Here is a 288,358-nt window from a genome sequence, read left to right as displayed (position 1 = left end):
GTGCCAGATATCCCCCAGTGTCAGGTATACGTTTCCCTCCCCCCTCCTCCCCTGCTCACCGCTGCCGCTGCCGTCTGTCTGTGTGAGGGGAGGAGAGCGCAGCCTGCGCCTCTCCTTCCCCTCAGTCTCCGGCGGGTGTCTCAGTTTAATTCAGCGCCGATCCGTGAGCCAATCAGAGCTCGCGATGCGAGCTCTGATTGGCTCACGGATCGGCGCTGAATTAAACTGAGACACCCGCCGGAGACTGAGGGGAAGGAGAGGCGCAGGCTGCGCTCTCCTCCCCTCACATCAGCGGCAATGCGGCGGGTGCGGCGTGTACGGCGGGTGCGGCGTGTGTGGCGTGGAGCAGCAGAGGGAGGGAGGGAAGAGGAGCGGTGGCCCGTCGATGTGGGTACGGCGTACCCACGGCTAAATTCTTACGGGTACGCCGTACCCACCCGTACCCGCCCACTTGCACCACTGCTCCTAGTAAATGTAAAATAGCTTTCAAATACCGTTTTCCAGACATTCAAGTTGGATTGTCTAAGGTTTGTTCCTGACGACCTACATGGTGTGTTAGCATTGCTGCAAGAGGTATGCATTCTATGTGTGTTTGCGAAACTCACCAAAACGGAAAAAAATTATTGGTTGCTGCTCTACCACTAAAAATGGACAACAAAGGGGGTCATTCCGAGTTGATCGCTCGCTAGCTACTTTTTGCAGCCGTGCGAACGCATAGTCGCCACCCATTGGGGAATATATATTTGCTGTGCAAGGGTGCGATCGCATGTGCAGCCGAGTGGTACAAAAATAGTTTGTGCAGTTTCTGAGTAGCTCAGAACTTACTCAGCCCTTGTGATCACTTCAGCCTGTCCGGTCCCGGAATTGACGTTAGACACCCGCCCTGCAAACGCTTGGACATGCCTGCGTTTTTCCAAACACTCCCTGAAAACGGTCAGTTGACACCCACAAACACCCTCTTCCTGTCAATCTCCTTGCGATCAGCTGTGCGAATGGATTCTTCATTAAATCCATCGCACAGCAACAATCTGCTTTGTACCCATATGACGCACCTGCGCATTGCGGTGCATATGCATTCGCAGTAGTGACCTGATCGCTGCGCTGCAAAAAATGGCAGCGTGCGATCAGGCCGGAATGTCCCCCTAAGACCTAACTGAAATCCTTGTTTGTTCTTCAGTCTGAACTTGTATGCTTCATCGATGTGATATAAATGCCCAGGTCGGGAAGCACTTCAGAAAATATTTTAAAAACTTTTTCATGATAGTGACATGGATGATGAGGACACAATTGTTTATAAGCAGTGGGTCCACAGTAAACTGGTTTCAATCACTAGTATGGTGGAACAATTCCGTGAAGTTATTTGTAGTGATGTTTATGATGCAACACCCCATCTGTATACAGCAAAGTTGCAGGCTGAATACCTACGCCAGTTGAAGGAAACCAGTCGACCAGAAACAGAAGCTATGTGTTACTAGTAGATTTTGCAGAAAATTATTAATTTGTGTGTCAGGATGCAATTCAAGGATACCACTGGGACACTCCACAAGCAACACTTCACCCATTTGCTGTATACAGACAGAGCCACGCTCATCTATGCCGCGATGCATGCGCACAGCATACGCATCATGGCATAGTGTGAATTAGAGATGAGCGCCTGAAATTTTTCGGGTTTTGTGTTTTGGTTTTGGGTTCGGTTCCGCGGCCGTGTTTTGGGTTCGACCGCGTTTTGGCAAAACCTCACCGAATTTTTTTTGTCGGATTCGGGTGTGTTTTGGATTCGGGTGTTTTTTTAAAAAAACACTAAAAAACAGCTTAAATCATAGAATTTGGGGGTCATTTTGATCCCATATTATTATTAACCTCAAAAACCATAATTTCCACTCATTTTCAGTCTATTCTGAATACCTCACACCTCACAATATTATTTTTAGTCCTAAAATTTGCACCAAGGTCGCTGGATGACTAAGCTAAGCGACACTAGTGGCCGACACAAACACCTGGCCCATCTAGGAGTGGCACTGCAGTGTCACGCAGGATGTCCCTTCCAAAAAACCCTCCCCAATCAGCACATGACGCAAAGAAAAAAAGAGGCGCAATGAGGTAGCTGACTGTGTGAGTAAGATAAGCGACCCTAGTGGCCGACACAAACACCGGGCCCATTTAGGAGTGGCACTGCAGTGTCACGCAGGATGTCCCTTCCAAAAAACCCTCCCCAATCAGCACATGACGCAAAGAAAAAAAGAGGCGCAATGAGGTAGCTGACTGTGTGAGTAAGATTAGCGACCCTAGTGGCCGACACAAACACCGGGCCCATTTAGGAGTGGCACTGCAGTGTCACGCAGGATGTCCCTTCCAAAAAACCCTCCCCAATCAGCACATGACGCAAAGAAAAAAAGAGGCGCAATGAGGTAGCTGACTGTGTGAGTAAGATTAGCGACCCTAGTGGCCGACACAAACACCGGGCCCATTTAGGAGTGGCACTGCAGTGTCACGCAGGATGTCCCTTCCAAAAAACCCTCCCCAATCAGCACATGACGCAAAGAAAAAAAGAGGCGCAATGAGGTAGCTGACTGTGTGAGTAAGATTAGCGACCCTAGTGGCCGACACAAACACCGGGCCCATTTAGGAGTGGCACTGCAGTGTCACGCAGGATGTCCCTTCCAAAAAACCCTCCCCAATCAGCACATGACGCAAAGAAAAAAAGAGGCGCAATGAGGTAGCTGACTGTGTGAGTAAGATTAGCGACCCTAGTGGCCGACACAAACACCGGGCCCATTTAGGAGTGGCACTGCAGTGTCACGCAGGATGTCCCTTCCAAAAAACCCTCCCCAATCAGCACATGACGCAAAGAAAAAAAGAGGCGCAATGAGGTAGCTGACTGTGTGAGTAAGATTAGCGACCCTAGTGGCCGACACAAACACCGGGCCCATTTAGGAGTGGCACTGCAGTGTCACGCAGGATGTCCCTTCCAAAAAACCCTCCCCAATCAGCACATGACGCAAAGAAAAAAAGAGGCGCAATGAGGTAGCTGACTGTGTGAGTAAGATTAGCGACCCTAGTGGCCGACACAAACACCGGGCCCATTTAGGAGTGGCACTGCAGTGTCACGCAGGATGTCCCTTCCAAAAAACCCTCCCCAAACAGCACATGACGCAAAGAAAAATAAAAGAAAAAAGAGGTGCAAGATGGAATTGTCCTTGGGCCCTCCCACCCACCCACCCTTATGTTGTATAAACAAAACAGGACATGCACACTTTAACCAACCCATCATTTCAGTGACAGGGTCTGCCACACGACTGTGACTGATATGACGGGTTGGTTTGGACCCCCCCCAAAAAAGAAGCAATTAATCTCTCCTTGCACAAACTGGCTCTACAGAGGCAAGATGTCCACCTCATCATCACCCTCCGATATATCACCGTGTACATCCCCCTCCTCACAGATTATCAATTCGTCCCCACTGGAATCCACCATCTCAGCTCCCTGTGTACTTTGTGGAGGCAATTGCTGCTGGTCAATGTCTCCGCGGAGGAATTGATTATAATTCATTTTAATGAACATCATCTTCTCCACATTTTCTGGATGTAACCTCGTACGCCGATTGCTGACAAGGTGAGCGGCGGCACTAAACACTCTTTCGGAGTACACACTTGTGGGAGGGCAACTTAGGTAGAATAAAGCCAGTTTGTGCAATGGCCTCCAAATTGCCTCTTTTTCCTGCCAGTATAAGTATGGACTGTGTGACGTGCCTACTTGGATGCGGTCACTCATATAATCCTCCACCATTCTTTCAATGGTGAGAGAATCATATGCAGTGACAGTAGACGACATGTCCGTAATCGTTGTCAGGTCCTTCAGTCCGGACCAGATGTCAGCATCAGCAGTCGCTCCAGACTGCCCTGCATCACCGCCAGCGGGTGGGCTCGGAATTCTGAGCCTTTTCCTCGCACCCCCAGTTGCGGGAGAATGTGAAGGAGGAGATGTTGACAGGTCGCGTTCCGCTTGACTTGACAATTTTCTCACCAGCAGGTCTTTCAACCCCAGCAGACTTGTGTCTGCCGGAAAGAGAGATCCAAGGTAGGCTTTAAATCTAGGATCGAGCACGTGGCCAAAATGTAGTGCTCTGATTTCAACAGATTGACCACCCGTGAATCCTTGTTAAGCGAATTAAGGGCTCCATCCACAAGTCCCACATGCCTAGCGGAATCGCTCCGTGCTAGCTCCTCCTTCAATGTCTCCAGCTTCTTCTGCAAAAGCCTGATGAGGGGAATGACCTGACTCAGGCTGGCAGTGTCTGAACTGACTTCACGTGTGGCAAGTTCAAAGGGCATCAGAACCTTGCACAACGTTGAAATCATTCTCCACTGCGCTTGAGACAGGTGCATTCCACCTCCTATATCGTGCTCAATTGTATAGGCTTGAATGGCCTTTTGCTGCTCCTCCAACCTCTGAAGCATATAGAGGGTTGAATTCCACCTCGTTACCACTTCTTGCTTCAGATGATGGCAGGGCAGGTTCAGTAGTTTTTGGTGGTGCTCCAGTCTTCTGTACGTGGTGCCTGTACGCCGAAAGTGTCCCGCAATTTTTCTGGCCACCGACAGCATCTCTTGCACGCCCCTGTCGTTTTTTAAATAATTCTGCACCACCAAATTCAAGGTATGTGCAAAACATGGGACGTGCTGGAATTTGCCCATATTTAATGCACACACAATATTGCTGGCGTTGTCCGATGCCACAAATCCACAGGAGAGTCCAATTGGGGTAAGCCATTCCGCGATGATCTTCCTCAGTTGCCGTAAGAGGTTTTCAGCTGTGTGCGTATTCTGGAAACCGGTGATACAAAGCGTAGCCTGCCTAGGAAAGAGTTGGCGTTTGCGAGATGCTGCTACTGGTGCCGCCGCTGCTGTTCTTGCGGCGGGAGTCCATACATCTACCCAGTGGGCTGTCACAGTCATATAGTCCTGACCCTGCCCTGCTCCACTTGTCCACATGTCCGTGGTTAAGTGGACATTGGGTACAACTGCATTTTTTAGGACACTGGTGAGTCTTTTTCTGAGGTCCGTGTACATTCTCGGTATCGCCTGCCTAGAGAAGTGGAACCTAGATGGTATTTGGTAACGGGGGCACACTGCCTCAATAAATTGTCTAGTTCCCTGTGAACTAACGGCGGATACCGGACGCACGTCTAACACCAACATAGTTGTCAAGGCCTCAGTTATCCGCTTTGCAGCAGGATGACTGCTGTGATATTTCATCTTCCTCGCAAAGGACTGTTGAACAGTCAATTGCTTACTGGAAGTAGTACAAGTGGGCTTACGACTTCCCCTCTGGGATGACCATCGACTCCCAGCAGCAACAACAGCAGCGCCAGCAGCAGTAGGCGTTACACGCAAGGATGCATCGGAGGAATCCCAGGCAGGAGAGGACTCGTCAGAATTGCCAGTGACATTGCCTGCAGGACTATTGGCATTCCTGGGGAAGGAGGAAATTGACACTGAGGGAGTTGGTGGGGTGGTTTGCGTGAGCTTGGTTACAAGAGGAAGGGATTTACTGGTCAGTGGACTGCTTCCGCTGTCACCCAAAGTTTTTGAACTTGTCACTGACTTATTATGAATGCGCTGCAGGTGACGTATAAGGGAGGATGTTCCGAGGTGGTTAACGTCCTTACCCCTACTTATTACAGCTTGACAAAGGGAACACACGGCTTGACACCTGTTGTCCGCATTTCTGTTGAAATAGTTCCACACCGAAGAGCTGATTTTTTTGGTATTTTCACCAGGCATGTCAACGGCCATATTCCTCCCACGGACAACAGGTGTCTCCCCTGGTGCCTGACTTAAACAAACCACCTCACCATCAGAATCCTCCTGGTCAATTTCCTCCCCAGCGCCAGCAACACCCATATCCTCCTCATCCTGGTGTACTTCAACACTGACATCTTCAATCTGACTATCAGGAACTGGACTGCGGGTGCTCCTTCCAGCACTTGCAGGGGGCGTGCAAATGGTGGAAGGCGCATGCTCTTCACGTCCAGTGTTGGGAAGGTCAGGCATCGCAACCGACACAATTGGACTCTCCTTGTGGATTTGGGATTTCGAAGAACGCACAGTTCTTTGCGGTGCTACTGCTTTTGCCAGCTTGAGTCTTTTCATTTTTCTAGCGAGAGGCTGAGTGCCTCCATCCTCATGTGAAGCTGAACCACTAGCCATGAACATAGGCCAGGGCCTCAGCCGTTCCTTGCCACTCCGTGTGGTAAATGGCATATTGGCAAGTTTACGCTTCTCCTCCGACAATTTTATTTTAGGTTTTGGAGTCCTTTTTTTACTGATATTTGGTGTTTTGGATTTGACATGCTCTGTACTATGACATTGGGCATCGGCCTTGGCAGACGACGTTGCTGGCATTTCATCGTCTCGGCCATGACTAGTGGCAGCAGCTTCAGCACGAGGTGGAAGTGGATCTTGATCTTTCCCTAATTTTGGAACCTCAACATTTTTGTTCTCCATATTTTAATAGGCACAACTAAAAGGCACCTCAGGTAAACAATGGAGATGGATGGATACTAGTATACAATTATGGACGGACTGCCGAGTGCCGACACAGAGGTAGCTACAGCCGTGAACTACCGTACTGTGTCTGCTGCTAATATAGACTGGTTGATAAAGAGATGTCGTAGTATGTATGTATGAAGAAGAAAGAAAAAAAAACCACGGTTAGGTGGTATACAATTATGGACGGACTGCCGAGTGCCGACACAGAGGTAGCCACAGCCGTGAACTACCGTACTGTACTGTGTCTGCTGCTAATATAGACTGGTTGATAAAGAGATGTCGTAGTATGTATGTATGAAGAAGAAAGAAAAAAAAACCACGGGTAGGTGGTATACAATTATGGACGGACTGCCGAGTGCCGACACAGAGGTAGCCACAGCCGTGAACTACCGTACTGTACTGTGTCTGCTGCTAATATAGACTGGTTGATAAAGAGATGTCGTAGTATGTATGTATAAAGAAGAAAGAAAAAAAAAACACGGTTAGGTGGTATACAATTATGGACGGACTGCCGAGTGCCGACACAGAGGTAGCCACAGCCGGGAACTACCGTACTGTACTGTGTCTGCTGCTAATATAGACTGGTTGATAAAGAGATGTCGTAGTATGTATGTATGAAGAAGAAAGAAAAAAAAACCACGGTTAGGTGGTATACAATTATGGACGGACTGCCGAGTGCCGACACAGAGGTAGCCACAGCCGTGAACTACCGTACTGTGTCTGCTGCTAATATAGACTGGTTGATAAAGAGATGTCGTAGTATGTATGTATAAAGAAGAAAGAAAAAAAAACCACGGTTAGGTGGTATGCAATTATGGACGGACTGCCGAGTGCCGACACAGAGGTAGCCACAGCCGTGAACTACCGTACTGTACTGTGTCTGCTGCTAATATAGACTGGTTGATAAAGAGATGTAGTAGTATGTATGTATAAAGAAGAAAGAAAAAAAAACCACGGGTAGGTGGTATACAATTATGGATGGACTGCCGAGTGCCGACACAGAGGTAGCTACAGCCGTGAACTACCGTACTGTGTCTGCTGCGACTGGATGATAAATAATGATATAAAAAATATATATATATCACTACTGCAGCCGGACAGGTATATATATTATATAATGACGGACCTGCTGGACACTGTCTGTCAGCAGAATGAGTTTTTTATAGAATAAAAAAAAAAACACCACACAAGTGAAGTCACACGACGAGTGTTTAACTTTTTCAGGCAATCACAATATAGTATACTACTAACTATACTGGTGGTCAGTGTGGTCAGGTCACTGGTCAGTCACACTGGCAGTGGCACTCCTGCAGCAAAAGTGTGCACTGTTTAATTTTAATATAATATGTACTCCTGGCTCCTGCTATAACCTATAACTGGCACTGCAGTGCTCCCCAGTCTCCCCCACAATTATAAACTGTGTGAGCTGAGCACAGTCAGAAATATATAATATATACATAGATGATGCAGCACACTGGGCTGAGCAGTGCACACAGATATGGTATGTGACTGTCTTGTACTCCTGGCTCCTGCTATAACCTATAACTGGCACTGCAGTGCTCCCCAGTCTCCCCCACAATTATAAGCTGTGTGAGCTGAGCACAGTCAGATATATAATATATACATAGATGATGCAGGCATGCAGCACACTGGGCTGAGCAGTGCACACAGATATGGTATGTGACTGAGTCACTGTGTGTACCGTTTTTTTCAGGCAGAGAACGGATATATTAAATAAAACAACTGCACTGCTGGTGGTCACTGTGGTCAGTCACTAAACTCTGCACTCTCTTCTACAGTATCAGCCTCAGGTCAATCTCTCTCTCTCCTAATCTAAATGGAGAGGACGCCAGCCACGTCCTCTCCCTATCAATCTCAATGCACGTGTGAAAATGGCGGCGACGCGCGGCTCCTTATATAGAATCCGAGTCTCGCGAGAATCCGACAGCGTCATGATGACGTTCGGGCGCGCTCGGGTTAACCGAGCAAGGCGGGAAGATCCGAGTCGCTCGGACCCGTGAAAAAAAACATGAAGTTCGTGCGGGTTCGGATTCAGAGAAACCGAACCCGCTCATCTCTAGTGTGAATGCGCTGTGCTGCGACTGATCACAGCTGGCGTTTGCTCCATAGGCTTCCATTGGCGTGCATTTGCGGGCACACTTGCCGTGAGGCATTGATTAGCGTGGCTACATTTATTTTTTAGGCAAGATGATTGTGTGACACTTTAAACTGTGTGAGTTTGTGTGTTATAAGTGAGACCTGTGACCATGTAGCCATAACTGTGCATGCCTTCATTACGGTAGTTATGAAACACTTAGTACAACTATTACTAAAATTGGAGTATGTTCACTACTTTAGTGATCGTGCTAGTAAACATCTAGCCACCCGCACCAGTCTGCAAGCAGTGGAAACTCATCACATCTTGACACCTTTGGACCTGTGTAGTTGGGCTGAAAAGATACATGGCATAAAGTTTTTCTACATGTCTCAAAATGAAATACAAGACTGCAAACCAAGCTGCATAGCCGTCTATAAACAGCAAAAACTGTGGTAGGAACACTTGTTCATCACCAATTTCAGCCTATTAGAGATGATGAACTACACATATTCCAAATGTCATCAGACGACATGAAGACAGCAGGAACCACAGTTTGGGAAGGGTATCCAATTACAGTTGAAAATACATTGGGCGATTTTTCCCGATGTTTCACCTACATTTTTTTATAGGCTATCCAATTTGGTCGCCTGTAAAAAAAAAAATACATTATCTCCCAAAAACACACATGTACAGTGAAACCTGTGTGTTTTTGGTAGAAACAGCTCAGTTTCCTTGGATTTGGTTTCGCCTGCCTGAGGCTGGTGAAACAAAATCCCTGATAAGCCAGCGCAAGCAGCGGCTTTATGGGGCTAACTGGATAGCCCAGATGGGACAACTAGCCGCATTAATTGACTGCGGCTAATTGCATAACCCCTTTAGTGTCTCTATAACCCCAGTATTAAAAAATGTAGACAAAAGTGATCTGCAACCTGGAACATACATAGTAGCAGTGTACAATAACTAGTGATGAGCGGGTTCGGTTCCTCGGAAACCGAACCCCCCCGAACTTCACCCATTTTACACGGGTCCGAGGCATACTCGGATTCTCCTGTATGGCTCGGTTAATCCGAGCGCGCCCGAACGTCATCATCCCGCTGACGGATTCTCGCTAGATTAGTATTCTATATAAGCAGCCGCGCGTCGCCGCCATTTTCACTCGTGCATTGGAAATGTTAGGGAGAGGACGTGACTGGCGTCCTCTCCGTTTATTGTTGATGCAAATATTTGTGCTTGCTTATTGCTTAATTGTGGGGACTGGGGAGCAGCTGTATAATATAGGAGGAGTACAGTGCAGAGTTTTGCTGATCAGTGACCACCAGTTTTATCCGTTCTCTGCCTGAAAAAAACGCTCCTTATCTATGCTCAGTGTGTTGCATGTATCTGTGCTCACACTGCTTAATTGTGGGGACTGGGGAGCAGCTGTATTATATAGGAGGAGTACAGTGCAGAGTTTTGCTGACAGTGACCACCAGTATACGTTGTCTGCCTGAAAAACACTCCATATCTGTGCTCAGTGTGCTGCATATATCTGTGCTCACACTGCTTTATTGTGGGGACTGAGGACCACCAGTATATTATATAGGAGGAGTACAGTGCAGAGTTTTGCTGACCAGTGACCACCAGTATACGTTGTCTGCCTGAAAAACACTCCATATCTGTGCTGCATTGTAGTATATAGTAGGAGTACAGTGCATAATTTTGCTGACCACCTGTATATAATATATAGGAGTACGGTACAGAAGGCCACTGTTGTACCTACCTCTGTGTCGTCAAGTATACTATCCATCCATACCTGTGGTGCATTTAAGTTTTGCACAGTTTGCTGACCACCAGTATATAATATATAGCATTACGGTACAGTAGGCCACTGCTGTACGTACCTCTGTGTCGTCAAGTATACTATCCATCCATACCTGTGGTGCATTTAAGTTTTGCACAGTTTGCTGACCACCAGTATATAATATATAGCATTACGGTACAGTAGGCCACTGCTGTACCTACCTCTGTGTCGTCAAGTATACTATCCATCCATACCTGTGGTGCATTTAGTTTTGCACAGTTTGCTGACCACCAGTATATAATATATAGCATTACGGTACAGTAGGCCACTGCTGTACCTACCTCTGTGTCGTCAAGTATACTTTCCATCCATACCTGTGGTGCATTTCAGTTGTGCGCAGTATATATAGTAGTAGGCCATTGCTATTGATACTGGCATATAATTCCACACATTAAAAAATGGAGAACAAAAATGTGGAGGGTAAAATAGGGAAAGATCAAGATCCACTTCCACCTCGTGCTGAAGCTGCTGCCACTAGTCATGGCCGAGACGATGAAATGCCATCAACGTCGTCTGCCAAGGCCGATGCCCAATGTCATAGTAGAGAGCATGTAAAATCCAAAAAACAAAAGTTCAGTAAAATGACCCAAAAATCTAAATTGAAAGCGTCTGATGAGAAGCGTAAACTTGCCAATATGCCATTTACGACACGGAGTGGCAAGGAACGGCTGAGGCCCTGGCCTATGTTCATGGCTAGTGGTTCAGATTCACATGAGGATGGAAGCACTCATCCTCTCGCTAGAAAAATGAAAAGACTTAAGCTGGCAAAAGCACAGCAAAGAACTGTGCGTTCTTCTAAATCACAAATCCCCAAGGAGAGTCCAATTGTGTCGGTTGCGATGCCTGACCTTCCCAACACTGGACGGGAAGAGCTTGCGCCTTCCACCATTTGCACGCCCCCTGAAAGTGCTGGAAGGAGCACCCGCAGTCCAGTTCCTGATAGTCAAATTGAAGATGTCACTGTTGAAGTACACCAGGATGAGGATATGGGTGTTGCTGGCGCTGGGGAGGAAATTGACAAGGAGGATTCTGATGGTGAGGTGGTTTGTTTAAGTCAGGCACCCGGGGAGACACCTGTTGTCCGTGGGACGAATATGGCCATTGACATGCCTGGTCAAAATACAAAAAAATCAGCTCTTCGGTGTGGAATTATTTCAACACAAATGCGGACAACAGGTGTCAAGCCGTGTGTTGCCTTTGTCAAGCTGTAATAAGTAGGGGTAAGGACGTTAACCACCTCGGAACATCCTCCCTTATACGTCACCTGCAGCGCATTCATCATAAGTCAGTGACAAGTTCAAAAACTTTGGATGACAGCGGAAGCAGTCCACTGACCACTAATCCCTTCCTCTTGTAACCAAGCACCTGCAAACCACACCACCAACTCCCTCAGTGTCAATTTCCACCTTACACAGGAAAGCCAATAGTCCTGCAGGCCATGTCACTGGCAAGTCTGACAAGTCCTCTCCTGCCTGGGATTCCTCCGATGCATCCTTGAGTGTAACGCCTACTGCTGCTGGCGCTGCTGTTGTTGCTGCTGGGAGTCGATCGTCTTCCCAGAGGGGAAGTCGGAAGACCACTTGTACTACTTCCAGTAAGCAATTGACTGTCCAACAGTCCTTTGCGAGGAAGATGAAATATCACAGCAGTCATCCTGCTGCAAAGCGGATAATTCAGGTCTTGTCAGCCTGGGTGGTGAGAAACGTGGTTCCGGTATCCACCGTTAATTCAGAGGCAACTAGAGACTTGATTGAGGTACTGTGTCCCCGGTACCAAATACCATCTAGGTTCCATTTCTCTAGGCAGGCGATACCGAAAATGTACACAGACCTCAGAAAAAGAGTCACCAGTGTCCTAAAAAATGCAGTTGTACCCAATGTCCATTTAACCACGGACATGTGGACAAGTGGAGCAGGGCAGACTCAGGACTATATGACTGTGACAGCCCACTGGGTAGATGTATTGCCTCCCACAGCAAGAACAGCAGCGGCGGCACCAGTAGCAGCATCTCGCAAACGCCAACTCGTTCCTAGGCAGGCTACGCTTTGTATCACCGCTTTCCATAAGAGGCACACAGCTGACAACTTCTTACGGAAACTGAGGAATATCATCGCAGAATGGCTTACCCCAATTGGACTCTCCTGGGGATTTGTGACATCGGACAACGCCAGCAATATTGTGCGTGCATTACATCTGGGCAAATTCCAGCACGTCCCATGTTTTGCACATACATTGAATTTGGTGGTGCAGAATTATTTAAAAAACGATAGGGGCGTGCAAGAGATGCTGTCGGTGGCCCGAAGAATTGCGGGCCACTTTCGGCATTCAGCCACCGCGTGCCGAATATTGGAGCACCACCAAACAGTCCTGAACCTGCCCTGCCATCATCTGAAGCAAGAGGTGGTAACGAGGTGGAATTCAACCCTCTATATGCTTCAGAGGATGGAGGAGCAGCAAAAGGCCATTCAAGCCTATACATCTGCCCACGATATAGGCAAAGGGGGAATGCACCTGACTCAAGCGCAGTGGAGAATGATTTCAACGTTGTGCAAGGTTCTGCAACCCTTTGAACTTGCCACACGTGAAGTCAGTTCAGACACTGCCAGCCTGAGTCAGGTCATTCCCCTCATCAGGCTTTTGCAGAAGAAGCTGGAGACATTGAAGGAGGAGCTTAAACAGAGCGATTCCGCTAGGCATGTGGGACTTGTGGATGGAGCCCTTAATTCACTTAACCAGGATTCACGGGTGGTCAATCTGTTGAAATCAGAGCACTACATTTTGGCCACCGTGCTCGATCCTAGATTTAAAACCTACGTTGTATCTCTCTTTCCGGCAGACACAAGCCTGCAGAGGTTCAAAGAACTGCTGGTGAGAAAATTGTCAAGTCAAGCGGAACGTGACCCGTCAACAGCTCCTCCTTCACATTCTCCCGCAACTGGGGGTGTGAGGAAAAGGCTAAGAATTCCGAGCCCACCCGCTGGCGGTGATGCAGGGCAGTCTGGAGCGAGTGCTGACATCTGGTTCGGACTGAAGGACCTGGCAACGATTACTGACATGTCGTCTACTGTCACTGCCTATGATTCTGTCACCATTGAAAGAATGGTGGAGGATTATATGAGTGACCGCATCCAAGTAGGCACGTCAGACCGTCCGTACGTATATTTGCAGGAAAAAGAGGCAATTTGGAGGCCCTTGCACAAACTGGCTGTATTTTACCTATGTTGCCCCCCCCCCTCCAGTGTGTACTCCGAAAGAGTGTTTAGTGCAGCCGCTCACCTTGTCAGCAATCGGCGTACGAGGTTACTTCCAAAAAATGTGGAGAAGATGATGTTCATCAAAATGAATTATAATCAATTCCTCCGTGGAGACATTCACCAGCAATTGCCTCCAGAAAGTACACAGGGACCTGATATGGTGGATTCCAGTGGGGACGAATTAATAATCTGTGAGGAGGGGGATGTACACAGTGAAAGAGGTGAGGAATCGGAGGATGATGATGAGGTGGACATCTTGCCTCTGTAGAGCCAGTTTGTGCAAGGAGAGATTGATTGCTTCTTTTTTGGTGGGGGCCAAAACCAACCAGTCATTTCAGTCACAGTCGTGTGGCAGACCCTGTCGCTGAAATGATGGGTTCGTTAAAGTGTGCATGTCCTGTTTATACAACATAAGGGTGGGTGGGAGGGCCCAAGGACAATTCCATCTTGCACCTCTTTTTTCTTTCATTTTTCTTTGCATCATGTGCTGTTTGGGGACAATTTTTTTGAAGTGCCATCCTGCCTGACATTGCAGTGCCACTCCTAGATGGGCCAGGTGTTTGTGTCGGCCACTTGTGTCGCTTAGCTTAGTCACACAGCGACCTTGGTGCGCCTCTTTTTTTCTTTGCATCATGTGCTGTTTGGGGACAATTTTTTTGAAGTGCCATCCTGCCTGACACTGCAGTGCCACTCCTAGATGGGCCAGGTGTTTGTGTCGGCCACTTGTGTCGCTTAGCTTAGTCACACAGCGACCATGGTGCGCCTCATTTTTTCTTTGCATCATGTGCTGTTTGGGGACAATTTTTTTGAAGTGCCATCCTGCCTGACATTGCAGTGCCACTCCTAGATGGGCCAGGTGTTTGTGTCGGCCACTTGTGTCGCTTAGCTTAGTCACACAGCGACCATGGTGCACCTCATTTTTTCTTTGCATCATGTGCTGTTTGAGGACAATTTTTTTGAAGTGCCATCCTGCCTGACACTGCAGTGCCACTCCTAGATGGGCCAGGTGTTTGTGTCGGCCACTTGTGTCGCTTAGCTTAGCCATCCAGCGACCTTGGTGCACCTCTTTTTTTCTTTGCATCATGTGCTGTTTGGGGACTATTTTTTTGAAGTGCCATCCTGTCTGACACTGCAGTGCCACTCCTAGATGGGCCAGGTGTTTGTGTCGGCCACTTGTGTCGCTTAGCTTAGCCATCCAGCGACCTCGGTGCAAATTTTAGGACTAAAAATAATATTGTGAGGTGTGAGGTGTTCATGATAGACTGAAAATTAGTGGAAATTATGGTTATTGAGGTTAATAATACTATGGGATCAAAATGACCCCCAAATTCTATGATTTAAGCTGTTTTTGAGGGTTTTTTGTAAAAAAAACACCCGAATCCAAAACACACCCGAATCCATCAAAAAAATTTCAGGGAGGTTTTGCCAAAATGCGTCCGAATCCAAAACACGGCCGCGGACCCGAATCCAAAACCAAAACACAAAACCCGAAAAATTTACGGTGCACATCACTAACAATAACATCTGGTACATTGGGTATTCAATGTAATGAGGAGGAACAAGATGTGCTGGTACACTTCATGAAACAAAACCAATCAATAAATGTGTTGTCCTGGCCTTCAGTGTTTTGTTCCTTTTATTCACGTCCCCAGTGTAACGGAAGTGCCCACTATCCAAGGAAGTACTGAAAGGCACTGTCTGCTGACACTTTAAGGATAATGGCTCTAAATTGCACACCCTCCAGTAATGAAAGGTGCTATGCTGCTGAGAATAAAGTAGTATACACAGACAAAGGGGGTGCAGACGCACTATGCGATCATTACATTTCAATATAATAAAATATAATCTATCATAAGAGGTTGTTAGTATATCGTTGGCCAATGATATCGGCTTGCCCACCAATCCTCCAGGTCACCTCTTGTCGAGCAGCTCCCTAACACTATGGGGCCAACATCCGGGTCGGAGGGAACCCCAAAACATGATCCAGCAAAGGACCCCCCCAGGGCATCACACTAAAAGAAAGTGATAGTAAAGTAATATAAGGTATAGGTATGTGAAGGTCGCTTCTAAGTGTTCTACTAAGGAAAATCACAGACTATTACAAGTTCCAAACAAAGGAAAGATGATGTGATTGTTGACTCAACTTAAGTTATGAACTCATTTATTTATTTTTTCTCCACTATGAAACAAAGTACCATGCTGATTTTTTTTGTGTGCTAATAATGTATACCCTTGTTAAGCACCTAAAAAAAATTTGGGATATCTAAAGTTATTTGAACCTAGCGTTTTTAAGTATTTTCGAAAATCGTGTGTTTTTGCTGTAACTCGAAACATAAGACAGATAAAGTGATTTGGTTTGGATTTTTGGATTCAGGAGGAAGAGTTACCTTAAGGGCGAAAATTTGGTGGTGATTCCTTAATAAACACCCATCATACAGTACTTCAAATAAGCTTGATAAAGAAGCTGCGATTAGTAAATTATTTAATACATTGAAAAATCAATATATAATAAACAAAATGTCAGACAGTCGAGACATTTGGCAGAAATTTTTTTTTTTTACATCCTCTCTCAACGAAAAAAATTTCATAAAAATCTGAGATGGGTGGTGAACACGCCTGGTTGAACTGACATGGAATGACCCCTGTGCTATATACATTTTTCACCATTGGGTGGTACATATTGGCCCTTACAAACTTTTACCTTGTGGCCTACAATATAGTTATGCCCATGGACCTACTCATTGTAATGTGGTATAAAATGAACTGAAGGGCATTACAATGTCACAAAATATGAACTGGGGCACTGCAGTGTGGCACAATATGAAGTGAAGGCACTATAGCATAGCTTAATATGAGCTGGGGACACTGTGTCATTATGTGAATTGGGGTACTGTGTTGCATAATGTATGCTGACAGTCTTACAAAATGAAAATAACACGAACTAGGGCGCTAATCTGGTTCAGAAAATAAACTAGGGCACTACTATGGGGGATAATATTTACTAAGGCAATACTATGGCTCAGAAAATTAACTAGGGCACTTTTATGGAACACAAATTTAACAAATACTGCAGCGTTTCTCTAGAAGCATTTGGGCAGCGGCCCCTTCAAAATATTGCTATGGGGCCACAAAATTCTGATTATGCCCCTGCATAATACTGTTGTACATTATGTTCATTTATCAAGGATTTCCCATAAAAAGGCCATTCTAATACGTAGACTGCAATGCAGGAGCTTGTGCTTATTAAAATCACCTAAGGACAGATAGGTGGGGTGCTAGTACCAAGTAGTAGAAGTCTCTACGTTCAAGCGTACTTTATAACCACAAATACATAGGATAGAGGACATGACTGCACAACATAATTTTAAACTTAATAAATGGCTCTGCCTTGCTTGTAGTGCAATGCAGGAAAAAGAAAAGGCAGGTGCACACTCTAAGCCGTATAGAATTGTCATGCCAAATAGATGGACAAACAAAAAGAACTGGTTTCCAGGGACTTATCCTCCAACTTATCCTTGTTCTCTACAATTTTCTTCAGTGAGAGTTCTATATTAAATTAATTTACAGTATATAATAGCACCAGACAGGTTACTCACTCTCCACTTAATTTCTGCAACCCCCAACTGAGAAGCCCACTTTAAAGCCTACTAAAGCTGCTGTTCCCATGATTGGCATACCAAAGACACACTCTTCATAGCAAACATAGTAGCCAAAATGTATTGCAACGTTGGAGACTATACAATCCAGAAGTCTAAAGCTAGATACATATCTGAATGAGGCTTCAACCCAGCAACATGTCTTAACGATATTGCATCACTGTACACTACACGATGCATTGTACGATTCAATATATCATTACATGCTTTATGCAGCAGCACAGCATCGTCCATGGAATCATGCCATTGGACGTGCAGAACATCCGATGGGATGATGCAATGAACGACAGGTGTTCATTTTGGATTGGGGGAATACACTTGAACGTACCAAGATTGCATGATATATTGCATAGTGTGTACCCAGCTTAGCACAATACATTTAAGACAGGGACAGGTACAAATGATGGCTTCTGAAGAAAGTGTGCAAAATCTTAAGTCACTTTGAAAATTAAAGCACTTGTGCAGTTAGAGGTAGGTTTCAAGGGTAGATAGATAGTGAAGCAAAGAGAGCACCAGGCACATAAACAGTGATTAATATCTGGAAGAAAAATAAGACAAGTCCATGAAGTTATTGCTGGTAGGGAAGTCACAGGAAGACAAGTTCATACATTGAAGAATAGAAATGCTGGCTTTAGGAACGGCTATGGGTCGTTGGATAGACACAACTTAGGTCCACAGTCATTACGTCGACCATGGAAGGTCGACATGCATTAGGTCAACAAGGACAATAGGTCGACATGGTCATTAGGTCGACATGTAGTAGGTAGACAGGTCAAAAGGTCAACCGTATCCCTTAGGAACAGCATTCCATAGATAGATAACTTGCAGCAGGCCTGCCATCATATTTTATATGGAATGTTGGTCTCTTCTTCCTGATGTGTTCAAAAAAGGAGCTTTATGGTAAGAACTTACCGTTGTTAAATCTCTTTCTGCGAGGTACGCTGGCTTCCACAGGGATTAACATTGGGGTGTAGAGTAGGATCTTGATCTGAGGCACCAACAGGCTAAAAGCTTTGACTGTTCCCAAGATGCTCAGCACCGCCTCCTCTATAACCCCACCTCCGTGCACAGGAGCTCAGTTTCGTTAACCAGTCCAATGCAGTAGCAGGCAAAAGAGACGGCAACCGTTAGTAGCCACATACACCACATTGTCACGACAGTAGAAGGTATCAGCGGCTAATGCCATACAAACACAAAGAAGCTAAGTGTGTCAGGGTGGGCGCCCTGTGGAACCCAGTGTACCTCGCAGAAAGAGATTTAACAACGGTAAGTTCATACCATAAATTTCCTTTTCTGCAGCGTGGTACACTGGGTTCCACAGGGATAACATCGGAGATGTCCTAAAGCAGTTCCTCATGGGAGGGGATGCACTGTAGCGGGCACAAGGACCCGGCATCCAAAGGAAGCATCCTGGGAGGTGGAAGTATCAAAGGCATAAAACCTTATGAACGTGTTCACTGAGGACCACGTACCCGCCTTGCACAATTGTTCAAGGGTCGCATCACGACGGGACGCCCAAGAAGGTCCAACCAACTGAGTAGAATGGGCTTTGATGGGAGCAGGAGCTGGAAGACCAGCCTGTACATAAGCTTGTGCAATCACCATTCTAATCCATCTGGCCAGGGTCTGCTTATTTGCAGGCCATCCACGTTTGTGAAAACCACAAAGTACAAAGGGAGAATCAGACTTCCTAACGGAGGCTGTACTCTTTACATAGATACGGAGAGCCCGTACCACATCCAAAGACCGCTCTTTGGAGGATAAATCAGGAGAGATAAAGGCCGGAAACCACCATCTTAGGTAGACAACCAGGGCGAGTCCGAAGAACCGCCAGGTCACAGTGAAAAAGCAGAAAGGGTGACCGACATGATAAGGCACCCAAGTCTGAAACCCGTCTAGCAGAGGCAATGGTTAGCAGAAACAAGACCTTAAGAGTAAGCCACTTAAAGTCCTCAGATTCAAGAGGTTTAAACTGAGACTTCTGCAAGGCCTCCAGAACCAGCGACAAACCCCAAGGAGCCACCGGCGGGACATAGGGAGGTTGAATCCGTAACACACCCTGAGTGAATGTATGAACATCAGGCAGAGTCGCAATTTTTCTCAGAAACCATACCGACAAGGCAGAAATATGAACCTTGATGGAGGCCAGACGAAGGCCTAAGTCCAGGCCCCATTGTAGGAAGGCCAAAAGTTTGGCCGTACTAAACTTGTAAGCATCACGATTGTTAGATGCGCACCAAGCAAAGTAAAAATTCCAGACCCTATGATAAATCCAGGCCGAAGCTGGCTTACGGGCCTTCAACATAGTTTGAATGACCGCCTCAGAAAATTCTTTGGCCCTCAGAACTGAAGCTTCAAGAGCCACGCCATCAAAGCCAGCCGGGCCAAATCCTGGTAGACACAAGGGCCCTGAACGAGGAGGTCTGGGTGTTGCGGAACTAGAAGAGGGTGCTCTATCGAGAGACCCTGCAGGTCTTAGAACTAATGCCGTCTGGGCCACGCTAGAGCGATCAGAAGTAGGATTCCTCCTTCTTGCTTGAACTTCCTTATCACCCTGGGCAGAAGTGACACCGGAGGGAACACATACGGCAGCCGAAAGTTCCATGGAATTGCCAATGCATCCACGAACACTGCTTAAGGATCCCTTGTCCTTACTCCGAAGACCAGCACCTTGTGATTGTGTCGAGATGACATCAGGTCTACGTCTCATAGGCCCCACTTGTCCACTAGGAGTTGAAATACTTCTGGATGGAGGCTCCACTCTCTTGCGTGTACGTCCTGACGACTGAGGAAGTTCGCTTCCCAGTTGAGGACCCCCGGAATGAATACTGCCAATATGGCTGGCAGATGGCGCTCCGCCCACTGAAGAATCCTTAACACTTCCATCATTGCCATGCGGCTTCGAGTGCCACCTTGATGATTTATGTACGCCACCGTGGTGGCATTGTATGCCTGTACTTGAACAGGCCTGTTCTGTATGAGATGCTGGATCAGGGTCAGAGCATTGAACACCGCCCGCAATTCCAGAATGTTTATTGGGAGGAGCGACTCCTCCCTGGTCCACCGACTCTGAAGAGAGTGTTGCTCCAACACTGCGCCCCAACCCCGCAGACTGGCATCTGTCATCAGAAGGACCCAGTTGAAGAGCCAGAAGGGACGACCCCTGCTCAAGCGATGGTCCTATAGCCACCAGCTCAGTGACAAACGAACCTCCGGAGACAAGGAGATCGTGTGAGACCTGATCCGGTGAGGCAGGCCATCTCACTTGGCAAGAATCAGCTTCTGCAGAGGGTGGGAATGAAATTGAGCGTACTCTACCGTGTCGAAAGCCGACACCATGAGGCCTAGTACTTGCATCGCTGAGTGTATCGACACTCGCGGGCGAGAGAGGAAGCATCGAATCCTGTCCTGCAGGTTCAGGACCTTCTCCTGAGACAAGAACAACCGCTGGTTGTGAGTGTCCAATAATGCCCCTAGGTGCACCATGCTCTGAGCAAGGACCAGAGAAGATTTCTTCCAGTTGATGAGCCACCTGTGGGCTTGCAGAAACTGGACCATCAGATCCAGATGACGGAAGAAAATTTTTGGGGAATTCGCCAGGATCAGCAAGTCGTCCAGATATGGCAGGATCCTGACATCCTGACGGCGGAGTAGGGCCGTCATTACCACCATGACCTTTGTGAATACTCGCGGAGCCGTGGTCAATCCAAAAGGTAAGGCCCGAAACCGATAATGGAGGTTGCCAATAGCAAACCACAGGTACTGCTGATGCGACATGGCAATAGGAATATGGAGGTAAGCATCCTGTATGTCCAGGGAGACCATATAGTCCCCGGGCTCCAAAGCCAGAACAATAGAGCGAACAGTTTCCATAAGAAACTTGGAGACCCTCACAAATTTGTTCAAGGACATGAGGTTGAGAATGGGCCTGGAGTAACCATTCGGTTTCGGGACTAGGAACAGAGGTGAATAGTACCCCTTGCCCCTCTGAGCCAGAGGCACTGGCACTACCACTCCTGTGTCCAGGATGGACTGTACCACCAAATCAAGAGTTCTTGCCTTCACCTGATCTGAAGGGATGTCTGTCAGACAAAATCGATGAGGGGGACGATTCTTGAAGGATATGGCGTATCTGTGAGTGACGACTTCCTGTACCCAGGCGTTGGAAGTGGTCTTCAACCATACCTGGTAAACATTAGAAGTGGGCCTCCCACACTGGGATCCCCCAGGGGGAGGCCCGCCCCGTCATGCAGTAGGCTTGTCTGATTTGGAAGCAGGCTGACGGGCAGCCCAGGCACGTTTAGGTTTGGGCTTAGGGGTTTTGGAAGTGCGAGCCTGTTTCAGGTACGCCTGACCCTTTGCTTTACCTGGAGGTCGAAAGGAACGAAAGGAAGTACTCTTAACCTTCGGGACCAAAGGAGCAGTACTAGGCAAACACGCCGTCTTAGCTGAAGCTAAGTCAGCCACAATCTTGTTGAGATCCTCCCCAAAAAGAATGTTTCCCTTAAAAGTGAGCACTTCCAGGGTTTTCTTAGAGTCCAGATCCACAGACCAGGACCGTAACCAGAGAATCCGGCGAGCCAGAATGGACGTAGTAGAAGCCTTGGCCGGCAGAATACCGGAATCCGAGGCCGCCTCCTTAATGTAATGAGAAGCTGTGACAATATACAAAAGACATTGTCTAGCATTATCAGAAAAATTGGACGGCAGCTCCGCTTCTACCTCTTGAGCCCACGCTTCGATAGCTTCTGCAGCCCAAGTAGCCGCAATAGTGGGCCGATGCACAGCTCCTGCAAGGGTGTAAATAGCTTTTAAGCAACCCTCCACACGCTTATCCGTCGGATCTTTCACAGAGGTAACGGTAGTTACAGGCAGAGCAGAGGACACCACCAGCCAAGACACTTGCGAATCCACTGGCGGTGGCGTTTCCCAATTTTTACTTAACTACGCAGCGAGGGGATAGCGAGCCAGCATCTTCTTGTGAGGTGTGAATTTCTTTCCAGGATTTTCCCAGGATTCATGGCGTATGTCAACTAAATGGTCAGAATGAGGTAAAATGAGATTTATGGTAAGAATTTACCGTTGTTAAATCTCTTTCTGCGAGGTACACTGGGCTCCACAAGGATTAACATTGGGGTGTAGAGTAGGATCTTGATCTGAGGCACCAACAGGCTCAAAGCTTTGACTGTTCCCAAGATGCACAGCGCCGCTTCCTCTATAACCCCACCTCCGTGCACAGGAGCTCAGTTTCGTTAACCAGCCCAATGCAGTAGCAGGTACTAGACAAGACAATCGCTCGTAGCCAATTACACCACACACTCACCACAGGAGAGGGTGTCAGCGGCTATGCCACACCAACCCAAAGAAGCTAAGTGCGTCAGGGTGGGCGCCTTGTGTACCTCACAGAAAGAGATTTAACAACGGTAAGTTCTTACCGTAAATCTCATTTTCTGCTGCAGGGTACACTGGGCTCCACAAGGATTGATGTCCTAAAGCAGTTCCTTATGGGAGGGGACGCACTGTAGCGGGCACAAGAACCTGGCATCCAAAGGAAGCATCCTGGGAGGCGGATGTATCAAAGGCATAGAACCTTATATACGTGTTCCCTGAGGACCACGTAGCCACCTTGCACAATTGTTCAAGGGTCGCACCACGGTGGGCCGCCCAAGAAGGTCCAACCGACCGAGTAGAATGGGCTTTGATGGTAGCAGGAGCTGGACGACCAGCCTGTACATATGCATGTGCAATCACCATTCTAATCCATCTGGCCAGAGTTTGCTTGGAAGCAGGCCAGCCACGTTTGTGTAAACCAAACAGTACAAACAGAGAATCAGATTTCCTAATGGAGGATGTTCTCTTCACATAGATACGGACAGCCCGTACCACATCCAAAGACCACTCTTTGGAAGACAACTCAGGAGAATGAAAGGCCGGAACCACAATCTCCTGGTTAAGGTGGAAGGAAGACACCACCTTGGGTAAATAATCCGGTCGCGTTCTAAGAACCGCCCGGTCACGATGAAAAATCAAATGGGGGGACTTACAGGATAAGGCACCCAAGTCCGAGACCCTTCTAGCTGAAGCAATAGCCAGCAAAAATAGCACCTTAAGGGACAGCCACTTAAGGTCAGCAGAGGCAAGAGGTTCAAATGGAGACTCTTGCAAGGCCTCCAGTACCACCAACAGATCCCAAGGGGCCACAGGCGGTACATAAGGAGGCTGAATCTGCAACACGCCCTGAGTGAATGTATGAACATCCGGAAGGGCTGCAATCTTTCTCTGAAACCAAACCGACAAGGCAGAAATGTGAACCTTGAGGGAGGCCAGACGCAGGCCTAAGTCCAGGCCCTGTTGTAGGAAGGCCAACAGTTTGGCCATGCTAAACTTGAAAACGTCATGATTGTGAGACGCACACCAAGTAAAGTAAGCATTCCAGACCCCACGGTAAATCCGAGCAGAAGCCGGCTTAAGGGCCTTCAACATAGTTTGAACGACCGCCTCAGAAAAACCCTTGGCCCTCAGGACGGAAGCTTCAAGAGCCATGCCGTCAAGCCAGATGGGCCAAGTCCTGGTAAACACAAGGGCCCTGAATGAGGAGGTCTGGTCGTTGTGGAAGTAGAAGGGGACGTTCTAGCTAGAGGCCCTGTAGATCGGAGAACTAGTGCCGTCTGGGCCACGCAGGAGCGATCAGAAGTAGGCTTCCTCCTTCTTGCTTGAACTTCCGTATTACTCTGGGCAGGAGTGACACCGGAGGGAACACGTACAGCAGCCGAAAGTTCCATGGGATTGACAGAGCACCCACGAATGCTGCTTGAGGATCCCTTGTCCTTGCTCCGAAGACCGGAACCTTGTGATTGTGTCGAGACGCCATCAGGTCCACATCTGGAAGGCCCCACTTGTCCACGAGAAGTTGAAACACCTCTGGATGGAGGCTCCATTCTCCGTCATGTACGTCCTGACGACTGAGAAAGTCCGCTTCCCAGTTTAGGACCTCCGGAATGAACACTGCGGATATGGCCGGCAGATGGCGCTCTGCCCACTGAAGAATCCGTGATACCTCCCTCATTGCCATGCGGCTTCGAGTGCCGCCTTGATGACTGATGTACACCACTGTGGTGGCGTTGTCCGATTGTACTTGAACAGGTCTGTTCTGTATTAGATGCTTGGCCGTTGTCAATGCATTGAACACTGCCCGCAGTTCCAGAATATTTATCGGGAGTAGAGACTCCTCCTTAGTCCACCGACCCTGAAGAGAGTGTTGTTCCAACACCGCGCCCGAACCTCTCAGACTGGCATCCATCGTCAGCAGGACCCAGTTGGATATCCAGAAGGGACGGCCCCTGCTCAATCGTTGGTCCTGAAGCCAACAGCTCAGTGACAGGCGGACCTCCAGAGACAAGGAGATCATGTGAGATCTGATCCGGTGAGGCAGGCCGTCCTCCTTGGTCAGAATTAACTTCTGCAGAGAGCGAGAATGGTGTCGAAAGCCAACACCATGAGACCTAGCACTTGCATTGCCGAATGTATCGACACTTGCGGACGAGATAGGAAGCATTGAATCCTGTCCTGAAGCTTCAGGACTTTCTCCTGAGACAAGAACAACCGTTGGTTGTGAGTGTCCAATAACGCTCCGAGGTGTACCATGCTCCGAGCAGGAACCAGGGAGGATTTCTTCCAGTTGATCAGCCACCCGTGGGCTTTCATGAACTGGACCATCAGATCTAGATAACACAGGAGAAGTTCTGGGGAATTTGCCAGGATCAATAAATCGTCCAAGGATCGTCGTAGGATCCTGACCCCTTGACGGCGGAGTGTAGCCGTCATGACCGCCATTACTTTGGTGAAAACTCGGGGAGCCATTGTCAAACCAAAGGGTAACGCCCGAAATTGGTAATGGAGGTTGCCCACCGCAAACCTGAGGTACTGCTGATGAGACACTGCAATAGGAATATGCAGGTAGGTATCCTGTATGTCCAGGGAGACCATATAGTCCCCAGGCTCCAAGGCCAGAACAATAGAGCGCAGAGTTTCCATACGAAACTTGGAGACCCACACTTACTTGTTCAAGGACTTCAGATTGAGAATGGGCCGTGAGGACCCGTTCAGATTCGGCACTAGAAACAGCGGTGAATAGTACCCCTTGCCTCTTTGAGCCAGAGGCACCTGTACTACCGATCCTGAGGACAGGAGGGAATGTACCACCAAATGTGTTTGCCTTTGTCGGGTCCAGAGGAACATCTGTCAGGCAAAATCGATGAGTGGGACATTTCTTGAAGGATACGGCGTAACCTCGACTTCTCTTACCCAGGCATCGGAAGTGGTCTTCAACCAGTCCCGGGCAAAACCTAGACATCGGCTCCCCACCCTGGGATCCCCCAGAGGGAGGCCCGTCCCGTCATTCGACTGGCTTGTCAGTTTTGGAAGCAGGCTAACGGGCATCCCAGGCTCGCTTCAGTCTGGGCTTGGCAGGTCTGGAAGCACGAGCTTGCTTTGGGTATGCCTGACCTTTTGCTTTACCTGGAGGACGAAAGGGCCGATGGAAAGTACTTTTTGCCTTCTTCGTGGAAGGAGCCGTACTAGGTAGGCAAGCTGTTTTAGCAGTAGCCAGATCAGCCACAATCTTATTGAGGTCTTCTCCAAAGAGAATGTCTCCCTTGAAAGGAAGCACCTCCAGGGTTTTCTTGGAATCCATATCCACCGACCAGGATCTCAACCAAAGGATACGTCTGGCCAAGACAGACGTAGTAGCAGCCTTGGCCGCCAGCACCATGGCATCGGAGGCCGCCTCCTTAAGGTACTGAGAAGCCGTAGCAATATATGAAAGACATTGTCGAGCATGCTCAGATGCGTTAGAAGGCAGCTCCGCCTCTAGCTCCTGAGCCCACTCCTCAACAGCTTCAGCAGCCCAAGTTGCTGCGATGGTTGGCCTATGCACAGCCCCCGTTAGGGTGTAAATCACTTTTAAACAACCCTCCACACGTCTATCCGTCGGTTCCTTCAAAGAGGTGATGGTAGTTACTGGCAGAGCAGAGGAAACTACCATGTGTGCCACATGAGAATCTACGGGCGGAGGAGTTTCCCAATTTTTACATATCTCCGCAGAGAGGATAGCGAGCCAACAGTCTCTTATTCAGTGTGAATTTCGTCCCCGGATTTTCCCAGGACTCCTGACGTATGTCAGCCAGGTGTTGAGAATGAGGTAAAACTTGTTTAACCACCTTCTTACGTTTAAATCTGTCCGGCTTTTTAGAGACAGCCTCAGGCTCAGGTTCATCAGAGACCTGAAGAATGGCCTGATAGCCTCAATCAAATCAGGGACATCCACCAATGACTTCCCTTCCCCATCAGAAGCATCTGAGTCAGTGTCTGTGGGGTCAATATATGCACCATCCTCCTCAGAGAATGTGTCCAGGACAGCAGTGGATTGTGAGGAGGTAATGGCCCATTTAGAAGACGTCTTAGTCTTAGGTGGGCGAGAGTGAGATTTAGATTTAGTCAGTGACCGGTTCAATTGCTGTAACTGAGTGGAGATTTGATCTGCCCATGGCGGATTAATTGCAGGGACCATAAACTGCTGCATTGGCACAGGTGGTCCCACAGGGGCGCCAGTTTAGTTACAAGCATGTTTAACAGCGTGGAAAAGGTAGCCTAAGGTGGGTCATTTGTTGCCACCGGTGCTACGGACCCACTGGGGGGTAAGTAAGCCCCTGAACCTGAACTCTCTGATGCCATATTTTCCTCCAAAATGTCCACGGCATCACCACCATGCAATGTGGGAGAAGCCCGAGCTCCGTTGCCTCGTGTAGCTGACATACTAGTGAGCACAATATTGGGCAACCCGGTACAATCTTAGCAGCGATATACCTAGCAAGAACTCTCAGTGCAGTGTGACTTTCCTGTCAGCACAAACTGGGAATCCAAGAGATATATGGTGACTATAAATCACAAAGAAAAATACACAGCAAGTATATCTTGTGAAATACTGTACCTATATTAATTCAGAAAACCTGACACACTTAGCCCCCTCAGGTTACAGAATATAGGAGTAGCACGCTGAGTGAAATACCCGATATGGCAGCCACGCAGCAGCTACATGCACACACATACTGTATATAGTCACAAGCGTACCATGCAGAAATTTTACACCATAAAACTGCACTGGACTAGCAATACAAAGTAATACTCAGTATAGCTATATATGTTAACAACAGATATAACTAAGCACAGTAGATACTGGATGTATATCACAGGGTGTTTGTACCACACAGCCCTGAATGTATGCACTCTTTCTTAACTAACACTGTCCCAGTGACAGGTAGAATACTTAAGTGTCCTGTAAAATGCACAGCGCTGACGATCAGGCGGGTTTACAGAGGAGGATTTGCCCCAGCAGTCCCAAGAACAGCTCACCTCCGTTGTGATGGCGGCTGACAGGGAATGAGGGAGAGATATGCAACTCCAGGGCAGAAACATTCACTGAAATGGCACCCTGGGGCTGGGGGAGGGGCTACAGGTTAGGCCATATCCCCCTGCTGGCTTCCCCACCGGGCGCTGCTGGCTATGTACAAACAGGGTTTTAATGAGAGGAAAACCCCCCACCTGTGCCCAGTGTCCCGGTGACTAGTGGAGCGGCTGCCCGATTACAGTGTCCACGCCAGCGCGCGCGCGGCCCGCCTTCCGCGGCCGCGCTGGATCGCGGTTAACAGCGGGCCAAAGAGACCCCTTACCTCTCCTTTAACCTGCGGCCACACGATCCTGGAGGGCAGCGGCGGGTGTGTGTGACTGCCAGGAAAGGCACCGGAGCCTCCGCTGTAGTTACCCAGCAAACAGGGAGCGGGAGTATACAGCGCCGCTGGGGGAGTGATGGAGCTGCAGCAAAGTATGTCTTATGACATACATAAAAGTAGCAGCCCTTGAAGTCTTCAAAGTATTCTTCTTTCTTCAATTTAAGCTATAATATGGGCTGCAAAGGCAGCCCACCTTTTGATTGCCTGCTTACTGCATGGCACCAACTTACAAACTGAGCTCCTGTGCATGGAGGCGGGTTTATAGAGGAGGCAGCGCTATGCATCTTGGGAACAGTCAAAGCTTTGAGCTTGTTGGTGCCTCGGATCAAGATCCTACTCTACACCCCGATGTTAATCCTTGTGGAGCCCAGTGTACCCCGCAGCAGAAAACTAGTTTAGTAACATTCTGACGTTTAAATCTATCCGGTTTCTTAGAGGTATCAACAGGTTCTGGGTCATCATCAATTTGAAGAATCAGCCTGATAGCCTGTAATAGGTCAGGAACATCCACCTGTGAAACAGATTCCCCATCAGAAGCATCTGGATCAGTGTCTGAGGGGTCAGTATACACGCCATCCTCATCAGACGAAGTGTCTGAAACATGAGTGGATTGTGAGGAAGTAATGGCCCGCTTAGAGGACCCCTTGGTCTAAGGCGGGTGAGGGTTAGGTTTCTGTTTGTTCAGTGAATGATTCAATTGCAGTAACTGAGTGGCCAGGAGATATGCCCATGGCGGATTAACCGCAGAGACAATATGTGGCTGTACAGGCACGTGAGGTCCCATAGGAGGCAAAAGTCTAGTTACCAGCGTATTTAGTAAGGTAGAGAAGGTAGCACAAGGTGGGTCATTATGTACCCCCATTGCTACAACCCTACTGAGGGGTGGGGAACCTGTCAAAGTCGAAAAATATCGTTATTCTCATGCCTTGTACTAACCCCATGCGCTTGCCCGCTGCACGTGCACATTCTCTCCCGTGCGTGCGCATATTCGCAGTTGCGTGACGGCGCCTCCACGGACATGCGCTCAAGCGCGTGGTATGTGCATTTACGGTAGAGTTTGTGTGCGTCTGGCGGGCGACTCAATTGTCATATAGTTAATCCAAATAGTGCATTTTGTAGGTTATGGTCTCCTTAATAATATCAGTAAGTTTGTTTAGTGTAACTGGTTTATGGACAGAGAAATCCCTCTTTACATGATACGAAGGGTCAGACAGGTTTTGAGCAGTGGTGTTTGGTATGCAACGGTAGAGTATATTATTAGAAACATTCCGGTATTGGTTTGAGAGAAATTAATCGCTCCTGCGAATAGTTATGTTTATAAGAAGTTTATGGACATTTACTATATTTGCAGTTCATTATCCATGTGGTGGGAATCCTGAGATTCCCTCCCACCTGAGCAGTCTGGAATAGTCACAGCCCACCTGTTCAAACAAACCTATGACCTTTTGTTGTAATGTGAAGACAGATTCCTGTGTCCAATGAACAATGAGATATAGGTCCCTTTGTAGTGTACTGTATGCAGTGTATATAAGGAACAGCCAGACTGGACCAGCTCAGTCTACTCTCCACAAAAGGTTTTCATCATTGACTAACTAGGGAGCTGGTGACCAGGACTGCGCAGCGATCATTCCCCAGTGTGTAAGTTCTCTCTGTGACCACCTTATTCTCTGACTGTATTTTGCCACGTTCTCTCTCTCTCTCTGTTAGTGTTAGGATTGTGACGCTATTGTATATTTATGTGTAGTTATTCTGTTAGATATTGATGTTAGCCTGTAGTGTGTAAGATGTTAACTGTATTTTCTCTTTTTGCATAACTAGATCTCGTTAGTAAAGGTTTTGGAACCTTAGCAAGGTATTGTGTGTTTATTACATTGCTGAGGGTATTTGGAGCGTCTCAATCGCTCAAGCAGCTTTTATATTAACAAGGTTAAGAAGGTCTATAAGCAGTACATTATTACAGTGTTACAGTACCACGGTATACAGTGTGAACATATTCTGTGTTTAAAGTTTATAAAGGTTGCTGTCTGTGTGTACGCTCGCTGTGTGTATTCCGTACACCCAGCGTTGCGTGTGTACGTAATTTGCGTATCACGTGCACGTGGTTTAGCGGCCATTACAGCTACACGGTATTAGTATATAGCTAATGTTAAAAGGTAGATAACTTACTCTATCAATTGGGAGCTCAAGTCCGGTCCACCTCATATCCGCAGTCAGGCGAAAACGCGCAGACTTTATCGATCAGCAAAGGGAGGAAAGGTAGTATCTTGTAGTGCTGATCAGATGAGAGTCTGCGTCTGATTCTTTTGGTTTGTAGGGATGCTGGTGGAATCCGAAGAAGGTAGGAACATTAAGCTATTGTCTTTTTAAATCTGGTTTTTATTTCTATTTGGTGCCAACTGCACACGCAGATTGGATTGCTTGTCTGTTTAAATAGGTTTAAAAGTATTTTTGGTCGCTCTGCATGGCTTGATAGTTTTATTTTTAGCTCAGGCCTAGAATAACTTAAGGGGCTGGAATGATGATTTTCTTTGTGACAAAAGAAGCCGCATGGTCTGTCCTCCATTTTGTGTAAACCTCATGGATGTGGAAGGGGGAGGAGCAGCGGCCATTTTGGGAAGGTCAATTTTTTTTTTTCTCTGAATGGCTGATTTTCAGTTGACTCGGGAAATAATCAGCCATCCATTGTCAAAAAGAAATCATCATTTAATGAGTTTTTAATGCATTTATTTAATCCATGTCATAGTCAATCATAAGTGGTTCAGATAGTTTGATATAAGTTAAAAGTAAAATGAATATTTGATTTAGGAAATACACAAATAAAACAAAGTTGTGTTTTTTTTTTCTTTTTTCTTTTTTCCTCCCTTCAAGAGCCTGTTTAACTCTGCTACTTGTGAGATGGGCCATTGAAATGCAAATGAACCTGTGTAACTTGGTTTTGTTTGTTTTTCTCTCCCAGCAGTGAAAGAAATTGCCTTCACAGATGGTTAAAAAGCACATTCATATGCAAATTAGAAGCACTGAATAGGGTCTCATAGATGTAATATCTATATGTGCGTGCTTACATCAATGTATGTTATTAGATTAATTTAGAATTGCATTTTTATCTGTGTATTTTCACATATCTCACTTTCCTGTTTGCCATTTATCATTGATAACGTGCTGAGAAAGATTTGTTGCTATTGGTAGTTAAAAGTAAAAATAATACGTAAAGGAGTAATTTGTAAAACACGCACACGGCTTTGCCTAAAGATAAAAGGAAAGATCTGTGTGGTGCTCGGTAGATGATTACAGTTAAAGATCATTTACATTGATATAAACGTGTTAGTTGTATTTTTGTGGACGTGTCTGGCCTGTGTACACGTGTCCCTAACAAAGGGCGGGATAAGCGTACGCGACGCAAGGGCTTACACACGTAGCGTATATTTCGCAACGGAGCATATGGGTACGCCCACATAATACAAATCACACGATAGTATTGTTTTAGTAGGCGATACGGAAGCAACGCGATAATAGCACATATTGATTTCAGTTTCCAAAATTTAGTTTAAATACCTTACTTTACTGTAATGCCTCTGGGGAGAGCTATCAGATTACGGGAAATGATTATTATTTTTTTCTGATCAGAAAACTATAGAATGATAGTGGGTTGAAAACGGTATGAGTGTATTGAACTCCTCTTGGTGAAGTCTTGGTGAAATCTTGGTGAAGTCTTGGTGAAATCTTGGTGAAGTAAATCTTGGTGAAGTCTTGGTGAATCACGGTCTAGGTGAATACGTGATGATCACGGTCTAGGTGAAAACGTGCGTGCACGGTCTTGGTGAACAAGTGCGACGAAGTGTGATAAAGTTTTCGTGGTATTACGCTCCGGCTGTTTTGGAGCACAGTAGGGAGACTCCAATGATCCTACCATTTATAGGCAACAAGTGTCTATAAGTGGTACGATTGGACCGCACGGTTGTATGTGTGACCAATAACGCAACGTGATATGAGGTCGTATATTTAAATTGCCCTCATGCGTGTTGTAGGGAGCACATGCAAGCGTGATTTGTGTAAAATAAAAGGTAAGGAATTTTCGCAGGTTGGGCCTGCAACGATTACGTGGGTCTGCTAAAAGGGGCGGATTCGTTGTACTCGGAGCAGAAGAAGCTGGTGGAAGAGCTTGGAAAACTTCCACCGTAGACTTCTGTGTTTGGTGCATTTTAGGAAGTTTTTTTCTGTGTTAAAAAGGTCCACAATGGAAGCCAAGTGCACAACACAGGGACATTTTGCAGTCAGGGTTCAGACTGAAGAGGCTTGCAGACCCCGAGGGTCTGCTCGGTTAGTAATGTGGGGGAAGTATGGTCCCCACACTGAGACCTTTTGTGATGAATGGACACGAATGACTGTGGGGGATAAAGCACCATTTCCTGGGATAGGTAGTTTTGACTCAGAGGTATTGCATAATTTAAGGCAAAGGATCTGTCTCATAAAATCCGGGAAGCAACGAATTAAACATTATGATTGTTTACAAATATGGCAACAGGAAGGTGAGATACAAAGGGAATTAGCTTACACAGCTGACTCTCACTTTGGTAAGAAAAATATGGCAACAAGAGAGAGAGTGGTTACAGAGAATGGCACACTGGGGTATGATAAACATGCACTTAGCAACTGTATTATTGATGATAAGAATAATTGTTATGATAAAAGTAAAACTGTTAAATGTACAACTGTTAACCCATGCAAGTTGCACCCCATGTTAAACTTCCCTCAGGATTACAAGCAAGAAAGTGAGTCCAGCACGATGTCGGCACCTTTTCCAGCAGCCATCATACAAGACATCCAGGTGGACGCGACCCAATCGGTAAAGGCAGTAGTCGAACCCCCTAACGGAGGGTCTGGTGAGGTTGTGTCCACAGGTACGTACGGTGTTATATATCACGCACAAACAAATGTACCTCATATTGTAGAGCCAACACAAGATGATGTAGTTGAACTTAACCCTGTCAGGGTGATCACAGTCCCATATGGACAGACTGACGCTCAGGGAGTCACTCCCGTCAGAGACATTGCTATGCATTGTCCCTGGTCCCGGATGGAATTGAGGACAATTATGTCTGAATTTCCTGATCCCTGGAGAGATCTAGCCGCATGTCAGAGGTTTATTAAAGAATTAGGTAACGCCGCAGAACCCACAAACAAAGATTGGCGGACATTGCTGAGGGCATGTTTACCCTCCAATGTCGACTCAGTGAAATTCATCGCTGACTGTAAATTAGACGAAGAGGTACCCCTTACGGATGCGTACAACCAAGATAATGTAAAAAGAATCAATCTGCAATTAGGAGTATATTTCCCAACTATTGTCGAGTGGAACCAAATTTTCTCCATTAGACAAAAAGAAGGTGAAATGGCAGCGGAATATTTCCATCGAGCACTGCAGGAAATATCTAGATACACTGGGATCACGGACATCAAAACAAATGTACATCATAGGGAGGTAGCTGTGTCCGTATTAATGGACGGCTTAAAAGACACACTAAGAATCAGGGTACAAACCTCTCTACCTCACTGGAGAGGTATCTCGGTGGCTGCATTAAGAGAGTCCGCTAACGAGCATGACCGTAATATCCAAAGAACCAGGGAAGCACAGGGAGAGCGGTTGATGGTGATGAGCATCCAAGCACTAGAGGAGGCATCAAATCGACCAAAACCCCAGGCCCCTGGCACATGGAGGAAGCCAAGGGTTTGTTATCTTTGTAAAAGAGAAGGGCATTATGCCAGCAACTGTAACAGCCCACATAAAGTCAGACCCCCTAGACAAGAACACGAGCAGAGTTATGACACACGAAATTGTAATCAGGGATCATATAGGAAGAATTTTGAGCTACACCCATAAGTTGCAATCAGTAAAGTTAATCATTAGTCGTGACAGTAAACCTGAGGTTACAGTTAATGATATTGGGAGGTCAGTTCCTTGAAGATACAGGGACGGCCGGATAAACTTTGTAATTTATCTGTAAATGTTTCTTTTTCCCCATCTCTGACGTTCATCGACAGAACTCAAACATCACATAACTACTTGGTCTTTGCAGAAGTCTACCTAACCCCAGTGTGACCTACCGACATCGGTGTGTCCTGGCCAGGCACAAAAGGGTAGAGTGTGGAAATACTGGTGGGGGAGACTGCGCAAAGATACCAATGGATGTGTTGGTGTGACAGCCTGATGGTGAACGGAAGATCTGACAATGTTTTTGTTTGTTGTTGTTTTATGTAACATATATATGAATTGTTCTCTCTCTCTTTTGTTTTTTTTTCTCATGTTTTCATGCTTTACAGATGGTATGTCACACATCAGTTAGACAAATGGTAATGCAAGATTTTTGCTCCTTACAGAAAGATCGCAGATTTGGAAGGAATATTGTATCACCAGAATGTTCGTTTGGAAGACTGAGAGACAGCACCTTTGAGATGACGACAGAGCAAGAAGAACAACAAGACAAAAGCATCGTAACATTTTTCTTTCCCCTCAAATTATTTTTTGTACCCCCATTACAAATTTCTCCTTCTCCTCCTGTAAGATGGACTTGCCCCAAGAGACTGTGATCCGGATTTTCCTGTTGACCATGTTGTTGACCAGAGCAGTCTGTTTCGGTGAGAATACCATGGAGGTCGAGAAAGGATCGGGAATGGGTTCTGATGACCAGGATGGAGGCGTAGTTTTCCAAGAGCAGCACAATCACCGAATAAAGGCGAGTATCAGAAAACGATCTGGTAGCATTGACAATAGAAGGAATTGTGAAGGATTGTTAGCTGAAGAAAACTGCATCTGTAGGCATTGTGATAACATAGTTGAGGATGGGTGCATCAATAAATGCCAGTCCAGTTTTAATATCCACATGGACCGGCATCCATTGAGTGACTATCACTCCTTAGTGGGTAAAGTGTTAAACCAGACAGACTGTTGGGTATGCTCTCAAGTACCTCAAGGTCACAGCAAATCAGGGCTAGTACCATTCCCTTTAACTATAGGAGAGGTACTTGAGTTAAGTGGTGGGAGGCCGGTGGACAAGAGGTTTAATATCTCTAGTCCTCCTAGTTTGAAGCTCCACCAATATCATGTGGATAAGTCCTTAGTATGCTTTAACATTTCCAATCCCCGAAAGCCGGGAAATTGGGAAGTGTCATGGAGTAATCAAACCATGACATTTTCACATAGAGCCGACAGAATGCCCATAGACACAGAACTTATACGCCAGATAGCCGACCATGGAAGATTTTTCCGGTATAGGTACACTCTAGGAAGTAGGACCATGCGAGTTGGAGAAGTATCACCAGGATACTGTGCACATATCGTACAAACAGATACGTGTACTAAACAGATGGGAGAATTAGGGTTAGGAGATTTCACATGGAAAATTTGTAACATGGTAATGTCATACTCCGTCCCATATGTTCTCCCCGATGATGCATATTTCATATGCGGGAGGAAGGCGTATAAGTGGCTTGCCCCAAACTCAGAGGGATTGTGTTACATTGGAAAAGTACTGCCTGAAGTAATGACTGTATCCCATATAAAAATGAAAGACATTCACCGCAGTGCCCAAGCTCCTTATATTCACACTCATTACGAGCACCTCGTTAAACGGCACCTGATAGAAAGAACAGAGCATCCGGCCTCTGACCTGATCCATGAGTTCACCGGGATTCAAGTCCTACTCGCGTTAGATATTACTCGTACCGCCAGAGGAGTGTTAAACTATAGATATATATCTGCGCTAGCAAATTTGTTGGACAATGTCACCGAAATGTATGACGACACATTCAGGTATACTGGGAGAGAGTTACAAGCCTACAAAACAGAACTGGTTCAGCATAGGATGATTCTCAATTACCTCACAGCTGTGACAGGTGGGTATTGTGTTACCCTAGCAACTCAATATGGAATAAAGTGCTGCACGTACATTAAAAACAGCACCGAGGACCCGGCCGAGGTCATAGACCAAAAGATGGATGACATTTTGCAATTGAAGTGGGAGTTTCGAAGGAAACACAATCTCACACTCGCTGCTGTGGGTAATGAGCTGACCAGTTGGGTGTCATGGTTGAACCCACGAAATTGGTTCTCTGGTTTAGGAGAATGGGCCCAAGGTATTATAATGGACGTAGGGAAATTTCTCTTGTGTATTCTGGGAGTCGTCATATTGGTTGGCCTGATATTTAGATGCGTTCGGGCTTTAACGAAGTGTAAAGGTAGTACCAGAGTGATGAGTCTGAGGAGCGAGGACACTGTAATAACAACAACTAATTTGATTTATGACCCAACGATAGAGACAATGTTGTGATGAAAATGTGATTCCACGGTCCGTTTCTTTCACCCGTTTCTCCTTTGTTTTCCTCCAAGGTACAAAGACATCCGCTTGGAAGAAGAATTTGACAACCTCTTTTATACAGACCATTGATGAACTATGCCACAAGCCCCCAATATCCCTAGTGACTTTAACTTTTACGATAGCCCAATACTTTAGAGACTGTAATTTTATGGACAATGGAACAGCTTTTGCTCGCTATTTACAACAAAAGCACCGAGAGACATCAGACAACATGTACATCAAGACAAGACATCAGACAAGACCTCAATCGGCGACTGTTTATTTAAACTCACATAGTTTACTACTGCATTTATAACGATTGTTTCTTATCTTCATCTCTACAACCTCCAGGTAGTATCTCACATAGTCGACAGGTGATTCTCACATATTAGCACTCACATGTTCCCCCCCCCCCTTCATGTATCATCAACTAAATGTGCTCCCCCATTTGTTGCAACCAAAAGCCGAAAAGAGCTCGGTAGAGTTTGACAGCCCATCCACAGACCCTTGATACGGGATAAGAAGGATTCAAATGTATACTTCGCAATACCTCGAAGCTTGATTTAAAACACGTACGGCACGATGATACATGACCCCTCAAACATGGATTTCATACACACATGCTTTTACTATCTCACTAGGTCATACTTTTCCCACCTTCTCCTATCCTCCCCTTACCCAATCATAAAAAGGTGTTTACATGATGACATATATTTTTCTGTTTTGTTTAGGAAGTGGCAGTTATTGGTGACTGCCAAAGGGTGGACTGTCATAGTCGAAAAATATCGTTATTCTCATGCCTTGTACTAAACCCATGCGCTTGCCCACTGCACGTGCACATTCTCTCCCGTGCGTGCGCATATTCGCAGTTGCATGACGGCGCCTCCACGGACATGCGCTCAAGCGCGTGGTATGTGCATTTACGGTAGAGTTTGTGTGCGTCTGGCGGGCGACTCAATTGTCACATAGTTAATCCAAATAGTGCATTTTGTAGGTTATGGTCTCCTTAATAATATCAGTAAGTTTGTTTAGTGTTACTGGTTTATGGACAGAGAAATCCCTCTTTACATGATACGAAGGGTCAGACAGGTTTTGAGCAGTGGTGTTTGGTATGCAACGGTAGAGTATATTATTAGAAACATTCCGGTATTGGTTTGAGAGAAATTAATCGCTCCAGCGAATAGTTATGTTTATAAGAAGTTTATGGACATTTACTATATTTGCAGTTCATTATCCATGTGGTGGGAATCCTGAGATTCCCTCCCACCTGAGCAGTCTGGAATAGTCACAGCCCCACCTGTTCAAACAAACCTATGACCTTTTGTTGTAATGTGAAGACAGATTCCTGTGTCCAATGAACAATGAGATATAGGTCCCTTTGTAGTGTACTGTATGCAGTGTATATAAGGAACAGCCAGACTGGACCAGCTCAGTCTACTCTCCACAAAAGGTTTTCATCATTGACTAACTAGGGAGCTGGTGACCAGGACTGCGCAGCGATCATTCCCCAGTGTGTAAGTTCTCTCTGTGACCACCTTATTCTCTGACTGTATTTTGCCACGTTCTCTCTCTCTCTCTGTTAGTGTTAGGATTGTGACGCTATTGTATATTTATGTGTAGTTATTCTGTTAGATATTGATGTTAGCCTGTAGTGTGTAAGATGTTAACTGTATTTTCCCTTTTTGCATAACTAAATCTCGTTAGTAAAGGTTTTGGAACCTTAACAAGGTATTGTGTGTTTATTACATTGCTGAGGGTATTTGGAGCATCTCAATCGCTCAAGCAGCTTTTATATTAACAAGGTTAAGAAGGTCTATAAGCAGTACATTATTACAGTGTTACAGTACCACGGTATACAGTGTGAACATATTCTGTGTTTAAAGTTTCTAAAGGTTGCTGTCTGTGTGTACGCTCGCTGTGTGTATTCCGTTACACCCTGCGTAGCGTGTGTACGTAATTTGCGTATCACGTGCACGTGGTTTAGCGGCCATTACGGCTACACGGTATTAGTATATAGCTAATGTTAAAAGGTAGATAACTGACTCTATCAAACCCCCAGAACCTAAACCCTCCGCTGCTATGTTTTCCTCTAATGCGTCTGTGACCTCACCACCGCATATTGCGGGATCAGCCGCAAAACCGTCGCCCTTGACGCTGACATAATAGGAAAGCGTAAACCACGGGCAACACAGTACAATATCAGCAGTATAGTACCTTACCAAGAACCCCCTGTACAGTGTGATATCAGACTGGATTCAAGAGGTATACAGTGACTGAAAATCACAGAGAAAAATACAAAATAAATTTATCCTGTGAAACACCTATATCAAATAATAACCCTGACGCACTTAACCCCCCTCAGGGTACAGAATATCTGAGTGAGATACACAAAGTAGAAATCACGCAGCAGCTATATGCACACACACACACACACACACACACACACACACACACACACACAGTCATATGTACAATGCGGAAATTATGACAAACAATAAAGCTGCACTGGGACTAGCAATACTAAGTAAAGCTACACAGCCTAATAGATATATCAATGCACAGTAAAGACTGGATGTATATCACAGGGTACTTGTACTACATAACCCTGAAATAATGCACTTTTTCTTAACTAACACTGTCAACAGACATGTAGAATACTTAAGTGTCCTGTAAATGCACAGCGCTGATAATGCAGGCGGCTTTACAGAGGAGGCTTTGCCCATACAGTCCCCAGAATCAGCTCAGCATGTGAAGTTGGCGCCCAAACGCTGACAGGGAGTGAGGGAGAGACAGAGATGCAGCTCCAGGGCGGGAACATTTACTCTAAATGGCGCCCAGGGCTGGGGGAGGGGCTACAGGTCAGAGCCTTATCCCCTTGCTGGACTTCACCACCAGGTACTGTGGACTTCACCACCAGGTACTGTGGGCCATAAGAAAACGGTTTGAGGGTAAACCGACCTGTGCCCCTGCCCTGGTGGTCTAGTGGGGTCCCTGTACTGACACAATGTCCACGCCAGCGCACGCAGCCCATCACCTAATGGACGCACCAGATCGCGATTTCCAGCTGGTCCCGTCTGGGGGACCCTCTTACCTCCTCCCTAGATGCGGCCACGCGATCCCGGAGAGCTTCTGTGAATGTGTGTGCCTGACCTGCCGAACCGGTGCCTCCGCTGTAAGTACCCGGCAACCAGGGACACGGAACTATACAGCGCCGCTGGGGGAGGTGAGGGAGCTGCAGCAAGAGACGTCTATCTTCACTTTAAAAGCTGTTTTCAGGGCTGTTCCCAGGCACACGCGCACGCAGGGGGGGTTTCCGAGTACCTGGAATCCACCCCAGCCGCCGATCTGTCGCACAGCAGGTTGACTTTTTTTTTTACATACATCGTGGCGGTCTGGCAGCACAGCAGCTTGAGCCTCACAGTGTCTCCCTGCGCGGCTGCACACTGAGAGGCTGGCTACTGCATGTAGGGGGAGCTGCAGTTCCTCTCAGGCTGAGAGGAGAGAGAGGCGCAGCGTGTGTTTACTCCCCGCCGGCGGCCAGCCCCACTGGACTCGGTGGACTCCCAGCGCAGCGGTGACCAGGTGATTTTGTGTGGATATGCGGGCAGACATCAGCCAGCATGCGTGTGTGCGTGTGGGAACCGGGGGAGTGGGTTGTTTTTGGACAGGTGGGCCGAGGGAACCGGGGGAGCCAGTACGTCACAATAATGAGTGCGGGAACCAGGAGGGGAGGAGCAGGTGCCAGATTTCACAATATTAATGCTTTGCCACTGTGAGTGCGGGCTGGTGCTGTCTTGTCTGTGGGTGGAAGATCATTGTCCCTGTGTGTGCTACCTGTCTGTCTATGTGTGTATGGGGGGGGGGGGGGGGGGGGATGGTCATGGTGGTGCCTATGCTGGCCGTCTGTTGGGGGGGGGGGGGGGGGGGGAATGATCATGCATGCGGATGTATTGGGGTGGGGTGGTTGTGTGTTTGTGGTGCATCAGTCTATGTGGGGGAGGGGGGGGTTGTGGTGCCTTTGTTGTCTGACTTGGTTGTGGTGGGATGATGGCCCTGATTCCTGTTGTGCCTGTGCTGTCAGTCTATGCAGGGGGGGTGCTGCGGGGGAATGACTCATTGCAGGAATAATCAGGCAGGAGACAAGGAATTCACCGATGTTTCATTGTTATTTAATTCGATATTTTAATCAACATGAAAAAGGACTTACCTATACAGTATATACCTGGACTGTCTATGGTGTGATTGCAGTTGCCAGCGGCGCAGAAGAATGATGTCACACAGGGGTGCCAGACCACCTAATATTGAATTGAATAACATTGAAACGTCGTTGAACCCTTCATCTTTTGCTAGATTATTCTGGCAATAAGTGCTGCCTGCTATTCAATTGTATATATGAAGGCATCTGCACACATATTATATTACATACTGGGATGAGTGCTATGTCAAAAAAATAAAGGGAACACTTAAATAACACATCCTAGATCTGAATGAATGAAATATTCTTATTAAATACTTTGTTCTTTACATAGTTGAATGTGCTGACAACAAAATCACACAAAAATTATCAATGGAAATCAAATTTATTAACCCATGGAGGTCTGTATTTGGAGTCACACTCAAAATTAAAGTGGAAAAACACACTACAGGCTGATCCAACTTTGATGTAATGTCCTTAAAACAAGTAAAAATGAGGCTCAGTAGTGTGTGTGGCCTCCACGTGCCTGTATGACCTCCCTACAACCCACACAAGTGGCTCAGGTAGTGCAGCTCATCCAGGATGGCACATCAATGCGAGCTGTGGCAAGAAGGTTTGCTGTGTCTGTCAGCGTAGTGTCCAGAGCATGGAGGAGCTACCAGGAGACAGACCAGTACATCAGGAGACATGGAGGAGGCCGTAGGAGGGCAACAACCCAGCAGCAGGACCGCTACCTCCGCCTTTGTGCAAGGAGGAACAGGAGGAGCACTGCCAGAGCCCTGCAAAATGACCTCCAGCAAGCCACAAATGTGCATGTGTCTACTCAAACGATCAGAAACAGACTCCATGAGGGTGGTATGAGGGCCCGACGTCCACAGGTGGGGTTTGTGCTTACAGCCCAACACCGTGCAAGACGTTTGGCATTTGCCAGAAAACACCAAGATTGGCAAATTCACCACTGGCGCCCTGTGCTCTTCACAGATGAAAGCAGGTTCTCACTGAGCACATGTGACAGACGTGACAGAGTCTGGAGACGCCAAGGAGAACGTTCTGCTGCCTGCAACATCCTCCAGCATGACCGGTTTGGCAGTGGGTCAGTAATGGTGTGGGGTGGCACTTCTTTGGGGGGGCGCACAGCCCTCCATGTGCTCGCCAGAGGTAGCCTGACTACCATTAGGTACCGAGATGAAATTCCCAGACCCCTTGTGAGACCATATGCTGGTGCGGTTGGCCCTGGGTTCCTCCTAATGCAAGACAATGCTTGACCTCATGTGGCTGGAGTGTGTCAGCAGTTCCTGCAAGACGAAGGCATTGATGCTATGGACTGGCCCGCCCGTTCCCCAGACCTGAATCCAATTGAGCACATCTGGGACATCATGTCTCGCTCCATCCACCAACCCTTGTTGCACCACAGACTGTCCAGGAGTTGGCGGATGCTTTAGTCCAGGTCTGGGAGGAGATCCCTCAGGAGACCATCCGCCACCTCATCAGGAGCATGCCGAGGCGTTGTAGGGAGGTCATACAGGCACGTGGAGGCCACACACACTACTGAGCCTCATTTTTACTTGTTTTAAGGACATTACATCAAAGTTGGATCAGCCTGTAGTGTGTTTTTGCACTTTAATTTTGAGTGTGACTCCAAATCCAGACCTCCATGGGTTAATAAATTTGACTTCCATTGATAATTTTTGTGTGATTTTGTTGTCAGCACATTCAACTATGTAAAGAACAAAGTATTTAATAAGAATATTTCACTCATTCAGATCTAGGATGTGTTATTTTAGAGTTCCTTTTATTTTTTTGAGCAGTGTATATATATATATATATATATATATATATATATATATGGAAATAGAGGACGAAACAACAGAGCGCCTATAGTGTAGTATCCTTTAAATTAGTTTTTGTCACACGCAAGAAAAATACTGCGTACCGGATTACGGCTTGACTCAATGCTTATCGGTCCCCTGGTCTTTTTAGTCCACGTCTCTGTCGAAATCTCAAGCAGCTGAGAAGTACAGTAGTTTATACAAACAGTATAATGCGACAAAACTTGTTCATACATGCATGATGGAAACTTCAATATAACACCGAGGCTTTCTGATGAACAATCAGTGTGGCCTTGTGGTGAGATAACTTGTACAAAAATTCGGAAACCAAGGTACTGAAGGGTCACTTAGAAAGGAAACCTTCTATACATCTGCAGTGGACGCTCAGTACCAGGTACTAAAAAGACCAGGGGACCGATAAGCATTGAGTCAAGCCGTAATCCGGTACGCAGTATTTTTCTTGCGTGTGACAAAAACTCATTTAAAGGATACTACACTATAGGCGCTCTGTTGTTTCTTCCTCTATTTCCAGATTCCCTTTTGGGCTACGCATACCTAGTGGCACTTTTTGAAGAACTGAGCAGCCACCCATTAGAACGGGGAAAGTGTGGACTGTTTGGCAATTAAACCAAACACAAAATTTGGGAAGAAATCATTTACTGGATTGGTCACTTGACCGAATTTATTTATGACTGTAGATTGCACTTTTACAGTAAGGAACTTTGCATAATTTGGACAAGCGCACTGATTTACTCTTTGACAATATATATATATATATATATATATATATCCACAAACAAGGAGTGGCACTCGTGGGACTTCAATCAAATAACAAAGGACACAGCGGTCACCAGTTTGTTCTAATCGACGTTTCGATAATTTAATATCGTCTTCAGGATAAACACAGTGCATACAAGACAACATTTATATACCTACTCACCACCCCTGAAGTCACCACGCCACAGCTGCGGGCGCCGGGTCCTCGGACGACAGTGAGATTCCGTCGCGCACTTCCTGTGCGCCCGGCCGCTCGAGCAGTTGCCTGGAGACCAAAAATAACATGTGATATCAACAAATAACAAGTGACATCGGGCAATGCAGAATCGCGTGTATCCGACATAGATACACGTACAGGGACCACATCTTCATGGTTATACATGTGCATGCTGAAAACACATCATGTGTGCAGAATAGCAATATAATCTAAGTACCTGCTGGGGACGTATACTGTGTACGAGATTGTGGACTAGCATGAATAAGCTAAATGCATCCAAGGAACATTAATATTCCATAAAGCAGAGACAATGATGACTCAAGGTACTGCAGGAAAACAGGCAAAAGCATTCTTAATTGATAATGGTACAGGATGTGTTACTGATCATGCACATAGGAATTCCAGAGTCCAGAAACATCATGGAGCTAGATTGGGCGCCTAGACTGTGATACTGACAGGAAAATGGTGAAAGAATTTTTTAAAAAAATATTTTTTGGGAGAGTACATGTAAACTCAACAAAAAATAAAACACAAAAAGCACTGTATACTTCACAGAAAGCAATTCAGGGGAAGATTCTCATTAAGCCCTTTAGGTCCAATGGTATTCAGGCGGTATATCCACCTGGCTTCTCTCTGAAGTAGGGCCTTGCCCCTATCACCCCCCCTAAGGCATTTGGGTTCGGTATCAATGATTTTGTAACGTAGTGTGGTAAGACCATGTCCCAATAATCTGAAGTGACGGGCAACAGGTTGATTTGATGCACTGCTAGCCCCTTCTAGTGCATGTCTGATGGCCGACCTGTGGAGAGCCATGCGCTCTTTAAACATCCTAGTGGTTTTCCCCACATATAGGAGACCACAGGGGCATCTAATATGTACACCACATAGGTACTGGTACATGTCAGTACATGGCGTATGGCGATCCGTTCCCCCGAATGTGGATGGGAGAAGGAATCACCATACTCCATGAAACTGCACGTGGTGCAGCCAGTACATCTGTAACACCCCGCCTTTCTCGTGAGGAAGGTAATCGGCCCAACTTTTTTGGTATTGGAGACATCGTTCTTAACAAGCCAATCTTTGAGATTCCTATTTCTGGTATAGCTGGCTAGTACTTTGGTATTTTTGAGCATACTCAATTCGGGATCTGTTGTCACCACCGGCCATAAGTTCTTTACGGTCTTCACTATATGTGGACTAGCTGGGCAGTATTGTTGAACGAACGGGATACAGTCACCAAGTCGTTTTTGACGGTCACCTGATGGAATTAGAGTTCTAGAACGTGGGATGGCCAGCGCTCTTTCTTTGGCTTTCACCAAGTCCCCATATTTATATCCTCTGAGCATGAATTGCTTCATCATGTCATTAATCTCTCGTTCAGCATTGACTATATCATCAGATATACGGTGTATCCGCAAGAATTGTGAGAACGGTAGGCCTCTCTTTGTGGAATTGGGATGTTGGCTGTTGGCATGCAAAATTGTATTGCGATCCGTGGCCTTCTTGTACAGTGAAGTACAGATTTTACCATTTGTCACAGAGATTTGGACATCTAGATAATTCACGGACTGTGAGCTCATCTGGTATGTGAATTTAATGGTGCTTTCCATGGTGTTGATGGCTGTCATTAAGATATTGAAGTCCTGCTCTGTCCCTGTCCATATCAGGAACAGGTCGTCAATGTACCGTGTGAAGAACGGAATCTTAGATGCAGTATTGCTATCACTGAAGAAGGCATGGTGTTCCACCTCAAACATGTAAGTATTTGCAAAGGCAGGGGCCACACAGGACCCCATCGCACAGCCTTGTTGCTGGACGTACCACCGTGAATCAAATAGAAAATAATTTCTTTTTAATGTTAGTTCCAGTAATCTGATGAAGAATGAGATATCTGGGCCCAAGTATAGTGTGCTGGATGTCAGCAATCTGAAGACCGCATCTAGCCCCCCCGAATGGGGGATATTGGTATATAGGCTAACTATATCCAACGTGCAGAGGAACGCATTCTCTGGGAGTGTTTGTAGCCTTTGTAGTTGGATTATCAAGGAGGTAGTGTCCTTTAAATAGGTCTTCTGTGCTTGGACCACTGGCTGAAGGTAGACGTCTAGGTATTGGGAAATTCTGTAATAGACAGAATTCCTCGCTGATATGATGGGACGGCCTGGAGGGGTGATGGGGTTTTTGTGGATTTTCGGCAGTGTATACAGAACTGGGGCTACCGGATTCTCCTGAATAAGAGTGTCCCTGGTGTTTTTGTTGATGAAGCCCTGTTCCACTGCCTCATCCAGAACCCCTTTGAGCTCGAGGTTAAATCTACTGGTAGGGTCCGCAGAAATTTCCAGATAAACGGAACTGTCCTCAAGTTGTTTGTAGATCTCCTCTTTATATTTATGTAGGTCTTGTAGGACGATCCCACCCCCCTTGTCGGCGGGGCGGATGACAATACTATTGTCTTTGCTTAAGTTGTGAAGGATGTCCCAGTCTCTCTTGGACATATTGGATCTGCCTGGTTTAAAGGACTTAACCACGCTTTTAACCTCCTGGTCCAGTGAGCGATTGAAGCATCTGAGTGATGGATTCATACTAAAGGGGTCAAAGTTGGAGGCACCTTTTATTTTTTGAAGAGGGTTCGGGGCTATCTGGGAAGTAGTTTCAGTGGAACCAAAGTGTTCGCGTAGTCTGAGTTTCCTGTTGAAGCGGTAGGAATCAATTTTCCATTGAAATTCGTTAAATGAGGAGGAAGGTATAAACGACAAGCCCTTGTTTAGTAGTTTCTCCTCCTCCTGCGAAAGGGCTCTGCTGGACAGATTGAAAATTATTTTTTCTTTGGCTTTGTGGTCTTGTTTTTCTGCTTTGAAGATCCTACGCCATTGTCCTCCTCGTCTGGAAGGAGATCCCCTGTAGCCTCTCTTTGTGCCCGTGTGCTTACCCCTAAAGGGGGCTTACCTGTGGTAGATCTCCCTGTTGTATCTGGCTCACTTTGAGACGACTGGCCTCCACTTGAAGTATCTGTGTCACCCGCAAATTTTCTAAAGCGCCTCTGTCGGGGTTTAAACTCCCTTTTTTGGCCAGGATTGAACGCCCAGGTATATACCCTTCCTTCTGCGTAGTCCTTTTGGACCAAGGTCAGCTTGTTCCGCTTGAATTTCACAAGCTCTCTACGGTAGGAGTCCACTTGTGTGGTCAATTTCGCAAGCCAGTCAGTGTTGGTATCCTGTGTCAGTGTGGATAAGTGCAGGGCTTCAAACTCCGCTTTCTTCTGTTTGACTACCTTCAATTCTCTGGCTGATTCCTCCACTACCAGTAGAATAAGGTCCAAACTGCACTTGTTGAGAATTGCTGCCCATTTACGGCAGAACTCGGTATTGAATTTCCCTATTGTTGGGGAATTTCTTACCCGAAAGCCCCTGGGTATTTGGCCACTCCGGTGATAGTCTGACAACGTCACTCCGTGTAAGAAGAAATCGATCTCTTTCTTAGACAATCTTAGTAGCTGAGCATACAATTGTTCCACAGACTGGGCACTTTCAGTCTGCTCAAAGTGCTCTTTAAAACGTATGTTGTCTGCGTCGGCATCCGAGAAGCTCCAGGTTTCTCCTGTCTGGAGAGTAATATTTCTGATCCCTGTATTCTCCTGCATGCCCGTAAACAGTTAAAAACAAAGGCAAGTGCAAGCCTGCACTCTGCCAGGAATGGTGAGACGATGTGTAGAAACTGAGGTGCCTTGTCAGAAGTGATGTAAACAGTGATAGTCAGTCAAAGACGTCCCATAGCTGGATAACATCCATACAATGCGGTGTGGAGACCGGCACTCTAACACACAGACACAATTGCCCCGGTGCCTCCTCAAGTGATCCAAGGATCATGTATATCTACAAACAAGGAGTGGCACTCGTGGGACTTCAATCAAATAACAAAGGACACAGCGGTCACCAGTTTGTTCTAATCGACGTTTCGATAATTTAATATCGTCTTCAGGATAAACACAGTGCATACAAGACAACATTTATATACCTACTCACCACCCCTGAAGTCACCACGCCACAGCTGCGGGCGCCGGGTCCTCGGACGACAGTGAGAGTCCGTCTCGCACTTCCTGTGCGCCCGGCCGCTCGAGCGGTTGCCTGGAGACCAAAAATAACATGTGATATCAACAAATAACAAGTGACATCGGGCAATGCAGAATCGCGTGTATCCGACATAGATACACGTACAGGGACCACATCTGTGTCCTTTGTTATTTGATTGAAGTCCCACGAGTGCCACTCCTTGTTTGTGGATATACATGATCCTTGGATCACTTGAGGAGGCACCGGGGCAATTGTGTCTGTGTGTTAGAGTGCCGGTCTCCACACCGCATTGTATGGATGTTATCCAGCTATGGGACGTCTTTGACTGACTATCACTGTTTACATCACTTCTGACAAGGCACCTCAGTTTCTACACATCGTCTCACCATTCCTGGCAGAGTGCAGGCTTGCACTTGCCTTTGTTTTTAACTGTTTACGGGCATGCAGGAGAATACAGGGATCAGAAATATTACTCTCCAGACAGGAGAAACCTGGAGCTTCTCGGATGCCGACACAGACAACATACGTTTTAAAGAGCACTTTGAGCAGACTGAAAGTGCCCAGTCTGTGGAACAATTGTATGCTCAGCTACTAAGATTGTCTAAGAAAGAGATCGATTTCTTCTTACACGGAGTGACGTTGTCAGACTATCACCGGAGTGGCCAAATACCCAGGGGCTTTCGGGTAAGAAATTCCCCAACAATAGGGAAATTCAATACCGAGTTCTGCCGTAAATGGGCAGCAATTCTCAACAAGTGCAGTTTGGACCTTATTCTACTGGTAGTGGAGGAATCAGCCAGAGAATTGAAAGTAGTCAAACAGAAGAAAGCGGAGTTTGAAGCCCTGCACTTATCCACACTGACACAGGATACCAACACTGACTGGCTTGCGAAATTGACCACACAAGTGGACTCCTACCGTAGAGAGCTTGTGAAATTCAAGCGGAACAAGCTGACCTTGGTCCAAAAGGACTACGCAGAAGGAAGGGTATATACCTGGGCGTTCAATCCTGGCCAAAAAAGGGAGTTTAAACCCCGACAGAGGCGCTTTAGAAAATTTGCGGGTGACACAGATACTTCAAGTGGAGGCCAGTCGTCTCAAAGTGAGCCAGATACAACAGGGAGATCTACCACAGGTAAGCCCCCTTTAGGGGTAAGCACACGGGCACAAAGAGAGGCTACAGGGGATCTCCTTCCAGACGAGGAGGACAATGGCGTAGGATCTTCAAAGCAGAAAAACAAGACCACAAAGCCAAAGAAAAAATAATTTTCAATCTGTCCAGCAGAGCCCTTTCGCAGGAGGAGGAGAAACTACTAAACAAGGGCTTGTCGTTTATACCTTCCTCCTCATTTAACGAATTTCAATGGAAAATTGATTCCTACCGCTTCAACAGGAAACTCAGACTACGCGAACACTTTGGTTCCACTGAAACTACTTCCCAGATAGCCCCGAACCCTCTTCAAAAAATAAAAGGTGCCTCCAACTTTGACCCCTTTAGTATGAATCCATCACTCAGATGCTTCAATCGCTCACTGGACCAGGAGGTTAAAAGCGTGGTTAAGTCCTTTAAACCAGGCAGATCCAATATGTCCAAGAGAGACTGGGACATCCTTCACAACTTAAGCAAAGACAATAGTATTGTCATCCGCCCCGCCGACAAGGGGGGTGGGATCGTCCTACAAGACCTACATAAATATAAAGAGGAGATCTACAAACAACTTGAGGACAGTTCCGTTTATCTGGAAATTTCTGCGGACCCTACCAGTAGATTTAACCTCGAGCTCAAAGGGGTTCTGGATGAGGCAGTGGAACAGGGCTTCATCAACAAAAACACCAGGGACACTCTTATTCAGGAGAATCCGGTAGCCCCAGTTCTGTATACACTGCCGAAAATCCACAAAAACCCCATCACCCCTCCAGGCCGTCCCATCATATCAGCGAGGAATTCTGTCTATTACAGAATTTCCCAATACCTAGACGTCTACCTTCAGCCAGTGGTCCAAGCACAGAAGACCTATTTAAAGGACACTACCTCCTTGATAATCCAACTACAAAGGCTACAAACACTCCCAGAGAATGCGTTCCTCTGCACGTTGGATATAGTTAGCCTATATACCAATATCCCCCATTCGGGGGGGCTAGATGCGGTCTTCAGATTGCTGACATCCAGCACACTATACTTGGGCCCAGATATCTCATTCTTCATCAGATTACTGGAACTAACATTAAAAAGAAATTATTTTCTATTTGATTCACGGTGGTACGTCCAGCAACAAGGCTGTGCGATGGGGTCCTGTGTGGCCCCTGCCTTTGCAAATACTTACATGTTTGAGGTGGAACACCATGCCTTCTTCAGTGATAGCAATACTGCATCTAAGATTCCGTTCTTCACACGGTACATTGACGACCTGTTCCTGATATGGACAGGGACAGAGCAGGACTTCAATATCTTAATGACAGCCATCAACACCATGGAAAGCACCATTAAATTCACATACCAGATGAGCTCACAGTCCGTGAATTATCTAGATGTCCAAATCTCTGTGACAAATGGTAAAATCTGTACTTCACTGTACAAGAAGGCCACGGATCGCAATACAATTTTGCATGCCAACAGCCAACATCCCAATTCCACAAAGAGAGGCCTACCGTTCTCACAATTCTTGCGGATACACCGTATATCTGATGATATAGTCAATGCTGAACGAGAGATTAATGACATGATGAAGCAATTCATGCTCAGAGGATATAAATATGGGGACTTGGTGAAAGCCAAAGAAAGAGCGCTGGCCATCCCACGTTCTAGAACTCTAATTCCATCAGGTGACCGTCAAAAACGACTTGGTGACTGTATCCCGTTCGTTCAACAATACTGCCCAGCTAGTCCACATATAGTGAAGACCGTAAAGAACTTATGGCCGGTGGTGACAACAGATCCCGTATTGAGTATGCTCAAAAATACCAAAGTACTAGCCAGCTATACCAGAAATAGGAATCTCAAAGATTGGCTTGTTAAGAACGATGTCTCCAATACCAAAAAAGTTGGGCCGATTACCTTCCTCACGAGAAAGGCGGGGTGTTACAGATGTACTGGCTGCACCACGTGCAGTTTCATGGAGTATGGTGATTCCTTCTCCCATCCACATTCGGGGGAACGGATCGCCATACGCCATGTACTGACATGTACCAGTACCTATGTGGTGTACATTATTAGATGCCCCTGTGGTCTCCTATATGTGGGGAAAACCACTAGGATGTTTAAAGAGCGCATGGCTCTCCACAGGTCGGCCATCAGACATGCACTAGAAGGGGCTAGCAGTGCATCAAATCAACCTGTTGCCTGTCACTTCAGATTATTGGGACATGGTCTTACCACACTACGTTACAAAATCATTGATACCGAACCCAAACGCCTTAGGGGGGGTGATAGGGGCAAGGCCCTACTTCAGAGAGAAGCCAGGTGGATATACCGCCTGAATACCATTGCACCTAAAGGGCTTAATGAGAATCTTCCCCTGAATTGCTTTCTGTGAAGTATACAGTGCTTTTTGTGTTTTATTTTTTGTTGAGTTTACATGTACTCTCCCAAAAATATTTTTTTTAAAAATTCTTTCACCATTTTCCTGTCAGTATCACAGTCTAGGCGCCCAATCTAGCTCCATGATGTTTCTGGACTCTGGAATTCCTATGTGCATGATCAGTAACACATCCTGTACCATTATCAATTAAGAATGCTTTTGCCTGTTTTCCTGCAGTACCTTGAGTCATCATTGTCTCTGCTTTATGGAATATTAATGTTCCTTGGATGCATTTAGCTTATTCATGCTAGTCCACAATCTCGTACACAGTATACGTCCCCAGCAGGTACTTAGATTATATTGCTATTCTGCACACATGATGTGTTTTCAGCATGCACATGTATAACCATGAAGATGTGGTCCCTGTACGTGTATCTATGTCGGATACACGCGATTCTGCTTTGCCCGATGTCACTTGTTATTTGTTGATATCACATGTTATTTTTGGTCTCCAGGCAACCGCTCGAGCGGCCGGGCGCACAGGAAGTGCGCGACGGAATCTCACTGTCGTCCGAGGACCCGGCGCCCGCAGCTGTGGCGTGGTGACTTCAGGGGTGGTGAGTAGGTATATAAATGTTGTCTTGTATGCACTGTGTTTATCCTGAAGACGATATTAAATTATCGAAACGTCGATTAGAACAAACTGGTGACCGCTGTGTCCTTTGTTATTTGATTGAAGTCCCACGAGTGCCACTCCTTGTTTGTGGATATACATGATCCTTGGATCACTTGAGGAGGCACCGGGGCAATTGTGTCTGTGTGTTAGAGTGCCGGTCTCCACACCGCATTATATATATATATATATATATATATATATGAATGACAGAGGACAAAAGGCAGCACTCAATGGCTTTCTGTTAGGTGAGAAAAATTGTGATGCATTCCGGGGACTTGAAAGGGTGATTGTCCCCAAAACATTGGCATTAAAGGTCAGTTTCTCACCTTACTGACTTCCTTGGAGTGCCGCCTTTTGTTCTAACTCCAGGAGGGCCCCCAAGCCAGGTAATATGGGATGAGCTGCTAATTGAGTGCCTGGCTATAAAACATAGGGGTCAATCCTATTACCCACGAAGGGTGCAATGTGCCGTTGCAGCGCATTTAAACATTGCAGGCTTAATCTGGTTAGACTTTTTTCATTGGTTGATACCCAATTACTTGGAAACCCCCCTTTCAGAATCCTGCGTTTGCCACTGGCTGCAGGCACCAACTTACAAACTGAGCTCCTGTGCACGGAGGCGGGGTTATAGAGGAGGCGGTGCAGAGCATCTTGGTAACAGTCAAAGCTTTTAGCCTGTTGGTGCCTCGGATCAAGATCCTAATCTACACCCCGATGTTATCCCTGTGGAACTCAGTGTACCCCACTGCAGAAATATTACCTATATTCAGGCAGCAAACGTGTTGATCATTTCCATTTGAATTATGGGGAAACTATGTGCATGAAAGCACTGACCATACACAGACATGATGGAAAATTCATGATGGAAAACATCTCATCGCCATCAGTGTAGCAACCAGTGCCGTAACTAGGTATGTGCCGGCGGTGCCTGGCGCACAGCGCATGTGCACTGAGGGCGCAGGACCGCCGGCAAAACCTGAGGGTTTCTGCTGCTCAGTGCTCATCTGCAGAAGCACTGAAGCTGCAGCGGCGGAGCAGGACACTAAGGCCAGTATTTACTAAAAGTCCGAGTTTGGCCGATTTGTGTTTTTTTTTTTCTAAGTCCCAATCCGGGAATTCACTAAGCACCAATCTCGGCAGTGTTTGGACTATTCGTAATGGTTTGAATGACAACGTTCCGAAATACGAATGAATAGACCATCGGTCAAACGCGGCTGTTATTTCATACAATACGGGAATTCACTATTCATTCGTATTTGGGTGTTAGTCTCTGAGTGCTCAAATGCGGTCGTATTTTTTTGCGATTCGTTAAAAAAAGCGGCAAAAAAATAGACCTGCTTTTTTCAGGCGTGTTTACATGTGTTGCAAATAAAAAATCTCTCACACCTGAATTAGGATGCCTATAAAAGGATGTTAGGCCCATTTCAATACACCTGCACTCAGAAATGGCAGCAGGACTGTGGGCCAGTGATCTTTTGTGTGCTGTGGGATTCCTCAGACTCAGACATCAGCCTGTAAGTACCCAGGGCCAAGAAACTGAACATGGTCAGCAGGTTGTACAGGTTCCGCGGAGGCTGCGCAGGCCTCGTTTTTTTAGGGGGCGTTTAAACTTGAACGCATTGTCCGATGATAAGGTCATACAGATGTTCCGTCTAAATCGTAACAACATTTTCCGTCTGTATGACCTTGTCAAACTGGGCCTAGACCCTGAGACAGCACGCTCTCGCTCTGTCTCAGGCCTGCACAAACTACTGGCTGTGTTGCACTTTCTGGCTACTGGCAGCTTTCTGGGGATGTCATAGGAATCTCACAGCCCTCATTTTCGAGAATCTTAACACAGGTGATGTATACCTAACTACCCACTCTGTTTTTGCTTGGTTTTAATTACTCGGTGGCCAGTTCTGTGCTAAAATCTCATGTATAATTTTCTATCAAATATACACACAGGTGTTGGCTGTTTTGCAGCCCCACATCGATGCCTTAATCTGCTTCCCTACCCAGGAGTCTCAGTGGCATGCCATCAGGGTAGATTTCTATGAGCTGACTGGCATGCCCAATGTGCTTGGAGCCATAGATTGCACACACATTGAGCTGAGACCACCTAGGGGCAGGCAGCACATATATACAAATAGACATCTAGAGCACTCCACAAATGTGCAGGTGGTTTGTGATGCAAATCTCAAAATAATGAGTGTTGTTGCTGGTTACCCTGGGGGCTGCCATGACTCCTTCATCCTCAGTCAGTCATCCCTCTTTGATAAGTTTGAGGACGGACAAATGCCAGATGGATGGCTGCTGGGTATGTAATTTGATATGTGTAGGCCTGTGTATAGTTTGTCCAAATACAGGGGCAGATGTATTGACCTGTAGAAGGCATAAGCAAGTGAGAAACCAGTGATATGTGCAAGGTGATAAAGGCACCAGCCAATCAGCTCCAATATGTAAATGATTATTTAGCTACATATTGTCCGCTGCCTTTATTACCTTGCACATATCACTGGTTTATCACTTCCTTATGCCTTCTACAGGTTAATACATCTGCCCCACAGTGTGTTAATTATGTGTTGCTGTATCTTAACATAAATCACGTTACTATATCTGTCTTTTAGGTGATGGAGGATATGGCTGTTTCTCTTGGCTTCTAACTCCATTGTCCTGACCTGATACCCCTGCTGAACACAATTACAATCATGCACATAAGTCCACGCGGAATGTGATAGAAAGATGTTTTGGTGTGCTGAAATCTAGGTTTCGGTGTCTGGATAAGTCTGGTGGCCTTTTGTTGTATAGTCCCTCGAAGGTGACTCAAATTGTGTTCTGCTGCTGCTTTCTTCATAACATGTGTTTGCAACAACATCTGCCACATGTTGAGGAGGAGGAGGATGAAGAAAGCAGCCAGCAAGCAGAGGAATTAGAGACATCTGGTGATACTTGGAGTACAGATGTAGGGAGGCAGGTTAGGCAAGAGCTCATCACTCGCTATTTCTAAGGTAAGTTTGGTTTGCTTATTTCATTTGTTGTGTAATCATAAATAGATGTTTGCCCATTTTTATTGCCAAAACCATTACTCAGAATGAGTCTGTCTCCTTGACACATACAAACATACCCTTGCTTTATGCAAAACAAATGTGGCATGTGTATTGTGTGTATTTTAAAACTCAAAACAACAGATTATGAGTGGCATGCATTAAGTCTGGATAAGTGATCGTAAACTTGCAGTGCTAATTTATTACAAGCACACATAATCCATTTAGTATTTTACTTTATCATTGTGTGTAACGTCCTAATGCACAGGTTCACAAACTCGGCCCTCAGGACCCCACACAGTGCATGTTTTTCACGTAACCCAGTAGAAGCACAGGTGTATGAATTACTCACAGACATATGTTAAAAGGTTCACAGGTGGAGCTAATTATGTCACTTGTGATTCTGTGAGTAGACCTGCAAAACATGCACTGTGTGGGATCCTGAGGGCCGAGTTTGAGAACCTGTGTTCCAAAAAAACACTCCTCAACATATAATATGTTAGCCTTGAGGAATACATGTGTCCCTATGTGTGATGCTCCATCATATTTAAGGGACACAAACTTACTGTCATCAAAAATAATTTATTTCCTAATGTTTGCTGCAGTAAACTTGCTGATTTGTAAGTAAATACACAGTTTGCCACATATATACATTATTATACACATTCTTTGTTTTTTTGTTAAAAAGTTCTTATTTGTTGGTTTCTGCATCATGTGTAATAACATTCTTACTAATTTTTAACACACACAAACATGTCCCAACAATAATGACATTCATTTTGTCAATGTTTTTTTAAAAAATTCAATGCCAACATATTAAAAGCTTTTTACGCAACTCAATTGTGTTATTCTTGTAATGTTGTATAGAGAAGAAAGGTAAAATAGTTAACAATAACATTGTAATTTGGATTGTCTGCAGGATATGAGAATGATTGGAATCTAGAAATAGTAATGATTAGAAAAAAATCAAGTGGTCTGGTTACTTCTTGCTAACATGTATGTGGCTGCCTGGCAATGATTGTGTGTGCAGGAGAGGAGAATGATTGAAATCTAGAAAGAGTAATGATTAGAAAAAAATCAAGTGGTCTGGTGACTTCCTGCTAACATGTATGTGCGGCTCCATCAACATTTCCCTCCTCCAATACAAAAAAAAGATGGTAAAGAATAAATGTGCGTACAAATTTTATGTTGTTGTTTGTACCACTTATAATTAATGATGTTGTATAAATTGTCAAGGAGCTAAGTGTTATATATATTTTGCCAAACATACACTTACTAACTATTTAGAGTTACTTATCAGAAATGTCTAATTTGTATTTTTTTAACGTTTTTTTGGGTGGCTGCTTGTCCTGCCCTTTGCCTTTAGCACTGTCATGTTGTCGTGCTCTGGTGGAGCGTCTTGGTGGTGATGAGACTGGCGTGATATTTGGAGAAGTCGTACCAGAACTACTGCTTGTTTGCTGTTGGTGCATGGATCTGAGTGTTTCATTCATGTTAGTGAGGGTGGCATTGAGTTCACGTGTAGCAGCATTTTGATTGTCTACAATTCGGAATAAACTTTCATTAATCTTTTGATTGTTTTGAAAAATGTTCATATAACTTTGCTGTTGTCTGTGCTGTTCTTCCATTAGTCTGTGCTGTTCTTCCATTATGCGTTGTAAGTTGCCCATGACCTGTGTAATGTCTGTACGCATGAGTTCCATGGTATTGCCAATTCTGGTTGTTTGTTCATTTTGTCTACTCATATTTCTTGATATTCTTCTGAGGTGACATGGTAGGCTTGCAAACATTTGTGTCTGCCTACGCAGGCAATCTTCATTAGTGGTCTAGCCCAAATGGTCCAAAACACCTGATCAGGCAATTGTGTTACTGATGTTGTTGGGCTGTGTTGTGGTGGTGGTGTGCTTTGCTGTGGTGGTGTACTCACAGGTGCTGGGAGGCTCATTCCTTGGCTTAATGTCTGCATTTCTAAGATGATTGTCTCCTCCATGTCACTGTGTTGCTGTTGTTGCAGAGGGATGCTGTTACCAGGACTAGAAGCTGAAATGTTAAACAAATCTCCGTTAGCTATCCATATGTTTGAGAAATGTAAACAAATCACTACACATGGAACACGTCATTCACTGTTGCTTTCAAATATTCTGCCTATCAACATCATCACTCATAACTTAAATACATACATATGCCTGTTTGTGGCAAATGTGTCTGGTTACTTAATTGTGAAAGCAAACACTTTAGTTTTATTGTAGCTCAGACATACTCCACCATAAAAACACATTGGAATCCATAATGTGTTACCTTATAGCTTTGATAAAACAAACATAGTAATGTTTTTATATATATTTGGCAATGTTAGCTCAAACACACATGTGAAATTTGGAAAAACAACCTTACTTTTTTCTAAAAATAAACATGATTTTTTTGTTGCAGCATCTTACACACAATGTGATACTGTATGGCTCAAGTGGACATACATATCTTTACTGGATGTGGACAAGGCCATTTTGCTTGGATTCCATTTCAGGTTTTACTTACTGTGGTAAGTATCTAAGTTTTTGATGTGTTTTGACTTAATGCGGTTAAGAAAAAGTTTGATTACATTCTGAAATTGTTTACATTTATTTCAGTTTGATACTCACAATCAAGATGAGGGGAGTGTGGATGACGTCTTGGAGGTGTGTCCAAAATTTGGAGTGGGGGGACAGAACATACTGTCAATAATCTTCGTGGCGGGGTAGCCTGCTGTGGTTGGCCCTGGACATCAGACCTTGCTTTCTTTTCGGCCACAGTTTTTTTTGTGGTGATGTCTTACAGATTCCCACTTCTGCTGCTCCATACTTCTTTTGATGGACCTATTAATGAAACTGCAATTTTGTTATGGCCATTCCTTTACAAACATACCCTATACTACAATGGACACTTTACCTGCTTCCGCAGCGTCATCATCATCATCAGATGTGATAGGAGTTACTGGACGATGAGTAGTACTGCTTTTTTAAACACTGTATAAAAAAAAAAAGGATTCATGCTATTGTTGATATATCCATCCATTATGCTTATAAACATTTATTCTTTAAGAAATGCTTGCTTTATTTTTAATAAAAACATAAGGACCGGAAACAAAAAATACAATACATAAAACAATAAACATTGTCCAATAGACATATGCACTATGGAAAAATCAACACAGGAAAACATGTACAGGACACTGACATAGGCCACAAGTAAGAAAACAAACAATAACAACCAAAAACACACACATCTTCATTTTGTATTGAAAGGAAAAATATTACAGATTGAATATATAAATTGCTCTGTGATGTGGCACTCCAAACACACATTACCACTATATGAGCCAAACCAAAATGTATAAATATTTTAAAAATTACACTGCAGTGTGGTGTCACGGTACAAATACAAACTAAAAATTATCAAAGAAATAGTGGTATTTTGTAAAAACATATTACATTATGTAATAATGACATTACACATGTAAGTGGTTTCCAAACCACTTTCGACTACTCCAGCCTCTAACATGACAACCACTGTTTTTGAAACATTGCACATGGATAACATAAATATAAAACAGTCACAATTATTTAAAAAAAAAATGTCCAAAAGGAAAACATTATTGCAGGACAATTCAGTGACACACCAAGTCCAAACTACACATGCAAAATATCTTTGATAAAATGTAAAAACACATGACATACAATAAAGTAAGATGTTACATTGGCTTTTATATAAAACATTAACCAAAACAATGTATTTGCTGACACACACTTGAAGATGGGAGTAATATGCAACGTGACATGACACACATTTAAAAAAATAAATAAATAAGGTAATAGAATGTTAATGCAAATACACATGCTCACCATTCTTCCTGGGCCTATCTGAATCCCGGACATGGGTTGCAGAGACTACTTCAGGAGGTATGACACTCCGCATGGGCTCCTCATACTCCAGATATCTTGCAATATAGGGCTGCCCACCACCGGTTTTTCGAGCCGACTTTGCCTCCTTTGCCATTTTGGACTTGACACGTCGCTTTATGTCATAGTACCGTTTGCGGCACGTGTCCTCCGTCCGCTTGACCACCCCCTCATTATTGACAGCAGCAACAACTTTCGCCCACAACACCGTCTTCCTCTGTGTTGGCACCTTGGCGGACTCAGGCCCAAATAGCTGCCTCTGATACTTCATCAGCTCACGCACCAATGCCACATTTTCAGCAAAACTAAACTTTACATTCCGCCCAGTCTTAGTAGTGGTGCGTGGCTGCGGAGCACTCTGACTGTCACTATCACTTGAGGCTGCTGCAGCAACCTCACCCATCTCCTCCACCTCACTAACCTCACTAACACTCACCAACTCCACCTGACCGACCTCCTCCCCCTCACTCACACCCTCCACCTCACCCACCTCTGAGTCACACATAACTGTGTGTCTAAACAGTTAACACAGAAAAAAAATAGACAAACAACACACTCCTCCACTACCACTACACAACTCACACACACACACACACACACACACACACACACACACACACACACACACACACACACAACACTGACAAGGGACTATAAAGAAAAATAACTTGGACTAAAAATTAGACAAAACCACAAAATACAAGACTACAAGAATGACAAGACGACTTTCAAACACAATACCACACTCAGAAATCGCTACCCACACTCCTCACCAAACCACAAATTCACCTACCTCCACAGCACAACCTCCCTCCTCCTCACCACTAACTAAACCCACGAGGTGCGGACGGTTTGGGGCGTATTTATATGGTTGCGCACAGACACTCCTACCATCTGAAACACAACCAATCACGAACGGGGATGAAAAACGAAACTAAAAGTGAAAATGCGGCCGCGTTTAACTTAGAAAAAAAAACAGAAAAAAAAACAAAATCACGAACGCAAACGACAATGACGGCCGTAAATGTGCCAAAAAAAACTGACTGGCATCGCCATCGGAAAACACGAAAACCATAAAGTCGACTGCTTCGTAACTTTGCGTATATGGATTCAAAAAGTTGCATGAAAATGCACCCGATACAAAACGAGTTTAAACACTACACAAACCGACTCAAACACGAATATTAGTAAATTTTGCCCTAGATGTGATTGCCGTATGTCCGGTCCTGTGCCTCCTTGTCTCCCAGGCCGCCTGTTTGTGCTGAAAGGGGGCATGGCCACGGGTCCGCGATTAGGCCACGCCTCCGACTTTGCTGTTTGGTCTGTCTGCATCCGTCTCTGCTACAGCTCTCCTTGAGGTAAAGTTGGCACGAGGGGAGGGGAGGGGGGATGTGTGTGTGGTGTGACTGTAGGCAGGGCCGGTGCAAGGTTTCTCGGCACCCTAGGCAAAACATGTGCCTGCTGCACTCCCCCCCCCCCCCCCCCCAAAAAAAAAAAAAAAGAGAGAAAAAAACCCGCCCAGACGCTAAAAAATAAGAATTTACTCACCGGTAATTCTATTTCTCGTAGTCCGTAGTGGATGCTGGGAACTCCGTAAGGACCATGGGGAATAGCGGGCTCCGAAGGAGGCTGGGCACTCTAGAAAGATTTAGGACTACCTGGTGTGCACTGGCTCCTCCCACTATGACCCTCCTCCAAGCCTCAGTTAGGACACCGTGCCCGGACGAGCAGACATAATAAGGAAGGATTTAGAATCCCGGGTAAGACTCTTACCAGCCACACCAATCACACCGTACAACTCGTGATACAATATCCAGTTTGACAGTATGAAAACAACTGAGCCTCACAACAGATGGCTCAACAATAACCCTTTTGTTAACAATACCTATTTACAAGTATTGCAGACAATCCGCACTTGGGATGGGCGCCCAGCATCCACTACGGACTACGAGAAATAGAATTACCGGTGAGTAAATTCTTATTTTCTCTAACGTCCTAGTGGATGCTGGGAACTCCGTAAGGACCATGGGGATTATACCAAAGCCCCAAACGGGCGGGAGAGTGCGGATGACTCTGTAGCACCGAATGAGAGAACTCCAGGTCCTCCTCAGCCAGGGTATCAAATTTGTAGAATTTTGCAAACGTATTTGCCCCTGACCAAGTAGCTGCTCGGCAAAGTTGTAAAGCCGAGACCCCTCGGGCAGCCGCCCAAGATGAGCCCACCTTCCTTGTGGAATGGGCCTTTACAGATTTTGGCTGTGGCATGCCTGCCACAGAATGTGCAAGCTGAATTGTACTACAAATCCAGCGAGCAATAGACTGCTTAGAAGCAGGAGCACCCAACTTGTTGGGTGCATACAGGATAAACAGCGAGTCAGATTTTCTGACTCCAGCCGTCCTGGAAACATATATTTTCAGGGCCCTGACAACGTCTAGCAACTTGGAGTCCTCCAATTCACTAGTAGCCGCCGGCACCACAATAGGCTGGTTCAGGTGAAACGCTGACACCACCTTAGGGAGAAATTGGGGACGAGTCCTCAACTCTGCCCTATCCATATGGAAAATCAGATAAGGGCTTTTACATGATAAAGCCGCCAATTCTGACACTCGCCTGGCTGAAGCCAAGGCTAATAACATGACCACTTTCCACGTGAGATATTTCAGATCCACGGTTTTTAGTGGCTCAAACCAATGTGATTTTAAGAAACTCAACATCATGTTGAGATCCCAAGGTGCCACTGGAGGCACAAACGGGGGCTGAATATGCAGCACTCCTTTTACAAAAGTCTGAACTTCAGGTACTGAAGCTAGTTCTTTTTGAAAGAAAATCGACAGAGCCGAGATCTGTACTTTAATGGAGCCTAGTTTTAGGCCCATATCCACTCCTGCTTGCAGGAAATGCAGAAATCGACCTAGTTGAAATTCCTCTGTTGGGGCCTTATTGGCCTCGCACCATGCAACATATTTTCGCCATATGCGGTGATAATGCGTTGCCGTAACATCTTTCCTGGCCTTAATAAGCGTAGGAATGACTTCTTCCGGAATACCCTTTTCCTTTAGGATCCGGTGTTCAACCGCCATGCCGTCAAACGCAGCCGCGGTAAGTCTTGGAACAGACAGGGCCCCTGCTGTAGCAGGTCCTGTCTGAGCGGTAGAGGCCACGGGTCCTCTGAGAGCATCTCTTGAAGTACCGGGTACCACGCTCGTCTTGGCCAATCCGGAACCACAAGAATTGTGTTTACTCCTCGCTTTCTTATTATTCTCAATACCTTTGGAATGAGAGGCAGAGGAGGGAACACATAAACCGACTGGTACACCCACGGTGTTACTAGAGCGTCCACAGCTATCGCCTGAGGGTCCCTTGACCTGGCGCAATATTTTTTTAACTTTTTGTTGAGACGGGACGCCATCCTGTCCACCTGTGGTTTTTCCCAACGGTTTACCAGCATCTGGAAGACTTCTGGGTGAAGTCCCCACTCCCCCGGGTGGAGGTCGTGTCTGCTGAGGAAGTCTGCTTCCCAGTTGTCCACTCCCGGAATGAACACTGCTGACAGTGCTAGTACATGATTCTCCGCCCATCGGAGAATTTTTGTGGCTTCTGCCATCGCCATCCTGCTTCTTGTGCCGCCCTGTCGATTTACATGGGCGACTGCCGTGATGTTGTCTGACTGGATCAGCACCGGCTGGTGTAGGAGCAGGGATTTTGCTTGACTTAGGGCATTGTAGATGGCCCTTAGTTCCAGAATATTTATGTGAAGGGAAGTCTCCTGACTCGACCATAGTCCTTGGAAGTTTCTTCCCTGTGTGACTGCCCCCCAGCCTCGAAGGCTGGCATCCGTGGTCACCAGGACCCAGTCCTGTATGCCGAACCTGCGGCCCTCTAGAAGATGAGCACTCTGCAGCCACCACAGTAGAGACACCCTGGTTCTTGGAGACAGGGTTATTAAGCGATGCATCTGAAGATGCGATCCGGACCACTGGTCCAACAGGTCCCACTGAAAGATTCTGGCATGGAACCTGCCGAAGGGAATTGCTTCGTAAGAAGCCACCATCTTTCCCAGGACCCGCGTGCAGTGATGCACTGATACCTGTTTTGGTTTCAGGAGGTCTCTGACTAGAGATGACAACTCCCTGGCTTTCTCCTCTGGGAGAAACACTTTTCTCTGGACTGTATCCAGAATCATACCCAGGAACAGTAGTCGTGTCGGAACCAGCTGTGACTTTGGGATATTCAGAATCCAGCCGTGCTGGTGCAGCACTTCCTGGGATAGTGCTACTCCCACCAACAACTGTTCCTTGGACCTCGCTTTTATTAGGAGATCGTCCAAGTACGGGATAATTAAAACTCCCTTTCTTCGAAGGAGTATCATCATTTCCGCCATAACCTTGGTAAATACCCTCGGTGCCGTGGACAGTCCAAACGGCAGCGTCTGGAATTGGTAATGGCAATCCTGTACCACAAATCTGAGGTACTCCTGGTGAGGATGGTAAATGGGGACATGCAAGTAAGCATCCTTGATGTCCAGGGATACCATGTAATCCCCCTCGTCCAGGCTTGCAATAACCGCCCTGAGCGATTCCATCTTGAACTTGAATTTCTTTATGTATGTGTTCAAGGATTTCAAATTTAGAATTGGTCTCACCGAACCGTCCGGTTTCGGTACCACAAATAGTGTGGAATAATAACCCCGGCCTTGTTGAAGTAGGGGTACCTTGATTATCACCTGCTGAGAATACAGCTTGTGAATTGCCGTTAGCACCGCCTCCCTGTCTGAGGGAGCAATTGGCAAGGCAGATTTTAGGAACCGGTGGGGTGGGGACGCCTCGAATTCCAGCTTGTACCCCTGAGATACTATTTGCAGGATCCAGGGATCCACCTGTGAGCGAACCCACTGATCGCTGAAATTTTTGAGGCGACCCCCCACCGTACCTGGCTCCGCCTGTGGAGCCCCACCGTCATGCGGCGGACTTGGAAGAGGAAGCGGGGGAGGACTTTTGCTCCTGGGAACCTGCTGTTTGTTGCAGCCTTTTTCCCCTACCTCTGCCTCTGGACAGAAAAGACCCGCCTTTTCCACGCCTGTTTTTCTGGGTCCGAAAGGACTGAACCTGATAAAACGGCGCCTTCTTAGGCTGTGAGGGGACATGGGGTAAAAATGCTGACTTCCCAGACGTTGCTGTGGAAACTAGGTCGGAGAGACCATCCCCAAATAATTCCTCACCCTTATATGGCAACACTTCCATGTGCTTTTTAGAATCTGCATCTCCTGTCCACTGGCGAGTCCATAAGCCTCTCCTAGCAGAAATGGACAATGCACTTACTTTAGATGCCAGTCGGCAGATTTCCCTCTGTGCATCTCTCATATATAAGACTGAGTCTTTTATATGGTCTATGGTTAACAGGATCGTGTCTCTGTTAATGTGTCAATATTTTCTGACAGTTTATCTGACCAAGCAGCGGCAGCACTGCACATCCAAGCTGACGCAATAGCTGGCCTAAGTATAATGCCTGTGTGTGTATATACAGACTTCAGGATCGCCTCCTGCTTTCTATCAGCAGGTTCCTTGAGGGCGGCCGTATCCGGAGACGGTAGTGCCACCTTTTTAGACAAACGTGTGAGCGCTTTATCCACTCTAGGGGGTGTTTCCCAACGTGACCTATCCTCTGGCGGGAAAGGGAACGCCATTAGTACCTTCTTAGGAATTACCAATTTTTTATCAGGGAAAGCCCACGCTTCTTCACACACTTCATTTAATTCATCTGATGGGGGAAAAACTACGGGTAGTTTTTTCTCTCCAAACATAATACCCTTTTTAGTGGTACCAGCAGTTATATCAGAAATGTTTAACACCTCTTTCATTGCCTCAATCATACAGTGAATGGCCTTAGTGGGCATCAGGTTTGACTCATCGTCGTCGACACTGGTGTCAGTATCAGTGTCGACATCTGGGTCTGCTTGAGGTAGCGGGCGTTTTAGAGCCCCTGACGACCCATGCGACGCGAGCTGAGAAGTCGGCTGTCCCACATTTGGCATGTCGTCGATTTTCTTATATAAGGAGTCTATACGTGCACTCATTACTTTCCATAAGCCCATCCACTCAGGTGTCTGCCCCGCAGGGGGTGACATCCCTTCTAAAGGCATCTGCTCCGCCTCCACATCATTATCCTCATCAAACATGTCGACACAGCCGTACCGACACACCGCACACACACAAGGAATGCTCCGAATGAGGACAGGACCCACAAAAGCCCTTTGGGGGGACAGAGTGAGAGTATGCTAGCACACACCAGAGCGCTATATAATGCAGGGACTAACTGAGTTATGTCCCCTATAGCTGCTTTTTATATTATATATGTATTGCGCCCAAATTTAGTGCCCCCCCCCCCCTCTCTGTTTTTACCCTGTTCTGAAGTGTAGACTGCAGGGGAGAGCCAGGGAGCTTCCTTCCAGCGGTTCTGTGAAGGAGAAATGGCGCCAGTGTGTCTGAGGGAGATAGCTCCGCCCCTTTTCTGCGGCCTATTCTCCCGCTTTTTTCTGGATTCTGGCAGGGGAATTTACCACATATATAGCCTCTAGGGCTATATATTGTGGTATTTTTGCCAGCCAAGGTGTTTTTATTGCAGCTCAGGGCGCCCCCCCCCAAGCGCCCTGCACCCTCAGTGACCGGAGTGTGAAGTGTGCATGAGGAGCAATGGCGCACAGCTGCAGTGCTGTGCGCTACCTTGGTGAAGACTGATGTCTTCTGCCGCCGTTTTTCCGGACCTCTTCTTGCTTCTGGCTCTGTAAGGGGGACGGCGGCGCGGCTCCGGGACCGAACACCAAGGACTGGGCCTGCGGTCGATCCCTCTGGAGCTAATGGTGTCCAGTAGCCTAAGAAGCCCAATCCGGCTGCAAGCAGGCGAGTTCGCTTCTTCTCCCCTTAGTCCCTCGCTGCAGTGAGCCTGTTGCCAGCAGGTCTCACTGAAAATAAAAAACCTAAAACTATACTTTCTTTCTAAGGGCTCAGGAGAGCCCGTAGTGTGCATCCAACCTCGGCCGGGCACGAAATCTAACTGAGGCTTGGAGGAGGGTCATAGTGGGAGGAGCCAGTGCACACCAGGTAGTCCTAAATCTTTCTAGAGTGCCCAGCCTCCTTCGGAGCCCGCTATTCCCCATGGTCCTTACGGAGTTCCCAGCATCCACTAGGACGTTAGAGAAATTATATTTTAAAAAACTCACTATCTGTGACATTTTTTTGCGGGGACCCCCAGAAAGGCTGTACGGTGTCTGGACAACGTTGGATAGCTTACTCCTGAGTGCAGCCAAACTGAATCTTTATACATTCACTGCCATGCAATATACAGCGGAGCGCAACGGGCAGGGCTGGCGCTACCACTAGGCAGCTTTAGGCAGCTGCCTATGGGCGGTGACCACTGGAGGGCGGCACCACACAAGTGAATGAGAGAACGCTCCAGCTTAGCCAAACTCCTCCTATACTGTAAGAGAGGAGAAGCAGCTCGTGGACACCCACCAAGTCACAACCCTGCCGCCCCCCTCCCTCCCTCCCCCCCACCTTCTGCGATAGCAGTACTCAGCATTATATACGTACCGCCGCGGTGCCGCCCCGCAGAGTGGAATGTTCAATCAGGCTGCTGTGCTGGGCGGCGCATGTGCTCCTGAGTGGTCCCACTCCACATTATCCTTACGAGCTGGAACTGACGCTCCCCCTGCAACTGTCTCCCGCGTAATGATGGCCACTCCGGCGTACCCCCGGGCCCCACCCCCACTTTGGCTCAGTAAGCAGTTAATCGATGGGCCGCTCCGCTGCCACATCCCCCGCCCCCCGAGTTTGGGCTTACGGAGATGAGTCACCCGCTCCGACGCTCTCCCCTCCCCGCGATCGGCTCCTGCAACTTGTCCGCATAACCATACCTGCTGCATCCTCCTCCTGCATCTTGTCACCTGCTCCCTCCCACGGCTATTCGGCTCCTGCTGCCTCCCCCTCCTCCTGTATCCCGTCACCTGCCCCCCTCCCCGCGGCAATTGGGCTCCCGCTGTCTCCCCCCCCCCCCGCAGTTGGGCTCCCGCTGCCTCCCCCCTCCCCGCAATTGGGCTCCCGCTGCCTCCCCCCCTCCCTCTTGTTACTAGCAGCTCCTCTTCAGCTCGGCTCCAACATGTTGCTAGATTCTCTCACCCCAACCCCCCCACCCCAGCAATTCGGCTCCCACGTGTTGCATCCCCCCCCTCCTGCATCTTGTTACTAGATTCCCCCCCCCATTGGGCTCCCACATGTTGCCTCCCCCCCATCCTCCTTTATCTTGTTACCAGCTCCCCCCCTCGATCAGTATCCCGCATGGCAGGAGCACCCGTATAATTTTTCCCTCTTCCCCCTGGTGCGTTTGGTTTCCCGACATGTTACCCGATCCCCCTGCAACTGGGCTCGGCTCCCGTGTCTAATTACCTGATCCCCCCCCCCTACCCCCATGATTGGGCCCCTGCTTGTTTCCCACTCTCCCACCCACAATTGGGCTCCAGCAAGATTGTTACCCACTCCTCCCCACCCAAGATTAGGCTCCTGCATGTTACCCGGGGCCGGCGCTACCATTAGGCAGCTGCCTATGAGTGCTGAGTGTACCAAAAAAAAAAGAAAAGTGAGGCACCCGCGGCGCTCTATGCTCATCCGGGTTGGAGCCACATGTCCGGTGCTGATCCCTCCTCCCCCTGCTGCATCACTCACACCCCCCTAAAGACAGGGGTGTGCCGTGAGTCGAGGGGGGTGTGGACTTGTGGCATGCCTCCATTTACATGGTGATGGGCGGGGGCACGCGACACGCACACAGGGGAAGCAGAGGCGTGTACTCGCGCACTCCTCCATTTCTATTGAGATGAGAGGGGAGGCTGGGGAGCAGGCAGACCAGAGAGCGTCCGCTCCTGATTGGCTGCCGGTCCACGGCAGATTTTAAATAGTAGCACCACGGTCATCATAGGAGCCATTGCCGCACCAAAGGCCGCCCGCCCACCACAGCCTCCTCCTACGTTGCACCACCGCTGCCCTCAGTCCTCCTCTGCCGCCCTCAGTCCTTCTCTGCACCTTCGCAACATCTCCAAAGACCACAGCCTCCTCCGCCCCGCGCCGACCACAGCCTACTCATGCACCGCAGCTGCTAAATAGGTAATCTTACCCTGCTGCCTTTCTCTCTCTCTCCCTAGTCCCTACTGTATGCTCGTGCTGTCCCTGTCTTTGTCACTCTCCCTGTCCCTGCTGTCACTTTCGTTGTCCCTCTGTCACTCTCCCTGTCCCTATGTCCCTGCTGTCACTTTCCCTGTCCCTCTGTCAATCTCCCTGTCCCTGCTGTCACTTTCCCTGTCACTCTCACTGTCCCTGCTGTCATCTTCCCTGTCTCTCAGTCACTCTCCCTGTCCTTGTGTCCCTGCTGTCACTCTCCCTGAATTTTGTCTCATTGCATGTGGCATAATGTGAATTTGGCTCATACCAGGGGCTATAATGTGAATTTCGGCTCATACCCTGTGCTATAATGTGAATTTTGGGTAATACTGTGTGCTATAATGTGAATTTTGGGTCATACTGTGTGCTATAATGTGAATTTTGGGTCATACTGTGTGCTATAATGTGAATTTTGGGTCATACTGTGTGCTATAATGTGAATTTTGGGTAATACTGTGTGCTATAATGTGAATTTTGGGTCATACTGTGTGCTATAATGTGAATTTTGGGTCATCCTGTGTGCTATAATGTGAATTTTGGGTCATACTGTGTGCTATAATGTGAATTTTGGTTCATTCTGTGTGCTACAATGTGAATTTCGGCTCATACCGTGTGCTATAATGTGCATTTTGGGTCATTCAGTGTGCTATAATGTGAAAGGGGCACCAGTACTAGAGAGTATAAGGGGTCCTACTATTGTGGTGCAAAATGTGCATAAGGGGTAGTAAACTACACTGAAGGACACACCCCTTTTGCGTGTCCACGCCCCCTTTTTCCAGAGCACACGCATCTCTTCGGCGCGTGCATAGTTACAACCTTAACTTTTCCATACCCCCTTTCCACTTCGACCACTGTATATATTCGTGTGTATATATATATATATTATATGTGTGTGTGTGTGTGTATATATATATATATATATAATATTTGTACACACACAGATATGTCCTCCCTCATCTAACGTGCGAACAGGCCATGCGTGCATACTAGCTGCGAACACCATCATGCGGTGGCTGTGGAACTTATTACATGCTGTGTCTGCACTTTTTCACTTTAGGGGGCTCAATATCTTCATTTAATTTAATTTATTTTTTTTTATTTTTTGGGGGGGGCGCCTTAAGGATTTGCCTAGGGCGCTGAGGCACCTTGCACCGGCCCTGGCAACGGGGCATGTATTTATGCTATGTAACTGATATATACGTGTGTGTGTGTGTGTGTGTGTGTGTGTGTGTGTGTGTATATATATATATATATATATATATACACACATATACATACACTTCTACAGTAGAGGAATGGAGTACTGAGGTTGCAATATAAGGGTACTTTAATGGCTGCAGGAGAAGGAGTCCCAGTGAAGAAGAAATTCTACCCATAAAAATGTATAATCGGGACCAATCCAAGGCGACTATATATTTCAGGCTGCAGAAGAAGGAGACTGTGATCCACTCAGACAGGGAACAGTAGCAGGGGAGCCGCGCGAAGTCTGCTCTGCAGTGTAGTCCCAGTCCCTCACACAGCACAACACAATCATCCCCGCAGGACTCCCATATGCAGAGTCATTTCTTGTGGTGCGGGGCGGGCATATGTAAGCGCGGAGAGGAGCAGAAGAACTGTACCACCAGCCGGCAGCACCAGTGGCGGAACTTGTGAGTGGTGGGCCCAGGTGCAAGGATATGCTTTGGGCCCCCCTCCTCACCCCAGGGTGAGGTACAGGGTGACGAAGATGAGGCAGAGGATGACGGGGATGAGGCAGAGGGTGACAGGGAAATGGAGAGTTGGTGAAAGGTTGAGACAGGGGGAGATGGATCAAGGAAGAGAGGGGGAGACTGAGAAAGAGAGGGGAATTATGGAGAGAGAGAGTCAGACTGAGAGAGAGCGGGAGAGAGAGGGGGAGAGGGAGGGAGGGAGGGGGAGAGGGATTTAAGGGTGAAGAGGAAGGAAGATGGGGGGGGGGGGGGAGGCTGAGCAGCACTTGCCACCTTCTCATACTCTAGCATTGCTTTTTTCCCTACCTGAAGTCTGTGGCTTGTGCAATCCAGGGCTGCTGCTGGGCATGGAGATGGCCAGTGTCTCTGCTTCCCTCCAATTGATTTTTGGTGCCACGGACAGCAGGCGACGGGAGGAGGGTGGAAAATAAATATGAAAGGGGAGTGAGGAGCTGAGAGAGCGTGTTCTCCTTCCCCTCCGGTCAGGCAGTCCCACACAACCAGCTTAAATGAGTATGGGGGAGGAGCAGAGAGAGAGGCCCCTCCTGCACGAACGGAAGGGCACTCAACAGACAATTGGCCAGCACTACAACATCTGGGAGGAGGGGGAGGCGCTCGAGAAGAGTGGGGAGGAGATGGGAGATCGTCCCTCCTCACCCTTTACAACCTGTATCGTGGCACCAGTAAGTCTTTAGGGCGGGCGGACATGCTTGAGCGGGGAGGAGAGAGAAAGAAAGAAGAGCAGCCCCTACTCCCTCTGCGGCCGGGACCACGATTATGTGCTGCACTTTATTATTAGGAACTGGGGCACTGGTGGTAGGAACAGCGCTGGAAGCGGCAGTATTACAATGAGTCAGTGTGACTCTTTGTAATGCCGGCGGCTGTGCGCCCCTACACAGCGGCGGGCCTCGGTGCAATGCACCGCTTGCACCGCTGCTAGTTAAGCCACTGGGCAGCACGCTGCTTACTCTATGTGCATAGAGTATTAGAGGCGCTGCCGATGGGTTACACTCATACTGTCAGCGCTGCAGGGATGCCGCGGCCGCCCAACTGTTCTCAGCCGCCAGCGCTGACAGTATGAGTGTAACCCATCGGCAGCGCCTCTAATACTCTATACACATAGAGTAAGCAGCGTGCTGCCGGCTAGTGGTACAGTTCTTCTGCTCCTCTCCGCATCTCCGGTAACACTCTCAACATATTCCTCTTAAGGAAGAGGAGGAGCTGAGCAAGGGTCAAGAAGCATTCAATAGTAGCGTGAGCTGCCGCCCTCCAGTGGCCGCCGCCCATAGGCAGCTGCCTAAAGCTGCCTAGTGGTAGCGCCGGCCCTGACTGTAGGTGACAGGCTGTGTGTGTGTGTGTGTGTGTGTGTGTGTGTGTGTGTGTCTGTGTGTGTGTGTGTGTGTGTGTGTGTGTAGGGACTGTCTGCCGTAATGTGTAAAACAGGGCACGCTGTCTGCCGTAATGTGTAAATCAGGGCACGCTGTCTGCCGTAATGTGTAAAACAGGGCACGCTGTCTGCCGTAATGTGTAATAAGGGGGACGCTGTCTGCCGTAATGTGTAATAAGGGGACACTGTCTGCCGTAATGTGTAAAAAGAGGACGCAGTCTGCCGTAATGTATATTATGGGGACGCAGTCTGCTGTAATGTGTAATATGGGTACGCTGTCTGCCGTAATGTGTAATAAGCGGACGCTGTCTGCCGTAATGTGTAATAAGGGGACGCTATCTGCCGTAATGTGTAATAAGGGGACGCAGTCTGCCGTAATGTGTAATATGGGGACGCAATCTGCCATAATGTGTAATAAGGGGATGCTGTCTGCTGTAATGTGTAATAAGGGTATGCTGTCTGCCGTAATGTGTAATAAGCGGACGCTGTCTGCCATAATGTGCAATAAGGGGGACGCTCTCTGCCGTAATGTGTAATAAGGGGACGCAGTATGCCGTAATGTGTAATATGGGGACACAATCTGCCGTAATGTGTAATAAGGGGATGCTGTCTGCCGTAAAGTGTATTATGGGGACGCTGTCTGCCGTAATGTGTATTATGGGGATGCTGTCTGCCGTAAAGTGTAAAACAGGGGACGCTGTCTGCCGTAATGTGTAATAAGGGGACGCTGTCTGCCGTAATGTGTAATAAGGGGACGCAATCTGCCGTAATGTGTAATAAGGGGATGCTGTCTGCCGTAATGAGTAAAAAGGTGGACGCTGTCTGCCGTAATGTGTAAAAAGGGGACGCTATCTGCTGTAATGTGTAATAAGGGGACGCTGTCTGCCGTAATGTGTAATAAGGGGACGCAATCTGCTGTAATGTGTAATATGGGGACGCAATCTGCCATAATGTGTAATAAGGGGATGCTGTCTGCCGTAATGTGTAAAAAGGGGGACGCTGTCTGCCGTAATGTGTAAAAAGGGGCACGCTGTCTGCCGTAATGTGTTAAAAGGTGAATCTGTCTGCCATAATATGTAAAAGGGGCTCTACCTGGTGTAGTGGTGCTACTGTGTGGCATAATTTGAATAATAGAGACTACTGTGCACGGTAATATGAATTGGTATTATTTTGTGGCCACACCCCTTCCCCATGAAGCCGCGCCCCTACATATTTTTTGCGCGCCTACGCAGCGCACTGCCCCTGTTTTGCATAGAGTGGGGGGGGGCGCCGTGGCTGTTTCTTGCACACAGCGCTAAAATGTCTAGTTACGGCACTGGTAGCAACTACTGTATGCTGTTTAAAAAAAAAGATTGTGACGACATGAGGGCCACCAGAACGGCTTGATTTAGAGCAATGACCCTGATATTATCTTTTTCCAGCCTATTCACTGCGCCTCAGTATATAAATGCAGGAGGAACAGATGCTTAAGCACCCTATAAGTGACCCCTGTAAGTGGTCGGGTTATATTGCACCCAAAACACTGATACATCCCGTCCATAACCCAGTATCCTCATATTGATCCTGACCTGACTACATATTTCATCCAGATCCTCACCGTCTTACATTTCTACCTGGCTTTATCTAAGTTGATTTAACAATGTGTTATAAAATGTTTTTTGCTGTTTATTTAGTGGTACCCACTTAGCAACGGTATCCGTTCACATGGTCGACCATGTTATGGTCGACAGTCATTAGGTCGACCACTATTGGTCGACATTGACATGGTCGACCTGGACACATGGTCGACACATGAAAATGGTCGACACATGAAAGGTCGACACATGAAAAGGTCGACATGATTTTTTTTTTTTTTTGGGGGGGGAACTTTACGATCCACGTGGACTACGATTGGAACGGTAATCTGTGCCGAGCGAAGCAAAGGCACCATGCCCGAAGCATGGCGAGCGATGCGAGGGGACGCGGTGCACTAATTGGGGTTCCCAGTCACTTTACGCAAACAACGACACAAAAAAGTTAAAAAACACATGTCGACCTTTTCATGTGTCGACCTTTCATGTGTCGACCATGTGTCCATGTCGACCATGTCAATGTCGACCAATAGTGGTCGACCTAATGACTGTCGACCATAACATGGTCGACCATTCATACCGGAACCCTTAGCAACTACTTGTATTGTATGGCATGCTAGTGTAACGCCCAACAGCTTCTGTCTCATTTGCAATCACCTAAGACCAAGATGATCTGTTAAAAAACACACACAAAAATGGATTTGTATCCACCTTACTAATGGGTTTTACAGCAATCATTTCTATAGTATGTCCGCCACCTTATCATATTGTGTGCCTTAGCTACAGAACTAACTTTCATATAAAAAAAAAAAAGGAAATAATCTAATACTTAGGTTTGGAAGTTAGGTAAATTAGAAGAAAACATAGTATTATATGCAGATATGATATTTTAGCAGAGAAATGAATAAGCTATTTTAAGTGTAAGGAAAATGCAGAAGATATTTAATTGAACAAAATCAGTATAGTTTATATTATATTCTCCTAAAATGTATTAGGTTGTATATGAAATAATTATGTGAAATGAACCTAGAAATAAATTATTTTTACTATAAAAATGCAGTAATAACTAAATCTAGTGAACACAAGAAAAATAACTGTGAGATTGTCAATGTTGATGTAAAGCACATAATACAAGCTCAGCTTCGGTACACGTGCATTAGTGTAAAACCCAGATGATTTTGCAGTGCAAACATACAACTCTATGTAATGTAATGTAATGTGCACACAAATATACGTTCTTCCTGGGGACATTATAGGCATGCAGTAAGCAGCAGCAGAACTCATTAGAAGTACTGTACTGTATCATATAGCTGTTCATAAGCAGCAAGCCCCATCCCCGTGTATTCCCCCGGTCTGCCTCAGGGTGACGTTAGCATAGTGTGTGAGTTCCACGTTCTGTCACTGTTATACGTTTCCTAGCAACCAGGACGCCTTAGCATCTGCTCGCTAGTGCCAGCGACACAGGAGGAACAACACGCGTGTAATTATTAAAGTTAGAAACAAGCAGGAGAGAGTATCCCTGGTAATAATAGTGGCTGACATGTAGAAAACCGTCTATGTCGCATTCCACCTACTCCATTAAGCCCTGGATAATATCTGGCGTCTCTACGGAGTACGAGTCACCCACTGGCTTGTAGTACCAATCACGAGTGGAGCAGAGAACAGGCACAGTTTGCCCACTGTCCCGCACCATGGCTCATTCAACCCAGAGAGATCGCCCGTCAGTGTCGCCTAAAAGTTATTTGCACCCACTGCGGGACGATGTGACCGTGGTGGATCCATGCTCTGGCTTTGTGAGTCCCGGGGCAGATGCGGATATGAGGCCGGGAACAGGGAAATCCATCCCGTGTCTTGTGGATGACAGCGAGGTGAGACCTCAGGAGGCTGACCCTGGCCAGCAGCGCAGGAGTCATCACCTGCACAAACTGAGGTGTGTAACAGCGCCACCTGGTGGAGCTGAAACCCGAAAAGCCCAGTACAGGCCCAAGAATGTGTCATTTAATGGGACCTACGAAGCCGCTGTCCTCAGTGATCTTGTCCATAAGTCTGGCACACTGTGGAATTCCATGGCCAGATCGGATGCAGCACTCAGAGCAACACTGGGAGGTAACTCACATCAATGGCTCCAGAAAATGTTAAGTTAGTACTGGTATTGCATTTGTAATATAGTAGAGGTACTGTATCTTAGAACTAGTGCCTGATTGAAAGAATTATGGGGCAGATGTATTAAGCCTGTAAAAGGCGGGTGTAGTATGGTATGCCGTCGGCTGGGCTCCCGGCGACCAGCATACCTACGCCGGGAGCCCGACCGCCGGCATACCGACAGCGTGGCGAGTGCAAATGAGCCCCTTGCGGGCTCGCTGCGCTCACCACACTGCGGGCACGGTGGCGCGCCACGCTATTTATTCTCCCTCCGGGGGGTCGTGGAGCCCCACAAGGGAGAATACCTGTCGGTATGCCGGCTGTCGGGATTCCGGCGCTGGTATACTGTGCACCGGGATTCCGACAGTCGGCAACCTGAAGACCACCCGTAGAAGGCATAAGGAAGTGATAAACCAGTGATAAGTGCAAGGTGATAAACGCACCAGTCAATCAGCTCCTAACTTAATTTACATATTGGAGCTGATTGGCACGTTTATCAACTGGTTTATCACTTCCTTATGCCTTCTCCAGGTTAATACATCTGCCCCTATAGTCCTTAAAGCTCAGTGGCAAATGCAGGATTTCTAGATGCGGGTTTCCAAATGTAATCCACAGTCTCCCGGGCAGAGCCGGCCATAGGCATAGGCAAACTAGGCAATTGCCTAGGGCATTTGATATGCCTAGGGGCATCAGCAGCTTCTGCTGATTAAAATGATATGCGGCATGCCTATATTCTGTGTGTAGCATTTCATATGCAAATACAGCCTATATAGGCATGCTGCATATCATTTTAATCAACAGAAGCTGCTTGTGTATCCTAGCCACATAGCAATGCAAATAAGACACATTTTCATAAAAAACAATGTGCCCGACGTTAGCATTGAGGGAAGATTTATGAGGACACATCTGTATTCAAGCAGAGACAGAGGTCACAGTGTTAGTGGCAGTGTGAGTGTTGTGTGCATGTGAGTAGGTTGGTTGTGCAGTAGTGTTCGGAATATGTGTAAGGAGCATTATGTGTGTCATGTAAAAATGCATTAATAATGTGCAACATATGTGTAAGGGACACTATGTGTGTCATTATGTGTATAAGGACATTAATTATGTATGGCATATGTGTAACAGGGTACTACTGTATGTGTGTCATTATGTGTATAGAGGCACTAATAATGTGCAGCAAATGTGTAGGGGGCACTATGTGTGTCTTCATGTGTATAAGGGCATTAATAATGTGCAGCATATGTGTAAGGGACATTACGTGTAAAAGGGCATTAATAAAGGTTGTCATAATGTGTAAGGCGCATTATGTTTATAAGGACATTAATAATGTGTCTCTTATGTGTAAGGGGCATTACTGTGCGGCATTATATGTATAAGGTGCTCTACTATGTGGCGTTGCGTATAGAAAGGGCACTACTGTGTCGTCTAATGTGAATAAAGAGCAATATGGTGTGGTGTAATGTGAATAAAGAGCAATTCAGTGTGATGTAATGTGAATAATGGGCTCTACTGTGAGGAGTAACGTTTATAAGGTAAAGTGATACTACTGTGGGATGCAATATGAATTATGGACACTATCACATGATCAAATGTGAATAAAGTTGCAGTACTGTGTGGCGTAATTGGAATTGGGGTTACTATTGTGTGGCCATGCCCCTTGCCAGCAAAAACATACCCCTTTTTGGGCTGTGCGCCAAATGTGCTAACTGTTCCTATTTAAAATATAGGGGGTACAAACACCAAAATAAGGACTGCTATGGGTTAGGGGTGATGGTGCTGGGAAAGAGGTGCAAGGTCAGAGGCGGAACCAGCGGTGGTGCTAGGGGGCACCAGCCAAAATCTTGCCTAGGGCATCATATTGGTTAGGGCCGGCTCTGCTCCCGGGAGTCTGGGGGAGCTGCAGAAGAACCTAGTAGTACCGACCCTGGCAGGGGCGTCTCTAGAGAGGAGAGGACCTGTGTGCAGACTCCGTGTGTGGGCCCCTCCTCCAGGGGTGTATTTAGGAGTCCGAGCGCCCCTGGCAAAGTAAAGGACTGGTGCCCCCCCACATTTGAAATAGGGAAGGCACGTGTGCCAAAAAAGGGGCGTGGCCACTCAATAGTACCCCAATTCAAATTACACCACAGTAGTGTGCCTTACTCACATTACACAGCACAGTAATGTACATTATTCACGTTATGCTACACAGTAGTACCCCTTAAACACATTATGCCACACAGTAGTGCCCATATATATATATATGGGAAGGCGTGCACGCTCCTGGGAAAGTGGGCGTGGCCTCACAATTTTATATAAGGATATCAAACTATAAATATATATAATCACACCCCCTACACATGCGCACTCACACAATTAGCAGCCTTACACACAATACCCACAGTAGTTCTCCTTACACATAATGTCCCCAGTATAGTGTCAGATGCACATAATGTCTCCCAGTATAGTGCCAGTTACACATATGCCCCCACAGTGCCAGATACACATATGCCCCCACCGAGGCAGACACTCGTATGCCCCTACAGTGCCGGACACTCGTCTGCCCCTACAGTGCCACACAGTCGTATGCTCCCACAGTGCCACGCACTCGTATGCACCCACAGTGCCGGACACTCAAATGCCCCCACAGTGCCAGATACAAGTATGCCCGCACAATGTCAGATACACATATGCCCCCACCGAGCCAGACACTCGTATGCCCCTACAGTGCCAGACACATATGCCCCATGTTGATTTTACTATTAAAGGCAGCACTTTTAGGTAGATTCACTTTTAGAGGCGACAGCTATCCCCCCACCCCCATGTAGTTCCTCAACAGCATGGATGCCCATTAATGATCAAAGAATGCAGCAGCAGCAGCCACTGTAATTGGTGCCGGGGTCTAGCACCGCACCACAATACAGGCAAGAAACTCTACATAAACTACACCCCCAGCATCCGCTGCTGCATACTGTGAACATTACTGGGCATCCCTGCTGGTGAGGAACTACACGGGGGTGGGGGGATAGCTGCTGTCTCTAAAAGTGAATCTACCTACTGCCCGCAGGTAGCACCTCTGGACGGCGCCCCCCCCCCCCCCTTGGCTGGCGCCCCTGGCGAGTGCCATCCTGGCCAATAGGAAGATACACCCCTGCCCTCCTCTCCCGTAGCCGTCACGCCGAAGCTAGCGCTCTGAGCGCTGTAGACTCTGGCACAGTGCCAGAGTCTACAGCACATGCGCAGGACTCAGGGGCCCGTATGCACAGCACACGCTGCACCCATTATAGAAACGACAATGTACCCCGGATATTAATATACACTTTGATCTTTTTATACAGTACATTGGATAGTGTATAGAATACAGTATTAATAATGCATTTCTCTGTGGATGTCACCAGCCTTGAACTGCTTGCTCCCTCTCTCTCTCTCGGACTCTGCCTGCCTAATGTTAAAAAGGGGGCTCTGCTTGCTAATGTGTAAAAAGGGGGACTCTGCTGCCGTAATGTATAATAAGGGGGACTCTGCTGCCATTATGTGTAATAAGGGGGCCTCTGCTGCCATTATGTGTAAAATTGTCTTGTATATACAAGATATATTGTGTGTTGCCCTCGAATATTTACTGGAAGTGTTAAGCGGCCCCCCAGCTGAAATAATTGCCCACCACTGGTCTACAGTATAGGCTGTATCAAACATTTAAATAATATAAGTAAGACAAGTGGTCAGGAAAAGGTTACACATACCATAATAAATACACAAACATAATAGAACCACTACTGTACTTGCTAAGCCCACATTTTCCCACTTCATGCTAAGGCTCCCGTTTCTTCTTCCTGGTAACTACTCTCTGGTCTGTTGCACTGATTGATAACTCAGATTCATACATACAGCAAACTTGGGGTTTACTACGCAGCTGTGGGGTTTACTCCGTAGATAATTGTCGGCTAACTACACCATGACACGGGGAAAGGTTGTTCAATTAAATAGCCTTTTTCCTGCTCTTAGAATCAGGGATTACTGTGTGAAAACCCATTGATTCCACTCAATGGGTTTTTCCTTCATGTGGAACCCCCCCCCCCCCCCCCCTTCATTGTGATGACTGCAGCAGCGAGGATAAGTACACCACCGGGGATTCACACGCAGGGTAATCCCCGTTAATTGAATAAATCTGGTGCGACAAATAACTGCAGAGTGTGCCTCTTAATCTTAGTTGATGGTTTATTCTTATGGTAAAAGTTTTGGAACATTTTGCTAAAATACAATAAATTTCATTTAAATGCAATTTTCTTGTTGCAATTTAACTGACAAGCCACTATATTAAAGAAAAACATACAGTATCTGCAAAATAAAGCAGCAGTTGCATTCTGAAAAATGTACTTGGTTCGAGAGTGACGTGAAAACAGTGCTAAAAGGATCACAGTGTTGTGTTTTCATGGAATTACCAAAATAACATATACCACACATTAACAAGTCCTGTGGGCTGATTTACATACCTACTGTATATCATGTGTTTTCTATAAAAAATAGTTTACAACTACATTATGTTGTAATGCTTTAATTTGCACTTATTCTGTGTACATAAATATTTTCATGCAAGTTTCTTGTAGGTTATTGTTTTCTTGTTATGTTTATTTTACACCTATTTTTTCACAAATGTATCAAAGTTAACTCTAAATTGCATCTTATTATTCATATAGTTTGTTGTTGCTGATTTGCAGTAACAATACTTATCATTATGAGTAAAAAACCCATAACTAAAGGGCCCTACAGACTGGGCAACCCTCCGTCGAGCTGCCCGACCGCCGATACAGCAGACGGGCGACCCGGCAGTGGGAGGGGTAGAGGTGACGGGGGAGTGAAGTTTTTTCACCCCCCCCCCGTCATATGGCGCCATAGCAATGCATGCTAATATGGACAATCTCGTCCATATTGGCCTGCATGCATAAGCGACGGGACACCAGCGATGAACGAGCGCAGGACTGTGCATCGTTCATCATTGGTGCCTACACACTGAACGATATGGATGAGTTCTTGATCATTAATGAATGAGAACGTTCATATCGTGCAGTATTATCTGCCAGTGTGTAGGGCCCTTTACTAGCTGGTGTAAAATAGAACTTAATGCTTTACATTTAGTCAACTGGAACTTTATCACACCGTGAAATAGTCTTTAGAGAATGATTTCATTTGATTTTTCCCCCTGTTGTTTAAACTGCTAAAAAATCTAGAGAAATGTACTGATGCGCCATAAAAATTGTGACAGCTGGTGATAATTTCTCCATGCTTATATTATTTGCAGTGAAGTGTAGTAGGTTGGGGAAAATAAGGCTTTGGGTGAGATTCAAATGACATATCACGCCCAATTTCCTTTCTAAAATGATCTCTGTTATCGCGCATAATGTGCCCATAGTAATCAGGTTTAGCTGTGTAAAGGGTTGGGTGCCTCGCTACTCCGGAGGGCAGAAACAGAACGGGTGTGGAACGGGGTGAAAAGAATTGAATGCCGCCCATTATGTCAGGATTTGTTTCCTATAATTTGTTGCTATGTTTTTTTTTTTAAAATATATAAACAGATATACTGTACTCTTATATATTACATATTTAATGTCAATGGTGATTAATAAATATAAAATAATTAGGGCTGCCATGAGCAATTGTGGGGCCCGAGACTGATAAAATAGTCAGGCTCCCCTGGGGGTGGACTTGTGGATAATGTGGGTGGAGCTACAGTGGAGGTCGGGCAACTATTGGTGAGTAAAACAGTTTCAAAATAAAATTGTCAAAGTTTGGGCTCTGGGAATAGGTTTTATTATAACATGTCACTCTATCATATAAATTATATGATACCCTAGCCCTGCCATCTCAGTATAACGCATAAATACCCTAATGGCAGCTCCACCTCACTCACACACACACGCTCACACAGGGCCGGTTCTAGACCTTGTGGCGCCCTGGGCAAAAGTTTCCTTTGACCCCCCCTTCCCACAAACAGGGAAAAAAGGGTTCATAAAAAAAAAATAGGGGCTTGGCTTCCTAAGGAAGGGGCGTGGTCAGTTATGCCCCCTGTAGTTGTGCCCCCAGTAGATTTACCACCTGTAGTTTTGCCCCCTGTAGCTGTGCCCTCAGTAGTTGTGCCCCTGTAGTTTTGCCCCCTGTTGCTGTGCCCTCAGTAGTTGTGCCCCTAGTAGTGGCGCTTTAAAAAAAAAACTCACCAGCCCCGCTCCTGCTTCCCGTCCGCTGCTGCTGCTGTCCTCTGTCTCCAGCCGCTGCTCCTTGGATCTATGGGAGAGACGTCATGATGTCTCTCACGTAGCGCCGCACACTGCACAGACACTAGAGGTCAATTATGACCTCTAGCATGTGCTCCCACAATGCCGTGTGGTGCGCGATGACGTCAGGCACACGGCACCGGCAGTAGCGGGTGGCTCTTGCCACGGCGGCGGCGCCCTTGGGACAGCGGCGCCCTCGGGCAAAAAGCCTGCTTGCCCGTGGCAAGAGCCGCTCCTGCACACACACACACATACATATTCTCCAGCCACCACCCTCTCACACACATATGCCCAGCACTGCCCCAGCCACCTCCCTCTCAAACATATTCCCTGGCCCTGCCCCACCCCCATCATTTTTATCAGCCAGTGTTTTCCAATGTGCTACTTGGGCTGCCATGATCCTGTAGACATACTGTGTAATGTTGCCTTCTCTCTGACTTATGTTAACTGTGATGCCTCCTTATGTTCCTATGTATTTGTTTGTCCAAATTGTCATTTTGTTGAGGACACTTTTATACAGATATCCTTGTTCACAGTTGTAGAGATGGCTGGGCCTCCTCTCTGTCCGGGACTGGTACTGCAGTCCGGCCATTACTCCTCTGATGGAGGCCCTGAAAACAGTGTATGCCAAACTACAAATGTTTAAAGAAAACAATTGTAAGCTCAAATTTGAATTCAAGCCTTTAGGGCAGTGTTTCCTAAATTGGGTGCCATGGCACACTAGGGGTGCCTCAGGGCACTTGCTGAGGTGCCCTTAGTTGGTGGTCCAGGACCAATTAAAATTATGTATAATCAATGTGATAGACAAATCCAGTGCTGGTAGCTGTCAATCATAATATATGTTGATAAACAGAAGTGAATCCTGTCTCTCACAACATAACTAACCTCAGGATTATATATAAACACAGTTTGCGTAATTTAATTTGGCCTAGGGGTGCCGTGAAAACATTTCTGATATTCTAGGATTCTGTGATTAAAAAAGTTTGGGAATCACTGCTTTAGGGTAATGTTTAGGACTAATGTTTCTAGATTATGGTCCAAATTCAATTAGCTGTGAAAATGTGTTTTTGCTGTAAAAAAAAAAACAGCAAATTTACTGCAATCACAAAAATGCCTATTCAGTTGTCCGCAAAAACGTAAGTTTACCTAAAATTTCAATTCACCAACTCTGAGCAGGTGATAAACTTTGGGAAAATCCCTATTTTAACTTACAAAGTTCGGGATTTGGTTCTGAACCCCCGGGACACCCACCTTAATGATTCATTCGGCAATTAGAAGTTTTGGATTATTTTTATTTGGTCAATAATTACATGGGTTTTTTTGGGTTGAAACATGATGGAAATTGGGGTACAAGGTATGAGACTGGTATATTGTGAGTGGGACAAGTGTTTTTAGGTGGGCGTAATCGGTGTGTTTCCACTTTTTAAAACAAAAATCCCCTAAAATAACCCAAATTTATACTTATACCCATTTTTATGCAGCAGTTTACAGGATCCCAAACAGAATGGATTTACTGGAGGGAGATTATGGCAAGCAAATCTTATTAACTTTTTGGACTAGGTGACTAAAGTAATAGCTAAGGGAGGGTGTTCTAAATACAGCTTACCTACAGTAGACATTAGTAAAGCTTTCAACACTGTCCCACTTCACATACTTTGAAATCAACTTCAAAGCATGGGATTGGATACTAAGACGGTTGAATGGATAAGACCTTGGTTGCTGAATAGAAAACCGAGTTGTAGTAAATGGAGTGTATTCACAGGAGGTATATGTTACCAGTGGAGTACTCTAGGGATCTGTACCTGGACCAGTGCTTTTTAGTATCTGTATTGGTAACATTGCAAATGGTATTGAAGGAAAAGTATGACTTTCTGCAGATGACACAAAGTTACAGTATGCATCAGGGTAGACACACCAGGAGGGGTAAAACAAATGATTGATGATCTACAGTGTAGATACTAGAAAAATGGTCAAAAGAGTGGCAGTCACAGTTTAATGCCAAGAAATGCAAAATCATGCGCTTGGGTCTCAAAAATCCAAATTCATATTAATGGCACCATGTTGGAAACTACTGAGGAGGAAAGGGATCTAGGACTCACTATTTCTGGTGACTTAAAGGCAGGTAAGCAATGTAACAAAGCAATGAGGAAGGCTAGTCAGATGCTTGGCTGCATTGGGAGAGGAATAAGCAGCATAAAGAAAGAAGTAATAATGCCACTGTATAGGTCATTTGTTTGGCTTCATCTAGAATACTGTGTTCAATTCTGGAGGCCATATCTTCAGGAGGATATTAATACATTAGCGACTGTACAAAGAAGGGCAACAAACACGGTGCATGGCCTACATCACAAAACTTACATGGAAAGACTAAGATGTTAACATGTATAGTTTGGAGCAGAGAAGGGAAAGGAACTTTAAAATATATCAAGGGTTTTAACAAGGTACAGGAGGGAGACAAGTTTTAAAGGAAGAGAAGTAATAGAACACGAGGACATGCACTGAAATTTGAGGGAAGTAGGTTCAGGGGAATTTTTGAGGTGGTAGAGGCTAAGACAGTAGAGCAATTTAAACATGCATGGGATAGACATAAGGATATCTTTACAAAGAAATAAGGATCAAATAGGGTTTGAGGTAAAAATATGGTTAGGGGTTAGACTAGATGGGCCAAGTGGTTCTTATCTATCAGTTATACATATGATGTGAAAATTCTTATAGCTTGCATAGACACATTGGCGTTTCTATAATGGGTGCAATGGGTGCGGTGCACACGGGCCCCTGGGTCCAGGGGGGCCCACACCGCACCTATTTTAATACCTACCTTTTCCGGAGTCCAGTGTCAGGCGATGCGGCTGCGGTGGAAATCACTGCCAAAATGCAAATTGTAAAGCGCAACGGAATTTGCTGCGCTATATAAGAAACTGTTAATAAATAATAAATAATGGCCGCTGCGCATGTGCAGTAGTCAAATTGGTCTCTGAATCATGGCGGGCGCCATGTTTCCATAGACCTGCGCATGCGCCGTAGACTCCGGCACAATGCCAGAGTCTACAGTGCTGTACAGAGGAGGGGGCCCACCCGGAGGTGAACATGGGCCCCCTCCTCTGTTGAAATGCCCCTGCATAGACACATCCAATGCATAAGGAGCCCGCTCAACTGGGAGCGCTATAGAACTGGACTTAAGTTTGTCTTGCACACATTTTATTTATCGAGTGTGTGGTAGTGACGTGGCAACAATGTACGCATGTATAGTTGGAATCAGGGGAGGTCATTTAGGAAAAAAAATATTTTATTCAAGTGTAGCAACACAGTGTGTAAGGGGGCACCAGTCAGTGTTGTGGGATGCAGTGAGAGTCAGAGACATGCAGATGATAGGCAAATGGTATTAGTTCCCTCAGTGCACTGCACCTCACATCACTGAAAGGAGCACCCTTCCCCCCATCCTTCCCCCCATATAGGTGCGTGCCTCTGAACACTGTGTTGCTGCACTTCAATAATTTAAACATTTTCCTAACTAACAAGGGGTGCCCCATTATTATGTGCCACATTATCCATGTGTGACTCTGACCCCCACATTACCTTTACTGTAGCATGACAATAGAGACGATTTAATGCGTCAATGATTTTGTTCTCTAATTATCCAATTAACATGACAGTGAGATAGTTTCAAGGAACATTTCAGTGAAAATCCCATAAAAGACGGTTCCATAGTTCGCGAATTTATCGTGTACATACATACAAATGAACAGTTTTATTAATATGAAAAGGTATGCTCTTACACTGCCAGTGACCTGCTCAATTCCCTTCATGAACCCTGTAACACCTTCTCTTCATTTGATCTCACAAATGAATATGAAGTATCTACACTCTTCTCATCTTCCTACTCTACTATACCCTCACAAATAAAGCAGTGCTTCTGTGCTAATCCCAACCTTAACTAAAATCTGTAATCTCTCTCTATTTACTGGTATCTTTCCATCCCTGTTTGAACATGCATTGATTATTCCCATTCTGAAAAAACTAAATTCTGACCCTAAAGGCGGGTACTCACGGAGCGATCGTTGCTTAAAATCTAAGCAATCTGACTAGATTGCTTAGATTTTAAGCAGTGACCAATCCGTGTGTACCCCCACAGCGATAGCGATGCGCGGCCCCGTGCTTCGCTATCACTGGTGCTAGATTGGCCTGCATGCAAGCTCAATCTAGCAGGTCGCTCATTTCACCCGCTGGGTGAAATGAGCGGCCCCCCGCACGCTCAGCACACATTGCGCTGTGCTGAGCGGGGGAGAGATTTGTGCTGAGCGATTCGCTCAGCACACATTTCTCCCCAAATCGGGCCGTGAATACGTCCCTTAAGTCTCTCTCAAATTACTGTCCCATTTCTCAGCTCCCATGCCCCTGCAAGCTACTTGAGAGACTTGCCTACACTGGCCTCACACACTTTCTTAACTCACACAATTTATTGGACCCACTTCAGTCAGGCTTTCACAGAGACAGCACTAACTGAGGTAGTGAATGATCTGGTCACTATTCAAATCTACCTATCCTCCCCAGATTTGTCACCATCTGTATTGGGCCGTGTCACATAATGCCTTTCTGTCATTTACCTTTGATGTCATATCGCCACCTCAAACGTATTATTTCCAAAACAGAATTAATTATGGGGGGTATTCAGCATCAGACGGAATTGAGGTGCAATCGCATCTCCCCATCTGCCCCTGCAGTGCGCATATGCAGGACCTGCTCTGCGCTTGCTTAGGTGGGGAGATGCGATTGTATCTCAGTTATGTGAATGCCTCTGCCTGATTGACAGGCAGAGGCATTCGCAGGGCGGTGATGCGGCACTGTAGGAGCGGTGACGCGGCTTCGGACGTTCATGGCTAAAAAATTGGGGCAGCTTCAGGAAGGCCATGTGACGTCACATGCAATCGCTGTAACCGAGAAAATGCCGGTGCTGTGCCTGCCTTCGCAGCCTGGCTTGTGGAGGCACGGTGGTTTCCACAAAGCAGCGATACCATCGCAATTACATTTCAATCATAACGCTGCCGGGTATTTGCATGCTGGGTGGCCTTGCCCTGTGCTGGGCCGCCCCCAGCATGCTATCGCAGCCGGTTGCAGTTTTGCTAAAATAACAAAACTGCAACTAAAGCTGAATGAGGTCCTATATTTCCACTGGCCAAAAATAGCTACCAACCTGATGTAACTCAACAATCAACTCTACCCCACAAGCTCACTGCCTGGGTGTCATTGTTGACTCTGAACTGTCCTTTCACCACATTCAATCTATCTCAAAATCTGTAAAAAAAAAAATCCCTGTTTATTGTGTGTGGATCCACTCTGTCAGTGCCTCCATTGGTTACCGGTATTCTACCGTATTCAATATAATATACTTTTACATATGCACAAGGCTCCAAACCAAACTGTACCAATATACATTGCTTCGCTCATCTGAAAATATCTCCCAACCTGACCTCTCCACTCTGCACAAGATCTGTATGTTTCATCCACACACATTTTTTGCTCCCACTCAAAATTTAAGGACTTTTTCCAAGCTGCACCCACTGTGTGGAATGCCCTCCCACTTACAATAAGACTCACCTCTAGGGGTATATTCAATAACTGTCGGAAGCTGCCGTCTAGTCGGAATGCTGTCGGAATGCACGCTGATCGGCGGCTTCAGCCGCGATCAGCGTGCATTGTCGGAAGCGGGGCCAAACCCGACAGGTTTTAGCCCCATTTCTGACAATCTCAATCCGACTTTAAAAAAAGTCGGATTGAGATGAGGGATCTGAGAGCAGGAAACGGGGGAGCAGCGCTGCAGCGGGGAGAGCAGGAACCCAGCGGCAGCATCCACCTGGCTCCAGCAAACGAGGTCCTGCTTGCTGGAGCCGGGTGGACGCTGCCGTGAGCCTCCGCTGATGCAGCCGCTGCTCGCCCCGTCTCCTCCACTCCATCTCCCCTCCTCCGTTGCTTTCCTGCTGCTGTCCCCACCGCCGCAGACACGGCAGCCGCTGACAGCTCTCCCCCCCTTCCCTTTCCCGGCGCCGCTGACAGCTCCCACCGCCGCTGCTGTTAGCGCAGTCGGCAGCCGCTGACAGCAGCGGCCGGACAAGACACCGGGAGCGGCCAAATCCGACAGTCGGATTTGGCCGCTCTTTGAATAGGGGTTGTCGGGTCCATTCCGACAACTGCATGTCGGAATGGACCCGACTCTTATTGAATATATCCCCTAGTCTCCAAACCTTCAATCATTCCCTGAAAACGCACCTCTTCTGACAAGATTATCAAATTCCGGACCCACCCACGTAACCTTCATCCTGACCAGTGACCAGCCCGACGGTCATCATGCCGACCAACAGGGACTATTCCCACTCTTGGGTGTCCACGACACCAATAGAGTGGGAGTAGAACCTGTGGCGAGCACCTTCCCCTCCGGCCATCTAAAAGCCGGATCCTTCCGTCGGTGTGGTGACCGGCGGTCTCCAAACTGCTGGTCACACAAACCCAACCCTTCTTCAATGTCTCCTATCTAATTACATCCCCTATGTAATTATTACATCCCCTATGTAAAGTCCACATATAACCTCAAATATTTTTTCTTTCTTCACTTTCACATCCTCCTGACCAGGGGTTAAAGTGAGCCGGAACGGGGCGGAACTGCTTTCGCCAGTTCCACTTGGAGACGGAACGCAGTTCCGCCTCCTCCGGCTCACGTCACCCGATGTGTGCCAACACCGCAGGGAGATGCTGGGCGCCCGCTGAGATTGTGTTACCAGCAGCGTCTGGCTCTCCCTGCACAGCGGAAGCCGGCGGCAGAGCTCACTACTGAGCTCCGGCTTCCGGCTCTGTCAGTGCGCAATATGGGAGAGACGTCATGATGTCTCTCTCATAGTACTGGGGAGCCGGACGCCAGGAGGATCACAGTGGTCGGACGCGTGAGCGGGGCTTGGTAAGTATGGTGTTTTTTTTTGTTTTTTTACTTGTGTGACTGTATTAGCAAGCTACAGGGGGCTAACCACTGGGGGCAAGCTACAGGGGGCTAACCACTGGGGGCAAGCCACAGGGGGCTAATCACTGGGGGCAAACTACAAGTGGGCAAGATACAAGGGGGGAAGATACTGGGGCAAACTACAAGGGAGCTATCTACAAGGGGACAAGCTACTGGTGGCAAACTACAAGGGGCAAGATACTGGGGGCAAACTACAAGGGGGCAAACTACTGGGGACAAAATACAGGGGGGCATTACTACTGGGGGCATAACTACAGGGGGCATTAATACTGGGGGCAAACTACTGGGGGCATAACTACAGGGGGGCTAAACTACAAGGGAGCAAACTACAGGGGGGCATTACTACTGGGGGCTGAACTACAAGGGACAATCTAAACTGCTTGAGGCATTAGTACTTGGGGCAAACTACATGGGGATAAACTACAGGGGCTAACAAGCTACTGGGGGCATTACTACTTGGGGCAAACTACATGGAGCTAAGCTACAGGCGCTAAGTACTGGGGCAAACTACAGGGGCACATTACTACTGGGGGCATAACTACAGGGGCGCATTACTACTGGGGGCATAACTACAGGGGCATTACTACTGGGGGCTAAACTACAGAGGGACTAAACTTCAAGGGGGCAAATTACAGGGGGGCAATACTACTGGGGGCATAACTACAGGGGCTAAACTACTGGGGGCATTACTACAGGCGACATTACTACTGAGGGCAATACTACATAGGGACATTGCCATTAAGGGCATTACTAATGGGGGCACTACTAATGAGGGCATTGTAAAGGGGGCACTTCATAAGGGGCATCACTCCTGGGGACATAAGGGGCACTACTACTGGGGGCATTGCATAAGGGGCACCACTACTATGGGCTCTATATAAGGGGCACTACCACTTTGGGCACTACCAGTACAGTGGACATTTCATAAGGAGCACTACTACTGTGGGCATTGTAAAAGGGCCGCCACTGGTGTTAGCATTGTGTATTATGGGGTGCTACTACTGTGGGCATTATTACTATTGTGTGACCATGCCCCTTTATTTTTGAGACCACGCCCCTTATTGCAATACCTTTATTGCATGGGCACCGGGGGGAGTTCCACCACCTCTCTAGGACCACTTTAAGCACTGCTCCTGGCCCTTGGCCAGCATTGCCGAGTAACCATATCATACAGCCCATTAAGAATATTTGAAATTTGTCAGGTCCATTATGCAATAGGTAGCACCTATCCTTGTGTAGCAATGCCTGTTTCCCTGTAGCTTGTAAGCTTGCGAGCAGGGCCTTCCTACCTCTATGTCAGTCTATTATTACCCATTTTTGTTCTGTTACTGGTGTTACAATTGTAAAGTGCAACAGTATATGCTGTACTATGTAAGAAACTGGTAATAAATAAGATAGATAGATAGATAGATAGATAGATAGATAGATAGATAGATAGATAGATAGATAGATAGATAGATAGATAGATAGATAGATAGTAATTCAGAGTGGATCGCAGCAGCAAATTTGTTAGCAGTTGGGCAAAACCATGGTGGTCATTCCGAGTTGTTCGCTAGCTGTTTTCGGTCGCTGCACAACGATTATGCAAAAAAGCTGCACTTCTGCGCATGCGTATGCGGCACAATGCGCATGCGTGACGTACTTTCACAACAGCTGATGGTTTTTTACACAAGGTCTAGCGAAGCTTTTCAGTCGCACTGCTGGCCGCAGAGTGATTGACATGAAGTGGGCATTTCTGAGTGTCAACTGACCTTTTTCAGGGAGTGTTGGAAAAAATGCAGGCGTGGCTGGGCGAACACAGGGCGTGTTCGTGACTTTAAAACAGGAACTGAATAGTCTGAAGTGATGGCAAGCGCTGAGTAGGTCTGGAGCTGCTCTGAAACTGCACAATTTTTTTTTGTAGCCGCTCTGCGATCCTTTCGTTTGCACTTCTGCTAAGCTAAGATACACTCCCAGAGGGCGGCGGCTTAGCGTTTGCACGGCTGCTACAAACTGCTAGCGAGCGAACAACTCGGAATGACCACCCATGTGCACTGCAGGTGTGGCAGATATAACATTTGCAGAGAGAGTTAAGGGGGGTACTCACGGAGCGATATTCTAAGCAATCTGACTAGATTGCTTAGAATTTGAGCATTATCGCTCCGTGTGTACCCCCTACAGCGTTAGCGATGCGCAGCCCCGCGCATCGCTATCGCTGGTGCTAGATTGGCCTGCGTGCAGGCCAATCTAGCGGGTCGCTCACTTCACCCGCTGGGTGAAATGGGCGCCCCCCCCCCCCGTCTTCCCCCGCACGCTCAGCACAGATCGCGCTGTGCTGAGCGGCGGAAGAGATGTGTGCTGAGCGATTCGCTCAGCACACATCTCTCCCGCATCGGCCCGTCTATATGGGCCTTTAGATTTGGGTGGGTTATTTTGTTTCTGTGCAGGGTAAATACTGGCTGCTTTATTTTTACACTGCAATTTAGATTTCAGTTTGAACACACCCCACCCAAATCTAACTCTCTCTGCACATGTTATATCTGCCTCCCCTGCAGTGCACATAGGGGGTCATTCCGTCCTGATCGCTTGCTGCAGTTTGTCGCAGTGCAGCGATCAGGTCGGAACTGCGCATTCGCTGGCGCCACAGTGCGCCGGCTCATGGCAGTCGTCATTGCCTAGCGGTCGCCTCTGAGACAGAGGCTGTTGCTGGGCGGGAGGGGGCTGGACGGCGGCGTTAAACCGCTGTTTAAGGGGAGCAGTCTGGCCAACGCAGGTGTGGCCGGACCGTAGGGGGGGGCGGGCCGCGGGGGCTGTGTGATGTCACACGCAGCCGCTGCGGCCAGCGACAGCGACGAACAACTCCCGGCCAGCCACAGGAGCTGCGCTGGACGGGAGTTACTCCAGAAATACAAAAGCATCGCCGCTGTGCGATGCTTTTCTATTTGTGCGGGGGGGGGGGGGGGAACTGACATGCGGGGCGGACTAGCCCTATGCTGGGCGTCTCTCCGCATGTCAGGGAAGATGATCGTAGCTGTGCTAAATTTAGCACAGCTACGATCAACTCGGGATGAACCCCATGGTTTTGGCCAACTGCTAACAAATTTGCTGCTGCGATCAACCCCAATACAGTAGATAGATAGATAGATAGATAGATAGATAGATAGATAGATAGATAGAAATTCACATACCAGAAAATCACAAAAAACATTAAAATCAGCAAACATAAGTAACCTCTAGGATCTAAATGTTCCAATTAAAATGCACCCATTATCCAAATTAAGCACCTTGTGTGTCTGAAATAAATTTTGCCAGCTGTATGAATCCATGTGGTAAACCCCACAGTATTAAAAAAAATCAACAATATGTAGTTATGAGCCTCCGTGAGGTGACACTATTATTCTGGAGGAATAGTTCTTTTTGACGAAGTAATTGAATGCACAATGTAGACAGCCAATGATTTTACACTTAAATTGATCACTGTGTAACAAGTTATTATTAAAACTGTCAGTTCAGACACTTGCAAGCAACTACTAGCTGAGTATAGAGCAGGCTGTTAAATAGTTATAAACAGCGGAGCTCATTCCATGAGATGAGGATGACAAGCCTGCAGTTCACTCTATACGTGCTCCAGCACTCAGCAATGGTTAGTGGCAATTCACAAGTGTAACAATAATTTGGCAGCAGTTCCACGTCCAGAGGCTGGTGTGCTTACAGTTCTCTCTAGCTGGATTTACACTAAGCCGTGAGTGGCATCAGTCCACAAGTATAATGATAAAGCGGCCACTAATCCATGTCCAGAAACTGTGTGTCTGGAACGATGATGACCAGTGAGATACCGACTGAAGTATACTAAGGTGCACTCCCAGAAGATCACTGCTAACACGTTTCATCACAACAGTCATGTGACTTTATCAAAGGGTGAGGAATAAGAGTGATGTCCTCACTACACAGGACTCTACTGGAACTACATGTTACCACCCTATTAAAAGAAACCACTTGGTAGAGTGAAGCCACTGCACCCCTGGGACTGTTTTAAAAATATCACCATTTCATCAGAGTCGAAGAAGAATTGTCAATGTCAACATGCTGCATGTTGACTTTACAATAATGTTGACATTCTAATGTCAACATTACGAATGTCGACAAAACAAACCCAAGCGCACTGATTCTACCTCTGAATTAGCCATTGGGCCACAAGTATGATGTACTCTTAGCGTATGGCGTTACCAGGTTGAGTATCCCTTATCCAAATATTCCGAAATACGGAATATTCCGAAATACGGAATTTTTTGAGTGAGAGTGTGATAGTGAAACCTTTTGTTTTCTGATGGCTCATTGGCCCTCATTCTGAGTTGATCGTTAGCTGCTTTCATTCGCAGCGCAGCGATCAGGCTAAAAATCGGCAGTTCTGCGCATGCGTATGTGGCTCAATGCGCACGCGCGACGTACTTTCACAAAAGCCGATGCAGTTTTACACAAGCTCTAGCGACGCTTTTGCCGCAGAGTGATTGACAGAAAGTGAGTGTTTCTGGGTGGTAACTGACCGTTTTCGGGGAGTGTGTGAAAAAACGCAGGCGTGCCAGATAAAAAGCAGGAGTGGCTGGAAAAACGTAGGCATGGCTGGGTGAACGCAGGGCGTGTTTGTGACGTCAAAACAGGAACTAAATAGTCTGAAGTGATCGCAAGCTAGGAGTAGGTCTCTAGCTACTCTGAAACTGCACAATCTTTTCTTGTAGCAGCGCTGAGAACCTTTCGTTCGCACTTCTGCTAAGATACACTCCCAGAGGGTGGCGGCTTAGCGTTTGCACGGCTGCTAAAACTCGGAATGAGGGCCATTGTACACAAACTTTGTCTAATTCACAAAGTTATTAAAAATATTGTATTAAATAACCTTCAGGCTGTGTATAAGGTGTGTATGAAACATAAATGAATTGTGTGAATGTACACACACTTTGTTTAATGAACAAAATTATTAAAAATATTGTTTAAAGTTATCTTCAGGCTGTGTGTATGGGTGTGGTTCATCAAATCGACAGTATCTAGGTCGACAATGTTTAGGTCGACCACTATAGGTCGACAGTCACTAGGTCAACATGGATGGAAGGTCGACAGGGTTTCTAGGTCGACATGTGCTAGGTCGACAGGTCTAAAGGTCGACATGAGGATTTTTTTTTTGGTGTCGTTTTCTTCGTAGAGTGACCGAGATCCCAAATTAGTGCACCGCGTCCCCTCGCATGGCTCGCTTCGCTCGCCATGCTTCGGGCATGGTGCCTTCGCTCCGCTACCGCTTCGCTCGGCACAGATTACCGTTCCATTCGTAGTCCACGTGGATCGTTAAGTATGAAAAAATTTAAAAAAAGAAAAAAATTTGAAAAAATTCATGTCGACCTTTAGACCTGTCGACCTAGCACATGTCGACCTAGAAACCCTGTCAACCTTCCATCCATGTCGACCTAGTGACTGTCGACCTATAGTGGTCGACCTAAACATTGTCGACCTAGATACGGTCGATCTTCAGACCGGATCCCGTGTGTATAAGGTGTATATGAAACATAAGTGCATTCTGTGCTTAGACTTAGATCCCATCGCCATGATATCTCATTATGGTATGCAATTGTTCCAAAATACGGGAAAATCCGATATCCAAATTACTTCTGGTCCCAAGCATTTTGGATATGGGATACTCAACCTGTACAGGCAAACTGTAAGTTATGTGTATGTGCAGTGCCCGAATGTTTTGTAACCTGCTATATTACATGGTGCAAATGGAACTGAATTTAACTAAAATTAAGACTTATGGTGGTCATTCCGAGTTGATCACAGCCAGCAACTTTTTGCTGCTGGTGCGATCGACTAATCCCAACCTATGGGGGAGTGTATTTTAGCTTAGCAGGGCTGCGAACGCTTGTGCAGCCCTGCTATGCTAAAAAAGTTTTGTGTAAAAGTAGACCAGACCTGGACATACTTACCCTGTGCGATGATCTCAGCGATGATGGGGCCGGCTTTGACGTCAGACATCCGCCCTCCGTTCTCCTGGACATGCCTGCATTTTCCTTACCACTCCCAGAAAACTACCGCCAACAGACATGTGACGCCCTGGAACACCTTCCTTCTGTCAGTCTTCTTGTGGGCGCCGCTGCGACCGCTTGCTTCGTATCCAATGTCGTAGCCGCCGGGCAATACCGGGTGTGCGCAATGCGCACGCCGTGCATGCGCATTCCAGACTCATTCGCACTGCAGCGAAGAACCGCTGCGTACGAACGGGTCAGAATGACCCCCTAAATGTCTACTTTTCCCTGTCTCCTACAAATATGCACAAAACCTTTAAAAATATAGTAGGTTATTTTTTATTTATTTTCTTTCTTTTCTTTTTTTTTGGGGGGGGAGGGGAGGTCTATATAACTAGGTAAGTACTGTATATAGACCATCACCCTGAGGAAGACCTGTCCTAAGGAGTCAAAATGCGTTGGTGGAGAGTGTGTTTGGGACACCTAGACCTGTACCTGTGGCATCCAGCAGAGTGGTGAGAATAGATGGGCCCTTTTTGTTCTTCATCTACCCAGCTGTGATTTTGTTTTACATTAACCCAGGCCAGGCCTTTACAATTTGGTGCCCTTGGTGTATTTTTATGTTTTTTCTTGATGCTCTTTTATTCTTGTACCCAATAAATACCATTTTTATCATAACACGGTTGTTATATTGGGAGCCACACTTTCTATGCGGGGAGGAAAATAAACCGCTACGGGAATTGACAACATTTGTTTCAAGTAAGCTCATGTGTAAGCGTAATCATCATCTTTTCAGCCTATAAGGGACTTACCATGTGTACCTGTGGCATCCAGCAGAGTGGTGAGAATAGATGGGCCCTTTTTGTTCTTCATCTACCCAGCTGTGATTTTGTTTTACATTAACCCAGGCCAGGCCTTTACAATTTGGTGCCCTTGGTGTATTTTTATGTTTTTTCTTGATGCTCTTTTATTCTTGTACCCAATAAATACCGTTTTTATCATAACACGGTTGTTATATTGGGAGCCACACTTTCTATGCGGGGAGGAAAATAAACCGCTACGGGAATTGACAACATTTGTTTCATGTAAGCTCATGTGTAAGCGTAATCATCATCTTTTCAGCCTATAAGGGACTTACCATGTGTAAAGACTGAAAGATACGGCTATATAAGCCTGAGAGTGAGCATTGATAGAAATATACTCTATGTAAACACCCCGGGTGGTCCTGTTACACACACTGTGTGCACATGGAATGGTAATCAGGTACTACCTACATCCCATTTTTCAAATCTCATTTTTTCATAATATTCCACAAAGCATTACTACACATTGGCATTTTTATTTGTTTTCCCACTCATCAATGTTGACCTGTGGGAACATCTTGGACCGTGTAGGGACGAAAAGAAACCGCTACATGACCATACAGTACCTGATTCAAGTAAGCATACGTGTAAGCGGGCTATTCCCCTGATCCTTTAAGCATGAAAAATTGAGAAGCCACCAGGTTTTAAATATATGAAGTTAAAGATACTTTTATAAGCATGGAATTTGTTGCCTGATGTAACCTTATGAGTGAGCATCAACCTTCTTTGATCGTCGCACGCCGTTGGTGGTCCCGTAAATATTGACTTTGTGTTCACAAAGTAAAAGGTTGCGGCTGGTTTAATCTCCATCCCCCATTATTCCTTAGACTTTGAAAAGCATACTACACATTGGATTTTTTGTTTTTTCTTTATTCATATATGGCAGGCATTCCCAACCACGGTCCTCAAGGCACACCAACAGTGCAGGTTTTAGTGATATCCAGGCTTCAGCACAGGTGACTTAATTAGGGCCTCAGTTATTTTGATTTAACCATCAGTGCTGCAGCCTGGATATCACTAAAACCTGCACTGTTAGTGTGCCTTGAGGACCGTGGTTGGGAATGCCTGATATATGGTTATCCATTTGGGAGAGACTGCACAGCTGTATGTCATAAAGAAATATGGAACTGAGACCGTGAACAACTTATAAGGACAGCCCATATTATAAGTATCTATCACCCTCCTTTTGTTTTGCGCATGAAAATACCATTTTTTTGTAGTATATTCTTTGTTGTTTCCAGTTCCGATAACACTGGAAGGTATTCCTCTTTGCTGCCTTCGTTATTCAGCGCAGGTGTAATCTAGTTCTTTTTCCATATTCAGGCAAGTACTGTATGTTTATTTATGTAAGAGGCCAAAATTTGTGGCTCAACCAGTTCTCCACTCAATGCCACCCAATCGTCTTTATTATCAAGGCTCTTGTGATCCCTCCTAACAATTCAATTTTAATAGTTTTCACCTTGCTCTACTAGTTGTTGACCTACAGTATGCATTTATTAATGAACAGCAGAAGATATACATACGTATCATTACTTATTTTAACAGGTTGGACAAGCAAAATAAAAGCAGTTCCTCAAGTAACTCGTGGACCTGGTACATCATTAACACAGACGTTTGTGCTGCAGGTAGATCCATCTTTAACGGTTGTCTCTAGGGTCTATAATATATTAAGTTGAAAAGAAAGAATTGTTAATGATGACATACTGTAATGTGATTGCTGTTTTTTTAGTTGCAAAAATATATCAGAAGGTAACAACTCTTAATACCAAAATGATTTAGGCTGAAAGTTTTAACTTTTACTAATGTTTGAGTATATTTGCCCATTGTGGTTTGTGCAAGTGGTCGTTACTGTTGAAAATTATTTGTGTGCTGGTGAGGATATTGCAGAATAATACAGGCACACACCTGCAGATGACTCAAACTATGAAACAGCCAAGTTACTTAACCAGTGCTGTTGGTTTAATGATACATATTAAGGAAACACTGTGGGTTGCAGGTAATCTTAGGTACAGTATCTCTGGAGTTAAGTGGAAGACATGTCCTGCACTGTGATGCTCTAATATAGTCTCACCAGGAACTAACAAGATGGCCTCTGCACATGCTCAGTAGAGATATCGTTGGTCATCCTGGAATATTGTATGAAGTCTCCTAGGAGAACAGGAAGACCGTAGTCTGCGCAGTAGCCCACTCCACTTTCAACAATTACCTCTGCAGTCTTTTGGAAGGTCTTCTTCCCATAACCAAATTTCTCATACGTCCTAGAGGATGCTGGGGTCCACTTCATGACCATGGGGTATAGACGGTTCCGCAGGAGCCATGGGCACTCAAGACTTTTCAATGGGTGTGAACTGGCTTCTCCCTCTATGCCCCTCCTCCAGACCTCAGTTTTAGGAATGTGCCCAGGCAGACTGGATGCATTCTGGGGAGCTCTACTTAGTTTCTCTGAAAAGACTTATGTTAGGTTTTTTATTTTCAGGGAGAACTGCTGGCAACAGTCTCCCTGCTTCGTGGGACTGAGGGGGCAGAAGTAGGAACCAACTTCCTGAAGAGTTTCCTGGCTCTGCTAATGGCTGACAGGACACCATTAGCTCCTGAAGGGTACTGAACGCTAGCCGTGTCTAGATGCTCACTCCCACAGCACGCCGTCACCCCCCTCACAGAGCCAGTAGTCAGAAGACAGGTGAGTGTAAGAAGATAGATCTTCAATCAAGTAAAGTGACGGCTGAGGTACAGCGCGGCTGGTGGGAGCGAAGCGCCCCATTGCTGCCCACACATACACAGGCACTGCAGGGTGCGGGGCGCTGGGGGGGGCACCCTGGGCAGCAAATAACCTCGGAAACTGGATAAAAGGGGGCATAAGATGCCAAGGCACAGCCCTTCCCCCGCCAGTATAAATATTATGTGAAAAATCTCTGAGGAGAAACGCGCCATTGCGGGGGCGGAGCTTCCTCCTCAGGCAGCCAGCACACTGTTCAGCGCCATTTTCTCTCATTCACAGACTGCAGAGAAGACGCTGGTCCTCCTCCAGGGGGCCTGGGTGCTAAATCATATTGTTCATAATATAATAGCGCTTAAAGGTTTCTGTGTACGGAGTACGCTACACAGGGATTTTGTCTCTGTGTACAAAGTACGTGGCACGGGGATTTTTTCTTTGGCACTGGGTTGTGAACTGGCTGCTCCTAAACTGTGTCCCTCTGGCAGATTTTACTGTGGGTCTGTCCCCTATAAATCCCAGTGTGTCTGTGAGAGTGTGTTGTACACGAGGGTGACATGTCTGAGGCAGGGACTTCCTCCCCAGAGGAAGGCATTTTAGGGACACAGAGTTGTAATGTGGTGGCGCTGCCGGCACACCAGGAGCCTGCATGGGTGAAAGAAATACGTGATAGTATGCATCATATCAATAGGAGATTAGATAAGTCTGAATCTCATGCTGAGTGCTGGAGAAAATCTGTGCAAGATGTGATTTTTCAGGGCTCTGTTCTTCCATCCGGAAGCGACCCCTCTGGGTCACATAAGAGACCATTTGCGAATATTGTGAATACTGATACCGACACGGACACTGATTCTTGTGTCGACGATAGTGACTCCAGAGAAATAGATCATAAATTGGCAAAACATATACAATATATGATTGTAGCTATAAGGGAAGTGCTGGAAGTCACGGAAGCCACCCCTGTACCTCAGGAGAAGGCTTATTTCTATAAAGAAAAGAAATCCAAGGTCACCTTCCCTCCTTCCCAGTTAAACAGTGCACTGTCCAGGTTGACAAAGAAGGTAATTCTCCCTGCATCGGGCACGGCTTCACTAAAAGAGCCGGCAGACTGAAAGATGGAAACTACATTGAAATCCATTTATGTTGCCAATGGTACGCTGCCCAGGCCCACTATTGCTTGCGCGTGGGTGAGTCGCGCTATTGAAAAATGGTCAGAAAGCGTGTCATCAGAAATTGACACGATTGATAAAGATGAGATACTCCTTAAGTTAGGGAATATCAAAAGACGCTGCCACATTCATGCTAGAAGCGATGAAAGATATTGGACTCTTGAGTTCACAAGCCGCTAACATGGCAGTATCGGCTCGGCGGGCGTTGTGGATTCGCCAATGGAACGCGGATGCAGATTCCAAAAGAAATATGGAGGCTCTCCCATATGAAGGTGAGGCCTTATTTGGCGATGGACTGGATGCGTTAGTCTCGGTGGCTACCGCAGGTAAGTCGACATTTTTGCCCTCTGCACCTGCACCTGCAAAAAAGACATATCACCCACACATGCAGTCCTTTCGGCCCAATAAATACAAAAAAGCAAGGTTTCCCCTTCTTTGCAGGAAGGGAAGGGGAAAGGGAAAGAAGTCCACAGCGACTTCAGGTACCCAGGAGCAGAAGTCTACCCCTACTTCTGCCAAATCTTCAGCATGACGCTGGGGCTCCTTTGCGGGAGGCAGCTCGGGTGGAGGCACGTCTCAAACTGTCCTGCCAAGGTTGGATTCTGTCTGGCCTGGATGCCTGGGTGTTGCAAATAGTATCCCAGGGATACAAGCTGGAGTTTCAAGATGTTTCCCCATGCCAATTTTTCAAATCGACCCTGCCAGCTTCTCTTCCAGAAAGGAAACCAGTAACAGCGGCAATCCGAAAATTATGTCAGGATCAGGTCATAGTCCTGGTACCTTTGTCACAACAAGGAGAAAGGTTTTCATTCAAGCCTTTTTGTAGTTCCGAAGCCGGACGGCTCGGTCAGACCGATCCTAAACCTAAAAAATCTGAATCTCTACTTGAAACGATTCAAGTTCAAAATGGAATCACTGAGGGCAGTGATTTCCAGTATGGAGGAGGGGGACTACATGGTGTCTGTAGACATAAAGGATGCTTACCTGCATGTTCCCATTTATCCTCCTCACCAAGCTTATCTGAGATTTGCGGTTTAGGATTGCCATTACCAATTCCAAACGTTACCTTTCGGTCTTTCCACGGTGCTGAGGGTATTCACCAAGATGATGGCGGAGATGATGGTTCTCCTGTGTCAAAAAGGAGTCAATATAAAATCCTTATCTAGACGATCTCCTGATAAAGGCGAGATCAAGGGAGCAAATGCTACAGAACATCACACTCTCCCTGTCCATACTCCATCAACACGGTTGGATCATAAATTATCCAAAGTCACAGTTGGAACCGACGACAAGATTGTCTTTTCTCGGGATGATTCTGGACACAGAAGTTCAGAGAGTTTTTCTTCCGGTGGAAAAGGCTCTGGAAATCCAGAAAATCGTAAAACAAATATTGAAACCATCAAGTGTGTCGATCCATCAGTGAATTCGTTTGTGGGGGAAGATGGTGGTGGCCTACAAGGCCATACAGTTTGGCAGGTTCAATGCCAGAGTATTCCACTGGGACCTGTTGGACAAGTGGTCGGGATCCCACCTTCACATGCACCGGAAGATAATCCTTTCATCAAAAGCCAGGATTTCGCTCCTGTGTTGGCTACGCAGTTCTCACCTACTAGAGGGACGCAGGTTTGGGATTCACGACTGGGTCCTAATAACCACGGATGCAAGTCTCCGAGGCTGGGGAGCTATCACTCAGGGAGAAAGCTTCCAGGGAAAATGGTCAAGTCAGGAAGCCTGCCTTCACATAAACGTGCTGGAATTGAGAGCCATTTACAACGGCCTTCAACAAGCGGTACATCTTCTTCAAGATCATCCCGTGTAGATCCAGTCGGACAATGTAACAGGAAGCAGACTTCCTCAGCAGACACGATCTCCATCCAGGAGAGTGGGGCCTACACCAAGAAGTCTTCACAGAGGTGACGAGTCTTTGGGGAGTTCCTCCAGTAGACATGATGACATCTCGTCTCAACTAGAAGCTTCAGAAATATTGTTCCTGGTCGAGAGACCCTCAACCAATTACAGTAGATACGCTGGTGGCCCAGTGGGTGTTCCGGTCGGTATATGTCTTCCCTCCACTTCCGCTGATCCCAAAAGTGCTCAGGATCATAAGAAGACCAAGAGTTCGAGCAATCTTCATTGCCCAGACTGGCCAAGGAGGGCTTGGTACCCAGATCTTCAGGAGTTGCTCATAAGAGATCCTCAGCCTCTTCCTCTTCGCGAGGACCTGCTGCAGCAGGGGCCACGTGTGTATCAAGATTTACCGCGGCTACGGTGGACGGCATGGCTGTTGACCGCCGGATCCTAGCCCGAAAGGGTATTCCCAAGGAAGTCATCCCCACCCTTATTCAGGCCAGGAAAGGAGTAACGTCGAAACATTACCACCGTATTTGGAGAAAATATGTGTCTTGGTGTGAATCCAAGAAGGCTCCTACGGAGGAGTTTGAGTTGGGACGTTTTCTCCATTTTCTGCAGGCTGGTGGGGAGGCGGGCCTCCGATTGGGATCAATCAAGGTCCAGATTTCGGCCTTGTCAGTGTTCTTCTAAAAACAATTGGCCTCTCTTCCAGAGGTTCAGACCTTCGTGTAAGGGGTTCTGCACATCCAGCCTCCATTGTGCATTCAGTGGCACCATGGGACCTTAACGTTGTGTTGCAGTTCCTTCAATCAGATTGGTTTGAGCCTCTACAAGAGATAGAGTTGAAGTTTCTCACTTGGAAAGTGGTGATACTTTAGGCATTGGCATCCGCGCGGTGGGTGTCTGAATTGGGGGCCTTGTCTCACAAGAGCCCTTACCTGATCTTCCATGAAGACAGGGCAGAGTTGAGGACTCAACATTTTCTTCCGAAGGTGGTTTCATCTTTCCACATAAACCATCCTATTGTGGTGCCAGTAGTTACTGACACGTTCACTGAGTCAAAGTCTCTAGATGTGGTTAGGGCTTTGAAGATTTATGTCGCTAGAACAGCTCGAATACGGAAAACAGAGTCTTTGTCCTGTATGCTCCCAACAAGATTGGGTGTCCTGCTTCCAAGCAGACTATTGTGTGTTGGATCAGAAGTACGATTCAGCACGCTCATACTACGGCTGGATTGCTGTTACCGACGTCGGTGAAGGCCCATTCCACTAGGAATGTGGGCTCATCCTGGGCGGCTACCCGGGGGGTCTCGGCATTGCAACTTTGCTGAGCAGCTACTTGGTCGGGGTCAAGCACATTTGCAAAATTCTACAAGTTTGACACCTTGGCCGATGAAGACCTCAAGTTCGGTCAATCGGTGCTGTAGGGTCATCCGCACTCTCCCGCCCGTACTGGACTTTGGTATTAACCCCATGGTCATGAAGTGGACCCCAGCATTCTCTAGGACGTATGAGAAAACAGGATTTTAATACCTACTGGTAAATCCTTTTCTCCTAGCCTGTAGAGGATGCTGGGCGCCCGTCCCAGTGCGTACTTTACCTGCAGTTTTGTTATTAGAGTACACAAGTTGTGTTATATTAGTTTCAGCATGTTGCTGTAATTAGTTCATGCCTGTTGGCATGTGTTATGTTGAATGCCATGTTGTGTGGCATGGTTGAGGTGTAAGCTGGTATGTATCTCACCACTAGTTTAAAGTAAATCCTTTCCTCGAAATGTCCGTCTCCCTGGGCACAGTTCCTATAACTGAAGTCTGGAGGAGGGGCATAGAGGGAGGAGCCAGTTCACACCCATTAAAAAGTCTTAAGATTGCCCATGGCTCCTGCGAAACTGTCTATACCCCATGGTCATGAAGTGGACCCCAGCATCCTCTGCGGACTAGGAGAAAAGGATTTACCGTATTAAAATCCTGTTATTGTTGTCAATGTGGGCAGATAAATGCTTTCCCCAGGCCTATAGCCTGGGGGAAGCTATAGGCCTGGGGAAAGCATTTATCAGGGGAAGGCTATATGGATTATCCTTCCCCTGCTAATCCATATATATTTATATATATATATATATATATAGTGGAGCATCAGTAACATATAGAGTCACCTAACACTACCATTTATTTCCAATAGATAAACTGTGTTGCTATGATAGATCCACATACAGATGGAGCCTCGCTCATCTATACCGTTTATGACGTTTGTCACGATTTGTGCCTGGTTGCAGGGTGGCGCATAGAGCTTAGTGTGGTGTATGGCGTTACCAGTGAGTGTAATACCAGCGATCATCAACCAGATGTCACTTTTGAAAATCACCATTGCGCATGAATGAGGTCCCCATTGAAATACACTATAGCGCAAGAACTACTTTACTGTATGTATCTGTGGCTGTGTTGGCCTAGTGGTATAGCCGATGGTTACCATGCACTTCACCGTTCTGCGTGTAGTGGCGCTCTATCTGCATCCGAAATGAAACCTTACAGTGTTTTCCAGAAAAACTCTGTAGCAGAGCATTTTGCATGCAAATACAGTCGCAGTCACACACAGAATATAGGCATGCTGCATATCATTTTAATTAGCAGAAGCTGCTTATGCATCCCATTACATTGCTTTGCGTCTAACAAAAAACTGCAAACAAAGACGATCAACGCTACTGAGTCCAGCCACGGCATGGTGTGACTTCAACAAGGATCTGTAGATTGGCTCAGCGTCTCCAATGCACACAAAGAAAAGCACAGTTCAGAGTTCTACACATAGTAAATTGGGGGGTTTTGCAATTGCGCCTGAAATAATGTGAGCTGTAAAGATGGTGTATATTTAAATGAAATTTTATTGTGTCAGAAATATTCCTTACACTAAACGTATCATTTTTCAGTCACCATGATAATGTCATCAAAAACAAAACAAAACATATAGCTCATAGAGGGAAAAAGAGAAATTGAAAAATATATATATATATAATATATGTATATAGGTGCAGAATGTTAATCCATGGGATAGCGCATCGGATCGTGGTGTCCCACCTTCCTGTTATACACTATTTGATTATGTAGCACAATGTCTTTGTATATGTAGCCAGCAAAGTTCCAAAAGGAATGGTTAAGAGCTCAATACCAAAACAAAAAACAAAGGGGTGTAGGAAATAAAAATATATAAAAAAAATATAAAAATGATTTAAATATGTTCTCCAGGGATGGATGATTAGTACAGTGATTCACGTGGCCGGGGTACACCTAGTGGATATGCGGAGGGGGGGGGAATTTACAGAGAGGCAGGCAGTACGGCTTCGGACTGACTGCTCTCTACCAGCGTCTGGACTACCAGAGGACGCGTTTGTTATAAGGCTCTCTCTGGCAGTCAGAATGCCAGGATGCGGTAAAATTCTCTGGGGGGAAAAACACTAGCTTTGAGACCTGTAATGGGACTGTCCGCTGTCATTTTCCCCTCTTATAGAGCCTTCCTTTCGTCTTCTGTATTGATGTCCCGGTGTCCGCCTCCACCTCACTACACTGTCCGTCCTGCAGCTGCTGCTGTGGATCCTACTTCCTGGTTCCGGGGCTTGGGGTCACGTGATCGCGGCTCTCGAGTCTCTGTTGTCCACTGGTGCCGCTGTTTGTTGATAATCCTGGTAAATATGGAAAATACTGAAGGAGCTTTGCTGTTTTACATAGATGAATTTGTTGTAAAGAGTCTGGGTGGGTTTGTATCAATCTCCTACGCGTATCGGCCCATCTGGGCCTTTGTCAGGGAGAATCACTGTACTAATCATCCATCCCTGGAGAACATATTTAATTTTTTTTTTTTTTTTATCTTTTTTTATCTTTATTTACCACACTCTTTGTTTTTTGTTTTGGTATTAAACTCTCAACCATTCTCTTTGGAACTTTGCTGGCTACTGTTGTGGAAAAACAGACACAACGTGAATAGTTGTAGCCAAATTTTAAAGTTTATATTGATAATGGCAGAGCAAGATTACAATAAAGTGACAGTCAGCATGCACTTATAAGTAATTACAAGGGAGCTCCATCTGCCTCTCGAACATGGCATAGATGGCCCCTAATATTGCATTTTACAAAGAATTACTCCACCCAAGCTTGGACCAATCACAGCAGGCCTTGAGGCCCATTCCTCCTTATCGAACACCATCTGGTCCTGGGTGGGCACATGACACAAATCAGCAAGACTAGGGTGACTTAGCAAGTTCTTGTCACGTACCTACATTCTTTGTCAGCAAAACATCTTACATAATAATGTCTGTTAGTATTACATGATATTAAAAAGTCAGAATAGATTCTATACATTGCTTAAATTTCCTTAACAATTCTCACCCTTTTGATAATTTTATTATCACACATATATAAAAACATAAACTAAAAGGTAACAATGGCAGTACTACTAATGCTAAGAAGGTGGTGTGACTGTGACTGGGGATGATATAGCCACAGACGCACCTGGGCCTACCCTGACTCTGTTGCCACACCCCGCAGTCAATTGGTACCTGCATGTCAAAGTCTTGTCCTTTAGCAGCCGCTTTTCCCGGGCGAATTAGGTCCACCCAGTACTCTGATGCCCCCAGGTTTTATTATGTGACAAAGTACCAATTGAGACAGGATGTACGCAAGAGGAAGAACTGACTAAGTACTGCCTCGCGGTTGCTATTCTGCTAAGCATTCACACACCTTTATTGAAGCATTCACACCCCTATCTATCTAGCTGTAAGAATAATAACAGCAGCCGGAGGTGCACTAGGGCACAGAGACCACTCGGTGAATTCGCTGGAATCGGAATGACTGACTCGTCGAAATCACTTCTCGGGATAAACTCCCTCTGGGGTGGTGTCCAAACTGTCGAAGTGCACCTGCGGGACCCTCTTTCAGAGATGATGTCTTCCACCCAACTCTTACAACAACTGAGGGGTCTCTCAGAAGAGATGGGCAGTTGGGCTGGGCCATCAGACGGTCATCTCTGTGGCTGTTATCATTCTTCCTATTAGGCGAGCGAATCCACATTTTTCCTGAAATGAGAAATACAGCACATTAAGCATTTCCAAGCGATCAAAAGAAATACAATCAATCCTATCACTACCACTATGAGTTTTATTAAATCCGATAATAGATTGTTAAACCATACACCAATTGTCCCCATCCAGGAGAAGGGATTCCATCCCTCCTTGGATATGTCTCTAGCTTGTTTCTGTAATTCCTTTACTTTATTCATGTGCTCTTCTATGGGGTCATGTGAGTCCTCAATCCAGGTACAACATTCCTCCCCTATAACAGCACAAGTTCCTCCCTCCATAGCTAACAAGTAAATGAGAGCCATCCTATTTTGTAGGGTCACCTTCCTAATTTGAGCCTTTTCTTCATTGATAGCATGGATGGCACTTGTGGTCTCATTAATTATCCCATCCATAATATTTGCATATTTATTTAACTTATTTGCTAATTCAATTCCTCAGCCTGTCCAGGCAGGGAACCACATCCAGGCTTTATCTGCTGCAGTAAACAATTCTCTCTTGTATCTAGTCTCTCTAGGGCTTGTTTCTATCATATTGGTAAAAGAGATGTTCTCACGTTGTCTTATGGCTGGCACAACTCTTCCTATAGTGCAGTTCCCCCAAGCTCCCATAGGAAGCCATGAGTATGCCCTATTTCCACAAATATAGTATAGGCCTTGCTTCAGCACCCTAGGGATTATCTTACCATGGTTTCCCAACCAGCTCTGAAACCATACCATATTATTGTGCACTTGGGTCTTACAATCCCAATCATCCTCATCCGTCTGGTTAGGAGAGGCACACCTAGGGGCACAAAGAGCTTTCATATTTGCACACCAACATTGATTGTTACAGTTACAGTTCACCTTGTCACATAACTTTTCATTGTATTCCATGTTAAACACTAAGGCAGCATTTTTACAATTTGTTTCTCCAACATATACCTTAGGTAAGTTGACTAGGTGACCTTTTAGTTCGGCCACGTGGTTAATAAACATAGGCCCTATGCACATAGTGGGCGGAGAGATTATACCAGCAATTTCTAAATATATTCCTAGGTCTGAAAGAGCATTGTGAGCAGTGTGATTTATGTCTATTTCAACATTATAGCTATAATCTGTGAGGTTAAGATCATTCATCGAGATAGGGATACCAATCAAAGGGATTCCTTTATGGTTAGCAGGAACATAAGAACAGATCCAACAGTCAGTGGCGTTCAGCTCCTTAGCGGTCTGCTGATGTAGAAGCCATATAGAGTTCTTTTGCTGTTCTCCTTTCACCTGCACACACTGATATAAAGCACAAACAAGCAGGCAGAAAAACAAGCGTATCTTAACAGTCCATTCAGTTCTCTTCTCCCCGGGGGGCCCATGCTTTTAGGACCAGTTTGCATCATTGACCTGAAAGTTAATTTTCTTACAGTGCAAAGCATACTTTCCTCTCCACCTTGACGGAGGTCACTGTGGTCAATAGCACCTGGTATGGGCCATCAAATCGGGGTTCCAGATGTGTCTTGTGGATCTGGTAAAGAAGAAAACACTTTGCCATGCAAATTAGTCAGTGGCTTATGAAGCTGAACAACGTAGTCAGTAAGAGAAGCGTACTTTGAGTGGCAGCCTGCCAAACAGTATCTCAAATGATGAAAGTCCATGTTATCCCTTTGTGGTATACCTCATTGCAAAAGGATCTACTAGTAAAGCTTGTACCCATGTAAGTTTTGTTTGCTCACAGATCTTAGACATTTTTAATACGCTATTTGCTCTCTCAACCGTTTCATGTAGGCCATACCTGCACACAAATTCAGATATCAATTTCTTTGCTGTTACTGCAGCCGTTACCTTGGCAACAGGCCACGCCTCTATCTACAAGGAGAACATAACCATTCTGTTATAAAGTATTTCAAACACTGTGCAAACCAAAATATAGCAATCATAGCAATCATTCCCCCTTTGGAAACATATGAAGGGAGATGTGCACTCAATCGACCATCCTCATGTTTCCAAACAATATTTATTTATTTGCAACCTGCCTTCCCCCATTTACCAAGTGTTTGGGGACCTGCCTGATTTTGCAGGGTAATTAGAGTATCCATTGACATACTCTCTCTCTTGAGAACACGGGCTGCTCCACTGTCCACCAGATACTCCACTGAGTAAAAAGGCATTTCAGAGAGGGTCAAGTGGACAAAGGCATCACCCCCCCTACTCTCCGAGTGTTAGGAAACAAGTACAATGTTACAAATTGAGACCCTGGAACTCTGTGGAATGTGTGACAACTGGGGAATTCCAGTACTCATGAGTGAAGCTGCGGTCAGTATGAATGGCCGCAGCAAGACCTTTTCTAACCCTATAACCATTACTCCTCCCAGTGGTCGGATGGTGCCTGAGGTGCTAGTCTTCTGCCCAAGGCAGCCGCGTTTGAATGGGCGAATTAGGTTCGCCCAAACTCCGATGCCCTCCAGTCTTACAAGGTTACAAGGCACCACCTGAGACTGCGAGTGAGGGGAAAACTAGCTACAGCTAAGGTGACTATAACATGAGAACTAAACAAACAAGTTATGTGCGGCGCTGCCGCCAGTACAAAAACACAAAACTAAGGCTAGTGGGAAGACCCACAAAATATGACACTGTAGTTACCAGGCTAGTAAACAAAAGTATAGCACTCTAAATAAGTACATAAGAAATCCTGGCATGCAAACAGAAATATATCCTAAAATACATGAACCGAATGCAGCTAGTGGGAAGACCCACAAAATATGTCACTGTAGTTACCAGATTAGTAACCAAAAGTATAGCACTCTAAAGTACATAAGAAATCCTGACATGCAAACAGAAATATAACATACAATACATGAACCGAATGCAAACAGGAATGAACCACTGCTGTGGCTCATAACACCAAGATGACTGGTAACACTGGAAGCCCTCCCTGTCAGGCGCTATCCTGCCCCCCTTTTTGGAGCTGGACAATTTCTTGCAATGTGGCCCTGTTTCACACAATTGTAGCACTTCACATTTCTGGACTCCCAATTGTTCCTCCCCCTAAACTTACCCCTCTGGGGGTTGCTGGTGTGTCAACTACCATCACCCTCTGGACCCTTTTCTCCTGTACCTCCTGTATATTTCTCTGTCTTGAGCTGGCTAAACTGACTTGTACCAGGCATGAACTGCTCTCTAACAAGTTAGGCTGAGGCTTGAGGCAAGCGATATTCCTCGGCCCTTTCATCTCTCTCACCTTGGGTTATTTTGGGAGTGATGACAAGCTCACCTTCCACTCCACACAAATCCCTTCCTCCCCCTCTTTCTCATCTGACTGTACCTCCCCTCCTTGCTGATTTGCCCCTCCTGTTCTTGTTTCTGATGTAAAAAAAAATACTTTGGGCTTTTTGCTGTCTTTATAAGTAGAGATGAGCGGGTTCGGTTTCTTTGAATCCGAACCCGCACGAACTTCACTTTTTTTTTCACGGGTCCGAGCGACTCGGATCTTCCCGCCTTGCTCGGTTAACCCGAGCGCGCCCGAACGTCATCATGACGCTGTCGGATTCTCGCGAGACTCGGATTCTATATAAGGAGCCGCGCGTCGCCGCCATTTTCACACGTGCATTGAGATTGATAGGGAGAGGACGTGGCTGGCGTCCTCTCCATTAGAATAGATTAGAAGAGAGAGAGAGAGAGAGAGATTGTGCAGACAGAGTTTACCACAGTGACCAGTGCAGTTGTTGTTAAGTTAACTTTTATTTAATATATCCGTTCTCTGCTATATCCGTTCTCTGCCTGAAAAAAACGATACACAGCAGTCACACAGTGTGACTCAGTCTGTGTGCACTCAGCTCAGCCCAGTGTGCTGCACATCAATGTATAAAAGCTTATAATAATTGTGGGGGAGACTGGGGAGCACTGCAGGTTGTTATAGCAGGAGCCAGGAGTACATAATATTATATTAATTTAAAATTAAACAGTGCACACTTTTGCTGCAGGAGTGCCACTGCCAGTGTGACTAGTGGTGACCAGTGCCTGACCACCAGTATAGTAGTATATTGTTGTATACTATCTCTTTATCAACCAGTCTATATTAGCAGCAGACACAGTACAGTGCGGTAGTTCACGGCTGTGGCTACCTCTGTGTCGGCAGTCGGCACTCGGCAGGCAGTCCGTCCATCCATAATTGTATAATTATATACCACCTAACCGTGGTATTTTTTTTTCTTTCTTTATACCGTCGTCATAGTCATACTAGTTGTTACGAGTATACTACTATCTCTTTATCAACCAGTGTACAGTGCGGTAGTTCACGGCTGTGGCTACCTCTGTGTCGGCAGTCGGCAGGCAGTCCGTCCATCCATAATTGTATTATTATAATATATACCACCTAACCGTGGTTTTTTTTTCATTCTTTATACCGTCATAGTGTCATACTAGTTGTTACGAGTATACTACTATCTCTTTATCAACCAGTGTACAGTGCGGTAGTTCACGGCTGTGGCTACCTCTGTGTCGGCAGTCGGCAGGCAGTCCGTCCATCCATAGTTGTATTATAATATATACCACCTAACCGTGGTTTTTTTTCATTCTTTATACCGTCATAGTGTCATACTAGTTGTTACGAGTATACTACTATCTCTTTATCAACCAGTGTACAGTGCGGTAGTTCACGGCTGTGGCTACCTCTGTGTCGGCAGTCGGCAGGCAGTCCGTCCATCCATAATTGTATTATAATATATACCACCTAACCGTGGTTTTTTTTTCATTCTTTATACCGTCATAGTCAGTCATACTAGTTGTTACGAGTATACTACTATCTCTTTATCAACCAGTGTACAGTGCGATAGTTCACGGCTGTGGCTACCTCTGTGTCGGCACTCGGCAGGCAGTCCGTCCATCCATAATTGTATTATAATATATACCACCTAACCGTGGTTTTTTTTTCATTCTTTATACCGTCATAGTGTCATACTAGTTGTTACGAGTATACTACTATCTCTTTATCAACCAGTGTACAGTGCGGTAGTTCACGGCTGTGGCTACCTCTGTGTCGGCAGTCGGCAGGCAGTCCGTCCATCCATAATTGTATTATAATATATACCACCTAACCGTGGTTTTTTTTTCATTCTTTATACCGTCATAGTGTCATACTAGTTGTTACGAGTATACTACTATCTCTTTATCAACCAGTGTACAGTGCGGTAGTTCACGGCTGTGGCTACCTCTGTGTCGGCAGTCGGCAGGCAGTCCGTCCATCCATAATTGTATTATAATATATACCACCTAACCGTGGTTTTTTTTTCATTCTTTATACCGTCATAGTCAGTCATACTAGTTGTTACGAGTATACTACTATCTCTTTATCAACCAGTGTACAGTGCGGTAGTTCACGGCTGTGGCTACCTCTGTGTCGGAACTCGGCAGGCAGTCCGTCCATCCATAATTGTATTACAATATATACCACCTAACCGTGGTTTTTTTTTCATTCTTTATACCGTCATAGTCAGTCATACTAGTTGTTACGAGTATACTACTATCTCTTTATCAACCAGTGTACAGTGCGGTAGTTCACGGCTGTGGCTACCTCTGTGTCGGAACTCGGCAGGCAGTCCGTCCATCCATAATTGTATTACAATATATACCACCTAACCGTGGTTTTTTTTTCATTCTTTATACCGTCATAGTCAGTCATACTAGTTGTTACGAGTATACTACTATCTCTTTATCAACCAGTGTACAGTGCGGTAGTTCACGGCTGTGGCTACCTCTGTGTCGGCAGTCGGCAGGCAGTCCGTCCATCCATAATTGTATTATAATATATACCACCTAACCGTGGTTTTTTTTTCATTCTTTATACCGTCATAGTGTCATACTAGTTGTTACGAGTATACTACTATCTCTTTATCAACCAGTGTACAGTGCGGTAGTTCACGGCTGTGGCTACCTCTGTGTCGGCAGTCGGCAGGCAGTCCGTCCATCCATAATTGTATTATAATATATACCACCTAACCGTGGTTTTTTTTTCATTCTTTATACCGTCATAGTCAGTCATACTAGTTGTTACGAGTATACTACTATCTCTTTATCAACCAGTGTACAGTGCGGTAGTTCACGGCTGTGGCTACCTCTGTGTCGGCACTCGGCAGGCAGTCCGTCCATCCATAATTGTATTATAATATATACCACCTAACCGTGGTTTTTTTTTCATTCTTTATACCGTCATAGTGTCATACTAGTTGTTACGAGTATACTACTATCTCTTTATCAACCAGTGTACAGTGCGGTAGTTCACGGCTGTGGCTACCTCTGTGTCGGCACTCGGCAGGCAGTCCGTCCATCCATAATTGTATTACAATATATACCACCTAACCGTGTTTTTTTTATACCACCTAACCGTGGCAGTCCGTCCATAATTGTATACTAGTATCCAATCCATCCATCTCCATTGTTTACCTGAGGTGCCTTTTAGTTCTGCCTATAAAATATGGAGAACAAAAAAGTTGAGGTTCCAAAATTAGGGAAAGATCAAGATCCACTTCCACCTCGTGCTGAAGCTGCTGCCACTAGTCATGGCCGAGACGATGAAATGCCAGCAACGTCGTCTGCCAAGGCCGATGCCCAATGTCATAGTACAGAGCATGTCAAATCCAAAACACCAAATATCAGAAAAAAAAGGACTCCAAAACCTAAAATAAAATTGTCGGAGGAGAAGCGTAAACTTGCCAATATGCCATTTACCACACGGAGTGGCAAGGAACGGCTGAGGCCCTGGCCTATGTTCATGGCTAGTGGTTCAGCTTCACATGAGGATGGAAGCACTCAGCCTCTCGCTAGAAAAATGAAACGACTCAAGCTGGCAAAAGCACAGCAAAGAACTGTGCGTTCTTCGAAATCCCAAATCCACAAGGAGAGTCCAATTGTGTCGGTTGCGATGCCTGACCTTCCCAACACTGGATGTGAAGAGCATGCGCCTTCCACCATTTGCACGCCCCCTGCAAGTGCTGGAAGGAGCACCCGCAGTCCAGTTCCTGATAGTGAGATTGAAGATGTCAGTGTTGAAGTCCACCAGGATGCGGAGGATATGGGTGTTGCTGGCGCTGGGGAGGAAATTGACCAGGAGGATTCTGATGGTGAGGTGGTTTGTTTAAGTCAGGCACCCGGGGAGACACCTGTTGTCCGTGGGAGGAATATGGCCGTTGACATGCCAGGTGAAAATACCAAAAAAATCAGCTCTTCGGTGTGGAGGTATTTCACCAGAAATGCGGACAACAGGTGTCAAGCCGTGTGTTCCCTTTGTCAAGCTGTAATAAGTAGGGGTAAGGACGTTAACCACCTCGGAACATCCTCCCTTATACGTCACCTGCAGCGCATTCATAATAAGTCAGTGACAAGTTCAAAAACTTTGGGTGACAGCGGAAGCACTCCACTGACCAGTAAATCCCTTCCTCTTGTAACCAAGCTCACGCAAACCACCCCACCAACTCCCTCAGTGTCAATTTCCTCCTTCCCCAGGAATGCCAATAGTCCTGCAGGCCATGTCACTGGCAATTCTGACGATTCCTCTCCTGCCTGGGATTCCTCCGATGCATCCTTGCGTGTAACGCCTACTGCTGCTGGCGCTGCTGTTGTTGCTGCTGGGAGTCGATGGTCATCCCAGAGGGGAAGTCGTAAGACCACTTTTACTACTTCCACCAAGCAATTGACTGTCCAACAGTCATTTGCGAGGAAGATTAAATATCACAGCAGTCATCCTACTGCAAAGCGGATAACTGAGGCCTTGACATCCTGGGTGGTGAGAAACGTGGTTCCGGTATCCATCATTACTGCAGAGCCAACTAGAGACTTGTTGGAGGTACTGTGTCCCCGGTACCAAATACCATCTAGGTTCCATTTCTCTAGGGTTGCGATACCGAAAATGTACACAGACCTCAGAAAAAGAGTCACCAGTGTCCTAAAAAATGCAGCTGTACCCAATGTCCACTTAACCACGGACATGTGGACAAGTGGAGCAGGGCAGGGTCAGGACTATATGACTGTGACAGCCCACTGGGTAGATGTATGGACTCCCGCCGCAAGAACAGCAGCGGCGGCACCAGTAGCAGCATCTCGCAAACGCCAACTCGTTCCTAGGCAGGCTACGCTTTGTATCACCGGTTTCCAGAATACGCACACAGCTGAAAACCTCTTACGGCAACTGAGGAAGATCATTGCGGAATGGCTTACCCCAATTGGACTCTCCTGTGGATTTGTGGCATCGGACAACGCCAGCAATATTGTGCGTGCATTACATCTGGGCAAATTCCAGCACGTCCCATGTTTTGCACATACCTTGAATTTGGTGGTGCAGAATTTTTTTAAAAACGACAGGGGCGTGCAAGAGATGCTGGCGGTGGCCAGAAAAATTGCGGGACACTTTCGGCGTACAGGCAGCACGTACAGAAGACTGGAGCACCACCAAAAACGCCTGAACCTGCCCTGCCATCATCTGAAGCAGGAGGTGGTAACGAGGTGGAATTCAACCCTCTATATGCTTCAGAGGTTGGAGGAGCAGCAAAAGGCCATTCAAGCCTATACAACTGACCACGATATAGGAGGTGGAATGCACCTGTCTCAAGCGCAGTGGAGAATGATTTCAACGTTGTGCAAGGTTCTGCAACCTTTTGAACTTGCCACACGTGAAGTCAGTTCAGACACTGCCAGCCTGAGTCAGGTCATTCCCCTCATCAGGCTTTTGCAGAAGAAGCTGGAGACATTGAAGGAGGAGCTAAGACAGAGCGATTCCGCTAGGCATGTGGGACTTGTGGATGGAGCCCTTAATTCGCTTAACAAGGATTCACGGGTGGTCAATCTGTTGAAATCAGAGCACTACATTTTGGCCACCGTGCTCGATCCTAGATTTAAAACCTACCTTGGATCTCTCTTTCCGGCGCACACAAGTCTGCTGGGTTTCAAAGACCTGCTGGTGAGAAAATTGTCAAGTCAAGCGGAACGCGACCTGTCAACATCTCCTCCTTCACATTCTCCCGCAACTGGGGGTGCGAGGAAAAGGCTCAGAATTCCGAGCCCACCCGCTGGCGGTGATGCAGGGCAGTCTGGAGCGACTGCTGATGCTGACATCTGGTCCGGACTGAAGGACCTGACAACCATTACGGACATGTCGTCTACTGTCACTGCATATGATTCTATCACCATTGATAGAATGGTGGAGGATTATATGAGTGACCGCATCCAAGTAGGCACGTCACACAGTCCGTACTTATACTGGCAGGAAAAAGAGGCAATTTGGAGGCCCTTGCACAAACTGGCTTTATTCTACCTAAGTTGCCCTCCCACAAGTGTGTACTCCGAAAGAGTGTTTAGTGCCGCCGCTCACCTTGTCAGCAATCGGCGTACGAGGTTACATCCAGAAAATGTGGAGAAGATGATGTTCATTAAAATGAATTATAATCAATTCCTCCGCGGAGACATTGACCAGCAGCAATTGCCTCCACAAAGTACACAGGGAGCTGACATGGTGGATTCCAGTGGGGACGAATTGATAATCTGTGAGGAGGGGGATGTACACGGTGATATATCGGAGGATGATGATGAGGTGGACATCTTGCCTCTGTAGAGCCAGTTTGTGCAAGGAGAGATTAATTGCTTCTTTTTTGGTGGGGGTCCAAACCAACCCGTCATTTCAGTCACAGTCGTGTGGCAGACCCTGTCACTGAAATGATGGGTTGGTTAAAGTGTGCATGTCCTGTTTTGTTTATACAACATAAGGGTGGGTGGGAAGGGCCCAAGGACAATTCCATCTTGCACCTCTTTTTTCTTTTATTTTTCTTTGCGTCATGTGCTGTTTGGGGAGGGTTTTTTGGAAGGGACATCCTGCGTGACACTGCAGTGCCACTCCTAGATGGGCCCGGTGTTTGTGTCGGCCACTAGGGTCGCTTATCTTTCTCACACAGTCAGCTACCTCATTGCGCCTCTTTTTTTCTTTGCGTCATGTGCTGTTTGGGGAGGGTTTTTTGGAAGGGACATCCTGCGTGACACTGCAGTGCCACTCCTAGATGGGCCAGGTGTTTGTGTCGGCCACTAGGGTCGCTAATCTTACTCACACAGCTACCTCATTGCGCCTCTTTTTTTCTTTGCGTCATGTGCTGTTTGGGGAGGGTTTTTTGGAAGGGACATCCTGCGTGACACTGCAGTGCCACTCCTAGATGGGCCAGGTGTTTGTGTCGGCCACTAGGGTCGCTAATCTTACTCACACAGCTACCTCATTGCGCCTCTTTTTTTCTTTGCGTCATGTGCTGTTTGGGGAGGGTTTTTTGGAAGGGACATCCTGCGTGACACTGCAGTGCCACTCCTAGATGGGCCCGGTGTTTGTGTCGGCCACTAGGGTCGCTAATCTTGTCATGTGCTGTTTGGGGAGGGTTTTTTGGAAGGGACATCCTGCGTGACACTGCAGTGCCACTCCTAGATGGGCCCGGTGTTTGTGTCGGCCACTAGGGTCGCTTATCTTTCTCACACAGTCAGCTACCTCATTGCGCCTCTTTTTTTCTTTGCGTCATGTGCTGTTTGGGGAGGGTTTTTTGGAAGGGACATCCTGCGTGACACTGCAGTGCCACTCCTAGATGGGCCCGGTGTTTGTGTCGGCCACTAGGGTCGCTTATCTTTCTCACACAGTCAGCTACCTCATTGCGCCTCTTTTTTTCTTTGCGTCATGTGCTGTTTGGGGAGGGTTTTTTGGAAGGGACATCCTGCGTGACACTGCAGTGCCACTCCTAGATGGGCCCGGTGTTTGTGTCGGCCACTAGGGTCGCTTATCTTTCTCACACAGTCAGCTACCTCATTGCGCCTCTTTTTTTCTTTGCGTCATGTGCTGTTTGGGGAGGGTTTTTTGGAAGGGACATCCTGCGTGACACTGCAGTGCCACTCCTAGATGGGCCCGGTGTTTGTGTCGGCCACTAGGGTCGCTAATCTTACTCACACAGCTACCTCATTGCGCCTCTTTTTTTCTTTGCGTCATGTGCTGTTTGGGGAGGGTTTTTTGGAAGGGACATCCTGCGTGACACTGCAGTGCCACTCCTAGATGGGCCAGGTGTTTGTGTCGGCCACTAGGGTCGCTGAGCTTAGTCATCCAGCGACCTCGGTGCAAATTTTAGGACTAAAAATAATATTGTGAGGTGTAAGGTGTTCAGAATAGACTGAAAATGAGTGTTAATTATGGTTATTGAGGTTAATAATACTATGGGATCAAAATGACCCCCAAATTCAATGTTTTAAGCTGTTTTTTAGGGTTTTTTGAAAAAACCACCCGAATCCAAAACACACCCGAATCCGACAAAAAAAATTCGGTGAGGTTTTGCCAAAACGCGGTCGAACCCAAAACACGTCCGCGGAACCGAACCCAAAACCAAAACACAAAACCCGAAAAATTTCAGGCGCTCATCTCTATTTATAAGATTCTACCATCCACCTACTCCAAGCTGCCTATTCATTTGGCTCAGTGAATTTTGTTTTATTTTTTTGTAGAGGGTTGCCCAGCGGGATAATTCAAAGGTTCCCTCTTTTGGGATCCCACAATCCATCCCCCTAGTCAGCCTGACCCACTTAGGTAAATGCCGGCTGACCCATTTGCCATATTTCTTACTCATCTCCTCCTGTGGGGTACGAGGAGTCTCAGGACGTCCATTACTCTGATTTGGTGATCAGCCAAATCCACGTTTGCTGTGACTGTTTCCCATAGCCCGGCTATGGTGGAGGGGACTCTTGCACCCCTCTCTCAGTGTTTCACAGCACTATATTCTATGGCTATTGGCTGTTAGGGGAAGTCCCACACAGCGAATCCCCGCTTTTGGTCCCTCCAAATTTTCCAACAGAGCCAAATGAAAATCAGCAAGGCGAAGATGCCAAACAATATTTGCCCTCTAATGTCCTCTAGGTCAAACCATGCAAGTAAGGGATTATCTAAGTAAGAAGTATGATTTTTCATGAGACACAGAGAGACGCCAGTCTGCAGCTTCAGGACACGCCCTTAAGTGTAGTGAGAAACAGACTCAAACCAGTGTACACAGAGCTGTCAGATAGCAGGCCAGGAGGTAATCAGAGATTATATCGCTCCTGTTCTGTGGGGAGAGCCACAATCGGTTGCCCACAGACCGGTATTGACAAGCAAGGGTAGACCAGCAGAGAAACTACTCTTCACCAACACTTATCCTTATATTTGTCCTTCCACTATGCAGACAATGTTAATGACAGTTTACGTGACAGACTGAGAAGATAGGAAACATTCGTGTCTGAGGACGATAGGGTCCTCTTACTTTTTATTCCACTGCCCCCAGCATACTTGGGGCAGCACAATCATTCAGCCATAAAGGGCCTCTCTCGTGCTGATGTGGCAATGTGCCAGCATCTACATACACTCACACATGCATATCAAAACAGATATTACAACACAAAACAACTATTCAGGTTCTTGGGATCTGTACTCACGATAGTGGGACGGAGGGTCTTAGGAGCGGAGGAGGGGAGAGCAGACAGAGACACAAATGTTCTCACCTTTTTTGAATGGCGCCAATCTGGTCTCCAGTCCTCCGTTCCTGTCCTGATTCCGTTCCAATCGTTTTCAGATCCCGGGTTTCGGCACCAAATTGTTGTGGAAAAACAGACACAACGTGAATAGTTGTAGCCAAATTTTAAAGTTTATATTGATAATGGCAGAGCAAGATTACAATAAAGTGACAGTCAGCATGCACTTATAAGTAATTACAAGGGAGCTCCATCTGCCTCTCGAACATGGCATAGATGGCCCCTAATATTGCATTTTACAAAGAATTACTCCACCCAAGCTTGGACCAATCACAGCAGGCCTTGAGGCCCATTCCTCCTTATCGAACACCATCTGGTCCTGGGTGGGCACATGACACAAATCAGCAAGACTAGGGTGACTTAGCAAGTTCTTGTCACGTACCTACATTCTTTGTCAGCAAAACATCTTACATAATAATGTCTGTTAGTATTACATGATATTAAAAAGTCAGAATAGATTCTATACATTGCTTAAATTTCCTTAACACTACATATAAAAATACATTGTGCTACATAATCAAATAGTGCATAATAGGGACATGGGACGCCACGCTCCGATGAACTATCTCATGGATTAACATTCTACACCTATATACATATATTATATGTATTTTTTAAATTTCTCTATCTCTTACGTCCTAGAGGATGCTGGGGTCCACATTAGTACCATGGGGTATAGACGGGTCCACCAGGAGCCATTGGCACTTTAAGAGTTTGAGAGTGTGGGCTGGCTCCTCCCTCTATGCCCCTCCTACCAGACTCAGTTTAGAAAATGTGCCCAGAGGAGCCAGTCACAGCTAGGGGAGCTCTCCAGAGTTTCCTTAGTAAAGTTTAGTTTTAGAGTTTATTATTTTACAGGGAGGCTGCTGGCAACAGCCTCCCTGCAGTGAGGGGGAGCAGTGTCCGCCCTGCGGGGTCTGAGCCACTGTCTTCGCTGACTGGACACTGATCTCCAGAGGAGATAGATCGTACCCCGCCGCAGGGGATCGCTCACCCTAGCAGCATGCCTCCACCCCCTTACAGAGCTGAAGATTGTGGCGAGTGAGTCACCAACCACCCTAGCAAGCGGCATCAAGGTAGGAGCGCAGTATTAACTGCGCTCCAGAGGCTCAGTGGTACATAGTGCGGCGCTGTGAGGGGCGCCCTGAGCCAGCGCCTATACCCTACACTGGTCACACAGCCAGTCGGGGTCCCCTGATCTCAGCCAGCATCAATCCTCAGGCCAGTATAATCCTGTGAAGAGCGGGAAGACAGCGCCATTTTGGGGGTGGAGCTTCTTCTCAGAGCGGACCTAGAGCGTTCAGCACCATTTTCCTGCCTGCACAACGCTGTCAGTGAAGAGCAAGTCCCTCCACAGCAACTCCAGCTATCCATCACGGTACCAGGGGGTTGTAGAAGGGGGGGGGGGGGGGGGGGCTGCAAAATGACTGTGTAACCTATTATGGTGCACAGTCAGCGCTCCCTTTATATTAAAAGCGCTGTGTATGGGTTGGCTCCAATCTCTGTGGCTCCAATCTCTGTGTCCCTTTGCCATTCTTGGGGGTGAAACTCTGTCTGCTCTCCCCTGTGTGTGTGTGGAGTGTCTGTGGTCTCCATTAAGCAATGTCCAGGGACTCTGTGTCATATGCTGCAGAGGATGTGTCCTCTCAGGATGATCCCATTCCATGTAATCAGGATTGCACTGGTTTAGCACAGATTCCAGCAAGGGAGCCTGAGTGGTTATCCTCTATCAAATCTATGATTTCTCATATTTCTAATAGGGTTGCACAAAATGAATCTGCAACTCAGGCTTTACAGAACTCTATGGCAGTATGGCCCAGTTCTGGTACATCAGGGCTCCCCATTGTGTATTCCCATAAACGTGCTCTTGCTCAGATCATGCAGGATGATACAGATACTGACTCTGATACTACAGACAGTGACGGGGATGTGTTGCGGGGGGCTGCATCACATGCAAAAGGGGTGCAGTTGATGATAGAGGCTATTAGGGATGTGTTGAATATTGCTGATACAACACCCGAGCAGGTTGAGGAGGCTTACTTCACTGAAAATAAGAAAGCCTCGCTAACCTTCCCTGCGTCAAAGGAATTAAATGCTATATTTGAAAAGGCTTGGGAAAATCCGGATAAAAAATTCCAGATACCTAAAAGGGTTCTGGTAGCGTTTCCTTTCCCGGTAGAGCATAGGAAAAAATGGGAAAACCCGCCTATTGTTGATGCGTCAGTATCCAGACTCTCAAACAAGGTGGTTTTACCTGTTCCAGGATCTACCGCCTTGAAAGAGCCGGCTGATCGTAAAATTGATAATATGCTCAAATCCATGTACACGGCTTCTGGTGCAATACTGCGTCCCACTATTGCCAGTGCTTGGATTGCCAAAGCTGTAGTAAAGTGGTCAAGCACGTTACCTGAGGATTTGGATACTATGGAGAAATGTGATGTTGAATTGTTTTTACGTAACATTCAGGATTCGGCAGGATTTCTGGTAGAATCCATGAAGGACCTGGGTTCCATGGCTGCAGGGATTTCCTCCATGTCAGTATCAGCTCGTCGAGGGCTGTGGTTCCGCCATTGGTCTGCCGACGCGGAATCCAGGAGAAGTGTGGAGACCCTACCCTACACAGGTCAGGCACTCTTTGGGGAAGCTGAAAACAGATATCATTTGATTCCGCACTGGTAACAATTTCTGGAAAATATATATAAATTTTTTTATTTTTTATATCGTAACCAGTATATAATAGATATCTGGGCCTTAGTGCCCCTGTAAGTTAAACTGGTGGTGCACCCAGAAGTCAGTAATTGCTTATCGTATATCATACCTCACTGCTTATGCCCAATACCGTCCGATCTTGGAAGCCAGACAAGTGGCCGAGATCCCATCTACACATGCACCAGAGAATTTGTCTGTCTCCAAAGGCTAGGATTTCACTCCTCTTGTGGCTGCAATTACCTCACCTTCTGGAGGGCCGCAGGTTCGGGATTCAGGACTGGATCCTTCTAACCGCGGATGCAAGTCTCCGGGGCTGGGGCGCAGTCACTAATGGGGAAACCTTCCAAGGAAGGTAGTCAAGTCTGGAAGCCGGCCTGCCGATAAACATTCTGGAACTAAGAGCCGTCTACAACGGTCTCCTCCAAGCGGCCCATCTTCTGAGAAATCGGGCCATTCAAGTGCAGTCGGACAATGTGACAACAGTGGCTTACATGAATCGACAGGACGGAACGAAGAGCAGAGCTGCAATGGCAGAGGTAACAAGAATCATCCTCTGGGCAGAAAAGCACACGTTGGCACTGTCAGAAATCTTCATTCCGGGAGTAGATAACTGGTAAGCGGACTTCCTCAGCAGACACGATCTCCATCCAGGGGAGTGGGCTCTCCATCCGGAGTTGTTCAAGGAGGTAACAGATCTTTGGGGCGTACCCCAGATTGACATGACGGCCTCTCGTCTCAACAAGAAGCATCAGTGGTATTGTTCCAGGTCTAGGGACCCGCAAGCAGTGGCGGTGGACTCCCTAGTGACTCCGTGGGTGTTCCAGTCAGTGTACGTGTTTCCTCCACTTACACTCATCTCAAGAGTTCTAAAGATCCTCGTTGCTCCAGACTGGCCAAGAAGGGCTTGGTACGCGGATCTTCTGGATCTACTGCAAGAAGAGCCAAGGCCTCTTCCTCTTCGGGAGGATCTGCTGCAGCAGGGGCCGTTCGCCTATCAAGACTTACCGTGGCTACATTTGACGTCATGGAGGTTGAACGCCTGATACTAGCTAGGAAGGGCATTACGAAAAAGGTTATTCCTACCCTTATACAGGCTAGGAAAGGAGTAACGTCTAATCATTACCATCGAATTTGGAAAAAATATGTACTGTATCTTGGTGTGAGTCCAAGAAATTTCCTGTGGTGGGGTTTCAACTGGGACGGTTTCACCTCTTCTTACAAGCTGGTGTGGATATGGGCCTAAAGTTGGGATCTGTGAAGGTCCAGGTTTCGGACCTATCCGTTTTCTTCCAAAAACAATTGGCTGCCCTCCCTGAGTTTCAGACCTTTTTGAAGGGAGGTCTGCACATCCAGCCTCCCTCTGTACCGCCTACGGCACTTTGGGACCTTACCGTGGTGTTGCAGTTCCTCCAATCGGACTGGTTCGAGCCTCGACAGGAGGTTGAAGTCAAATTTCTTACGTGGAAAGCTGTCAATTTGTTGGCTTTAGCTTCTGCTAGACGTGTGTCGGAGTTTGGGGCTTTATCGTGTAAAAGCCCATACTTGATCTTCCACGAAGATGGAGCTGAGCTCCGGACACGTCAGCAGTTTCTTCCAACAGTTGTGTCGGTATTTCATATCAACCAACCTATTGTGGTGCCAGTGGCTATTGACTCCTCAATTTCATCAAAGTCCTTGCATGTTGTAAGGGCTCTGAAAATCTATGTGAAGAGGACTGCTCGTCACAGAAAATCGGACTCTCTGTTTGTCCTGTATGATCCCAAGAAAATTGGGTGTCCTGCTTCTAAGCAGACAATATCTCGCTGGATCAGGTTCACTATCCAGCATGCGTATTCTACAGCAGGCTTGCCGTGTCCTACGTCTGTCAAGGCCCACTCTACTCGTTAGGTGGGGTCTTCCTGGCGGCTGCCCGGGGTGTCTCGGCTTTACAACTTTGCCGAGCTGCAACTTGGTCTGGGTCGAACACGTTTGCAAAGTTCTACAAGTTCGATACTTTGGCCTCTGATGATCTGAAGTTCAGTCAATCAGTTTTGCAGGAGCTTCCGCGCTCTCCCTCCCGTTCTGGGAGCTTTGGCACATCCCCATGGTACTAATGTGGACCCCTGCATCCTCTAGGACGTAAGAGAAAATAGGATTTTGGTTACCTACTGGTAAATCCTTTTCTCATAGTCCATAGAGGATGCTGGGTGCCCGCCCGGCGCTTCGTTTCCTGCTGTTGTTATCTGGTACAGTACAACTTCATTTTAGTTGAGTACTGCATTGTTACTTGGTAAGTAATGTTTGAGCTGTTGCTGAGTTTTCAAACTAGGTTGGCTTGATATGCCTTGTATGTGTGAGCTGATATGAATCTCGCCGCTATCTGTGTTAATTCCTTCTCTCGAAGATGTCCGTCTCCTCGGGCACAGTTTCTAGACTGAGTCTGGTAGGAGGGGCATAGAGGGTGGAGCCAGCCCACACTCTCAAACTCTTAAAGTGCAAATGGCTCCTGGTGGACCCATGTATACCCCATGGTACTAATGTGGACCCCAGCATCCTCTACGGACTACGAAAAAAGGATTTACCGGTAGGTAACCAAAATCCTATTTTTTCCCTCTATGAGCTATACGTTTTGTTTTTGCTATATGACATTATTATGGTGACTGAAAAGTGATACGTTTAGTGTAAGGAATATTTCTGACACAATAAAATTTCATTTAATTATACACCATCTTTACAGCTCACATAATTTCAGGCACAACTGCAAAACCCTCCAATTTACTATATGTCTCTGAGGTTTTGGGTTTAGCCTCACTTGCAATCTGCCGCCAATTAACCTATACCCATAAAAGTATAGCACAGGATATAATCGATATATACTGAGAGTTCTACACAGCTTGGCATAGTGGTATCACCGATGCTTGCCATGCCCGTGAGCTACGATTCCCGCAAAGGACACACTTGTTTTGTATATCTGTGTAAAGATTAGCATCCACAGTTTTTATCTAATTTTGCCAAAACAAGTCCTGTCATGCTTTGTATACAGTCTCAGACATGCACACAGATATACAGTCAAAATTAGAAAAAAACTGTAGGTGCTACTTAGTACACAAATATACAAGTGTGACTTTTCAAATTTTGAGAGTCTTATCTTTATGAGTCTGAGCAATAAACCATTGCTTTAACACATAAGTTTGCATCTGTATACACTATTTTTGTTTAATGATTTATTGATTTCTTTTTTTTGGTCCCAATAAAGATGGAATATTTTCTACAGCGTCCCTTTATTTACAGTACACTATACACTTCAAGTTCCTGATTGACTCTCTCCGTGTGACCATTGGTCTGTGTGTATAACATTACAGTTGTCACTGGCCATGTGCCAGAGCTTGCTAAGAATACACTATTACAGTACGATTACTGTACTGTGGGGGTAATTCTGAGTTGATCGCAGCAGGAACTTTGTTATCAGTTGGGCAAAACCATGTGCACTGCAGAGGAGGCAGATATAACATGTGCAGAGGGAGTTAGATTTGGGTGGGTTATTTTGTTTCTGTGCAGGGTAAATACTGGCTGCTTTATTTTTACACTGTAATTTAGATTGCAGATTGAACACACCCCACCGAAATCTAACTCTCTCTGCACATGTTATATCTGCCTCCCCTGCAGTGCACATGGTTTTGCCCAACTGCTAAAAAAAATCCTGCTGCGAGCAACTTGGAATTACCCCCAGTGTCAAGAAGGTGAATAAAAATTAGAGAGGCACATGCAATCAGGAACAACACACAGGCTTTCCCCTCCACTCCTATATTGGTGTGGAACAGAAAGGACTTCAACCAAGCAAATATATAATTATTCATTACCGCAGTGCACATGGTTTTGCCCAACTGCTAAAAAAAATCCTGCTGCGATCAACTCAGAATTACCCCCTGTATATCCATCCACCGCTATTCGCTCTACAGTACTGGATTAGTGGAGCATTAGCCACCCAGTGGTGAATATGTGTATTGTATGCTGTGTATGTTGTCACACCTCAATGAGCCTCTACATGCAACACCTCAACAACCTGAGTTATAGCTAAGGCACGACAAATACTCCGTTTAGGCGAAGAAACTTCAACGATGAGGGAGGCTCCATCTGTATGTGTAGTACCGTTTCCTACCTATAGGGCTTTTTGGACTTCAAATCAAACACATTTAACACACATTAAACACATAGGGCCTGATTCATTATTGTAAGTAAAGCAAAAAAAAAAACAAGTAACTTTGTGTCTGGAACAAACCATGGGGGTCATTCAGACCCGATCGCACGCTGCAGTTTTTTGCAGCCATGCGATCGAGTCTGAAAAGCACATGCGTGGGGGCCGCGCATCGCTGGCCATCACCGGGCAGCGTCGAAAGCAATGAAGAAAGCATTCGCAGCGGTGAACGCAAGAAGATTGACAGGAAGAGGCCGCCCGGGGGTGTCAACTCACAGTTTTCTGGGAGTGTCGAGGAAAACGCAGGCATGCCCGGCCGTTTCCAGCAGGCCCGGCGACAGGGGGGGTCAAAGGGGACAACCCTCCCGGGCCCCGAGCTTCAGGGGGGCCCCATCACTTGCTTGGTCTGGTTGGTCTTCGCTTTGTTGCCTTCATTATGCTTGCGGCATGCCTCTCTGCCGCCCCGTCCCTGTCTGACGATCTGCTGCCGCTGCCGCTGAAGAGCCGGGCAGCAGAGCAGCAAACACAGGCTACACTGACTGTGTGAGTCAGGGCTCCTTATAGCAGCTGCCCGCAGCACTACCTCTGTCCAACCCTGCTCCCCACGTGCCTGGATGGCACCCTCACAGCCTGTCATACTGTATACTATGTCAAGGTACTGCCATATTATTCTATATAAATGTGTGTATGGTGAGTTCTATGTGTGTGTGTGTATATATATATATATATATATATATATATGCAAAAAATGTCCCTGGCACTCCGGACTTCCGTTCACCTTGCTCCGGTGCCCTCCCCTCAGATCTGCATCTGTGTATATGGTCCTTGTATGCCGCCCATACAAGGACCATATATATATATATATATATATATATATATATATATATGTCTGTGTGTATATATATATATATGTATAAATTATAATATATATACTGTATATTTTATATATATATATATATATATACAGTATATGTGTGTGTGTATATATATATATATATATATATATAATTTTTTAACAGCGACTTTGTGCTTTATAAGGGGGGGGGGAGTCAAGGCAGGGTGGGGGGCCCCGGAGAAATTGGTGTACAGGGCCCCAAGATTTCTCTTGCCGGCCCTGGTTTCCAGGGAGGGATTCTGACGTCAGCTCCAGCAAGGATCATCGCAGCGGGTGAGTAAGTCATGAGCTGTGCAGAGACCCTGCACAGCGAATCCCCCTCCTCTGTGCGCGGCGATTACCTAGACGCAGCAGTGCAAAAAATAGTCTACGTGCGACCAGGTCTGAATTAGGCCCCATGTTGGAAATAGGAGAGAAAACAAAAATACTTTTTTTGGGAGCACTCTTTTTAGATAGTAGATAAAGTATTAGAATGTAATATTGTATTTAATATAAAACTTAACCTTTATTAGTTCCTTGGATATAAAATATGTTTAGTGTCTTGAATGATAGAAAATAGTCATAAAAACTTGATTGCCTGTTGGGCAAATAAGGTTCAAGATCATAAAATTTGTTGGGTGAAGATATCAATACAATAGAGATACTTCAGAGATCCTTTATGAATAACAGGACTTCAGACATTCACTGAATAATAGGATAAGCGGCAGATACAATAGTCATCTGTGACCTTGTTGTTGCTAGGAGTAAGAGAGGGCCAAGATCAATAGATAAAGCGTGATAGTCTCCTAGAAAAATTGCCCACAGTAACTAATATTCCCAGGTTATCTCTAGAGATGAGCGCCTGAAATTTTTCGGGTTTTGTGTTTTGGTTTTGGGTTCGGTTCCGCGGCCGTGTTTTGGGTTCGACCGCGTTTTGGCAAAACCTCACCGAATTTTTTTTGTCGGATTCGGGTGTGTTTTGGATTCGGGTGTTTTTTTCAAAAAACCCTAAAAAACAGCTTAAATCATAGAATTTGGGGGTCATTTTGATCCCATATTATTATTAACCTCAAAAACCATAATTTCCACTCATTTTCAGTCTATTCTGAATACCTCACACCTCACAATATTATTTTTAGTCCTAAAATTTGCACCGAGGTCGCTGGATGACTAAGCTAAGCGACCCTAGTGGCCGACACAAACACCTGGCCCATCTAGGAGTGGCACTGCAGTGTCACGCAGGATGTCCCTTCCAAAAAACCCTCCCCAAACAGCACATGACGCAAAGAAAAAAAGAGGCGCAATGAGGTAGCTGACTGTGTGAGTAAGATAAGCGACCCTAGTGGCCGACACAAACACCGGGCCCATCTAGGAGTGGCACTGCAGTGTCACGCAGGATGGCCCTTCCAAAAAACCCTCCCCAAACAGCACATGACGCAAAGAAAAAAAGAGGCGCAATGAGGTAGCTGACTGTGTGAGTAAGATAAGCGACCCTAGTGGCCGACACAAACACCGGGCCCATTTAGGAGTGTCACTGCAGTGTCACGCAGGATGTCCCTTCCAAAAAACCCTCCCCAAACAGCACATGACGCAAAGAAAATAAGAGGCGCAATGAGGTAGCTGTGTGAGTAAGATTAGCGACCCTAGTGGCCGACACAAACACCGGGCCCATCTAGGAGTGGCACTGCAGTGTCACGCAGGATGTCCCTTCCAAAAAACCCTCCCCAAACAGCACATGACGCAAAGAAAAAAAGAGGCGCAATGAGGTAGCTGTGTGAGTAAGATTAGCGACCCTAGTGGCCGACACAAACACCGGGCCCATTTAGGAGTGTCACTGCAGTGTCACGCAGGATGTCCCTTCCAAAACACCCTCCCCAAACAGCACATGACGCAAAGAAAATAAGAGGCGCAATGAGGTAGCTGTGTGAGTAAGATTAGCGACCCTAGTGGCCGACACAAACACCGGGCCCATTTAGGAGTGTCACTGCAGTGTCACGCAGGATGTCCCTTCCAAAAAACCCTCCCCAAACAGCACATGACGCAAAGAAAATAAGAGGCGCAATGAGGTAGCTGTGTGAGTAAGATTAGCGACCCTAGTGGCCGACACAAACACCGGGCCCATTTAGGAGTGGCACTGCAGTGTCACGCAGGATGTCCCTTCCAAAAAACCCTCCCCAAACAGCACATGACGCAAAGAAAATAAGAGGCGCAATGAGGTAGCTGTGTGAGTAAGATTAGCGACCCTAGTGGCCGACACAAACACCGGGCCCATTTAGGAGTGGCACTGCAGTGTCACGCAGGATGTCCCTTCCAAAAAACCCTCCCCAAACAGCACATGACGCAAAGAAAAAAAGAGGCGCAATGAGGTAGCTGTGTGAGTAAGATTAGCGACCCTAGTGGCCAACACAAACACCGGGCCCATCTAGGAGTGGCACTGCAGTGTCACGCAGGATGGCCCTTTCAAAAAACACTCCCCAAACAGCACATGACGCAAAGAAAAAAAGAGGCGCAATGAGGTAGCTGTGTGAGTAAGATTAGCGACCCTAGTGGCCGACACAAACACCGGGCCCATCTAGGAGTGGCACTGCAGTGTCACGCAGGATGGCCCTTCCAAAAAACACTCCCCAAACAGCACATGACGCAAAGAAAAAAAGAGGCGCAATGAGGTAGCTGTGTGAGTAAGATTAGCGACCCTAGTGGCCGACACAAACACCGGGCCCATCTAGGAGTGGCACTGCAGTGTCACGCAGGATGGCCCTTCCAAAAAACACTCCCCAAACAGCACATGACGCAAAGAAAAAAAGAGGCGCAATGAGGTAGCTGACTGTGTGAGTAAGATAAGCGACCCTAGTGGCCGACACAAACACCGGGCCCATTTAGGAGTGGCACTGCAGTGTCACGCAGGATGTCCCTTCCAAAAAACCCTCCCCAAACAGCACATGACGCAAAGAAAAATAAAAGAAAAAAGAGGTGCAAGATGGAATTGTCCTTGGGCCCTCCCACCCACCCTTATGTTGTATAAACAAAACAGGACATGCACACTTTAACCAACCCATCATTTCAGTGACAGGGTCTGCCACACGACTGTGACTGATATGACGGGTTGGTTTGGACCCCCCCCAAAAAAGAAGCAATTAATCTCTCCTTGCACAAACTGGCTCTACAGAGGCAAGATGTCCACCTCATCATCATCCTCCGATATATCACCGTGTACATCCCCCTCCTCACAGATTATCAATTCGTCCCCACTGGAATCCACCATGTCAGCTCCCTGTGTACTTTGTGGAGGCAATTGCTGCTGGTCAATGTCTCCGCGGAGGAATTGATTATAATTCATTTTAATGAACATCATCTTCTCCACATTTTCTGGATGTAACCTCGTACGCCGATTGCTGACAAGGTGAGCGGCGGCACTAAACACTCTTTCGGAGTACACACTTGTGGGAGGGCAACTTAGGTAGAATAAAGCCAGTTTGTGCAATGGCCTCCAAATTGCCTCTTTTTCCTGCCAGTATAAGTATGGACTGTGTGACGTGCCTACTTGGATGCGGTCACTCATATAATCCTCCACCATTCTTTCAATGGTGAGAGAATCATATGCAGTGACAGTAGACGACATGTCCGTAATCGTTGTCAGGTCCTTCAGTCCGGACCAGATGTCAGCATCAGCAGTCGCTCCAGACTGCCCTGCATCACCGCCAGCGGGTGGGCTCGGAATTCTGAGCCTTTTCCTCGCACCCCCAGTTGCGGGAGAATGTGAAGGAGGAGATGTTGACAGGTCGCGTTCCGCTTGACTTGACAATTTTCTCACCAGCAGGTCTTTCAACCCCAGCAGACTTGTGTCTGCCGGAAAGAGAGATCCAAGGTAGGCTTTAAATCTAGGATCGAGCACGGTGGCCAAATTGTAGTGCTCTGATTTCAACAGATTGACCACCCGTGAATCCTTGTTAAGCGAATTAAGGGCTCCATCCACAAGTCCCACATGCCTAGCGGAATCGCTCCGTGTTAGCTCCTCCTTCAATGTCTCCAGCTTCTTCTGCAAAAGCCTGACTCAGGCTGGCAGTGTCTGAACTGACTTCACGTGTGGCAAGTTCAAAGGGCAGCAGAACCTTGCACAACGTTGAAATCATTCTCCACTGCGCTTGAGACAGGTGCATTCCACCTCCTATATCGTGCTCAATTGTATAGGCTTGAATGGCCTTTTGCTGCTCCTCCAACCTCTGAAGCATATAGAGGGTTGAATTCCACCTCGTTACCACTTCTTGCTTCAGATGATGGCAGGGCAGGTTCAGTAGTTTTTGGTGGTGCTCCAGTCTTCTGTACGTGGTGCCTGTACGCCGAAAGTGTCCCGCAATTCTTCTGGCCACCGACAGCATCTCTTGCACGCCCCTGTCGTTTTTTAAATAATTCTGCACCACCAAATTCAAGGTATGTGCAAAACATGGGACGTGCTGGAATTTGCCCATATTTAATGCACACACAATATTGCTGGCGTTGTCCGATGCCACAAATCCACAGGAGAGTCCAATTGGGGTAAGCCATTCCGCGATAATCTTCCTCAGTTGCCGTAAGAGGTTTTCAGCTGTGTGCGTATTCTGGAAACCGGTGATACAAAGCGTAGCCTGCCTAGGAAAGAGTTGGCGTTTGCGAGATGCTGCTACTGGTGCCGCCGCTGCTGTTCTTGCGGCGGGAGTCCATACATCTACCCAGTGGGCTGTCACAGTCATATAGTCCTGACCCTGCCCTGCTCCACTTGTCCACATGTCCGTGGTTAAGTGGACATTGGGTACAGCTGCATTTTTTAGGACACTGGTGACTCTTTTTCTGAGGTCTGTGTAAATTTTCGGTATCGCCTGCCTAGAGAAATGGAACCTAGATGGTATTTGGTACCGGGGACACAGTACCTCCAACAAGTCTCTAGTTGGCTCTGCAGTAATGATGGATACCGGAACCACGGTTCTCACCACCCAGGATGCCAAGGCCTCAGTTATCCGCTTTGCAGAAGGATGACTGCTGTGATATTTCATCTTCCTCGCAAAGGACTGTTGGACAGTCAATTGCTTGGTGGAAGTAGTAAAAGTGGTCTTACGACTTCCCCTCTGGGATGACCATCGACTCCCAGCAGCAACAACAGCAGCGCCAGCAGCAGTAGGCGTTACACGCAAGGATGCATCGGAGGAATCCCAGGCAGGAGAGGACTCGTCAGAATTGCCAGTGACATGGCCTGCAGGACTATTGGCATTCCTGGGGAAGGAGGAAATTGACACTGAGGGAGTTGGTGGGGTGGTTTGCGTGAGCTTGGTTACAAGAGGAAGGGATTTACTGGTCAGTGGACTGCTTCCGCTGTCACCCAAAGTTTTTGAACTTGTCACTGACTTATTATGAATGCGCTGCAGGTGACGTATAAGGGAGGATGTTCCGAGGTGGTTAACGTCCTTACCCCTACTTATTACAGCTTGACAAAGGGAACACACGGCTTGACACCTGTTGTCCGCATTTCTGTTGAAATAGTTCCACACCGAAGAGCTGATTTTTTTGGTATTTTCACCAGGCATGTCAACGGCCATATTCCTCCCACGGACAACAGGTGTCTCCCCGGGTGCCTGACTTAAACAAACCACCTCACCATCAGAATCCTCCTGGTCAATTTCCTCCCCAGCGCCAGCAACACCCATATCCTCCTCATCCTGGTGTACTTCAACACTGACATCTTCAATCTGACTATCAGGAACTGGACTGCGGGTGCTCCTTCCAGCACTTGCAGGGGGCGTGCAAATGGTGGAAGGCGCATGCTCTTCACGTCCAGTGTTGGGAAGGTCAGGCATCGCAACCGACACAATTGGACTCTCCTTGTGGATTTGGGATTTCGAAGAACGCACAGTTCTTTGCGGTGCTACTGCTTTTGCCAGCTTGAGTCTTTTCATTTTTCTAGCGAGAGGCTGAGTGCCTCCATCCTCATGTGAAGCTGAACCACTAGCCATGAACATAGGCCAGGGCCTCAGCCGTTCCTTGCCACTCCGTGTGGTAAATGGCATATTGGCAAGTTTACGCTTCTCCTCCGACAATTTTATTTTAGGTTTTGGAGTCCTTTTTTTACTGATATTTGGTGTTTTGGATTTGACATGCTCTGTACTATGACATTGGGCATCGGCCTTGGCAGACGACGTTGCTGGCATTTCATCGTCTCGGCCATGACTAGTGGCAGCAGCTTCAGCACGAGGTGGAAGTGGATCTTGATCTTTCCCTAATTTTGGAACCTCAACATTTTTGTTCTCCATATTTTAATAGGCACAACTAAAAGGCACCTCAGGTAAACAATGGAGATGGATGGATACTAGTATACAATTATGGACGGACTGCCGAGTGCCGACACAGAGGTAGCTACAGCCGTGAACTACCGTACTGTACTGTGTCTGCTGCTAATATAGACTGGTTGATAAAGAGATGTAGTAGTATGTATGTATAAAGAAGAAAGAAAAAAAAACCTCGGGTAGGTGGTATACAATTATGGACGGACTGCCGAGTGCCGACACAGAGGTAGCTACAGCCGTGGACTACCGTACTGTACTGTGTCTGCTGCTAATATAGACTGGTTGATAAAGAGATGTAGTAGTATGTATGTATAAAGAAGAAAGAAAAAAAAACCACGGGTAGGTGGTATACAATTATGGACGGACTGCCGAGTGCCGACACAGAGGTAGCTACAGCCGTGAACTACCGTACTGTGTCTGCTGCTAATATAGACTGGTTGATAAAGAGATGTAGTAGTATGTATGTATAAAGAAGAAAGAAAAAAAAACCACGGGTAGGTGGTATACAATTATGGACGGACTGCCGAGTGCCGACACAGAGGTAGCTACAGCCGTGAACTACCGTACTGTACTGTGTCTGCTGCTAATATAGACTGGTTGATAAAGAGATGTAGTAGTATGTATGTATAAAGAAGAAAGAAAAAAAAACCACGGGTAGGTGGTATACAATTATGGACGGACTGCCGAGTGCCGACACAGAGGTAGCTACAGCCGTGAACTACCGTACTGTACTGTGTCTGCTGCTAATATAGACTGGTTGATAAAGAGATGTAGTAGTATGTATGTATAAAGAAGAAAGAAAAAAAAAACACGGGTAGGTGGTATACAATTATGGACGGACTGCCGAGTGCCGACACAGAGGTAGCTACAGCCGTGAACTACCGTACTGTACTGTGTCTGCTGCTAATATAGACTGGTTGATAAAGAGATGTAGTAGTATGTATGTATAAAGAAGAAAGAAAAAAAAACCACGGGTAGGTGGTATACAATTATGGACGGACTGCCGAGTGCCGACACAGAGGTAGCTACAGCCGTGAACTACCGTACTGTGTCTGCTGCTAATATAGACTGGTTGATAAAGAGATGTAGTAGTATGTATGTATAAAGAAGAAAGAAAAAAAAAACCACGGGTAGGTGGTATACAATTATGGACGGACTGCCGAGTGCCGACACAGAGGTAGCTACAGCCGTGAACTACCGTACTGTACTGTGTCTGCTGCTAATATAGACTGGTTGATAAAGAGATGTAGTAGTATGTATGTATAAAGAAGAAAGAAAAAAAAACCACGGGTAGGTGGTATACAATTATGGACGGACTGCCGAGTGCCGACACAGAGGTAGCTACAGCCGTGAACTACCGTACTGTGTCTGCTGCTAATATAGACTGGTTGATAAAGAGATGTAGTAGTATGTATGTATAAAGAAGAAAGAAAAAAAAACCTCGGGTAGGTGGTATACAATTATGGACGGACTGCCGAGTGCCGACACAGAGGTAGCTACAGCCGTGAACTACCGTACTGTGTCTGCTGCGACTGGATGATAAATAATGATATAAAAAATATATATATATCACTACTGCAGCCGGACAGGTATATATTATATAATGACGGACCTGCTGGACACTGTCTGTCAGCAGAATGAGTTTTTTATAGAATAAAAAAAAAAACACCACACAAGTGAAGTCACACGACGAGTGTTTAACTTTTTCAGGCAATCACACAATATAGTATACTACTAACTATACTGGTGGTCAGTGTGGTCAGGTCACTGGTCAGTCACACTGGCAGTGGCACTCCTGCAGCAAAAGTGTGCACTGTTTAATTTTAATATAATATGTACTCCTGGCTCCTGCTATAACCTATAACTATTAACTGGCACTGCAGTGCTCCCCAGTCTCCCCCACAATTATAAGCTGTGTGAGCTGAGCACAGTCAGATATATATACATAGATGATGCAGCACACTGGGCTGAGCAGTGCACACAGATATGGTATGTGACTGAGTCACTGTGTGTATCGTTTTTTTCAGGCAGAGAACGGATATATTAAATAAAACTGCACTGTCTGGTGGTCACTGTGGTCAGTCACTAGTAAACTCTGCACTCTCTACACTTCTACAGTACTCCTAAGCTCCAGTAAATCAGGTCAATCTCTCTCTCTCTCTCTCTTCTAATCTAAATGGAGAGGACGCCAGCCACGTCCTCTCCCTATCAATCTCAATGCACGTGTGAAAATGGCGGCGACGCGCGGCTCCTTATATAGAATCCGAGTCTCGCGAGAATCCGACAGCGTCATGATGACGTTCGGGCGCGCTCGGGTTAACCGAGCAAGGCGGGAAGATCCGAGTCGCTCGGACCCGTGAAAAAAAACATGAAGTTCGTGCGGGTTCGGATTCAGAGAAACCGAACCCGCTCATCTCTAGTTATCTCCCAACCAAAGTAATGACTAGGCCTTACGAGCTTAGCTTCCAAGATCTGACAAGATCGGGCGTATGAAGGATAGTATGGCTGTGGGCAGTTTTATTAAGGAGGATGGAAGAGTAAAGAAACACTTCTGCTTTCTGTACTGGGTGTGGGCTACGTTTAGTAAAACCAGGTTCCTCACTTTTCCAGATGGGAGTGTTGGAAGAAGTTATTAATTTTTATAGATGAGAGCAGATTCTAGTGTAGGTACCCAAATTTTTAGAAAGTAGACACTTCTGCTTTCTGTTGAGATGACATATGATCCACTGGAGGGAGCGTAATGCTCTAAAAAGACTAGCCATCAACCAGATGAGAGAGTGTTGAATTTGGGGGATGCAGAAATTATTTCAAAAAGTAGGTCACAAGGACAGCAAATTTGCTGAAAGCATGTAATAAAAGCTTTTTGATTTTCTAACACAAATTGTAATCACGCTGGACAATGTCCTACATAATGATTCTAGGAAAAGAGCTCATGAGAAATTCATCAAGAGACATTCCTATAGTGACATGAGACAGATCGTCATACATAGGTAGAGCTCAAGGCTGGCTCCAATAGTTACAACATAACCTATGAATCATGTAAGGTGAGGCAATTAGCTGTAGACTAATTGAGCTCAGGGCTGGTTCAAAAGAAATCTCTATCACAGAGGATCCCAAATGCGGTCCTCAAGGCTCCCCAACAGTCCAGGATTTAGGTATATCCATGGCTCAGCACAGATGGTTAAATCAAATTGACTGAGGTGCTAATTAAGTCACCTGTGGCCAAGCATGGATACATTTAATACCTGGACCATTGGGGTGCCTTGAGGACAAACAGCAATTTGTTTTATATAGAGAGAGACATACAGTACACTAGGTAGAGTAAATACATAGGTAGAGCTCAAGGCTGGTTCAAAATATTCCAGCATTACCTATAAATCATGTAGGATAAGGTAAATAGCTGTAGAATAGTAGAGTTCCAGGCTGCCTCAGAAAGAGCCTATAGAACATGCAACAGGTCTGTATCACAGGCAGCAGATTGTTTATAATATGTCACAAAGCAGTATGAATTTAAAGATAAATATATCTTGCTGATATTTTGGAAAAAAGAGCCACTGTTAGATGATCTAACAGCTTCTCTTTAATTGTCAGTAAACACAGCTGAGTGGACATTGAAGAGAAAAAGCTATATAACCTAAGATCAAATAGATGCTGTACTTTCAATAAGATAGCATTTTGCATGGAAATCATGTCATATTTTGGTTACAAAGGGCTAATGCTAACTGCAGAATTTAATTGTAAAGCATTACATTGATAGAAGTCTGTAATCTAATTATTGTTCAATGAGTATCCTAATTTTTTGCTGGGGACGAGGGGGAGAAAAGTGCGGTGGGAAAAAGTATACCATGTCCGAGCGGTACTTGTACAATATAGTTACTGCTCCTCCGTGCACTCTTCTGGACTTTGGGGCTAATTCAGTCTTGATTGTACCAAAGCAAAATTTTGTACGGCCACGATCAGCCCCCCTGACATGCAGGGGGATGCCCAGCACTGGGCTAGTCTGCCCCGCATGTCTGGCCCTCACCTCGCCGCATGGGTTTGATAGCATTGCACAGCGGTGTGCGAATTTTTGCCGCGTTCTGGGTCGCAGAAGCTACGTGTGATGTCACGTAGCCGCCCCACACGGTCCGGGCATGCCTGCATTCCCAGACTGCGCCCCCAAAACGGCAGGCGAATTCTGCCAGCCCACCCCGCGAACGCCTCTGCCTGTCAGTCAGGCAGAGGCGATCGCCGGGCTAAGATGCAGATCGTATCTCTGGCATGCACATGCGCACTACGGCGCATGCACAGTTCAGACCTGATCGCCCGCTGTGCAAAAAAACGCACAGCAGCGATCAGGTCTGAATTAGCCCCTTTGTACAGTTAAGTTACCTCTCCACCGTGCACTCCTGTATTCTCAGTGTCCAGTAATCCCGCGGCCGCAAACCATGTTGCCATGCAAGGGGAGCAAATACATTTATATTTTTCTGTGCAGGGTAAATACTAGCTGCTTTTGCATGTAGCCCATACATTTTAGACAGCTTTATTATTACTCTGCAATTTAAATTTCAGTTTGAACACATCCCACCCAAATTTAAGAAGGCATATTCAAGTAGGTGCAAGAATCGCAATAATCTCACACCTGCAGTGCTTTTCTGCGTAACTGAATACACAGTTCTTTTTAAGGTCTACCAAGTCCAGCTAAAATCTGTAGACCTATGGTTACTCTATTAGCGAAAGGTGGCCATGATGCACATTTATGTACTGTGTACGGTATCTGTTACTGTTTGTCTCTTCACCTTGAATGATGTATTCTGTGAAATATTAACAATTCTTGTTTGTTTGTTTGTTTGTTTGTTTGTTTGTTTTGTTTATCAGCAGTCAAATGATGCTGCGTGTTCCAGAGATGACATTGTCAGAAAATTCATGTATACATCATCTACACAGAGGTAAAGTAATATATTTGGACAAGATATATTTTGATACCATTGTGCTTTGCACTTTGGCATTCTTTTATTGATACAGTTGTAGTATACATGTGACAAGCCGAAGATCACTGTTGGACCAGTGCCGTAACTAGGCATTTTAGCGCTGTGTGCAAGAAACGGCATTGGCGCCCCCCACCCCTTATGTAAAATACAAGCAGTGCAAAAAAAATTAGGGGTGTGGCTTCATGGGGAAGGGGTGTGGCCACAAAATAATACCAATTCATACTACGGTGCATAGTAGTCTCCATTATTCAAATTATGCCGCACAGTAGCACCACTATACCAGGTAGTGCCCCTTTTACACATTACATCAGCCAGTCCCCCTTTTTACACATTACGTCAGACAGCGTCCCACTTTTTACACATTACGGCAGACAGCGTCCCCCTTTTTACACATTACTGCAGACAGCGTCCCCCTTTTTACACATTATGGCAGACAGCGTCCCCGTTTTTATACATTACGGCAGACAGCGTCCTCCTTTTTATTCACTGCGGCAGACAGCGTCCCCCTTTTTACACATTATGGCAGACAGTGTCCCCTTCTTACACATTACGGCAGACAGCACCCCCTTTTTTACACATTACGGTAGACAGCGTCCCCCTTTTTACACTGTTGGACCAGTGCCGTAACTAGGCATTTTAGCGCTGTGTGCAAGAAACTGCATTGGCGCCCCCCACCCCTTATGTAAAATACGGGCAGTGCAAAAAAACTAGGGGTGTGGCTTCATTGGGAAGGGGTGTGGCCATAAAATAATACTAATTCATACTACGGTGCACAGTAGTCTCCATTATTCAAATTACGCCGCAGAGTAGCGCCACTATACCAGGTAGAGCCCCTTTTACACATTACGGCAGACATCGTCCCCTTTTTACACATTACGGCAGACAGCGTCCCCTTTTTACACATTACGGCAGACAGCGCCCCTGGCGCACACGTAGTTAGGGCTCTCTGTTGGACTATCCATCGTATCAGTACTTAAAACCCTGCAATAAAAATGTCCCAAAGTTAGTAAAATTAACTGAAATAAATGGCATGTTTGTCTTCAGTTTTGCTGCTTACATAATTTGCCAATTAGGAAAGATCACTCCTGGAGCAGATGGGGCCTGTTTGTGTAGTCGGCATATTACCACACACACAGGTTGGTAGCTGTCATCTGCCAACTGAGTGTACCAAAATGATAGACATTGATCCAATTGATTACTATTGGATTACTGTTTTTGTTTTTTATATTTGGCTGCTTATGCAGGAGGGCACTGACTGGATCCAACTAAGACTTCTCCTCAAATCATAAAATAACACCTGCTCAATATTGTGTAGCTCCTTTATATGCCATCAAAATACAATAGCTCTGCCCAGTCGAGACATAAACTCCACAAGACCTTTTGAAAAATCTTGTGGTATATGGCACAAACATGTTAGCAGCAGATTCTTTAAGTCCGGGGGTGGAGGAGGTTAGGGTTAGGCTGCAGGGTGAGGGTTAGGGTTAGGCTGCAGGAGGGGGACGTTAGACTTAAGCTGAGGGAGGGGGAGGTTAGGGTTAGGCTGCAGGAGGGGAGGGGTAGGGGTAAGGTAAAAATACCGTGATGTGTCGGGATTCTGGGCCTCGGGATCCCGACTACCGGTATTTCGTACCCAACCCCTTAGCATACCAATTTTCAGAAGGTTTATTTAGTAATAGAGTAGTGATAAAAAAATTACCCAAGTTACATTTTCCCTGTAGTGTTTTTCTAATGCAATTTTAAAAAAATCTACCATTAATAGTACAAAATAAGCAAAGCTTAAATATACTGTAAATTACAGTTGTACAGACAGTCATCATTCTAAAGAAAGTATTCTAAAAACTAAAACATATTCCATTCCTCTCTGTCATATGCTGTATTTAGGAGCCTATTTATCAATCATTATTGTGGGTTAACCCCCATAACACCCAGTTTCAGGGGGGTACTAGCAAATAATAAGTATACCCCAAGTGTATCTACAGGGGACCTGTTTTTGACTGCAAAAGCAGCCCCTACTGCTTTCTTGATGAATTTTCCAAGCTAAAAATGGTGTTAGTCATTGTAGTTTATCGGCTACACTTTGCAAAAAGTACTGGGAGAGCGATTCGAATGATCCCTCCCAGGCAGTTGAGGAACTTGTGAGCGGTGGGCCCATGTGCAAAAATATAATTTGGGCCCCCTTCCTCCACCCCCACCCAAGTTCACAATATGCCACACAGCAGTGGGTGACAGGGAGAGATAACTCATTGATGGTCTGGGCAGCAGTAGGCCCTTTAGTCCTCACGGGCCCTGGTGCAATGCACCTGCTGCACCAATGGTAGTTCCGCCTCTGCTCCCAGGTACTCCCAGGCCAGTAAGCCGCACGTGCATAGTAGCACAGAGGCCCACAATAGTTGAAAGAAAAGTGATTGATAATGCAATCACTTTACACATCGCAGGGATGATCTTCTGTTGGAGCCTCTGTTGCTGCAGGTGAACTATAATACATCCCAGTTGTAGACAGTTTCTTATTGCTGTGAATAACAGTAATAAGAAATTATAATTATTTGGCCAAAAAAAAAAATATTTAGTTTGTTTAGTCCTATAATGTTTTTGCCCTTTCTTATATTATATTGCATATTAGTTAGTGGTGTGGAATGTCCTGTGAGCTAAGGATTCCTTTACAATAATAGAATGTGATTATGAAAGACAGCATACTGTGTATAGTGTATCTTATAAGTAGGTAAGACTTACAATTTCAGCATAAAACCCGCTGGCAAATGCTTTTTTTTAACACTTTCAAGGGACAATACAATATGCTAATTTTGCAGGGACATCTGGATGATGCATACCTGAAACTCTACTCATCACTGTCCGCCATCGGGTTAGAAATAAAATAAATAGCACTCCTCCATTTATGACTGGTGTGCAGTATATAGTAGTGCTCTTGTGTGGGGTGTGTGGCTAATAAACATGTGTCCCCCCTTACCTACAGATAACTTTCACAATGTTGAATAGAACTGAGCCCTTCCTGGTAGCCCTGGGCTGTGTGTTCCAGGGTAATAGTAATAAATGTTCTGTCCCTTTCTAAAAACAGTAAACATTTTTTGCCTTATAATATAATTAATACTCCCATTCCAAAAATCTAATAAATTATTGCCAAAAAATGTATTCAAATTGTGCATTCTTATAGTAAAATGAATGAAAAGCAATTGTCATACTGCTAAAATAAAGAAAATGGCACCAGAAAATAGAAAAATGAATTTCCTACATAAATACTAATAATAATAATAATAATAGTAATAATAATAATAATCATACTTACCTGTTCCCTCATTCTTGGCTTGTATTCAGTATAGTTAATAGACAGATAATGAATGAGTAGCTACGTCTTATGTTTAAGATACTGTAAGTCACAGCCAATCAGGAGCTTGGGAGGTCATTCGTGTGCCCCCCTGCTAGACGACCAAACCAGATGCTGAATAGCACAGGTCTATTACAGAAGGGCAGCAACCTTGTAGGATTTTATTTATTTCTCTAACGTCCTAGTGGATGCTGGGGACTCCGTATGGACCATGGGGAATAGACGGGCTCCGCAGGAGACAGGGCACTTTAAGAAAGAATTTGGATACTGGTGTGCTCTGGCTCCTCCCTCTATGTCCCTCCTCCAGACCTCAGTTAGAATCTGTGCCCAGACGAGCTGGGTGCTGTTTAGTGAGCTCTCCTGAGCTTGCTATAAGAAAATATTTTGTTAGGATTTTTTTATTTTCAGAGAGATCTGCTGGCAACAGACTCTCTGCAGCGTGGGACTGAGGGGAGAGAAGCAGCCCTACTCACTGAAGATACTGTAGGTCCTGCTTCTTAGGCTACTGGACACCATTAGCTCCAGAGGGATCGTACACAGGATCTCACCCTTTGTCGTCCGATCCCGGAGCCGCGCCGCCGTCCCCATCGCAGAGCCGAAAGACAGAAGCTGGTGACAGAAGCAAGAAGACTTCAAAAGCGGCGGCAGAAGACTCCAGTCTTCAAACTGAGGTAGAACACAGCACTGCAGCTGTGCGCCATTGTTCCCACATTAAACCCACACACTCCGGTCACTGTAGGGTGCAGGGCGCAGGGGGGGGCGCCCTGGGCAGCAATTAGGAACCTCTTGGCAAAAAGTAGCATATATACAGTTGGGCATTGTATATATGCATGAGCCCCCGCCATTATTTTACACACAAACGCGGGACAGAAGACCGCCGCTGAGGGGGCGGGGCTTCTTCCTCAGCACTCACCAGCGCCATTTTCTCTCCACAGCTCCGCTGAGAGGAAGCTCCCCAGGCTCTCCCCTGCAGAAACACGGTAGAAAGAGGGTAAAAAGAGAGGGGGGGGCACATAAATTAGGCGCAAAAAGCTTTATATACAGCAGCTACTGGGTTAACACTAAGTTACTGTGTGATTCCTGGGTCATATAGCGCTGGGGTGTGTGCTGGCATACTCTCTCTCTGTCTCTCCAAAGGGCCTTGTGGGGGAACTGTCTTCAAAAAGAGCATCCCCTGTATGTGTGTGGTGTCTCGGTACGCTTGTGTCGACATGTTTGACGAGGAAGGCTATGTGGAAGCAGAGCGGGAGCAAATTAATGTGGGGTCGCCGCCAACGGCACCGACACCTGATTGGATGGATATGTGGAAGGTTTTAAATGATAATGTTAATTCCTTGAATAAAAGGTTGGATAAAGTTGAAACCTTACGATGCCCATGCCTGATCCTATGTCGCCGAGGCCGTCAGGGTCTCAGAAGTCTGACTCCAGTGTCGGCTATGATGATGCAAAGTTACAGCGTAAATTGGCTAAAGCTATACGTTATATGATTATAGCAATGAAGCAGGTGTTGCACATCACAGAGGAAACCCCAGTCCCTGACAAGAGGGTTCATATGTATGGGGAAAAAAGGCAGGAGGTGACCTTTCCCCCTTCACATGAGCTAAATGAGTTATGTGAAAAGGCTTGGGAATCTCCAGATAAGAAACTGCAGATTTCCAAACGGATGCTTATGGCGTATCCTTTCCCGCCAACAGACAGGTTGCGTTGGGAATCCTCCCCTAGGGTGGATAAAGCTCTAACACGCTTATCCAAGAGGGTAGCCCTGCTGTCACAGGATACGGCCACCCTAAAAGATGCTGCGGATAGAAAGCAAGAGGGTACCCTGAAGAACATTTATACACATTCAGGTACCTTGCTAAGGCCGGCAATTGCATCGGCCTGAGTGTGTAGTGCTGTAGCAGCATGGACGGATACCTTATCTGAGGAACTGGATACCTTAGACAAGGATACTATATTAATGACCCTGGGGCATATAAAAGACGCTGTCCTATATATGAGAGATGCTCAAAGAGACATTAGCCTACTGGGCTCTAGAATAAATGCAATGTCGATTTCTGCCAGAAGGGTCCTGTGGACTCGGCAATGGACAGGCGATGCCGACTCAAAAAGGCACATGGAGGTTTTACCTTACAAGGGTGAGGAATTGTTTGGGGAGGGTCTCTCGGACCTGGTCTCCACAGCTACTGCTGGAAAGTCAAATTTTTTGCCATATGTTCCCTCACAACCTAAGAAAGCACCGTATTACCAAATGCAGTCCTTTCGTTCACAAAAAGGCAAGAAAGTCCGAGGCGCGTCCTTTCTTGCCAGAGGCAAGGGTAGAGGAAAGAAGCTGCACAACACAGCTAGTTCCCAGGAACAGAAGTCCTCCCCGGCTTCTACTAAATCCACCACATGACGCTGGGGCTCCACAGGCGCTGCTAGGCCCGGTGGGGGCGCGTCTCTGAAATTTCAGCCACAAGTGGGTTCACTCCCAGGTGGATCCCTGGGTAATAGAGATTGTGTCTCAGGGATACAAGCTGGAATTCGAGGAGATGCCCCCTCACCAATACCTCAAATCGGCCCTGCCAGCTTCCCCCTTAGAGAGGGAAATTGTGTTAGCTGCAATTCACAAATTGTATCTTCAGCAGGTGGTGGTCAAGGTTCCCCTCCTTCAACAAGGAAAGGGTTATTATTCGACCATGTTTGTGGTTCCGAAACCGGACGGTTCGGTCAGACCCATATTGAATTTAAAATCCCTGAACATATACCTGAAAAGGTTCAAGTTCAAGATGGAATCGCTCAGAGCGGTCATCGCAAGCCTGGAAGGGAGGGATTTTATGGTGTCTCTGGACATAAAGGATGCATACCTTCATGTCCCCATTTATCCACCTCATCAGGCGTACCTCAGATTTGTGGTACAGGATTGTCATTACCAATTCCAGACGTTGCCGTTTGGTCTCTCCACGCCACCGAGAATTTTTACCAAGGTAATGGCGGAAATGATGGTGCTCCTACGAAAGCAGGGGGTCACAATTATCCCATACTTGGACGATCTCATAAAGGTGAGGTCCAGAGAGCAGTTGCTGATCAGCGTAGCACGCTCTCGGGAAGTGTTACAACAGCACGGCTGGATTCTAAATATTCCAAAGTCGCAGTTGATTCCCCCAGGGCCAGGGTGTCTCTCCTGTGGTGGCTGCAGAGTGCTCACCTTCTCGAGGGCCGCAGATTCGGCATTCAGGACTGCGTCCTGGTGACCACGGATGCAAGCCTCCGAGGGTGGGGGGCAGTCACACAGGGAAGAAATTTCCAAGGTCTGTGGTCAAGTCAGGAGACTTGCCTTCACATCAGTATCCTGGAACTAAGGGCCATATACAATGCCCTAAGTCAAGCAGAGACCCTGCTTCGCGACCAATCGGTGCTGATTCAGTCAGACAACATCACCGCAGTGGCTCATGTAAACCGCCAAGGCAGCACAAAGAGCAGGGTGGCGATGGCGGAAGCCACCAAAATTCTTCGCTGGGCGGAGAATCACTGTCACGATCCGGTCTCTCACCTTTGCGGGTTCTGGGGTTCATCCGTTGCCAGTGCGGTTGCTCGCGGTGCTGTGCGCCCGTGTGGGGACACGGCGTGATCAATGGCACAGGTAATGCAGAGTCTGGGAACTGTGAGTGCGGGGACCAGATGGCCTAAGGCACTGCGGTGTGTCTGCTGTATAGGAGGTGGCCATGTTGGAGACCAAATAGCTAATACAGAGCACTTGTGAAAACACCTGTGGGCAGGTGTAAGCCAATCCCGTGCTTGTGCTGCCTTTAAGTAGGCTGGGATTATGTTACTCTGGGCCAGTGCTTTGTTGTATCAAAGCTGTGCTCTAGCTCTGAGCTCTCTCCGTGCATTCCTGTGTGATTCCCGTGGTCCAGATATCGCCTCCGTTCCCAGAGGTCCGTCTGCAGCCTTCACTGCTGAAAGATCCACCGGCTCTCCGCTGTGCTGTCAGTTAATTGCACTCCTATTGGAAATAGTTGGATTCCCAGTGTCCTGCATGAGGTTACCTTGTCAGTCTGCCTATCATTCAAAGTCTGGAGGATTCTGTTTCTCTCAGCTGTTCGTTTGTTCAACTCTGCATTTAACCCATTCATCACCTTGTCTTCTACTACAGTTTCACAGTGATCTCCGGAACCCGCAAGTAACCCAATTCAGTACTTTTTATTTGCTATGTTGTCATTACAAGGATAATTCATCACAGTTTCTCAGTTAACCCTCAAAACTCCATTGCCAATTCTTACAGTTAATTCTCCATGTCTGCATTAACCAGTTAAACACAATCTGCAGTTCAGCATCAAAGCTTGTTTATATTTGCTATGTTGTCATAACAAGGATAATTCTTCACAGTCTCTCAGTTAACTCTCAAAACTCCATTGCAAATCCTTACAGTTATCTCTTCATGTCTGCATTATCCAGTTAATCACATTCTGCAGTTCAGCATCAAAGCTTGTTTATATTTGGACAATCCAACATTTATTCATCAGCTTGTTTTGCATATGTTTCCATGAACATTTCTTTTATTTATTTTTGAGTTTTCTCTTGCATATTATTCCTGCAATACTTCAGTATAATATGATGATTAACAACTTGTCAGTTAACCCTTTACTGAATTGTTATTTTGAATAAATATATGAATCGGAACTTTCTTCGTCCTCCCTGCTTTCTTCATAGCCCAGCACCTACACCTGTGGTTGGTTCCGGGTTAACGGATTCACAAAAACACCCGGACCTGACAATCACGTAAGAGCACTGTCAGCAGTGTTCATTCCGGGAATGGACAACTGGGAAGCAGACTTCCTCAGCAGGCACGACCTCCACCCGGGAGAGTGGGGACTTCATCAAGAAGTCTTCACGCAGATTGCAAGTCGGTGGGAACTGCCACAGGTGGAAACTTTCCATGAACATTTCTTTTATTTATTTTTGAGTTTTCTCTTGCATATTATTCCTGCAATACTTCAGTATAATATGATGATTAACAACTTGTCAGTTAATGTTAGGGTCTCCTGCCCTGTGCTGCCACGTCGTCATGGCAACCGGGAGACAAGTGCTAGCGGAGTAACCTGAGCGCAGCTGATACTCCGGTTCGGGTCTTTTGCTGTGCAGTGGTTATAGGCTCTGTGCATGGCAGGGGATCCGGTGCTGGTTTTTGTGCTCACAGTCTGTGAGGTCTGAGTGGGGCGTGGACAGCACCTGCTTTATAAGGCCTCTTTTCAGGGTAAGCAGATGCTGCTGAATCTTTGTTGGTTAGTCAGTTTCTGAAAGTTAGCCAGTACTGTGTAGCTTTGTATTTGTTTGTTGCTTACTGCAAATAGGCCTGGGGATTTGGTATTACACTCTGCCAATCCAGACCTAGCAGTAAGACTGGAGTCAGTCGTTTAGCTTGCTGGGGTTCTGTTACTACTCTGTGAACTTAGCAAGTTTGCGGCTGTATTCTAAGACTTGCCTGTCTAATCCTGTCTCACTGTGCTAGGTGTCAGGGGTCAGTTTAGTGGCAGTAAACCGAACCTGTGCACTGCAAGTGAGAATTAGGATTGTGGAGAATCTCCTTGTGTCTATCATTCCATCTCTGACCAAGGAGTTTACTGCCACACCCGTTGGTAACCCTTTAGGGTTTTGCTGTTGCCCTTAGCAACAGCATTTCGGGTTTTCTATGTATTAAAACACAACATCTTGCTTTTCACATCTGAGCAGTTCTAATACAAGGGAGATACCCAGTTCCTTAGCCTCTGGGCTTCTCTGTTCACGTTGTGTGTATTTTGTTACCCTACCACCTTCTGTGTACGTTATGTCATATTCCCTAGTCTGTCTGTGAGTCCATTTGTTTTGCATAACAGTTCAAACACCAGTACATTCCTGCAGGCACTGGAGTGCATAACAGTCCTGACACCAGTACTTTCCTGCAGGCACTGGTGTGCATAACATATTCAGCAGCCCAATACTCCTGTTGAAATTTTGTGGGAATATGGAGCATACCCCTCAAAATACGTTGCAACAGGTGGTTGATCAGGTGCAGGTCCTGACTCAAAAATGTAATGATTTGTCCATTAAAATGCACACCTCCCAGGCTGCTGGCGGAGCTCCCGCAGCAGCAGCACCTGCAGGGGTTAAGGAGCCGAAAGTAAATCTCCCGGATCGTTTTTCTGGAGATCGCTCGCAGTTCTTTTGTTTCAAGGAGAGCTGCAAGCTATACTTCCGGCTTAGGCCTCAGTCTTCTGGGTCGGAGATTCAGCGGGTGGGCATAGTGATTTCCTTGCTACAAGGAGACCCACAGGTCTGGGCATATGGGTTGCAGCCTGACTGTCCGTCGCTTAAAAGTGTTGATGCTTTTTTTACGGCACTGGGCATGTTGTATGATGACCCTGACAAGACGGCCTCAGCCGAGGCTCAGATTTCGATCCTTAAGCAAGGGCGAAGGCCAGTTGAGGTTTACTGTACGGAGTTTCGGAGGTTGGCCCATGATACCCAGTGGAATGACCCAGCCCTGAGACACCAGTACCGAAGAGGTCTTTCTAACCAGATAAAGGACCAACTGGTACAACATCCCTTGCCTGATAGCTTGGATCAGCTCATGCAGTTATCCATCCGGGTGGATAGACGGCTGAGAGAGCGTAGGCTTGAAAGGGAGACTGAGATTTCCTTCCTTCCCAAGGGAACCTCAGACTCTGAGGAATTTTCCGAGGAGCCTATGCAGATTGGGGCTACCCGCCTCTCCTCGCGTGAGAAGATGCGGAGGAGACAGCAGGGGTTGTGTTTGTACTGTGGGAATAAAGGTCATGTGGTAGTATCATGCCCAGAAAAGCCGGAAAACTTCAGGGCCTGAGGGTGATGGGAAATATCCTGTCAGGCCAGAAGTCAGAATTTCCCAAGAAGACTTTTATCATTCCGGTGACTTTGAAGATCCTCGGTCAAACTGTCAAGACTGAGGCCTTTGTGGACAGTGGGGCCGACGGGGTTTTTATGGACCGCCAATTCGCCCTGAAACACTCTGTTCCCTTAGTACCCTTGGCATCGGAAATTGAGATTTGTGGGTTAAACGGGGAACCATTATCCCAAGGTAAAATTACCTCTTGCACTAGCCAGATTTCTTTGTTTATTGGAGCCACACACTCTGAAAAATTGTCCTTTTATGTGACTGTCTGTACTTTTGCCCCATTGGTGTTGGGGTTACCCTGGTTAAGGGCCCACAATCCTCAATTTGACTGGGTCTCTGGGGAGATTCTTAGTTGGAGTACTGATTGTTTCAGGAGTTGCTTGAGCCTTCCAGTCAGGTTCTCGCAGCTAAGTTTGCCAGGATTGCCAGGGTGTTATGCAGATTTTGCGGACGTGTTCTCCAAAAAAGTTGCAGAGGTACTACCTCCCCATCGCTCCTATGACTGTGCCATTGATTTGTTGCCAAATGCTAAGCTTCCCAAGAGCAGGTTGTACTCCCTGTCACGTCCTGAGACTCAGGCTATGGCAGAGTACATTCAGGAGAACTTGGCTAAGGGATTTATCAGACCTTCACAGTCTCCAGTTGGGTCGGGGTTCTTCTTCGTGGGTAAAAAGGACGGTTCGTTGCGACCCTGCATCGACTTCAGGGAATTGAACCGTATCACGATTAAAAACTCATACCCACTGCCTCTCATTTCGGTCTTGTTTGACCAGCTTCGTACTGCCACCATTTTTTCTAAGATTGACCTACGCGGTGCGTACAATCTAATCCGAATAAGAGAGGGGGATGAATGGAAGACTGCCTTTAATACCCACTCGGGGCATTATGAATATTTGGTGATGCCTTTTGGGCTCTGTAATGCCCCGGCAGTCTTCCAGGATTTCATGAATGATGTGCTCAGGGAATATTTGGATAGATTCTTAGTTGTATACTTAGATGACATCCTAATCTTCTCCCATTCCCTGGAGGAACATCGGAAGCATGTACGCTTAGTCCTCCAGAAACTCAGAGACCACCGGCTTGGGGCGAAGCTGGAGAAGTGCGAATTTGAAGTTCAGCAAATCGCATTTCTAGGATATATTATCTCCCCAGAAGGTTTCCAAATGGAGGGTTCCAAGGTACAGGCAGTCCTGGATTGGGTGCAGCCCACTAGTTTGAAGGTGCTTCAGCGTTTCCTGGGCTTTGCGAATTTTTATAGACGATTTATCGCTGGATTTTCGTCTATAGTGGCGCCCTTGGTGGCACTCACTAAGAAAGGGGCGGATGTTGCTCACTGGTCTTGTGAGGCTAAAGCGGCTTTTGCCCGTCTCAAAAGGGCATTTGTTTCGGCCAAGGTGCTGCGACACCCAGATCCAGAGCGTCCTTTTGTGGTGGAGGTGGATGCCTCTGAGATGGGTATTGGGGCAGTGCTTTCTCAGATGGGAGTGTCAGATAATCGCCTTCATCCCTGTGCTTACTTTTCCCGTAAATTTTCGCCAGCCGAGATGAATTATGACGTGGGTAACCGGGAATTGTTGGCTATTAAGGATGCACTCGAGGAGTGGAGACACTGGCTTGAGGGGGCTAAGTTTGTGGTCTCAATTCTCACTGACCATAAGAATCTGGCATATTTAGAGTCAGCGAAGCGTCTCAATGCCAGGCAGGCACTATGGGCTTTGTTTTTTGCTCGCTTTAATTTTTTGATAACATATCGCCCTGGGTCAAAAAACATCAAGGCTGATGCGCTCTCGCGGAGTTTTGCTCCAATCCAGGAGACCACCGAGGAGCCGTTGCCCATTGTTTCCCCATCATGTATTAAAGTGGGCATTACCCAGGACCTCTTATCATTAGTCCTTAGAGCACAGGAGCAGGCTCCTCCAGACCTTCCGGTAGGTCTTTTGTTTGTGCCTCCTAGGTTAAGACAGCGAGTGTTCCTGGAATTCCATGCCAAGAAGTCTGCAGGTCACCCGGGTATTGCCAGAACTCGGGAGTTGCTATCTAGGGCGGTGTGGTGGCCCTCGGTGGCTAAGGATGTGGATCAGTGGGTTCGGGCATGTGACATCTGTGCCCGAAATAAGACTCCTAGAGGGGTTCCTGTTGGCCCACTACATCCACTCTCTATCCCATCTAAGCCATGGACCCACATTTCAATGGATTTTGTGGTGGACTTGCCCAAATCCTCGGGGATGACAGCCATCTGGGTTGTCGTTGACAGGTTTTCGAAGATGGCGCACTTCGTTCCACTGGTTGGGCTGCCATCGGCCAGACGCCTGTCTGAATTATTTATGCTGCATGTTGTGCGTCTCCACGGGTTGCCACTTGATGTGGTCTCTGACCGCGGATCCCAGTTTGTGGCCAAATTCTGGAGGGCATTTTGTTCCGATCTCCAGATTTCTGTCAGCTTGTCGTCGGGCTACCATCCGCAGTCTAATGGGCAGACTGAAAGGGTGAACCAGTCCTTGGAGCAGTTCCTCAGGTGTTATGTCTCCAAGTGTCAGACTGACTGGGTTGCTCATCTGTCCATGGCGGAGTTTGCCTATAACAACGCGGCTCACTCTGCTACAGGGATCTCTTCCTTTGTGTGTATGGGCATTATCCTAAGGCCAATTCTTTTGACCCCCTGGACTCCACGCCTGGTGGTTCCTCTGTGGTTTCGGTCCTTAGAGGTATTTGGCGGAAAGTGAAGAAAGCCCTTGTGTCTGTGTCATTAGTGACCAAAAGGGTTTTTGATAAGCGGAAAAGACCCTGCAGCTTCAAATTAGGAGACTTCGTCTGGTTGTCTACCAAGAATTTGAAGTTGAGACAGCCATCTCATAAGTTAGGCCCCCGGTTCATCGGCCCTTATAAGATCACCAGGGTTATCAATCCGGTGGCATTTCAGTTAGATCTGCCCCGTTCTTTGGGTATCAATAAAACATTTCATTGTTCCCTTTTAAAACGGGCGATTAGTAATCCTTCTTCCAGTGGAAGACCTTCCCCTCTTCTGATACGTGGCCAGAGGGAGTTTGTTGTTGAAAGGATTCTTGACTCCAAGGTGGTTCGGGGTCGGCTGTCATTTTTGGTGCACTGGAAGGGGTATGGCCCGGAGGAGCGGTCGTGGGTGCGCAGTTGTGATCTTCATGCCCCCAGACTGATACGCTCTTTCTTCTCGCAGTTCCCCGATAAACCCGGTGGTAGGGGTTCTTTGACCCCTCGTCAGAGGGGGGGTACTGTTAGGGTCTCCTGCCCTGTGCTGCCACGTCGTCATGGCAACCGGGAGACAAGTGCTAGCGGAGTAACCTGAGCGCAGCTGATACTCCGGTTCGGGTCTTTTGCTGTGCAGTGGTTATAGGCTCTGTGCATGGCAGGGGATCCGGTGCTGGTTTTTGTGCTCACAGTCTGTGAGGTCTGAGTGGGGCGTGGACAGCACCTGCTTTATAAGGCCTCTTTTCAGGGTAAGCAGATGCTGCTGAATCTTTGTTGGTTAGTCAGTTTCTGAAAGTTAGCCAGTACTGTGTAGCTTTGTATTTGTTTGTTGCTTACTGCAAATAGGCCTGGGGATTTGGTATTACACTCTGCCAATCCAGACCTAGCAGTAAGACTGGAGTCAGTCGTTTAGCTTGCTGGGGTTCTGTTACTACTCTGTGAACTTAGCAAGTTTGCGGCTGTATTCTAAGACTTGCCTGTCTAATCCTGTCTCACTGTGCTAGGTGTCAGGGGTCAGTTTAGTGGCAGTAAACCGAACCTGTGCACTGCAAGTGAGAATTAGGATTGTGGAGAATCTCCTTGTGTCTATCATTCCATCTCTGACCAAGGAGTTTACTGCCACACCCGTTGGTAACCCTTTAGGGTTTTGCTGTTGCCCTTAGCAACAGCATTTCGGGTTTTCTATGTATTAAAACACAACATCTTGCTTTTCACATCTGAGCAGTTCTAATACAAGGGAGATACCCAGTTCCTTAGCCTCTGGGCTTCTCTGTTCACGTTGTGTGTATTTTGTTACCCTACCACCTTCTGTGTACGTTATGTCATATTCCCTAGTCTGTCTGTGAGTCCATTTGTTTTGCATAACAGTTCAAACACCAGTACATTCCTGCAGGCACTGGAGTGCATAACAGTCCTGACACCAGTACTTTCCTGCAGGCACTGGTGTGCATAACAGTTAACCCTTTACTGAATTGTTATTTTGAATAAATATATGAATCGGAACTTTCTTCGTCCTCCCTGCTTTCTTCATAGCCCAGCACCTACACCTGTGGTTGGTTCCGGGTTAACGGATTCACAAAAACACCCGGACCTGACAGTAAGCACTGGCCACATGGATCCGTCAAGTGACCAATTCGCAGGAGGCGGTGCTACGTCAGATATCCTTTCCCTTCTGGAAAACCAGGAGTCTATACAGACACAAATAGTGCAGTTTATGCAAACTATGGCAGACCGTTTAGAGACTCTTCATACGGCTATTAAAACGTCCCAAGTCCAGATTCTAACCCCGGATGTCCCAGTTACCACTACAGCTTCTCCTGTGACGCTGCCTACGTCCCGCTTGCAGTTACCCTCTCCGAGTAAGTTTGACGGAACTCCAAAACTTTGCAGAGGATTCCTGAATCAATGCGAGATCCAGTTTGAACTGATGTCTGCCAGTTTCCCATCAGCTCGTTCTAAGGTTGCATATATTATTGCCCTCCTCTCCGGTCAGGCTCTGGAGTGGGCATCACCATTATGGGAGAGAGGTGATCCTATCCTCTCTAATTACAAAGAGTTCGTATCTTCCTTCCGGAGAATCTTTGACGAACCAGGCAGGACCACCTCAGCATCCTTGGAGATTCTCCGTCTACGTCAAGGTTTACGTCCTGTCAGTCAATATATTATTCAGTTTCGCACGTTGTCTTCAGAGTTAAACTGGAATGAGGAGGCCCTGATCGCCGCGTTTTGGAATGGACTTTCAGAAAGAATCAAGGATGATTTAACTATCCGGGATGTGCCAATTAAACTGGATGAATTGATTTCTCTCTGTAACAAACTTGACCTACGCTACAGGGAGCGATGTTTAGAGAAATCCAGGGCAGAGCGATCCAGTCCACGTGATCATCCTAGACCTCGACAAGATTCTTCATCACAGTCTCTAGTAATGACTGAAGAACCTATGCAGATTGGGCGCTCTCGCCTCACAGAGGAGGAACGACTTCGTCGTCGACAGGGTAACCTCTGCATGTACTGTGGGTCCTCCGAACATTTAGTTAAATTCTGCAAACTCCGACCGGGAAACTCTAGCCTCCTAGCTTATTCAAGAGAGGTTAAGCTAGGAGTTACTTTAGAATCACGTTCTGGGAAAGAGCCGACCTTGTCTATTCAATTAGAAGTTCCAAGTTCTACAGTGAAAGTTTCAGCTCTCCTAGATTCCGGGGCAGCCGAGAACTTCATCTCCTCAGCCTTTGTCATACGGTCTAAAGTTCAAACCATGCCTCTGGAAGCAGCAGTTGCCGTTACAGCAGTGGATGGAAGTCGAATTCCAGATGGTATAATTACTCATCGAACCGTATGTCTCAAGATGAAAGTTGGTGAGCTCCATTCCGAATACCTCTCCTTCTACGTGATTCCCAAAGCCTCTCAAGATGTGATACTTGGTTTACCTTGGCTGCAGAAACATAATCCTCAACTTAATTGGCAAACCATGGAAGTCCTTTCATGGGGTAAATCTTGTACCAAGGAATGTGTAGCTACAATTGTACCTCTTCGGTCAATTAGCCTTTCCGATCTACCTCCGGTGTATCAATCCCTTGCGGATGTTTCCAGTAAGCAAGCAGCAGACTCTCTACCTCCTCATCGTGAATGGGACTGCCCAGTCGTCCTGGTTCCGGGCAAGACCCCTCCTAGGGGACAAATTCATCCGCTATCCATCCCAGAGACGCGAGCTTTCCGGGATTGGTCCACTCCTACAACTCTCAAGGGGATTCAGCGATTTCTTGGCTTTGCTAATTTCTATAGGAGATTCATTAAGAATTATTCTACGTTAGCTGCTCCTATCACAGCCCTAACTCGCAAGGGAGCAAATCCTACGAACTGGTCTTCTGAAGCAATCAAAGCCTTCTCTGATTTAAAGCAAGCCTTTGTGTCAGCCCCCATTCTTCGACAGCCTGATTTGAATCGTCCCTTTCTACTAGAGGTGCATGCATCTACAGAAGCAGTAGGAGCTGTGTTGTCACAAGTCTTTGAAGATAAAAAGGCCCATCCCTGCGGATATTTCTCCCGTAAGTTCCTCCCGGCAGAACGTAATTATGCAATCGGTGAGCAAGAGTTACTTGCCATCAAGTTGGCATTTGAGGAGTGGAGATACCTTCTAGAAGGAGCTCAACATCGCATTACAGTTTATACTGATCATAAGAATCTTCTGTATCTGCAGTCAGCTCAGTGTTTGAATCCACGACAAGCTCGATGGGCGCTTTTCTTCTCACGATTTGATTTCAAACTCATCTATCGTCCAGGGTCTCAGAACAAAAAGGCAGATGCCCTTTCCCGGTCCTTTGCTTCTTCTGAATTAAATGATGCTACCACGAATCAAGCCATTGTGAATCCTACGTCCTTTTTAATGATTCGAACCTCTCCAGTTCCTCCGCCTGGCAAGACCTTTGTCGCCACAAGTCTCCGAAAACGGCTGCTTACCTGGGCTCACTCCTCTTCCTTCATGGGTCATCCTGGGGTTCTAAAGACTCTCAAATTTATTCAACAGTCTTATTGGTGGCCACGTCTCAAAGCCGATGTCCAAGAGTTTATAGCAGCATGTCTAAATGTGCCCAACATAAGAGTCCAAGAAGTTCTCCACCAGGGTTTCATCCATTGCCAGCCCTAGAGGTTCCAGCAGCAGATCAAGAGCTTCAACGTCTATCTAGCATCTGAAGTTGTGTACGTAAGTCCTTGGTCAAAACTTTCGCTCGTTATAAATCTTTTGTAGATAGAAAACGTAAAACTGTACCGAATTACAAAGTGGGAGACCAAGTTTGGATTTCTACACGCAATCTCAAGTTCAAAGTTCCTTCTAAGAAATTTGCTCCCAAGTTCATTGGTCCATTTCCCATTGTAAAGGTACTCAACCCTGTGTCATACAAAGTCAAGTTGCCACCGTCTTTGAGAATTCCTAACGCCTTTCATACATCTTTACTGAAGCCTTTGATTCTCAATAAGTTCCGTACTACCCAGTCCAAATCTCCTAAAGTTCACTCTTTGCAGAATGAGGAATTTGAAGTTAAAGAGATTGTGGACTTACGTTTCCGATATGGACGTTTACAGTTTCTGGTCGACTGGAAGGGTTACGGTCCGGAGGAGAGATCCTGGGTTTTCTCTGAAGATGTTCAAGCTCCAAGTCTGGTACAGAAATACTTCTCCAAAAATCCTGACAAGGTTCAAAGGTGTTCGGAGACCACCCGTAGAAGAGGGGGTACTGTCACGAACCGGTCTCTCACCATTGCGGGTTCTGGGGTTCATCCGTTGCCAGTGCGGTTGCTCGCGGTGCTGTGCGCCCGTGTAGGGACACGGCGTGATCAATGGCACAGGTAATGCAGAGTCTGGGAACTGTGAGTGCGGGGACCAGATGGCCTAAGGCACTGCGGTGTGTCTGCTGTATAGGAGGTGGCCATGTTGGAGACCAAATAGCTAATACAGAGCACTTGTGAAAACACCTGTGGGCAGGTGTAAGCCAATCCCGTGCTTGTGCTGCCTTTAAGTAGGCTGGGATTATGTTACTCTGGGCCAGTACTTTGTTGTATCAAAGCTGTGCTCTAGCTCTGAGCTCTCTCCGTGCATTCCTGTGTGATTCCCGTGGTCCAGATATCGCCTCCATTCCCAGAGGTCCGTCTGCAGCCTTCACTGCTGAAAGATCCACCGGCTCTCCGCTGTGCTGTCAGTTAATTGCACTCCTATTGGAAATAGTTGGATTCCCAGTGTCCTGCATGAGGTTACCTTGTCAGTCTGCCTATCATTCAAAGTCTGGAGGATTCTGTTTCTCTCAGCTGTTCGTTTGTTCAACTCTGCATTTAACCCATTCATCACCTTGTCTTCTACTACAGTTTCACAGTGATCTCCGGAACCCGCAAGTAACCCAATTCAGTACTTTTTATTTGCTATGTTGTCATTACAAGGATAATTCATCACAGTTTCTCAGTTAACCCTCAAAACTCCATTGCCAATTCTTACAGTTAATTCTCCATGTCTGCATTAACCAGTTAAACACAATCTGCAGTTCAGCATCAAAGCTTGTTTATATTTGCTATGTTGTCATAACAAGGATAATTCTTCACAGTCTCTCAGTTAACTCTCAAAACTCCATTGCAAATCCTTACAGTTATCTCTTCATGTCTGCATTATCCAGTTAATAACATTCTGCAGTTCAGCATCAAAGCTTGTTTATATTTGGACAATCCAACATTTATTCATCAGCTTGTTTTGCATATGTTTCCATGAACATTTCTTTTATTTATTTTTGAGTTTTCTCTTGCATATTATTCCTGCAATACTTCAGTATAATATGATGATTAACAACTTGTCAGTTAACCCTTTACTGAATTGTTATTTTGAATAAATATATGAATCGGAACTTTCTTCGTCCTCCCTGCTTTCTTCATAGCCCAGCACCTACACCTGTGGTTGGTTCCGGGTTAACGGATTCACAAAAACACCCGGACCTGACAATCACGTAAGAGCACTGTCAGCAGTGTTCATTCCGGGAATGGACAACTGGGAAGCAGACTTCCTCAGCAGGCACGACCTCCACCCGGGAGAGTGGGGACTTCATCAAGAAGTCTTCACGCAGATTGCAAGTCGGTGGGAACTGCCACAGGTGGACATGATGGCATCCCGCCTCAACAAAAAGCTACAGAGGTATTGCGCCAGGTCAAGAGACCCTCTGGCGATAGCTGTAGACGCACTAGTGACACCGTGGGTGTTCCAGTCGGTTTATGTATTTCCTCCTCTTCCTCTCATACCCAAGGTGCTGAGAATCATAAGAAAAAGAGGAGTGAGAACAATACTCATTGTTCCGGATTCGCCAAGAAGGACTTGGTATCCAGATCTGCAAGAAATGCTCACAGAGGACCCATGGCCTCTGCCTCTAAGACAGGACTTGTTGCAACAGGGGCCCTATCTGTTCCAAGACTTACCACGGCTGCGTTTGACGGCATGGCGGTTGAACGCCGGATCCTAGCAGAAAAAGGCATTCCGGATGAGGTTATTCCTACGCTGATAAAGGCTAGGAAGGACGTGACGGCTAAACATTATCACCGTATATGGCGAAAATATGTGGCTTGGTGTGAGGCCAGGAATGCCCCTACGGAGGAATTCCAGCTGGGCCGTTTCCTTCACTTCCTACAGTCGGGAGTGACTTTGGGCCTGAAATTGGGTTCCATTAAGGTCCAGATTTCGGCCCTATCCATTTTCTTTCAAAAGGAACTGGCTTCTCTTCCTGAAGTTCAGATGTTTGTAAAGGGAGTGCTGCATATTCAGCTCCCCCTTTTGTGCCTCCAGTGGCACCTTGGGATCTTAACGTGGTGTTGAGTTTCCTGAAGTCACACTGGTTTGAGCCACTCAAGACCGTGGAGTTAAAATTTCTCACGTGGAAGGTGGTCATGCTATTAGCCTTGGCTTCAGCTAGGCGTGTGTCAGAATTAGCGGCTTTGTCACATAAAAGCCCCTATCTGGTTTTCCATATGGACAGGGCAGAATTGCGGACCCGTCCACAATTTCTGCCAAAAGTGGTGTCATCTTTTCATATGAACCAACCTATTGTGGTGCCTGTGGCTACTCGTGACTTGGAGGATTCCGAGTTACTAGATGTGGTCAGGGCTTTGAAGGTTTATGTAGCCAGAACGGCTAGAGTCAGGAAAACTGAGTCGCTGTTTATCCTGTATGCATCCAACAAGCTGGGTGCTCCTGCTTCAAAGCAAACTATTGCTCGCTGGATCTGTTACACGATTCAGCAGGCTCATTCTGCGGCTGGATTGCCGCTTCCAAAATCAGTAAAAGCCCACTCCACAAGGAAGGTGGGCTCTTCTTGGGCGGCTGCCCGAGGGGTCTCGGCATTACAGCTTTGCCGAGCAGCTACTTGGTCAGGTTCGAACACTTTTGCAAAGTTTTACAAGTTTGATACCCTGGCTGAGGAGGACCTTGTGTTTGCTCATTCGGTGCTGCAGAGTCATCCGCACTCTCCCGCCCGTTTGGGAGCTTTGGTATAATCCCCATGGTCCTTACGGTCCCCAGCATCCACTAGGACGTTAGAGAAAATAAGATTTTACTTACCGGTAAATCTATTTCTCGTAGTCTGTAGTGGATGCTGGGCGCCCGTCCCAAGTGCGGACTTCTTCTGCAATGCTTGTATATAGTTATTGCTTAAATAAGGGTTATGTTGTGGTTGCATCAGGGTTGATCTGATGCTCCGTTGTTGTTCACACTGTTAACTGGGTAAGTTTATCACAAGTTATACGGTGTGATTGGTGTGACTGGTATGAGTCTTGCCCTGGATTCCACAATCCTTTCCTTGTACTGTCAGCTCTTCCGGGCACAGTTTCTCTAACTGAGGTCTGGAGGAGGGACATAGAGGGAGGAGCCAGAGCACACCAGTATCCAAATTCTTTCTTAAAGTGCCCTGTCTCCTGCGGAGCCCGTCTATTCCCCATGGTCCTTACGGAGTCCCCAGCATCCACTACGGACTACGAGAAATAGATTTACCGGTAAGTAAAATCTTATTTTTTTTATTTTTATATTTTTAATAAAATGAAGAAAAAAAACACAATTGCAGCTATCTCACTGACCAGAATCACCTCCAGGCAGGGCCTTAACTACGTGTGTTGCCAGGTGTGCCTGGCACAGAGCACAGTCGCCCTGAGGGCACAACTGTCCACATCCCCGTTCCAGCGGCATTGTAATGAGTCAAACTGACTCATTACAAGCCGCCGGAGCGAGGAGAGGAGCAGCTCCGGAGGCAGGGGAGAAGGAGGAGGAGGGAGGGGGACTCGGGAGCCGCAGCAGCGCACTGTAATTGATGTAGGCGCTGCTGCAGCTGTCCCTCCTCATAGGCTGGCCTTCCCTCCTCCCCTGCCGTAATGTGTAAAAAGGGGTACTCTGCCTGCCGTAATGTGTAAAAAGGGGACTCTACCTGCCGTAATGTGTAAAAAGGGGCTTTACCTGGTGTAGTGGCGCTACTGTGCGGCAAATTTGAATAATGGAGACTACTGTGCACCGTAATATGAATTGGTATTTTATGGCCACACCCCTTCCCCATGAAGCCACGGCCCTATATTTGTAACGCCTACGGCGCACACTGCCCCTATTTTACACAAGGGGGAGCGCCGATGCCATTTCTTGCACACAGCGCTGAAATGTCTAGTTACGGCACTGCCTCCAGGGGCATATATAATAGGGTAAAAGGGTCCAAGTTTGCGGGAGGTGCGGGATGCCGGTCAATCTCTGACTTTTTTTTAAAGCGGCAGTCATTTACAAGGCAAAACTGAATGGGACGCGCTTGGCCGGGAGTGGGGTTTTGTGTTCACACGGATCCTGTTCTGCGGGATCCCGCAGAACAGGACCCGGCCAGTGACACACGGGATTTCAGTATCACACAGTGCGGCACAGCCGCACTGTGTGAACACATACATTCAAATGTATGTGTTCACCTTGAAATCCCGTCGTCTTGCCAATTCGGCTCAACCCGATCTGGCGGCGGCGGGACTGTCGCCCATGTGCAGTCTCCTTGCGGCCAAACGGGTGGCTGTAGCCTAATGTGCTAATTTATACACAGGTATTTAAATAAGTTAAGGATCTCTGTAGTTGTTATACAGCCTCTTAAACATATATAACTTTAAAATATTCAATATAGAATTATGCAGTTACTGTAGACCTGTTGTGCCAGTTTGCAATTATACAGCACAGCATAAAGACTACGGACCTTATTCAGTAAGGATTGCAATTTCTGATAAGTAGCAGTTTCTTCGTTCAAATAGTTGATGCCCAGAAATTGAGAAAAAACGCCCATTGCAAAAATTGTGAATGTGCTCGCCACAGGTTCTATTCCCACTCTATGGCTGTCGTGGACACCCACGAGTGGGAATAGTCCCTGTTACTTGGCATGCCGACTGTCGGGATTGTTAGGGGCCGGGATCCCGGCGTCGGTATTGTGACCGCCGGTCACACAAGTACATCCCGTAAAATGACTAGATGGGTATGTGACTTTTCTTTATTATACAATAAAGAGTGTTAACATCACGCAAGCCTGTATTTTGCAGATATCAGGAGCATCTGTCATCTCTAAACTTTGCACAAAACTTTGTCCTCAATTTCACCTTGAGGTTCAGATGTTGGTTAGGGAAAACATGCATCAATTGTATAAACACATTTAGTGTAATATTTAGCCAGGAAAAGCTCAGTGATGAAGAACTTTCAGAAACCAATTTCACAGGTGATTAACAAAATGATTATCTTCCTCATGAAATTCTATGAAGAAAAAATGACTATTTCATTGGTAACCCATACAAAAACATATTTATTTAAGTAATGTCTGTTTGAATTATCAGATAATTGATCGGTAAGCTGCAGAATTTTACTCCATATAAAAGTTTCACAGTTCTTCATTCTGCAGTAGACTATACAATAACTGTGAAATGACTTCTTCTAACAATATCTTTTATAAATTCTTTTCAGACTTTTTTTATTCTAAAAACACAAACTGACATTCTATGTAAGAATAAAGCTGGATAGGAAAAGCTCCTTAGGGAGAGTGGCCATGGGAGAATATTTTGTCAACAGGCACATCCAGGGCAAGGTCTCTCTGCATCCTAGGCAAAGCTTCAGTCTAGCGCCCCCTAACCTGCAAAGCGACCACCACCTCCCGTGAATTGCATCATTATACATATACAGAGAAAAGGGACAACACTTTTAAAGTGATAAAGTATATTGTAAATAAAGTCACAACATTTTGTGACTATGTTCACAATATACTTTCACTTTAAAAGTCTTTGAGTGCCGTCAATTCTTTATATACTGTAATATGCTGTATATGGGGTCTAGTGGGGATATTTAATTGGGGTTGGGTACAGGATGCCGCTGTCAGAATACAGACAGCAGCATCCGGACCACCATAATACCGACATTTTGAATGAAATTAATTAACCTTACCCCCCTTACCCTAACCCTCCCTCCCCACAGCCCTAACCCTTCCAGGCATACTAACATTCAGGATGCCGGCTGTCGGGATTCCAGTGTCGGTATTCTGATAGGTATAGGGATTTCGGCGTCTGCTGGACTACATCCCTATAATTGTATGTATAGACATACATATATTTGTATGCTTCTTATTTTGTTCCATTTCCCCATCTGTAAGTTCATTACTAACCCGCATAAAGAGACATGCTTCAGTTTCTTGCTAGATGAATTCAGTGATGCGGTGCCCTCCAGTGGCCGGCGCCCCTAGGCAGCCGCCTAAAGCTGCCTAATGGTAGAGCCGGCCCTGGGCACATCTACAACCCCAGGGATTGCTCTGTAACTAAGATGAAGTGTTTTGACAGTGGTGCTATATGTGGATATTACTAATGAGAAAATTAATTTAACCCCTTCACAGCCGTTGGTTTTCTCACTCCAGTCCAGCATTTCCACTTTTACACTCATCATATTCCAACATCAATATCACTAAGAGCGGAATGTACTAAAGCTGTGGACTATGGGCCTAATTCAGACCTGATCGCAGCAGCAAATTTGTTAGCAAATGGGCAATACTATGTGCACTGCAGGGGGGCAGATATTACATGTGCAAAGAGAGTTAGATTTTGGGTGTGGTGTGTTCAAACTGAAATCTTAATTGCAGTGTAAAAATAAAGCAGCCATATTTACCCTGCACGGAAACAATATAACCCACCCAAATCTAACTCTCTCTGCACATGTTACATCTGCCCCCCCTGGGAGGGATTTATTTATTATTTATTTATTAACAGTTTCTTTCGCTTTACAAGTGGACACAATTAGAAGACAAAACTGGGTAAAAACAAACAGTCACAGTTTAGATCCCTCTCAGAAAGAAGCCCATAGGATTCTATTGGGTATGCTGAGAGGGATCCGAGGAAGATTGCAAAAAGAAGCCCATTGGTTTCTGTAGTTTGGCGTTACCCTCACCATCGGTAACCCGGGGTCCCAAGGTTAGTACACATGAAAATGCGGTAAAAACCCTGAAAATAGAGTTTTTACTGCATTTTGTTTCTAGTACAGTACATCCTGCCCTAAATGTTTTATGCTGTGCCCACACAAGGTATAACTTGTGTTTTTCAGAAAACTTTGCATTTTCAGTAAATGTTAATATTTTTGCTCCTGTAAAATAAAATAGAACCAAAAGGTTTTTTTCTTGAAATTGCTTGAAACTGATAGAAACTGAACTACAGTAATGGGCCCTACACACCTGCCGATTTGCAGGGCGAGGTGCCCGAGGGCCGATACGGCCGACGGACACCCCGGTGGTGGTGGGGTGACGGGGGGAGTGAAGTCACCCGGCCCCATATCCCTGCATGCTAATATGGAGGAGATATTGGCTTGCATGTATAAACGAGCTGGCACCAACGGTGAACGACGTGGGGCCGCGCATCGTTCATCATTGGTGCATACACACTGAAAGATATGAACGATATCTTGCTCATTAATGAACGAGATCGTTCATATCTTTCAGTGTAATCGCGAAGTGTGTAGGGCCCATTAGAGAATGTATGAGATTTTTTTGTTTTTAATATACAGTACATACATCACCAAGAATATTTTGTGGTTATTCCCATGGCTTTAATTCACTTTTGTAATTCAGCAATTACCATGAAGCTATACGGAGGTTTTCATTATAAAATCTGTGCTTGAAAATAATAATGCATTATTTATTTTGCTAGTATTTACCGTAATAAATTAAACACACTTGCAATGCGTAGATATAATATGGTAGCCCACAAGGTACACCATTTTTTAAAGTTGAATAATAACTGCATACCCTGTTATTGTTTGCACACAATTGGGGAGATATGGGCATTAGATCTCCCCCGTCTTGGAAAAATAGTACTTTTGTGTTTTGTTTAATCATTGTCTGGTGATCACTACTAAGGGTTTAGTTACCCTGAGTAAATGGGAAGCTGACTGAATCCCAGTGGAAGGCCACATGGGGAGAGTCTATGGGGGTCATTCCGAGTTGATCGCTCGCTAGCAGTTTTTAGCAGCCGTGCAAACGCCATACCGCCGCCCACTGGGGAGTGTATTTTAGCTTAGCAGAAGTGCGAACGCATGTGCAGCCGCACTCTGCAAAGACAGTTACAGAGTAGCTCAGAACGTACTCAGCGCTTGCGATCACTCAGCCTATTCGTGTCCGGATTTGACGTCACACACCTGCTCAGCATTTGCCCAGCCATGCCTGAAAACGGTCAGTTGACACCCAGAAACGCCCACTTCATGTCAATCACTCTGCGGCCGTCAGTGCGACTTAATTCTTCGCTAGAGCCTGTACAAAATCACATAGTTCGTTGTACCCGTACGTCGTGCGTGCGCATTGCGGAACATACGCATGCGCAGAAATGCCGTTTTTTCCCCTGATCGCTGCGCTGCGAAAATCGGCATCGAGCGATCAACTCGGAATGACCCCCTATGTTATGAGTGCCACTCAAACTCTTCTCGCACTTCAATTTGTATTGTACTTACAAGCAAGGGAGCTGTGTTACTGGTTTTGTGCCGATGTGGCATCTTGTATACAGATCAAAGGCTGAAAGAGAGGTGGTTATGCCTATTCTAAATAAACTTCAGTATGTTATTAGTGTACTGTGTAGTATAATGGGGATAGAGATATTATACCTTGATTAAATATGTGTACACTAGATAATTCAAGAGGAATTTCTTTGCCACGTTTAATAAAAAATAATTGGTGGAGATTGGATATTTTTTATGCAGGATGCAGTTGCATTGCTGGCAGTCGTGATCCCGGCAGTCTGGATGCTAACGCCGGAATCCCAGCTAACAGGGACTATTCCCACTCGTTGGTGTCCACAACACCCGTAGACTGGGAATAGAAACTGTGGCGAGTGCAGCGAGCCACCGAGCCCGCAAGGGGTTCATTGTGCTCGCCCCCCTGCTGGCACTCTGTCATCCGGGATCCCAGCGTCGGTATGTTGACCGCTGGGATCCTAGCCACCGGCAACGCATACCTAATGTGTTTATGGAAATGTCATTATTTAATATGAGATTTTCATGATTGTCAGTTAAAGGGTGCTTCATACTTTCACCACAATCTGACTGTTACTGCATTTTACTGTACAGAGCATATGAAGAAGTTCCTTGGGACATGAAGCTCCCTGCAAAGCTACAGCCGCCTGAGTCAGTAAGAGAGAAAATGCCTCTTCCCTTCTCACAGCAGTTTACTTTGAAAAGATATGACCTTCAACCTGAAACCTCACAAGTATGTAACCTCTGCAGTGTTTCTTAATATTAGGCGTTTACTATTTCTGTTATATGTTACATGCTGGTGTGGCCTCCTTTTTCACCATATACATATACAATATGATCCGTCTATATCTCGGAGGGTTACATTTTGAAAGGAAAACATTGCTTTTATGTATTTGTTTGGAGTACGAACTATGGACCAGCTACTGTATGATGAGACATAGCTAATAGGTTAAGCCATAAAGTGCTACCAAAAGATTATTGCGATATACTGTATATCCTAGCTAAGATAACGCAATGTTTCTAAGATGTACTCCACCTTCATTTTGCACATGATATTGCTTTGCTTTAGCATGGACGTATAAAAATGGACCTCCATCTAAAATGGAGATGTACTTGATTTCCTTGTTGAATTTGGGGTCTGTTTGTGCAATTGTACACATTTTGCACTAAAAAGACACATCAGCTATATGTATATGTAGCATATGTGCGAGTTGTAAGCTAGCAGAAAACAGCAGTACAGTATACTGTATGTGCAGGTTTTGCACCAGGAAAAAACAGTAGTATATTTGCCTGACTTGCACAAGGAGATACGGATTAACAATGGCCCTGATTTAGATGTGGTTGGAGGTGCTATCACGGGTGTAGTATGGTATGCCGGCGGTTGGGGTGCCGGCGACCAGCATACCGGCGCCGGAATCCCGACCGCCGGCATACCGACAGCTGGGCGAGCGCAAATGAACCCCTTGCAGGCTCACTGCGCTCGCCACGCTGCGGGCACGGTGGCACACCACGCTATCTATTCTCCCTCCAGGGGGTCGTGGACCCCCAGGAGGGAGAAAAGATGTCGGTATGCCGGCGGTCGGGATTCCGGCGCCGGTATGGTGGTCGCCGGGAGCCCGGCCGCCGGCAACCTGAAGACCACCCACTATCACTGGTGCTTCCTTGGTAGCAGCAATGATGGTGCTGTATGGTAATGCTGCAGGAGGCGTCTATTACAGCAGTAGGGATCTGAGCTGTGTCCTAGGACGCAGCATCGGATCAAAGCATCCACCATTTGGAGATCCCTGACCTCTTCCCTCCCTCTAAACGGTGGCGACACACCACTGTTTTTCCAAACAGAACCCGTCGCCGCTGTCAATCACTGACAGTCTGATGCTGGGTTGCTTGCAACGTCGTAGGACCCATTTGCTCACGTGCAGCACAGGTTCTGCGCAAAGTACTGAACATCGATACTTTGCGTGTGATAGTACATTAACACCCCCATCTTAATGACCCCTAATGTTAGTAGTATGTCCTAAAGTTAAAGTATCCAGTTCATGCACATTATGGTACTTTAATGAAGATGTGGTGCAACATGGTGAAAACATGCAAATGTACACTGTATGACTGCTGAGACTAAAAATATTTGAAAATCTACTCACCCAGTCTTGGCGAGTTATGGTTTATTCCAGTACCAATGATCTCGGAATGTTGGAAGAAATTATTTCTCTTGATTGTGGTCTTTAAATTTCCTTTTATTAAAGAAAATTAGCTGGTGATTCTGTAAGTAGGAAGAGATGTAAGGCAAAGAAGGAACCAAATCTACATATGGATGAATGTGCAAATATTTTAGTACACATACAGTAGGCAGTGGAAGAAAGCTCAATGTGCTAAAAATAAATAAATGCTTATGTCCAATTCTTCATCTGTCCTTTTATATCTATTTTAGTAGAACTGAAATTTTATACATTTTCTCTTTTTATTTCTTTATTTTCCAGGACACTGGTGAGACATGGGACAGATTACAAAAAAGGATGTTTCACGTAAATAAAAAACCTCTTACATTGTAAGTTTTATTATTAATAGTCATCCACCATATATTGTTATTAATTTTTTTCAACCATATTTTATACAGCAGGTGGCAAACTGACATGAAGTCCACATGTATTAGGTGGTATTCAGATTGACCATGCATCTCCTGGTCATAAATCTCCACATCTGTTTTCTATTTACAGCTCTACAAAATTGATAATCCACTGTATTATACCATATCCAAGCATGGGATGGTTTGCTGAGAACTTCAGCAATTCCAGTCCTTGGTAGATATGTAATATCTCATCCAGGGGCATCTAATAGAATAAATTGTCTAGTAGTATGTAAAATAACAGAAGTAAATTGCAAATAATGCTGGATTGCATAGCATTATACATCTTTATGACATGATTGAGTAAGAGCTTTCTTTTCTCAATCAGGGATGTGTGTTGGAGGTGGGTGTTGGGGTGCTAGACCAGGGTGCAGAGGTGCTGTGCTACGGCACTGAGACAACCAAAAGTCCTGTTGAAGATACACCATGTCCAAGTTTTGAAACAAAAGACCTTATTCAGCATCAGTTGCAGTTTTTTGGAATCCGCTCAACACGGGGCAAGGCCGCCCAGCATGCTAATGGTCGCCCAGCGATGTGATCGCAATTCAATTGTCCGACAAAAGACCTTATTCAGCATCAGTTGCAGTCTTTTGGAAACCGCTCAACACGGGGCAAGGCCGCCCAGCATGCTAATGGTCGCCCAGCGATGTGATCGCAATTCAATTGTCCGACAAAAGACCTTATTCAGCATCAGTTGCAGTTTTTTGGAATCTGCTCAACACGGGGCAAGGCCGCCCATGCTAATGGTCGCCCAGCGATGTGATCGCAATTCAATTGTCCGACAATCGCCCGTTTGCAATTTTCAGATATTTACAATCTATGCTTAATAAGGCCCAAAATCCTTTATGACTGTACATCATTAATCTTCTTTCAAGATCCGTGCTAAACATTCTTTGCCCAATACTCAAGTACAGCTAATTAAAATAATATGAGAGTATTTATGAAAGATTGTAATGCACAATAGCAGTTCCTATCATCACAAAAAAACAGGGAAAAGAATGGGGTTGTTAGAATCAACATCTTTTCTTAACTAAATATTTCTGCATTTAATTATGTTTTTTCAGGGTCTGCTTATACTGTTGAATTTGTCTAATTTTTCTTGAATATCATTTGATACACTTCATGCATATAATAACTTTCTTCTCTAATCCAGCATATCGCCATATCCTCATATCGGCCACATTCCAGGTTACTGGTAAGCTTTTAATTACATTAACTTAAATTCTAACATAATATATTATATATTACACAGCTAAACACATCTGCTAACCATGGCGTAAGTACAAAGTACTTGCACCTGTTGGAGGTCCTATTTGCCAGTCACCGCAGGACAGGCAGTCCCATTGGGAGGTGTTTCCTCCCTCTGGGACTGCCAAACCGGGCTGCAATTAGCAGAGAGCTGGCTTCATGATGGAAGCCATTCCCTGCATTTCAGGCAACCCTAGTCTTTTTCTAAGGGCTGCAGCCAATGTAGTCTATAGAAGCAAGGATTTTGGGCTTGCGAAGTACCGTCACCGCTACTGTGCATGTGCCAGTCCCGGCATCTGTCAGCTACATTGTGCAGGTGGTTGGACTCGGCAGGCGGTGGGGAAAAGGTGGCAGGGCAAGGCAGCAGCGCCAGCGACAGGCTCCCACCTCCACCTAGGTAGGAGCCGCTGCCGGTTGTACTATTAATTTATCTACTGCATTTTTTGCCATTTTTGACTGTTTTATTGTGTATAAAAAGGTAAAGACATATAACATTCTACAAATGCAAAAGCCCAGTATGTTTAATTTTTTTTTTTTTTTATTAACTTTTCTTGCATTATTTCAAGGGTAAAAAAGTTGTAGCCAGCAAAACCAGTGTAGAACAATTACTGATGACCTTAATGTACAAATCCACCAGTGATAAGTAACAAATTGTGATCAATTAATTTTCTTGTATACCAACAGCGGCTTGTCTGGTTCTGTGAATTCAGAAGATGTGGATAATCCCAATACATCTTTCATACCCTTCACTAAAGTGCGAACTGTACAGCCTCGCTACTCCTACACAGCTCAGTATGTATTTGTTGCTATTCTATATAAAATGTTTGTGATTGATAACAGTGATTCTATGAAGGTCTGTTATGCCAGCAAAAAGTTCTGGATAAACATGAAAACACCTCATATTGGGGGAGATGTACTAACCAGTGAGAAAAGTGGAGAAGTGAGCCAGTGGAGAAGTTGCCCATGGCAACCAATCAGCATTGATGTAACATTTATAATTTGCATAACATTTATAATTTGCATACTATAAAAGAATACAGAGGAGTTGATTGGTTGCCATTGGCAACTTCTCTACTGGCTCACTTCTCCACTTCTCCACTTTTATCAATGTCCCCCATTGTTCTGTTTTACAAGTCTACTACTGAGCAGCAGCTTAGTGTTTACTGTTATGAAGTGTAATGAAAGGTGATCATGACATGATACTCTGAAGGGTAGAAGCATACTTGCCTACCTGACCCTCTCCATGAGGGAGAAAATGCTCTGTTCCTGGACTTTCCTGGTAATGTATGATTGCCATCACCTGTGGTGAAACACCTTTCTTATTAATTACCTAGCTCACCACAAAATGTCCGCCTGCCATTTACAATGCATCACTATTGTGCTGCACGAAATGTGACAGTTGGTGAACTCTCCCTGTGCACTTGCTGGGCGATCTGGAACATGTGACCTTCTGGGTGTTCTGGAATCTGTGACAGATATTTGCAGCCACCCACAAAGCAGATTTTTTGCTAAATTCAACTCCTAAGGGGGTGAACAGGGCTAAAATGTTCTGCCTAGTTGAAATCCGCCTAGTTGAAATCCTAGTTGCCTACCTGACCCTCTCCATGAGGGAGAAAATGCTCTGTTCCTGGACTTTCCTGGTAATGTATGATTTCCATCACCTGTGGTAAGACACCTTTCTTATCAATTACCTAGCTCACCACAGGTGATGGCAATCATACATTACCAGGAAAGTCCAGGAACAGAGCATTTTCTCTCTCATGGAGAGGGTCAGGTAGGCAAGTATGCCATAGGTGCAGGGAATGCAGCTGCTATGGGGCTCAGAGCTGAGTGGGCCCACTTTCCCTGTCACAGTTACATGTGATATATACATTTTTTACCATTGGATGGTACATAGGGGCCCTTACAGACTTTAGCCTTGGGGCCTACAATATATCTAGTTACACCCTTGGACCTGCTCATTGTAATATGATATAAAAATTACTGGATGGCATTATAATGTTACATAATATGAACTGGGGCACTGTAATGTGCCACAATATAAACTGGAGGCACTATGCCGTGGCTTAATATAAACTGGGGACACTTTAATGTGACATAATATGAACTGGGGACACTGTAGGGCAGGCATTCCCAACCACGGTCCTCAAGGCACACCAACAGTGCAGGTTTTAGTGATATCCAGGCTGCAGCACAGATGGTTGAATCAAAATAACTGAGCTACTAATTAAGTCACCTGTGCTGTAGCCTGGATATCACTAAAACATGCACTGTTGGTGTGCCTTGAGGACCGTGGTTGGGAATGCCTGCTGTAGGGTAATTCAGACTTGATAGTAGATGTGCTAAATTTAGCACATCTACGATCACTTTCACAGACATGCAGGGAGACGCCCAGCACGGGGCTAGTCCACCCCACATGTCTGGCTCTGCCCTCCCCGCACAGGTACAAAAGCATTGCACGGCGCCGATGCTTTTGTGCCTGAAGAGTAGCTCCCTACCAGCGCAGCTCATGCGCGCTGGCAGGGAGCTACCCGTTGCTCTCCGGGTTGCATTGGCTGCATGTTACGTCGCGCAGCCACAGCGGCCCGCCCCCCCGCACGGTCCGGGCACACCTGCGTTGCCCAAACCTCGCCCCCAAAACGGCGTCCCAACGCCGCCGTCCCACCCCCTCCCGCCCAGCAAACGCCTCTGCCTGTCAATCAGGCAGAGGCGATCGCTGGGCTGTGATGCCGATCGCTTCTCTGGCATGTGCCAGCGCACTGCGGCGCATGCGCAGTTCAGATCTGATCGTACAGCAGCGATCAGGTCTGAAGTAGCTCAATTCAGCATGGATCACTATTCAGAGAATTCGCAAATTGAGCGATTATGGAATGACTGCATGTGTAGCGTTTGCATTGCCAACGCGCAACGGATAATAGAGACAGAACTTGCGTACAGATCGTAATCACAATGTAGCCACTACCGTTTTCTGGGTGTGTCAGAAAAAACGCAGGCGTGCCCAGGTTATTTTGGGGACGGTCTCTGACGTCAGCGCAGACCACTTCCAGGCCATCACTGTCGCAAATTAGTTGCAGCCTCAGACTTACTTACAATTGATCAGATGTCAAAAAAATTTCAATGTTCGAGAAATTGCATATGCATCTGCGAATGGATAGCGATCTGCGATGCATTTCCAAACTTCCACGGGGCGTTTTTTTCTTCCTGTCGGGGAGGAAACTACAGTTTCTCAGAATAACAATCCATGCTGAATTAGACCCTGTGTTACATAATTTGTACTGGAAGACCTACAACATGACGTAACTAAGCACTACTATGGTTCATAAAATACACTAGGGCATTATTATCTCTAGAAGCATTGTGTAAGGGTCCCCTACAAAACGTTGCTTTGGGGCTCACATTGTTCTGACTATGGGGTTCATTCCGACCCGTTCGCACGCAGCAGTTTATCTCTGCGGTGCGAACGGGTGTGGAATGCGCATGCGCAGCGGCCGCAGTGCACGTGCACGACGTTGCCGCCGGGTTACGTCGCAGCTTACAAAGGAAGCGGTCGTAGAGCCGACCGCTAAGAAGATTGACAGGAAGAAGGCGTTCCAGGGCAGATCCGGACCGTTTGGAGACGTTTTCGGTGAGTGGTGAGTAAAACGCAGGCGTGTCCAGGAGAACGGAGGGCGGATGTCTGACGTCAAAGCCAGCTCCAGCATTGCAGGGATCGTCGTACAGGGTAAGTATGTATAGGCCTAGTCTTGTTTTGTGTGAAATTTTTTTAGCTTAGCGATCGCAGCCCTGCTAAGCTAAAATACACTCCCCCATAGGAGTGTACTAGTTGATCGCAGCAGAAGCAAAAAGTTGCTGGCTGCGATCAATTCGGAATGACCACCTATGCCCCTACCTATAGGGCATTACCCTAATGTTGTTGAAAACAATGCTGAGGGACACTTTATCCCCAAACTTATTTAATCTCTGGATTTGCATACTGGGATGAGTCTGTGCTATCATAAGACAAAGTATCAGAAACCAATCTTGGTTTGGCCTTCACCTATACCAGTCCCCGTTTCCATGGAGCGATATGTGTTCACTGGTACTTGGTTGTCTCCAGGACTCAAACTCAGAGTTCTGATAATTTATCAGGTGCAGTTTCACAAGAGGTGAGTGACTTTGGGGTCTATTCATGAAGCAGTGAAAGTGTGAAGAAGTTGCCCATGGCAACCAATCAGCATTGACGTAACATTTATAATTTGCATACTATACAATTGTACAGAGCAGCTAATTGGTTGCCATGGGCAACTTCTCCAGAGGCTCATTTCTCCATGCTTTTCACTGCTTCATGAATAGACCCCTCAATGCTACAAATATCTAACACATACTACTGGGTGCCAGAAGAGATATACGGTACCAATAAACAGACAGTTCACTAGTACAATGCAGAGGTCAATATAGTGGGGGAGATGTACTAAGCCTTGAAAAGTGATACATTTCACAGTGATAAAGTACCAGCCAATCAGCTCGTAACTGCCATGTTACAGGCTGGGTTTGAAAAAACGAGTTTTATGGTAAGAACTTACCTTTGTTAAAACTCTTTCTGCGAAGTACACTGGGCTCCACAAGGAATGGACAATGGGGTGTAGAGTAGGATCTTGATCCGAGGCACCAACAGGCTCAAAGCTTTGACTGTTCCCAGAATGCATAGCGCCGCCTCCTATATCACCCCGCCACCCTGCACAGGATCTCAGTTTTTAGTTAACCAGTCCAATGCAGTAGCAGGAAAAGAGACGACAATGATTAGTAGCCACAACACTGCATTCTCACGACAGGAGACGTGTCAGCGGCTAATGCCATACCAACCCAAAGAAGCTAAGTGCGTCAGGGTTGGCGCCTTGTGAGCCCAGTGTACCTCGCAGAAAGAGTTTTAACAAAGGTAAGTTCTTACAATAAAACTCGTTTTCTGCTGCGGGGTACACTGGGCTCCACAAGGAATGGACAATGGGGATGTCCTAAAGCAGTTCCTTATGGGAGGGGACGCACTGTAGCGGGCACAAGAACCCGGCGTCCAAAGGAAGCATCCTGGGAAGCGGCAGTATCGAAGGCATAGAACCTTATGAACGTGTTCACAAAGGACCACGTAGCCGCCTTGCACAATTGTTCAAGGGTCGCACCACGTTGGGCCGCCCAAGAAGGTCCAACAGACCGAGTAGAATGGGCCTTAATGTGATCAGGAGCAGAGGGACCAGCCTTCACATAAGCATGTGCAATCACCATTCTAATCCATCTGGCCATAGTTTGCTTGTGAGCAGGCCAGCCCCGTTTGTGAAACCCAAACACAACAAAAAGAGAATCAGATTTCCTAATAGGAGCAGTTCTCTTCACATAGATACGGAGAGCCCGCACCACATCCAAAGACCGCTCTTTGGGAGACAGATCAGGAGAAACAAGTGCCGGAACTACAATCTCCTGATTAAGGTGGAACGAAGAAACCACCTTAGGTAGATAGCCGGGACGAGTCCTAAGAACCGCCCGGTCATGGTAAAATATCAGATATGGGGAACTACAGGACAAGGCACCCAAATCCGACACTCTTCTAGCTGAAGCAATAGCCAGCAGAAACACCACCTTAAGGGAAAGCCACTTAAGGTCAGCTGAACCAAGAGGTTCAAACGGAGACTCTTGTAACGCCTCCAAAACTACCGACAAGTCCCAAGGAGAAACAGGCGGGACATAGGGAGGTTGGATACGCAACACGCCCTGAGTAAAGGTATGCACATCAGGTAAGGTCGCAATTTTTCTCTGAAGATATTTTAACCTTGAGGGAGGCCAGACGCAGGCCTAAGTCCAGGCCCTGCTGAAGAAAAGCCAACAACTTGGCTATACTAAACTTGGAAGCGTCATATTCGTTAAATGCGCACCAAACAAAGTAAGAATGCCAGACCCTATAGTAAATCCGAGCCGAAGCCGGTTTCTGGGCCTGCAACATAGTTTGAATGACCGCCTCAGAAAACCCTTTAGCCGTTAAGACAGAAGCTTCAAGAGCCACGCCGTCAAAGAAAGCCGGGCTAGGTCCTGGTAGACACAGGGGCCCTGAACGAGGAGGTCTGGGCGTTGTGGCAGTAGAATTGGACGCTCTGATGATAGGCCTTGCAGGTCTGAGAACCAGTGCCGCCTGGGCCACGTTGGAGCTATGAGAAGCAGAATTCCTTTTTCTTGCTTGAACTTCCGAATTACCCTGGGCAGGAGCCGAAACCTCCACGGTACTGCCAGTGCATCCACGAATGCTGCTTGAGGATCCCTTGTCCTTGCTCCGAAGAAAGGAACCTTGTGATTGTGTCGAGACACCATCAGATCTACGTCTGGAAGGCCCCACCTTTCCACTAGGAGTTGAAACACTTCTGGATGGAGGCCCCACTCGCCGGCATGCACGTCCTGACGACTGAGAAAGTCCGCTTCCCAATTTAGGACTCCCGGAATGAATATTGCCGATATGGCCGGTAGATGGCGTTCTGCCCACTGTAGAATCCGTGAGACTTCCTTCATTGCTAGGCGGCTTCGAGTGCCGCCTTGATGATTTATGTAAGCCACTGTGGTGGCGTTGTCCGACTGTACTTGAACAGGACGGTTCTGAATTAAATGCTGGGCTAGGTTCAAGGCATTGAAGACCACCACGCAACTCCAGAATATTGATCGAGAGGAGGGACTCCTCCTTTGTCCACCGCCCCTGAAGGGAGTGTTGCTCCAGCACCGCACCCCAACCTCTTAGACTGGCATCTGTCGTCAACAGGACCCAGTCGGATATCCAGAACGGACGGCCCCTGCACAGTTTTTGGGGTCGGAGCCACCCAGTGGCGGAACAAGCAAGCGGTGGGCCCAGGTGCGACAAAATGCTTTGGGCCCCCCCCCCCCCCATCCAAGTCCACCCCAGGGGCAGTGCGCGCCGTAGGCGCGCGCAAAAATACATAGTGGCGTGGCTTCGTGGGGAAGGGGTGTGGCCACAAAATAATACCAACACAGTAGTCTCCATTATTCAAATTACGCTGCACAGTAGCACCACTACACCAGGTAGAGACCCTTTTACACCTTACAGCGAACAGATTCCTCTTTTTACACATTACAGCAGACAGCGTGCCCTTTTTACACATAACGGCAGACCGCGTGCCCTTGTTACACATTACGGCAGACAGCGTGCCCTTTTTACACATTACAGCAGACAGCGTGCCCTTGTTACACATAGCGGCAGACAGCGTGCCCTTTTTACACATTACGGCAGACAGCGTGCCCTTGTTAAACATTACGGCAGACCGCGTGCCCTTGTTACACATTACAGCAGACAGCGTGCCCTTGTTACACATTACGGCAGACAGCGTGCCCTTGTTACACATTACGGCAGACAGCGTCCCCATTTTTACACATTACGGCAGACAGCGTGCCCTTGTTACACATTACGGCAGACAGCGTCCCCATTTTTACACATTACGGCAGGCAGATTCCCCATTTTTACACATACAGTAGCAGCAGGCAGATTCCCCATTTTTACACATAGCGTCAGGCAGTCCCCCTGTTTTACACATAGCGTCAGGCAGTCCCCCTTTTTTACACATTACGGCAGGCAGATTCCCCTTTTTACACATTGCGTCGGGCAGATTACCCCTTTTTACACATAGCGGCAGGCAGTCCCCCATTTTTACACATTGCGGCAGGCTGATTCCCCCTTTTTACACATTGCGGCAGGCAGTCCCCCCTTTTTACACATTGCGGCAGGTAGTCCCCCCTTTTTACACATTGCGGCAGGCAGTCCCCCCTTTTTACACATTGCTGCAGGCAGTCCCCCCTTTTTACACATTGCTGCAGGCAGTCCCCCCTTTTTACACATTGCGGCAGGTATGCCCCCCTTTTTACACATTGCGGCAGGTAGTCCCCCATTTTTACACAGTGCGGCAGGTAGTCCCCCATTTTTACACAGTGCGGCAGGTAGTCCCCCATTTTTACACATTGCGGCAGGCAGGCACAAGAAAGAAGGAAAGAAGGAAAGAAAGAAAGAAAGAAAGAAAGAAAGAAAGAAAGAAAGAAAGAAAGAAAGAAAGAAAGAAAGAAAGAAAGAAAGAAGAATTATACTTACCCTCTCCGCTGGCTCAGGCTCCTCGGTGCAGCGTCAGAGACGATTCCCGGGCTGGAGAGAAGGAGGAGGAGGGAGGCTGAGAAGGGAGCCGCAGCAGCGCTGTGTTACTGGTGGAGGCGCTGCTGCTGCTGCCCCTCTGCTTCCCTATAGGCTGTTCTCGGAAGACAGCCTATAGGGAAGCAGAGGGGCAGCAGCAGCAGCGCCTCCACCAGTAACAAAGCGCTGCTGCGGCTCCCTTCTCAGCCTCCCTCCTCCTCCTTCCCCCGTCTGTAGTACCGCTGCTCCTCTCCTCTCTTCGCCGGGCGGCTGTGCGCTGCGGGCAGCGGTTGCCCGCAGCGCACAGCGGCATGTAATGAGTCAGTTTGACTCATTACATGCTTGGGCCCCTGGACAGAGGCGGGCCCCAGTGCAGTGCTCTGCCTGCACTGCCGGTAGTTCCGCCTCTGGAGCCACCAGAGCAGCGACAGACGGACCTCCGGAGTCAATGAGATCATTTGAGACCTGATCCGGTGAGGCAGGCCATCCCATTTGGCTAGAATCAGCCTCTGGAGAGGGCGAGAGTGAAATTGAGCGTACTCCACCATGTTGAATGCTGACACCATGAGGCCCAGCACCTGCATCACCGAATGTATCGACGCTTTGAGACGAGATAGGAAGCAACGAATCCTGTCCTGAAGTTTCAGGACTTTCTCCTGAGACAGGAACAACCGCTGGTTGTGAGTGTCCATTAGTGCTCCCAGATGCACCATGAGCAGGGATCAGGGATGACTTCTTCCAGTTGATGAGCCACCCGTGGGCTTGCAGAAACCGGACCATCGCATCTAGATGACGCAGGAGAAGTTCTGGTGAATTTGCCAGGATTAACAAGTCGTCCAAATACGGCAGTATCCTGACCCCTTGACGGCGCAGTACCACCGTCATCACCGCCATGACTTTTGTAAAGACTCGCGGAGCCGTTGTTAAACCAAAAGGTAACGCCCAAAACTGGTAATGGCAGTTGCCAATCGCAAATATCAGGTATTGCTGATGAGACACTGCTATAGGAAAATGCAGGTAAGCATCCTGTATATCCAAGGAGACCATGAAGTCCCCAGGTTCCAAGGCCAGAACTATAGAGCGAAGGGTTTCCATCCGGAACTTGGAAACCTTCACAAACCTGTTCAATGCCTTGAGGTTGAGAATGGGCCGGGAGGACCCATTCGGTTTCGGGACTAGAAATAGCGGAGAATAGTACCCCCGGCCCCTCTGCGCAAGAGGCACCTGTACTACGACTCCTGTATCCAGGAGGGTCCTTACCACCTAATGTAGAGTGTTTGCCTTTGTTTTGTCCAACGGAACATCTGTCTGGCAAAATCGATGAGGGGGTCGGTTTTTGAAGGCTATGGCGTAACCTCGAATGACGACTTTCCGTATCCAGGCATCTGAAGTGGTCTTCAACCATTCCTGGGTATACCCTAGAAGCCGGCCCCCCACCCTGGGATCCCCCCAGAGGGAGGCCTGCCCCATCATGCGGCAGGCTTATCTGTCTTGGAAGCTGGCTGACGGTCCGCCCAGGCTCTTTTGGGCTTAGGCTTACCAGGTTTGGAAGTGCGGGCCTGCTTGTTGTACGCCTGACCTTTTGCTTTACCTGAAGGACGAAAGGGGCGAAAGGAAGTACTTTTAGCCTTCGACACAGAAGGAGCAGTGCTTGGCAGACAGGCAGTTTTGGCAGTAGCTAAGTCAGCCACAATCTTATTTAAATCCTCCCCAAACAGAATATCTCCCTTAAAAGGGAGTACCTCCAGGGTTTTTCTAGAGTCCAGATCCACAGACCAGGATCTCAGCCACAATATCCGACGAGCCAGGACTGACGTAGTAGAGGCCTTGGCTGCCAGGATACCGGCATCAGAAGCCGCCTCTTTAATATAACGAGAAGCTGTGACAATATAAGACAAGCATTGTCTAGCACGGTCAGAGGAGATTTCAGCATCTAACTCCAAGGCCCATGCTTCAATGGCCTCTGCAGCCCAAGTAGCTGCAATAGTGGGCCTTTGTGCAGCACCCGTGAGGGTGTAACTCGCTTTCAGAAAACCCTCCACACGTTTATTCGTAGGCTCTTTTAGAGACGTGACGGTGGTGACCGGTAGAGCTGAGGAAACCACCATCCTAGCCACATGTGAGTCCACTGGAGGAGGCGTTTCCCAATTCTTAGACAGCTCTGGCACGAGGGGATAGCGAGCCAGCATCTTCTTTTGAGGCACAACCTATCTGGTTTCTTAGGAGGAACGGATGGCTCGGGATCATCTGTAATCTGTAAAATTAACTTAATAGCCTCCAAAAGATCAGGAACATCCACATGTGAACCACCCTCCTCATCAGCCGTATCTGAGTCAGAACCTGTGGGGTCAGTGTAAGTGCCGTCTTCATCCGACGAGGTGTCAGTGACAGCAGTGGATTGTGAGGAGACAAGCGCTCGCTTAGAGGACCCCTTGGACGTAGGCGAGCGACGGTCAGACTTTTTAGTAGTCAGGGACTGGTTCAACTTCTTTATTTGAGCAGATAAATCCTCCGCCCACGGCGAGTTAGCTGCGGGGACCACAAACGGTTGCACCGGCATTGGGGTCCCATAGGGGGTGTTAGTTTATGAACTAGCGTATGCAGAAGCGTGGAAAAAGCGGCCCACGGCGGGTCATTATTTGCCCCCGTTGCCACCGTCCCACTGGGGAACAAGGAGCCCCCAGAACCAGAGCCCAAAGCTGCTATATTCTCCTCATATGTATCTGCGGCTTCAGCAACACCGGCAGTGTATTCAGCCCCAGAACCGTTACCCTCAGAAGCAGACATGATATAACTTGCAGTATCAGGTAACACAGTACAATTTGTCAGCAGCACTATACCTCTAGCCCAAACCCCTGCGCAGTGTAGTCAGCACCAGCAGAGATAAAGGAGAGATATGGTGACTAAATCACAGAGAAAAATACGTAATACAGTATATCTTTGTGAAAATCCTATATTAGGTAAAACCTGATGCACCAAGCCCCCTCAGGTTATAGAATATAGGGATAGCAGGTTGAGTGAAAGACACGAAATGGACACCACTCAGCTATCAAATGCACACATAAATAGTCACAGTCTGTACAATGCAGAGGTTATTACTAACAATAATACTGCACTGGACTAGCTTACACAGCTATATAACAATAGATATAACAGTACACAGTAAGAACTGGATGTATATCACATGGTAATTGTACTAGGAAACCCTGACTAAATGCACTCTTTCTTAACTAACACTGACTAAAAAAGGCAGGTAGAATACTTAAGTGTCTTGTAAAGTCACAGCACTGACAACCAGGCGGCTTTACATAGGAGGATTTGCCCAAGCATTCCCAGGAACAGTGAGCTGAGGGATAATGGCGCCGCAGACACTGCCAGGGAGTGAGGGAGAGACAGATATGCAGCTCCAGGGCGGGAACATTTGCAGAAAATGGCGCCCTGGGGCTGGGGGAGGGGCTTCAGGTCCAAGCTCTATCCCCCTGCTGGCAAAACCACCGGGTACTGCAGGCTCTAATAAAACGGTTTATAGAGAAAACCTGACCTGTCCCATGCCCTGGTGATCTAGTGGGATCACCTGTATTGCCACAGTGTCCACCGCCAGCGCGCACGGCCCGCCTCCCACTGACCGCGCCGGATCGCGATAAAGACCGGGTCCCGCAAGCGGGACCCACTTACCATCTCCCGAAGCGCGGCCACGCGATCCCGGAGAGCCCCCGTTGTGTGTGCCTGACAAGAAGAAAACCGAAGCCTCCTGCTGTAGTTACCCGGTAACCAGGGCTCGGGATTGTAAAGCGCCGTTGGGGAGAGCCGGAGCTGCAGCCGTGAATGTCCACTGACATGTAACACTGCTGCTGCCCTTGAAGTCTTCACTTTTTTCCTCAGAAAAAAAGCTCTTCTTAGGGCTGCCTGAAGCAGCCCCTCTGTTAAGTGCCTGCTACTACAGCACCAACTACAAAACTGAGATCCTGTGCAGGAAGGCAGGGTGATATAGGAGGCGGCGCTATGCATTCTGGGAACAGTCAAAGCTTTGAGCCTGTTGGTGCCTCGAATCAAGATCCTACTCTACACCCCATTGTCCATTCCTTGTGGAGCCCAGTGTGCCCCGCAGCAGAAATGACAGTTAGGAGCGGATTGGTTGGTACTCCATCACAATGCAATTTATCACTTTTCAAGGCTTACTACATCTGGCCCAGTATCACAAACATCACAGTGATCCCAGCAGAAGTTGATGCAGTCAGTTTTCAGTATCATAATTGGGGTCACAAAGGTCAGTCCACGTGGCAGCTAGCGCACAGTCAGGGTCACAATGCAAAATTTCAGTCCAGGCAATAATCACTGTAGATTCAGGTTAGAAGCATGGGTTGGCAAATCAGGCAGAGCAGCAGACAAAGATAATCATGGAAACAATAATGTGTCAACACTATAACTGGCCAGATACCCCCATTAAAGGTTGCTATTTAATTAAGTTGGGCCAGTTAATACTACAGGTGGAAAGCACATAAAGGACATATGACCACAAGCATTGGTACTGTTTGAAGGAGCAACAGTGAGTATAAAGCTGTGGGCTGTTGCTTTACCTAATCCTTAGTCTAACTGCCAGGCAGGCATTGCTGAACACATTATACTCACTGTTGCGCCTTCAAATGCACAGGCAGTACCATTTTAGATCTACACTGTAGTATATCTTAGTAGCAGAGGGCTGTAGGTACAGCCATTTATCTCTAAGGACAGTCCAATACTATATTCATTTAATATAATTATCAAGTCGTTCTAACTGCCAGGCAGACAGTGCTGAACACAGTGAATTAACACCAATAACGAGCCTCCACTCTTTTGGTGGCATATTAGACTGTATGGAGGCATTAGTTATATATTTCGATTCATGGTGTTTGTGGGATTGCGAATATATTTACCTGAATTTGAAGGCATAATTACTGACACTCAACTCACTCATTTCCTGTTGCATTCCCCCTGGCGCCATCTTGCCTACAACCTCCAAGCATGATAATGTAAAGACACTGCTATGATCTTAACAGCTAGGCAGTCTTATTATTCATAGGCATCATTGCAGGAAAGACCTCTGCCTTCAACTAGGATGGCCTGATACACACCTTCCTGAAAGCCGTTTTCTTCCTGTCAGGGCTTTTAGAAATCTGAAGTGTTGCCGACTAACGCCCTCATTCCGAGTTGTTCGCTCGTTAGTGGTTTTCGCAACGGAGCGATTTGTCGCAAACTGCGCATGCGCAATGTTCGTAGAGCGCATGCGCTTAGTTATTTTACTCAAAAGTTAGGTATTTTACTCACGGCATAACGAGGAATTTTCATCGTTCTGGTGATCGGAGTGTGATTGACAGGAAGTGGGTGTTTCTGGGCGGAAACTGGCCGTTTTATGGGGGTGTGCTGAAAAACTCTGCCGTTTCTGGGAAAAACGCGGGAGTGGCTGGAGAAACGGGGGAGTGTCTGGGCGAACGCTGGGTGTGTTTGTGACGTCGAACCAGGAACGAAACTGACTGAACTGATCGCAGTGGCAGAGTAAGTCCCGAGCTACTCAGAAACTGCAAAGAAATTTCTATTCGCAATTATGCAAATCTTTCGTTCGCAATTCTGCTAAGCTAAGATTCACTCCCAGTAGGCGGCGGCTTAGCGTGTGCAAAGCTGCTAAAAGCAGCTAGCGAGCGAACAACTCGGAATGAGGGCCTAAGTACCCAATTATAAATCACATTATGTGATCACTGATTTTCTACAGCACTTAACAGGTACTACAAAAGTGTCCTCATACATCATTGCTGTAGTCGCGCCAAACAGCCTCTCTTGGCATGCCACTTTCCATGAGTCGGGGTTTATTTTTGTGCCTTTTTTGCCGAAAATGCATCTCAGACTACTAGATTTGTCTTTATAATTTTAATTACTGTAGAAATAAAATCCATAACAGAATACCTTTTAATCTAAATAATAGCCTAAATATATTATTGGCAAATGAAAAAATTGATTTGTGAACAGTAATTTTCTTAAATGATGAATTTGTATTGTAGTTTGTAGAAGCCAATACTGCAGCTTTCCAAATAAATTATGATGGCAATCCATAGGTGATGCAGTCAATTTACCTACAATCAAAAATAGGCATTTGATACCTACCGGTAATTCCTTTTCTTGTAGTCCGTAGTGGATACTGGGGTTCTGTACTTTAGTACCATGGGGTATAGATCGGGTCCACTGTGTCACAACTGAGGGCCTGAGCTGACAGGAGGCAGCCTCAGTTGTTGGGGCTGAGATGTAACGGAACCTGGGAGGTTGTATCAGACCCCTAGACATGTAAGTAACATGTAGAATAACTGCCCGAAGGCGTGACCACGACAACCAGGATAAAAGTCAATGATGTTTATTATGACAAACTCCGTAACACAGCAGCAGTAAAGGAAACATAAAAGTCAACAAAGGATAAATACAATTCCTGGGTACTACAGGGTGGCAAGGGCCACAGGCACTGGTAGAGTGAGACAGTTCTAATAATCTTCTAGTTGGAAAGTCCTTACCAGGCCTGACTGTAGCAATGGAGAGAACCCAGGATCGTACCAGCTGGTGTTCCAGGAAAGGCTGGGTTGCTGAAGATAAAACGGCTGCTGTGGATACTGGCTAGAACCAGACTGTTGTTGGTACGGAGTGGATACTGGCTGGAACCAGTTAAATAATAAACGAACTTGAGAGCGATGAAATAATAATGAAGTTTGGAGTTTGAGAGCGGTGAAATAATAATACCGGTGGAGAGTGGTAAACTGCAGAAAGGACACCGGCCCTTTAAGAGAAGCTGTACACTGCTGGAAGCTGGGCTGGAAGCAGGTGATTGATGTAACTGGAAACAGGTGAGTCCAGAATGGATCGGAGAGTCAGGCTACACCGCAGATGGAATGCTGGTGCGGGTCTCTATAGCAGAAGTCTGGAGACAGGAGCTGGAACCTGGAAGACAACCACAGAAGAGAGACAAACTGGAACTAGGTTAGACAACCAAAGCACTGACGCCTTCCTTGCTCAGGCACAGCATACTTATACCTGCAGCAAGGAAGGGGTTGGCTAGGCAATTATGCAAATCAACAATACAGACAGCAGATTGGTGGAAATAATCAGATGACAAAATCCAAGATGGCTGCGCCCATGCAGACACTTGGAGGGAAGTTTGGTTTGTAATCCATGTGAGAATTGAAACAGTAATGGCGACGCCGGCCACAGGAGACAGGAGACGCCAGACTGACAAGCGCACATTTAACCACGCGGGCACAGCGGAGGCCGCGGCTGATGAAATCACCACTCTGACATTCTGCATGTGGAAACTCAGGAACAGCGGGATCCGGTCCTGGAACGCTGAGCCAGCCTTAGGAGGCATCTGAAGGGTAAGTAATGGCGTCCAGATACCCGGATCGTGACAGCACCCCCCCTTTAGGAGTGGCCCCAGGACACTTCTTAGGCTTTAAAGGAAACTTTGCGTGGAAATTTCGGACCAAGGCAGGAGCATGGACGTCTGAGGCATTGGTCCAAGAGCGTTCTTCAGGACCATAGCCCTTCCAGTCAATGAGGTATTGTAACTGACCGTAACGGAAACGTGAGTCCAAAATCTTGGCCACCTCGTACTCGACTCCCCGTTGAGTTTGAACTTTGGGAGCTTGAGGATGTGCGGAATGAAACCGATTCAGGATCAGCGGTTTCAACAAAGAAACATGAAATGTCCTGGGTATTTTCAAGAAGGATGGTAACTGTAACCTGTAGGCAACAGGATTGATGACTTGTTCAATCTTGAAGGGTCCGATGTAGCGAGGTGCAAATTTCATGCTGGGAACTCTCAACCTCAAATTCTTCGTGGACAGCCACACACGATCACCCACCTTGAGAGCAGGAACCGCTCTACGCTTCCTATCGGCAAACTTCTTATACCTGAATGAGGCTTTAAGCAGGGCTGCGCGGACATTCCTCCAGTTATTTGAAAACTGACGCAATGTGACATCCACTGCTGGAACAGAAGTTGCGGGAAGCGGTTGGAATTCTGGGACTTTAGGGTGGAATCCATAATTAATGAAGAATGGTGTAGAAGAAGATGAGGAATGGTATTGATTGTTGTGGCTGAACTCGGCCCAAGAAAGGAGTTGAACCCAGTCATCTTGAGAGGAAGACACATATATACGGAGGAAGGCCTCCAAGTCCTGATTCACCCTCTCGGTTTGACCATTGGTCTGAGGATGGTAAGCCGTGGAAAACTTTAACTTGACTTGGAGGGCTTGACACAAACTTCGCCAAAATTTGGCTACAAATTGTACTCCACGATCCGAGATGATCTCTTCAGGAAGACCGTGAAGTCGGAAGATCTCTTGTATAAACACTTGAGCCAACTTGGAAGCTGACGGAAGACCGGTGAGAGGGATGAAATGTGCCATCTTGGTGAACCGGTCAACTACCACCCAGATGGTATTAAACTTGTTGCAGATAGGTAGATCGGAAACAAAGTCCATCGACAAATGGGTCCAAGGTCGACGGGGAACAGATAATGGAACCAGTTGCCCCGCAGGCGACTGGCGGGAGACTTTGTGTTGGGCACACTTTGGGCAGGAGGCAATAAATTCCAAAACGTCCTTCTTCAGAGTTGGCCACCAATAGGACCTAGAAATAAATTCAAGGGTTTTCTGAATGCCTGTATGTCCAGCAAAACGGGAAGCATGGGCCCAATGCATGAGCTTCTTCCTTAGAACTAGCTTAACAAAACTTTTCCCTGGTGGAGGCGTAGAGTCCATCCCTACCGTGGAGAATGCCAACGGATTAATAATAGGATGCTTGTCTGCAGACTCGGACTCATTTTCTTGCTCCCATGAGCGGGAAAGGGCATCGGCCTTACGATTCTGAGAACCCGGACAGAACTGGAGTTTAAAGTCAAACCTAGAGAAGAAAAGTGCCCATCTGGCCTGACGAGGATTCAGACATTGTGCGCCTTTGAGATATAAAAGATTTTTGTGGTCGGTAAGTATGGTGATTGAGTGGGAAGCTCCCTCCAACAGGTATCTCCACTCCTCCAGAGCGAGCTTGATGGCTAGCAACTCCTGATCGCCAATGGCATAGTTGCGCTCAGCTGGGGAGAACTTCCGGGAGAAGAAACTGCAAGGATGTAGATGTCCATCTTTGGCCCTCTGGGATAACACTGCTCCTACTCCAACGGAGGAGGCATCTACCTCTAAGATAAAAGGAGAGTCGGTGTCGGGCTGTTTCAGAACTGGTGCAGAGATGAACCGTTGCTTCAGAAGGTGAAAGGCCTGTGTAGCTTCCTCGGACCACTTGGACGGATTAGCACCTTTCTTGGTTAATGCAGTGATAGGCGCCTCGATGGTGGAAAAGTCTCGTATAAATTTTCTATAATAATTGGCGAACCCTAAGAACCTCTGGACCCCTTTGAGGCTTAAGGGTATAGGCCAATTCTGGATTGCTTGGAGTTTCTCAGGATCCATCTCTAGTCCGGAACCGGACACAATGTAACCTAGAAACGGAATGGTTTTAACTTCAAACACACACTTCTCCAATTTACAATAGAGGTGATTGACACGGAGACGGGAAAGAACCTCTTTTACCCAGAAACGATGATCTTCGAGATTATTAGCAAAGATGAGGATGTCGTCTAGATAAACCACGACATGGCGGTACAAGATGTCCCTGAAAATCTCATTCACGAAGTGCTGGAAGACTGCTGGAGCGTTGCTCAATCTGAAGGGCATGACGAGGTACTCATAATGTCCGTCACGGGTGTTAAAGGCGGTCTTCCACTCGTCACCCTCACGGATTCGGATGAGATTGTAGGCACCCCTCAAGTCCAGCTTTGTGAAAATAGTTGCACCACTAACTCTATCAAAGAGCTCCGTAATCAGGGGTAAAGGGTATCGGTTCTTGACGGTAATGTCGTTCAGACCTCTGTAGTCGATGCACGGACGCAGACCACCGTCTTTCTTCTTAACGAAGAAGAAGCCTGCGCCGGCTGGAGAAGAAGATGGTCGGATGAAACCCTTCGCCAGGTTCTCTTTGATGTACTCTTCCATGGAGTGTGTCTCAGGCAGAGACAACGGATAAGTTCGGCCTCGCGGTGGAACCTTCCCTGGAATGAGGTCGATTGGGCAGTCCCATTCTCTATGAGGAGGAAGGATATCAGCAGAGGCTTTACTGAACACGTCCGTGAAGTCTTGATATGGAGGAGGCGGAACATCAGATGACCTGGGGAAGGAAGAACAAACAGGAAGAACTTTGGCTAAACAAGTCTCAGCACAGGAGGGACCCCATGCCAGTATTTGCGTAGTCGTCCAGTCAATTGATGGGTTGTGGAGACGGAGCCATGGAAGGCCTAAAACCACTGGATGTGTGGCTCTTGGAATCACTAAAAAAGAAATATACTCAGAATGAAGAACTCCCACTCTCAGACGAACTGGAAGAGTCCTTAAGGAAATGACTGCGTCAAAAATCTTGCTGCCATCCACGGCAGTCAAAGAGATGGACGAGGACAGTCTCTCGGTGGGTAGGGACCACCGTTTAACATAAGCTTCGGTTATGAAATTCCCAGCTGCTCCAGAATCAAGGAGGGCAATGACGTTCCTGTAACGTTGAGCAATTTGGAGCGACACTGGGAGGTTACAGTCATGAGGAGATGGAGAGGAGATCATTACTCCTAGCCGGCCCTCTCCTTGGCGAGCTAGGATCTGGAGTTTCCCGGACGTTTGGGACAGGCATTGATAGTGTGCGACGGAGCTGCACAGTAGAGACAGAGAGACTCAGAGAGACGTCTTCGGCGCTCAGCGGGAGATAGACGGGAACGACTAATTTGCATAGGCTCATCCTTGGATGGAGATGGTTGACGAGGAGGAGGAGCAGAAGATTTAGGAGTAGATGATCTTCCTCGCTCGGTTGCTCTCTCTCTGAAACGTAGATCAACCTTCGTGCAAAGAGAAATTAGCTCATCCAACTTAGAGGGCAAGTCTCTGGTAGCTAACTCATCCTTGATGCATTCTGATAAGCCATGCCAGAATGCAGCATACAGGGCCTCGTCGTTCCATGCCAGTTCGGATGCCAGGATTTTAAACTGTATAAGATACTGTCCCACAGTACGTGTTCCCTGGCGTAAACGGAGAATCTCAGATGAAGCAGATGTTATCCGGCCTGGCTCGTCGAAGATGCGCCTGAATGTAGCTACAAAGTCAGTATAGGAGGATAGCAGGGGATCAGACTTCTCCCATAAAGGTGATGCCCAGTCAAGGGCTGAGCCACTGAGAAGGGAGATGATATAGGCAATTTTGGTACGGTCACTGAAGAAATTGCCAGGTAGAAGCTCAAAGTGGATTTCACATTGATTGAGAAATCCCCTGCAGAACCTTGGAGATCCATCAAATTTTGCTGGCGTTGGAAGATGAAGATGTGGACTGGAAATGGGTAAGGTGGGTGGGGTTACAGCTGGTGTTACTGTAGTGGACGCACCGGACGTGCCAGGTCCACGGAGGGTCGTTTGAATCCCATCCAGCCATGTAGAGAGATCCTGGAGACAGCGGATGATGTGGCCCTGTGCAGCCTCCTGATGTTTAAGTCGGGCTGCCAGTTCTTGCATCGGCCTGGCCGCTTGATCCTGGTCTCCGGCTGGATTCATTAGGTCAGTGCTTACTGTCACAACTGAGGGCCTGAGCTGACGGGAGGCAGCCTCAGTTGTAGGGGCTGAGATGTAACGGAACCTGGGAGGTTGTATCAGACCCCTAGACATGTAAGTAACATGTAGAATAACTGCCCGAAGGCGTGACCACGACAACCAGGATAAAAGTCAATGATGTTTATTATGACAAACTCCGTAACACAGCAGCAGTAAAGGAAACATAAAAGTCAACAGAGGATAAATACAATTCCTGGGTACTACAGGGTGGCAAGGGCCACAGGCACTGGTAGAGTGAGACAGTTCTAATAATCTTCTAGTTGGAAAGTCCTTACCAGGCCTGACTGTAGCAATGGAGAGAACCCAGGATCGTACCAGCTGGTGTTCCAGGAAAGGCTGGGTTGCTGAAGATAAAACGGCTGCTGTGGATACTGGCTGGAACCAGACTGTTGTTGGTACGGAGTGGATACTGGCTGGAACCAGTTAAATAATAAACGAACTTGAGAGCGATGAAATAATAATGAAGTTTGGAGTTTGAGAGCGGTGAAATAATAATACCGGTGGAGAGTGGTAAACTGCAGAAAGGACACCGGCCCTTTAAGAGAAGCTGTACACTGCTGGAAGCTGGGCTGGAAGCAGGTGATTGATGAAGTTTGGAGTTTGAGAGCGGTGAAATAATAATACCGGTGGAGAGTGGTAAACTGCAGAAAGGACACCGGCCCTTTAAGAGAAGCTGTACACTGCTGGAAGCTGGGCTGGAAGCAGGTGATTGATATAACTGGAAACAGGTGAGTCCAGAATGGATCGGAGAGTCAGGCTACACCGCAGATGGAATGCTGGTGCGGGTCTCTATAGCAGAAGTCTGGAGACAGGAGCTGGAACCTGGAAGACAACCACAGAAGAGAGACAAACTGGAACTAGGTTAGACAACCAAAGCACTGACGCCTTCCTTGCTCAGGCACAGCATACTTATACCTGCAGCAAGGAAGGGGTTGGCTAGGCAATTATGCAAATCAACAATACAGACAGCAGATTGGTGGAAATAATCAGATGACAAAATCCAAGATGGCTGCGCCCATGCAGACACTTGGAGGGAAGTTTGGTTTGTAATCCATGTGAGAATTGAAACAGTAATGGCGACGCCGGCCACAGGAGACAGGAGACGCCAGACTGACAAGCGCACATTTAACCACGCGGGCACAGCGGAGGCCGCGGCTGATGAAATCGCCACTCTGACATTCTGCATGTGGAAACTCAGGAACAGCGGGATCCGGTCCTGGAACGCTGAGCCAGCCTTAGGAGGCATCTGAAGGGTAAGTAATGGCGTCCAGATACCCGGATCGTGACACACTGGAGCCTGGCACTTTAAAACCTTTAGTGTGTGTATGTGTGAGCTGGCTCCTCCCCTCTATGCCTCTCCTACCAGACTCAGTCTAGGAAAACTGTGCCCGAGGAGACGGACATACCATGAGAGATGGAATAAAGACAACAGCTGTGAGGCAACAAGCCAACACACAACCATAACCAAAAGGAGGGCACTAGCCAGAACAGAGGATAGCAACACCAACCCAACCAAGATAGCACAGCTATCCCAACAACATAACGGGACCGCAACTGCGGCCAACCAAATACTTACTCAGGTAAGCAGGAATCGAAGCACTGAGGTGGGCGCCCAGTTTCCACTACGGTCTACGAGAAAAGGAATTACCGGTAGGTATCAAATTCCTATTTTCTCTATCGTCCTAGTGGATGCTGGGGTTCCTGAAAGGACCATGGGGAATAGCGGCTCCGCAGGAGACAGGGCACAAAAAGTAAAGCTTTCCGATCAGGTGGTGTGCACTGGCTCCTCCCCCTATGACCCTCCTCCAAGCCTCAGTTAGATTTTTGTGCCCGGCCGAGAAGGGTGCAATCTAGGTGGCTCTCCTAAAGAGCTGCTTAGAGAAAGTTTAGCTTAGGTTTTTTATTTTACAGTGAGTCCTGCTGGCAACAGGATCACTGCAACGAGGGACTTAGGGGAGAAGAAGTGAACTCACCTGCGTGCAGGATGGATTGGCTTCTTGGCTACTGGACATCAGCTCCAGAGGGACGATCACAGGTACAGCCTGGATGGTCACCGGAGCCTCGCCGCCGGCCCCCTTGCAGATGCTGAAACATGAAGAGGTCCAGAATCGGCGGCAGAAGACTCCTCAGTCTTCTAAAGGTAGCGCACAGCACTGCAGCTGTGCGCCATTTTCCTCTCAGCACACTTCACACGGCAGTCACTGAGGGTGCAGGGCGCTGGGAGGGGAGCGCCCTGGGAGGCAAATGAAAACCTATTTGGCTAAAAAATACCTCACATATAGCCTCCGGGGGCTATATGGAGATATTTAACCCCTGCCAGAATACACTAAAGAGCGGGAGACGAGCCCGCCGGAAAAGGGGCGGGGCCTATCTCCTCAGCACACAGCGCCATTTTCCTTACACAGCTCCGCTGGTCAGGACGGCTCCCAGGTCTCTCCCCTGCACTGCACTACAGAAACAGGGTAAAACAAGAGAGGGGGGGCAAAATAGTGGCAAAAATTATATTATAAAAGCAGCTATACAGGGAGCACTTATTATAAGGCTATCCCTGTCATATATAGCGCTTTTGGTGTGTGCTGGCAAACTCTCCCTCTGTCTCCCCAAAGGGCTAGTGGGGTCCTGTCTTCGTTAAGAGCATTCCCTGTGTGTCTGCTGTGTGTCGGTACGTGTGTGTCGACATGTATGAGGACGATATTGGTGTGGAGGCGGAGCAATTGCCAAATATGGGGATGTCACCTCCTAGGGGGTCGACACCAGAATGGATGCCTTTATTTATGGAATTACGGGATAGTGTCAACACGCTAAAGCAGTCGTTTGACGACATGAGACGGCCGGACAATCAGTTAGTGCCTGTCCAGGCGCCTCAAACACCGTCAGGGGCTGTAAAACGCCCTTTGCCTCAGTCGGTCGACACAGACCCAGACACAGGCACTGATTCAAGTGGCGACGGTGACGAATCAACCGTATTTTCCAGTAGGGCCACACGTTATATGATTTTGGCAATGAAGGAGGAGTTACATTTAGCTGATACTACAGGTACCACTAAACAGGGTATTATGTGGGGTGTGAAAAAACTACCTATAGTTTTTCCTGAATCAGAAGAACTAAATGATGTATGTGATGAAGCGTGGGTTGCCCCCGATAAAAAGATGCTAATTTCAAAGAAGTTATTGGCTTTATACCCTTTCCCGCCAGAGGTTAGGGCGCGCTGGGAAACACCTCCTAGGGTGGACAAGGCGCTCACACGCTTATCTAAACAAGTGGCGTTACCCTCTCCTGAGACGGCCGCACTTAAAGATCCAGCAGATAGGAGGATGGAAAATATCCAAAAAAGTATATACACACATACAGGTGTTATACTACGACCAGCTATAGCGACAGCCTGGATGTGCAGTGCTGGAGTAGCTTGGTCAGAGTCCCTGATTGAAAATATTGATACCCTGGATAGGGACAATGTTTTACTGTCTTTAGAGCAAATAAAGGATGCATTTCTTTATATGCGTGATGCACAGAGGGATATCTGCACACTGGCATCACGGGTAAGTGCTATGTCCATTTCGGCCAGAAGAAGTTTATGGACGCGACAGTGGTCAGGCGATGCGGACTCAAAACGGCATATGGAAGTTTTGCCGTATAAAGGGGAGGAGTTATTTGGAGTCGGTCTATCAGATTTGGTGGCCACGGCTACAGCCGGGAAATCCACCTTTTTACCTCAAGCTACTTCCCAACAGAAAAAGACACCGACTTTTCAACCGCAGCCCTTTCGTTCCTTTAAAAACAAGAGAGCAAAGGGATATTCATATCTGCCACGAGGCAGAGGAAGGGGGAAGAGACACCAACAGGCAGCTCCTTCCCAGGAACAGAAGCCCTCCCCCGCTTCTACAAAAGCCTCAGCATGACGCTGGGGCTTCTCAAGCGGACTCGGGGGCGGTGGGCGGTCGTCTCAAGAATTTCAGCGCGCAGTGGGCTCACTCGCAGGTAGATCCCTGGATCCTGCAGATAATATCTCAGGGGTACAGGTTGGAACTAGAGACAGATCCGCCTCGCCGTTTCCTGAAGTCTGCTTTACCAACGTCCCCCTCCGAAAGGGAGACGGTTTTGGAAGCCATTCACAAGCTGTACTCTCAGCAGGTGATAGTCAAGGTACCTCTTCTACAACAGGGAAAGGGGTATTATTCCACTCTATTTGTGGTACCGAAGCCGGACGGCTCGGTAAGACCTATTCTAAATCTGAAGTCCTTGAACCTGTACATAAAGAAGTTCAAGTTCAAAATGGAGTCACTCAGAGCAGTGATAGCGAACCTGGAAGAAGGGGACTTTATGGTGTCCTTGGACATCAAGGATGCGTACCTCCACGTTCCAATTTACCCCTCACACCAGGGGTACCTCAGGTTCGTTGTACAAAACTGTCACTATCAGTTTCAGACGCTGCCGTTCGGATTGTCCACGGCACCTCGGGTCTTTACAAAGGTAAAGGGCCGAGATGATGATTCTTCTTCGAAGAAAAGGCGTATTAATTATCCCATACTTGGACGATCTCCTAATAAGGGCAAGATCCAGAGAACAGCTAGAGATGGGATTAGCACTGTCTCAAGAAGTGCTAAAACAGCACGGCTGGATTCTGAATATTCCAAAATCCCAGTTAATGCCGACAACTCGTCTGCTGTTCCTAGGGATGATTCTGGACACGGTTCAGAAAAAGGTTTTTCTCCCGGAGGAAAAAGCCAAGGAGTTATCCGAGCTTGTCAGGAACCTCCTAAAACCAGGAAAGGTGTCTGTACATCAATGCACAAGAGTCCTGGGAAAAATGGTGGCTTCTTACGATCTGTTGGACAAATGGTCAGGGTCGCATCTTCAGATGCACCAGCGGATAACCCTGTCTCCAAGGACAAGGGTATCTCTTCTGTGGTGGTTGCAGAGTGCTCATCTATTGGAGGGCCGCAGATTCGGCATACAGGATTGGATCCTGGTGACCACGGACGCCAGCCTGAGAGGCTGGGGAGCAGTCACACAAGGAAGAAACTTCCAGGGAGTGTGGACGAGCCTGGAAACGTCTCTTCACATAAACATTCTGGAACTAAGAGCAATCTACAATGCTCTAAGCCAGGCAGAACCTCTGCTTCAAGGAAAACCGGTGTTGATCCAGTCGGACAACATCACGGCAGTCGCCCATGTAAACAGACAGGGCGGCACAAGAAGCAGGAGTGCAATGGCAGAAGCTGCACGGATTCTTCGCTGGGCAGAGAATCATGTGATAGCACTGTCAGCAGTGTTCATCCCGGGAGTGGACAACTGGGAAGCAGACTTCCTCAGCAGACACGACCTTCACCCGGGAGAGTGGGGACTTCATCCAGAAGTCTTCCACATGCTGGTAACCCGTTGCGAAAGACCAATGGTGGACATGATGGCGTCTCGCCTCAACAAAAAACTGGACAGGTATTGCGCCAGGTCAAGAGATCCGCAGGCAATAGCTGTGGACGCGCTGGTAACGCCTTGGGTGTACCAGTCGGTGTATGTGTTTCCTCCTCTGCCTCTCATACCAAAAGTATTGAGAATTATACGGCAAAGAGGCGTAAGAACGATACTAGTGGTTCCGGATTGGCCAAGAAGGACTTGGTACCCGGAACTTCAAGAGATGATCACGGAAGATCCGTGGCCTCTACCTCTAAGGAGGGACTTGCTTCAGCAGGGTCCCTGTCTGTTTCAAGACTTACCGCGGCTGCGTTTGACGGCATGGCGGTTGAACGCCGGATCCTAAAGGAAAAAGGCATGCCGGAAGAAGTCATTCCTACTTTGATTAAAGCAAGGAAGGAAGTAACCGTGCAACACTATCACCGCATTTGGCGAAGATATGTTGCGTGGTGCGAGGATCGGAGTGCTCCGACGGAGGAATTTCAACTGGGTCGATTCCTACATTTCCTGCAATCAGGATTGTCTATGGGTCTCAAATTGGGATCTATTAAGGTTCAAATTTCGGCCCTGTCGATTTTCTTTCAAAAAGAATTGGCTTCAGTTCCTGAAGTCCAGACTTTTGTTAAGGGAGTGCTGCATATACAGCCTCCTGTGGTGCCTCCAGTGGCACCGTGGGATCTCAATGTGGTTTTGGAATTTCTAAAATCTCATTGGTTTGAACCACTAAAAAAGGTGGATTTAAAATATCTCACATGGAAAGTGACCATGTTACTAGCCCTGGCTTCGGCCAGGAGAGTGTCAGAACTGGCAGCTTTATCTTACAAAAGCCCATATCTGATTTTCCATTCGGACAGGGCAGAACTGCGGACTCGTCCGCATTTTCTCCCTAAGGTGGTGTCAGCATTTCATCTGAACCAGCCTATTGTAGTGCCTGCGGCTACAAGTGACTTGGAGGACTCCAAGTTACTGGAAGTTGTCAGAGCATTAAAAATATATATTGCAAGGACAGCTGGAGTCAGAAAATCTGACTCGTTGTTTATATTGTATGCACCCAACAAGATGGGTGCTCCTGCGTCTAAGCAGACGATTGCTCGTTGGATCTGTAGCACAATCCAACTTGCACATTCTGTGGCAGGCCTGCCACAGCCTAAATCTGTTAAGGCCCACTCCACAAGGAAGGTGGGCTCATCTTGGGCGGCTGCCCGAGGGGTCTCGGCATTACAACTTTGACGAGCAGCTACGTGGTCAGGGGAGAACACGTTTGTAAAATTTTACAAATTTGATACTCTGGCTAAGGAGGACCTGGAGTTCTCTCATTCGGTGCTGCAGAGTCATCCGCACTCTCCCGCCCATTTGGGAGCTTTGGTATAATCTAGAGATGAGCGGGTTCGGTTTCTCTGAATCCGAACCCGCCAGAACTTCATGTTTTTTTTCACGGGTCCGAGCGACTCGGATCTTCCCGCCTTGCTCGGTTAACCCGAGCGCGCCCGAACGTCATCATGACGCTGTCGGATTCTCGCGAGGCTCGGATTCTATCGCGAGACTCGGATTCTATATAAGCCGCGCGTCGCCGCCATTTTCACACGTGCATTGAGATTGATAGGGAGAGGACGTGGCTGGAGTCCTCTCCGTTTAGAATAGATTAGAGAGACACTTGATTTACTAATTTTGGGGAGCATTAGGAGTACTCAGTACAGTGCAGAGTTTTGCTGATAGTGACCACCAGTTTTATTTATAATCCGTTCTCTGCCTGAAAAAAGCGATACACAGCACACAGTGACTCAGTCACATACCATATCTGTGTGCACTGCTCAGGCTCAGGCCAGTGTGCTGCATCATCTATTATCTATATATAATATTATATATATCTGTCTGACTGCTCAGCTCACACAGCTTATAATTGTGGGGGAGACTGGGGAGCACTACTGCAGTGCCAGTTATAGGTTATAGCAGGAGCCAGGAGTACATAATATATTATATAGTGAGTGACCACCAGACACACAGTGCAGTTTATTTAATATATCCGTTCTCTGCCTGAAAAAAGCGATACACACAGTGACTCAGTCAGTCACATACCATATCTGTGTGCACTGCTCAGGCTCAGGCCAGTGTGCTGCATCATCTATATATATTATATATCTGTCTGACTGCTCAGCTCACACAGCTTATAATTGTGGGGGAGACTGGGGAGCACTACTGCAGTGCCAGTTATAGGTTATAGCAGGAGCCAGGAGTACATAATATTATAGTAAAATTAAACAGTGCACACTTTTGCTGCAGGAGTGCCACTGCCAGTGTGACTAGTGACCAGTGACCTGACCACCAGTATATATAATATTAGTAGTATACTATCTCTTTATCAACCAGTCTATATTAGCAGCAGACACAGTACAGTGCGGTAGTTCACGGCTGTGGCTACCTCTGTGTCGGCACTCGGCAGCCCGTCCATAATTGTATATACCACCTAACCGTGGTTTTTTTTTCTTTCTTTATACATACATACTAGTTACGAGTATACTATCTCTTTATCAACCAGTCTATATTAGCAGCAGACACAGTACAGTGCGGTAGTTCACGGCTGTGGCTACCTCTGTGTCGGCACTCGGCAGCCCGTCCATAATTGTATATACCACCTAACCGTGGTTTTTTTTTCTTTCTTTATACATACATACTAGTTACGAGTATACTATCTCTTTATCAACCAGTCTATATATTAGCAGCAGACACAGTACAGTGCGGTAGTTCACGGCTGTGGCTACCTCTGTGTCGGCACTCGGCAGCCCGTCCATAATTGTATATACCACCTAACCGTGGTTTTTTTTTTCTTTCTTTATACATACATACTAGTTACGAGTATACTATCTCTTTATCAACCAGTCTATATATTAGCAGCAGACACAGTACAGTGCGGTAGTTCACGGCTGTGGCTACCTCTGTGTCGGCACTCGGCAGCCCGTCCATAATTGTATATACCACCTAACCGTGGTTTTTTTTTCTTTCTTTATACATACATACTAGTTACGAGTATACTATCTCTTTATCAACCAGTCTATATATTAGCAGCAGACACAGTACAGTGCGGTAGTTCACGGCTGTGGCTACCTCTGTGTCGGCACTCGGCAGCCCGTCCATAATTGTATATACCACCTAACCGTGGTTTTTTTTTCTTTCTTTATACATACATACTAGTTACGAGTATACTATCTCTTTATCAACCAGTCTATATTAGCAGCAGACACAGTACAGTGCGGTAGTTCACGGCTGTGGCTACCTCTGTGTCGGCACTCGGCAGCCCGTCCATAATTGTATATACCACCTAACCGTGGTTTTTTTTTCTTTCTTTATACATACATACTAGTTACGAGTATACTATCTCTTTATCAACCAGTCTATATATTAGCAGCAGACACAGTACAGTGCGGTAGTTCACGGCTGTGGCTACCTCTGTGTCGGCACTCGGCAGCCCGTCCATAATTGTATATACCACCTAACCGTGGTTTTTTTTTCTTTCTTTATACATACATACTAGTTACGAGTATACTATCTCTTTATCAACCAGTCTGTATTAGCAGCAGACACAGTACAGTGCGGTAGTTCACGGCTGTGGCTACCTCTGTGTCGGCACTCGGCAGCCCGTCCATAATTGTATATACCACCTAACCGTGGTTTTTTTTTCTTTCTTTATACATACATACTAGTTACGAGTATACTATCTCTTTATCAACCAGTCTATATTAGCAGCAGACACAGTACAGTGCGGTAGTTCACGGCTGTGGCTACCTCTGTGTCGGCACTCGGCAGCCCGTCCATAATTGTATACTAGTATCCAATCCATCCATCTCCATTGTTTACCTGAGGTGCCTTTTAGTTGTGCCTATTAAAATATGGAGAACAAAAATGTTGAGGTTCCAAAATTAGGGAAAGATCAAGATCCACTTCCACCTCGTGCTGAAGCTGCTGCCACTAGTCATGGCCGAGACGATGAAATGCCAGCAACGTCGTCTGCCAAGGCCGATGCCCAATGTCATAGTACAGAGCATGTCAAATCCAAAACACCAAATATCAGTAAAAAAAGGACTCCAAAACCTAAAATAAAATTGTCGGAGGAGAAGCGTAAACTTGCCAATATGCCATTTACCACACGGAGTGGCAAGGAACAGCTGAGGCCCTGGCCTATGTTCATGGCTAGTGGTTCAGCTTCACATGAGGATGGAAGCACTCAGCCTCTCGCTAGAAAAATGAAAAGACTCAAGCTGGCAAAAGCAGCACAGCAAAGAACTGTGCATTCTTCGAAATCCCAAATCCACAAGGAGAGTCCAATTGTGTCGGTTGCGATGCCTGACCTTCCCAACACTGGACGTGAAGAGCATGCGCCTTCCACCATTTGCACGCCCCCTGCAAGTGCTGGAAGGAGCACCCGCAGTCCAGTTCCTGATAGTCAGATTGAAGATGTCAGTGTTGAAGTACACCAGGATGAGGAGGATATGGGTGTTGCTGGCGCTGGGGAGGAAATTGACCAGGAGGATTCTGATGGTGAGGTGGTTTGTTTAAGTCAGGCACCCGGGGAGACACCTGTTGTCCGTGGGAGGAATATGGCCGTTGACATGCCAGGTGAAAATACCAAAAAAATCAGCTCTTCGGTGTGGAGGTATTTCACCAGAAATGCGGACAACAGGTGTCAAGCCGTGTGTTCCCTTTGTCAAGCTGTAATAAGTAGGGGTAAGGACGTTAACCACCTCGGAACATCCTCCCTTATACGTCACCTGCAGCGCATTCATAATAAGTCAGTGACAAGTTCAAAAACTTTGGGTGACAGCGGAAGCAGTCCACTGACCAGTAAATCCCTTCCTCTTGTAACCAAGCTCACGCAAACCACCCCACCAACTCCCTCAGTGTCAATTTCCTCCTTCCCCAGGAATGCCAATAGTCCTGCAGGCCATGTCACTGGCAATTCTGACGAGTCCTCTCCTGCCTGGGATTCCTCCGATGCATCCTTGCGTGTAACGCCTACTGCTGCTGGCGCTGCTGTTGTTGCCGCTGGGAGTCGATGGTCATCCCAGAGGGGAAGTCGTAAGCCCACTTGTACTACTTCCAGTAAGCAATTGACTGTTCAACAGTCCTTTGCGAGGAAGATGAAATATCACAGCAGTCATCCTACTGCAAAGCGGATAACTGAGTCCTTGACAACTATGTTGGTGTTAGACGTGCGTCCGGTATCCGCCGTTAGTTCACAGGGAACTAGACAATTTATTGAGGCAGTGTGCCCCCGTTACCAAATACCATCTAGGTTCCACTTCTCTAGGCAGGCGATACCGAGAATGTACACGGACGTCAGAAAAAGACTCACCAGTGTCCTAAAAAATGCAGTTGTACCCAATGTCCACTTAACCACGGACATGTGGACAAGTGGAGCAGGGCAGGGTCAGGACTATATGACTGTGACAGCCCACTGGGTAGATGTATGGACTCCCGCCGCAAGAACAGCAGCGGCGGCACCAGTAGCAGCATCTCGCAAACGCCAACTCTTTCCTAGGCAGGCTACGCTTTGTATCACCGGTTTCCAGAATACGCACACAGCTGAAAACCTCTTACGGCAACTGAGGAAGATCATCGCGGAATGGCTTACCCCAATTGGACTCTCCTGTGGATTTGTGGCATCGGACAACGCCAGCAATATTGTGTGTGCATTAAATATGGGCAAATTCCAGCACGTCCCATGTTTTGCACATACCTTGAATTTGGTGGTGCAGAATTTTTTAAAAAACGACAGGGGCGTGCAAGAGATGCTGTCGGTGGCCAGAAAAATTGCGGGACACTTTCGGCGTACAGGCACCACGTACAGAAGACTGGAGCACCACCAAAAACTACTGAACCTGCCCTGCCATCATCTGAAGCAAGAAGTGGTAACGAGGTGGAATTCAACCCTCTATATGCTTCAGAGGTTGGAGGAGCAGCAAAAGGCCATTCAAGCCTATACAATTGAGCACGATATAGTAGGTGGAATGCACCTGTCTCAAGTGCAGTGGAGAATGATTTCAACGTTGTGCAAGGTTCTGATGCCCTTTGAACTTGCCACACGTGAAGTCAGTTCAGACACTGCCAGCCTGAGTCAGGTCATTCCCCTCATCAGGCTTTTGCAGAAGAAGCTGGAGGCATTGAAGAAGGAGCTAAAAGGGAGCGATTCCGCTAGGCATGTGGGACTTGTGGATGCAGCCCTTAATTCGCTTAACAAGGATTCACGGGTGGTCAATCTGTTGAAATCAGAGCACTACATTTTGGCCACCGTGCTCGATCCTAGATTTAAAGCCTACCTTGGATCTCTCTTTCCGGCAGACACAGGTCTGCTGGGGTTGAAAGACCTGCTGGTGACAAAATTGTCAAGTCAAGCGGAACGCGACCTGTCAACATCTCCTCCTTCACATTCTCCCGCAACTGGGGGTGCGAGGAAAAGGCTCAGAATTCCGAGCCCACCCACTGGCGGTGATGCAGGGCAGTCTGGAGCGACTGCTGATGCTGACATCTGGTCCGGACTGAAGGACCTGACAACGATTACGGACATGTCGTCTACTGTCACTGCATATGATTCTCTCAACATTGATAGAATGGTGGAGGATTATATGAGTGACCGCATCCAAGTAGGCACGTCACACAGTCCGTACTTATACTGGCAGGAAAAAGAGGCAATTTGGAGGCCCTTGCACAAACTGGCTTTATTCTACCTAAGTTGCCCTCCCACAAGTGTGTACTCCGAAAGAGTGTTTAGTGCCGCCGCTCACCTTGTCAGCAATCGGCGTACGAGGTTACATCCAGAAAATGTGGAGAAGATGATGTTCATTAAAATGAATTATAATCAATTCCTCCGCGGAGACATTGACCAGCAGCAATTGCCTCCACAAAGTACACAGGGAGCTGAGATGGTGGATTCCAGTGGGGACGAATTGATAATCTGTGAGGAGGGGGATGTACACGGTGATATATCGGAGGGTGAAGATGAGGTGGACATCTTGCCTCTGTAGAGCCAGTTTGTGCAAGGAGAGATTAATTGCTTCTTTTTTGGGGGGGGTCCAAACCAACCCGTCATATCAGTCACAGTCGTGTGGCAGACCCTGTCACTGAAATGATGGGTTGGTTAAAGTGTGCATGTCCTGTTTTGTTTATACAACATAAGGGTGGGTGGGAGGGCCCAAGGACAATTCCATCTTGCACCTCTTTTTTCTTTTCTTTTTCTTTGCATCATGTGCTGATTGGGGAGGGTTTTTTGGAAGGGACATCCTGCGTGACACTGCAGTGCCACTCCTAGATGGGCCCGGTGTTTGTGTCGGCCACTAGGGTCGCTAATCTTACTCACACAGTCAGCTACCTCATTGCGCCTCTTTTTTTCTTTGCGTCATGTGCTGTTTGGGGAGGGTTTTTTTGGAAGGGACATCCTGCGTGACACTGCAGTGCCACTCCTAGATGGGCCCGGTGTTTGTGTCGGCCACTAGGGTCGCTAATCTTACTCACACAGCTACCTCATTGCGCCTCTTTTTTTCTTTGCGTCATGTGCTGTTTGGGGAGGGTTTTTTGGAAGGGACATCCTGCGTGACACTGCAGTGCCACTCCTAGATGGGCCCGGTGTTTGTGTCGGCCACTAGGGTCGCTTATCTTACTCACACAGCGACCTCGGTGCAAATTTTAGGACTAAAAATAATATTGTGAGGTGTGAGGTATTCAGAATAGACTGAAAATGAGTGTAAATTATGGTTTTTGAGGTTAATAATACTTTGGGATCAAAATGACCCCCAAATTCTATGATTTAAGCTGTTTTTTAGTGTTTTTTGAAAAAAACACCCGAATCCAAAACACACCCGAATCCGACAAAAAAAATTCGGTGAGGTTTTGCCAAAACGCGTTCGAACCCAAAACACGGCCGCGGAACCGAACCCAAAACCAAAACACAAAACCCGAAAAATTTCAGGCGCTCATCTCTAGTATAATCCCCATGGTCCTTTCAGGAACCCCAGCATCCACTAGGACGATAGAGAAAATAAGAATTTACTTACCGATAATTCTATTTCTCGGAGTCCGTAGTGGATGCTGGGCGCCCATCCCAAGTGCGGATTATCTGCAATAATTGTACATAGTTATTGTTAACTAATTCGGGTTATTGTTTAGGAAGCCATCTTTCAGAGGCTCCTCTGTTATCATACTGTTAACTGGGTTTTGATCACAAGTTGTACGGTGTGATTGGTGTGGCTGGTATGAGTCTTACCCGGGATTCAAAATTCCTCCCTTATTGTGTACGCTCGTCCGGGCACAGTACCTAACTGAGGCTTGGAGGAGGGTCATAGGGGGAGGAGCCAGTGCACACCACCTGATCGGAAAGCTTTACTTTTTGTGCCCTGTCTCCTGCGGAGCCGCTATTCCCCATGGTCCTTTCAGGAACCCCAGCATCCACTACGGACTCCGAGAAATAGAATTATCGGTAAGTAAATTCTTATTTTCTCTAACATCCTAGTGGATACTGGGGCTCTGTACTTTGGTACCATGTGGAAGTCCCAAAGTTCCCAAATGGGTGGGAGAGTGATGAGACCCCTGGAACACCGCCTGACCAAACTAAAGGTCCTCCTTTGCCAAGGTGTCGAACCGATAAAATTTCACACAAGTGTTCGAACCAAAGTAGCAGCTCGACACAACGGTAAGGCACCCCAGGCAGCCGCCCAGGGAGAGCCCACAGACCTCGTCGAGTGGGCCTGAACAGACGTTGGCAAAGGCAGAGCCACCGAAGTATAGGCCTGTTGAATGGTCAACCTGAGCCAACGAGCAATGGACTGCTTGGAAGCCAGACGACCAATCTTGGTGGCATCATAAAGGGCAAACAGCAAATCAGATTTCCAATGACAAGCCATCCTCTTTACATAAATCTTCAGAGCCCTCACCACATCTTAGGACCCTGGCCCAATGGAATCATTAGACAACACCGGAACCACAATGGGTTGATTGACATGAAAAGCTGAAACCACCTTTGGTAAAAACAGGACGGTTTCTGAGTTCCGCCCTGTCTTCATGAAAAATCAAATAATTGCTCTTACAGGACAATTCAGAGACACGTCTTGCAGACGCCAATGCCAATAACATCACCGTTTTCCAGGTGAGAAATTTTAACTCCACCCTATGCAAGGGTTCAAACCAGTCCAATTGAAGAAAGGACAAAACCACACTGAGATCCCACGGAGCGAAGGGTGGTTGCATATGAAGAACTCCTTTTAGGAAAGTTTGTACATGGCAAGTTGTTTCTGGAAGAAAATAGAAAGCGCAGAAATCTGGACTTTGATGGAGCCTAAACGTAGGCCCATAGCCACTCCCGCTTGCAGGAAAAGTATTAAACGACCAATTCTAAATTCCACAGGAGAAACCTTTCTACTTTCACACCAAGAAACATACTTTTTCCAGATATGATGATAATGTTTAGACGTAACCATCTTCCTGGCCTGGACCATGTTGGAAATAACCCGGGAGGGAAGACCTTTTCTAGCTAGAATCTTCCTCTCAACTTCCAAGCCGTCAAACGTAGCCGCTGTAAGTCTGGATAGAGGAACGGACCTTGTTGAAGAAGATCCTTTTGAAGCGGCAGAGGCCAGGGAGCCTCCAGAGCCATGGTTAGGAGGTCCAAGTACCACTCCCATCGAGGCCAATCAGGGGCAATTAGAATTGCTTGAACGCTTTTCCTTCTTAGTCTTTTTAGAACCCTTGGGATTAGCGGTAGAGGAGGGAACAGGTACACAAACTGGTATGTCCATGTTGTCATCAGCGTGTCCACTGCTACATAGAGATGAGCGCCTGAAATTTTTCGGGTTTTGTGTTTTGGTTTTGGGTTCGGTTCCGCGGCCGTGTTTTGGGTTCGAACGCGTTTTGGCAAAACCTCACCGAATTTTTTTTGTCGGATTCGGGTGTGTTTTGGATTCGGGTGTTTTTTTCAAAAAACACTAAAAAACAGCTTAAATCATAGAATTTGGGGGTCATTTTGATCCCAAAGTATTATTAACCTCAAAAACCATAATTTACACTCATTTTCAGTCTATTCTGAATACCTCACACCTCACAATATTATTTTTAGTCCTAAAATTTGCACCGAGGTCGCTGTGTGAGTAAGATAAGCGACCCTAGTGGCCGACACAAACACCGGGCCCATCTAGGAGTGGCACTGCAGTGTCACGCAGGATGTCCCTTCCAAAAAACCCTCCCCAAACAGCACATGACGCAAAGAAAAAAAGAGGCGCAATGAGGTAGCTGTGTGAGTAAGATTAGCGACCCTAGTGGCCGACACAAACACCGGGCCCATCTAGGAGTGGCACTGCAGTGTCACGCAGGATGGCCCTTCCAAAAAACCCTCCCCAAACAGCACATGACGCAAAGAAAAAAAGAGGCGCAATGAGGTAGCTGTGTGAGTAAGATTAGCGACCCTAGTGGCCGACACAAACACCGGGCCCATCTAGGAGTGGCACTGCAGTGTCACGCAGGATGTCCCTTCCAAAAAACCCTCCCCAAACAGCACATGACGCAAAGAAAAAAAGAGGCGCAATGAGGTAGCTGACTGTGTGAGTAAGATTAGCGACCCTAGTGGCCGACACAAACACCAGGCCCATCTAGGAGTGGCACTGCAGTGTCACGCAGGATGTCCCTTCCAAAAAACCCTCCCCAATCAGCACATGATGCAAAGAAAAAGAAAAGAAAAAAGAGGTGCAAGATGGAATTGTCCTTGGGCCCTCCCACCCACCCTTATGTTGTATAAACAAAACAGGACATGCACACTTTAACCAACCCATCATTTCAGTGACAGGGTCTGCCACACGACTGTGACTGATATGACGGGTTGGTTTGGACCCCCCCCAAAAAAAGAAGCAATTAATCTCTCCTTGCACAAACTGGCTCTACAGAGGCAAGATGTCCACCTCATCTTCACCCTCCGATATATCACCGTGTACATCCCCCTCCTCACAGATTATCAATTCGTCCCCACTGGAATCCACCATCTCAGCTCCCTGTGTACTTTGTGGAGGCAATTGCTGCTGGTCAATGTCTCCGCGGAGGAATTGATTATAATTCATTTTAATGAACATCATCTTCTCCACATTTTCTGGATGTAACCTCGTACGCCGATTGCTGACAAGGTGAGCGGCGGCACTAAACACTCTTTCGGAGTACACACTTGTGGGAGGGCAACTTAGGTAGAATAAAGCCAGTTTGTGCAAGGGCCTCCAAATTGCCTCTTTTTCCTGCCAGTATAAGTACGGACTGTGTGACGTGCCTACTTGGATGCGGTCACTCATATAATCCTCCACCATTCTATCAATGTTGAGAGAATCATATGCAGTGACAGTAGACGACATGTCCGTAATCGTTGTCAGGTCCTTCAGTCCGGACCAGATGTCAGCATCAGCAGTCGCTCCAGACTGCCCTGCATCACCGCCAGCGGGTGGGCTCGGAATTCTGAGCCTTTTCCTCGCACCCCCAGTTGCGGGAGAATGTGAAGGAGGAGATGTTGACAGGTCGCGTTCCGCTTGACTTGACAATTTTGTCACCAGCAGGTCTTTCAACCCCAGCAGACTTGTGTCTGCCGGAAAGAGAGATCCAAGGTAGGCTTTAAATCTAGGATCGAGCACGGTGGCCAAAATGTAGTGCTCTGATTTCAACAGATTGACCACCCGTGAATCCTTGTTAAGCGAATTAAGGGCTGCATCCACAAGTCCCACATGCCTAGCGGAATCGCTCCCTTTTAGCTCCTTCTTCAATGCCTCCAGCTTCTTCTGCAAAAGCCTGATGAGGGGAATGACCTGACTCAGGCTGGCAGTGTCTGAACTGACTTCACGTGTGGCAAGTTCAAAGGGCATCAGAACCTTGCACAACGTTGAAATCATTCTCCACTGCACTTGAGACAGGTGCATTCCACCTCCTATATCGTGCTCAATTGTATAGGCTTGAATGGCCTTTTGCTGCTCCAACCTCTGAAGCATATAGAGGGTTGAATTCCACCTCGTTACCACTTCTTGCTTCAGATGATGGCAGGGCAGGTTCAGTAGTTTTTGGTGGTGCTCCAGTCTTCTGTACGTGGTGCCTGTACGCCGAAAGTGTCCCGCAATTCTTCTGGCCACCGACAGCATCTCTTGCACGCCCCTGTCGTTTTTAAAAAAATTCTGCACCACCAAATTCAAGGTATGTGCAAAACATGGGACGTGCTGGAATTTGCCCATATTTAATGCACACACAATATTGCTGGCGTTGTCCGATGCCACAAACAGGAGAGTCCAATTGGGGTAAGCCATTCCGCGATGATCTTCCTCAGTTGCCGTAAGAGGTTTTCAGCTGTGTGCGTATTCTGGAAACCGGTGATACAAAGCGTAGCCTGCCTAGGAAAGAGTTGGCGTTTGCGAGATGCTGCTACTGGTGCCGCCGCTGCTGTTCTTGCGGCGGGAGTCCATACATCTACCCAGTGGGCTGTCACAGTCATATAGTCCTGACCCTGCCCTGCTCCACTTGTCCACATGTCCGTGGTTAAGTGGACATTGGGTACAGCTGCATTTTTTAGGACACTGGTGACTCTTTTTCTGAGGTCTGTGTACATTTTCGGTATCGCCTGCCTAGAGAAATGGAACCTAGATGGTATTTGGTACCGGGGACACAGTACCTCCAACAAGTCTCTAGTTGGCTCTGCAGTAATGATGGATACCGGAACCACGTTTCTCACCACCCAGGATGCCAAGGCCTCAGTTATCCGCTTTGCAGTAGGATGACTGCTGTGATATTTCATCTTCCTCGCAAAGGACTGTTGAACAGTCAATTGCTTACTGGAAGTAGTACAAGTGGGCTTACGACTTCCCCTCTGGGATGACCATCGACTCCCAGCGGCAACAACAGCAGCGCCAGCAGCAGTAGGCGTTACACGCAAGGATGCATCGGAGGAATCCCAGGCAGGAGAGGACTCGTCAGAATTGCCAGTGACATGGCCTGCAGGACTATTGGCATTCCTGGGGAAGGAGGAAATTGACACTGAGGGAGTTGGTGGGGTGGTTTGCGTGAGCTTGGTTACAAGAGGAAGGGATTTACTGGTCAGTGGACTGCTTCCGCTGTCACCCAAAGTTTTTGAACTTGTCACTGACTTATTATGAATGCGCTGCAGGTGACGTATAAGGGAGGATGTTCCGAGGTGGTTAACGTCCTTACCCCTACTTATTACAGCTTGACAAAGGGAACACACGGCTTGACACCTGTTGTCCGCATTTCTGGTGAAATACCTCCACACCGAAGAGCTGATTTTTTTGGTATTTTCACCTGGCATGTCAACGGCCATATTCCTCCCACGGACAACAGGTGTCTCCCCGGGTGCCTGACTTAAACAAACCACCTCACCATCAGAATCCTCCTGGTCAATTTCCTCCCCAGCGCCAGCAACACCCATATCCTCCTCATCCTGGTGTACTTCAACACTGACATCTTCAATCTGACTATCAGGAACTGGACTGCGGGTGCTCCTTCCAGCACTTGCAGGGGGCGTGCAAATGGTGGAAGGCGCATGCTCTTCACGTCCAGTGTTGGGAAGGTCAGGCATCGCAACCGACACAATTGGACTCTCCTTGTGGATTTGGGATTTCGAAGAATGCACAGTTCTTTGCTGTGCTGCTTTTGCCAGCTTGAGTCTTTTCATTTTTCTAGCGAGAGGCTGAGTGCTTCCATCCTCATGTGAAGCTGAACCACTAGCCATGAACATAGGCCAGGGCCTCAGCCGTTCCTTGCCACTCCGTGTGGTAAATGGCATATTGGCAAGTTTACGCTTCTCCTCCGACAATTTTATTTTAGGTTTTGGAGTCCTTTTTTTTCTGATATTTGGTGTTTTGGATTTGACATGCTCTGTACTATGACATTGGGCATCGGCCTTGGCAGACGACGTTGCTGGCATTTCATCGTCTCGGCCATGACTAGTGGCAGCAGCTTCAGCACGAGGTGGAAGTGGATCTTGATCTTTCCCTAATTTTGGAACCTCAACATTTTTGTTCTCCATATTTTAATAGGCACAACTAAAAGGCACCTCAGGTAAACAATGGAGATGGATACTAGTATACAATTATGGACTGCCTGCCGACTGCAGACACAGAGGTAGCCACAGCCGTGAACTACCGTACTGTACTGTGTCTGCAGCTAATATAGACTGGTTGATAAAGAGAAGATGTCTATGTAACTATGTATGTATAAAGAAGACTGAAAAAAATCCACGGTTAGGTGGTATACAATTATGGACGGACTGCCTGCCGAGTGCAGACACAGAGGTAGCCACAGCCGTGAACTACCGTACTGTACTGTGTCTGCAGCTAATATAGACTGGTTGATAAAGAGAAGATGTCTATGTAACTATGTATGTATAAAGAAGAATGAAAAAAAACCACGGTTAGGTGGTATACAATTATGGACGGACTGCCTGCCGAGTGCAGACACAGAGGTAGCCACAGCCGTGAACTACCGTACTGTACTGTGTCTGCAGCTAATATAGACTGGTTGATAAAGAGAAGATGTCTATGTAACTATGTATGTATAAAGAAGAATGAAAAAAATCCACGGTTAGGTGGTATTACAATTATGGACAGACTGCCTGCCGAGTGCAGAGACACAGAGGTAGCCACAGCCGTGAACTACCGTACTGTGTCTGCTGCGACTGGATGATAAATGATATAAAAAATATATATATATCACTACTGCAGCCGGACAGGTATATATTATATATTATATAATGACGGACCTGCTGGACACTGTCTGTCAGCAGAATGAGTTTTATTTTTATAGAATAAAAAAAAAAAAACACACAAGTGAAGTCACACGACGAGTGTTTAACTTTTTCAGGCAATCACAATATAAGTATACTACTAACTATACTGGTGGTCAGTGTGGTCAGGTCACTGGTCAGTCACACTGGCAGTGGCACTCCTGCAGCAAAAGTGTGCACTGTTTAATTTTAATATAATATGTACTCCTGGCTCCTGCTATAACCTATAACTGGCACTGCAGTAGTGCTCCCCAGTCTCCCCCACAATTATAAGCTGTGTGAGCTGAGCAGTCAGACAGATATATAATATATATAGATGATGCAGCACACTGGCCTGAGCCTGAGCAGTGCACACAGATATGGTATGTGACTGACTGAGTCACTGTGTGTATCGCTTTTTTCAGGCAGAGAACGGATATATTAAATAAACTGCACTGTGTGTCTGGTGGTCACTCACTATATAATATATTATGTACTCCTGGCTCCTGCTATAACCTATAACTGGCACTGCAGTAGTGCTCCCCAGTCTCCCCCACAATTATAAGCTGTGTGAGCTGAGCAGTCAGACAGATATATATAATATTATATATAGATAATAGATGATGCAGCACACTGGCCTGAGCCTGAGCAGTGCACACAGATATGGTATGTGACTGACTGAGTCACTGTGTGTATCGCTTTTTTCAGGCAGAGAACGGATATATTAAATAAACTGCACTGTGTGTCTGGTGGTCACTCACTATATAATATATTATGTACTCCTGGCTCCTGCTATAACCTATAACTGGCACTGCAGTAGTGCTCCCCAGTCTCCCCCACAATTATAAGCTGTGTGAGCTGAGCAGTCAGACAGATATATATAATATTATATATAGATAATAGATGATGCAGCACACTGGCCTGAGCCTGAGCAGTGCACACAGATATGGTATGTGACTGACTGAGTCACTGTGTGTATCGCTTTTTTCAGGCAGAGAACGGATATATTAAATAAACTGCACTGTGTGTCTGGTGGTCACTCACTATATAATATATTATGTACTCCTGGCTCCTGCTATAACCTATAACTGGCACTGCAGTAGTGCTCCCCAGTCTCCCCCACAATTATAAGCTGTGTGAGCTGAGCAGTCAGACAGATATATATAATATTATATATAGATAATAGATGATGCAGCACACTGGCCTGAGCAGTGCACACAGATATGGTATGTGACTGACTGAGTCACTGTGTGTATCGCTTTTTTCAGGCAGAGAACGGATATATTAAATAAACTGCACTGTGTGTCTGGTGGTCACTCACTATATAATATATTATGTACTCCTGGCTCCTGCTATAACCTATAACTGGCACTGCAGTAGTGCTCCCCAGTCTCCCCCACAATTATAAGCTGTGTGAGCTGAGCAGTCAGACAGATATATATAATATTATATATAGATAATAGATGATGCAGCACACTGGCCTGAGCCTGAGCAGTGCACACAGATATGGTATGTGACTGAGTCACTGTGTGCTGTGTATCGCTTTTTTCAGGCAGAGAACGGATTATAAAGTAAACTGCACTGTCCTCACTAGTAAACTCTCTCCACTCAGTCTCTACACTTCTACAGTAACAGTACTCCTCCTAGTCAGCTCCAGTAAATCTCTCTCAGTCTCTTATAATCTAAATGGAGAGGACGCCAGCCACGTCCTCTCCCTATCAATCTCAATGCACGTGTGAAAATGGCGGCGACGCGCGGCTCCTTATATAGAATCCGAGTCTCGCGATAGAATCCGAGCCTCGCGAGAATCCGACAGCGTCATGATGACGTTCGGGCGCGCTCGGGTTAACCGAGCAAGGCGGGAAGATCCGAGTCGCTCGGACCCGTGAAAAAAAACATGAAGTTCTGGCGGGTTCGGATTCAGAGAAACCGAACCCGCTCATCTCTACTGCTACAGCCTGCGGATCCCTAATTCTGGAACAGTGGCCCTCATTCCGAGTTGTTCGCTCGCAAACTGCTTTTAGCAGCATTGCACACACTAAGCCACCGCCTACAGGGAGTGAATCTTAGCTTAGCAAAATTGCGAACGAAAGATTCTCAAAATTGCGAATAGAAATTTCTAAGCAGTTTCTGAGTAGCTCGACACTTACTCTGCTACTGCGATCAGTTCAGTCAGTTTCGTTCCTGGTTTGACGTCACAAACACACCCAGCGTTCGCCCAGACACTCCCCCGTTTCTCCAGCCACTCCCGCGTTTTTCCCAGAAACGGCAGCGTTTTTTCACACACACCCATAAAACGGCCAGTTTCCGCCCAGAAACACCCACTTCCTGTCAATCACACTCCGATCACCAGAACGAAGAAAAAACCTCGTAATGCCGTGAGTAAAACAAGAAACTTCTTAGCAAATTTACTTGGCGCAGCCGCAGTGCGAACATTGCGCATTGCGCATGCGCAGTTTGCGGAAAATGCTATGATGCGATGAAAAAGAACGAGCGAACAACTCGGAATGAGGGCCAGTAAAGGCATAGCTTCTTGTTTAGACGCGTAACCATCAGATCTATCTGCGGACAGCCCCACTGGTGAATTAACTGTTGAAACACCTGGGGATGTAGGCCCCACTCCTCCGGATGGAGGTCGTGTCTGCTGAGGAAGTCCGCTTCCCAGTTGTCCACTCCTGGAATGAATATGGCCTCTGCCCAGATGAGTATTCTTGACACTTCTCGCAACATCACTCTGCTTTTTGTTCCCCCTTGTCGGTTTATGTACGCCACCGCCGTTGCGTTGTCCGATTGAACCTGGATCGCCTGATCCTTCAGGAGATGGGAATCTTGCAGAAGAGCATTGTAAATTGCCCTGAGTTCCAGAGGGATGCGGTCAAGATCCCGCCGAACGGAATCCCGGCGGTCGGAATACCGACACCGGAATCCCGACTGGCACAATCCCGACATATTCTCCCTCTGTGGGTGTCCACGACACCCATAGAGGGAGAATAAATTAGTGTGCCCGCTGCCGGGATTGTGCCGCTCGGGATTCCGGTGTCGGGATTCCGACCGCCGAGATCCCGTCCGGCGGGATTTCGTACTGATACCGTTCCAGGCTGTTTATCGGCAGAGCAGATTCCTGAATTGACCATAACTCCTGGAACTGGGCCCCTTGTGTCACAGCCCCCCAACCCCAAAGGCTGGCATCCGTTGTCAGTAGAATCCACGAGTGGATATTGAAATTCCTGCTTTCTACCAGGTGAGGAACTCATAGCCACCATAATAGAGAAATCCGGGCTTTTGGAGATACAGTATGGTCACTTCCTGATGCATGTGAAGGTGAGACCCCGACCATTTGTCCAGCAGATCCAGCAGAAATGGCCGGGCATGAAATCTGCCGTATTGGATAGCCACATAAGCAGCAACCATCCTGCCCCGCAAGCGTATGCAAAGGTGTATGGATACCTTGCGAGGACAGAGCATTGAGTCGGACCATAGCCTGGATATCCAGGGCCTTGTCCATCGGAAGAAACACCTATTGAGACACCGTATCCAGTATCATTCCCAGGAACTGAAGACATTGGGTCGGTTCCAGGTAAGATTTCTGGAAATTTAGGATCCACCCATGATCCGTAAGCAGGCGAGTCATCAGATCAATGCTGTGCAATAAACGCTCCCTGGACATAACCTTTATCAGGAGATCATCAAAGTAGGGGACTATGTTGACTCCCATCATGTGCAGTTGCAGCATCATCTCTGCATGACTTTGGTGAAGACCCTCGGAGCTGTGGACAAGCCAAAGGGCAAGGCCTGAAACTGGAAATGGTCATCCAAGATGGCGAACCTGAGGTAAGCCTGATGAGGGGGCCACATGGGAATATGTAGGTAAGCATCCTTGACATCTAGGGATACCAGGAATTCCCCCTCCTCCAGAACAGACACCACTGCCCGCAGGGATTCCATCTTGAATTTGAACACCGCAGATACGGGTTTAGAGACTTCAGGTTTAAGATGGGTCGCACCGAACCGTCTGGTTTTGGAACAACAGAAAGACTGGAGTAAAACCCCTATTGTGTAATGGAGGAGGTACCGCAACCACCACCCCTGTCCGCAAAAGTTTTTGAATAGCCTCTTGCAAGGTAACTTTTGCTGCGGGCAAATCTGGTTACCCCGATTTGAAAAATCTGTGAGGAGGAATGGCTTGAAATTCTAGCCGGTATCCCTGAGAAATGAGGTCCTTCACCCAAGGATCCCGGCAGGACTTTGCCCACACGTGGGCAAAGTGTTGAAGGCGAGCACCTACCTGAAAGTCGCCCTGCTACTGGGGCCAACCGTCACGCGGAAGGCTTAGTGGCAGGGGATCCGGTGGTCTGGTCGAAGGAAGCTGCAGTTGCAGGTTTACGGGACTTACCACGAGATCCTCTGGGAGTGGTGGAGACCCCTCAGCCCCTGCCTCTGAACCTTGCCACACGAAAGGACTGCAAGGAGGGTCCTATGTAAGAACATCTAGCAGGTGGCGCAGCCGACGGCAGATAGGTAGACTTACCCGCCGTTGCCTGGGAGATACATTTATTTAATTTGTCCCCAAACAAGGCAAGATTTTCTACACCCTTTTTGGAATCAGCGTCCGCTGACCATTGACGTAACCATAAAGCTCTGCGTGCCGAAACAGCCATAGCAGTAGTGCGGCCATTTATCTTACACAATTCCTTTATAGCCTCGTTCTGAATCATGCATTTAAAATTGTCTAACCAGTCAGGTGCCTGGGAACTGTGCCTGGAGATAAGGAGCATTGTTCACACATGAGGGACCCCGCTGATGAAGGGGTAGAGTTACAAGCAGCACACATAACCATGTCCACAGACATATTGACACGACTGAAAATACAGAGCAGCTCACTGGCAACACTTCCACACAGACCCTAGAGAGCCCCTGGAGTGACACTGACGAAACGGAGACCAGCACACAAACACAGCAGCCCAATGTGTGAATGTAAGTGTATATCTGATATAAGTGCAGCGGCTCTGTCGCTGGAGAGCTCCCCCCCTGCTATGACCCCCTGGTACCAAGACAGAAGTCTGTAACCATGTGGGTCCCCGGAGGAGTAGCGTACATGCAGCCTTGAGCCACAGCAGCAGGAAATGGCGCCGTCCGGCCTTTGGTCCCGCTCCGGGAAGCCCCGCCCCTTGCAATGGCGCATGGTCCCTGCGGTTTGAGTTATTTATACTGGCTCTGTCATACAAAGTAAAAACTTGACAGAACACGTAAAGCCTTGTCTGACAGTGAGCACTGCGGAGGAGAGCCAGTTCTGTCTGCGGCAGGCACCACAGCTCGTTGCCCGTTCCCGCCACGCGACATGCCATACTGCACTGGGTACCCGCTAACCAGAACCCCGGTGTAACACTCACCTCACCTTGAGCTTCGGCATCTGTTAGAGGGTGGCGGCTAGCTGCCAGCGTGGGCACACATACTAACGATGTGTGATCAGCGCCTCAGGAGCTTAGTGTCCTGTCAGCTGGGATTATGAACCATTAACCCTCAGGAGGTTGGTTCGATACCCCCTCTAAGTCCCACAAAGCAGGTAGCCTGGTTGCCAACCAGGACTACCTGAAAATAAATAAAAAAATAAAGGAAACTTTCTGGAGCTCCAGAGAAATGCATCCGCTCCTTGGGCACATTTTTCTAAACTGAGTCTGGTAGGAGGGGCATAGAGGGGAGGAGCCAGCACACACATACACACACTAAAGGTTTTATATTGCCAGGCTCCAGTGGACCCGATCTATACCCCATGGTACTAAAGTACAGAACCTCAGTACCCACTAGGACGTTAGAGAAATCCCGATGGTCAAAATACCTACCACCATTGACTGATGGTCAAAATACAGACCTTTAAAATGTCGTCAGGTCAAAAAATATCGACATAATTTTTTCATGATTTTTTCATTGAGACCAACTTGTTCATACTTTATCATCCCAGTGGACGTGGAGGGGGAATATAATAGTGTGCCGAGCGACGAGGCACCGTGGGTGAGCCATGCGAGGGTCCATGTCGACATACACACCAATTTTTTTTGCGACTCCCGTGTCGACTTTTTGATCTGTCGACATTTTAAATGTCAGTATTTTGACCATGTCGGTATGTTGACCATCGGTCAATTGTTGTCGGTATTTTGACCGTCTGGATTTTCATTGTAGGTAAATCATACTGATCCCATCCATAGGACACACCAACATCCTTTTCTGTAAATAGGAAAAGAAAGTAGGAATCAGAAAAAAGCGCGTTTTTGCTGTTTTGCCACAAGATGGCTCTATGTTGACATGCAGTAAAAACAAATCCATTGCCCAAGTATAATAACTGACTTATTTTTACAAAGCTTAACTTTTACAAATTCCTTACAGGGGAAAGGATATGGCACCTAGTACATAATATTTATTTTGACATACAGCATTGATGATTTCCTATAAGTGTGTTATTTGCAACATTAATCTTATGTGTCACATACTGGTGTATTAAGTGTATCTCTATATAGCTTTCCATAATTTGACTGTCTGATATATTCAAGATTTTCATTTCAGTGAATAGAAATAGCTTGTATTTTGCTACAGCCAGACATTACTATGTTATCTTTAGTCATTTTCCCTCTCCATGTATAAGCGTTTAGCTCTGTAAGAAAAGTACACATAATTCAATGTGTCTTTCAAGCAGGGTTGACTGGCCCACAGGGGTACAGGCAAAAGCCCGGTGGACCCCACTACCTGCACTTGAATTATGCATTATATATATATTACATTACACTGCACGTGACTATATTTTTCTACAGTGTAGCGCTGTTATTACTCTGGTACATTCTAATGCATGTGCTAGCAGTATTTACTGTATATATTTATCAAGAGGCCCAGACCATGCACTCACTAATGGTTAGCCAAGCTCTAAGCATGGGCCCCTACCCCTGCATTCTCCCGGTGGGCCCTTCATGCCCCAGTCCGACGCTGCTTTCATTACAGTATGTCTGCCCATAAAGTAAGTGTAAAGTGAGTTAGCAGCATAGTGGCAATTTAATCTCTTCTTTCTGTTTTGTGTATTAATGAGTATGCACTACTTTGAAATAATTAATGTGCTTGTTGTAAAGTGGAGTTACTTAAATAAAAATGCAAGTTCAAAATTCACTGCTATGTATTATAAATCTTCTAATAGCTGAAGTGTTTCTTATGTGCAAGTCACATGATAACTAATATAAAGACATAGAGACATAACTTGGCATAATAAGTCAGTTATTTAAATATACATCAGGTAGAGGGGAAAAATAGGAATTTAATACCTACCGGTAATTCCTTTTCTCTTAGTCCGTAGTGGAAACTGGGGAATAGTTTATTACCATGGGGTATAGATCAGGTCCACTGGAGCCTGGCACTTTAACAAATCAATAGTGTGTGCTGGCTCCTCCCCTCCTAGCAGACTATGGGGTATATGCAATTGCGGTCGAATTCCCGAAATTGTCGAAAAACTGGACTTTTTCGCATAAAATAAAAAAAATTCGACAATGCAATTCAGTACTTTCCGTCAAAAAAACGGACTTTCAAAATTCGACTTTTTGAAATTCGACATTTGTCAAATTCGACATTTCTGCAATGGTACAAATGCGGCAATTCGACAAAAGTATATTCAATTGAAGTTTGGAAATTCGACAACAGTGCTTTTAGACAGTAAATTCGTCATTTTCAATCCGCCACACTTTGGTGGGTGAATCTAATAAAAAAAAATTAAAACATGTTTTTTTGGTGTTTTTTTTATTGGTAATAGCATATCTATTTATATTAGAAGGGATTAGGTACTTGGTTTGTCTTTTTGGGAGGCACAAGTATTATTTATATATTTTTAAAAATATATATATATTTTTTTTTAGATGGAATGGTAAAATCCCGGAAATAAATGGCGTGGGGTCCCCCCTCCAAAGCATAACCATCCTTGGGCTCTTAGAGCCGGTCCTGGTTTTAAATATCCGGGAGGAAAAATGACAGGGGATCCCCCGTATTTTTAAAACCAGCACCGGGCTCTGCGCCTGGTGCTGGTGCAAAAAATACGGGGGACAAAAAGAGTAGGGGTCCCCCGTATTTTTTACACCAGCATCGGGCTCCACTAGCTGGACAGATAATGCCACAGCCGGGGGTCACTTTTATACAGCGCCCTGCGGCCGTGGGATTAAATATCCAACTAGTCACCCCTGGCTGGGGTACCCTGGGGGAGTGGGGACCCCTTCAATCAAGGGGTCCCCCCCCAGCCACCCAAGGGCCAGGGGTGAAGCCCGAGGCTGTCCCCCCATCCAAGGGCTGCGGATGGGGGGCTCATAGCCTTGAGAAAATGACAAGAATATTGTTTTTTCCTGTAGTACTACAAGTCCCAGCAAGCCTCCCACGCAAGCTGGTACTTGGAGAACCACAAGTACCAGCATGCGGGAGAAAAACGGGCCCGCTGGTACCTGTAGTACTACTGGAAAAAAAATACCCAAATAAAAACAGGAGACACACACCTTGAGAGTAAAACTTTATTTCACACCTGCCGACACACACATACTTACCTATGTTGACCCGCCGACTGCCACGTCTCCTGATCCGACGATCCGGGGTACCTGTGAATAAAATTCTACTCACCTCAATCCAGTGTCCAGATATAAATCCTCGTACTTGGCAAAAAAAATAAACGAACACCCGACCAAGCCGGACTGAAAGGGGTCCCATGTTTACACATGGGACCCCTTTCCCCGAATGCAGAGACCCCCCCGTGACTGCTGTCACAGAAAGGTCTCTTAAGCCAATCAGCGAGCGCAACGTCCTGGCACTCTGCTGATTGGCTGCACGTCTGAGCTGTCAGACAGCGCATCGCAAAGCCTCTCCATTATACTCAATGGTGGGAACTTTGCGGTTAGCGGTGAGGTCACCCGCCGTCAGCGGCTGACCGTGGGTAACCCCACTGCTGACGGCAAAGATCCCACCATTGAAAGTAATGGAGGGAGCTGTGCGATGCGCTGTCTGAGCTCAGACGCGCATACAGCCAATCAGGTGAGTGCAACGAAGTAGCGCTTCCTGATTGGCTGAAGGGACCTCTGTGACAGGAGTCACGTGGGGTCCCGGCATTCGGGGAAAGGGGTCCCATGTGTAAACATGGGACCCCTTTCAGTCCGTCTTGGTCGGGTGTACGTTTATTTTTTTTGCCAAGTACGAGGATTTATATCTGGACACTGGATTGAGTTGAGTATAATTTCATTCACAGGTACCCCGTATCGTCGGATCAGGAGACGTGGCAGTCGGCGGGTCAACATAGGTAAGTATGTGTGTGTCGGCAGGTGTAATATAAAGTTTTACTCTCAAGGTGTGTGTCTCCTGTTTTTATTTGGGTATTTTTTTTCCAGTAGTACTACAGGTACCAGCAGGCCCGTTTTTCTCCCGCATGCTGGTACTTGTGGTTCTCCAAGTACCAGCTTGCGGGGGAGGCTTGCTGGGACTTGTAGTACTACAGGAAAAAACAATATTCTTGTCCTTTTCTCAAGGCTATCAGCCCCCCATCCGCAGCCCTTGGATGGGGGGGACAGCCTCGGGCTTCACCCCTGGCCCTTGGGTGGCTGGGGGGGACCCTTTGATTGAAGGGGTCCCCACTCCCCCAGGGTACCCCGGCCAGGGGTGACTAGTTGGATATTTAATGCCACGGCCGCAGGGCGCTGTATAAAAGTGACCCCCGGCTGTAGCATTATCTGTCCAGCTAGTGGAGCCCGATGCTGGTGTAAAAAATACGGGGGACCCCTACTCTTTTTGTCCCCCGTATTTTTTGCACCAGGCGCAGAGCCCGGTGCTGGTTTTAAAAATACGGGGGATCCCCTGTCCATTTTTCCTCCGGATTTTTAGAACCAGGACCAGCTCGAAGAGCCCGAGGCTGGTTATGCTTTGGAGGGGGGACCCCACACAATTTTTTTCCTGATTTTTCCCCCGATTTTTCCCGTTTTTTAAAAATTGGAACAAAATCCGTCAAATCGGCCGTTTTTCGTCAGCGGGACTGTCGAATCCGTTTTTTATTGAATATGGTCAATTTCGACACCCACTTGCCGAAATTAGACGGTCGAATTGTGTCGAATTAAAAAACGGGCGAAAAATTGCCGCGATTCGCCGCTAATTGCATATACCCCTCACTCTAGGAAACTGTGCCTGAGGATACAAACTTACTTTGAGAGAATGATATAACACATAGGGGGTCATTCCGAGTTGTTAGCTCGTTGCCGATTTTCGCAATACTGCGATTAGGTTCGCAGAGTGCATGCACTTAGTTATTTTACACAAAAGTTAGGTATTTTACTCACGGCATAACAAAGCTTTTTCATCGCTGTGCTGATCGTAGTGTGATTGACAGGAAGTGGGTGTTTCTGGGCGGAAACTGGCCGTTTTATGGGAGTGTGTGGAAAAACGCAGGCGTTCGAGTTGCAAAACGCAGGAGTGGCTGGAGAAACGGGGGAGTGGCTGGGCAAACGCTGGGTGTGTTTGTGACGTCAAACCAGGAACGAAAAGGACTGAGCTGGTCGCAATGGCTGAGTAAGTCTGGAGCTACTCAGAAACTGCGGGGTAATCATTACGAGAAAATTAGCTAAGCTTTCGTTCGCAATTCTGCTATGCTAAGATACACTCCCAGTAGGCGGCGGCTTAGCGTGTGCAATGCTGCTAAAAGCAGCTAGCGAGCGAACAACTCGGAATCACCCCCATAAAGCGGTGAGGTAACAAACCAACACACAAGAACAATAAGGATAGCAGAGCTAACCATAACAGAGGAAAGTAACGCCAACTATAGAAGGATATCAACGCTAACCAAAAATGGAACAGGGAAAGCAACAGCAAACCCAACTAAGAATTCTTACAACTAGGTAAGCAGGAAACAAAGCACTGAGGCGGGCGCCCAGTATCCACTACAGACTATGAGAAAAGTTATTACCAGTAGGTATTAAATTCCTATTTTCTCTAATGTCCTAGTGGATACTAGGAAATAGTATATTACCATGGGGACGTCCCAAAGCTCCCAGAACGGGTGGGACAGTGGTGAGACCCCTGCAAAATCACCTGACCAAACTGAAGATCATCCTTTGTCAAGGTGTTGAACCTGTAGAACTTAACAAACGTGTTCACACTAAACCAAGTAGCTCCACGGCACAACTGTAAGGCCGAGACGCCACGGGCATCAGCCCAGGAAGAACCCACCGACCTTTGGAGTAGGCCTGAACAGAACTCGGCAGCAGCAGAGCAGCTGAAGTATAAGCATGTTGGATAGTCAATTTGAGCCAACGAACAATGGACTGCTTGGAGGCAGGACGACCAGTTTTTGTAGCATCATAAAGGACGAAAAGTAAGTCAGACTTCCTGTGTCGAGCAGTCCTTTTGATGTAAATCCTCAAAGCCCTCACAACATCAAGGGACTTTGGAGCAACCGAAGTGTCGGATAAGACTGGAACCACAATTGGTTGATTTACATGAAAGGCCGACACCATTTTCGGCAAAAACTGTGGGTGAGTTCTGAGCTCCGCCCTATCCTCATGAAACACCAAGTATGGGCTCTTACAGGACAAGGCCCCCAATTCGGACACTCGCCGAGCCAAAGCCAAGGCCAGTAACGTAACAGTTTTCAACGTTAGGTATTTTAAGTCAACCCTATGCAAGGGTTCAAACCAATCCATCTGGAGAAAGGTCAACACCACATTGAGGTCCCACAGAGCGGTGGGAGGAACAAAGGCTGGTTGGATGTGCAACACCCCCTTAAGAAAGGTCTGTTGTTTCTGAAAGAAGATAGAGAGCCAAAATCTGAACCTTGATGGAGCCTAAACATAGGCCCTTATCCACTCCTGCTTGCAGGAACAGGAGAAACTGGCCCAGACGAAGTTCCACAGGAGAACATTTTCTACCCTCACACCAAGAAACTTATTTCTTCCAAATACGGTGGTAATGGTTGGCAGTAACCACCTTATGGGCCTGAACCATAGTGGAAACCACCTTGGATGGAAGACCCTTCCTGGTTAAAATCTCCCTCTCAACTTCCAGGCCATCAAACGTAGCCGCTGTAAGTCTGGATAGATGAACGGTCCTTGTTGAAGAAGGTCCTTGAGAAGCGGCAGAGGCCAGGGTTCCTCCAATGTCAGGGTCAGGAGGTCCGCATACCAGGCCCGTCAAGGCCAATCCGGAGCAATGAGAACTGCCTGAACCTTTTCTTTTTTGAGTCTTTAGGGAACTCTTGGGATTTGAGGAATTGGAGGAAACACGTAAACGAACTGGTAAGTCCATGGTGTCGTCAGAGCGTCTACCGCAACCGCCTGTGGGTCCCTCATTCTGGAGCAGTAACAACAGAGCTTCTTGTTGAGACGAGAAGCCATCAGGTCTATCTGTGGACAAACCCACCGGTAAACAAGTTGTTGAAACATCTGAGGGTGGAGGCCCCGTTCTCCCGGATGGAGGTCTTGCCTGCTTAGGAAGTCCACTTCCCAGTTGTCCACTCCTGGAATGTAAGCGGCTGAGATGGCCCTTGCATTGGCTTCCGCTCAGAGGAGTATTCTTGACACCTCTCGCATTGCGGCCCTGCTTCTTGTTCTTCCCTGTCGGTTGATGTACGCTACTGCCGTGGCGTTGTCTGACTGCACCTGGATAGCCTGATTCTGAAGGAGGGATGAGGCCTGTATTAGAGCATTGTAAATTGCCCTGAGTTCCAGGATGTTGATTGGAAGAGCAGATTCTGGAAACGACCATGTCCCCTGGAACTGCGCTCCTTGATTCACAGCCCCCCAACCCCGTAGGCTGGCATCTGTTGTCAACAGCGTCCATGACTGGGTGTTAAAATTCCAACCCTCCATCAGATGGGGGACTTGTAGCCACCATAGCAGGGATACCCGTGCTTTCAGTAACAGGGTTATATGCTGATGCATGTGCAGGTGAGATCCCGACCATTTGTCCAATAAAACCAGTAGAAACGGTCGTGCGTGGAATCTGCCGTACTGTATCGCCTCGTAGGAGGCCACCATCTTGCCCAGCAAGCGTATATGCAAAGATGAATTGAGACCACGCGAGGTTTCAGCTCCGACCAGACCATAGACTGAATAATCAAGGCCTTGTCTATGGGGAGGTAAACCTTCTAAGACACCATATCCAGGATCATCCCCAGGAACTGAATTCCCTGAGACGGTTCCAAGCGAGATTTCTAGAAATTGAGTATCCATCCGTGATCCGTAAGGAAGCGAGTAGTCAAGTCGATACTGTGTAGTAGTTGTTCCCTGGACTCCGCATTTATCAGGAGATCGTCCAGGTAGGGAATTATTTGGACACCCCTCATGCGCAGTTGTAGCATCATTTCCGCCATGACCTTTGTGAATACCCTTGGGGCTGTGGAGAGTCCGAAGGGTAAGGCCTGAAACTGGAACTGCTGGTCCAGAAACGCGAACCTGAGGAACACTTGGTGAGGGGGCCAAATTGGGATATGTAGGGATGCGTCCTTTATATCCAGGGACACCAGAAACTTCCCCTCGTCCAGATTCGCTATCACTGCTCTTAGAGATTCCATCTTGAATTTGAACATCCGAAGATATGGGTTCAGGGATTTGAGGTTCAAGATCAGTCGTACATAGCCGTCCGGCTTCGGAACCACAAAGAGACTTGAGTAAAACCCCTTTGTGTGCAGCTGAGGAGGCACTGGAACAGTAACTACTGTAGAAAGCAGCTTTTGCACTGCCTGCTGTAAGGAAACCCTTGCTTCCTGTGAAGCTGGTAAGCCTGACCTGAAGAATCTGAGAGGAGAGAGTTCCTGGAATTCCAGCCGGTATCCTTGGGATATGAGGTTCCTCACCCAAGGATTCCGGCAGAACTCTGCCCAACCATCACGCGGAGGGCTTCGTGGAAGAGGATCCTGAAGCCTAGTCTGCAGGTCCAGCAGCTGCTGGTTTACGGGACTTACCGCGAGATCCTCTAGCAGCATTGGAGGCACCTCTGGCTTTGCCTCTTAATCTGGCCATCCGAAAGGACTGCATAGAGGGTCCAGGATAGGGATGCCTAGCAGGTGGTGGGGCAGATGGCAGATATGTAGATTTACCTGCAGTTGCCTCAGATATCCACTTGTTCAGCTCTTCCCCAAACAAATCATCACCAGTAAAAGGAATGTTCTTAACCCTTTTTTTAGAATCAGCATCTGCCGATCAGTGTCGCAGCCACAGGGCTCTACGAGCCGATACTGCCATAGCAGTGGTATGGACGTTAATGATACTAAGTTCCTTAACAGCCTCACTCATAAAGTTTGCAGCATCTTGGATGTGTTGTGGTAATGTAAGAAGCCTCTTCAGAATCTCATCAGACCATTTTACCATGGCTCTAGAAATCCAGCCGCATACTATTGTAGGGCATTGGGCTACACCTGCTGCAGAGTAAATTGATTTAAGAGTGGTTTCAATCTTGCGATCATCTGGGTCTTTAAGGGAAACAGGCCCAGGTACAGGTAAAACAATCTTACGTGACAGCCTGGACACAGAAGTATCCGCTGTCGGCGGAGTTTCTCAGACTTTCCTATCCTCTGCAGGGAAAGGAAACTAATTTAACACCCGTTTAGGGGTAATAAATTTTTTGTCAGGATTTATCCGTGCTGCCTTAGCCAGGGAATCTAATTCCTTAGAAACCGGGAAGGTTGTAGAGGACTTTGGTTTCACATTAAAAACAATTCCTCTGTCTATTCTTCCTCCTTATCAGGGATATTGAGCACCCCTCTAATGGCATAAATGAGGGCCTCAACACCTGGGGACAGGGAATCATCCTCGTCCACCTCAGCCTCTCCTTCCTCTACCTAACTCTGGTAATTCAGAATCAGAGTCAGATTGTCATAATTGAGGGAGAGTACGTTTATGAGAGACCAACAGGGAGGACTGAAGAGCCTGTCTGTGGTCTGCAGCAGCTACCATAAACGTGTCCATAGTTTGTTTCAGGGTCTGTCTTTCTTGTTTAGCCGTAGATAACTTTGAATTAATACTGGAAATTGTAGTTTTAAATTATTCCATTCATTCAGGTTCCTGCCATTACTACCCTGTGAATGAATTGAGCATTGGGCACACATAAGGGACCCCTGTGAGGAAGGTGTAAACCTAGCCTTGCATAAAGTACACACAGACTTATTTGCAGACATGCTTGAGCAGAAAACATACAGTTAGTTTGAGGGGAGGGGGGCGCCAATTCTCTTTCCTGCACAGGGCACCGAAAAGTCTAGTTACGACATTGCAACCACTATACAACAACCTAAACTATCTGAAACAAACCCCCTAAAAATATTCTCAGTGAATAAACAAAGGTCATCCTCCAAATAAATAAACTCCATCAGGTTGGTACAAATGATCATACTTGTAGTGTATCAAATGATGCCTAACCACAGCTCCAGCATTAGCCAGCAAAAGCTTACAAACGACAATTTTTTAAATTTGTAATGCAACCCCACATATTACAGTTATCCCATGAGTATTGTTAGATGATTTCAGTTACTGAGGCTGTGCAACATATGTCGTGAATGCGTGTAAATTTTGTACTTCAGCACTAAGCTCCAAGAAGCACTATGACACTATTGTAAGCTGTGTTGTAGAAGATACATAGTTTTCCCTGATGACAGCAGCTATCCAGAAACACATTCAGTGTGTTTGTATATAAACAAATTAATTTGTTCAAATTGGAATTCATTTTATCCAATTACAGCACTTGAGCAGGAAAAATTGGAGGTCTGCCCATATCTGAACAGATTGAAAGTTAAAGAGACATCCTAGTAGGAAAACAAACCCATACCGAATCTAAATAAAAGCCTTTTTATGACAATCACAAATATGTATGATCATTATTACACCATTTACTAATAAATGAATATGGAACACACTTGGAAAGTACCATAATAAACTACCAAATTACAATGACATTTCATTAAATAACAATCATTTTCCTGTGCCCTCTTTCACAGATCTTACAATGGTACTTTTTTGCAAGGGCAGTAGTCCCTCATTGTATCGGCAACCCAATCCAAACCTGGTATTATAGTATGGTAGCTATAAAGAGGACATATAGAGGAATTAATATACATTAATATATATGTTACTTTTTTTTTTTTTTTTTTTTGCAGAAAACCCACTGGTTTAAGTGTATATCTGGTTAAGTCAATATTTTTGTGATACCCTTGTTCATACACACTAATAATCCTTTGTATACTGTTAATGCCTGTAGCAAGAGAAGGTACTGTATGCAGAAACTAATGAAGAGTATCACTCATAAAATAATGACTAAATTATGTGATCTGATGGACCTTGCAGCAGTGGTGCTTGTTGGACAATTGTTTGAGGGTTGCTGTTGGTAAAGTGTACACAAAGTGGACCAGCAGACAAAAAAACTAGGTCTGAGCACAAGGCCTGTGGCTGTAAATGGCTGCTGGATCCTGAAGCAGATTGAAGATTGTGGGCAAATTTATGCTCTTATCCCGCAGTCACATTTCAACATCATCTTCTCCCAGTCCTTATACCCCCGGCATCTCTGCTACTTTCAACTACCATCTATGCCTACTCTCTTCTTGCCTCCTGCCCTTGACTTTGCCTCCTATATCACATCTAAAATTGATTCCATATGTCAGGATATCACATCCGACCAGACCATCAGCATCTCGTCCCCTTTTTTCTTAGCCTACCCCTCCTTCTGCCTGCTCCCATCTTGCCCAACTTCTCAATCTGTTCCCTCTCATCAGCCACTGTACTCTTTGCATTCAAGCATTCCCTTGGCTCTCCATTCTTAAAAAAACTACCCTTGATCCTAGTACTCTCTCCAACTTCTGACCCATCTCTCTCCTCTCTTTTGCCTCCAAACTCCTTAAACGTATTGTGCTAGATTCAGGTCCGGTTGTAGTAGCAGTGCACACCGCAAAGTACCGATGGTCTGCGTACTCAGATCTTTAATGCATGGAGGATATGTGGCGTACTCAGATCTGTAATGCATGGAGGAGATGTGCATGGAGGAGCCTCCTGTTGAATGACCATACGGTGCTATCGCTGCTGCTTCCACATAAGCAGCAATAGCAACTCCAACTACATCTCAGTCAGGCCCAGTGTTTACAACCATCTTACCGCCTTTCTTTCCTCCTACTCCCTGCTTGTCCCATTTAAGTCTGGCTTCCGTCCTCTCCACTCCATTGAAACTGCACTCACTAAAGTCAGCAATGACCTTCTTGCTGAAAATTCAAGGCCCGCTACGCTTTGCTCAATCTCCTTGACCTCTCCGCTACGTTTAACACTGTGGTCCACCCTCTCCTCCTGCAAATCCTTTACTCTCTTTGTCTAAGTGATACTAACCTCTCCTGGCTTTCCACTTGCCTCTCTGACCATTCCATCTCTGTCTCTACTCATGAAACCACTCCCCCCCCCCCCGGCTCCTTTGCAAAATAGTATGTGTCCCTCGAGGTTCTATTGTAAGACAACTCATATTCTTCCTCTATATGTCCTCTTTAGGTGTGCTCATCAACTCTTTTGACCTCCAATGTCATGTCTGTGCTGATGATAACCAGTTCTGCCTTTACTATCCTGACCTCTCCCTTCTCTCTTCACTCGTATCTCCAACTGTCATTCTGCTATTTCTTCCTGGATGTACCAGCTCTTTCTTAAACTTAACATGTCTGAGTTTGAACCGATCGTCTTCCCACCCTCCTGCATAACTTCACTTCCCACAATTTAATTATCTATTGATGGGAACTATCTACTCTAGCCCCCAAGTGCACTGTGTTGGAGTTACTCTTAACTCCTCCCTCTCCTTCAAACCACACTTCCAGTAGTTTTAACAGTTTTGCTATCTCCATCTCAAATTTTTTTCCAGGATCAGACCCTTTCTCACTCTGGATGCTCATAGATCCTCATCCACTCACTGGTCATTTCCATATTGGACTGCCTGACCCTGCTCTTCTACAGTCTCTACATTGGCTCCCCTTCAGATCCCAAGTCAAGCTTCTCACATTCACTTGCAAGGCCCTCACCCATTCCTCTCCCATTTACATCTCTGACCTTACCTCCCTTCACACTCCCTTCCATCCTATTCACTCCACAAATGAATGCAGCCTCTCTTCCCCGCTCATTGCTTCCTCCCACTCCTGTCTCCAAAATTTTGCATGTGTTGCTCCCTATCTCTGGAATTCTCTACCTCTCCCTATCATACTCTCCACCTCTCTACAAAACTCAAACGGGCTCTCCAAACCCACTTCATCATCAATGCCATCCAGCTCTCATCGTAACCCTCTATCCCATGCTCACTGTCTACCCCATCTGTGTCACCCCTGTCTGTTTGCCTCTCCTTTAGAATGTAAGCTCTCAGGAGCAAGCCCTTCTTCCCTCATGTACTTTCCTTTCGTTACTGAGACTATAATCTACGCCATACTCCTTACAATGGCATGTAACCCTCGGTTTCTGTCACCCTGTTACTTATTTCAGTGTTATAACCGCTGATGCAGCAAAGTTTATAAACCATGTACATGTCTGGCATTGCCTTGTACTGGAAGTCACTGTTTTCTTGTTCAGCGCATTTGTTTATGCACTTTGTTAGGCGCTGCAGAACCCTTGCGGCATCATATAAATTAAGGATAAAAATAATAAAATCCTTAAAATGAAATTGAGAAGTTGCTTTTTAAACAAAAACACCATATTTTTAAATGATAACCTTGCAATGTCGCAGGATTGCTGTAATTCTAGATTGTAGTTTTACTTTGCTACTGGTGCATTTTATTTAATGAAAAATTATGGGAAAAATATGAGCAAAATTAATGTGTATGTTTGTTGACTTATCTGTGGTATAACCTTGAAGATGATGGTATCTCATTGTCTTCGGCATTACTAATGTTATTTACTTTTCTTTTTTTTTCAGCACTCCAAACATCCCTGGATACACTGGCAGGGTTCATTGGATGGCTATCCACCCAGCAAATTCTAATCTTCCATCTCCCTTTTTATCTGCAGACACAAAAATGAATGGGTACGTGTGAGTTGCATTTCTGAAAGAGTTTTCATATGCTTCATTGTTAACCCTATGAAGTGCTGCTCAAATGTGCAGTTGCTGCACTTTACAAAGAGCCTCTGAACTGACGGTGGCCATTTCTTTATGTAAGAAAGAACACTCACGGGACGCTGACATTGTATATGAATTTAATCAGTAGTAACAATTACACATAATTAATTATAATTAGAATTGATGATCTGGATTAAAAACCAGTTTGAAACAATAAAAGCCTACAATTTACACAGTTTTGCCAGTGAATAAATATACATAGAGAAAGGGCCATCTGGGTCAGAAACAGTAGTTGCTATTAAATTAGTGTCATGTTTGCAATGGCTCAGGAGAATCACCAGTAGAATAACACATAAAATAGAAAGATTATCCATTATACTCAATAACATTCGATATTTTATCTCCTGACGCTGACCCATCCAGCCCTCAACACTCTGAAGTCCAGTGATTAAGGGGTCATTTCGAGTTGATCGTAGCTGTGCTAAATTTAGCACAGCTACGATCATGAACTCAGACATGCGGGGGTACGCCCAGCATAGGGCTAGTCCGCCCTGCATGTCATTGAGCGCTTGGGCCCGTTTATTAGTATATAGGCTTGAGTGGCCAAATTGTTATGGCCACGAGGTGATTTTATGCAAAGCAGCTAATCCGCCGATAATGCCGGCGTAGGATGTCTGAAACTGTAAAAGAATGAAAAGGCAAAGGTTGCAGAGACCAATGAAGGCTATCACTCAGCAGTGTGAGCAGCAAAACGATGAATCGTTCAATGGTGTCAGTTATTAAAGTGTACACAGCGTGGGCCAGCAGACAAAAAACTGGGTCTGGCTGAGTACAAGGCCTGTGGCCGTAAATGGCTACTGGATACTGGGGCAGAATGGAGAGCGGGCACACTTGTCCAGTCACACAGATGGCAACAGTGTATCAAATGATGGATGGTCTGAGTCAGAAACCAATTCAGATGGCCTCTCACTGAACATCCAATAGTTGTTTACAAACGGACTTGCACTCACACTCAGTTTTTTGTCTGCTGGTCCGCTCTGTGTACACTTTAATTACTGCCATTTTCAAACAATTCACCAGTGCAGCCATATTGCTAATACTTGCACTATCGCTGCGATCACCAACAATCATTCCATGGTCAAAGTCTATCAGATTATGATGTTTACCCATTCTTTCATGAGTGATGCACTCCATTAGTCTCCAAACCTTCACCATTCGTTCTCATACAGATTTAGACATTCTACATCCGAGTTATTTGTGGAATAGCTAATTTGCATAAAATTGCATAGTGGTCATAATAATTTGGCCACTCAGTGTACATGACAACAAGCCTTGTATTAAAGTAAATATATTAATTTCATATCACTTTGCATAAGTGAGTACAAGTATGCATATGTAAGAGTAGTCATAGTAGCAAACAGAAATTGTAAACCATAATGACGATAAAAGAAGGTATATTTTTATAATACATACATAACCATATGATGAAACAGTCTTTAACACAACTCATCTGCCTCATAAGTTAGCCCCAATTTGATAGACCGATGTCACACATATTGAATAAAGCTGAATGTGCATGTGCAGTAACATATTGTGATGTCAGCAGCATGATCCAAAACAGAAATCACTGGATCACACAATTCTTATAAATTAATTATGCTTCCTTTGTATTTACAAAATGTGGTATAATTGAAGAAATAGTAGAAACAAAGAAAAAATAGGTTTAGGTAAATAAAATATGAAAATGTATTTAAATTTGAAACTATTCTAATTGTATTTTTAGTACACTATTGAGACAAAAGTAATTGGATACTGACGGCAAATAGATCAACAAGATTTTATTGACATCAGTCCTTTGTATGTCAACCATGTGCTTTAACTACTGCAGGCACCCTTCTTTGCAAACTGTCCACAAGTTCCTGGACAGCAGCAGGCGGTATGTTTTGCCAGTTCGCCTTAAGTACAGTGACCAACTGTGATACTGAAGAAGGTCGAGTCGATCTAGAATGTGCTCGTCGCTTCAATTCGTCCCAGAAGTTCTTAGTGGAGTTAAGATCTGGACTGTATACCAGAGATCTGGACTGTATACCAGTCGCCCTGGAAACATGACATTGTGCAGCCTATGATTAACCCCCTTCTCAAACTCTGTTAGCTCCTTCTGGCAAGCCATTTCATTAGCAAATGATCTAATCAGTGCCCCTCTACCTATTTTATACCTTCATGAAAACATGTCTGTAACAGGAGCACACCATTTGGCTTGCGTGGAGAGGGAGGGTCCAATCACTTTTATCTATATAGTGTAATTTATATATAAAAGGGAAATTTGTATATAATAATTCAATTTTATTTTCAGATCCCTTTTTGGAAGTAGGACTGGAACTACATTTCAACACCAAGGACCTCTTTCAAAAATGGTTACCACCGTTTCACCACACAATCCTTTCAACAAGGTGGAGAAACAAATGATTGAGTAGAATACCAGCAGAAAATAAAATTAGAAAAAAAGCAGAAAATAAAATTAGAAAAAAAATAAAGATCCATGATGTCTTCAGTTGTATTGAGAACAACCGAGGGTGATAAGTGGTATATATTCAGATTGTTAAGATTTAATAATTTCTTTTTTCTTTCATTTACTGTATATCAAGCTCAGTGTATAATATATTTTTTTACCCCAGCCCATAGTGCAATTTGTTTTTATTTTCTTATGGAATTTGTACCATGGAATTTTATGGTAGTTCTAGGTGGTTACACCAATTGCTTTCTTAGTCACTTCTCTTTAGAAGACTTGCTGCTCATGTTTCCATATTTGTCATTCACATCAAATAAAAAAATAAAAGCACTAGATCCTAAATACATTGCAGTGTTTTTATATTGATCTTTCATTGTTGTAAGATCTCCATACACTACTTCCACTACTCCTGAGTAGGTTTATTAATCACATACAAGTTTTTCACATTTTTCACGCAAAGATATTTTTCTTTTATTTGTAAAAAATATATTTAAACTTTCAAATTATATATATTAAATAACATAATTATATATTATAACAATATATTAAATAACATAATCTTACACACCAAATATATGCTCTAGGTGCATTGACGTCTTTTACTGAGATTGTATCCCAAATTCCTGTATAATTCCCATATTAGTATTGGGATGCGTTCAGGATGGCGGCTGTCGACATCAGTCAAAATGCAGACGCCAGAATCCCGACAGCAGACATATGCCATGGACTATTAGGGTTAGGCTGTGGTTGGGGAAGGGGTTAGGTTTAGGCACCATCGGGGAAGGTTAGGGTTAGGCTTCAGGAACGGAGGGTTAGGGATAGGGGGGGAGGGGGAGTATACTTACCGCTCCCCTGTCCGCATTCTCATCATTGACATGCTGCTGTCGGGCTTCTGACAGCCGGCATCCCGACTGCCGGTCACGCGTATGTATTCCGCAGTAATAATAATAATAATAATGTTATTTATATTGCATCTTACACCCAGTAGGACTTAGCATGCTTTTCATTTGCAGTTAAAAACACAAGCTACAGAATAAACTTAACAGGAAAAGGAACTAAGCATCTGGGTTGTATTTTTTTTTTACTAAAGTGACATTAATGGAATGCTTGAGTAAACAGGTAGATCTTGAGTCTGTTTCTAGAGGGCTTACCTCTCTAACTATGCAAGAAAGAGATTTCCATAGAGACAGAGTCAACGCTAAAGACTCAACCCCTTAATTAATTGAGAGATTCTGGGTACTGGCAATAGTCCTTCATCTGCTAACCAAAATAAGAGAACGGGGCAGTATGGAATCAGGAGCTGTTTCATGTGCCTTGGGACTTTGAAAGTCAGTAAGCTAATTTTGAAATACTGTAGATTCACTATCTTAAAGGTAGCCAGTGAAGTTGCTAGAGAATGGGTATTATATGACTGGAACGGGGCTGTTTGGTTAATAGCCTGGCAGCTGCATTTAGTACCAGCTGCAAGTGGTGTCATTCTCTTGCTGAGAGACCCCAGGTAGAGGGCATTGTAGTAGTCCAAGAACAAAGATACAAATGGATGAATGACTGTAGGCAGATCTTCTGAGGGAATTAAGTGCTTAATTCTGGCTATGTTCCTCAGATGAAAGAAGGAGGATTTGATTGTGGCTGATACCTGATGTTAAGTGTTAAGCCGCCACCCAGGACAATACCAAGTTTCGACACATGATCAGTATTTTGTATTTTTGAACACCCAATAGTATGTACAGTTGGTTGGCTAAGCTGCGGTCTTATCCTTTGATGATGAGCTCTTATCATAAGAATTTCTGTTTTATCAGGATTCATTTGCAGCCAACTGGAACTCATCCATGCCTGGAGGTCGGTTAGACAGCCAGTTAGAATTTGTATTGGGATCTCAGTACCCAAAACAAAAGACAGGTACAGTGAGTATCAATTTCATAGCAGTGGTAGATGAAGCCATGACATCTAATTATTTCTCCCAGTGGTAGCATGTATACTGCAAAAAGCATTGGAGATAGTATAGGACCCTGTGTAACACCACATGGCAGTGGTACTGGTAACAATGAGTAGAATCCGGAAGACATTTGCAATGACGGGATGCAGTTAATTTACCGGCTGTCAGGATCCCGGCAGTCAGGATACCGACACTAGAATCCTGACAGCTGGCAATTCCGACAGCCAGAATCCCGGCGCTCAGGGTCTATTCCCACCCGTGGGTGTCCATGACACCCATTGAGTGGGATTACAACCTGTGGCGAGCACAGCGAGCCCACATGGGGACTCTTTGTGCTCGCCCCGCCGCCGGCATACTGACAGCCAGGATGCTGTTGTTGATATACTGACACCCGGCATCCCGGCCGCCGGGAAATCATACTGAACCCTCAGTGACCTGCCAGTGAGAAATTATTTAAACCAGGTAAGGACTGTGCCATCCAGTCCACACATTTTTCAGGGGCTCAATTAGAATCTCATGGTCCACAGTACCAAATGCTGCAGAGAGATCCAGAAAGATTAAGACTGAGCAGTCATTTTTTTTTACCCCAGCCCATAGTGCAATTTGTTTTTATTTTCTTATGGAATTTGTACCATGGAATTTTATGGTAGTTCTAGGTGGTTACACCAATTGCTTTCTTAGTCACTTCTCTTTAGAAGACTTGCTGCTCATGTTTCCATATTTGTCATTCACATCAAATAAAAAAATAAAAGCACCAGATCCTAAATACATTGCAATGTTTTTATATTGATCTTTCATTGTTGTAAGATCTCCATACACTACTTCCACTACTCCTGAGTAGGTTTATTAATCACATACAAGTTTTTCACATTTCTCTAACGTCCTAGTGGATGCTGGGGACTCCGTAAGGACCATGGGGAATAGACGGGCTCCGCAGGAGACTGGGCACTCTAAAGAAAGATTTAGTACTATCTGGTGTGCACTAGCTCCTCCCTCTATGCCCTTCCTCCAGACCTCAGTTAGAATCTGTGCCCGGACAGAGCTGGGTGCTTTTAGTGAGCTCTCCTGAGCTTGCTAATAAGAAAGTATTTTAGTTAGGTTTTTTTTTTATTTTCAGAGAGCTTCTGCTGGCAATAGACTCTCTGCTACGTGGGACTGAGGGGAGAGAAGCAAACCTACTAACTGCGGCTAGGTTGCGCTTCTTAGGCTACTGGACACCATTAGCTCTAGAGGGATCGAACACAGGACCTGACCTTGTCGTCCGTTCCCGGAGCCGCGCCGCCATCCCCCTCGCAGAGCCAGAAGACAGAAGCCGTCAGAAGCGGAGAAGACATCGAAATCGGCGGCAGAAGACTCCTGTCTTCACATGAGGTAGCGCACAGCACTGCAGCTGTGCGCCATTGCGCCCACACTAACCCACACACTCCGGTCACTGTAGGGTGCAGGGCGCAGGGGGGGGGGGCGCCCTGGGCAGCAATTGATACCTCCTGGCGAAAGCTGCATATAGACAGTGGGACACTGTTATATGCATGAGCCCCCGCCATTTATTTTACAAAAAATCGCGGGACAGAAGCCCGCTGCTGAGGGGGCGGGGCCTTCTTCCTCAGCACTCACCAGTGCCATTTTCCTTCCACAGCTCCGCTGAGAGGAAGCTCCCCAGGCTCTCCCCTGCAGAATCACGGTAGAAGGGTAAAAAAGAGAGGGGGGGCACATAAATTTAGGCGCATTAATCATAATACAGCAGCTACTGGGTAAACACTAAGTTACTGTGTAATCCCTGGGTTATATAGCGCTGGGGTGTGTGCTGGCATACTCTCTCTCTGTCTCTCCAAAAGGCCTTGTGGGGGTCCTGTCCTCATTTAGAGCTTCCCCTGTGTGTGTGGTGTGTTGGTACGCGTGTGTCGACATGTTTGACAAAGAGGGCTATGTGGAGGCAGAGCAAGTGCAGTTGACTGACGTGTCGCCGACGACGGTGCCGACACCTGATTGGATGGATATGTGGAAGGTGTTAAATGATAATGTAAACTCCTTACATAAAAGGTTGGATAAAGCTGATACCTCGGGCCAGTCAGGGTCTCAACCCATGCCTGATCCTACAGCGCAGAGGCCCTCGGGGTCTCAAAAGCGCTCACTATCCAAAATGGTTGACACAGATGTCGACACGGATTCTGACTCCAGTGTCGACGACGATGATGCAAAGTTGCAACCGGAAATGACAAAAGCTATACGTTACATGATTATAGCGATGAAGGATGTTTTACACATATCAGAGGTAAACCCTGTTCCTGACAAGAGGGTTTATATGTATGGGGAGAAAAAGCAAGAGGTGACTTTTCCCCTTTCACATGAGTTAAATGAGTTATGTGAAAGAGCGTGGGATTCCCCAGATAAGAAAGTCCTGATTTCCAAAAGGTTACTTATGGCGTACCCTTTCCCGCCAGAGGACAGGGTGCGCTGGGAATCCTCCCCTAGGGTAGATAAAGCTCTCACACGCTTATCTAAGAAGGTGGCCCTGCCGTCGCAGGATAAGGCCACCCTAAAGGATCCTGCAGATAGAAAGCAGGAAAGTATCCTGAAATCTGTTTATACACATTCAGGGACTCTACTGAGGCCGGCAATTGCGTCGGCGTGGATGTGTAGTGCTGTAGCAGCGTGAACAGATAATCTGTCTGAGGAAATGGATACCTTGGACAGGGATACAATGATGCTGACCCTGGGGCATATAAAAGACACTGTCCTATATATGAGGGATGCCCAGAGGGATATTTGCCTACTGGGCACTAGAATTAATGCAATGTCAATTTCTGCCACGAGGGTCCTGTGGACTCGGCAGTGGACAGGTGATGCCGACTCCAAAAAACACATGGAGGTGTTACCTTACAAGGGTGAGGAATTGTTTGGGGACGGTCTCTCGGACCTGGTTTCCACAGCTACTGCTGGGAAGTCAAACTTTTTGCCATATATTCCCTCACAACCTAAGTAAGCACCATATTACCAAATGCAGTCCTTTCGCGCACAAAGAAGCAAGGAGGTCAGAGGTGCTTCCTTTCTTGCTAGAGGCAGGGGAAGAGGAAAAAAGCTGCACCTTACAGCTAGTTCCCAGGAACAGAAGTCCTCCCCGGCTTCCACTAAATCCACCGCATGACGCTGGGGCTCCATGGGTGGAGCCAGGAGCGGTGGGGGCGCGTCTCCGACATTTCAGCCAACAGTGGGTTCGCTCACAGGTGGATCCCTGGGCCATACAGATTGTGTCTCAGGGATACAAGCTGGAATTCGAGGTGATGCCCCCTCAACGTTACCTAAAATCGGCCCTGCCAGCTTCCCCCATAGAAAGGGAAGTAGTGGTAGCGGCAATTCACAAGCTATTTCTCCAGCAGGTGGTGGTAAAGGTTCCCCTTCTTCAACAGGGAAAGGGATACTATTCCACAATGTTTGTGGTACCGAAACCGGACGGTTCGGTCAGACCTATATTAAATTTAAAGTCCCTGAACATTTATCTGAAAAGATTCAAGTTCAAAATGGAATCGCTCAGAGCGGTCATTGCAAGCCTGGAAGAGGGGGATTTTATGGTGTGTCTCTGGACATCAAGGATGCTTACTTGCATGTCCCCATTTATCCGCCTCATCAGGAGTACCTCAGATTTGTGGTACAGGACTGTCATTACCAATTCCAGACGTTGCCGTTTGGGCTCTCCACGGCACCGAGAATATTTACCAAGGTAATGGCAGAAATGATGGTGATCCTGAGAAAACAAGGAGTCACAGTTATCCCATACTTGGACGATCTCCTCATAAAGGCGAGGTCCAGGGAGCAGTTGCAGATCAGCGTAGCGCACTCTCAGGAAGTGTTGCAACAGCATGGCTGGATTCTGAATATCCCAAAGTTGCAGCTGATTCCTACGACGCGTCTGCCCTTTCTGGGCACGATTCTGGACACAGACCAGAAGAAGGTGTTTCTCCCGGCGGAGAAGGCTCAAGAGCTTGTGACTCTAGTCAGAGACCTCTTAAAACCGAAACAGGTGTCGGTGCATCACTGCACGCGAGTCCTGGGAAAGATGGTGGCATCGTACGAAGCCATTCCCTTCGGCAGGTTCCATGCGAGGATCTTTCAATGGGATCTGTTGGACAAATGGTCCGGATCGCATCTTCAGATGCATCGGCTGATCACCCTGTCCCCCAGGGCCAGGGTGTCTCTTCTGTGGTGGCTACAGAGTGCTCACCTTCTCGAGGGCCGCAGGTTCGGCATACAGGACTGGGTTCTGGTGACCCCGGATGCGAGCCTCCGAGGGTGGGGGGCAGTCACTCAGGGAAGAAGCTTCCAAGGGTTGTGGTCAAGTCAGGAGGCTTGTCTGCACATAAATATCCTGGAACTAAGGGCCATATTCAACGCCCTGAGTCAAGCGTAGCCCCTGCTTTGCAACCAACCGGTGCTGATTCAGTCAGACAACATCACCGCGGTGGCTCATGTAAACCGCCAGGGCGGCACAAGAAGCAGAGTCGCGATGGCGGAAGCCACCAGGATTCTTCGGTGGGCGGAGAATCACGTACAAGCACTGTCAGCAGTGTTCATGCCGGGGGTGGACAACTGGGAAGCAGACTTCCTCAGCAGGCACGACCTTCACCCGGGAGAGTGGGGACTTCATCACGAAGTCTTCATTCAGATTACAAATCGATGGGAACTGCCACAGGTAGACATGATGGCGTCCCGTCTCAACAAAAAGCTACAACGGTATTGCGCCAGGTCAAGAGACCCTCAGGCGATAGCTGTGGATGCCCTGGTAACACCGTGGGTATTCCAGTCGGTCTATGTGTTTCCTCCTCTTCCTCTCATACCCAAGGTGCTGAGAATCGTAAGAAGAAGAGGAGTGAGAACAATACTCATTGTTCCGGATTGGCCAAGAAGGCCTTGGTACCCGGAACTGCAAGAAATGCTCACAGAGGACCCATGGCCTCTGCCTCTCAGACAGGACCTGTTGCAACAGGGGCCCTGCCTGTTCCAAGACTTACCGCGGCTGCGTTTGACGGCATGGCGGTTGAATGCCGGATCCTAGCGGAAAAAGGCATTCCGGAGGAAGTTATTCCTACGCTGATAAAGGCTAGGAAGGACGTGACAGCAAAGCATTATCACCGCATATGGCGAAAATATGTTGTTTGGTGTGAGGCCAGGAAGGCCCCTACAGAGGAATTCCAACTGGGCAGATTTCTGCACTTTCTACAGTCTGGAGTGACTATGGGCTTGAAGTTGGGATCCATAAAGGTCCAGATTTCGGCCCTATCCATTTTCTTTCAAAAGGAACTGGCGTCTCTTCCTGAAGTTCAGACGTTTGTTAAGGGAGTGCTGCATATTCAGCCCCCTTTTGTGCCACCAGTGGCACCTTGGGATCTCAACGTGGTGTTGGGTTTCTTAAAATCCCACTGGTTTGAACCACTTAAGACCGTGGAGCTAAAGTATCTCACGTGGAAGGTGGTCATGCTATTGGCCTTAGCTTCGGCTAGGCGTGTGTCAGAATTGGCGGCTTTGTCATGTAAAAGCCCCTTTCTGGTTTTTCATATGGACAGGGCAGAATTGCGGACTCGTCCCCAATTTCTGCCAAAGGTGGTGTCATCTTTTCATTTGAACCAACCTATTGTAGTGCCTGCAGCTACTCGTGACTTGGAGGATTCCAGGTTACTAGATGTAGTCAGGGCTTTGAAGATTTATGTAGCCAGAACGGCTGGAGTCAGGAAAACTGACTCGCTGTTTATCCTGTATGCCCCCAACAAGTTGGGTGCTCCTGCTTCAAAGCAAACCGTTGCCCGCTGGATCTGTAACACGATTCAGCAGGCTCATTCTGCGGCTGGATTGCCGCATCCAAAATCAGTGAAAGCCCATTCCACAAGGAAGGTGGGCTCTTCTTGGGCGGCTGCCCGAGGGGTCTCGGCTTTACAGCTTTGCCGAGCTGCTACTTGGTCGGGTTCAAACACATTTGCAAAATTCTACAAGTTTGATACCCTGGCTGAGGAGGACCTTGAGTTTGCCCATTCGGTGCTGCAGAGTCATCCGCACTCTCCCGCCCGTTTGGGAGCTTTGGTATAATCCCCATGGTCCTTACGGAGTCCCCAGCATCCACCAGGACGTTAGAGAAAATAAGATTTTACTCACCGGTAAATCTATTTCTCGTAGTCCGTAGTGGATGCTGGGCGCCCGTCCCTAGTGCGGACTTTCTGCAATACGTGTATATAGTTATTGCTTAATAATGGGTTATGTTATGTTGGCATCCATTGTTGATGCCCTGTTGTTGTTCATACTGTTGACTGGATAAGTGTATCACAAGTTATACGGTGTGATTGGTGTGGCTGGTATGAGTCTTACCCGGGATTCCAAAATCCTTTCCTTATAATGTCTGCTCTTCCGGGCACAGTTTCCTTAACTGAGGTCTGGAGGAGGGGCATAGAGGGAGGAGCCAGTGCACACCAGATAGTACTAAATCTTTCTTTAGAGTGCCCAGTCTCCTGCGGAGCCCGTCTATTCCCCATGGTCCTTACGGAGTTCCCAGCATCCACTACGGACTACGAGAAATAGATTTACCGGTGAGTAAAATCTTATTTTTTCACACAAAGATATTTTTCTTTTATTTGTAAAAAATATATTTAAACTTTCAAATTATATATATTAAATAACATAATTATATATTATAACAATATATTAAATAACATAATCTTACACACCAAATATATGCTCTAGGTGCATTGACGTCTTTTACTGAGATTGTATCCCAAATTCCTGTATAATTCCCATATTAGTATTGGGATGCGTTCAGGATGGCGGCTGTCGACATCAGTCAAAATGCAGACGCCAGAATCCCGACAGCAGACATATGCCATGGACTATTAGGGTTAGGCTGTGGTTGGGGAAGGGGTTAGGTTTAGGCACCATCGGGGAAGGTTAGGGTTAGGCTTCAGGAACGGAGGGTTAGGGATAGGGGGGGAGGGTGAGTATACTTACCGCTCCCCTGTCCGCATTCTCATCATTGAGATGCTGCTGTCGGGCTTCTGACAGCCGGCATCCCGACTGCCGGTCACGCGTATGTATTCCGCAGTAATAATAATAATAATAATAATAATAATGTTATTTATATTGCAACTTACACCCAGTAGGACTTAGCATGCTTTTCATTTGCAGTTAAAAACACAAGCTACAGAATAAACTTAACAGGAAAAGGAACTAAGCATCTGGGTTGTATTTTTTTTTACTAAAGTGACATTAATGGAATGCTTGAGTAAACAGGTAGATCTTGAGTCTGTTTCTAGAGGGCTTACCTCTCTAACTATGCAAGAAAGAGATTTCCATAGAGACGGAGTCAACGCTAAAGACTCAACCCCTTAATTAATTGAGAGATTCTGGGTACTGGCAATAGTCCTTCATCTGCTAACCAAATTAAGAGAACGGGGCAGTATGGAATCAGGAGCTGTTTCATGTGCCTTGGGACTTTGAAAGTCAGTAAGCTAATTTTGAAATACTGTAGATTCACTATCTTAAAGGTAGCCAGTGAAGTTGCTAGAGAATGGGTATTATATGACTGGAACGGGGCTGTTTGGTTAATAGCCTGGCAGCTGCATTTAGTACCAGCTGCAAGTGGTGTCATTCTCTTGCTGAGAGACCCCAGGTAGAGGGCATTGTAGTAGTCCAAGAACAAAGATACAAATGAATGAATGACTGTAGGCAGATCTTCTGAGGGAATTAAGTGCTTAATTCTAGCTATGTTCCTCAGATGAAAGAAGGAGGATTTGATTGTGGCTGATACCTGATGTTAAGTGTTAAGCCGCCACCCAGGACAATACCAAGTTTCGACACATGATCAGTATTTTGTATTTTTGAACACCCAATAGTATGTACAGTTGGTTGGCTAAGCTGCGGTCTTATCCTTTGATGATGAGCTCTTATCATAAGAATTTCTGTTTTATCAGGATTCATTTGCAGCCAACTGGAACTCATCCATGCCTGGAGGTCGGTTAGACAGCCAGTTAGAATTTGTATTGGGATCTCAGTACCCAAAACAAAAGACAGGTACAGTGAGTATCAATTTCATAGTAGTGATGAGCGGGTTCGGATCCTCGGAATCCGACCCGCCTGAGCTTCACCTTTTTTTTACACGGGTCCGAGCGACTCGGATCCTCCCGCCTTGCTCGGTTAACCCGAGCGCGCCCGAACGTCATCATCCCGCTGTCGGATTCTCGCGAGACTCGGATTCTATATAAGGAGCCGCGCGTCGCCGCCATTTTCACACGTGCATTGAGATTGATAGGGAGAGGACGTGGCTGGCGTCCTCTCCGTTATAGTAGAACACAGAGTGACTTAGTTAGTTATAATTGTGGGGAGGATTGGGGACGGGGAGCAGCTGTTAGGGAGTACAGTGCAGGGTTTTGATTATACCACCAGTGAGTTTAATCCTTTGTTTCTCTGCCTGAAAAAAACGCTCCGACCACCATATCTGTGCTCACTCAGTGTGCTGCACTGCTGCATGATATATCTGTGCTGAGTGCACTGCTCTGCTCACACTGCCTAATTGTGGGGACTGGGGAGCAGTTATAGCAGGAGTACAGTGCACAGTTTTGCTGACAGTGACCACCAGTCCAGTATACGTTTGTCTGCCTGAAAAACACTCCTGTGTTTTTTTTTCTTTCTTCATACTAGTTTAGCAGTCTGCTGACAGTGTCCACCAGGTCCGTTATACAGTATATTATATATATAAGCAGCAGTATGGTAGGCCACGGCTGTACCTACCTCTGTGTCGTCAGTGCACTCGTCGTCCATAAGTAATATAATACTATACTATCCATCCATCTACATTGTATACCTGTGGTGTTTTTTTTTTCTTCATACTAGTTTAGCAGTCTGCTGACAGTGTCCACCAGGTCCGTTATACAGTATATTATATATATAAGCAGCAGTACGGTAGGCCACGGCTGTACCTACCTCTGTGTCGTCAGTGCACTCGTCGTCCATAAGTAATATAATACTATACTATCCATCCATCTACATTGTATACCTGTGTTGTTTGTTTTTTCTTCATCCTAGTTTAGCAGTCTGCTGACAGTGTCCACCAGGTCCATTATACAGTATATTATATATATAAGCAGCAGTACGGTAGGCCACGGCTGTACCTACCTCTGTGTCGTCAGTGCACTCGTCGTCCATAAGTAATATAATACTATACTATCCATCCATCTACATTGTATACCTGTGGTGTTGTTTTTTTTCTTCATACTAGTTTAGCAGTCTGCTGACAGTGTCCACCAGGTCCGTTATACAGTATATTATATATATAAGCAGCAGTACGGTAGGCCACGGCTGTACCTACCTCTGTGTCGTCACTCGTCGTCCATAAGTAATATAATACTATACTATCCATCCATCTACATTGTATACCTGTGGTGGCTTTTAGTTGTGCGCAAAATATGGAGAACAAAAATGTGGAGGTTAAAAAAATAGGGAAAGATCAAGATCCACTTCCATCTCGTGCTGAAGCTGCTGCCACTAGTCATGGCCGAGACGATGAAATGCCATCAACGTCGTCTGCCAAGGCCGATGCCCAATGTCATAGTACAGAGCATGTAAAATCCAAAACACAAAAGATCAGTAAAAAAATGACCCAAAAATCTAAATTAAAAGCGTCTGAGGAGAAGCGTAAACTTGCCAATATGCCATTTACGACACGGAGTGGCAAGGAACGGCTGAGGCCCTGGCCTATGTTCATGGCTAGTGGTTCAGCTTCACATGAGGATGGAAGCACTCATCCTCTCGCTAGAAAAAAGAAAAGACTTGCGGCAAAAGCACAGCAAAGAACTGTGCGTTCTTCGAAATCACAAATCCCAAAGGAGAGTCCAATTGTGTCGGTTGCGATGCCTGACCTTCCCAACACTGGACGGGAAGAGCTTGCTCCTCTTTTTTTCTTTGCGTCATGTGCTGTTTGGGGAGTATTTTTTGTAAGGGCCATCCTGCGTGAGATGGGCCAGGTGTTTGTGCCGGCCACTAGGGTCGCTTAGCTTACTCACACAGCTACCTCATTGCGCCTCTTTTTTTCTTTGCGTCATGTGCTGTTTGGGGAGTATTTTTTTGAAGGGCCATCCTGCGTGACACTGCAGTGCCACTCCTAGATATGCCAGGTGTTTGTGTCGGCCACTAGGGTCGCTTAGCTTAGCCATCCAGCGACCTCGGTGCAAATTTTAGGACTAAAAATAATATTGTGAGGTGTGAGGTGTTCAGAATAGACTGAAAATTAGTGGAAATTATGGTTATTGAGGTTAATAATACTATGGGATCAAAATGACCCCCAAATTCTATGATTTAAGCTGTTTTTTAGGGTTTTTTGAAAAAACACCCGAATCCAAAACACACCCGATCCGACAAAAAAAAATCGGTGAGGTTTTGCCAAAACACGTCCGAACCCAAAACACGGCCACGGAACCGAACCCAAAACCAAAACACAAAACCCGAAAAATTTCAGGTACACATCACTATTTCATAGCAGTGGTAGATGAAGCCATGACATCTAATTATTTCTCCCAGTGGTAGCATGTATACTGCAAAAAGCATTGGAGATAGTATAGGACCCTGTGTAACACCACATGGCAGTGGTACTGGTAACAATGAGTAGAATCCGGAAGACATTTGCAATGACGAGATGCAGTTAATTTACCGGCTGTCAGGATCCCGGCAGTCAGGATACCGACACTAGAATCCTGACAGCTGGCAATTCCGACAGCCAGAATCCCGGCGCTCAGGGTCTATTCCCACCCGTGGGTGTCCATGACACCCATAGAGTGGGAATACAACCTGTGGCGAGCACAGAGAGCCCACATGGGGACTCTTTGTGCTCGCCCCGCCGCCGGCATACTGACAGCCAGGATGCTGTTGTTGATATACTGACACCCGGCATCCCGGCCGCCGGGAAATCATACTGAACCCTCAGTGACCTGCCAGTGAGAAATTATTTAAACCAGGTAAGGACTGTGCCATCCAGTCCACACATTTTTCAGGGGCTCAATTAGAATCTCATGGTCCACAGTACCAAATGCTGCAGAGAGATCCAGAAAGATTAAGACTGAGCAGTCATTTTTTTTTACCCCAGCCCATAGTGCAATTTGTTTTTATTTTCTTATGGAATTTGTACCATGGAATTTTATGGTAGTTCTAGGTGGTTACACCAATTGCTTTCTTAGTCACTTCTCTTTAGAAGACTTGCTGCTCATGTTTCCATATTTGTCATTCACATCAAATAAAAAAATAAAAGCACCAGATCCTAAATACATTGCAATGTTTTTATATTGATCTTTCATTGTTGTAAGATCTTCATACACTACTTCCACTACTCCTGAGTAGGTTTATTAATCGCATATAAGTTTTTCACATTTCTCTTCTCTGCTGGGGACTCCGTAAGGACCATGGGGAATAGACGGGCTCCGCAGGAGACTGGGCACTCTAAAGAAAGATTTAGTACTATCTGGTGTGCACTGGCTCCTCCCTCTATGCCCCTCCTCCAGACCTCAGTTAGAATCTGTCCCCGGACAGAGCTGGGTGCTTTTAGTGAGCTCTCCTGAGCTTGCTAATAAGAAAGTATTTTAGTTAGGTTTTTTTTTTATTTTCAGAGAGCTTCTGCTGGCAACAGACTCTCTGCTACGTGGGACTGAGGGGAGAGAAGCAAACCTACTAACTGCGGCTAGCTTGCGCTTCTTAGGCTACTGGACACCATTAACTCTAGAGGGATCGAACACAGGACCTGACCTTGTCGTCCGTTCCCGGAGCCGCGCCGCCGTCCCCCTCGCAGAGCCAGAAGACAGAAGCCGGCAGAAGCGGAGAAGACATCGAAATCGGCTGCAGAAGACTCCTGTCTTCACATGAGGTAGCGCACAGCACTGCAGCTGTGCGCCATTGCGCCCACACTAACCCACACACTCCAGTCACTGTAGGGTGCAGGGCGCAGAGGGGGGCGCCCTGGGCAGCAATTTATACCTCCTGGCGAAAGCTGCATATAGACAGTGGGACACTGTTATATGTATGAGCCCCCACCATTTTTTTTACAAAAAATCGCGGGACAGAAGCCCGCCGCTGAGGGGGCGGGGCCTTCTTCCTCAGCACTCACCAGCGCCATTTTCCTTCCACAGCTCCGCTGAGAGGAAGCTCCCCAGGCTCTCCCCTGCAGAATCACGGTAGAAGGGTAAAAAAGAGAGGGGGGGCACATAAATTTAGGCGCATTATTCATAATACAGCAGCTACTGGGTAAACACTAAGTTACTGTGTAATCCCTGGGTTATATAGCGCTGGGGTGTGTGCTGGCATACTCTCTCTCTGTCTCTCCAAAAGGCCTTGTAGGGGTCCTGTCCTCATTTAGAGCTTCCCCTGTGTGTGTGGTGTGTCGGTACGCGTGTGTCGACATGTTTGACGAAGAGGGCTATGTGGAGGCAGAGCAAGTGCAGTTGACTGACGTGTCACCGCCGACGGTGCCGACACCTGATTGGATGGATATGTGGAAGGTGTTAAATGATAATGTAAACTCCTTACATAAAAGGTTGGATAAAGCTGATACCTCGGGCCATTCAGGGTCTCAACCCATGCCTGATCCTACAGCGCAGAGGCCCTCGGGGTCTCAAAAGCGCCCACTCTCCAAAATGGTTGACACAGATGTCGACACGGATTCTGACTCCAGTGTCGACGACGATGATGCAAAATTGCAACCGAAAATGACAAAAGCTATACGTTACATGATTATAGCGATGAAGGATGTTTTACACATATCAGAGGTAAACCCTGTTCCTGACAAGAGGGTTTATATGTATGGGGAGAAAAAGCAAGAGGTGACTTTTCCCCCTTCACATGAGTTAAATGAGTTATGTGAAAGAGCGTGGGATTCCCCAGATAAGAAAGTCCTGATTTCCAAAAGGTTACTTATGGCGTACCCTTTCCCGCCAGAGGACAGGGTGCGCTGGGAATCCTCCCCTAGGGTAGATAAAGCTCTCACACGCTTATCTAAGAAGGTGGCCCTGCCGTCGCAGGATACGGCCACCCTAAAGGATCCTGCAGATAGAAAGCAGGAAAGTATCCTGAAATCTGTTTATACACATTCAGGGACTCTACTGAGGCCGGCAATTGCGTCGGCGTGGATGTGTAGTGCTGTAGCAGCGTGGACAGTGTGGACAGATAATCTGTCTGAGGAAATGGATACCATGGACAGGGATACCATTATGCTGACCCTGGGGCATATAAAAGACACTGTCCTATATATGAGGGATGCCCAGAGGGACATTTGCCTACTGGGCTCTAGAATTAATGCAATGTCAATTTCTGCCAGGAGGGTCCTGTGGACTCGGCAGTGGACAGGTGATGCCAACTCCAAAAAACACATGGAGGTGTTACCTTACAAGGGTGAGGAATTGTTTGGGGACGGTCTCTCGGACCTGGTTTCCACAGCTACTGCTGGGAAGTCAAACTTTTTGCCATATATTCCCTCACAACCTAAGTAAGCACCGTATTACCAAATGCAGTTCTTTCGCGCACAAAGAAGCAAGAAGGTCAGAGGTGCTTCCTTTCTTGCTAGAGGCAGGGGTAGAGGAAAAAAGCTGCACCTTACAGCTAGTTCCCAGGAACAGAAGTCCTCACCGGCTTCCACTAAATCCACCGCATGACGCTGGGGCTCCACGGGTGGAGCCAGGAGCGGTGGGGGCGCGTCTCCGACATTTCAGCCACCAGTGGGTTCGCTCACAGGTGGATCCCTGGGCCATACAGATTGTGTCTCAGGGATACAAGCTGGAATTCGAGGTGATGCCCCCTCAACGTTACCTAAAATCAGCCCTGCCAGCTTCCCCATAGAAAGGGAAGTAGTGGTAGCGGCAATTCAAAAGCTATTTCTCCAGCAGGTGGTGGTAAAGGTTCCCCTTCTTCAACAGGGAAAGGGATACTATTCCACAATGTTTGTGGTACCGAAACCGGACGGTTCGGTCAGGCCTATATTAAATTTAAAGTCCCTGAACATTTATCTGAAAAGATTCAAGTTCAAAATGGAATCGCTCAGAGCGGTCATTGCAAGCCTGGAAGAGGGGGATTTTATGGTGTCTCTGGACATCAAGGATGCTTACTTGCATGTCCCCATTTATCCGCCTCATCAGGAGTACCTCAGATTTGTGGTACAGGACTGTCATTACCAATTCCAGACGTTGCCGTTTGGACTCTCCACGGCACCGAGAATATTTACCAAGGTAATGGCAGAAATGATGGTGATCCTGAGAAAACAAGGAGTCACAGTTATCCCATACTTGGACGATCTCCTCATAAAGGCGAGGTCCAGGGAGCAGTTGCAGATCAGCGTAGTGCACTCTCAGGAAGTGTTGCAACAGCATGGCTGGATTCTGAATATCCCAAAGTTGCAGCTGATTCCTACGACGCGTCTGCCCTTTCTGGGCATGATTCTGGACACAGATCAGAAGAAGGTGTTTCTCCCGGCGGAGAAGGCTCAAGAGCTTGTGACTCTAGTCAGAGACCTCTTAAAACCGAAACAGGTGTCGGTGCATCACTGCACGCGAGTCCTGGGAAAGATGGTGGCATCGTATGAAGCCATTCCCTTCGGCAGGTTCGTTGCGAGGATCTTTCAATGGGATCTGTTGGACAAATGGTCCGGATCGCATCTTCAGATGCATCGGCTGATCACCCTGTCCCCCAGGGCCAGGGTGTCTCTTCTGTGGTGGCTACAGAGTGCTCACCTTCTCGAGGGCCGCAGGTTCGGCATACAGGACTGGGTCCTGGTGACCACGGATGCGAGCCTCCGAGGGTGGGGGGCTGTCACTCAGGGAAGAAGCTTCCAAGGGTTGTGGTCAAGTCAGGAGGCTTGTCTGCACATAAATATCCTGGAACTAAGGGCCATATTCAACGTCCTGAGCCAAGCGGAGCCCCTGCTTCGCAACCAACCGGTGCTGATTCAGTCAGACAACATCACCGCGGTGGCTCATGTAAACCGCCAGGGTGGCACAAAAAGCAGAGTCGCGATGGCGGAAGCCACCAGGATTCTTCGGTGGGCGGAGAATCACGTACAAGCACTGTCAGCAGTGTTCATTCCGGGGGTGGACAACTGGGAAGCAGACTTCCTCAGCAGGCACGACCTTCACCCGGGAGAGTGGGGACTTCATCACGAAGTCTTCATTCAGATTACAAATCGATGGGAACTGCCACAGGTAGACATGATGGCGTCCCGTCTCAACAAAAAGCTACAACGGTATTGCGCCAGGTCAAGAGACCCTCAGGCGATAGCTGTGGACGCCCTGGTAACACTGTGGGTATTCCAGTCGTTCTATGTGTTTCCTCCTCTTCCTCTCATACCCAAGGTGCTGAGAATCGTAAGAAGAAGAGGAGTGAGAACAATACTCATTGTTCCGGATTGGCCAAGAAGGCCTTGGTACCCGGAACTGCAAGATATGCTCACAGAGGACCCATGGCCTCTGCCTCTCAGACAGGACCTGTTGCAACAGAGGCCCTGCCTGTTCCAAGACTTACCGCGGCTGCGTTTGACGGCATGGCGGTTGAATGCCGGATCCTAGCGGAAAAAGGCATTCCGGAGGAAGTTCTTCCTACGCTGATAAAGGCTAGGAAGGACGTGACAGCAAAGCATTATCACAGCATATGGCAAAAATATGTTGCTTGGTGTGAGGCCAGGAAGGCCCCTACAGAGGAATTCCAACTGGGCAGATTTCTGCACTTTCTACAGTCTGGAGTGACTATGGGCTTGAAGTTGGGATCCATAAAGGTCCAGATTTCGGCCCTATCCATTTTCTTTCAAAAGGAACTGGCGTCTCTTCCTGAAGTTCAGACGTTTGTTAAGGGAGTCCCAGTGGCACCTTGGGATCTCAACGTGGTGTTGGGTTTCTTAAAATCCCACTGGTTTGAACCACTTAAGACCGTGGAGCTAAAGTATCTCACGTGGAAGGTGGTCATGCTATTGGCCTTAGCTTCGGCTAGGCATGTGTCAGAATTGGCGGCTTTGTCATGTAAAAGCCCCTATCTGGTTTTTCATATGGACAGGGCAGAATTGCGGACTCGTCCCCAATTTCTGCCAAAGGTGGTGTCATCTTTTCATTTGAACCAACCTATTGTAGTGCCTGCGGCTACTCGTGACTTGGAGTATTCCAGGTTACTAGATGTAGTCAGGGCTTTGAAGATTTATGTAGCCAGAACGGCTGGAGTCAGGAAAACTGACTCGCTGTTTATCCTGTATGCCCCCAACAAGTTGGGTGCTCCTGCTTCAAAGCAAACCGTTGCCCGCTGGATCTGTAACACGATTCAGCAGGCTCATTCTGCGGCTGGATTGCCGCATCCAAAATCAGTGAAAGCCCATTCCACAAGGAAGGTGGGCTCTTCTTGGGCTGCTGCCCGAGGGGTCTCGACTTTACAGCTTTGCCGAGCTGCTACTTGGTCGGGTTCAAACACATTTGCAAAATTCTACAAGTTTGATACCCTGGCTGAGGAGGACCTTGAGTTTGCCCATTCGGTGCTGCAGAGTCATCCGCACTCTCCCGCCCGTCTGGGAGCTTTGGTATAATCCCCATGGTCCTTACGGAGTCCCCAGCATCCACTAGGACGTTAGAGAAAATAAGATTTTACTCACCGGTAAATCTATTTCTCGTAGTCCGTAGTGGATGCCTGGCGCCCGTCCCTAGTGCGGACTTTCTGCAATACGTGTATAAAGTTATTGCTTAATAATGGGTTATGTTATGTTGGCATCCATTGTTGATGCCCTGTTGTTGTTCATACTGTTGACTGGATAAGTGTATCACAAGTTATACGGTGTGATTGGTGTGGCTGGTATGAGTCTTACCCGGGATTCCAAAATCCTTTCCTTATAATGTCTTCTCTTCCGGGCACAGTTTCCTTAACTGAGGTCTGGAGGAGGGGCATAGAGGGAGGAGCCAGTGCACACCAGATAGTACTAAATCTTTCTTTAGAGTGCCCAGTCTCCTGCGGAGCCCGTCTATTCCCCATGGTCCTTACGGAGTTCCCAGCATCCACTACGGACTACGAGAAATAGATTTACCGGTGAGTAAAATCTTATTTTTTCACACAAAGATATTTTTCTTTTATTTGTAAAAAATATATTTAAACTTTCAAATTATATATATTAAATAACATAATTATATATTATAACAATATATTAAATAACATAATCTTACACACCAAATATATGCTCTAGGTGCATTGACGTCTTTTACTGAGATTGTATCCCAAATTCCTGTATAATTCCCATATTAGTATTGGGATGCGTTCAGGATGGCGGCTGTCGACATCAGTCAAAATGCAGACGCCAGAATCCCGACAGCAGACATATGCCATGGACTATTAGGGTTAGGCTGTGGTTGGGGAAGGGGTTAGGTTTAGGCACCATCGGGGAAGGTTAGGGTTAGGCTTCAGGAACGGAGGGTTAGGGATAGGGGGGGAGGGTGAGTATACTTACCGATCCCCTGTCCGCATTCTCATCATTGAGATGCTGCTGTCGGGCTTCTGACAGCCGGCATCCCGACTGCCGGTCACGCGTATGTATTCCGCAGTAATAATAATAATAATAATAATAATAATAATGTTATTTATATTGCAACTTACACCCAGTAGGACTTAGCATGCTTTTCATTTGCAGTTAAAAACACAAGCTACAGAATAAACTTAACAGGAAAAGGAACTAAGCATCTGGGTTGTATTTTTTTTTACTAAAGTGACATTAATGGAATGCTTGAGTAAACAGGTAGATCTTGAGTCTGTTTCTAGAGGGCTTACCTCTCTAACTATGCAAGAAAGAGATTTCCATAGAGACGGAGTCAACGCTAAAGACTCAACCCCTTAATTAATTGAGAGATTCTGGGTACTGGCAATAGTCCTTCATCTGCTAACCAAATTAAGAGAACGGGGCAGTATGGAATCAGGAGCTGTTTCATGTGCCTTGGGACTTTGAAAGTCAGTAAGCTAATTTTGAAATACTGTAGATTCACTATCTTAAAGGTAGCCAGTGAAGTTGCTAGAGAATGGGTATTATATGACTGGAACGGGGCTGTTTGGTTAATAGCCTGGCAGCTGCATTTAGTACCAGCTGCAAGTGGTGTCATTCTCTTGCTGAGAGACCCCAGGTAGAGGGCATTGTAGTAGTCCAAGAACAAAGATACAAATGGATGAATGACTGTAGGCAGATCTTCTGAGGGAATTAAGTGCTTCATTCTGGCTATGTTCCTCAGATGAAAGAAGGAGGATTTGATTGTTCCTGATACCTGATGTTAAGTGTTAAGCCGCCACCCAGGACAATACCAAGTTTCGACACATGATCAGTATTTTGTATTTTTGAACACCCAATAGTATGTACAGTTGGTTGGCTAAGCTGCGGTCTTATCCTTTGATGATGAGCTCTTATCATAAGAATTTCTGTTTTATCAGGATTCATTTGCAGCCAACTGGAACTCATCCATGCCTGGAGGTCGGTTAGACAGCCAGTTAGAATTTGTATTGGGATCTCAGTACCCAAAACAAAAGACAGGTACAGTGAGTATCAATTTCATAGCAGTGGTAGATGAAGCCATGACATCTAATTATTTCTCCCAGTGGTAGCATGTATACTGCAAAAAACATTGGAGATAGTATAGGACCCTGTGTAACATCGCATGGCAGTGGTACTGGTAACAATGAGTAGAATCCGGAAGACATTTGCAATGACGGGATGCAGTTAATTTACCGGCTGTCAGGATCCCGGCAGTCAGGATACCGACACTAGAATCCTGACAGCTGGCAATTCCGACAGCCAGAATCCCGGCGCTCAGGGTCTATTCCCACCCGTGGGTGTCCATGACACCCATAGAGTGGGAATACAACCTGTGGCGAGCACAGCGAGCCCACATGGGGACTCTTTGTGCTCGCCCCGCCGCCGGCATACTGACAGCCAGGATGCTGTTGTTGATATACTGACACCCGGCATCCCGGCCGCCGGGAAATCATACTGAACCCTCAGTGACCTGCCAGTGAGAAATGATTTAAACCAGGTAAGGACTGTGCCATCCAGTCCACACATTTTTCAGGGGCTCAATTAGAATCTCATGGTCCACAGTACCAAATGCTGCAGAGAGATCCAGAAAGATTAAGACTCAGCAGTCATTTCTGTCTCTTTGCATCTGAAGATCATCAAGCACACATAGCAGGGATGTTTCAGCACTATGGCTTCTCTTGCATCTTGTTAAAAGGCCTAATTCAGACCTGGTCACTGCAGCAGCAGCGATCGCAGGCTAAAGCTCTATGCCATGTGCGCACGCGCTGCAGCCACACTGCGCGTGCTCACAAATTAAGATGCAAAGGCATCTTACTGGTGCGATCGCCTCTGTGACTGACAGGCAGAGGCGGTCGCGCGGCGGTTTGGGGTGTGTGGGTGGCGTTGGGGGGGCGCGGTCCAGACAGTGCAGGCATGTCCGGACCGTTTGCTGGGTGGGCAACGGTGGCTGCATGACATCACAAGCAGCTGCTGAGCTCAAAATCATGGCAGGTGGGTTGTCAGGTAGGTTTCCAGTTGAGTTGCAACCACTTCCTCATGAACTTTCCCAGAAAAGAAGGGTTTGATACCAATCTGTAGTTGGTTATGCAGTCAGGATCTAAATTACAATGGCTTCCTTTAGTGGTACAGGAAAAATACCTGTCTGCAAAAAGCATTGTACTATTTTACAGGGCCAATTATGTCAACATTCCAAACAGCAGTATTCTAATATTATAATCTAGCACAGATTCCTTATAAACGATAGTGCAGATTCTTTATCAGATATTGCAGCTTGTGTCCAATACTGTATATGTCTTATTCAATCACAATATTACTACAGGTTGAGTATCCCTTATCCAAAATGCTTGGGACCAGAGGTATTTTGGATATCGGATTTTTCCGTATTTTGGAATAATTGCATACCATAATGAGATATCATGGTGATGGGACCTAAGTCTAAGCACACAGTGCATTTATGTTACATATACACCTTATACACATAGCCTGAAGGTAATTTTAGCCAATATTTTTTATAACTTTGTGCATTAAACAAAATGTGTCTACATTCACACAATTCATTTATGTTTCATATATACCTTATATACACAGTCTGAAGGTCATTTATTACAATATTTTTAATAACTGTGTGTATTAAACAAAGTTTGTGTACATTGAGCCATCAAAAAACAAAAGTTTCACTATCTCACTCTCACTCAAAAAAGTCCGTATTTCGGAATATTCCGTATTTCGGATGTTTGGATATGGGATACTCAACCTGTACTGTGATTATACAACACCGGTCATCACACAAAAAATGATGGGGCCTTATAAATGTAATATTTGCGGTCCATTCCCTGAATGGACATTTTCAATGGATTGCTGTATTATTTAATGTCAGGGCTTTATAACATAGGGGTTGAATAAAATATTACTGCTGTACTGTAAGTATTCAACTCTCAAAATCACACACAGAAACAAGCGGCCTATTTATGTAGGTAGTCATTGCGGTCACTCATCTGCAAATTCAGCTAACAGCATATTTAGATTTTAGTTTTAGCCACTGTAGCCTATATGCTACCTTTTGCAATTTTTATTGCCGGAGTCCTTCCCCAGCAGCCTACTGTACAAGTGTGGCCCAGTGGCCATGCATATGCTGTAGACAGGCTAGTTGCAGACCTGGCAGTAAAGTGATAGCTTCCCAGCAAGAGAATTTTAATAAATAAACCCTGGGAAGTCCATACTGTACTTACTGTGAAGGATCATGTATAACTCTTTATCACACACAAACTCCACCATTGATCTAGTATAAAAAAACACCACCAAAGTAACTAAACAAATACGCTGTTCTCCATGTAGCCTCTTATCTACACATAACATAATATCACAGTATGTATACACAGTCTCATTATCACTATAGACATTGCATTATTCTAGATGCATTGCTGTGTCATTAATGGGTGCAGTATGTGTGGTGCACATGGCCCCATGGGTCCAGCGGGGGCCACACTGCACACCTTGCACCCCTGTTTAATTACTTACCTCAGCAGAGTCCCTCGCTGGTGGTGCTGCAGCAACAGCAAAAATAACCTGAAAAATGGTTCGGTGGCCATTTTTCCGTGATTTGTGCAGTAGAGATTAGTCCCCGAGAACATGGCAGTCTACTACACTGCATTGAGATGAGGTCCAGTACGGAGCCTGCATGCGGCCTCTCTCCTCTCTTAAGGCCCCCATCCACTGGTGAGACTTGTCTTAACTGAAAGTCGGATCCAATTTCTCTAACGTCCTAGTGGATGCTGGGGACTCTGTAAGGACCATGGGGAATAGACGGGCTCCACAGGAGACATGGGCACTTTAAGAAAGAATTTAGATTCTGGTGTGCTCTGGCTCCTCCCTCTATGTCCCTCCTCCAGACCTCAGTTTGAATCTGTGCCCGGACGAGCTGGGTGCTGTTCAGTGAGCTCTCCTGAGCTTACTGTAAGAAAGTATTTTGTTAGGTTTTTTATTTTCAGGGAGCTCTGCTGGCAACAGACTCCCTGCATCGTGGGACTGAGGGGAGAGAAGCAGCCCTACTCTCTGCAGATAGGTCCTGCTTCTTAGGCTACTGGACACCATTAGCTCCAGAGGGATCGTACACAGGATCTCACCCTCGTCGTCCGATCCCAGAGCCGCGCCGTCGCCCCCCTCGCAGAGCCGGAAGACAGAAGCCGGGTGAGCATAAGAAGCAAGAAGACTTCAAAATCGGCAGCAGAAGACTCCAGTCTTCACTGAGGTAGCGCACAGCACTGCAGCTGTGCGCCATTGCTCCCACACACATCCACATACTCCGGTCACTGTAAGGGTGCAGGGCGCAGGGGGGGGGGGGGGGGGCGCCCTGGGCAGCAATTGGGACCTCTTTGGCAAAAGTTTAGCATATATACAGTTGGGCACTGTATATATGTATGAGCCCCCGCCAAGAAAATGTATATTTAAGCGGGACAGAAGCCCGCCGTCGAGGGGGCGGGGCTTCTTCCTCAGCACTCACCAGCGCCATGTTTTTTCTCCACAGCACCGCTGAGAGGAAGCTCCCCAGCCTCACCCCTGCAGATACACGGTAGAAGAGGGTAAAAAGAGAGGGGGGGCACATAATTAGGTGCAAAAATCAATATAAACAGCAGCTACTGGGTTAACATTAAGTTACTGTTTTATTCCTGGGTTAATAGTGCTGGGGTGTGTGCTGGCATACTCTCTCTCTGTCTCTCCAAAGGGCCTTGTGGGGGAATTGTCTTCAGATGAGCATTCCCTGAGTGTGTGGTGTGTCGGTACGTGTGTGTCGACATGTCTGAGGAAAAAGGCTCCCCTAAGGAGAAGATGGAGCAAATGTGTGTGTGAGGGGTGTCTCCGTCGACAACGCCGACACCTGTTTGGATATGTGTAATTAAGTGCTAAGGTGAAATTATTGCACAAAAGATTAGAGAACAGACAGGGAATCTACCCATGTCTGTCCCTATGTCGCAGAGATCTTCAGAGTCTCTCAATGATTACTATCCAAAATAATAGACACTGATATCGACACGGAGTCTGACTCCAGTGTCGACTACGATAATGCAAAGTTACAGCCAAAATGGCAGGAAAGTATTCAATATATGATTATTGTAATAAAAGATGATTTGCATATCACTGATGACTCATCTGTCCCTGACACAAGGGTACACATGTTTAAGGGGAAGAAAGCTGAGGTAAATATACCTCCTCTCATGATGAAAAAGAGCGGGAATCTCCAGACAAGAGACTGCAGTTTCCCACAAAGAATTCTCAGGGAGTATCCTTTCCCTACTAGGGCCAGGATACGATGGGAATCTTCCCCTAGGGTGTCACGTTTGCCCAAAAGGTAGCCCTGACTTAACAGCTATCCTCAGGGATCCTGCAGATAGCGTGCACATTCTGGTACACTACTCAGACCTGCGATTGTGTCGGCATGGGTTTATAGCGCTGTAGCAGCGTGATCAGGTACCTTATCAGCAGAGATTGAGACCCTAGTATGTATATATATATATATATACATATATAGATATATATATTAAAGATGCTGTCTTAAGATATATATATATATATATAAAACATGCCCAAAGAGACATTAGTCTACTGGGTTCTAGAGTCAACGCTATGTCGATTTCTGCTTGACGTGTCCTGTAGAATATGCAATGGACAGGTGATGCCGACTTAAGAGGCATATGGAAGGCTGAGGATTGTGTGGAGAAGGGATCTCGGACCTGGTCTCCACAGCTATAGCTGGTAATTCTGATCTTTTGCCTTATATTCCTGCACAGCCTAGGAAAGCACGACATTATCAAATGCAGCCTTTCGATCACAAAGAAACAAGAAAGTCCGAGGTGCGTCCTTTCTTGCCAGAGGCAGGGGCAGAGGAAATAAGCTGCACAACACAGCTAGTTCCCAGGAACAGAAGTCCTCCCCGGCCTCTACAAAATCCACCGCATGTCGCTGGGGCTCCACAGGCGGAGCTAGGCCCGGTGGGGGCACGTCTTCGTAATTTCAGCCACAAGTGGGTTCACTCCCTGTTGGATCCCTGGGCAATTGATATTGTGTCTCAGGGATACAAGCTGGACTTTGAGGAGATGCCCCCTCACCGACGGCCCTGCTGGCTTCCCCCCACGAGAGGAAAATAGTGTTAACTGCAATTCACAAATTGTATCTTCAACAGGTGGTGGTCAAGGTTCCCCTCCTTCAACAAGGAGGGGGTTATTATTCGACCATGTTGTAGTCCCGAATCCGGACGGTTCGGTCAGACCCATATTGAATTTAAAATCCCTGAACATATACCTGAAAAGGTTCAAGTTCAAGATGGAATCGCTAAGAGCAGTCATCGCAAGCCTGGAAGGGGGAGATTTTATGGTGTCTCTGGACATAAAGGATGCATACCTTCATGTCCCCATTTATCCACCTCATCAGGCGTACCTCAGATTTGCGGTACAGGATTGTCATTACCAATTTCAGACGTTGCCGTTTGGTCTCCCCACAGCCCCGAGAATCTTCACCAAGGTAATGGCGGAAATGATGGTGCTCCTGCGGAAGCAAGGTGTCACAATTATCCAGTACTTGGATGATCTCCTCATAAAAGCGAGATTAAGAGAGCAGTTGCTGAACAGCGTATCACTTTCTCTGGAAGTGTAACGGCAACACGGCTGGATTCTAAATATTCCAAAGTCGCAGTTGGTTCCTACGGCTCATCTGCCTTTCCTAGGCATGATTCTAGACACAGACCAGAAAAGGGTTTATCTCCCGATAGAGAGAGCTCAGGAGCTCATGACACTGGTCAGGAACCTATTAAAACCAAAACAGGTGTCAGTGCATCACTGCACTCGAGTCCTAGGAAGGATGGTGGCATCATAAGAGGCCATTCCCTTTGGCAGGTTCCATGCGAGGACCTTTTCAATGGGACTTACTGGACAAGTGGTCCGGATCACATCTTCAGATGCATCGGTTAATCACCCTATCCCCCAGGGCCAGGGTGTCTCTCCTGTGGTGGCTGCAGAGTGCTCACCTTCTCGAGGGCCGCAGATTCGGCATTCAGGACTGGGTCCTGGTGACCACGGATGCATGCCTCCGAGGGTGGGGAGCAGTCGCACAGGGAAGGAATTTCCAAGGTCTGTGGTCAAGTCAGGAGACTTGCCTTCACATCACCATCCTGGAACTAAGGGCCATATACAACGCCCTACGTCAAGCGGAGTCCCTGCTTCGCGACAAACCGGTTCTGATTCAGTCAGACAACATCACCACAGTGGCTCATGTAAACCGCCAAGGCGGCACAAGGAGCAGGGTGGCGATGGTAGAAGCCACCAGAATTCTTCGCTGGGCGGAGAATCATGTAAGCGTACTGTCAGCAGTGTTCATTCCGGGAGTGGACAACTGGGAAGCAGACTTCCTCAGCAGGCACGACCTCCACCCGGGAGAGTGGGGACTTCATCAAGAAGTCTTCACGCAGCTTGCAAGTCGGTGGGAACTGCCACAGGTGGACATGATGGCATCCCGCCTCATCAAAAAAAAGCTACAGAGGTATTGCACCAGGTCAAGAGACCCTCAGGCAATAGCTGTGGACGCACTGGTGACGCCGTGGGTGTTCCGGTCGGTCTATGTATTTCCTCCTCTTCCTCTCATACCCAAGGTGCTGAGAATCATAAGAAAAAGAGGAGTGAGAACAATACTCATTGTTCCGGATTGGCCAAGAAGGACTTGGTATCCAGATCTGCAAGAAATGCTCACAGAGGACCCGTGGCCTCTGCCTCTAAGACAGGACTTGTTGCAACAGGGGCCCTGTCTGTTTCAAGACTTACCGCGGCTGCGTTTGACGGCATGGCGGTTGAACGCCGGATCCTAGCAGAAAAAGGTATTCCGGATGAGGTCATTCCTACGCTGATAAAGGCTAGGAAGGACGTGACGGCTCAACATTATCACCGTATATGGCGAAAATATGTTGCTTGGTGTGAGGCCAGTAATGCCCCTACGGAGGAATTCCAGCTGGGCCGTTTCCTTCACTTCCTACAGTCGGGAGTGACTTTGGGCCTAAAATTGGGTTCCATTAAGGTCCAGATTTCGGCCCTATCCATTTTCTTTCAAAAAGAACTGGCTTCTCTGCCTGAAGTTCAGACGTTTGTAAAGGGAGTGCTGCATACTCAGCCCCTTTTGTGACTCAAGTGGCACCTTGGGATCTTAACGTGGTGTTGAGTTTCCTGAAATCACACTGGTTTGAACCACTCAAAACGGTGGAATTGAAATATCTCACGTGGAAGGTGGTCATGCTACTAGCCTTGGCTTCGGCTAGGCGTGTGTCAGAATTGGCGGCTTTGTCACATAAAAGCCCTTATCTGGTTTTAAATGCGGATAGAGCAGAATTGCGGACCCGCCCACAATTTCTGCCGAAAGTGGTTTCATCCTTTCATATAAACCAACCTATTGTGGTGCCTGTGGCTACTACTGACTTGGAGGATTCCGAGTTACTTGATGTGGTCAGGGCTTTGAAGGTTTATGTAGCCAGAACGGCTAGGGTCAGGAAAACAGAATCTTTGTTTATCCTGTATGCTTCCAACAAGCTTGGGGCGCCTGCTTCAAAGCAAACTATTGCTCGCTGGATCTGTAACACGATTCAGCAGGCTCATTCTGCGGCTGGATTGCCGCTGCCTAAATCGGTTAAGGCCCATTCCACAAGGAAGGTGGGCTCTTCTTGGGCGGCTGCCCGAGGGGTCTCGGCATTACAGCTTTGCCGAGCGGCTACTTGGTCAGGTTCAAACACTTTTGCAAAGTTCTACAAGTTTGATACCCTGGCTGAGGAGGACCTTGTGTTTGCTCAATCGGTGCTGCAGAGTCATCCGCACTCTCCCGCCCGTTTGGGAGCTTTGGTATAATCCCCATGGTCCTTACGAAGTCCCCAGCATCCACTAGGACGTTAGAGAAAATAAGATTTTACTTACCGGTAAATCTATTTGTCGTAGTCCGTAGTGGATGCTGGGCGCCCGTCCCAAGTGCGGACTTCTTCTGCAATGCTTGTATATAGTTATTGCTTAAATAAGGGTTATGTTATAGTTGCATCAGGGTTGATCTGATGCTCTGTTGTTGTTCATACTGTTAACTGGGTAAAGTTATCACAAGTTATAAGGTGTGATTGGTGTGGCTGGTATGAGTCTTGCCCTGGATTTCCAAAATCCTTTCCTTGTACTGTCAGCTCTTCCGGGCACAGTTTCTCTAACTGAGGTCTGGAGGAGGGACATAGAGGGAGGAGCCAGAGCACACCAGAATCTAAATTCTTTCTTAAAGTGCCCATGTCTCCTGCGGAGCCCGTCTATTCCCCATGGTCCTTACGGAGTCCCCAGCATCCACTACGGACTACGAGAAATAGATTTACAAGTAAGTAAAATCTTATTTTTCCCCTGACCTTCCTGGCAGCTTCCCAGGAGTCTTGCTATTACGATTTACAACTATTGCTTTTTTTTACATCTGATGTATCGCATCCGATTTATCAAGCGGGAATCCATCTGATGTGATATATCTGAAAGGACATTTTTAACATACGATTTACACATCAGATTTATCTGGTGGAATGGGCTAAATAAGCATATGTAAACAGCAGCCATTTTTAACTCTGGGCACATTCTGCTTTGTGATTAGTGGTATGTCCTGCTGGACAAAGGACTGGCTGAAGAAGAGGGACACTCTCACATGTATCTCCCGACTGAAATTAAGGAGAACTACCCAGAGGACTATCGTAACTACTTGCGTATGGATGATGATACATTCCAGGAGTTACTGGCCCTGGTGACACCCTATATTCAGAGGCAGGATACCAAGATGCGGAGGGCCATACCGCCTGAGGAGAGACTGACAGCTACCTTGAGGTATCTGGCTACCGCCCGTTCACTGGAAGATCTACAGTTTGGAACCCTCATCTCTGCTCAAACTTTGGTGCGGATCATTCCTGACACCTGCAAGGCCATCATGGAGGTACTGCAGATCCAGTATTTAAAGGTAAAAGAACAACACAACACACTTGTTTACTTAAGTAGTAAAACATTTTTATTGTAAGGTAAAACATTTAAATATTTGTTTAACCAAAAAAGGGCAGTTTTTTTGCCAACATTGCAAATATTTTCAGCGTAGCCAACATGGCTTCAACAAGCAGAAATAAACCCTTATAAACAGTATAAAATACTAATATTTTAATATTTGAGGGATTGGGTAAAAGCCAGAACTGTCCGGAGCCCCCAACGCCACACTGGATCGGATCCCTGCATAAATCCCTGCAATTTTGGAGATAGTACTGCACAACCCCATATGTCCTGGTCTGTGGGGTCTCCAGCCCGGCGGGGTGTATATGTCAGCGTTCATCGCGGGGAGAGAGAGATTACAGCATCTCTGTATGGTCTAGGTTGTTACGGTTTTTAAAAAAATCCCTGGATCATGCAGAACAGCTGTAATCTCTCCCTCTCATTCTCTCCGATTACTACTGTCACATAAACCCCCCCAGGCAAAGACACCCCCCGGATGGGAACCTGCACTACTTTTTCCAAAAAGTGTCCAAGATTTGTGTGGGGGTTCAGTACGGTCTGGCGTTCGGGGATCTGGCCCTGTCTGGTTTTTACCCAATCCCTCTAATTCACAATAAATATGGTGCAGTATATATATTCCGAGGGATAAGTGAAGAATCAATGGTCCCGGCCCCATGACTATGCACTTTCAGCATGTGTGTATCCTCCACCAAAAGTCTGCATCCAAAGCACCATATAGCACCATACAGCACCATATTTATTGTGAATTAAAAAGTAAAAATATAAAAGCTATTTAAAAGTCAGAATAATTGGGCACATCGTCATCTTCTGCCTCCAGCACAGCTGTATAAATAGCAGAAAAGTAGGTGTGTGTGGGTGTAGGCTGGGCTTGGGTGGGAGGAATAGCCTGGGGTTCGGTGTGAGCAATAGGCTGGAGTTGGGTGGGAGGAATAAGCTGGAGTTGGGTGGGAGGAATAGCCTTGAGTTGGGTGAGATAAGCAGAGAGGGTAGTAGAACGGTGACCAATCACCGTGTCATCATCTAAACGGCCTCTCCTCAGCAGAAAGACCATTTCATTGGCCAGTCTCTCAAAGTGGTCCACTTGATCGAGAGGGGCAGGGCATATTGATGTGGCAATGTATGTCCCAAACTGGTCAAACCGGTCGGGGGATTTGACAATGCCCTTTTAACCTGTTAAAAGCACAGGGCCTCCACCTCCTCATGCTGGATGTGCTTTCTCTTCCTGCCTCTCTTCCGTGCAGCTTGGGGAAGGGTGGTTGGAGGCTGAGGCTCAGTACTTTCTTGCGGTGTTAGTAGCACTTGGGATGAGTCTTCAGGGCCCGCAAGAAGGCTGAGGTCTGGGGTGCTAGTCACATCGTGCTCGGAAGTGGAAATCTGTGGGTCAAAAACACAAACATTTAACACATGTTAATCATTTTTTTTCTAGTTCCCTGCAAGTGTGGAAGAGTGGCAATCCATCGCAGAGGAGTTTGAAACCAGGTGGCATTTCCCTAATTGTGGTGGAGCCATTGATGGTAAACACATCCACATTATCCCTCCTGTCAACAGCGGTTCATTGTATTACAACTATAAGGGGTACTTCAGAATTGTTCTGATGGCGGTGGTCAATGCCAACTACGAGTTTATCTTTATAGATGTTGGGAAAAATGCTCGGGCCTCGGACGGTGGCTTCCTGAGGAATACTGCATTCTACAAAAGACTCACCACAAACACTATGATTTTGCCTTCTGCAGGGGAAACGAGGCACAGGTTAAAAATTTTTTTGTGGCAGATGAGGTCTTCGAACTCCATGAAAACATAATGAAGCCCTATCCGCAAAGAAGGCTATCACAAGAGAGGAGGATTTACAATTATAGGCTATCCAGGGCACGCCGTATTGTGGAAAATGCTTTTGGGATACTGTCCAACCACTTCCCCATTTTCCTTATGGCTATCAACCTCCGTGTAGAAAAAACAGACTGGGTGGTGACTGCATGCTGTGTCCTCCATAACTTTTTGCGCAGGAAAGCCAGCCAGCATAAGACATTGGGCACAGCAGCACCGGAGGAGCCAGACCAACTGAAAGAGGTTACACCATTGTCGACCCTGCAAGTACCTCCTCTACACAGAGATTGTACGCGCAAACCAGGTCAGGGAGGAGTACCTGGCCTATTTTAATGGAGTAGGTGCAGTCCACTGGCAGGAGAAGGCCATTATGTAAAGTGGAGTGGAGTATGAGTGAAGCGGACTGGTACGAACTGTGGGTAGGGTTATCACTTCATCCCTTTAATTCTGGACACATTAATTACAAAGGTTTTGTGGCTGGCTGACTTCAAGACTCCATTTCACCTGGTTTTAATCAGCCACAGAACCTGTGTAATTAATATGTGTCCAGAATTAAAGGGATGAGGTGGTAACCCTAACTGTGGGGCATTTTAAAAATTAACGGGGACACGCCTCGGATCGGAGTTGGAGGAAAAAGACATGCGATGTGATACTTTTCATTCAATCCATCAAACACCTCAGAATCTGATGAAAACTGCCGATGCCACACTTGTGGATGGGGGCCTTTAAAGTGCCTCTACCTATGTGTATATGTATCAATCATAAACTCCTATGTCCCTGTTAATGTACACTTCCACAATGTGCTATATTATCCATGACAAACTCCACTGTGCCATGTGTATTTACACTCTATCAGTTCTGCTATGTACTGTATTCTCATACTGTTGTGTCACACAGTATTGTAATATGTCTCAGCAGATGGGACAAGTGGTTCTTATCTGCCATCAAATTCTCTGTTTCTAGGCAAAGCAATGGTTTCCTGCCATCAATGGCAAACCCTTCAAATGACAGCCCTTGCTTATACCCCTTTTCCACTAGCTCAAAAAACATGGGTAAATGTACGGGGGCGCGCATTTACCCGTGTTTTTTGCTAGTGGAAAAGGGTCCCTCTGCAAAAACCAGGATCAAGTGACCCGGGAATCCTGCGACACGGCTCCCGTTTACACTGTATGAAAGGGCGGCGCTAGGAAATCATGTGATCTCCCAGCGCCGCCCCTACCGCGTCACCAGCAGCGTCACCAACCCGGCAATATGCCGGGATGGTGACTCCTGATGGGAAAGGGGCCATTGATGCAGGTCGCAGCCGGGTAGCACCCGTGTCAGGCTCCTGGCTGCGACCCTGGCTGGTTCACCAATGCAAGTGGCATGATAGAACAGCCTTGGAAGTACATCATGTAAAAGTAAAGAAATGCATTATGTTCTCACAAATTTTAATTACTTGTTAATTTCCTATATATTTAAATGTGGTGGTAGAACACCTTGTGACCTCGGAAATGTTTGGTGCCTGTGTTTAACCCTTTTCTCCTCCTCTATGAAAATCTGACTACGCCACTGATCCTCATTATACAGTATGTATGAAGTATTACAAATTCATCAGGGGCAGGTAATCCATAAACTTATGCCCCAGTATCACTTACTATCATTACTGTGTGTCCCAATATCAATCCCAATTTGGTCAGCCAATTAACCCATTGCAACATTAACCCACTTGCAGCCTTACACATTGTGCAGTCATTAGTTGGAAAGCCAAAAGGGGAGTGGAATAGTGGGAAAAGGTAAACGGATAACTCCATATCCACTATGGTATAAGAAAGAGTGTAAAGATTGTCAAGCTGTTCTAAACCCTGCAACTCCTATGATTCTGTGCGTGATGACAGCATGAGCACACATATGTGGATGCATACTGTACAACACAAAGGGGTACATTTACTAAGCAGTGATAAGAGCGGAGAAGTGAGCCAGTGGAGAAGTTGCCCATGGCAACCAATCAGCACTGAAGTAACATCTGTAGTTTGCATACTATAAAATGATACAGAGCTGCTGATTGGTTGATGGGTAAATATCTCCACTGGCTCACTTCTCCGCTTTGGCCCAGATTTATCAAGCCTTGGAGAGTGATAAATTGCATGGTGATAAAGTACTAACCAATCAGCTCTCAACTATAATTTTTCAAACTCAGCCAGTAACATGGCAGTTAGAAGCTAGTTGGTTGGTACTTTGGACCTAATTCAGACCTGATCGTAGTAGCAAATTTGTTAGCAGATGGGCAAAACCATGTGCACTGCAGGTGGGGCAGATATAACACGTGCAGAGAGAGTTAGATTTGGGTGAGTTATTTTGTTTCTGTGCAGGGTAAATACTGGCTGTTTAATTTTTACACTGCAATTTAGATTTCAGTTTGAACACACCCCACCCAAATCTAACTCTCTCTGCACATGTTATCTCTGACCCCCACCACCACCACCACCACCACCACCCACCCACCCCTCCCCCTGCAGTGCACATGGTTTTGGGATGTAATGGGGGCCAAGTTTGCAAAATTCCTGATTTTTCCGTGAGTCAGACATTTTGCAAATCTGACTGCATGTGGGAGGGCAAAGGGACAGTATCAGAGCAGGTCCTCATGTACCCAATATAACATTTAGAAAACAACTGCATCACCCCCATTGTCCGCCACAGGGGGAAAAAACACACGCATTGGCCCTCATAGAAAAAAAAAACAACACACACACATTGGCCCTACTGAAAACAAAACACATACGTTGGCCCCTACAGAAAACCAAAACATACACTTGGCCCCAACAGAAAACAAGAACACGCATTGCCCCCCGCAGAAAACAAAAACAAAATATAGGTTGGCCCCTACAGAAAGAAAATATCTCATATTTTTTGCTCCCGAAGGAAAAAAAAAAAATGAAACCCACATTCCCATGCCAGAACATTTAGCTAGGAAGGAGTCGGACTGCAGTGACTCCGCTACTGCAGAGGATGCTGCACCCACTGTTATTATTCCTCAAATACTGGGATTGAAGCCTCCAATCCTGGAATTAAAACCCTGGAATTTTGGGGGCTAAATCCTAGGATTGGCTTTCCTACCAGCCTCACCATCCTAAAAAGCAGGATTGGGCACTAGTGGCAAAAATAAGGAATGAGTAGCTGTGAGGTAAAGCCTTTATCAAAGGACTCGCCACTCATGACAAGACTTGGTGTTGAGTGGGTTATCTATTCGTTCAGGTGGTAACTTATTGGGAGGCATATGGAATGTGGGCAGTATTCCTTTTTAATAACTCGGCTGACAAATCAATCAACGCCTCCTATTCAATCCTATGTGTAACAGTAATTAGCTGCTAGCGCATAGTCTTTATACAGGGGAGATTGACCCTCCAAGATCAGGAGGTTGTTTTAATTTGAATAGTGAGATAAATGGGCATTTATTTGCACAAATTAATTTACTTCAAGATGAATGTATAATACGTTGATCGCATTTGGGTGGGACAGAGGAGGCAGGGAAAATGAATGAGCAGCTGGGAACTACCGAAATAGGAAACAGGGAGGTGAATCCATTTTTTTAAATCCAACAACATTTGTTTGTATGAATTTTAGGAAGCTTGTGGAATACAATGGGGAAAGGTGGGATGAGATTTGAAAGCACAAATAGGTTATACAATGTTTGACCCACTTAAAGGGGAAGAAATTACCCCAGCCTACATTGTCTTCAGAGTGAAGTGCCAGAGCTTCAGTTTTGGTCTGATTAACCAAAAAGCCAGACATTGAATTAAAGTTATGGAGCATATCTAGTAGGGAGGGAACAGCAATTGTACGTTCCCTGAAGTAGTGTATAACAGTTAATCAGATATTTTGATGTCATGATTACCCAGTCAAGACTTTCCAACGATCATCATGAACAAAGTTTGTTATAAAGGCATCAAGGACTAGATTACAAAGTGACTAAAACAGTGGACAACCCTGCCTAATTCCACAGTGTAGCACAAAGAAGTGAGGGTTCAAAACATTATTCATGAGGAATGCAGTCAGCTGACGATAGAGCATTTTAAAGATTTGTGTACGCTCGGGGCCAAAGTTTTGTAGGTGGAGAACTCTGAGGCTGTGTGACCAGGAGATGCTACCTTGTCCGTATTGCAGCTAACAATAACCTGTTTATTGCCTCTCTGATCAGGCCGTATTATAGCAGCAACCAGTAGTCAAATATTATGCACTGAGGTACGGCCCTTGTCAAACTAATTTTGAGTAGTGTACAGGAGTGAGGGTAAGAGATTCTAGCCATGTAAAAATCAGTTTGGTGTGGAAGAAGATGGGAAGCTAAAAATTGTTGGTAGTTTGCTCCAAAACCACCAGGTCCAGGTGATTTCCATTTTTTAAGAGATTTAATCAAAGAAAGGAGTTCTAATTCCATGACAGAAGCCGGCAGGGAGGATCTGTCTTCCTCCATGAGGGTAGGTAACTTAAGGTGGGTACACACTGCGATACGCTCCATGAGCGATATTGCTCAGTGTGCGGTATACACACTTTGCAATATTTTAGTCAATATCACCCAGAAGGGTGAAAATTAGCGATATTGAGTGAAATATTTCACAGTATGTATGTACCTTTAGCCTCATGGAGAAATTTCCTACCCAAGGTAGGAGCATCAGGTGGAGCAGCATAAAAAGTTTGATAATATTGGAGGAATTCATTGGAAATATTTTTTTTTTTTTCTTAATAGAATGAGAGGAATTGGATTTCTGAATGCAAGATGGGGTAGAATATGACCGGACAACGTTAGCCAATAATTTACCAGACTTTTCCCAGCAAAAGTAATACAATGGCAGTCATAACTAAATTGGGCCAGTTTCAGTAAACATTTCTTGCGTATTTTGCACATATTCGTTTTCCTGTTGAATCCATGCAGTTTTACCACCTGGTGAAAAAGTAATAATAAGGATTAAACAAATGAAAGTCAATGGAACGGTTGACTTTTGTGGAAATGCAGCATTTATAATACAAATACACTTTAGGTTTCTCACACAAAGATTATAATTTAAAGTTGTGTTGGCACAGTAGATAAACCATTATTTATGTAAAGCAGTGTATTCAGAAAATGAGCAGCCAGTTCAAGTTCTGCATAACCAGATTTATGATCAACACAGATGGGAAATCCAGGATGATTTATAATGATGCTGCCAGTATCCCATAGGTCCTTATATCAGCATATATGGAATTCTGATAGAAATCTTTGAAGAAATTGGGCCGTTTGAATGAGAAAAGTTGTACTTTTTATTGATCATCAAAAAAGCCTTTAGTACACTGTAAAAGTGTGCTTACTTTGTTAAATGAGTGAGTATGGGTTAGTGATCAGTCTGTTTTCCAATAGTGTACTATTTTATGTCTCAACATAGCTATTGGAAAATACAAGTATATTTCACTCTTGTAATAAGTAATAATCATTTTATCCATGTTGCCTCTACCTAGAAATAAACAGAATGGTTCCAATGAGGGAACGCTCAAAAACAGAAGAGGACATCCTCCGTGCAGCTTTAAAGTACAATGGCAAGAAATCTGGAAGCCACACAGCTTCTGCCTCCGATGACTTAAATGCCTTGAGTGGGAGAATGATTTTGTGAGTGCAGAGATGGATGACAATGGCAACTCAGAATATGCCGGGTTTGTCAACCCTGTGACCAAACATTCCGTAGAGCAGCAGGACAGGTAGAAGAGACCAAAGACCAAGGAATGTTTTCATTACCAAACTGAAGAAAGCTTTCTCTTCTCCATTATGAGCTTACGTAATGTACAGATTTTCCAGATCCTTTGTTTTTGTCTTATTTTATTTTTTTTATAAACGGCAAAGAAGAAATGAATTACTGGAGGACATGAAGTGCAATTTTCATTGTTTGTTTTCTGCACCTATTTCTTAAGGATAAATGATGGGGGATAAATTAGTTAGAATTTTCCATTCTCGTTGGGGTTCATTCATAAATGATATGCACTATTTGATAACTTGATATTTTGCCAGTTGTTTTGCACGTGCCCCTACAGCCATTGAGTTTACAGACCAATTTTTTTATGTGTGTGTGTTATGCATGTGGCATTTTAACTGTAAATTATTGCTGAGCAAACTTGTACTTTTCCATGCTGTTTGGAATCTGCAGTGGAGCAGACTGTTCTACGGATTTGCAAACCACTGGCTACATAATCTTTGAGTTCCGATTTTGCAATTTCAATTGAATAGCCATTTCACTCCTGATTTGATGGAATTAATAGTTTTAGTGAGGCTTTTATGTAGTTTATAAACAGAGCTGGAGCGATGACCATCATTTCATCCTGCTGTGTTTTGTGGTTGGGATAGGACTGGGGACACCTATGGGCTAAAATGTAGAATGAGGAGTTAATGCTGCAGAGCACTTTTGAAAATTATTTTTAACTGAATTGTAAAGGCTCGTTCACACATGCCCTGGAAAAAATGGGAATCACGCTAGTGAAAACAATTGCGTGTTTCAGATGTGTTTCCCTGTTGGGTTTCATGCATTGCACTTCTCCCAATACATTGTACTGTTAGCACATGTTAAGTAGGAGATACTGTGTCCTACTTAAAGGCGCTTTAAATTAACATCAGAACGGTGCAAACAAGCGCTAAATATTATATAAAATGTGTTGAAACTTTAGCTTATAGTGGAACTGAGCGCGCACACTATGTAATGGAAATTTTCTCTTAATGTAAGATTTGTGACTTGTATTATGTACATTCCACTGTAGAGCACTCTCATACTAAGGTCAGTATGCAAGGCCTTTTTAAGTTCATGCTACATGATTTGGTTTCACTGTAGAAACTGTCAAGTGTGACGGGATCAGACTTATGTGATAAGCACTTGTACTCACCTTCTCAAATGCATACGAGACAGCATTAAAGGAGAACAACTCTTAAGCATAGAAATTTAGTGTGTGTTGTCTTGTGGGACCCTTCTCTTTCCTTACAATCGCTGCTTGAACTAAAACTAGAGCTACTGAGCTCCTCACGCGCTGAGAGGTTGCGGCTGCACTTTGGGCTCCCTGCATGTAGCACCGTAGTATCAGGGAGCATACTGCATTGCACACTGCCTGCAGCTTGCAGCTGTCACAGCATTTTGACTTGGCACTCCCGGGCACATAAGGAGATTGAGAGACTATGGAGTTCCAGTGTCCCCAGCTGCAACTTCTTCCTACACTGTACACCCCCTGTCACCTGGACACAGCACCCAGACACCCAGTCGATGGCAATCTTTTAGCAGACATTGCTCCCTGGTGAACTGAGGATGGATGGTGAACCTGTGGATGTAAGGAGGTGCCAATGGCAGTGATATGACAGTGAAGCAGGTACTGGGTAAGGGATGGCATCCCACGGAAAGCCAAGAAGTTACTGAACAGCAGACTATGAGAGTCAGGTTAAAGGTAAGGGGAAAAGCAGGCAAACGGTACTCCCTGAATGGGGCAAAGCCTTTTACATGGCGCCAGCCTTCTGTGACACCACTATGCTCTAATGCCGCTGTTTTGGGATTTATTGCATCCATCCATCACTGCAGTATCTGATTCCTATGGTGTCAGTCACCTCTGTGCTAGGGTTAAGCTCCTAATTTTAGACTCTGGTCCTGTAAGTGTCATGTGTACCCTGAAACATGCGGCATGGCATATCATTTTATACTCTATTCTTTTTAATAGATGTTTGCAGTTAATAAATTGATTCCTTTTACCGTGGCAGTTTCATCCATCAATAATCACAATTCTGTGATGGTGTAGGTCACTATTTACAAGTGACCTACACCATCTGCTTACCCTGATTCCCAGTTTGGTCACCATCCCTACCAGATAAATATTGTTGGTGGGGGGGAAAGGGGCACATTTCTGCTTTGCCCATTGTGACAAAAATCCTATTTTTGGCCCTTTCCAATATTTATGTGTCATCCTACTCTGCCATCTCTCTCCTAACATTCATTCCCTCTCCCATTCTTGTCATTTCCAAAATATTTCCAGAATCTGCCCCTTTCTCACCCTGGAAGCCATACATACCCAGTCTAAGCCCTTATCACTTCTCACTTTGATTACTTTAATCTGCTACTCACTGGCCTACCTATCTCACACCTGCACCATTCAGTCTATTGTTAATTCTGCTGCATGCCTTATTATCCTCTCATGACACTTCATCTTTGCTGCCTGCCTCTGCCAATCACTCCAATGGCTACATGTCCCACTCACAATTATAACAGCTTCAACCAAAGGATGCAGTAGGATTGTGCAATGACAACTTCTAGCTCCATCTGTATATAATAAAACAGAACACTTTTGATCTTATGTATCACTAATGCTCCTGCAAGATTGCATAAATCAACCCCAGATGTCCCAAATATTAAACACCTATTACAGACAATCCTTTCTCTTCCATTTTCGGGTTCCCTCCACCACTTGCCACCAAAATAAATGTATCAGCTCCAACTACAACCTGCCAATTAGCAATGGACTGGAAAAAATGTTACCTACCCAAACTCTATAAGGTCCTGGCTAGAATATGGTACTTGTACTGCATACAAATAATGTATAACATTTTGTGCTACTCTTCAAAAAAAAATGTAAAACTTGGGTGCCTTGGGCTACCCAATTTAATGACAGTATTGTCCTAACCTGACATAGATTCCACGAATAGTCAACCAGACCTAGATGCTCTTTGTGCTTGAATTTGTGTTTATATTACTATCTTGAATCAATTCCATTTCTCCCCCCATCCCTCTCCCAGTGCCAGGGACCTCAGTATTAAACAACCGATGATTGATTGTTAACTGTTGGTCTACTAGCCCATTTTGCCTGTGCTCAACATTGTGACTTTTAGTACTTACTGTATTCCCCGTATTAGGTTTCAGTTTTGTGGCATGGCTTGTATACCATTGTTGTATGTATTGTGTCCAAATGAATCTTTTCGTAAATAAAGTTCTTAATTAAATGAACAAAAGACATTTATGTCATAGAAAATGTAAAGTTCACGTAAAAGTTATTCTATTTTAATTTTTTAAAGCAGCAAACATTTACAAGGCAAAACCAACCTGGTTTTGCCTTGTAAATGTTTGCTGCTTTAAAAAAATGTATGAGTTCAACCAGAGTCTTGGAGCGCCATCCGTCTCGCAATCCATTATCCGGCCCATAGAATCCTTTAGGTCATATAGGGGTAGATTCTGTGTCGGATGTATAGATGTAGCCATGCTAATCTTTCTGCAATGCAACATGGTCCATCGCACACCAGTTTGTGATTAATCGCAGCCGGAGATCGCTCCGTTAAATCCATTAGGAATTAATGGAGCGATTGTCGGGTGCGAATAGTTGCATGCCGGCATGCCACGCAGCAAGCCATGTTGCAGCATGTCGCATCGCAAATACTACTACAATTTCTTCTCTGGTGTACAGCTGTGCATCTGAAAGTGCAAGGACTAAGTCACCCAGCTCAAATACCACTTGGTGCGTCTTTAGACGCAAGCATCTGTTGCACCATTTAAATTTGCACAAGCCCTATGGCGGGACATAGGGAGGTTGAATCCTTAACACACCCTGAGTGAATGTATGAACATCAGGCAGAGTCGCAATTTTTCTCTGAAACCACCCCGACAAGGCAGAAATATGAACCTTGATGGAGGCCAGACGAAGGCCTAAGTCCAGGCCCCGTTGTAGGAAGGCCGAAAGTTTGGCCGTACTAAACTTGTAAGCGTCATGACTGTTAGAAGCGCACCAAGCAAAGTAAGAATTCCAGACCCTATGATAAATCCGGGCTAAAGCCGGCTTACGGGACTTCAACATAGTTTGAATGACCGCCTCTGAAAATCCTTTGGCCCTCAGAACTGAAGCTTCAAGAGCCACGCCGTCAATGCCAGCCGGACCAAATCCTGGTAGACACAAGGGCCCTGAACGGGGAGGTCTGGGCGTTGCGGAAGTAGAAGAGGACGCTCTATCGAGAGACCCAGCAGGTCTGAGAACCAATGCCATCTGGGCCACGCTGGAGCAATCAGAAGTAGGATTCCTCCTTCTTGCTTGAGCTTACTTATCACCCTGGGCAGAAGTGACGTCGGAAGGAACACATACGGCAGCCGAAAGTTCCATGGAATTGCCAGTGCGTCCAGGAACACTGCTTGAGGATCCCTTGTCCTTGCTCCGAAAACCGAAACCTTGTGATTGTGTCGAGACGCCATCAGGTCTACGTCTGGTAGGCCCCACTTGTCCACTATGAGTTGAAATACTTCTGGATGGAAGCTCCACTCTCTGGTAAGTACGTCCTGATGACTGAGAAAGTTCGCTTCCCAGTTGAGGACCCCCGAAATGAACACAGCCGATATGGCTGGCAGATGGCGTTCTGCCCACTGAAGAATCCTTGACATTTCCATCATTGCCATGCGGCTTCGAGTGCCGCCTTGATGATTTATGTACGCCACCGTGGTGGTGTTGTACGACTGTACTTGAATAGGCCTGTTCTGTATGAGAATTACCAAATAGAAAGATATGCAAGTGTGCTACCAACAGCAGCAGGTATGAGAAAGGTCAAATCCTCAAATATAAATTAGAGTATAAAAGAATGTATACCAGCGCTGGCTAACAAATTGATACAAAGATGGTTTGCTTCATATATAAAATTGGAAACAATTTATTATCATATCATATATAAAACAATTTAAAAAAGGGAATAAATTCCTAGTACCACTAGATGGCAATGTAGATTAATTTGTCTTATCTGGATAGACTGATTGAGCAATTTTCCACTTTCCTATATTACCAGTGTCAAGTCCTTAGGGCTAGGACAGTCTCCCAAGATGCATTCACTGTATTTTGTAAATAGTTACCGGATCCACAAATTGATAGGCATCAGCATTAGGACAAGTCCATTTGAAGCTGCAGATATGGGCCAAACCGGTTAGATGCAATTTATCCAGTGATGGGAGAAAGACTCCAATTTTTGCCAGGGGATGACAGGAATCCTGTAGGTCTATTTAGAAAGTGGAGTCCAGATAGATGTAGGATGAGCTCAACGCGTTTCACTGGCACAAGTACAATCCAGCTTCCTCAGGAGCATAAATCCTATAAGCATTGGGTACTCTATTTATACCCTTCTTAATGATTGAATGAACACCACCTGGAAGTCATGTACCAGGTGGTGTCCTTTGAAGAAGTCTGATGAGACGAAACGCGTTGGATTTCCTGTACTGACCTCCTACTGATTTTAAGCTAAGTTCGATCTCCTATCCTTTTAATATTTTTCCGTATTTTTACTTGTATTTTTAAACTTGTTTTACTCTCATGTATATTAAAACCTTTTTATAATTATACATCTTTTTGGCTCTTAATTTTTTTTTAGCATATTTATACCTTGTTTTAGCTACACCTGTCACCGGTACCCCTATCCCTCCCTTTTACATACCTTTTTAACAATACTATACCAGTGTTGTATTTTTAGGGGTTGGCTGACACCAATGACTAAGGTTGTGTGGGCTTTTATGGTGTTTTTATTGCACTTATAGTGCACCATCTAGCTATAGAGCATTATTGAGATTTTTACCTTACAAGTGGCGCTATACAATTCTGTTCATATAATAATCTACATTGCCATCTAGTGGTACTAGGAATTTATTCCCTTTTTTTAATTGTTTTATATATGATATGATAATAAATTGTTTCCAATTTTATACATGAAGCAAACCATCTTTGTATCGATCTGTTCTGTATGAGATGCTGGACCAGGGTCAGAGCATTGAACACTGCCCGCAATTCCAGAATGTTTATCGGGAGGAGAGCAGACTGGCATCCGTCGTCAGGACCCAATTGGAGATCCAGAAGGGATGACCTCTGCTCAATCGATGGTCCTGTAGCCACCAGCTCAGTGACAAATGAACCTCCGGAGACAAGGAGATCATGTGAGACCTGATCCGGTGAGGCAGGCCATCCCACTTGGCAAGAATCAGCTTCTGCAGAGGGCGGGAATGAAATTGAGCGTACTCTACCATGTCGAAAGCCGACACCATGAGGCCTAGAACTTGCATCGCCGAGTGTATCGACACTTGCGGACGAGAGAGGAAGCATTGAATCCTGTCCTGAAGGTTCAGGACCTTCTCCTGAGACAAGAACAACTGCTGATTGTGAGTGTCCAACAATGCCCCTAGGTGCACCATGCTCTGAGCAGTGACCAGGGATGATTTCTTCCAGTTGATGAGTCACCCGTGGACTTGCAGAAACTGGACCGTCAGATCCAGATGACAGAGGAGAATTTCTGGGGAATTTACCAGGATCAGCAAGTCATCCAGATACGGCAGGATCCTGACACCCTGACGGCGCAGTAGGGCCGTCATCACCACCATGACCTTAGTGAATACTCTCGGAGCCGTGGTCAATCCAAAACGTAAGGTTCAAAATTGATAATGGAGGTTGCCAATAGCAAACCGCAGGTATTGCTGATGCAACATGGCAATAGGAATATGGAGGTAAGCATCCTGTATGTTCAGGGAGACCATATAGTCCCCGGGCTCCAAAGCCAGAACAATAGAGCGAAGAGTTTTCATATGAAACTTGGAGACCCTCACAAATTTGTTCAAGGACTTGAGGTTGAGAATGGCCCTGGAGGAACCATTCTGTTTCGCGACTAGGACTATTGGTGAATAGTACTCCTTGCCTCTCTGTGTCCAGGAGGGACTGTACCACCAAATGAAGAGTTCTTGCCTTCTCCTGATCCGAAAAGATGTCTGTCAGGCAAAACCGATGTGGGGGACATTTCTTGAAGGATATGGCGTATCCGTGAGTAACGACTTCCCGTAACCAGGCATCGGAAGTGGTCTTCAACCATTTCTGGGTAAACCTTAGAAGTCGGCCTCCCACCCTGGGATCCCCCAGGGGGGGCCCGTCCCTTCATGCAGTAGGCTTGTCTGATTTGGATGCAGGCTGATGGGCAGCCCAGGCACATTTAGGTTTGGGCTTAGTGGTTTTGGAAGTGCAAGCCTGTTTCGGGTACACCTGACCCTTTTCTTTACCTGGAGGATGAAAGGAACGAAAGGAGCAGTACTAGGCAGACTAAGTCAGCCACAATTTCTTAGAAGCTAAGTCAGCCACAATCTCTTAAAAGGAAGCACCTCCAGGGATTTCTTAGAGTCCAGATCCACACACCAGTACCGTAACCAGAGAATCCGTCGAGCCAAAATGGACGTAGTAGAAGCCTTGGCCGCCAGAACACCGGCATCAGAAGCTGCCTCCTTAATGTAATGAGATGCTGTGACAATATACGAGAGACAATGTATAGCTTTATCAGAAAAATTGGACGGCAGCTCCGCTCCACCTCCTGAGCCCACTCTTCAATAGCTTCTGCAGCCCAAGTAGCTGCAATAGTGGGCCGATGCACAGCACCTGCAGGGGTGTAAATAGCTTTTAGACAGCCCTCCACAAGCTTATCTGTCGGTTCTTTCAGAGAGGTGACAGTAGTTACAGGCAGAGCAGAGGACACCATCAGCCGCGCCACTTGCGGATCCACCTGCAGTGGTGTTTCCCAATTCTTAATTAGCTCCGCAGCAAGGTGATAGCGAGCCAGCATCTTCTTGTGAGGTGTGAATTTCTTTCCTGGATTTTCCCAGGATACCTGACATATCTCAACTAAGTGGTCAGAATCTATCCGATTTCTTAGAGGTAACAACAGGTTCTGGGTCATCATCAATTTGAAGAATCAGCCTGATAGCCCCCAATAGGTCAGGAACATCCATCTGTGAAACAGATTCCCCATCAGAAGCATCTGGATCAGTGTCTGAGGGGTCAGTATACACGCCATCTTCATCAGACGAAGTGTCTGGAACATGGGTGGATTGTGAGGAAGTAATGGCCTGCTTAGAGGACCCCTTGGTCAGACGGGCGAGGGTTTGGTTTCTTTTTTCTCAGTGAGTGATTCAATTGCTGTAACTGAGTGGACAGGAGATCTGCCCATGGCGTATTAACCGCAGGGACAATATGTGGCTGTACCTGCATGTGAGGTCCCATAGGGGGGCGTAAGTCTAGTTACCAGCATATTCAATAGAGTAGAGAAAGTAGCCCAAGGTAGGTCATTATGGACCCCCATTGCCACGGCCCTACTGGGGGGTAGGGAACCCCCAGAACCTGAACCCTCTGCTGCTATGTTTTCCTCTAATGTGTCTGCGGCATCACCACCACGCATTGTGGGATCAGCCACAGCACCGTTGCCCCTTGAAGCTGATATATCTGAAAGCGTAAATCACGGGCAACACAGTACAATATTAGCAGTATAATACCTGACCAAGAACCCCCTGTGCAGTGTGATAGCACAAACAGAGGATTCAAGAGGTATACAGTGACTGAAAATCACAGAGAATAAGTATATCACAAAATAAGTGGGTGGTCTTCAGTTTGCCGGCTGTCGGGATCCCGGCGCTTAGTATACCGGCGCCGGAATCCCGACAGCCAGCATACCGACACTTTATCTCCCTCTTGGGGGTCCACGACCCCCTGGAGGGAGAATAAATAGCTTGAAGAGCGCAGCGGGCCCGCAAGGGGCTCATTTGCGCTCACCACGCTGCCGGTTTGCCGGCGGTCGGGATTCCGGCGCCGGTATGCTGGTCGCCGGGAGCCCGGCCGCCGGCATACAATACTACACCGAAATAAGTATATCCTGTGAAATACCTACATCAAATAATAACACTGACGCACTTAGCCTCCCTCAGGGTACAGAATATAGGGATAGCAATCTGAGTGAGATACACGAAGTAGAAATCACGCACACATAGTCACATGTACAATGCAGCGCAGCGATCAGGGCACTACTGCGTATGCATCGCAATGCACATGCGCATCGTACGGGTACAAAGCGAATCGTTGCTGGGCGATGGATTTAACAAAGAATCCATTCGCACAGTTGATCGCAAGGAGATTGACAGGAAGAGGGCGTTTATGGGAGTCAACTGACCATTTTCAGGAAGTGTTTGGAAAAACGCAGGCGTGTCCAGGCGTTTGCAGGGCGGGTGTCTGACGTCAATTCCGGGACCAAAAAGACTGAAGTGAGTAAGTCCAGAGCTACCCAGAATTATTAACAACGTGAGTGACAGGTAGACAGCATATTGGGGTGGTAACTGGGAGTGGTTGGGTAAACACAATCATGTCATGGCCGTTCAGACTGCGTTTTCTGGGCATGCATAAATTAGCAGCTGCTACTGGAGTACCAATGCATCAGCAATTATACGCTGGTGGACAGACATGAAGAGGCAGCAGTGGGCATCCCCATGCTCAGGTTAGCTTGTGGATAGATTAACATATAATCGCGATGGCGAACAGCAAAAAAACAGCAGTCTAAATATCGAAGCGGGTTCCCGACACTGCTCAGAATGCCAGCGCCGGCACTCTGAATGAGATCCCAATCCCGCCGCTGGCATTCCGACACCAGGGATCCGGAACTATTTACAGCCTGGCTGACAGAGAGGTAAGCTGCTGGGGGGAGGGGGGGGGGGGGGGCAGAGGGGTGAAGTTAGGTTTAGGCTGTGGGGGGTAGGTTAGTGTTAGGCTGTGGGAAGGGGAGGTTAGGTTTAGGCTGAGGGGAGGGGGCATTAGATTTAGGAACCCACATGGAGGGATAGGTTTAGGCTGTGGTAAGGGGGGTTAGGTTTAAGTAACACCGGGGATCAGGATCAGATAGGAGTTTGCAAAGTCTGCCACATATAATAATTCATTTATACAGCACTTTTTATATAAATATGTATATATATATATATATATATATACATACACACACACACACACACATATATATATATTATACTGTTTTCAATGCCTTTTATGTAATATTGTATATTAAGAATTTTCTAATATTAACCCCCAAACATACAGTGCTTCACTTTTTCCACATATGTTACAGCCTTTTTCCAAAATGGAATAAATTAATTTCATCCCTTAAAATTCTACACACAGTGGCCCTCATTCCGAGTTGTTCGCTCGCTAGCTGCTTTTAGCAGCATTGCACACGCTAAGCCGCCGCCCTCTGGGAGTGTATCTTAGCTTAGCAGAATTGCGAACGAAAGATTAGCACAATTGCGAATAGAAATTTCTTAGCAGTTTCTGAGTAGCTCCAGACTTACTCAGCCATTGCGATCAGTTCAGTCAGTTTTCGTTCCTGGTTTGACGTCACAAACACACCCAGCGTTTGCCCAGACACTCCCCCGTTTCTTCAGACACTCCCGCGTTTTTCCCAGAAACGCCAGCGTTTTTTCGCACACGCCCAGAAAACGGCCAGTTTCCGCAAGGAAAAACACACTTCCTGTCAATCACAGTACGATCACCAGAACGATGAAAATTCCTCGTTATGCTGTGAGTAAAATACCTAACTTTTGTGTAAAATAACTAAGCGCATGCGCTCTGCGAACCTTGCGCATTCGCATTAAGCGACTAATCGCAATATATCGAAAATCGGCAACGAGCGAACAACTCGGAATGACCACCAGTACCCCATAATGTCAACATGAAAAAAGTTTTTTTTACATTTTTGCTAATTTTTAAAAGATAAAAAAACGAAGAAATCACATGTACATAAGTATTCACAGCCTTTGCTCAATACTTTGTTGACGCACCTTTGGCCGCAATTACAGCCTGAAGTATTTTTGAATATGATGCCACAAGCTTGGTACACTTATCTTTGGGTAGTTTCGCCCATTCCTCTTTGCAGCACCTCTCAAGCTCCATCAGGTTGGATGGGAAGCGTCAGTGCACAGCCATTTTCAGATCTCTCCAGACATGTTCAATTGGATTCAAGTCTGGGCTCTGGCTGGGCTACTCAAGGACATTCACAGAGTTGTCCTGAAGCCACTCCTTTGATATATTGGCTGTGTATGAAGGTCGTTGTCCTGCTGAAAGATGAACTGTCGCCCCAGTCTGAGGTCAAGAGCGCTCTGGAGCAGGTTTTCTTCCAGGATGTCTCTGTACATTGCTGCATTCATCTTTTCCTCTATCCTGACTAGTCTCCCAGTTCCTGCTGCTGAAAAACATCTCCACAGCATGATGCCACCATCACCATGCTTCACTGTAGGGATGGTATTGGCCTGGTAAAGAGCGGTGCCTGGTTTCCTCCAAACATGATGCCTGGCATTCACACCAAAGAGTTCAATATTTGTCTCATTAGACCAGAGAATTTTGTTTCTCATGGTCTGAGAGTTCTTCAGGCGCATTTTGGCAAACTCCAGGCAGGCTGCCGTGTACTTTTTACTTAGGAGTGGCTTCCGTCTGGCCACTCTAACATACAGGCCTGATTGGTGGATTGCTGCAGAGATGGTTGTCCTTCTGGAAGGTTCTCCTCTCTCCACAGAGGAATGCTGTAGCTGTGACAGAGTGACCATCTGGTTCTTGGTCACCTCCCTGACTAAGGCCCTTCTCTCCCGAATGCTCAGTTTAGATGGCCGGCCAGCTCTAGTAAGAGTCCTGGTGGTTCTGAACGTCTTCCATTTATGGATGATGGAGTCCACTGTTCTCATTGGGACCTTCAAAGCAGCAGATATTTTTCTGTACCCTTCCCCAGATATGTGCCTCAAGACAATCCTGTCTCGGATGTCTACAGACAATTCCTTTAACTTCATGCTTGGTTTGTGCTCAGACATGCACTGTCAAGTGTGGGACCTTATATAGACAGGTATGTGCCTTTCCAAATCATGTCCAATCAACTGAATTTACCACAGGTGGACTCCAATTTGTTAGGAATGTCTGTGTGTTTGTGTTGCCTTGCATTGTCTCATTCCTGCCTCTAGGGGTCTCACTTGCTGCCTTAGGTCTGAATGGCAGTTGCACACTCTGTCCCTGCAGGTTGATTACCTGATTGTGAGCAGCTGTGGCCAACACCTTGTGCTGCTATTTAGCTCCAGCTCACCAGCATTCATGTGCAGATCATTGTGGTTCCATCTGGAGTGTGACTAGGCTCTCTCCAGTTATCCTGTCCTGCTTCTGCCATACCTACATCTTGGAGACATTTCCTGCAGTTTGCCGTTACACATGCCTTGCTACAAGACTTCTAACCCTGCTGGATCAACATCTGCATTCCTGTATTATTATTTGCAGCCTGTTTCCACCCCTGCCTGATTACTACGTTTTGGTATGTTATTTTCTCCCTGCTTGGTTTAAACCCGGATTTCTTCATGTTTATTTCACCTCTGTAAATTAACCTGGACTATACCTATATTCGAGCATAATCATCCTCCCTGTTTCTATAACAAGCCATTACAATTATCTGGGAATATTGTGTTCTGTTCCATGTTAATCAAGGATCCAGTTTCTGTATGCTGGTATTTTACTGGTTCTTTCTACAATAAACCTTGTTTTAATTTTCACCTGGCTTCAGCTGACCTCATTTCAGGTATGCACACACAGAGAAACCTAGTAATCCTAACAGAATGATCTGCCTAAATAAACGTGTGCAGGAGTTTGAGGTATAGCTGAATTTCATAAAATGGCTTCATTTAAAAAAAATTCCCTGCCTCTCGAGTTTATGCCGTTCGTCGGTTCTACATTGCTACTGGATTTCAGAGAGAAACTGGAGAATAGTCAAACCCTGTCTTCAGAAATATTGTCTGCTCTGCCTGAATATTCAAAAAGATTACCAGTTCCCTTTAAGGAGACGCAGGGGAAAAGGGAAAAATATGAGTCTGGTGCTCTCAATTCTGGCCGCTGTTTTCCAATCCCAAGCAAAGGCAAGTTCTGGAGCTCTCCACGACCCAGCCTCTCTGAGGAAGAAAAAAGACACAGAAGGGATAAAAAACTTTGTTTTTATTGCGGCAGGTCTGGACATTTTATTCAATTATGTCCTGCTCGCAAACCTAAAAAGAGCTTTCCTCATTCTGCCATAGTGCCTAATTCTGCTCCGTTATGCCACTGTGGTGCTCAAATTTCAAAAGGAGGGGTGTCCGGCCAAGCGACCCCAGGAGGGGTGTCCGGCCCAGCGACCCCAGGAGGGGTGTCCGGCCCAGCGACCCCAGGAGGGGTGTCCGGCCCAGCGACCCCAGGAGGGGATGAGGACTCTACTGCCCTTGCCTTTGGGCATGAGGACTCTACTGCCCTTGCCTTTGGGCATGAGGACTCTACTGCCCTTGCCTTTGGGCATGAGGACTCTACTGCCCTTGCCTTTGGGCATGAGGACTCTACTGCCCTTGCCTTTGGGCATGAGGACTCTGCTGCCCTTGCCTTTGGGCATGAGGACTCTGCTGCCCTTGCCTTCGGGCATGAGGTCCCTGCTGCCCTTGCCTTCGGGCATGAGGTCCCTGCTGCCCTTGCCTTCCGGCATGAGGTCCCTGCTGCCCTTGCCTTCCGGCATGAGGTCCCTGCTGCCCTTGCCTTCGGGCATAAGGTCCCTGCTGCCCTTGCCTCACGGCATGAGGTCCCTGCTGCCCTTGCCTCACGGCATGAGGTCCCTGCTGCCCTTGCCTCACGGCATGAGGTCCCTGCTGCCCTTGCCTCACGGCATGAGGTCCCTGCAGCCCTTGCCTCACGGCATGAGGTCCCTACTGCCCTTGCCTCACGGCATGAGGTCTCTGTTGCCCTTGCCTCACGGCATGAGGTCTCTGTTGCCTTTGCCTCATGGCATGAGGTCTCTGTTGCCCTTGCCTCATGGCATGAGGACCTGTCTGCCCTTGCCTCATGGCATGAGGATGCTGTTTTTCCGTCTATTGGGCAAATTAGGATGGCCGTGTCAATGGTCAGTCCAAATGTTATTTTGTCTTTCAGGGTCACTCAGTCATCCAAGTCTGCCATGCCAGAGGTCCATGTGGTGTCTGCCTTGCCAGGGGTCCGAGAGGTGTCCGCCTTGCCAGAGGTCATGCCAAGGCCTGTCCTGCCCCAGGAGGGGGCTCTGCCTGTTCAGCCCCAGGAGGGGGCTCTGCCTGTCCAGCCCCAGAAGGGGGCTCTGCCTGTCCAGCCCCAGGAGGGGCCTCCGCCTGTCCAGCACCAGATAGAGGTGCCTGTCATGCCCGAGATCCAAGATTTGCCCGAGGTGTCTGCCCAGCCGGGGCCATCTGAGACTTCCCTGTCTAAGGTGCAAGAAGAGTCCATCTTGTCTGAGAGGCCACGGTTGTCTATCCTCCCTGATGTAACATCTAATTTGGAAAGCCGAGTCGTTGAGGAAGTGCCTTACTTTGATGGAGATATCTCTCAGTGTTTAGCTCTCTTCAAGTATTATCTGAGTTTTGATGACTTTTCCCCTATTGATATCATTGCTAACATATGTATGAGGTTCAGAGGGAGGGCCTTGAAGTGGGTAAAGGGTCTTATAGATGCGGAAGATCCAGTTTTACAAGATTTGCCCGCTTTCCTCAAGGCAGTGTCCGAAAGATTCAGTCCAACAACTGTCCTCGCTCTCCTGGATGAATCTGTTAACGTGTCTGAGAACCTGCCTTTGCAGTGTGGGCAGCACCCTCAGTTTTTGAGATGTGGGCACGTATCTTTGGGTGTTCACGCAGATTGCTCGGCAAGTTTGGTTTCTTCAAATTATCCATCCCCTCTTGATACGATCCAAGAAAATAAGGGGTCACTACTGCCGTTGGGTTGTGGCTCTGATTCTGAGAGCGAGCTTCTGGAGGATCCTAGACTTATAATTGATGGACCTGTACTGCCGAGTAGTGTCTTTGTGACACCTTCAAATAGGTCTAGGCAACCCGAAAAGAGGAGAGGAAAAAAGAAGAGAAGGTGAACTTTTAGGCGTCTGGAATCCGCCTGTTTAAGGGGGGGATAATGTTAGGAATGTCTGTGTGTTTGTGTTGCCTTGCATAGTCTCATTCCTGCCTCTAGGGGTCTCACTTGCTGCCTTAGGTCTGAATAGCAGTTGCACACTCTGTCCCTGCATGTTGATTACCTGATTGTGAGCAGCTGTGGCCAACACCTTGTGCTGCTATTTAGCTCCAGCTCACCAGCATTCATGTGCAGATCATTGTGGTTCCATCTGGAGTGTGACTAGGCTCTCTCCAGTTATCCTGTCCTGCTTCTGCCATACCTACATCTTGGAGACATTTCCTGCAGTTTGCCGTTACACATGCCTTGCTACAAGACTTCTAACCCTGCTGGATCAACATCTGCATTCCTGTATTATTATTTGCAGTCTGTTTCCACCCCTGCCTGATTACTACATTTTGGTATGTTATTTTCCCCCTGCTTGGTTTAAACCCGGATTTCTTCATGTTTATTTCACCTCTGTAATTAACCTGGACTATACCTATATTCGAGCATAATCATCCTCCCTGTTTCTATAACAAGCCATTACAATTATCTGGGAATATTGTGTTCTGTTCCATGTTAATCAAGGATCCAGTTTCTGTATGCTGGTATTTTACTGGTTCTTTCTACAATAAACCTTGTTTTAATTTTCACCTGACTTCAGCTGACCTCATTTCAGGTATGAACACACAGAGAAACCTAGTAATCCTAACACAATTAAGCTGTAGGAACATCTCAGGGATGATCAGTGTAAACAGGATGCACCTGAGTTCAATTGTGAGCTTCATGGCAAAGGCTGTGAATACTTATGTACATGTGATTTCTTCGTTTTTTATTTTTCATAAATTTGCAAAAATCTCAAAAAACTTTTTTCACATTGTCATTATGGGGTATTGTGTGTAGAATTTTGAGGAAAAAAATTAATTTATTCCATTTTGGAATAAGGATGTAACATAACAAAATGTGGAAAAAGTGAAGCGCTGTGAATACTTTACGGATGCACAGTAGTCACTAACAGCAGCTGCCTGGTTATACTGCAGAGCTGTAGCCACCTGTCACTGTCATCCTAGGAGGAGCACCCATGTTCCTAGTAATGCCTGGTAAAGGGGAGAGAGCGGGAGGCTGTGCGCACTATGTGATGTCAGTGCATATATGGGACGGCCAGGAGGAGGAGGCAGGAGCCGGGATTCTCCCGGTTAGTAATCCAGACCAGGCGCCGCGGGGGGACATTAATTGGACACATGCTGCTGGATGAGCGGTCAGCTCTGGCATGAAAGGGACATTAAAATGAAATCTAGCAAAACAAACCCGATAAAGGAATAGATGTTAAAAGTGGCAGAATATACATTATGGGGGTTATCGTGATTTATTATCATGATATCCAATTAAAGGCCATTTTTATCGCCTGGAAAAGGACCCTCGATGGCGCAATAACAAATGGGATCAGGGATAAGCTCCCGATAGATACCATGGGTTATCGTGGCTTGAAAGCTTGACATTTTGTGGATTAGGCTTCGGGTAGTACCCGGAGGAAACCCACACAAGAACAGGGAGAATATATAAACGCCACACAGTTAGGCAGTAATGTTAACCATTACACTATCCGTACCGCCCTTTGATAATATTAAAACTTTGTGACACTTGCATTAGTTACTGCAGAATTAAAAGATACCTAAAGACAACGGCTGATGTATCATTCATTTCTCATTTGCAACATGAAAGTTGATATATATATTTTTTTTTTGGTCAAAGCTGGTCCAGTACACAAGTTCATATTATTAATATGGTCTTAAGGCATGCACGTGGACAAATGGCTAAGCTGGCTATAATGTTTTCCATTAGAATGGAGAAAAGCAGATATGGTCTAATTGATTTACAGTATATGTGTTGCAGCACATTTTGAGTAAATGTATATTTAATAAGCCTACTGTATAAAACATGAGATTTAATTCCACTTTCATTCCACTTTATCTATGAGGCCTGTCTCAGCTGGATCATTATCATTGGGTAGAGCAGTGGTTCCCAAACTTTCTAGAATCATGGGGGTATATTTACTAAGCTCCCGATTTTGACCGATTTGGTGTTTTTTGTTCAAAGTGTCATCTCGGGAATTTACTAAACTCAAATCTCGGCAGTGATGAGGGCATTCGTATTTTTTTTACGGCTGTGTTGTAAAAATACGAATGAATACACCATCGGTCAAACGCGGCTGTTTAGGTATAGAACTCGGTCATTTACTATGCATTCGTATTTGAAATCTCTACCGTGAAAATGCATTTGCGGCCGTGAAGAAAAACAATTCGTAAAAAAATGCGGAAAAATTATAGACCTGCTTTTGAGAAGCGTGTTTACATGTGTTACCAATTCTACATTAATCACACCTGAATTTTTTGACCTTTAAAAGGGACCCAAGCACATTTTTCTAATCTCTCACTCTGAAATGGCTGCTGCTGCGTGTAGTACTGATTTCTTGTTTGCTGGGGGATACCTGAGACTGCTCCATGAGGCTACAATAAACCAGGGCCAGGAAACTGAACATGGTCAGCAGGTTGTACAGGTGCCGCGGAGGCTGCACAGGCTTCGTTTTTTTAGGGGGCGTTTAAACCTGAACACATTGGCTGATGACCAGGTCATACAGATGTTTCGGCTAAATAGAAACAAAATTTTCCGTCTGTATGACTTTGTCAAACTGGACCTAGACCCTGAGACAGCACGGTCTCGCTCTGTCTCAGGCCTGCACAAACTCCTGGCTGTGTTGCACTTTATGGCTACTGGTAGCTTCCAGGCTGTGACTGGCGATGTAATTGGTATCTCCCAGCCCACCTTTTCAAAATATTTAATTCAGGTGAGTTAAAACATACATACACGTCTATGTCTAAGTGGTGCTTCTGTTATGTAATATAACATAGTATTGTATTGATTACAGGTCATGACACTCACCTTATATTTTGTAATGTCCACTCAGGTTTTGGATGTCTTGGATCCCCACATAGATGCCTCTCTCTGCTTCCCTACCCAGGAGTCTCAGTAGCATGCAGTCAGGGTAGCTTTCTATGAGTTTGCTGGCATGCCCAATGTGCTGGGTGCCATAGATTGCACACACGTTGAGCTGAGACCACCTAGGGGCAGGCAATATATTTATACCAATAGCCATCTGGGCCAATCCACTAATGTCCAGGTGGTTTGTGATGCAAATCTAAAAATTATGAGTGTTGTTGCGGGTTACCCTGGCGGCTGCCATGACTCCTTCATCCTCAGTCAGTTATCCCTCTTTGATAAGTTTGATGCCGGACAAATGCCTGATGGCTGGCTGCTGGGTATGTTCCAAGTGTGTTGTGTGTATGTGTGGTAACTTCAACCTCGTCATTATGGTTTTTTTTTTCCATAAACCACATGTCCTAATGTTGCCTATATCTGTCTTTCAGGTGATGGTGGTTATGGCTGCTACTCTTGGCTCCTTACTCTATTGTCCCAACCTGATTCTCCTGCTGAACACAATTATAATAATGCACATAAGTCCACGCGGAATGTGATAGAAAGATGTTTTGGGGTGCTGAAATCTAGGTTTCGGTGTCTGGATAAGTCTGCAGGGCTTTTGTTGTATAGTCCCTCAAAGGTGACTAGGATTGTGTTCTGCTGTTTTCTTCATAACATGTGTTTGCGCCAACATCTGCCACATGTTGGTGATGAAGAAAACAGTCAGCAAGTAGGTGAGTTAGAAACATCTGGCGTCAGTGTGAGTACAGATGTAGGGAGGCAGGTAAGGCAAGAAGTGATTCTGCGTTATTTTACCGGTAAGTATTATTTATTCATAATTAACCTTGCCTAAAACCAATTATAAAATGTTTGATAGGTCTGAATTCTGTTTGTTGCGTTATTGTTTGTTATTTCTCATGTTGTTTACAGTTAGGCAATAAAATGTATAACTTACACTGTCACTTATTAACAAATGAAACATTACACATATTGCATATGATTAATTAAGTACCTTAAACTCAGGCATTTTGAGTGAATCAATTAGATAATTGTAATTTTCAAATAACATACTGTAGTTGTTGCTGCAGCCTTGATCATTTCTTTGTTTTTTGTTTGCTGGGTGCAGAGGATTGGGATGGTTCATTGGTCCTGGTTCTGCTGGATCGTCTTACTGGGGAGGTAACTGGGGTCTGGCTTGGTGTGGTTGTTGCTGAGCTTGAGCTTAGTTGGTGTGATGCCAACACATTTAGGCTTTGGCTCAGGTTGTTGAGGCTTGCTGTGAGTTGTGTAGTTGCGGCAGTGTTGTTGGCAATGATTCGGGAGAGGCTTTCGTTTATTAATTGGTTATGTTGTTTAATTTGTATGAGGGCTTGTTGCTGCCGCTCTCGGTCATCCATGATTCTTTGTAAATTTGCGTGCATTTGGCTGTTGTCTGCCCTCATCTGCTCCATAGAATTTGCTACTCTGCCAACTTGAACTATCAGTCTGCCTGAGTTCCGATTGAGTCTAGGCAGATGAGTAGAGAGAGCACCACTTTCCGTCAAACTCAAAGTGACAGGTGGGATACGCCCACAATTTGGCAAACCACGCCCTAACCACGCCTCTAATTATACAAATCACTCCCTAACCACACTCCTAATCACTCCTCCGACACTCCCACTTTTCCTCCCCTTCTGATGTTGTTTTATAGGAAATAAGCTTACAAAAGGAGTTATAAGCATAGTTTAATCATTGAAAAGCCTCCTGTTTATTAACTGTTAGATGCAGTTGTATATTATTTCCAGTTGATTTGTGTGTTGTTAACTCTTAGTTGCACCAGTAAATGTTATATCCAATTGATTTATAAAATAAGCATGCAAGCTATAAGCTTTGTGACAGATAGCTGACCTATTAATGGCAGGGCACACAGACGTATGTGTGCATTAAGAGTTCACTATACGTGAATTTGTGTATTTTAAGCTATGGTGTTTGAGACAGATTAGTAAACTAATGACCTGTACAAATAGACGTGTCATTTGTTTTAATTAGTAGTTGACATAGATGTCTAGGTTGTCCTTACGTTGTTTACATTGTTACAGACAGATTAGTTAATACAATATTGGACAGTACACATAGACATGTATTTTGTTTTAATTAAGTGTAGACACAGCGGTCTAGGTGGTCCTTATGTTTGTTTATATTTACAGCTATTTGACTGAGACACGTAAGCAGACAAGAAAGTTGCAGGGGTAATTAAGTTCTGTTACTAGGGATATGATAATTTGTAAGGCTGGAGAATTTGCTAGTGACCGAAGTTTGAACTAATAGGGCAAACAGACATGACCAGACTTGTCTGGTCATTAATTAAGGTCTATCAAGAGTGCTATGAGAACACGAGTTTGTAATTGACTGGTTGTCGGATGTAAAATGGCATACACGCTTTGGATAATGGGGCACTACAACTTTTGTGAAACTGAAAGCACTATGAATGGAAGGGCTTGCTGGGCATTGTTGTTCTACAAATGCTGGGATAACAACCATACCACACATTAAACTATGGCATTGCCTGCAGAAACATATAGCTACCCTCCTACTCAGACACAATATATGACAAAATAAATAAATGAAATCCCCATATGTATATCCTTAAAAAGCCTGTACTGCCTGTTGCCAGGTTTGTGTACTTGCAGACTAAGGGGGTCATTCCGAGTTGTTCGCTCGTTATTTTTTTCTCGCAACGGAGCGATTAGTCGCTAATGCGCATGCGCAATGTCCGCAGTGCGACTGCGCCAAGTAAATTTGCTATGCAGTTAGGTATTTTACTCACGGCATTACGAGGTTTTTTCTTCGTTCTGGTGATCGGAGTGTGATTGACAGGAAGTGGGTGTTTCTGGGCGGAAACAGGCCGTTTTATGGGAGTGTGTGAAAAAACGCTACCGTTTCTGGAAAAAACGCGGGAGTGGCTGGAGAAACGGAGGAGTGTCTAGGCGAACACTGGGTGTGTTTGTGACGTCAAACCAGGAACGACACTGACTGAACTGATCGCAGATGCCGAGTAAGTCTGGGGCTACTCAGAAACTGCTAAGAAGTGTCTATTCGCAATTCTGCTAATCTTTCGTTCGCAATTTTGATAAGCTAAGATTCACTCCCAGTAGGCGGCGGCTTAGCGTGTGCAAAGCTGCTAAAAGCAGCTTGCGTGCGAACAACTCGGAATGACCCCCTAAGTGTGTCAGGCTTACAGCTGCTTTAGCACCGATTGTGATACCAGTTTTCTGCCTTGCTGGGAACTAGTGCACTGTGCAATTAAAATGGCACTTGCTAGGATTGCTTTAATGAAGCTGTTAACATAACGTATGCAGAAAGATGTTAACCTTTAACGTGATTGGCAGTACCATATACTGTAAATAATGTTTTCATATAACAGTCAGGGTCTGGGCAGGCCCTTCAAAACCATTAGAGAGTTTGATGGGGTATATCTGTTACTTGCAATGTAAACAAAAACTTTCTTCATTCAGATTTACATTTTGAATGGCATTATTTCTATAATTACATCAAATCTAGTTATTTTACCAACTTTATATGTCGGCGTAGGGAAAAGATATGAGTGATCAGTGCTAATATGTACAAACTACGTTTTGGTTGGTCCTCCCACTGACAGTCCCCATGGGTTTCATCTAAGGCTACAAGTGATGCAGCATCAGGAAATACGGCTATATACTGTCCTAAATGCTCTGTTTAAGGGAGAGGCCCCATAGTAAAATGATTTCCTATGTGTTGTTGTGGTAGAGGTTTCCCTCTCTCTCGACTATAAACAATGACCGCCATTTCCTACCGATTTAAAAAAGTTCCAAAAGTGGTGCTGCAATAGTAGAAGAAGCTTAAATGAAGCATTACACATGTATGTTTACTGTTGCATGTCTTATCTGCGTATGAATCTATCAATGTGCAGCCTGTACAAAACATTTATTGTTACCTAGGAAACTGCAACTCAATTAAATATGCTATAGCATTCGATCTGCCCGATACCATACAATGCAGAGATATAGCACCTTGACAAGCAATGTCTGGTTTCTCTACATGAGATGACAAGCATCATGCTGTAAATATTTTGTTAAGTAAAATAATATCATTTATTTCAATAATATTATTTATACTTTGCAGGATTGCTTACAGAACTAAAGTATCTTTATGTGTCTCATAATCGCTTAAAAATACATTCTGCGAGATTCAAGGTGTCTTTTCCCATTCAACTTGAGGATTTGTTTTTATGTCCCATTGTAATGTGGCTCTAAAAGGTAACTCTTGCCTGTTTATTGATTGTTACTATCTGGTATATACTCCTCAGTAAATAAGCGTCAACGGTTTATACAGTAAAATCAAAGCGTGCGAGGTACTTCCAATACCTTGCCAGGATTCCACCCCCACCATTGACTGTATGACTAATTCGATAATCCTACCTGTTAAATCATTGTTGATCACAAAAGGATTCTTGAAGCATTCCCTATGTTTGTGATGACGGTCTGCATCAGGCTCTTCAGTACCATTCTATAAAACAGAAAGGTAATACATCATCAATTATGCCCATGCTGCTCCTGTGATTAAGTAAAACCTGATGTTAACACAACCATTAATATAATAACGCTCGGTAAATTTCTTCGCATCGCAGCGATTTTCCGCTTAATGCGCAAGCG

General features: G+C 46.3%; 1 protein-coding gene and 1 long non-coding RNA gene across 3 annotated transcripts; one reads left to right on the top strand and one right to left on the bottom strand.

Moving 5' to 3' along the window:
• The first annotated feature begins 74,050 nt into the window (after positions 1 to 74,050).
• Positions 74,051 to 228,977, top strand: SPMIP7 (sperm microtubule inner protein 7). 2 transcript variants are annotated; one of them, XM_063922636.1, is made up of 9 exons: positions 74,051 to 74,757; positions 96,437 to 96,516; positions 137,147 to 137,214; positions 163,815 to 163,953; positions 165,698 to 165,765; positions 166,997 to 167,038; positions 167,776 to 167,883; positions 226,018 to 226,125; positions 228,512 to 228,977. In XM_063922636.1, the coding sequence occupies exons 1-9, from the start codon at positions 74,343 to 74,345 to the stop codon at positions 228,630 to 228,632; spliced, it is 1,149 nt and encodes a 382-aa protein (XP_063778706.1). In that variant the 5' UTR covers positions 74,051 to 74,342; the 3' UTR covers positions 228,633 to 228,977. The 2 variants fall into 2 exon arrangements, with proteins under 2 accessions (XP_063778706.1, XP_063778705.1); XM_063922635.1 differs by having other exon boundaries at positions 74,052 to 74,757; positions 137,144 to 137,214; positions 228,512 to 228,976.
• LOC134927739 (uncharacterized) lies at positions 104,596 to 109,186 on the bottom strand. The gene is made up of 2 exons (XR_010177715.1): positions 106,402 to 109,186; positions 104,596 to 105,682 (listed from the first exon to the last, which is right to left on the bottom strand). It is a non-coding gene; the product is annotated as an uncharacterized LOC134927739 (long non-coding RNA).
• Positions 228,978 to 288,358: the final 59,381 nt, after the last annotated feature.

Source organism: Pseudophryne corroboree, chromosome 5 (assembly GCF_028390025.1).
Source record: "Pseudophryne corroboree isolate aPseCor3 chromosome 5, aPseCor3.hap2, whole genome shotgun sequence".
In the NCBI taxonomy this organism is placed as follows: Eukaryota; Metazoa; Chordata; class Amphibia; order Anura; family Myobatrachidae; genus Pseudophryne; species Pseudophryne corroboree.
Note: the sequence above shows the minus strand (reverse complement) of the source record. Positions and strands in the feature narration are given on the sequence as shown.

Bases quoted from the DNA above. Each gene is read 5' to 3' on its own strand.
- SPMIP7 (XM_063922635.1), top strand. From the start codon at position 74,343: ATGGCTCATTCAACCCAGAGAGATCGCCCGTCAGTGTCGCCTAAAAGT. The intron at 165,766-166,996 runs GTAAGTTTTATT...TCTCTAATCCAG, and splicing joins AATAAAAAACCTCTTACATT to CATATCGCCATATCCTCATA. The intron at 167,039-167,775 runs GTAAGCTTTTAA...GTATACCAACAG, and splicing joins GGCCACATTCCAGGTTACTG to CGGCTTGTCTGGTTCTGTGA.